The sequence below is a fragment of the Oncorhynchus gorbuscha genome, linkage group LG11 (genome assembly GCF_021184085.1).
Source record: "Oncorhynchus gorbuscha isolate QuinsamMale2020 ecotype Even-year linkage group LG11, OgorEven_v1.0, whole genome shotgun sequence".
Classification (NCBI taxonomy): domain Eukaryota; kingdom Metazoa; phylum Chordata; class Actinopteri; order Salmoniformes; family Salmonidae; genus Oncorhynchus; species Oncorhynchus gorbuscha.
The window spans coordinates 26314787-26540457 of record NC_060183.1 but is presented as its reverse complement, the minus strand read 5'-3'; the positions used below and the strand labels follow the sequence as shown (position 1 = coordinate 26540457).

Here is a 225671-nt window from a genome sequence, read left to right as displayed (position 1 = left end):
GAGTCCAAGGTATTGTTGCGGCCAGAGAGTGTGGCTTTCCACTCGCAACCTTCCTCTTACGACAGCTTCTCGTAAGTTGACTCCGCGGTTCATTGGTCCGTTCCGTGTCTCCCAGGTCGTCAATCCTGTGCTGTGCGACTAATTCTTCTTCCGCGACATCTTCGTCGCGTCCATCCTGTCTTCCATGTCTCCTGTGTTAAGCCCTTTCTTCGCACCCCCGTTCGTCTTCCCTCCCCCCCCCGTCCTTGTCGAGAGCGCACCTATTTACAAGGTACATAAGATCATGGACATGCGTTCTCGGGGACGGGGTCACCAATACTTAGTGGATTGGGAGGGTTACGGTCCTGAGGAGAGGAGTTGGGTTCCGTCTCGGGACGTGCTGGACCGTTCACTCATTGATGATTTCCTCCGTTGCCGCCAGGATTCCTCCTCGAGTGCGCCAGGAGGCGCTCGGTGAGTGGGGGGGTACTGTCATGTTTTGTCATTTATTATCATGTCTTGTCCCTGTGCTTCCCATTCTATTCGTTTCCCTCTGCTGGTCTTATTAGGTTCTTTCCCTCTTTCTATCCTCTCTCTCCCCCTCCCTCTCTCACTCTCTCGCTCTCTCTTCTCTCTATCGTTCCGTTCCTGCTCCCAGCTGTTCCTATTCCCCTAATCATCATTTAGTCTTCCCACACCTGTTCCCGATCCTTTTCCCTGATTAGAGTCCCTATTTCTCTCCTTGTTTCCCGTACCTGCCCTGTCGGATCCTCATTTATAATTCACCGTGCTGTGTCTATGTTTTGCCCTGTCGTGTCGTGTTTCCCTCAGATGCTGCGTGGTGAGCAGGTGTCTGAGTCTGCTAGGTTCAAGTGCCTTCCCGAGGCAACCTGCAGTTCTCGATCAAGTCTCCAGTCTGTTCTCGTCTTTACGTGTAGTATTATGCTTTTTGTTTTGTAAAGTTTATTCTGGATTAAATACTCTGTTTTCGCCAAGTCGCTTTTGGGTCCTCATTCACCTGCGTGACACAATATACTGTACTGTGGCCTACCATTGAACAACCTTGACCAGCACTCAGTGGAGTTGTTGGCAGAGCTTGTACAATGGCACTATGTTCCACCACTTCGATGGCAGAGAACAGAAGATACAGGAGATCTATAAAACAGATTACTGTGGCCCACATGGGGACTGTTACCATGATAATGTGTGTAGGTCACGAGTGTTGCACATACATGAACGAACATAGGCACGCTGTGTTCCAACTCTACACAAATGCAATGAACTACCATTGAATCGTTTTAAAATACTTCTACCATACGTCAGTAGGCTACAGCGGTCTACTATGCTTTATTGACACATTTTCTCATATGGTGTTTTTCTTCAGCAATAACTAGCGCGGCAGAAAGCCTAAAGGTTAGAGCGTTGGGCCAGTAACTAAAAGGTCGCCAAAATGTGAAAAATCTGCCAATGTGCCCTTGAGCAAGGCATTTAAACCTAATTTCACCGGGGTTGCCTTTGATAATGGCAGACCCTGGTCATGGCCCCACTCTCCAAGGGTGTCTCATGGGGAGTTGGGATATGCAACAAACAAACAAAAATCCAGTTCCCACATACATAGGACAAATATAAGCACCCACCAATGAGATAATTTAGGTCTATTCTATTCTATTCTATTCTATTCTATTCTATTCTATTCTACAAAGAGTGTTATACCCTGTGTCAGTACATGGCTGATAGCGCGTAGCCTAATCTACGCACGTAAACAGTGTAGCCGCCTCCTATGTTGTCGCGTCACTGGGACGCAGTTGGACGTCATCGCGGCTGTCGCTCTCTTTGGTTTTGACGCCGATGGTGGGGGAGTTGGAATGCATTTAATTCATCTGCCCCCGCTACCCGGCGAGGCGAAGCAAATGTCCCGTCGCCGACACAAGAATGCGGTAGCCGGGCACCACCAACCACTCAGGACGAGGGGCACAGAGCTGACCATTTGAAAACACATGTTCACCGGTATAATTATTTGATGTCATAATATCGTCTATTTATTCTCTCTGTTCTGCTTAATATTGATTTTGTCTTTTGATCCCCTGGCACGCAAACCCCAAAAATGTACGGTCAATGTACCCAAATCGGACAGTGGAGTGGGCTGCGCTACGGACCTTCAAGGGTAACCTTTAGTCGCATTAATAATAGCTGTTCGAGTGTATATTTAGACAGCTTAGTCAGTGGATATGTACTATAAATAAGGGGACAGTGTGGGAATGGAAATCAGCGTTTATCAGTCATCTGATGAGGTGCGTTGGAACAGTTCTATTGGCATGTGTCAAATTCGATCTGTATTTGATTTTACGCAGGCTGTATCAGCAAAGTGTCTTTGATCGGCCTGGGAATAGCCCATAATCTAACACTGTTCTTCCAAAATGGGCAGGACGTTTTGTTTTTCTTTTGGGATTGCAATGCGCAAATGTTGCAGCACTGCGCCGCACTTTACACTTTAATTATTTAATCTGCAGTTGCACTTCTGCTTTGCTGATCGGGCGATTTGTTCACGTAAGAGTTCTATGTTGTAACGGTCTGGGTTTAAAATGCATATAGGCCCCATTGCATAGGCCTATACAATCCAACCATGCAAACTAACAAAGCTGTTACTTTAAATCAACAAACCGCAGCAGCCAATATGCCATTTCAATGGGTTGCAACATTTACTAAGACCGTATCATTTATCACGACTATTTATTAGGTTACTTAGACCTAATTATTATTTAGTTGTTACTATGATTGATTTTAGGAACACTTGGGACACTGGGGAATATTGAACCAATTGAGTGCTCAGCGTTGGTCCACTTATGGTCAAGATATGCAGTGTGATGTAATATCCTTGTGGCCCCGCCCTCTTTCCCCACTCTAGTCACAGCAAGACTGCAACAGTAGTGCCTTGTGCCTGCTTGAAGCCTAGCTCTTATGTCAAAATGGCATCATTCCAAGGTTTAGGCTGTGGGCTGTATCCTAGGGGGCTCCGTGTTAATCTATTGAATGAATGTGGAGATGTTCAGCATTGGAATATTGCCAAGTGTAGGTCTAGTGTGCTGTTTAATGATAAAGTTGTGCAGATATATTTTTTATTGCACTATAGCTTAGTAATTCAAGTGATATCTTTCAAAACAACTGGGAGGCTACATTTTTCCACACTTGCCATAAACTGCATGTGAATGTGCTCCTTGTTGTTTTTCTCTTCGATACATTCCATTCGGTATCTCAGACCCATTTTCTTATCTCAACTCCACATCTCTTCCTTTCCTCCTGTAGTAACTCTTGAATCGCAAAGTCCAGTCCTAAGGACTTAGTCTGGGCTGGTTGTGATTTCTCCCCATTTCCGCCGCCTTACGTTGTTGCAATTTAAAGCTCATTAAGCTTGCTCAATGGAAAGACTCCATGGAAAGGTCTTTTCAGTCACAGGTTTAATAACAGGTTTAATCAAGGTCTGTGCAACGCATTGACCCATAATGTGGTACTTGTACTTTTTACTTGTGGAGTCTGGACCAGAGGCATACCAGCAATGACATGACATGATGGCAGAGGGTGATAAGACAATTTTTCAGGATTCAGGATTCAAGATGTCAGCCAAAAAGCACACCACAGTGGTTCACAAAATGTACAGTACTATTGGCCTGTAGTACACCGGGGCAATATTTTTTAGCTAGGTCACAGTCTTAAGTCACAACTCAAAAGGAAGCCACTAGTATGTTTTGACCACCATGGTAAACACTGGCATGACTCACTTTGTTCTCTTTCATCCCCCTGTCCTCTTGTCTTCCTCAGGTGTGGGCGAGCCACCGCTCCACCGCTCCCCAAACATGGCCGCCTCATCTGTCCCTTCCACGGCCCCAGTCCCGTCCCCACCCAAACGCTTCCTGGTTCTCTTCGACTTTGACGAGACTATCGTCAACGAGAGCAGCGACGATGCAGTGGTGCGCGCCGCCCCGGGCCAGCAGCTCCCCGATTGGCTGAGACACTCGTACCGCGAGGGCTACTACAATGAGCAAATGCAACGCATCCTGGCCTACATGGCTGAGCAGGGCGTCACTGAGGACTCCATTCGCTCCAAGGTCGAGCAAATCCCCCCCACGCCCGGCCTTCTCACTCTCTTCCAGTACCTCCAGTCCCGCAAGCAGGACTTTGAGTTGGTGGTGGTCTCCGACGCAAACATGTACTTCATTGAGGCATGGCTGGAGAGGGCTGGGGCTCGCCACCTCTTCCACAGGATCTTCACCAACCCGGCCAGCTTTGACGCTCAGGGGCGCCTGGTGCTCCTGCCCTTCCACGCCCACGACTGCCAGCGCTGCCCCGATAACATGTGCAAGCAGGTGATCGTACGCGGGTACCTGGCGCGGCGGCAGCAGGAGCGCGGCGGCTGCCCCTTCCAGAGGGTGTTCTACGTGGGGGACGGGGCCAATGACATTTGCCCCATGCTGGCCCTGGGGCCCCGCGACACGGCCTTCCCCAGGAGGCACTTTCCCATGCACCGGCTGCTGCAGGAGATGCAGGACGCTGGGACCGAGGGCCTTAAGGTCAGCGTGGTGCCCTGGGCCAGCGGGCAGGACGTGGTGGACTGCCTGAACAGGCTGGAGGAGGAGAGATGAGATGGAGAAAGGACACTGCAGCTAGACAGGTACCAGATTGTGTGCTGTCGGTACAAACAAATCTGGGACCAGGTATAGCACACAGAAGCAGGGTAGGAATGAACAGATTAGGGCACCCCCAAAAGTTATTGTTAAAAGTATTAAAGAGTAGGAGGAAAATGTCCAGTGTTTTTAAGCAGGTGCTAGAGATCCAAGAATATGTTTGTAAAAGACTAAAGAAGTCTTGACTTACTGCAAATGATGCTCCCATGTGCTTCATTGACAACGTTTTGACCGAAGGTAGACCTAAGGGTCAAAACATTATCGATAAACCACACGTAAGCATTGATGATAAGGAAGGATACAGTACTTCAGTGGGATTGCAGTGTGCATAGTCTTCACCTTTTGGTTAGCAGTACTTCCGTAAGCATTAAGAATATACATTTTGGTTAACAGTACCATCTCTGTAAGCTTTAAGAATATTCATTTTGGGTTAACAGTCCCATCTCTATAGGCATTAAGAATATTAATGTTGGTCCAGTCCACTACTTTGTATGACACCTCCAGAAGTCAATGTGTCATTTGCACCTTGGGATACAAGGGTTCTAATCTTCCCACTTGGTGCTTGACGGCTGCAGTATGTGTGGGTTTTTGTTCTACCCCAGTTCTAAAACATCCTGCAGGTATAGTGCTTTATAAGTTGTTCTAAGCATATATGAGCCTTTATAATGTCTTATAGTAAGGCTTAATCAATCACAATGCGTAGATCATTATTGAAATAAGATGTGTTGTTGGCTTGGGATAAAAAAAGCCTCTCTGCACACTCTAACTTTTCGAGATCAGGGTTGGTAACTATTGGGTTGAAGACAGTGACCGTGTCCAAATGCCCAAAAAAAGTGTTATAGTATGTGGAATTTCAAACATAGTACTCCGAATGCGTCATCTAATAAGCGATTGCGTTGACTCCGGCCATTCGTTCATTTTGGTACACCGCATCAATTTATCTGATTATCCGCTGTTTCCAAACATATGAGTCGGGAAAAAATATGGTGAATTCTAATAGATCAGACGGCGAAATGAGTATGCAGTTTAAGTATGTAGTACGCTAGTATGGATAATCCATGTTCTTTACATGGTCCAGGAGTGTGAGCATTGTTTTGTCCCGGCCCAGCCTTTAACACGCCTCATTCTGCTAATAAAGTAAGTGATGACTGGTTGACATAAGTTGACTAATGGAATCATATGCTCTAGTAGTGTCTGGTACCAACGTCAACACACACCGTGGCTCTCCAGGACAAGGCTTGGGATAGAATGACACAGAGATAGACGCCACTGACGCTCTGGCACACACTCGCTGACACCTAATATACAAGGGCAATGTACACCGACTTGAGATGCAAAGTGAAGCCCGTGCACCCGCGCTGCACCTCTTTGTACAGTGCACCCTCACATTGTGAGAAACCTATGAAACACTTGAGACATTGGAATCTATGTGTGGTCCCATTCTATCATTCTATTGACATTGGAGTGTCTCAATCCCTCCCCCCTGCTATAACTTTCATGGTCTCCTCAGACATTTGAACCCATTGGCCTTCCTTGAACACCCCCATCTCCAGTGTTAACTCTTTCATTGAGCTCTGAGACTTGACAGGGGAGACTATTAACTAATTGGGTCAACAACACTCTATATCTGGGTTGCTATCCACCCCCCAAAAAAAAGGCAGAGAATCAACTAATGTCCTCCAGAAATGGTTATTGGAGACTTGTTATCGAATTATAGGGGATGCCTGGAGATGGTGGTGGGTTCTACCATAAGACACCAGGGCATTCCCGTAAGCATTCAAATATGAACATCTCCTCCAGTGATAGAAATACTACCTTGGTCCAGCACACTATTTCAGTGCAACCTCACATACTGAGTCTATGTGCATGTCAATGTAATTTGAACCCTATATAAGACAAGTGTGTGCTCAAAGTCGTAAATCACTGTGAACAAATGGCCATGGGTTGGAGTGTTTGTAACTTTGACCCTGATGCCACAAACAAACACAAATCCAAAAGGCTTCCTTGAAAATGAACAAACCTGCATGTTGATGTGTTAATGTCATCAAAGAAAGTACCTTTGACAAATTATGAATCAGTGTTACAGCACTTAAATTGGTCTCCGTTGTAACAATATAATCTCTCATCCAACCATAAGCCTACTCATAGGTCAAATACGTTCAAAGACTTGTGCTGCGCTTGCTTTGGTTTGTCCGGGACAATGGAACTAACGGAATAGTCCCAAAAGTGTGAACTTCAAATCAAGGTGAATAAAGCGCACTCCAAATACTTTCAAGCATCGGTCGTCCTCAACTATTTGAAGGTCTTCAAGCTACTGTATGTAATTGAGCCAGCTCTGGTTGCCTTAAGCCTCCATGTTCGGGATGGTAGCGAAAGAAGTTGGCGAGTAGAAACAGATTTGACAACCAGGATAACGCACAGGCCTCAATAGATCCTGTCTGTAGCTTGGTCTCTCAGGGAGCGATGAACGATGTATAGAGCATTCTGTAATGGAGCAGGAATAGCTGCTGATACAAATAGTGTTTATTTGCATGTATCAGTTGCATATCAGCTACATTGCTGTGACCCATGATCAGCATATGATCGGTAGATCACATTGGAGATCATTGATTTGCTCTGTCAGACGATTTTGAAATGTTGGAGTGTGATACTGAAAAGAGATTAAAGTATTTTAGTGGTTTGGTGAGAGCCTTAGTGGGACTTCACTTTAGTTATCAGTTGAATATGTAATACTCTATGCTGAGGATGGTGGTGTTGTTGTACTAATTCTGTGATCACTAGATAATACATAATTGACCTGTAACTTGACCTGTAACTGTAATCCAGACATTAAGCTTGGCATAGAAGAATATCCTTGTTTGAGTTTTGTGCAATAACTGGCTTTATGTTCACAGTATAGGGTTAAGTGAAGAGAACGAGAGGAAGTGTAATACTGTGAAACTCATATCCCCAATGCGTCCCGCACCTATGGGCCGTTTTCACTATATAATCTCACCTCAAGTTTCACTGAAATGTGTTACAAATGTTAAAGCCCCACTTAAACCAGAATGGCCAGTGTTTTGGGTGCTCCTCTTGGCTAATATATGAATTTCTCTTGAAAATGACGCCTGTGTGTGTTTGCGTGTTCTGGTTTGACGGCTTAAGAAATGTCCTTCTTGTTTTGACCGGCATTAGTCCTCCTGCAATACTGAACTGACTGATCCTCACTGTTCAACTTTAAGAGACGTTATGCTGCGTACTTCATGTTTTAGCCTGTTTGTCTTTCATCTAGAAATAAATGAGACCATGTGTGTAATGTACCATTGTAACAGTAACAGGAATATAAAGCCATCAACAAACTGAGCAGGTTTTCCAGATTTATTTTCAGCTGTGTTCACTGCATCAAGTCTTGAATAGGAAACCTAATAGAGAATGAGTCAAATATATATTTGATGAATGTAGTTGAAATGTGACACCATATGACCAATTGTAACTCCCTTGCTTTGGAATGTGTCAACAATTGAAACCATATTTTTTTTATTTGAAACAGCATGCCAATTAAAACATGTCCCACCTCCACTTAACTATCCACTATTTATCCACTCAAATATCCTTGTAAAAGATTGTCTTCCTTATTGCAAGAAACAGAGGCGTCATGCGCACCATTTCTGGACTTCACCGATGGCCATGTACACCGTCTTGGAAATAATGACGTGTTTGCAAAGTTTGATACCATGGGCTCAATAAGCATACCCATACATATAGGTCGTATGTCCACAAGGTGGCGCCAGTTGAATATGTTTCTGCCAAACGACTGAACGTAGACTACAATACAGTACTAGAGGATGAACGCTAACGTAAGGGAAATGGAATCGAATCGACTGTCAGAAGTCAATGGTGGCGTTCCAGTTCGTCAAAAGATTGCTATATCATATGGATGTTGTTCCTGAGATGTCAAATTGTTCTGCAGGCATTGTAAAATCTGTTCATCTTCGCAACGTGACTGCATAAAACGCACACACACTACTACAGGTATATCATAAATAAATCAACATAGTTTTTTTGTACTCAAAAGGGTTGATGTGTTATCACACAGTTACTTTCAAGTTACCTGTAAAAGGCGTCCTGTTTATCTCGTAACCAAGAAACCAAATGTTTAACAGTCTGCCACGAGAGACTAGGGTTTGGGTCAACAGTATTGCTGATCACATGCTATAGCATTGGTTTGTCTGAATATGGCAGAAAAGGCCTGAAGCCCTTTGTTAGTGATGTAGATGACATCTGGTGTTTGTGGTTGTCCGTGTCACTTTACTCACACTGAAGTGAGTTGAGATGCTGCTGAAACTCAGCCAAGTAACCAGTTGACTCAGCACACACACACATGTGCTCACACAAGCACACACACACACACACACATGCATTTATGCACACACTAACGGGCGCAAACACACACACACACACCCTATAATAACGACTTTTCCTTCCACTGAATTTTAGACGGTCATATCTCTGTTTATGCTTTCTTCCTCTCTCGCCCCCTCTCTCTCTTTGCCTCACTCTCTCTCTCTCTCTCTCTCTCTCTCTCTCTCTCTCTCTCTCTCTCTCTCTCTCTCTCTCTCTCTCTCTCTCTCTCTCTCTCTCTCTCTCTCTCTCTCTCTCTCTCAATTTTTTTCTACATTCAGCATCACTACATCAATGGAGATTTAGTATTCTTTCTAACAAAGATATCGACATATATTTTGGGATGTCGTGTATCCCTGGAATTAATCAGAATTCATGTAAACATAACAGTTTTGAAAACATACATTGTCCAAACAAAATAGTTTCTTGGCTCAATTTACCCTGGGTATGGGGTAAATGGAGCATATGGACAGGGTAAGTTGAGCTGCCTTGGGGTAAGATGTTCCACATCTACACATTTATGAACCGAATAAAATATTATCACCACTGCCTTCGGAGAAAAAAAAGATTGAGTTCATATGGATGACAAATTGGCAAAATACTATGCATATTACTGACAAAATGTCATCGTCATTTGTATAGTGTATGTTGAACCCCAAAGCAATCATTTAGATACTATTAGCCCACATCTACAGGGATGCCATTTCATGCTGGGTTTAGGACCTCATGTTGTAGCTTATAGAGACCCAAACGGATGTATAAAACAGTATTAAAATGATCTACTTTGGTTTAGCTACAAGCATCACGAAACCTAAAAAGCAAGAAAATGAATTTGACTTTTTTTTTTTTACCTAACTTGCTTACCACTTTTTCCATGTGGTTTCTTCCTTCACAAACTCCATGAAAGAATGACCTTTTCCGAAATATTTGGTCACATGATTCAGTTTGTTTCTGGTTATCTAGAAACAAGGGGTGGCTCAACCAACCCTTTGGCACAACTTAACTCCCTCTCCCCTATGTGAGCTGTCTCTGACTGGCTCTCAGAAAGACTATGGATGGTTATTGACTATATAGACATGAGCATGTATTGTCAGTGAGCCTTAACTCATAGCACCGAGACCGTAACTAAAATGTTTTTTCATTTTAAGCGGGCATCGGGACCCTGAAATTGCTATTGAGCTAATCTTTTCTGTGTCTATTACTGTCAAATTGGCAGAATAATAAGACATGCCGCTAAATTCAATTGTCAATGACCTAGGCGCATAAGTGTATAAGCGAGGGAAATCCGGTTAGCGTTAAGCACATCAAAAACAATGACAAATTGACTCTGTTGGATCTCGACCTTCAACAAGATCACCCAGCTCCTCGCTTTCCTCCACTGTCAACATCTAGGTATCAGGAGCACAGTCAATTCTCAATCTAATACGCCCATATCCCTTCACTACACTAACGGAATCGCACTTGTCAAAGCACTTTACAAGCCAATGTTATCTGGTGATTGTGGGTAACCCCATTGATTTTGCTACATTCAATTACTCCTCCCGAGGTGAAAGATAACTCAGTTAAGGGACTATGGCATTCTAAGAGGTCACTTTGAATTAGAACCTTGTGCTTCCTTTGCCAAAACACTATCAGGCTGATTAGACCAAAAGTGTTCCCCTTTTGCATTCGATTAATTTGTCTACCTCTTTGATGCCTGTAGGCACTGGGTTGGCCAGAGGTGAAGCCAATTGGTTCTACAGAGTGTTCCTAATATGGACTCTGTTCTGTTGGCAGCAGTAGTCCATCTACAACCACGTCAAGGTGTGTGAGCCAGGGATACGATTGAGACAATATGCTCCTCTCTTGTCTGATCTGAAGTCGTTTCTCCAATTTCTGGTGGAATTGAGAGGAAATGTGGAAACAATAGTGCAATAAGGTTGGACATTTGAATCAGCTCACTAAATCCTTGTATTTGTTATAGTGCCACATGTTTTTTTTCCAGGAAATGATTGACGCTGATGTTAGGCAACCCTGACCAGACTTGGGTCAAATACACACACTACCATTCAAAAGTTTGGGGTCACTTAGAAATGTCCTTGTTTTTGAAAGAAAAGCAAATTTTTTGTTCATTAAAATAACATAAAATTGATCAGAAATACAGTGTAGACATATAATGTTAATGTAGGAAATTATTATTGTAGCTGTAAATGGCGGATCTTGAATGGAATATCTACATAGGCGTGCAAAGGCCCATTATCAGCAACCATCACTCCTGTGTTCCAATGGCACATTGTGTTAGCTAGTCCAAGTTTATAATTTTAAAAGGCTAATTGATCATTAAAAACCCTTTTGCAATTATGTTAGCACAGCTGAAAACTGTTGTACTGATTAAAGAAGCAATTAAACTTGCCTTCTTTAGACTAGTTGAGTATCTGGAGCATCAGCATTTGTGGGTTTGATTACAGGCTCAAAATTGCCAGAAACTTTCTTCTGAAACTCGTCAGTCTATTCTTGTTCTGAGAAATTAAGGCTATTCCATGCGAGAAATTGCTAAGAAACTGAAGATCTCGTACAATGCTGTGTACTACTCCCTTTACAGAACAGCTCAAACTATCTCTAACCAGAATAGAAAGAGGAGTGGGAGGCCCAGGTGCACAACTGAGCAAGAGGACAAGTACATTAGAGTGTCTGGTCTGAGAAACAGACGCCTCTAAAGTCCTCAACAGAAAAAGCCATATCTTAGACTGGCCAATACAAAGAAAAGATTAAGATGGACAAAAGAACACAGACGCTGGACAGAGGAACTATGCCTAGAAGGCCAGCATCCCGGAGTTGCCTCTTCGCTGTTGACGTTGCGACTGGTGTTTTGCGGGTACTATTTAATGAAGCTGGCAGTTGGGGATTTGTGAGGAGTCAAACTCGACACTTTAATTTACTTGTCCTCTTGTATTTTACAAATGTATTGAACTATGAGTATGGCCAGGTGAACTTTGCCACACCCTGCCCTCTTCGTCCTCCCCTCTCCCTCTCTTTTACAATAACCCGCATTGATGTAAAATTACTGTAAACTAGTCAAGCCATGGTCTAGCCAACCTTAATCTTTGTTCTGGTATATTTAAAATCAAATATATATATATATTATTTCACCTTTATTTAACCAGGTAGGCAAGTTGAGAACAAGTTCTCATTTACAATTGCGACCTGGCCAAGATAAAGCAAAGCAGTTCGACACATACAACAACACTGAGTTACACATGGAGTAAAACAAACATACAGTCAATAATACAGTATAAAAATAAGTCTATATACAATGTGAGCAAGTGAGGTGAGATAAGGGAGGTAAAGGCAAAGAAAAGTCCATGGTGGTGAAGTAAATACAATATAGCAAGTAAAACACTGGAATGGTAGATTTGCAGTGGAAGAATGTGCAAAGTAGAGATAGAAATAATGGGGTGCAAAGGAGCTAAATAAATAAATACAGTAGGGGGAGAGAGTTGTTTGGGCTGGTATATGAAAAAAAAATGTCTCTTCAGTCAGAGGTAAGACATTTGCTCTCACAAAGAACTTAAGTTTGGCACCATACAAGTGCAAGACAAGGGCTTTAAATAAGTATATAAATACATATATTTTTTAATAAACTATTTGTAAATTAAATGTAAAATGCACATACTACTCAACTCGAATCTTTCACAAGACTATGTACTCTTACTACTGTAGCCTACACGAAGTGAGATTTTAGGCTAGTACTGTTAGCTGCTCGGATAGAGTAATCGTAGACTGGGCCAGTGAGTGCAGTACAATGTAAATAGGTAAAGTTGGTGAGGGGTTTCTGCAACTGAAGTGTTTGCCCGCACTGCTCCGCTTTTCAGTTCATTCATCTCCGGTGCTTTCGGAGGCGCATTGGTCACGATTGCTCCTTTTGAAAACGTCGAAAATTTGTAATTGAAATATAAACTTTGTGAAATATAAACGGTGTGACTAAATGTCACTTGCTTGTTATACGTTGACGGCACAAATCTTGATTTGTTTGAAGAGAAACACTTAAGCCGTTCGAAGACGCACGGACAGTCGTGGGGAATCAGAATGTAGCCAGCTGTTTAGCCAGTAGCATGCTTTCCCAACTTGAGCCAGATGTGGAGCAAGGCTTTGAAGCTGGAAAATAAAAATAACCAACGTGCGAGTATTTTGGGACAGAGTTTCTATCCACCCAGCAGGCAATCCCGCGTTTAAAAAAAAACATTTAAATAGCTAGTTGTTCGAATATAGCAATTGATTGAATCAACTTGATGGTAAGAAGACATTTGGTTGTAAGTGGGACTTTGTTGAAAACCAAAATATGACAGTAAATCGGAGTTCCTCAATCATATTTGTTAAAGCCAAGTTGACTTTTGGACAAGGTAAGACTTTTTAAGACGGCTTTCAAGCCAGCTAGCTAACTAACGTTACTTTGACAACATTTTAAATGTTTGCTTGCTAGCTAGCTAGCTTTCTGATATTGTTTGGTGACATTTTGTGCAGCTCGGAATTAATGATGTTAGCTTGCGCTAGATCTGTCACAGTCTCGCCCTGATCCGGGTCTGATTCCCGCATAATTTTTGATTTATAACTTTTTTGCTTAACGTCAAGCTACAGTAGCTAGCTAGTTGGCGTGCTGTAGCTCTCTGACTTCTGTAGCATATATTTCATCTTATCAAGACTGACTTGTATCTGTTTAGCTAGCCTATACATACCTAACATTACTAGTGATGAATATGACTAACGTTTGCTAACAACTCATAGCTAGCTAAAACACAATGGCAAAGCATTTCAGACCCTACTAGGTCTTGGAACAAAAACTTAAAATGGATTAGACAATAAATCACTTTCCCAAAGGAAATGTCATTGTTGAAAGCAGTTTGTAACACACACACACACACACACACACACACACACACACACACACACACACACACACACACACACACACACACACACACACACACACACACACACACACACACACACACACACACACACACACACACACACAGAGTCAGCATATATTCATTCACAACACCTCCAGTTAAATTAACTTGTGTGGATATGCTGTTAATGAGAGATGATACAGTGAGAAATAGTAGAATGGCAGCAATAGACTCTCAACAGGAAAAGTTCTCAAATGTGGCTGTCGCAAGACTCTGTCCTCTCTTTTTTTTCTTTTTCTATTCTTTCTCCTCCTCACACTTTATTTCCACTTTCCAAAACTGTAGGCATGTGCATTTAAACAAGAGAGTGGGAACGGGAGAGAGTAGCTGCAAGAAAGTGATATATTTGGGAGAATGGGAGAGAATTGGATTCTCAAGCATTCTACTAATGAAGCTTTACATGCAACCAAAAATATCACTATGGCTTGCAAAATCCACACTATCATCTAGGGCTACATTTGCAGTGAAGTAACACACCTGTTCAGTTATAAGCCTACCTTCTATCAGGACTATCATGATTCCTGTTTGTTCTCTGTTTCCAGGTATCTGGGCTTTGAAGTTCCCCAATTGACTGACATCCAGAACTGAAATAGACAGGTAATAATGCCCTCACAATGTTGATATTTTTCTCCACTTTTAGTTTTAGAATTATTTTAGACCAATATTCAATCGATTGCAGTAAGTACCTTTCCAAGTAGTGCTTCCAGAAGTGCGTTTGTTTTGCACTGCAGTGGGATCCAGGTTGAAGGGACTTGACACTTGATTAGAATACGTCAATCTGGTTACAGTGAATACATGTCTTCTCAGTCAGATTTGCCTTCAGAACTAAACAGTATAATGCCATGGGACACTTCTAAAGGCACTATCCTGATCTCCCATTGATTTAAATACCAGACGTATTTTATTCTATCTATACTCAGGGTGCCCTTAAAAGGTCTTAAAGGGAAGATGAAGGACACCAGACTCAGGTGAACTAGTGGGTACCATTTTATGTCTCTATGTCCAGTATGAAGGAAGTTAGAGGTAGTTTCGCGAGCCAATTCTAACTAGCGTTAGCACAATGACTGGAAGTCTAAGGTGACCTACTAGTTAACACTAGTTGGCATTGGCTGGAGAAACTACCTCTGATCTTCCTTACTCTAGGGAAGTAGATAAACAGCAACATTAGCAAAATCCCGAAGTATCCCTTTAAATTCAGTTTTTCGAAGGTCTTAAAAAATGTGACGGAGATGACTACAGTGTTTCCGTTACATTATGCTGCTACTAAGAGAGACAGTACAGGTGCATCAAAGCTGGGACGAGAGACTGAAAAAAAGATTCCATCTCCAGGCCATCCGACTGTTAAATAGTCACCAGTAGCCTGCCTCCACCCAGTACCTTGCCCTGCACCTTAGTTACTGTAACTAGCCGGCTACCACCCGGTTCTCTACCCTGCACCTTAGAGACTGCTACCCTATGTACATAGTCATTGAACACTGGTCACTTTAATAATGTTTCTATACTGTTTTACCTACTTCACATGTACAGTTGAATTTGGAAGTTTACATACACCTTAGCCATTTGCATTTAAACTTAGTTTTTCCACAATTCCTAACCTTTAATCCTAGTAAAAATTCCCTGTCTTAGGTCAGTTAGGAGCACCACTTTATTTTAAGAATGTGAAATGTCAGAATAATAGTAGAGAGAATGATTTATTTCAGCTTTTATTTCTTTCACCACATTCCCAGTGGGTCAGAAGTTTACATAGACTCAATTAGTATTTGGTAGCATTGCCTTTAAATTGTTTAACTTGTGTCAAACATTTCGGGTAACTTTCCAAAAGCTTCCCACAGTAAGTTCTGGGTATTTTGGCCCATTCCTCCTGACAGAGCTGGTGTATTTGTAGTCCTTGCTCTCACACGCTTTTTCAGTTCTGCCCACAAATGTCCTATAGGATTGAGGTCAGTGCTTTGTGATGGCCACTCCAATACCTTGACTTTGTTGTCCTTAAGCCATTTTGCCACAACTTTGGAAGTATGCTTGTGGTCATTGTCCATTTGGAAGACCCATTTGCGACCAAGCTTTAACTTCCTGACTGATGTCTTGAGATGTTGCTTCAATATATCCACATAATTTTCCTTCCTCATGATGCCATCTATTTTGTGAAGTGCACCAGTCCCTCCTGCAGCAAAGCACCCCCACAACATGATGCTGCCACCCCCGTGCTTCATGGTTGGGATGGTGTTCTTCCCCCTTTTTCCTCCCAAAATAACGATGGTCATTATGGCCAAACAGTTCTACTTTTGTTTCATCAGACCAGAGGTCATTTCTCCAAAAAGTACGATCTTTGACCCCATGTGCAATTGCAATTCGTAGTCGCTTTTTTATGGCGGTTTTGGAGCAGTGGCTTCTTCCTTGCTGAGCGGCCTTTCAGGTTATGTCGTAATAGGACTCGTTTTTACTGTGGATATAGATACTTTTGTCCCTGTTTCCTCCAGCATCTTCACAGGGTCCTTTGCTGTTGTTCTAGGATTGATTTTCACTTTTCGCACCAAAGTACGTTCATCTCTAGGAGACAGAACGCGTCTAATTCCTGAGCGGTATGACGGATGCGTGGTCCCATGGTGTTTATACTTGTGTACTATTGTCTGTTCAGATGAACGTGGTACCTTCAGGCATTTGGAAATTGCTCCCAAGGATGAACCAGACTTGTGGAGGTCTAAAAACAAATCTGAGGTCTTGGCTGATTTCCTTTGATTTTCCCATGATGTCAAGCAAAGAGGCACTGAGTTTGAAGGTAGGCCTTGAAATACATCCACAGGTACACCTCCAATTGACTCAAATTATGTCAATTAGCCTATCAGAAGCTTCTAAAGCCATGATATAATTTTCTGGAATTTTTCAAGCTGTTTAAAGGCACAGTCAACATAGTGTATGTAATCTTCTGACCCACTGTAATTGTGATACAGTGAATTATAAGTGAAATAATCTGTCTGTAAACAATTGTTGGAAAATGACTTGTGTCATGCACAAAGTAGATGTCCTAATTGACTTGCCAAAACTATAGTTTGTTAACAAGAAATTTGTCGAGTGGTTGAAAATGAGTTTTAATGACTCCAACCTAAGTGTATGTAAACTTCCGACTTCAACTGTATATACTGTAATCTATTCAAGGCTCATCCTATATACTGTTGTAACACCTTTCCTTTGCTGTACACAGCTTTTCTATTCATATACTGTCCATTTCACACCATTATATACATTCAGTGTATTCGGAAAGTATTCAGAACCCTTGACTTTTTCCACATTTGGTGACGTTACAGCCTTATTCTAAATTGGATTAAAATAGTTTCCCCCTCATCAATCTGTTCACAATACCCTATAATGACAAAGCAATACGTTTTTCGAAGTTTTTGCTAATTTATAATAATAATAAAAAATGTAATATTACATTTACACACAGTACTATTCAAAAGTTTGGATGCACCTACTCATTCCAGGGTTTTTCTTTATTTTTACTATTTTCTACATTGTAGAATAATAGTGAAGACATCAAAGCTATGAAATAACATATATGGAATAATTTAGTAACCAAAAAAGTGCTAAACAAATCAAAATATATACTTGAGATTCTTCAAAGTAGCCACCCTTTGCCTCTGACAGCTTTGCACACTCTTGGCATTCTCTCAACCAGCTTCACCTGGAATGGTTTTCCAACAGTCTTGAAGGAGGTCCCACATATACTGAGCACTTGTTGGCTGCTTTTCCTTCACTCTGCCGTCCAACTCATCCCAAACCATCTCAATTGGGTTAAGGTTGGGGGATTCTGGAGGCCAGGTCATCTGATGCAGCACTCCATCACTCTCCTTGGTCATATAGCCCTTACACAGCCTGGAGGTGTGTTGGGTCACTGTCCTGTTTAAAAACAAATGATTGTCCCACTAAGCACAAACCAGATGGGATGGCGTATTGCTGCAGAATGCTGTGGTAGCCATGCTGGTTAAGTGTGACTTGAGTTCTAAATAAATCACAGTGTCACCAGCAAAGCACCATCACACCTCCTCCTCCATGCTTGGTGGGAACCACACGTGCGGAGATCATCCGTTCACCTACTCTGCATCTCACAAAGACATGGCGGTTGGAACTAAAAAGGGGTAAAAGTACCAAAATAGAAAAAATATACACGTTTGTACGTTGTGCTGGGGACATTAAAATACCACTCTAAAAGGTGCAGTTCTGTCACACAACGCAATGCCACAGATTCCTCAAGTTTTGAGGGAGTGTGCAATTGGCATGCTGACTGCAGGAATGTCCACTGAGAATTTAATGTACATTTTTCTACCATAAGCCTCCTCCGATGTCATTTTAGAGAATTTGGCAGTAAGTCCAATCAACCTCACAACTGCAGACCACGTGTAACCACGCCAGCCCAGGACCTCCACATCCGGTTTCTTCACCCGCGGGATAATCTGATTCCAGCCACCTGGACAGCTAATGAAACTGAGGACTATTTCTGTAAAGCCCTTTTGTGAGGAAAAACTCATTCTGATTAGCTAAACCTGGCTCCCCAGTGGGTGGGCCTATGCCCTCCCAGGCCAACCCTTGGCTGCGCCCCTGCCCAACACGTGAAGTCCATAGATTAGGGCCTAATGAATTCATTTCAATTGACTGATTTCCTTTATATGAACGGTAACTCGTTGAAATGTTTGCATTTTGCATTTTATATTATTGTTCAGTATAGTATTGGTATTGAAGCCAAAATTTGGAACACTTAGCGTTTGTGATCTAGCTAATGATTAGCCTAAACAAATGCAGTTGGGCAACCCCATGCTTCAGCCATCTATAGCCTAGCCACTATGCTACTACATCCGTTAGGCTACAGGAGAATGCTCATTGCTAAAAGCACCCCTGCCTGACAATATGAACCATGTAGGCTGTAGCTCTTGGTGAAAGAGCCAGCCCTAAAAAATATGACTTTTTGCCAACATGGGCTCATTTCTGGAGGGGGAAATTAGCAGTTGTGTGGCACACTATTGTGGAAATTCTGCCACCACAACACGCAGCCCTCAAAATTAGTATTAAATTACATTTCAAGTGGCATAAAAAGGTCTTAAATCCAACTTCATGGAACCTGCACATACCCTGATACTGTATTATTATTTAGCTAGCATCTCCTCTTGGATATGTTATGTGGTATACAAAGACAAAACAATAACCAGGGCTGGAAACACTTTACAATAAAAATACTTCAGTTAAGCAGGTCTCTGGCCACAGTTAGTAACTCATTTTGGCATGGATGGAATCTGTCCTGCTTGAATATTGGCAGAGGGACATTGCTTCAATTCATGCTCTCCTCTTCTGTCTATAGACAAAGAAACGCCTCACGTTTAAATTTGCCTGTGTTTTGTTCCCGTTTTGTCTCCAAGGCCTTAGTGAATCCCAATGACATGTAAGATAAAAATCCTGTCGTTCGCTATGTAAACAGTGGCGGCTCGCCACAGCCATTCGAGCTCGTCAGAAGGGCCCACCGCATCATCTAGCTCCCAACGGCCCCCTCGAAATAGAGTGACTGACTCCTTTTTCTTCAGAGACATATTTAGATTAAGTCACATTTATGGTCTGCACCATAATACATGGTTAAACTGTTTTGATCACAAGACGACAACAAAACATCACCATATGTACTGTGACCTACATGACATGGTGGAAGGAAAATACTTACCCGAAACTTTCGGCCCTAGTTTATATTTCCTTTCTGTTTTAGCTACTGTTTTCGACCATTTATTTTGGGTGGGGGGTTTAAATCGGGTGGGAAATCTTAACCTCGTAACCTGTGTGGTGGATGCAGGCTTTTGTTCCAGCCAAGCAGTGATTCTGCTTATCAACTTAATTAACACAGTCTTCCATCTTGGTAAGATTGCCCCAAACCTGGTTTAAATGAAGCAAGCCCAATCTTTAATTGAGGGAAAATGTAATGTATGAAACTCAGTGTCTGTGTCTGACCATATGTGTGCGACTCTGTCAATGATGTTTCTGAGAACATGATAAATTCTCCATCCCTCTTTCGTCATCCCTCTGTCTTTATGCTTTCTTTATCCTCCACCAGCGGGGACTTGGCCCCCAGACAACAGCTCCTTTCATCCCTCTCTCACTCCGCACAGCCTGCCCTCCAGTTGGGCACCAGCCCGTCAGTCCTGCCCTTGTTCCATAGGGGAATGCTGTAGCCCAGCTGGGCCACACCCCGCTTAATTATGGTGAGTTGTACAATATGTCCCAGAGAGAAATCTCTCTCTCGAGAAACGGCACAGAAAATAAACACACAAAGTGCAATTCAAATAATTGAACCGACACCGGTCTGTTAGTTATTTACCGACATTTAGCAACATTTAGGTTAATCGCTCATGACTAGGCACTTCAGATCTTCAGTGGTGGACTGAGTCATCCTTGCCCCCGACCCTAGCCTTGGCCCGTTTGCTTTTTTTAGCCGGAGCACTTGCCCTTGCGCTAGATCTGTCACAGTCTCTCGCCCTGACCCTGATATGATTCTTGCCCTTGTTCTGGTCTAGTTTGCACCCTGGCTCTAGCCTTGTCCCTGCTCTTTACCCTGGCTTCTGGCCCTAGCCTGACCATCATCATGGTCTTGTTCTGACTCTGACCCTACCTGTAGTTTAGGTTCAGGGATAAGTTACTGCAAACCACACGGCCCGACTTAAAAGCACCTTACAGGCATCCCAGCGTGTCCCACATTCTTTCCTTCAAGAACAGCAGGGCATTGGGATCAATGCATAAGGAACATCAGAAGTAGGCTTGGGCGGTATCCAAATTTTACATCCTTCTCTTATCCCTGGATTTGCGGTATTACCGGCATAGCACACAAGTGGGTTCTAAAAACGCAAGAAAAGCCCAATGGGCGTCTATTACCAGAATGCTAACAAAATCATAACCAACTAATAGCGAAATCGTATAGACTCTGTTAGCTAAATGCTAATGAGCGAAAACGAACATAAACTAGGTGCAATGATAGGCAAATCCAGTTTATAAAGTTATACAAGCATAGCTAGTTGCTACCGAATTTCATTTTCGTTGAGTGGACATTTACAAACGAAAGTGAGCCGAGGGGAGGAGAACAGAAAAAAAAACGCTAGTAGGAAGCACAAGGAAAAAATGGCAACTACAGAGCTCATCCAGAGCTCTTTGACTTCTGGCAGAAATCCATTGTAAGATATCAGATAGCAAACATTTAGTAGTGAGTGTAGCTTCATTGTCTCATGTCCGCCGCTTAACAGAGACTTGCCAATAGATACAGTGCTTTCGGAAAGTTTTCAGACCCCTTGACTTTTTCCACATCATCAGTCTACACACAATATCCCATAATGTCAAAGCAAAAACGTTTTTTTTGAAATTTTTGCAAAACAAAATTGAAATATGACATTTACATAAGTATTCAGATCCTTTACTTAGTAACTGAAGCACCTTTGACAGCGATTACAGCCTCGAGTCTTCTTGTGTATGACGCTACAAGCTTGGCACACCTATATTTGGGGAGTTTCCCATTATTTTCATCAAGGATCTCATCATGGATCAAGGTTTTCATCAAGGATCTCTCTGTACTTTGCTCCGTTCATCTTTCCCTCGATCCTGACTAGACTCCCAGTCCCTGCCACTGACCAACATCCCCACAGGATGATGCTGGCACCACCACGCTTCACCATAGGGATGGTGCCAGGTTTCCTCCAGACATGGCGCTTGGCATTCAGGCCAAAGAGTTCAATCTTGGTTTCATCAGACCAGAGAATCTTGTATCTCATCGTCAGAGAGTCATGTATGTGTCGTTTGGCAAACTCCAAGCGGGCTGTCATGTCCCTTTTACTGAGGAGTGGCTTACATCTGGCCTCTCTACCATAAAGGCCTGATTGGTGGAGTGCTGCAGAGATGGTTGTCCTTCTGGAAGGTTCTCACATCTCCACAGAGGAACTATGGAGCTCGATCAGAGTGACCATTGGGTGCTTGGTCACCTCCCTGAAGATTCATGGTAGTTCCAAACTTGTTCCATTTAGGCCACTGTGTTCTTGGGGACCTTCAAGGGTGCAGACATTTTTTGATACCCTTACCCAAATCTGTGCCTCGACACAATCCTGTGTCGGATGTCTATGGACAATTTCTTCATCCTCATGGCTTGGTTCTTGCCCTGCCATGCACTGTCAACTGTGGGACCTTATATAGACAGGTGTGTTCCTTTTCAAATCATGTCCAATCAATTGAATTTTCCTCAGGTGGACTCCAAGTTGTAGAAACATCTCAAGGATGATCAATGGAAACAGGATGCACCTGAGCTCAATTTTGAGTCTCACAGCAAAGGGTCTGAATACTTATGTAAATAAGGTATTTCTGTTTTTTAATTTAAAAACAAATAAATGAGCAAAAATGTAAAAAAACAACTGTTTTCTCTTTTTCATTATGGGGTATTGTGTGTAGATTGATTAGGAAAACATTTAATTTAATACATTTTAGAATAAGGCTGTAATGCAACAAAATGTGCAAAAAGTCAAGGGGTCTGAATACTTTCCGAATGCATTGTATAGACCGCTATAGACTCACCAGCTCCAGCTTTCTCCCATTGTGTTATTTACAAACAAATGTGACTGGATCAACTGTTCTGGGGAACTACGGTAGGCTTCATAATGTAAAATAATGTGACAGGTGAAATGAGGAACGCGAAAATCGAGGTTGAGATACCCATACTTAAGTCTTGCTTTCTGAACTGAAGAGAGCAACTGATTTGAGATATGTTTATTTGATGGATTGTCGTGCTCCTGAGTTACGGCTACGGCCTTGTCATGATTATAACTTCTAGAGGAAACCTGAGAAACATTCCAGATGAAACACTGTTTAAATGTGTCACTGCAACCTTAAAGATCCTCAATGATGTCACCATTGCCCTTGATTCTAAGCAATGTTGTTCTGCTATTTTTATTGATTTGGCCAAAGCTTTTGATACAGTAGACCATTCCGTTCTTGTGGGCCGGCTAAGGAGTATTGGTGTCTCTGAGGGTCTATGGTCTGGTTTGCTAACTACCTCTCTCAAAGAGTGCAGTGTATGAAGTCAGAACATCTGCTGTCTCAGCCACTGCCTGTCACCAAGGGTGTACCCCAAGGCTCAATCCTAGGCCCCATGCTCTTCTCAATTTACATCAACAACATAATTCAGGCAGTAGGAAGCGCTCTCATCCTTGTGTATGCAGATGACAGTCTTATACTCAGCTGACCCCTCTCCGGATGTTGTGTTAAACACTCTACAGCAATGCTTTCTTGGTGTCCACAAGCTTTCTCTGTCCTTAACCTTGTTCTGAACACCTCCAAAACAAAGGTCATGTGGTTTGGTAAGAAGAATGCTCCTCTCCCCACAGGTGTGATTACTACCTCTGAGAGTTTAGAGCTTGAGGTAGTCACCTCATACAAGTACTTGGGAGTATGGCTAGACGGTACACTGTCCTTCTGTCAGCACATATCAAAACTGCAGGCTAAAGTTAAATCTAGACTTGGTTTCCTCTATCGTAATCGCTCCTCCTTCACCAGAGCTGCCAAACTAACCCTGATTCAGATGACCATCCTACCAATGCTAGATTAGAGATGTAATTTATAGATCGGCAGGTAAGGGTGCTCTCGAGCGGCTAGATGTTCTTTACCATTCCGCCATCAGATTTGCCACCAATGTTCCTTATAGGACACATCACTGCACTCTATACTCTTCTGTAAACTGGTCATCTCTGTATACCTATCCGAAGACCCACTGGTTGATGCTTATTTATAAAACTTTCTTTGGCTTCACTCCCCCCTATCTGAGATATCTACTGCAGCCCACATCCTCCACATACAACACCCGTTCTGCCAGTCACATTCTGTTAAAGGTCCCCAAAGCACACACATCCCTGGGTCACTCGTCTTTTCAGTTCGCTGCAGCTAGCGACTGGAACAAGCTGCAACTAACACTCAAACTGGACAGAAAAGGGGCTGGACGGAACCAAAGCAAAGAAAGTAAATCTCAAAGTCCCCCCTCTCCCATCTTACCTGCCTTCCCACTACTTACCTAATTTAGTACCACCTGGTGCCCTAACCAAAATACAGGGGGTGGTCCGCCCAGGTCTTACCTAGTGTGCCTAGACAGCGAATATGCTACGGGTATATGTATGCCCGCGGGCCTCTTGCCTAAGCACTCCCTAGGTGCCTTCCCCTTCCCCCCCTGGGAACAAATGAACCAGAATATTAAACAATTTCACAAACAAACTAAGAAATAAAGGACATCAAATAAGCTCTATCTGAGCAACAAACTCACAAAACATACCAACTCTCTGCAATGACCTCCCAGCAAATCTCTCAAATCTACCTCCAGCAAAAATCTACCTCTAGCAAATCTACCTCTAGCAAATCTACCTCTAGCAAATCTACCTCTAGCAAATCTACCTCTAGCAAATCTACCTCTAGCAAATCTACCTCTAGCAAATCTACCTCTAGCAAATCTACCTCTAGCAAATCTACCTCTAGCAAATCTACCTCTAGCAAATCTACCTCTAGCAAATCTACCTCTAGCAAATCTACCTCTAGCAAATCTACCTCTAGCAAATCTACCTCTAGCAAATCTACCTCTAGCAAATCTACCTCCAGCAAAATTCTCTCTCCTGAACAGAACACTGGCATTTATATATCTTCAGATGGAATGGGTAATTGGAGACAGCTGTCTTGACGAGGGGGCGGGGTCAGCTGTCCAATTAGCCATGGAGTCGACCAATCAGCTGCTTGAGGGATTTCAGGAAGCCATTTTCCTGAAATAAACACATGCAAATACACAAACTACAACACATAAACTGGGGAACGTAACAGCTACCATGTTGTGCTGCTGCCATGTTGTTTCTACCATGTTGTTGTCATGTTGTGTTGCTACCATGCTGTGTTGTCATGTGTTCCTGCCACGCTATGTTGTTGTCTTAGGTCTCTCTTTATGTAGTGTTGTGTTGTCTCATGTCGTGATGTGTGTTTTGTCCTATATTTTTATATAATTTATTTATATTTTTAATCCCAGCCCTCGTACCTACAGGAGGCCTTTTGGTAGGCCGTCACTGTAAATAAGAATTTGTTCTTAACTGACTTGCCTATTTAAGTAAATGTTAAATAAAATAAAAACTCAAATAAATATAAGTAAGGCTGCCCCCCCCATGTCTTTGTTGAAGTCTTACACAAGTTGAAATGAGGGTCTTACTAAAGTCATAGCCTTCAGTGAAAGGCTATCTCTCCTTTTTCCTCTCTCTTGCAATACTCCGAAGCTGTGTTACAAAATATAGACCTTTCCTAACACTTCTCATGATTTTGCTGGTGCATGCAAGTATCCCAAAAATGCGCAATGGCTTTCAGCCGGTCAAAATCACGGTATCTGGGATAAATAAAAAACACTGTCTTCTTGCTTTGCAAGAACGTAAAGCTGATTTTGTGCGTTCAATCAAATGTTTATAAGCGAGAGTGAAAAAAACCTTAGGCTAGCTGCGAGAGGAATGCTGTTGACTTACCCTGGAAATCCCATTACGGGCTTTAATTCCTTACTGTACCTATTTAAAGTACAGTACAATTTAACCAGCACCATCATGAAGTAACACTGAATCAACATTTCACTGTAAAGTCCAGATTTCCTCTGCCACTCACAAATCATTGCCCTCCTTTGGCTTATGCACTCTGCTGGATCTCCGTGGCTTCAAATGAGTCAGCTGAAGCCCTGCTGTGTTGCACTGTCATGAAAGTAGACAAAAGGGACCAAAAAGAGGAGTTGTCGTCAGATCTGGAGTAGTACCCACTCCATCCAGGGGTCTTGTCCTATCGCCCCTTAACCCCTTCTTTAGGAGCAAACGGCTGAAGTGCCTCACTCTGCAAACCAAACCGTTCGCCTTTCCTCTCAAAGTTTGGGGTCGTCTTAGAGAGGCACACACCGCACTGGGTTTCTTTTTCAAGTACCGAACCACATATAGCTCTTTTACTCGAGCTGCAGGAAGCTGGAGGCTGCTGTTGTGGGGCTTTGAGACATGGCACCGGGGTGGGAAGGTGCGCTGTACTCTCCCGGTAACAATTTGAGTATATACAGGCATCCACCAGTGCTCCAACCTCGCAACCAAGCCACAAAGACTTTGACTGGCAGATTAGGATCAGACAGAATGTCGTGGAAGAATTTCTTCGAGACCCCAGAAATGATTTGAAATAGAGAATAGCTGTCAAATGCATTACTGCCACAAACAGATAATAATAGATATTATACCATTTGTCCCTACAGCATACTCCTTGAGGACAGCAGAGTCTCCGGTGTTCAGTTAGTGGATGTATTACCGTTTAGAAACCTGGAAAGGAATCGATGTCAAACATTCGATCAAGTATTAAGGCACAGTATCAACACTGTAGCCCTTGAACACTGTACTCTATCTTTTGATTGATCACTCAAATGATGCTGTTATTTAACTTTAGCATGGTGGCGGATTTAGGAACAGTGTTCAATCTCCACACAGAGCCACCTCGTATTTATTTTTCTGACTTCAAACTGTGGTACCATTGACTGTATCCAATCCCGCAAACCAACTTTTGTCGCCCTCTCTGAATTCTCTCGCAAAGTGTGTTTGTTGAGTACACCAAGTACAAAATGAGAGAGAGGAGTAAGAGGTTTCAGTGAGGACATGCTTAGTGAGTGGACCGGGGAGATAAAAGGGAATAACTTTCCATAGATCTGTCCTCTGGAATGTAGTTCTGTTCAAAGGGCTCAATGGTGACCCTGTTTCAGACCATGCATAGAATGCCATGACTATTGTTCCTGCTCATGTCACCCATGCTGTTTGTTTGTGTGTGTGTGTGCGGTGTGTGTGTGTGTGTGTGTGTGTGTGTGTGTGTGTGTGTGTGTGTGTGTGTGTGTGTGTGTGTGTGTGTGTGTGTGTGTGTGTGTGTGTGTGTGTGTGTGTGTGTGTGTGTGTGTGTGTGTGTGTGTGTGTGTGTGTGTGTGTGTGTGTGTGTGTGTGCGGTGTGTGTGTGCCGTGTGTGTGTGCGTGTGTGTGTGCGTGTGTGCGTGTGTGCGTGTTAGTGTCATGAAATCCACATGGTCCCAGTTTTTCCAGATCTTCATTTCCACCCCCTTTGGCGATATACAGTAGAGCTTTATTTAGTTGCCAGATTTTGGCCTGTACGGCATTGGTTTGGTTCAACCTGAAGTATCTGGGTGAGAGGCTTAATCTATAATATACATTACTTACTGCTAACCATTCAATTAAGCCTCTTTAACCTCTGTTCGTGACATTTGCTGTAAATGTACATCTGTTCAACACTGATACTACATAGTCATGTATCAACCAAACTACATCATTAGAATCTACCATTAGTGAAGTTCAGAACGAGAAAATAACCTTCAGACGGGCTAAAAAGGAAGTAGATTTAGCCTCTAGTACCCTACAAAATGGGGCATGTTCAGTGAAGGCTTTGCTTGGATTTTCTCCACAAAAGCTCCAGTTCTGTTGCACCTTTACCAGATGTTCTTCTGACGTTCAATCTCAAAGAGAAAGCAGAGGGGAAAAAATGGGAGATTGGAGGCATGGCAAAATACCAGAGCACCTTACTATCACAGACATCTGTGTTTTAAGAGTCTTTGGTTATTGATGGTGGTGACCCAAGCCAGATGTGAAGGGTTGCACTGGACAATATCTCTTTCCTGACGTTGTAGAAAAGGTGTGTGTGTGGCCTAGACTTTTGGAGTCCACACTCATTCAGAAAAAATCACACACATACACACACTCCTTGTGGGAACCCGAATGCACTCAGTCTGTGCCCCGAACACATGGGACGTTACACAACCCAGCCAGATGGTGCGTTTTTGGCAGGCGGCATGACTGTTAATGAGACAGGTCATTATAGCGTCCAGGCCCCCATTCATTTCTTTCAGGGTTTAGGTACCATAGACCGCATGAAATAGCAGCTCGCCAAGTGTGGTCAGACGAGATCACTCCGTGATCAAAAATGCAAGTGGATCAAAAGCCAATGTTTGTTTATCCAATGCAAAACAATGCGTAGGATAGATCTTTTTCACCATGTGCTCGTTGTAAAAATTCCAGATGATTGTTTGTGCAGGGCCACACATAGCAGTTGTTCAAGGGACGGCTCAAGTGTATCCTCAAGCGTGGCCCTCTTCCCCTTTTCCTCTTTGTCTGTCTCTCTATTCCTATCCATCTCACTCATTCTCTTTCTCCCCCAGCACAGGCAAGTCAAGGGTACTCACATGTGACACCATATGAGACTAGACTCTGGAAGGGGGGGACACATGAAAACACACACACAATCTCATAACTCAGGACCCTCTCAGTATTCCCGCCTTGCATCAATGACTCGGGGAGACTTCGTTGGCACTTAAGCAGCCGGCCAGGGAGAGATGGATGGAGACAGTGAAGTTGGAGGTCGCTTAGGGTTAGCCCAGTAGGTCCGTGGAGTAGGACACGAAAACCTGTGCAAGCCGTTAGTGAGCTAGCATAAGGCTAACCGTAACCCACTTCTCCCTCTTGCAGCTGAGTGTGCAAGCTAACTACTCAAGCCTCCATAGTGTCGACTGTTGTTGTGTTTCCTCCTGCTGCTACTCCACACAGCGAGTGTGTTTTTGCCTCAAGCAACACTTCACCTCAGCCTACACTAACTCGAGTCGCTAATTGCAGCACACAGAAGTGTGTTAGGATGCGGCCAAGCTATATTTAAAAGCTAAAACGATGCGCACTCGTGTTTTAATTCAATTATCACGAAGGGGAAGAAACGCTCATTCTGTCGGTTTTTTTCTTCTCTCGTATTTGCTCGTGGGCACGACTAACTGTTCCCTTGATGAGGCTTTCTGGGTTTCGTGGATGTTGTTTGGACAAAGCGACTGATGTCATTTTAGCACTAACGACTGGAGATGAATTAGTGACTTCACAATGAAAAGATTAACCATTCAAGATGCAATTTGACTTAACACAAAATAGAAAGCCTATCATTTTCCAAATTATTCCTGAATGATAAACAAAAACAGTGAGGATAGATATAGTTTCCGTGTGAGGTGAGAGAAGATAATAATATCAGGCCAAACAAAAAAAAGACTAAATTAGCCCTTTGGTGATTGTTAACGTGTTTGTGGACAGTTTCCTCAGGCCCCAAAGTACTCACAGGTTGTTGCTTATTTGTGTCGTGTTAAATCTGCACTCAATTGAAAAATGTACAGCGTAAACAGTATCAAGATAGAAACCCATTCAGTATGTCAAAGTGTGTTACTGTACCCTGTAAATTCCTCAATTGAAAGGCACTCCATGAGATGTCTGAAAGTAAATCATTAAAGTGCTATAATCTATGTGCTAATGCACTTACCATTATGAACAAGTACATGTAGGTAATGGGGTTACCACAGTCAATCATAGTTTCCATTAAATGCATGACTCTGGTGTGAATCCTATAGGGATTGTAGGCATTTAGACAGATGCCCCTTATAGGGGTTTGAAGGCAGATTCCAAATGCCACGGTGCTTATGGGTTTAAAAAAGGTCTCGCCATTTCCAATTTAGTTTAGAAATAGTTGAATAGCCAGGCCTTTCGTGTTTTGAGAAGGGAAGGATTTCAGATAATTATCCATATTCATCCAATGTTCTACCTAACCACCACCACTGCTCCCCTTGCTTGGCCAGTTATCTTTACCCCACTTCTACCCCTACCTAACCACAACCACAAACTAACAGTATTTCTTAAGATTGACAATGAAAGCTAGCTTAAATTTGTCCAACATTACATTAGCTTGCTGGCTGAGCTAGTCACATATACAACGAATGGGATGCTGCTAACCAACCAACTAGCAAGCTTGTGCTGCACACACAATGCTGAATACATCCACAAAAAGCAAATAGTCTGGGTAGCCAATTGACTAGATGTTCAGGAATCTTATGGCTTGGGGGTAGAAGCTGATTAGAAGCCTCTTGGACCTTGAATTGGAGCTCCGGTACCGTTTGCCGTGCGGTAGCAGAGAGAAGATGACTACCCTCTGGAATGCCTTGCGGTTGGAAGCCGGGCAGTTACCATACCGGGCAGTGTTGCAACCAGTTAGGATGCTCTCGATGGTGCAGCTGTAGAACCTTTTGAGGATCTGAGGACCTATGCCAAATCTTTTCAGTCTCCTGAGGGGGAATACGTTTTGTCGTGCCCTCTTCACTACTGTCTTGTTGTGCATGGACCATGTTAGTTTGTTAATGATGTGGACACCAAGGACCTTGGAGCTCTCAACCTGCTCCACTGCAGCCCCGTCGATGAGAATGGGGGTGTGCTCGGTCCTCTTTTTCCTGTAGTCCACAATCATCTCCTTTGTCTTGACCACGTTGAGAGAGAGGTTGTTGTCCTGGCACCACACGGTCAGGTCTCTGACCTCCTCCCTATAGGCTGCCTCATCGTTGTCGGTGATCAGGCCTACCACTATTGTGTCATCAGCAAACGTAATGATGTTGTTGGAGTCGTGCCTGGCTGTGCAGTCATGAGTGAACAGGGAGTACAGGAGGGGACTGAGCATGTACCCCTGATGGGCCCCCGTGTTGAGGATCAGCATGGTGGATGTGTTGTTACCTACCCTTACCACCTGGAAGGCGGCCCGTCAGAAAGTCCAGGATCCAGTTGCAGAGGGAGGTGTTTAGTCCCATGGTCCTTAGCTTATTGATGAGCCTTGAGGAAACTATGGTGTTGAACGCTGAGCTGTCGTCGATGAACAGCATTCTCACACAGGTGTTCCTTTTGTCCAGGTGGGAAAGGGCAGTGTGGAGTGCAATAGAGATTGCATCATCTGTGGATCTTTAAATGTTGTCTTTTTTTAACCTTTATTTAACTAGTAGGCAAGTCAGTTAAGAACAAATTCTTATTTTCAATGGGCAGAACGACAGATTTGTACCTTGTCAGCTCGGGGATTCAAACTTGCGACCTTTCGGTTACTAGTCCAATGCTCTAACCACTAGGCTACCCTGCCGCCCCTGTTGGTGCGGTATGCAAATTGGAGTGGGTCTAGGGTTTCTGGGATGATGGTGTTGATGTGAGCCATGACCAGTGCTACGGGTCGGTAGTCATTTAGGCAGGTTACCTTAGTGTTCTTGGGCACAGGGACTATGGTGGTCTGCTTAAAACATGCTGGTATTACAGACTCAGACAGGGAGAGGGTGAAAATGTCAGTGAAGACACTTGCCAGTTGGTCAGCACATGCTCAAAGTACATATCCTGGTAATCCGTCTGGCTCTGCAGCCTTGTGAATGTTGACCTGTTTAAAGGTCTTACTCACATCAGCTGCGGAGAGCGTGATCACTCTGCCTTCCAAAACAACTGGTGCTCTCATACATGTTTCAGTGTTATTTGCCTCGAAGCGAGCATAGAAGTAGTTTAGCTCGTCTGGTAGGCTCGTCTGGTAGGCTCATGTCACTTGCAGCTCTCGGCTGTGCTTCCCTTTGTAGCCTGTAATGGTTTGCAAGCCCTGCCACATCCGACGAGCGTCGGAGCCGGTGTAGTATGACTCGATCTTAGTCCTGTATTGATGCTTTGCCTGTTTTATGGTTCGTCGGAGGGCATAGCGGGGTTTCTTATAAGCTTCCGGGTTAGAATCCCGCTCCTTGAAAGCGGCAGCTCTCGCCTTTAGCTCAGTGCGGATGCTGCCTGTAATCCATGGCTTCTGGTTGGGGTATGTATGTACGGTCACTGTGGGGACGACATCATCGATACCCTTATTGATGAAGCAAATGACTGATGTGGTGTATTCCTCAATGTCATCGGAAGAATCCCGGAACATGTTCCAGTCTGTGATAGCAAAACAGTCCTGTAGTTTAGCATTTGCTTCCTCTGACCATTTTTTTATTGATCTAGCCAATGGTGCGTCTTGCTTTAATTTTTGCTTGTAAGCTGGAATCAGAAGGATAGAATTGTGGTCAGATTTGCCAAATGGAGGTTTAGGGAGAGCTTTGAATGTGTCTCTGTGTGTGGAGTAAAGGTGGTCCAGAGTTTTTTTCCCTCTGGTTGCACATTTAACATGCTGATAGAAATTTGGTAAGATGGATTTAAGTTTCTCTGCATTAAAGTCCCCGGCTACTAGATTCTCCGCCTCTGGGTGAGCGTTTTCTTGTTTTCTTATGGCGGAATACAGCTCATTCAATGCTGTCTTAGTGCCAAGCTCTAACTGTGGTGGTGTGTAAACAGCTACAAAGAATATAGATGAAAACTCTCTCGGTAGGTATTGTGGTCTACAGCTTATCATGAGATACTCTACCTCAGGCGAGCAATAGCTCGAGACTTCTGACAGCCGATGTGCTTGCACATAATTTGTTATTTTTTCTGACAATCGCAAATAATTAAATAACTGTCACAACGTGTAATAATTTAGCTCACAAAATGTCTATTTCATAGAGAATCAATGGGATAGTAGTCATGTCATAAATTGGGGAACTATGTTTTCATTTTTGAATGGCAGATGCTCGGGAATCCTACAGGACAGATGAGGGATGAGCATTTCGTAGGAGTGACGTGATCTCACGTTAGACAATGGGGTTACCCTCTATATTACCCTAGTATTTCCCATCAGGCATCAGTCAGTCACCCTCAGTTAGCTGCTGGTGTCTTTGGATGTGGGAGGGCGTTATGAAGATCCAACACATGACCCAGTTGTGAACAGCTAAAGTGTCTGTGCGTGAGTCAAAGGAAGACAAAACATACTAGTAGTACAAGACAAAATATCGACAGGACAATTCATTTATTTTTGTTGATTGATAATTGTTTTACGGTTTTTAATTCTCTCTTTGTAACATAAGTCTATTTCCTGGCTATGGTTCCGCTCTGTTTGTTTGGGTATGTTTTCACTTCTAGTATGTTTGCCCACTTTGGTTCACCCGTTATGTGGACTTATGTATTTGCTTTTGGCACCTCTATTGTGTTCCATAACTTTGCTATGGTGTTTGCGATTTTTAAACATATCTGACCATTTTCCATTGCTGTGGATAGCCAACCAAGACAAATGGTTTACTTTGAACATCATGTTGTTATAGTAGGCAATTTATTCTGGCCACCTAAAAATGGAAGGGGAAAACCCACTGGTTTCCGGTGAATATTGAGGGAGCGTCTTCACACACACAAGTTTTGTTCTTCTCTCCTCATGGGGACCTGACATATATTTCCATTAAAAATCTAAATTTCCTTAACCTAACCCTAAACTTAACCCGTAAACCAAACTATAAACAAAACTCCTAACCCTAAACCTAACCATTAAGCCCTTACCCCAACCCTAATTGTAACCCTAACCCCTAAACTTAAAATAATCCTTTGTCCTCCCCCACACACACACACACACACACACACATACACTCTTCACTTTGACTGTTGTTTTCCGTGTGGGCAGGGTAAGGTCATTTAGGCCATCCAGCCACGCCTGAAGACTTCCCTTCACTAGCAGTCACGTCACCACTCCCCAGTTTACCCTCGTCAAGATACTCTACATTAAAATATAAAGAATCAAGAAAATAGAAAATGGAAACCCCAAAACACACTTATCTGAAACCAATTTGGTACATCAATTGTGTAAAAGTATAATACGGGAATATATAGAAACAAATCATGTCTACACACTACACTGTATGTAGTTTTTTACAGAAGTGTAAAAAGCCACTCCTGTAAACCAACACAGTAACTTCTCTTTCTTCCTCACTTATCTTGCTCCTGACTATGTATACAATAGCACTGGTGAGGTCCTTTTCAATACATGCCTCCACTCTATAGAGGGGGGAGGGGTGACACTGAAAAATGTACTGTGGCTTGTGGAAGGATCATGCGTGTGTGTGATTCTGATTCCTTTATACTACTCTACCCTGTGGACATGAAATAATATAAATTATGGTTAAGCATTCCTTGGTTATCATTACTCTTCCGTTTGTTTACTGTAGTGTGTCTTTAGACATTAGCAGGAAGGTCATACTATTAAAAGGCAACAAGGATAAACTTGTGTTGTTATTGGGATGAACATACCGTGTGAGACAATGACAGGGCATATGTATGCCTGTGTTGTGTTATTGAAGTGTGTGTACATGAAGTGAGTTTGTGTCTGACTGCGTGTCTGAGTGTGTGCTGTGTGTCCCAGATACATTCCTCAGTAAAGTACATTTGAAGATCAATCCAAGCCGTGTGTTTTCACTTTAGGTCTGGCTAAAGAAGTATATACATGCTCCTTTCCCTTAGCTGCCAGAGAGGAGAGAAAAGCACTGTCAGAACGTACCAGAGGAGAAGGATGTCTTAACCTTTAGTTATAGGTGTGTGTATGTGTGTGTGTTATTCTGATTCCTTATACTGCGCTCCCCTGTGGACAATAGCAATTATGGTTAAGCATTCCTTGGTTATCATTGCTTTTCCGTTTGTTTACTTGTAGTGTGTTTAAACATCAGCAGGAGGGTCATACTATTAAAGACCTGCTGTTTTCAACTCTCTAGAGACAGCAGGAGAAGGTAGAGATACTCTGAATGATCGGCTATGAAAAGCCAACTGACATTTACTCCTAGCTTATTGATTACCGTGATAATTTTTGTCACTATAAACGTGATATGAAATTTTCATACCACTTAATCTCTAATTGTCTCTGTAAAATATATATATAGTATGTATAAACTGGAAGTATTGTGACATTGAGGAGTATACCACCTCAGTCATCGGCTTCATCAAAAGGTGCATCAACAACGTCGTCCCCACAGTGACTGTACGTACATATCTCAACCAGTAGCCATGGATTACAGGCAACATCCACATCGAGCTAAAGGCCGGAGCTGCCACTTTCAAGGAGCGGGACACTAATCCGGAAGCTTTTAACCTGTTGCGACGAGCAATCCCGTATCCGGGATTCTATTTATAGCCTCAAGCTCATTACCATAACGCAACATTAACTATTAATGAAAATCGCAAATGAAATGAAATAAATATATTTGCTCTCAAGCTTAGCCTTTTGTTAACAACACTGTCATCTCAGATTTTCAAAATATGCTTTTGAACCATAGCTAAACAAGCATTTGTGTAAGAGTATTGATAGCTAGCATAGCAGTAAGCCTAGCATTCAGCATGCAACATTTTCACAAAAACAAGAAAAGCATTCAAATAAAATAATTTACCTTTGAAGAACTTCAGATGTTTTCAATGAGGAGACTCTCAGTTAGATAGCAAATGTTCAGTTTTTCCAAAAATATTATTTGTGTAGGACAAATCACTCCGTTTTGTTCATCACGTTTGGGTAAGAAAAACCCCCGAAAATTAAGTCATTACAACGCAAACTTTTTTACAAATTAACTCCATAATATCGACAGAAACATGGCAAACGTTGTTTAGAATCAATCCTCAAGGTGTTTTTCACATATCTATCGATGATAAATCATTCAGTTGACTTTCTCCTCTGAAGAACATTTACATTACATTTAAGTCATTTAGCAGACGCTCTTATCCAGAGCGACTTACAAATTGGTGCCTTCACCTTATGACATCCAGTAGAACAGTCACTTTACAATAGTGCATCTAAATCTTAAGGGGGGGGGGTGAGAAGGATTACTTATCCTATCCTAGGTATTCCTAGGAAAAATGGAAACGCGCATGGAGCTGTAGATTACGCATAATTTCGACGGAGGACACCGGGCGGACACCTGGTAAATGTAGTCTCTTATGGCCAATCTTCCAATGATATGCCTACTGTCAGGATTTGGCCAGGGTTGTTCCGGTTTTTGGTCACTAGATGCCCCCATTGTGCTTTTTGACCTTTTGTTTTCCCTTGATCCCCATTATTATTTGCACCTGTGCCTCGTTTCCCCTGATTGTATTTAAACCCTTAGTTTTCCTCAGTTCTTTGCTCTGTGTTTGTATGTTAGCACCCAGCCCTAGTATTCTGTGAACTCTTGTTGATCCCGGTGGACTCTCTTGTGGAATTCTGTTTTTTGTTCTTGTTTATTTATTTTTGAGTATCTTTTGAGGCTTTTTTATGCTATACCTACCACCTTGTGGATTTACCTTTTGTCTTGGAGGATTACCTTTGTTCTTGTGGAATTCCTTTTGAGGTTGTGGAGTTACATGTTTTCCTGAAGGACTTCACTTTTTACTTCATTAAATACACCGTCTCAAGTACTGCTGTGTCTGCCTCATCTTCTGGGTTCTGCCGACTATTCGTGGCTCAGTTGGTTAAGTCACTGTTTCTCACTCCGGAGACCCGGGTCCTGACACCTACAAATACGTCACAATGCTGCAGACAACTTGGAGAAACGATAGAAAGGGCAGGCTCATTCGTGGCGCTTTCACACCCATATAAGGAGACAATGAAAAACAGAGCGTCAAAAATCCTGCTCATTTCCTGTTTGAAGTTTCATCTTGGCTTCGCCTGTAGCATCAGTTCTGGGGCACTCACAGATAATATCTTTGCAGTTTTGGAAACGTCAGAGTGTTTTCTTTCCAAAGCTGTCAATTATATGCATAGTCGAGCATCTTTTTGTGGAAAAATATTGCGCTTAAAACGGGCACTTTTTTTTATCCAAAAATGAAATAGCGCCCCCATAGCTTCAACAGGTTAACAGCTTCTACCTCCATGCCATAAGACTGCTGAACAATTAATAAAATGGCCACCGAATTATTTACATTGACCCCCCACATTTGTTTTTTAGACTGCTGCTACTCACTGTTTATTATCTATGCATAGTCACTGCACCCCTACTTACATGTACAAATTACCTCGACTAACCTGTACCTCCGCACATCGACTCTGTATCTCTACGTACATGTACAAATTACCTCGACTAACCTGTACCTCCGCACATTGACTCTGTATCTCTACGTACATGTACAAATTACCTCGAATAACCTGTACCTCCACACATTGACTCGGTATCTCTACGTACATGTACAAATTACGTCGACTAACCTGTATCTCCGCACATTGACTCGGTATCTCTACGTACATGTACAAATTACCTCGACTAACCTGTACCTATGCACATTGACTCGGTATCTCTACGTACATGTACAAATTACCTCGACTAACCTGTACCTCCGCACATTGACTCGGTATCTCTACTTACATGTACAAATGACCTCGAATAACCTGTACCTCCACACATTGACTCGGTATCTCTACGTACATGTACAAATTACCTCGACTAACCTGTACCTCCGCACATTGACTCGGTATCTCTACTTACATGTACAAATTACCTGGACTAACCTGTACCTCCGCACATTGACTCGGTATCTCTACTTACATGTACAAATTACCTCGACCAACATGTACCTCCACACATTGACTCGGTATCTCTATGTACATGTACAAATTACCTCGACTAACCTTTACTTCCACACATTGACTTGTTATCGGTACCCCTGTATATAGCTTTGTTATTGTTACATTATTGTGTTACTTTTTATAATTTCTTACTTTAGTTTATTTGGTCAATATTTTCTTAACTTTCTTGTACTGCACTGTTGGTTGAGCGCTTGTAAGTAAACATTTTACGGTAAGGTCTACCCAAGGAGGCCGAGATACAAAAATAATATAATTAATTTAATCCATGCTCGAAAGAATACAAAAAGTGAAAGTGCAAGATGCTACATAAAATGTAAAAAGAAAGCGGAGCATATCTTTCGGGCCTTATGTTTTCATCAGTACTGCACAAACAAATGAAGAGTCATCAAATCAAATCCAATTTTATTTGTCACATACACATGGTTAGCAGATGTTAATGCGAGTGTAGCGAAATGCTTGTGCGTCTAGTTCCGACAATGCAGTAATAACCAATGAGTAATCTAACCTAACAATTCCACAACCACTACCTTATACACACAAGTGTAAAGGGATAAAGAATATGTACATAAAGATATATGAATGAGTGATGGTACATAATGGCATAGACAAGATGCAGTAGATGGTATCGAGTACAGTATATACATATGAGATGAGTAATGTAGGGTATGTAAACATTATTTAAGTGGCATTGTTTAAAGTGGCTAGTGATACACTTTTTCCATCAATATCCATTATTAAAGTGGCTGGAGTTGAGTCAGTATGTTGGCAGCAGCCACTCAATGTTAGTGGTGGCTGTTTAACAGTCTGATGGCCTTGAGATAGAAGCTGTTTTTCAGTTTCTCGGTCCCTGCTTTGATGCACCTGTACTGACCTCGACTTCTGGATGATAGCGGGGTGAACAGGCAGTGGCTTGGGTGGTTGTTGTCCTTGATGATTTTTATGGCCTTCCTGTGACATCCGGTGGTGTAGGTGTCCTGGAGGGCAGGTAGTTTGTCCCCGGTGATGCGATGTGCAGACCTCACTACCCTCTGGAGAGACTTACGGTTGTGGGAGGAGCAGTTGCCGTACCAGCCGGTGATACAGCCCGACAGGATGCTCTCGATTGTGCATCTGTAGAAGTTTGTGAGTGCTTTTGGTGACAAGACAAATTTCTTCAGCCTCTTGAGGTTGAAGAGGCACTGCTGCGCCTTCTTCACAACGCTATCTGTGTGGATGGACCAATTCAGTTTGTCCGTGATGTGTATGCCGAGGAACTTAAAACTCACTACCCTCTCCACTGCTGTCCCGTCGAAGTGGATAGGGGGGTGCTCCCTCTGCTGTTTCCTAAAGTCCACAATCAACAGCCATTGTTTAATAAATTCAAGTCAGAATTCAACAAAAACATAGACAATACAATACACCTAGGGTTTCAAGCTCCGGTTGATTTAAAATGTAATGATATTTAGTGATATTGAATTGTGTTTGGTTGTAAACACAACCAAATATGAGCATTTAAAGCCGATTTGAAGGAGATCCTCTGCTTGGATAGTTTCCTCTGTTGCACTGACTTGTGCATTGAAAGTTTGATTTGATTTAGTCCTATTCTTTTACTTGGATTTTTGGTTGAGATGGAGACGTGAATCCAACATATATACATAATTAATTTGTATACAAACTGGAATTAAAGCCAGACTCAGTGGCACAGATGGAACTATCCAAGCAGAAGATACATCTCCTTCAAATGTTGATATTTGGTTGCGATGACAACCAAACACAATTCAGTATCACGTTTGATATCAAATAAGTTGTCTATTAACTTGTCAACAAATGATATATTGGATTCACATCTCCAACTCAACCAAAAATAAAAAAGTTAAAGAATGGGTTTATAAGCACACTAAAGTTCAAAAGGGAATACAGATATTTTGTGTTATCGCTGTGCTTCATCTAGTTAGCGGAACTAAATGACCTGAATTGCAGTTAAGATTACATTAAACGAACATGGTGCAAGTGATCAATGCCGTTTGAGATTCTGCGCAGATTATTACAGTAATTGTGAAGATCTCCACAGTTGTGCGATGACCTATGCGTGCTATCTTGAACATGCACGCCTTAAATGATTACATAAGAAGACATTTATAGTTAAAGTAACCTCACAATGTGGCTATGGATGTGTTAAGATTGAATGTTACATTAGTTTGTAAGATAGCCTTAATTTTAGTTTTTTTTTTTACTGTATTACAAAATTCAACCAAATATCAGCTTTTAAAGGAGATGTTTCTGGTTGGAATGTTCCATCTGAGTCACTGGCTTAAATGATTGAAAGTGCAGTGATTGTCATTTAGGTGACAACTAAACCAAAAATCAGACATTTTTTTTCCCGTTGGAATTTGGTTGTGCTTTTAGATGGTTCAAAGAAAGCATAGTGATAACACATTGTAAATTCAACTATCTTTTGGCTATCTTTTTGAGTGGGTTAATATAGGTTGTAATCTCATTGATTCATGTCTCAACAAAATATTACCCAATTATGACGTGGTGTGCCCGGTGGGGTCTCTCATTTAAAAAGTGTACATATACAAGTGATTAAACCAGTGATTAAACCACCATTTAATGGTAATGTGGCAGCCATATTGGATTTGGAGTCAAATCTGGGCGGGCCCTCTAACATAATTGCAAGACTAGAGGCTAAACATATCAAATCCACAGTGGAAAAAATGACAGATATTCAGTGTATGAGTCACAACATTAAAAAAACATGTGTAACTGTATTTATTTTTGTCAGGCAGACCATACAGCACTGAGCAAATGTGACTTGTAAAGTTGCCTATTGAACAGCAACCAAAAAGTGAAGTTTACATTCATCAGAAAAATTCATCGTTGATATTTCCGACTATTGCCTCTGTGTGTTTACAGTTCTATATTTCCAAGATGCATTAAGAGAATGTTGTATTTTTGTGTGTGTACAGTAGGGCAGAAGATGAACTACTTGTATTCCACATTTATTCCACATTTAGCTTGCAATTTTGGGTTACATGAGCTTAGGTGGACCACTCCCTTCCAGCCAGGAATTATTCTGCACTTTTTGAGTTACAAGGGTGTGTCACAATATCTATCAATTTAACCACTTTTGCAGTAAAATATTTTGAGACAACCACCCATTTCATATGGGAGACCTTAGAGATATGGAAAAACATGGTTGTGCTTTGTTATACATCTGGTAGGTTATCTAAAAAAGTAAATACCTTGTTGAGTATTGGCCACTAGTCTATTCACCAGTGTGGTAGACACCAGGTTATGAGTAAAACAAACATTTCTCAAATCCCTCACAGACATGTGTTGGTTTTTCTGGAGCCAAACGGACTTCCCTCCTTTGAATCCTCAGTGCATTGTGACAATCTCTCCTCCATGAATGTGTGTGTGTGTGTGTGTGTGTGTGTGTGTGTGTGTGTGTGTGTGTGTGTGTGTGTGTGTGTGTGTGTGTGTGTGTGTGTGTGTGTGTGTGTGTGTGTGTGTGTGTGTGTGTGTGTGTGTGTGTGTGTGTCTGTGTCTGTGTCTGTGTCTGTGTCTGTGTGTCTGTGTGTGTGGTTATCCATTGCCCGCTAGCTGCTCAGAGCATCGTGGCGAGGTCAAGGACACAGCCCTGGATTCTCTTCCTCCTTTACCATGCTAACACATTCCGTTTCTCTCCTCTGCCCTCCCTCTCATTATCCTCCGTCCTTTCTCTGTTTCTCTCACACTCTCTTTCTCTCCCTTGTGATGTCGTCACTCGTTCTTGTTTTGCCTGTATGGGAAGGAACAAAGTCCTTGACTCTTGATTCAGGCGACTTTGGTCTCTGATGATTATCATGATCGTGATGATGTGTGTTGTCATCTGTCTTGCCTGTTGTGTTGTCACGCTTGCCACTGGCACAGCATTTTGCTTATGCACCAAAACGTGGTCTTGTGTCCTTGTAGATGCCCATTCTGTCCTCACCCATCTATCCACACCCTATGGTATGGTTTGGTTCGTTATGATGTTGTGTCACCAATTGGGTACAGTCCCCGGAGGCAATCCAAGCCTCACTGCCCATATCTCTGTGCACACACCTAAGGCTGAGACTGGCATGTCTACCTTCCCCTCTCCCACTGCAACATACAAACACACATCATAGGGGTGTACTCAGGACATTAAGTCAGATATCATTCTCCCCACACTTTGTATCACACCTGTGTACCTAAGGGCCCCATCTGTATATTTTGTCTGAGGTGCCTCTTTCATAACTCATCCCACAGGATTAACACAACACTAGAGACTTTATCCAGATAAAGGTTTTTCCCATATATTTTTTTATCATACCTACCATGGTACAAGTTAACTGGGGTCTCTGGGCGATATGTACTGAAAAGTTATTACCAACTCTTTTGACAGACACCTTCATATTCCAGTCCTGAGAAAACGTCCTTTGCGGTTTCTCCTGCACCTGAACACAGAGGGTTACACAACATTAAGGTGTTGACTCAGGCATCAGTGTCCTCATCTTTTTAACACACCTGCACTCCCTAGCCCTGAGGTCCCCCTGTTTGCCCTTCCTTTCCACAGTAGCTAATCTCTCCACACACTCGGGTTTCACACACGCAGGGCATGCAAGGGCATCCAGCTTCTATTTGCTCGTATTTGCTCTCATTACTTAAAGGGTAGGTGAGTAACTGTACCTAGATAGAAAGGGAGAGGATGAAAAATACAGAGAGAAAAGTGATAGGCTTTTGTGGTCCCACTACCATTGGTCACCATTTATCTGCAACCAGTCTCTCAATTCATCCACTCCCCCTGATCCTAGTGCCTTTTACTACCAGCTGTAGCACTAATACTATACTATAGTGACACTAACACTAAACAGTAGCACTGGAACACTCAGTAACAGTTAAAACAACTTTGTGTACCTCAGGGTTCTGTGCTTGCCCCCCCCCTCTTTTTGTTATTGCAAATGGATCCCTAGGCTGTGTGATTTGTTATTGCAGCTTCTCTCGTCAATATTATGCTGATGTTGTCCAACTCTCTCTCCTTGCCGCAATCTGTCAAATGTATTGCCTTTGCATCGGGGCATGCCTCAGTGATGCCAATTTGGCATGTCAAACTCAAAACTAATATGCTCCTACCTCCCAGCCAAGTCCTCACTTCCCCAAGATCTTTCCATGACCCCTAACAACACTATTGCATGCAATGCAAAAATATACTTAAAAATATATAAACACAACATCTAGTGTTGGTACCATGTTTCATGAGCTGAAATAAAACGTCCCAGAAATGTTGCATACGCACAAAAAGCTTATTTCTCTCAAATGTTGTGCACAAATGTGTTTACATCCCTGTTATTGAGTATTTCTCCTTTGCCAAGACAAGCCATCCACTTGACATGAAGCTTATTAAACAGCACAACCATTACACAGGTGCGCCTTGTGCTGGGGACAATAAAAGGCCACTCTAAAATGTGCAGTTATGTCACACAACACAATGCCACAGATGTCTCAAGTTTTGAGGGAGCGTGCAATTGCCATGATGACTGTAGGAATGTCCACCAGAGCTATTGCCAGATAATTTAATGTTAATTTCTCTACCATAATTTGTCAGTACGTCCAACCAGCCTTACAACCGCAGACCACAAGTAACCACGCTAGCCCAGGACCTCCACATCCGGCTTGTTTACCTCCGGGATCGTCTGAGACCAGCCACCCGGGCAGCTAATGAAACTGAGGAGTATTTATGTCTGTAATAAAGCCCTTTTGTGGGGGAAAAAAACTAATTCGGATTGGCTGGGCCTGGTTTCCCAGTGGGCAGGCCTGGCTCCCAAGTGGGTGGGCCTATGCCCTCCTAGGCCCACCCATGGCTGTGCCCCTGCCCCAGTCATGTGAAATCCATAGATTAGGGCCTAATGAATTGATTTAAATTGACTGGTTTCCTTATATGAACTGTAACTCAGTAGAAATGGTTGCATATTGCATTTATATTTTTGTTCAGTATATATTTACTGTACTTGCTGGTCTTGAACGAAATGGGCTTTGTCAGCTTCAGACAACTATTCCTCTGCCGACCACAATCCACAAATGACCTGTTTGTTTCCAAGTAGTTACCATTTTAATTCCTTGAACCCATTTATTTACTGTTTAAATTGCTGCACTGACATCTACACTGTTGCTTAAATACCCCTTTTATTTGGAGTTATTTTGCAAATCACCTTGAAGGACAAAGTCTGATCGAATTAAAGGATCATCTGAGTGCTTTACATTAGAATAGTAACATAAGAAACTGAAATGTTTTTACTACACAGAGGTTGAGTGGTAAACAAGCAGATCAGCTGGCCCAGACATTTTGCTGAAACCTTCTAGGCAAGCGGCGTGCTCAATATCTCACCAGTCCAGCTCAGGTTTGAATCGCTCTAATTGGTTGTTAGCGGGATGAAGTGTCTGCAGATTTGAAGCTGCAGTAAACCACTACATAGACAGTTAGACACTCAGGGAAATGAATGTAGTTGAAGAAATGGAGAAGCATGTTGGGTGTGTGAAGCTCTGGGGAGCCTTTTGGCAGAACCGGTAGCCATGGTGAAGGTGACAAGTATGGTCGTCAAGTTCATTTCTCTCTCCTTCGTAATTCCTCCGGATTTTAGGCCTATTCCTCCTGTCCTTCATTCTGCCTCGCAGGATCATTGTCATAAAGGTGCTCTATGTAACAATTCATAGTGATAATTTTGATTTCCTTGTGGTTTTTTAAGAATAGCCTCCGGCTTGGAAATACCTGAAATATCATAAAAGCCTATTACCAGAGTGCAAATTATACTGTGACATTCGGGAGGTCTCGTATTTTTTTTTACACGTGACCTATGCAGGTGCAAAAAAAAATGTCGTAAATATATCCTTTAACAGTAAAAAATGTGGCATGACTAAGGCATGTTTTCATGTTATTGTCAAACAATCACTGCAAAACATAGGGTACCTGCATTTGTTCGTCCACTCCAAAATAATTCCAGCATCCAAACAGGGAACCTGCTTCATTTGATGAATGGAAAGAAGACATCTGTTACAAAACAACCCCAAAAAGAGTAATGACATTCAGCGATTGTCATTGGGTCTGCACTTTTGTAGCCTGAATTAATTGAGGTGTCTTGCTGACAAAAGGACCTTTTTTTTTGTAGAAAGAAAAGTTTGGACACCTGAAAAGGCCCTGAAATACCGGACTGTCCCAGGATGTGCATCTACATGAAGAAGAAAAAATGTCAATCATGAAATGGATGTGAGGGTATTTTGATTTTGTTTAATTTGGAATAATCTTTTTATATTTACCACTGTAGCAGTACAAACTGCATTTTAAGCAAATAGGGGAATAGTTCAATTAGCATTATTTAAAGTCCCCCCCCCCCAAAAAGTGTGACTTTGTCTCATTCAGGGGGGTCTGTAATTCGCACTCTGCCTATTACTTTCTCACCATATAATTATTTTAAACAAAAAATATCTGTTGCAGCGACGTGGAGTACGGGTTCTTGTTTACGCTTTGTTTTCAACCTCCAACAACAAACACCAATCCTGAAGCAGAAAGACACTGCTGTTTGTATACACTGAAGTTGGCCAGGGCGGCCAGTCGCTGTACATAAGAAACTTTATAGCTTCCAACAGCATTCCAAAAAATGTACAGCCTATACAGTTTACTACTGTAGATATATCGTTGACATTTAGGGTTATTTACACGTGTAATTGATAAACAGAGCAACTTTAGCATCCCTTTCATGAAGCCATTTTTGTTCTCTCTCTCAAAATCTCTTTTTTTCTTTTTGGATGCTATGATCCCTAATTGATGTCACTTGTTAAGTCCACTTCAATCAGTGTAGCTGAATGGGAGGAGACATGTTAAAGAAGGTCTTTTAAGCCTTGAGACAGTCGGATTGTGTATGTGTGCCATTTAGAGGGGAAATGGGTAAGACAGGTGCCAGAGGCACCGGTTTGTGTGAAGAACTGCAACATTGCTGGGTTTTTCATGCTCAATAGTTTCCCGTGTGTATCAAGAATGGTCCACCACCCAAAGGACATCCAGCCAACTTGACACAAGCGTGGGAAACATTGGCGTCAACATGGGCCAGCATCCTTGTGGAACGCTTTCGACGCCTTGTAGAGTCCACGCCCCGACAAATTGAGGATGTTCTGAGGGCAAAAGAAGAGGAGGGCTGCAACTCAATATCAGGATGGTGTTCCTAGTGTTTGGCATACCTAGTGTATATGGATCTCTCTATTTATGGATAACTTACATTCTCGGGAATAGGGATGAGAGTGACAAGAGAAATATATTCTCAATGGCGCTCGTTTTCCAAATGGATTTGCCTTTGTCCAAGTGAGCACACAGTGGGGAAGATGTTGTGTTCAGCTTCAGAAATCGGAATGTCACATTCCTGCTAGAACACCTGAGGCAAGGAGGAGGCTAACCTGCTGGGGGCTCGCAAGATAACATACAGTACACCTTTCATTTCTGAGTTTACTGAATCTCCAGTAATAGCAGTGCCCCAACCCCCTCTTTCAGGTCTTGATATGATTCAGCCTGCCTAAGGGTCCATTTGTCTATATCCATTCTTATGGATCTGAGCCCAGCAGTCTTACAAACTAAAGGTTATTTAGATTAGATTTATGTGCCAATTTTTTTGGGGGGGGGATTTATTATGGAGAAAAAAATAGTTTCAACATGATTTCTAAGAAAGTTTTTGCTATTGATGTTAGTAACTTATCCTATCTTTCAACAATGTTCTTTGACATGGTCTTGGCTTTCTCCTGGTGAGCCAGAGTTGTTAAGTCATGTTTCAAACTGCTCTATTAATCCAAACCCTGTCAACAATAAGACTACAGAAGACTGGTGGCAGGCTTCGACTGTAACTGTTTGATTGACACCAGTCTGATATGAATTAAAGGCTGGTTTGTATGTGCATATGTGCATCCCTGCATTTCCCTGTTCGGGCACATGTGTGTGTTTTGATGATTGTGTGCTCTTGTGTGTTAACACAACAAATGTGTTCCAGATCACAACTTGGAAGGCATTTCTGGAGGCATCAAATGTTAAATATGAAATTCTGTTGGGTGCCTGTTTTCAAAACTTCTGATTTTAGGTCTTATTCTCGTCCATATATTTTAGACCATAAAAAGCCACGTTTGGCAGCTGACTACGGTTCTGTTTTTTTTTCTACAGACAACATCATCCATAAAAACACTCTGATGTGCAGAACAGAAGGCTCAATTTATAGTGTGCTTTGGTCCAGAAATTCCTCCCGACGAAGACACTTCGGCATTTTTTGAAATACTCATCTTATCATTGTCTAACGTCAGATGGCGTCACTCCTGGTACCTAAATTGATGACATATGTCGAGTGGAGACCATTAAGCTAGGTGAAAAAAAAAAAAAAAAAAGGTGAAGAAGAAGAATATTTGTTTCAGTCAGTCCTGATGAGCCCTTCCCAGCTAGCTAGATTGTGCTTGCAACAACAGCAGAATGGCGCTAGTTAAAACTTGTCAAATAAAGTTGTTTATTTTGATGGGTGAGGGAGAAATAACTTGTAGTATTGGTCAGCATCTGGATGTCACTGTGACATGCCAATTAGCTAACATTACGATAAGCTCATTACGATAAGCTGGTTCGAATGACCAGTGCAATGGTGTTTCATTGAGGTGCTGCTTGCCGATGTGAGTCGCTTCCCACGGTGCAGCTGTATCACATGTCAGCGGCAGTAGCTTCCGTAAGTAACGCGGCTAATTCGTTCCATCCCCACTTGCTTTTATTTTGAGTAAGATAGCTCTTGGCATCCTACATGAGAAATCATGTGTAATGCTGGTAGTAACCCTCTGGATGTCACCGTGATACAGTCTAAGGCTCAATGGGGAGAGTTTGCTCTGCAAGTCGGCCATACAACAACACAGGGGCAGTGTTCATCCTCCCGCCGACCGAGCAGCTTTCTGGTAAAGCGAGGGAAGTAGGTAGCTAGTGTAGCCAATATCAGGCCAGGGTGACAGCTAAACCATATTGTAGTGATTTTCACCGAAAATAACTACGGCAATTACATATACATTTTTGTATAAAAAATAAATAAATAATCCAGGCTGTATCACAACCAGCCCATGATTGGGAGTCCCATTGGGTGGCACACAATTGGCCCAGCGTCGTCCGGGTTTGGCCGGCGTAGGCTGGCATTGTAAATAAGAATGTGTTCTTAACTGACTTGCCTAGTTAAATAAACGGAATAACACTTTCCCTAGTCCAAACCTTGTAAGACAGGTTTCAAGTTCTCGTTGAAGTTTCTAGCCACACGCATAGCCTACTAACAAGCCTTGACGGGCTCATCAGGACGATTGACTGAACTGAATGTGTTCGTCTCCATTCGACTCTCGCTGCGTGACATACGCTACACGACCAAAAGTATGTGGACACTTGCTTGTTGAACATCTCATTCCAAAATCATGGGCATTAATATGGAGTTGGTCCCCTCATTTACTGCTATAACAGACTCCACTCTTCTGGGAAGGCTTTTCACTAGATGTTGGAACATTGCTACAGGGACTTCCTTCCATTCAGCCACAAGAACATCACTGAGGTCGGGCACGGATGATGGGCGATTAGGCCTGGCTCGTAGTCAGTGTTCCAGTTCATCCCAAAGGTGTTCGATGGGGTTGAGGTCAGGGCTCTGTTCAGATCAGTCAAGTTCTTCCACACTGATCTCGATAAACCATTTCTGTATGGGTCTCGCTTTGTGCACGGGGGCATTGTCATGCTGAAACAGGAAAGGACTTTCCCCAAACGTTTTCCCCAAGTTGAATGCACAGAATCGTCTAGAATGTAATTGTATGCTGCAGCATTAAAATGTCCCTTCACTGGAACTAAGGGGCCTAGCCCAAACCATGAAAAACAGCCCCAGACCATTATTCCTCATCCACCAAACTTTACAGTTTGCACTATGCATTCGGGCAGATAGCATTCTCCTGGCATCCGCCAAACTCAGATTTGTCCGTCAGACTGCCAGATGGTGAGGTGTGATTCATCACTCCAGATAACACGTTTCCACTGCTCCAGAGTCCAATAGCGTCGAGCTTTACACCACTCCAGTCGACACTTGGCATTGCGATCTTAGGCTGCTCGGCCATGGACACTCATTTCATGAAGCTCCCGACAAACAGTTATTGTGCTGATGTTGCATCCAGAGGCAGTTTCGAACTCGGTAGTGAGTGTTGCACCCAAGGAAAGACAATTTCTATGTGCTACGCATTTCAGCACTCTGCAGTCCTGTTCTGTGAGCTTGTGTGGCCTACCACTTCGTGGCTGAGCCGTTCTTGCTACTAGATGTTTCCACTTCACAATAACAGCACTTACAGTTGACTGAGGCAGCTCTAGCAGGGCAGAAATTTTACAAACTGACTTGTTGGAAAGGTAGCATCCTATGACGGTACCACGTTGAATGTCACTGAGCTCTTCAGTAAGGCCATTCTACTGTCAATATTTGTCTATTGAGATTTCATGGTTGTGTGCTTGATTTTATACACCTGTTGTGTGGCTGAAATAGCCAAATACTCTAATTTGAAGGGGTGTCCACATACTTTTGTATATATCGTGTGCGTCATCAATTTGGGCACACGGATGTGGAACTCATCCTAAAGTGTTAGGATTCACAAGCATCCGACATTCAAAAATGAAAATGGTTCCTATTTTATGATATCACTGCGCTCTCACATGACTCTCCATGAAATAGGCAGAATAACTACTTAAATTGTTACAAATGTTGCAACAGTGATTTCATCATTTGAGAAAAACTAACAAAGTGGTGTATTTCTCCTGCAAAAATTCTGTGCAAGGACGTCGGTCACCACTTCATCAGGTGCTTAGCTCACTATTGTAGCTAGCTTACTGACATAGCTAATGTTAGTTAGCTAGCTCTACCTGCTGCTTTAGCTTGCTGCTTATACTGTCATGTTTGTCATTTATTATCATGTCTCGTCCCTGTGCTCCCCATTCTATTCGTTTCCCTCTGCTGGTCTTATTAGGTTCTTTCCCTCTTTCTATCCCTCTCTCTCCCCCTCCCTCTCTCACTCTCTCGCTCTCTCTTCTCTCTATCGTTCCGTTCCTGCTCCCAGCTGTTCCTATTCCCCTAATCATCATTTAGTCTTCCCACACCTGTTCCCGATCCTTTCCCCTGATTAGAGTCCCTATTTATTCCTTTGTGTTCCGTTCCTGTCCCGTCGGTTCCTTGTTTAGTATTCACCGTGCTGTGATTGTGTTTCGCCCTGTCCTGTCGTGTTTTTTGCCTTCATCAGATGCTGCGTGTGAGCAGGTGTCTCTGTCAACTACGGCCTGCGCCTACCCGGCGACCTGCAGTCTGTGGCCGCTTCTCCTGTTATTCCCCTCTACAGACTAGAGGATGTCTGTTATTCCCTGTTTGGACTTGAATAAACTCTGTTTCTGTTAAGTCGCTTTTGGGTCCTCTTTCACCTGCATGACAGAAGGAACCGACCAAGGAATGGACCCAGCGACTTCAGACGCTCGTTACACTGCCGTCGAGATCCAAGGAGCCATGCTCGGCAGACACGAGCAGGAATTGTCTGCTGCTCGCCATGCCGTGGAGAACCTGGCCGCTCAGGTTTCCGACCTCTCTGGACAGTTCCAGAGTCTACGTCTCGTGCCACCTGTTACTTCCTGGCCTGCCGAGCCTCCAGAACCTAGGGTTAATAACCCACCTTGCTACTCCGGGCAGCCCACTGAGTGCCGCTCCTTTCTCACGCAGTGTGAGATTGTGTTCTCTCTCCAACCCAACACATACTCTAGAGAGAGAGCTCGGGTTGCTTACGTCATTTCACTCCTTACTGGCCGGGCTCGAGAATGGGGCACAGCTATCTGGGAGGCAAGGGCTGATTGCTCTAACAAGTTCCAGAACTTTAAAGAGGAGATGATTCGGGTTTTTGACCGTTCAGTTTTTGGTAGGGAGGCTTCTAGGGCCCTGGCTTCCTTATGCCAAGGTGAACGGTCCATAACGGATTATTCTATTGAGTTTCGCACTCTTGCTGCCTCTAGTGAGTGGAACGAGCCGGCGCTGCTCGCTCGTTTTCTGGAGGGACTCCACGCAGTGGTTAAGGATGAGATTCTCTCCCGGGAGGTTCCCTCAGATGTGGACTCTTTGATTGCTCTCGCCATCCGCATAGAACGACGGGTAGATCTTCGTCACCGGGCTCGTGGAAGAGAGCTCGCATCAACGGTGTTTCCCTGCTCCGCATCGCAACCATCTCCCTCCTCTGGCTTTGAGACTGAGCCCATGCAGCTGGGAGGGATTCGCATCTCGACTAAGGAGAGGGAACGGAGGATCACCAACCGCCTGTGCCTCTATTGCGGAGTTGCTGGACATTTTGTTAATTCATGTCCAGTAAGAGGCCAGAGCCCATCAGTAAGCGGAGGGCTACTGGTGAGCGCTACTACTCTGGTCTCTTCATCTAGATCTTGTACTACTATGTCGGTCCATCTACGCTGGACCGGTTCGGGTGCTACATGCAGTGCCTTGATTGACTCTGGGGCTGAGGGTTGTTTCATGGACGAAGCATGGGTTCGGAAACATAACATTCCTTTCAGACCGTTAGACAAGCCTACGCCCATGTTTGCCTTAGATGGTAGTCATCTTCCCAGTATCAAATTTGAGACACTACCTTTAACTCTCACAGTATCTGGTAACCACAGTGAGACTATTTCTTTTTTGATTTTCCGTTCACCGTTTACTCCTGTTGTTTTGGGTCATCCCTGGCTAGTATGTCATAATCCTTCTATTAATTGGTCTAGTAATTCTATCCTATCCTGGAACGTTTCTTGTCATGTGAAGTGTTTAATGTCTGCCATCCCTCCCGTTTCTTCTGTCCCTACTTCTCAGGAGGAACCTGGCGATTTGACAGGAGTGCCGGAGGAATATCATGATCTGCGCACGGTCTTCAGTCGGTCCCGAGCCAACTCCCTTCCTCCTCACCGGTCGTATGATTGTAGTATTGATCTCCTTCCGGGGACCACTCCTCCTCGAGGTAGACTATACTCTCTGTCGGCTCCCGAACGTAAGGCTCTCGAGGATTATTTGTCTGTGTCTCTTGACGCCGGTACCATAGTGCCTTCTTCTTCTCCGGCCGGGGCGGGGTTCTTTTTGTTAAGAAGAAGGACGGTACTCTGCGCCCCTGCGTGGATTATCGAGGGCTGAATGACATAACGGTTAAGAATCGTTATCCGCTTCCCTTATGTCATCAGCCTTCGAGATTCTGCAGGGAGCCAGGTGCTTTACTAAGTTGGACCTTCGTAACGCTTACCATCTCGTGCGCATCAGAGAGGGGGACGAGTGGAAAACGGCGTTTAACACTCCGTTAGGGCATTTTGAGTACCGGGTTCTGCCGTTCGGTCTCGCCAATGCGCCAGCTGTTTTTCAGGCATTAGTTAATGATGTTCTGAGAGACATGCTGAACATCTTTGTTTTTGTCTATCTTGACGATATCCTGATTTTTTCTCCGTCACTCGAGATTCATGTTCAGCACGTTCGACGTGTTCTACAGCGCCTTTTAGAGAATTGTCTCTACGTAAAGGCTGAGAAGTGCTCTTTTCATGTCTCCTCCGTTACTTTTCTCGGTTCCGTTATTTCCGCTGAAGGCATTCAGATGGATTCCGCTAAGGTCCAAGCTGTCAGTGATTGGCCCGTTCCAAGGTCACGTGTCGAGTTGCAGCGCTTTTTAGGTTTCGCTAATTTCTATCGGCGTTTCATTCGTAATTTCGGTCAAGTTGCTGCCCCTCTCACAGCTCTTACTTCTGTCAAGACGTGTTTTAAGTGGTCTGGTTCCGCCCAGGGAGCTTTTGATCTTCTAAAAGAACGTTTTACGTCCGCTCCTATCCTCGTTACTCCTGACGTCACTAGACAATTCATTGTCGAGGTTGACGCTTCAGAGGTAGGCGTGGGAGCCATTCTATCCCAGCGCTTCCAGTCTGACGATAAGGTTCATCCTTGCGCTTATTTTTCTCATCGCCTGTCGCCATCTGAGCGCAACTATGATGTGGGTAACCGTGAACTGCTCGCCATCCGCTTAGCCCTAGGCGAATGGCGACAGTGGTTGGAGGGGGCGACCGTTCCTTTGTCGTTTGGACAGACCATAAGAACCTTGAGTACATCCGTTCTGCCAAACGACTTAATGCCCGTCAAGCTCGTTGGGCGTTGTTTTTCGCTCGTTTCGAGTTTGTGATTTCTTACCGTCCGGGTAGCAAGAACACCAAGCCTGATGCCTTATCCCGTCTGTTTAGTTCTTCTGTGGCTTCTACTGATCCCGAGGGGATTCTTCCTTATGGGCGTGTTGTCGGGTTAACAGTCTGGGGAATTGAAAGACAGGTTAAGCAAGCACTCACGCACACTGCGTCGCCGCGCGCTTGTCCTAGTAACCTCCTTTTTCGTTCCTGTTTCCACTCGTCTGGCTGTTCTTCAGTGGGCTCACTCTGCCAAGTTAGCTGGTCATCCCGGTGTTCGAGGCACTCTTGCGTCTATTCGCCAGCGCTTTTGGTGGCCGACTCAGGAGCGTGACACGCGCCGTTTCGTGGCTGCTTGTTCGGACTGCGCGCAGACTAAGTCGGGTAACTCTCCTCCTGCCGGTCGTCTCAGACCGCTCCCCATTCCTTCTCGACCATGGTCTCACATCGCCTTAGACTTCATTACCGGTCTGCCTTTGTCTGCGGGGAAGACTGTGATTCTTACGGTTGTCGATAGGTTCTCTAAGGCGGCACATTTCATTCCCCTCGCTAAACTTCCTTCCGCTAAGGAGACGGCACAAATCATTATTGAGAATGTATTCAGAATTCATGGCCTCCCGTTAGACGCCGTTTCAGACAGAGGCCCGCAATTCACGTCACAGTTTTGGAGGGAGTTCTGTCGTTTGATTGGTGCGTCCGTCAGTCTCTCTTCCGGGTTTCATCCCCAGTCTAACGGTCAAGCAGAGAGGGCCAATCAGACGATTGGTCGCATACTACGCAGCCTTTCTTTCAGGAACCCTGCGTCTTGGGCAGAACAGCTCCCCTGGGCAGAATACGCTCACAATTCGCTTCCTTCGTCTGCTACCGGGTTATCTCCGTTTCAGAGTAGTCTGGGTTACCAGCCTCCTCTGTTCTCATCCCAGCTTGCCGAGTCCAGCGTTCCCTCCGCTCAAGCGTTTGTCCAACGTTGTGAGCGCACCTGGAGGAGGGTGAGGTCTGCACTTTGCCGTTACAGGGCACAGACGGTGAGAGCCGCCAATAAACGCAGGATTAAGAGTCCAAGGTATTGTTGCGGCCAGAGAGTGTGGCTTTCCACTCGCAACCTTCCTCTTACGACAGCTTCTCGTAAGTTGACTCCGCGGTTCATTGGTCCGTTCCGTGTCTCCCAGGTCGTCAATCCTGTCGCTGTGCGACTGCTTCTTCCGCGACATCTTCGTCGCGTCCATCCTGTCTTCCATGTCTCCTGTGTTAAGCCCTTTCTTCGCACCCCGTTCGTCTTCCCTCCCCCTCCCGTCCTTGTCGAGAGCGCACCTATTTACAAGGTACATAAGATCATGGACATGCGTTCTCGGGGACGGGGTCACCAATACTTAGTGGATTGGGAGGGTTACGGTCCTGAGGAGAGGAGTTGGGTTCCGTCTCGGGACGTGCTGGACCGTTCACTCATCGATGATTTCCTCCGTTGCCGCCAGGATTCCTCCTCGAGTGCGCCAGGAGGCGCTCGGTGAGTGGGGGGTACTGTCATGTTTGTCATTTATTATCATGTCTCGTCCCTGTGCTCCCCATTCTATTCGTTTCCCTCTGCTGGTCTTATTAGGTTCTTTCCCTCTTTCTATCCCTCTCTCTCCCCTCCCTCTCTCACTCTCTCGCTCTCTCTTCTCTCTATCGTTCCGTTCCTGCTCCCAGCTGTTCCTATTCCCCTAATCATCATTTAGTCTTCCCACACCTGTTCCCGATCCTTTCCCCTGATTAGAGTCCCTATTTATTCCTTTGTGTTCCGTTCCTGTCCCGTCGGTTCCTTGTTTAGTATTCACCGTGCTGTGATTGTGTTTCGCCCTGTCCTGTCGTGTTTTTTGCCTTCATCAGATGCTGCGTGTGAGCAGGTGTCTCTGTCAACTACGGCCTGCGCCTACCCGAAGCGACCTGCAGTCTGTGGCCGCTTCTCCTGTTATTCCCCTCTACAGACTAGAGGATGTCTGTTATTCCCTGTTTGGACTTGAATAAACTCTGTTTCTGTTAAGTCGCTTTTGGGTCCTCTTTCACCTGCATGACATATACTGTTTAAGTGACCATTATTGGGTCAGCTGAGCAATGCAGCTGACTCTGGAGGCTACTGCAATGGCTTGCAGCAGAACAGCTGCTTCATGAAAACTCATAATAATGTTAGCAGCACTACTACAGTAGCTTGCTTTTAAGTAGGTAGCTGGTTCCCGGTTAACAGCATCGTTTCAGTGACTGGCTCAGTAGCAAGCTAATGTTAAACAAATGTATGCTAGCTTTTGTGCACATTGTCAAACTTCAGAAATACTGCTCATTGAAGCACACAACTTCTTAGCTAGATGTGAAATGGTGTGACTAAGACTTCCCTAACCAAAACACGGCAAAATTATTTATAGATGTATTGTAAAGTGGTCAGATGCAGCAGATGCTTAACTACAGGACTGTTTTGCTAGCACAGACTGGAATATGTTCCGGGATTCCTCCGATGGCATTGAGGAGTACATCACATCAGTCGCTGGCTTTATCAATAACTGCATCGAGGACGTCATCTCCACAGTCACTTTATGTACAAACCCCAACCAGAAGCCATGGATTACAGGCAACATTCGCACTGAGCTAAAGGGTAGAGCTGCCGCTTTCAAGGAGCGGGCCTCTAACCCGGAAGCTTATAAGAAATCCCGCTATGTCCTCAGACGAACCATCAAACAGGCAAAGCGTCAATACAGGACTAAGATCGAATCGTACAACACCAACTCTTGACTCTCGTCGGATGTGGCAGGGCTTCTAAACTATTACAGACTACAAACTGTGACCACGCTCTCCGCAGCCGATGTGAGTAAGACCTTTAAACAGGTCAACATTCACAAGACTACTGGGCCAGACGGATTACCAGGACGTGTACTCCGAGCATGCGCTGACCAACTGGCAAGTGTCTTCACTGACATTTTAACCTCTCCCTGTCCGAGTCTGTAATACCAACATGTTTCAAGCAGACCACCATAGTAACCTGCCTAAATGAGTACCGACCCGTAGCACTCATGTCTGTAGCCATGAAATGCTTTGAAAGGCTGGTCATGGCTCACATCAACACTATTATCCCAGAAACCATAGACCCACTCCAATTTGCATACTGCACCAACAGATTCACAGATGATGCAATCTCTATTGCACTCCACACTGCCCTTTCCTACCTGGACAAAAGGAACAGCTATGTGAGTTTGCTATTCATTAACTAAAGCTCAGCGTTCAACACCATAGTGCCTTCAAAGCTCATCAATAAGCTAATCACTCTGGGACTAAACACCTCCCTCTGCAAGGGTAGGCACAACACATCCGCATGCTGATCCTCAACACGGGGGCCCCTCAGGGGTGAGTGCTCAGTCCCCTCCTGTACTCCCTGTTCACTCATGACTGCACGGCCAGACACGACTCCAACACCATCATTAAGTTTGCTGATGACACAACAGTGGTAGGCCTGATCACCAACAACAATGAGACAGCCTATAGGGAGGAGGTCAGAGACCTGACCGTGTGGTGCCAGGACAACAACCTCTCCCTCAATATGATCAAGACAAAGGAGATGATTGTGGACTACAGGAAAAGGAAGACTGAGCACGCCCCCATTCTCATCGACGGGGCTGTAGTGGAGCAGGTTGAGAGCTTCAAGTTCCTGGGTGTCCACATCACCAACAAACTAACATGGTCCATGCACACCAAGACAGTCGTGAAGAGGGCACGACAAAACCTATTCCCCCTCAGGAGACTGAAAAGATTTGGAATGGGTTCTCAGATCCTCAAAATGTTTAACAGCTGCACATCGAGAGCATCCTGATGGGTTGCATCACCGCCTGGTATGGCAACTGCTCAGCCTCCGGCTGCAAGGCACTACAGAGTTAGTGCGTACGGCCCAGTATTTCTCCGGGGCCAAGCTTCCTGCTATCCAGGACCTCTATACCAGGCGGTGTCAGAAGAAGGCCCAAAAATTGTCAAAGACTCCAGATACCCTAGTCATAGACTGTTCTATGCGGTCCCGGAGCTCCAATTCAAGGTCCAAGAGGCTTCTAAACAGCTTCTACCCCCAAGCCATAAGACTAATGAAAAGCTCATCAAATGGCTACCCAGACTATTGTATTCGGCGCATGTGACAAATAAAATTTGAATTTGCTTTGATTGAGCCTGTTTGCTATTTATTTTGTCAATGAATAGCAAACTCACGTGTTCCTTTTGCTTCATTAAATAGTACCCGCAAAACACCAGTCTCAACGTCAATAGTGAAGAGGCGACTCTGGGATGCTGGCCTTCTAGGCAGTAGACTTCCGTCATTGCACTAACGCTAATTAGCAATGGCTCAAAACTACCTTCAACTTCCTTTAAACTGCACGCAGAGACATACAAATAATATCCATGAGTTCGTCTGACTCTGGATAAGTAGAAAAAGGGCACTATACCTTTATGATAAGTGACCAGTTACAATGTACAGTACCAGTCAAAAGTTTGGACACACCTACTCTTTCAATGGTTTTTCATTATTTATTACTATTTTATACATTATAGAATAATAGTGAAGACCTCAAAATTATGAAATAGCACATATGGAATCATGTAGTAACCAAAAAAGTATTAAACAAATCAAAATATATTTTATATTTGCGATTCTTCAAAGTTGCCACCCTTTGCCTCGATGACAGCTTTGCACACTCTTGGCATTCTCTCAACCAGGTTCATGAGGTAGTCACCTGGAATGCATTTCAATTAACCAAGTCCATATTATGGCAAGAAAAGCTCAAATAAGCAAAGCAAAACGACAGTCCATCATTACTTTAAGACATGAAGGTCAGTCAATCTGGAAAATGTCAAGAACTTTGAACGTTTCTTCATGTGCAGTCGCAAAAACCATCAACCTCTATGATGAAACTGGTTCTCACGAGGACCTCCACAGGAAAGGAAGACCCAGGGTTATCTCTGCTGCTGCAGAGGATAAGTTCATTAGAGTTACCAGGCTCAGAAATTGCAATCCAAATAAATGCTTCACAGAGTTCAAGTAACAGACACATCTCAACATGAACTGTTCAGAGGAGACTGCGTGAATCAGGCCTTCATGGTCGAATTGCTGCCCCAGCAATGGTCAAATTTTCCCCCCAAAAGGACAATGACGCAAAACACACCTCCAGGCTGTGTAACGGCTATTTGACCAAGAAGGAGAGTGCTGCATCAGATGACCTGGCCTCCACAATCACCCGACCTCGGTTTGGGATGAGTTGGACCGCAGAGTGAAGGAAAAGCAGCCAACAAGTGCTCAGCATATGTGGGAACTCCTTCAAGGCTGTTGGAAAAGCATTCCTCATGAAGCTGGTTGAGAGAATACCAAGAGTGTGCAAAGCTGTATTCAAGGCAAAGGGTGACTACTATGAAGAATCTGAAATATAAAATATAGTTAGATTTATTTAACACTTTTTTGGTTACTACATGATTCCAAATGTGTTATTTCATAGTTTTGATGTCTTCACTATTTTTCTACAATGTAGAAAATAGTAAAAAAAAAAAAAACTCTTGAATGAGTAGATGTGTCCAAACCTTTGACTGGTACTGTATATTTTTAGCAAACGAGCGAGCAGTGGCACGAATGAGTGCCAAGAGCTCACAGCCACCGCTTGCTCCTCATCATCTCCCTACAGTGCAGTGGCACATATTACTCATATTTAAGATGGTGTCAACATAATTACATTTTCATTAGTCCTTTCAAAAGTCAGCAGAAGTGATCTTCTCATAGTTTGTTTGGAGTCTAAAATAATCCTAGGGGAAACACTGGTGTATGCTTGTGGAAAGTTGTAGGTGTGTGTACATACATTTTAGCGGAAAGGAATTTATCTTTATGATTCAGAGGGGAGGACTGTGCATTTTTCCACATGGCCATGACATATGGCATGCACTCCGCCCTGGGTAATTGTAAGCATGTGTCTATAATGGAAAGGTGCACAATATGCTGCCCCTGTCTTTCGGTTGGTGGGGGGGGGCAGTTGAAAAATGTGGGGCTCCAACGTAGCCTGAAGCACATGCACGCACACACGCACGCGCGCACACACATATACAGAAGAGAACAAAGTGCCAAATCCATCACCACCCTGTCTGGACGGCATACGGGGGGATATGTTCCAGGATCGTTTGTCTTTGTTCTCCGTTTTTATCTCATATCCTTATTTGTAGTGGAAAATCCTGATCCAACCCAACTCACTGAAAAGGTACTGCATTTCACATCACCTGGATGACCACTGTTTCATATGTTTACCTCTGAAGGCTTCACTTGTGGCAACTAGGACTGAGTTTACACGAAGTTGGGATCCTTAACGTTAAGAACACTCCCCCCACTTCATTTAAATCGCAGTTCAGTTATCACAAAATATATTATTTTCCGTCTTATAGCTTATAAAAGCTATAAAAGCCTGGGGAAGTTGTGTAATTCTAATAAAAACCACAGAAGAAGAGGTGAACTTTAGGCTACTTGGTGAATTTGCAAAACAAGACATTGTGAAATGCAAATGACCAAAACATATTGGCGCACTTGTGCATGCTTCTGCCTTTCTCTCGTGCTGGACTGCCTTCTCAGTCTCTACGTTAATGATGCAAGTATGTGTTTAGTCTTCTGTCTGTTGCAGTCTTGCAAGCACGGGGCAGGCAGTCTCATATAAAATTACAGTAGGCTACTGGTATCGATTACGCTTATAATGGAATGTGGCCTCTTGAATGCACCTCGGCTACGGCATGTTTGTCTGTCTGTGAAGGTAGGCTACACTTAAGCAATAAGGCCCGAGGGGGTGTGGTATATGGCCAACATACCACTGCTAAGGGCTGTTCTTAGGCACGACGCATTGCGGAGTGCCTGGACACAGCTCTTAGCCGTGGTATATTGGCCATATACCACATCCCCCGTGCCTTACTGCTATTATAAACTGGTTACCAATGTAATTAGAGCAGTAAAAATAAATGTTTTGTCATACCTGTGGTATACGTGGTCTGATATACCACGGCTGTCAGCCAATCAGTATTCAGGGCTCGAACCACCCAATTTAATAATACGTTTTTATAAACGCTGCTGACACAACCATTTCTGGCAGCCTGGTTTCAGAGACGTAACATAGTAACACTCAAATTAGTATGATACTCTATGTTACATTTGGTATGGTTACTAAAGGCAAAAACAAAAGTAGGGTGGTTGGTCGGAGTGGGGCATATAACGCAAACGTCTAGCAACCCAAAGGTTGTGCTTCCATCACGTGGACTGGGACATGTTTCGTATTGCGTCAGATGGAAATATTGACGAATACGCTGATTCGGTGTGCGAGTTCATTAGAACGTGCGTCGAAGATGTCGTTCCCATAGCAACGATAAAAACATTCCCAAACCAGAAACCGTGGATTGATGGCAGCATTCACGTGAAACTGAAAGCGCGAACCACTGCTTTTAATCAGGGCAAGGTGTCTGGTAACATGTCCGAATATAAACAATGCAGCTATTCCCTCCGCAAGGCTATTAAACAAGCTAAGCGTCAGTACAGAGACAAAGTGGAATCTCAATTCAATGGCTCAGACACAAGAGGCATGTGGCAGGGTCTACAGTCAATCACGGACTACAAGAAGAAACCCAGCCCAGTCATGGACCAGGATGTCTTGCTCCCAGGCAGACTAAATAACTTTTTTGCCCGCTTTGAGGACAATACAGTGCCACTGACACGGCCTGCAACGAAAACATGCGGTCTCTCCTTCACTGCAGCCGAGGTGAGTAAGACATTTAAACGTGTTAACCCTCGCAAGGCTGCAGGCCCAGACGGCATCCCCAGCCGCGCCCTCAGAGCATGCGCAGACCAGCTGGCCGGTGTGTTTACGGACATATTCAATCAATCCCTATACCAGTCTGCTGTTCCCACATGCTTCAAGAGGGCCACCATTGTTCCTGTTCCCAAGAAAGCTAAGGTAACTGAGCTAAACGACTACCGCCCCGTAGCACTCACTTCCGTCATCATGAAGTGCTTTGAGAGACTAGTCAAGGACCATATCACCTCCACCCTACCTGACACCCTAGACCCGCTCCAATTTGCTTACCGCCCAAATAGGTCCACAGACGATGCAATCTCAACCACACTGCACACTGCCCTAACCCACCTGGACAAGAGGAATACCTATGTGAGAATGCTGTTCATTGACTACAGCTCGGCATTCAACACCATAGTACCCTCCAAGCTCGTCATCAAGCTCGAGACCCTGGGTCTCGACCCCGCCCTGTGCAACTGGGTACTGGACTTCCTGACGGGCCGCCCCCAGGTGGTGAGGGTAGGCAACAACATCTCCTCCCCGCTGATCCTCAACACGGTGGCCCCACAAGGGTGCGTTCTGAGCCCTCTCCTGTACTCCCTGTTCACCCACGACTGCGTGGCCACGCACGCCTCCAACTCAATCATCAAGTTTGCGGACGACACAACAGTGGTAGGCCTACAGGGAGGAGGTGAGGGCCCTCGGAGTGTGGTGTCAGGAAAATAACCTCACACTCAACGTCAACAAAACTAAGGAGATGATTGTGGACTTCAGGAAACAGCAGAGGGAACACCCCCCTATCCACATCGATGGAACAGTAGTGGAGAGGGTAGCTAGTTTTAAGTTCCTCGGCATACACATCACAGACAAACTGAATTGGTCCACTCACACTGACAGCGTCGTGAAGAAGGCGCAGCAGCGCCTCTTCAACCTCAGGAGGCTGAAGAAATTCGGCTTGTCACCAAAAGCACTCACAAACTTCTACAGATGCACAATCGAGAGCATCCTGGCGGGCTGTATCACCGCCTGGTACGGCAACTGCTCCGCCCTCAACCGTAAGGCTCTCCAGAGGGTAGTGAGGACTGCACAACACCGGGGGCAAACTACCTGCCCTCCAGGACACCTACACCACCCGATGTTACAGGAAGGCCATAAAGATCATCAAGGACATCAACCACCCGAACCACTGCCTGTTCACCCCGCTATCATCCAGAAGGCGAGGTCAGTACAGGTGCATCAAAGCTGGGACCGAGAGACTGAAGAAAAACAGCTTCTATCTCAAGGCCATCAGACTGTTAAACAGCCACCACTAACATTGAGTGGCTGCTGCCAACACACTGTCATTGACACTGACCCAACTCCAGCCACTTTAATAATGGGAATTGATGGGAAATTATGTAAATATATCACTAGCCACTTTAAACAATGCTACCTTATACAATGTTACTTACCCTACATTATTCATCTCATATGCATATGTATATACTGTACTCTACATCATCGACTGCATCCTTATGTAATACATGTATCACTAGCCACTTTAACTATGCCACTTTGTTTACTTTGTCTACACACTCATCTCATATGTATATACTGTACTCGATACCATCTACTGTATGCTGCTCTGTACCATCACTCATTCATATATCCTTATGTACATATTCCTTATCCCCTTACACTGTGTATAAGACAGTAGTTTTGGAATTGTTAGTTAGATTACTTGTTGGTTATCACTGCATTGTCCGAACTAGAAGCACAAGCATTTCGCTACACTCGCATTAACATCTGCTAACCATGTGTATGTGACAAATAAAATTTGATTTGATTTGAGGTTGCAAGTTTGAGTCTCATCACCGATAACTTTAGCATTTTAGCTAATTAGCAACTTTTCAACTACTTCCCACATGTAAGCTAACCCTTCCCATAAACCTAACCTTAACCCTTTTAGCTAACCCACATTTACATTTACATTTAAGTCATTTAGCAGACGCTCTTATCCAGAGCGACTTACAAATTGGTGCATTCACCTTATGACATCCAGTGGAACAGTCACTTTACAATAGTGCATCTAAATCTTAAAGGGGGGGGGGAGAGGGAATACTTATCCTATCCTAGGTATTCCTTAAAGAGGTGGGGTTTCAGGTGTCTCCGGAAGGTGGTGATTGACTCCGCTGTCCTGGCGTCGTGAGGGAGTTTGTTCCACCATTGGGGGGCCAGAGCAGCGAACAGTTTTGACTGGGCTGAGCGGGAGCTGAGCCTAATCCTAACATGAACCCTTCCCCTAACAACCCTTTAAGCTAACTCCTAACCTTAACCCCTAGCCTAGCTAACCTTACCCAGCTACCTAAAGTTAGCCACCTAGCTAGAATTGGTAATATATCATAGATTTAGGAAATTCCTATCATACAGTATGTTTTGCAAATTCATAACATATTGTACATTTAGCGAATTCATAAAATATAATTTGAATTGTAATTTGTAAGATATACGAAATGGGTGATGGACAAATTAATATACCATACGATACGAAACGTAACATCTCATACTAAATGGAGCATCTCGGATAGACGTACATAATAATACGAAATGCTCTTGAGACCAGGTTGTCTTTAGTGATATGAAAGGACTGGAACTAAAAGTCCGTCACTAGTCAACCAGAACTTTCAGTCAAATAGTCTCGAGTTTCTAGCAGCATGCTTGGCTGTTGCCTTCATTCAGACCACTCTCCTAAAAAAAGTACTTTAAAGTTTTTTTAAATACCGTGACCTACCAAGACATTTAGTAGAAATAAAACACATCTAGCTACCATACCATAAAAACTGCATTAAAAAAACAACACAGCAGCATATCAATCAGTGATGTTTATTGTTGTCAGGCAAAAAATACAGAACATTTTAGGCAGAATTCTACTGTCTGAAAAGGTGCCTGATCCAGCACTTTTTGTAATTGTCTGAAAAGTTATAAATTCTTGCTAATGACATATTACTGTAGCTGCGTTCTATGTCTGTAAAGGGTTACGGTAGATATAACTTCACTGCCCGGCACTAGCAGTCATCAGTAGCTTTCAGGCTAGGGGTACAATGTATGAATTTATGGTTGGGTCAGAATCAACATTTTAATTATTGGTCAGTACGAAGAATTAACTAAAACCAAAAGTCCAAATCCCTATCTTCATACATGGCTAATATAGGAAAGGGACAATTTTAGCTACCTAGCTAGTCACCGGAGGACAACGAGATGCAACAATTCAAGTTGTTTCTGTCAATGATGTATTGCTCTTGACGTGATGTGATGTGATTGGAGTGAAGCCAAATCCTAACGGGCTTCCCTTGAACCTTTTTTGGTGCACCAGGACCATTCACAGTTGAGCTCACTCACCTTAGCTCAATGCTGATTGGCTATTATTATTTTAAATATCAAGGGAGGCCAAAAATGCTCGCTGGATTCCCTTGCATGCAACGCCACGGGCGGCAACTATGTCATACTCTTTTTGACCAAACAGCATCAGTTATATGGCCTACACATACAGAGACCGGGGAGGTTCTGTTTCACTCGATTTTTCCGGTGAGATACATTCAGCCTCTTGCGAATTGAAGGAAAATTATGAAACACGGGGATACGATAGATTGTATGTTTTAGTATTTTTTGGTTATTGGTCCATTTTTTGAAGCCTGGCTTCCATATATACATACATATATAATAGGGCCATTTTTCTGGATTGTAAATTGACGTGGAATTTTATGATTATTTTCCTTTAGCGTTTGAACAGAAAACTGATGCAAAATTGTCCATGACCACATCCCTAGTGGCAACACCTGTTGCCTGTCAATGTATTTTGCATAAATGCTATCCCATCACACCTTATTCCACAAGGCTGATACCTCTCTGAATACTTCACTTGTGCAACACCTGTGGCCTGTCAATGTTCTGTATTTGACATAATGCTATCCCATCGCACCTTATGCCACATGAGGCTGATATGAAAGGAGTAATAGCTTTTGTTGTCCTGATCTTGAATTGCTTTCATGTGTCAATCAATTGTATTTATGGACTGTGTGTGTGTGTGTGTGTGTGTGTGTGTGTGTGTGTGTGTGTGTGTGTGTGTGTGTGTGTGTGTGTGTGTGTGTGTGTGTGTGTGTGTGTGTGTGTGTGTGTGTGTGTGTGTGTGTGTGTGTGTGTGTGTGTGTGTGTGTGTGTGTGCGCGTGTGTGTGCCCACTATTAACCTGAGCACTATACAAGCACCTGACCCTCCCACCCCCCCCCTTCCTTTTCTACCACAGACGGCAGTGTGTGAGAAGTGAGGAGGAGGGAGGTTCCTCTCTCTCTCTCTGTCGCCCAGACTCCCATCACAATGAGCTGGAGCTTCCTGACACGCCTGCTGGAGGAAATCCACAACCACTCTACCTTCGTGGGCAAGATCTGGCTTACCGTGCTCATCGTCTTCCGCATCGTCCTTACCGCCGTGGGCGGCGAGTCCATCTACTACGATGAACAGAGCAAGTTCGTGTGCAACTCAGGCCAGCCGGGCTGCGAGAACGTCTGCTATGATGCATTCGCACCGCTCTCACACGTCCGCTTCTGGGTCTTTCAGATCATACTGGTGGCCACGCCGTCGCTCATGTACCTGGGCTACGCCGTCAACAAGATTGCCAGGCGTGAGGAGAGAGCTGAGGGTGGAGGAGGGGGAGGAGGACTGTCCCAGCGCAAGCCTAGGAAGCTCTACCTCGGGGCCAGAAGGCAACACCGGGGCATGGAGGAGGCCGAGGATGATCAGGAGGAGGACCCCATGATCTATGAGGTTCCCGAGGTGGAGAGCGAGACGGGGGGAGGCGACGGGGGAGGAGGCAAGGGTGGCGGAGGAGCTGGAGGCGGCGGCTGCCAGGGTAAAGGCAAGGTGCGCCATGACGGACGCCAGCGCATCAAGGAGGACGGGCTGATGCGTATCTACGTGCTGCAGCTGCTGGCGCGTTCCATGCTAGAGGTGGCCTTTCTGGGGGGGCAGTACGCCCTCTACGGCCTGGCGGTGCCCTCCATCTACGTGTGCTCGGGCCGGCCGTGCCCGCACAGTGTGGACTGCTTTGTGTCACGCCCCACCGAGAAGACCATCTTCCTGCTCATCATGTATGCCGTGTCGCTGCTCTGCTTGGCGCTCAACGTGTGGGAGATGCTCCACCTGGGCGTTGGCACCATCTGTGACATCCTGCGCTCCCGTCGGAGACCACTCTCCGAGGAGGACCTGTATGGCCTTGGGGGTGGCGGCGGTCCCGGGGGGCCGCCCACTTTCCGCGACGGAGGAGTAGTGGGGGGCGATGGTTACAGCAGCTACCCCTACTCCTGGAATGCCCCGTCAGCGCCGCCAGGCTACAACATCGCCGTCAAGCCCCCAACACTGATGGTGCCGACTGTGGCGCCCGATGGGCAGCTGCCCTTCACCGACCTCAGCAACGCCAAGATGGCGTGCCGACAGAACCGCGCCAACATCGCCCAGGAGGAGAGGCGGCAGTACGCCAGCAATGAGGATAACTTCCCATCGTCGGGTGGCGTGAGGGACGCTCGTGGCGCCCTCCAAAGGGAGATTCGGCAGGCGCAGGACCGGTTGGAGTCGGCCATCCAGGCCTACAGCCATGAACAGGGCCACAACAACCCCAGCAAGCCCCACCGTGATCGCAAGCACCGGCAAGCCTCCAAGCACACCTCCAGCAAAGCCGAAAGGGGAAACAGCAGCAATAGCAGCAGCAAGTCGGGTGACGGCAAGGGCTCCGAGTGGATTTGACATGTAGAATAGATCATTCTTAAAGCGGACTTAGTATATGCAGCGTTATCTTCTATAACACATTATGATATAGGAGTTATTGCTCCATTACTGAGTATATAGCTCCTACAGACACAACTGACGCTAGTGCCCCCTGGAGACAGGCTGAAATGAGTTTGTAACTTGAAGTTTGTAACATCACTAAATGCAAATGAGGTAATCAATGTCAGCTGTATCTGATGTTACAACTGTCAGCTGTACGTTGTTATGTTTTATAAGTAATTCTACGTTCAAAAGAAGGAGCAATATGCGAAAAGACACAGTAATTGAGAGTCCATTTATTTTCTTTTTAAATGTGTATCGGTATAAATATGCCATATGTCGGTGCTATGACTTTATCTTTGCTTCCACAAAGAAATGGGAGACTTCTAAGCTGCATTCTTAGAAGAACTATCTGAAGTGCCTTCTTATTACTCCAATAATAATATTGTGCGAGTAAAAAGTGTGCTTTCTTTGCCAAACTGCTCACAAGACGGACGCTTGTATGTGAAATGTTTCCATAGTAAAGAGATGTTTGTGGGTCACGACTGGTACCAAGAACTGGAGTCAGAGGTTTTCTCTGTCTTTCTATCCACCTGTCTCTTTAATGGCTCTTGAGCTTCATCTGGTGGTCACAACCGTGAACAGTGCAGACATGTTCTTAGCCTACAGTGTAGGCCTGCCCACACCATATATTTTACTATGCGTTACTGCTTAAGATATGCTGTTTGAAATTGTTTTTAAAAATTGTTTTTCAGTGTTGAGTGTTCCAGGACAAGACATTGAGAGAACCCTTTAACCGTTGAAAGACCAGTCAGTATTTTACGAGGAACTATTGAATTGTTGCTCCATTGTATGTCTGAGGAATACTATTGCCATACTATAGAGAGCATACAGAGAAGGGAGAACATTTGACAACAATTGTTTATATTTTCATAATGTGTACAAAATTGTTGTTCTGTTTTTATTGTGTTTGGGAGAGACAATTAAGCAGCACTTTGATTGGTTCAGTTACTGTATGTTTTTATATTAATGTTCTTTCATTTCCTCCGTTGATGACAATGTTCCACAGAAGAAGAAATACAATCTATGTTCAGTGTTGCTGAAGTTGTATGGAAAGGCTGCTTCAATGTATTGATTCAAGGGACATTACACACTCCAAAATCAAAAGTTTGTCAGATGATAAAATTACTAATTTGATGTCCTCGTCCCAGGCCCATCTGTTTTTGTAGATGTACAGTAGCTATTTGCACAATCCCCAAAAAACTTCATTTCTAGATTTGCGGTGCTTATCTTTTCCATTTATCTTGGGCATGGAATGTTTACTCATCTTGACATTAGGCTGCTTTTGTAGTTTGAAAACATCTCTATTTTTTTAAATTATTTTGTAGTGGAATGTCCCTTTAATATGTTTTTACATTGACGTCTGGTCATGGTGTGTCATCTAGTCAGCCTAGTTTCCCTACTATCGATGGTTTGTGTTCGCCTGATGTTCTGGTACATCTCCAACCAGAGACAGTTGGTATTTTGGGGGTGAATGGGGTGGAGAAACAACTATCATTTGTAGTGACATCCATTTTGAGTGTGTGTGTCAAAACATACCACTTACATGTGGGTGGGTAATAAGAGAAGGACACCTGTCTTGGCTACTTAAAAAAAAAAAATGCTATATGTATATTTTATTTGCCTTTTTTCCTAATACAAATGTTAAAGTGGAAAGCTGAGAGCCCTTGCACTGTGCCAATATTTCCATTTTGGGAAATATTTTGTGCAAAAAAAGAAAAGTGCATGTTCTGAATCATTTTTATAAAGGGAGTATGAATAAACACAAAGTTTCAAATGTTTAAGTATTTGTCTTTTGTGTTGTTGTTTTTTGGAGTGGAATGAATTATCCTATTTACTTACTATTTCCCGCCCTATGATAAATGTAAGCACAATTATTGTGAAGAGCTTGCATATGAAGTGAAAACAAGTGTTTTACCAATACAATTTATGAGGTCTCTGTGTTACACCAAAGATACTGGATATAATAACGAGATGCTTGTGTCTCTGCCCTAGCAATGGGATTTGTTGTCCATAGAGCAGAACGTTGGGCTATCAAGCTTCCGCCTATTCCTCTGGACGCGTGGATACATCTCGTTATTTGAATATTTTTTTTAAATATTCCATGAGGGGTGTTGATGTCAACTGCCTGTATTCAATGGAGAGTGAGATGCTTGCTAGTCTTATGAATATGCATAGGCCATCTCAGGGACAACTCTGATATAGAATGTTTTTTCTGAAAGTTGCTGGGATGTCATGTGCATCACACTATCAGTACACTCATAACAACCTAAGCATTACGGAACTTGTATAAGATCAAATATGTATCACATATCAAAATGGTAATACATTTTTATCTTGACTAAATTCACTTATTTCCCCCCACACAAAAAAACTTCTCACTTGCTTTAATAAGTAATTAATGTAATTAGTAATTAATGATCTGCTTAAAGTGAACAGATTTTGGGCGGATTAAACTCTCTTGCTTCGCCTCTTCCTCTCTGGTTACACTAACTACCACTATAAAGATTATTATTATTATTATTAATTCTCCCATAAAAAATAACGAATGATGTAGGAAGATGAATTGATAAATGGTTCAAATGTATGATATGACAAATTTATTATTTATTTATTGAATATCTATTCTAGGGTCAGTGGTGCTATAATTTGAAATCGCATAGGCCTATCTAAAACTCCTCGCCTACATGCCCACACTGTTTGCCCTACTTGACTTGCCGTAGTATGCCCAATTGCCCGGATGACAGGGGAGTTTGAAAAACAATGGACTGTAAAAACCGGCGGTTGTAGCTAAAAGAGCTAACTAGTGTTGTGATATAAATTGGAAACTTAAATTCGGTAAATTACAATACTAGCTAGATAATTCTGCAATGCAAGGTAAGTCAAATAATAAGCCTGTTGCTTACGTCATGTGTTTCCGCCTTTGTAACTAACGTAAAGTTAGCAGCTAGCCACAGATAAAATAGAAAGTAACTGACGTTAGCTAACCTCGAATGCATAGGTCCTACTAGTTTGCAAGCTACCGTTAAATGCTGAATTGAGCCCCTCTAGTTAACGTTAGTTGCCTGATAGACCCGACTGAAAATCACAGATTTCTGGGATCCAATATTAATTTAAGCAGTACAAAAACGTGGGAAGTGCACTTACAAGCGAGAATGTTGAATACTTAACGTTACATTTGAACTTACTCCTCCGGTTTTTGTGCGGTTGCTCCGACCTTATTTAGGTCGAAATGTGAAACAAATATCCACAGGAAAGTATTGTTAACCCGACTTTTTAGAGCGCCAGTCAGTACCGCTGTTGAAATTTCTACTGGCACATGTGCAAAACCATGTAAACACCTGCAAGACTTCGGTAAGTATAGACAGGTGGGTTGTTTAGCAAAACCGACAGGGTTGGCGTAGAATCAAAGGATCGTTGACAATATGTAAACTTTATGAAATGAAAACAAATACATTTGCACAATGAGCACTTGTCTATCATATACATCGTTAGTTGTTGTTTAGCTCAGAGAATTTTAGCCATGTTAGCATAGACGTGACAGACACAACACAATACTTGAGTTAAAGTAAAGATACCCTCTTAGAAAATGACTCAAGTAAAAGTGAGTCATACAGTAGAATACCACTTGAGTAAAAAATATAAAAGTATTTGGTTTTAAATATGTTTATGTACTAAATATGTTTAAGTGTATATATACTTAAGCAGTGGTGGAAAAAGTACCCAATTGTCATACATGAGTAAAAGTAAAGATACCCTAATAGAAAATGACTCAAGAAAGTGAAAGTCACCAAGTAAAATACTACTTGAATAAACGTCTAAAGTATTTGGTTTTAAATATACTAAAGTATCAAAAGTAAATGTAATTGCTAAAATATACGTAAGTATAAATCCTTCCTTATTTAAACAAACCAGACGCCACAATTGTTTTGTATTTTTATTTAAGGATAGCCAGGGGCACACTCAGACATAATTTACAAATGAAGCATTGGTGTTAGTGAGTCTGCCAGATCAGAGGCAGTAGAGATGACCAGGGGTGTTCTCTTGATAAGTGTGAAATAGAAAATGGTCCTGTCCTGCTAAGCATTCAAAATGTAACTACTACTTTTGGATTTTAGGGAAAATGGAGTAAAAAGTACATTATTTTCTTTAGAAATGTAGTGAAGTAAAAGTAGTCAAATATAAATAGTAAAATAAAGTACCGATAATCCAAAAAACTACTTAAGTAGTACTTGTTAAGTAAAAATACTTTAAACACTGTACTTAAGTATATTCCAGGCTGCATTACATCTTGCCGTGATTGGGAGTCCCATAGGGCGGTGCACAATTGGCAAAGCGTCGTTAGGGTTTGGCCGGAGTAGGCTGCCATTGTACAGTCATGGCCCAAAATTGAGAATGACACAAATATAAATTTTCACAAGGTTTGCTGCTTCAGTGTCTTTAGATATTTTTGTCAGATGTTATTATGGACTACTGAAGTATAAGTACAAGCATTTCATGTGTCAGACTTTTATTGAGAATTACATCAGGCCCCTTCCCCTTTTCCACATTTTGTTACGTTACAGCCTTATTCTGAAATTGATCAATTATTTTTGTCCCTTATCAATCTACACACAATACCCCATAATCACAAAGCGAGGAAAGGTTTTTGCAAACTTATTACAAATAATCAAAAATATTATTTTCATACATATTCAGACCCTTTGTTATGAGACTCAAAATTGAGCTAAAGTGAGCCCTGTTTCCATTGATCATCCTTGAGATGCTTCTTGATTGGAGTCTACCTGTGGTAAATTCAATTGATTGGACATCATTTGGAAAGGCAAACACCTGTCTATATAAGGTCCCACCGTTGACCGTGCATGTCAGAGAAGTCGACGGAATTGTCTGTAGAGCTCCGAGACAAGATTGTGTCGAGGCACAGATCTGGGGAAGGGTACCAAAAAATGTCTTCTTCATTGAAGGTCCCTAACAACACTGGCCTCCATCATTCTTAAATGGATGAATTTTGGAACCACCAAGACTACCTACAGCTGGCCACCCGGTCAAACTGAGCAATCGGTGGAGAAGGGCCTTGGTCAAGGAGGTGACCAAGAACTAGATTGTCACTCTGACAGAGCTATATAGTTCCTCTGTGGAGATGGGAGAACCTTCCAGAAGGACAACTATCTCTGCGGCACTACACCAATCAGGCCTTAATGGTAGAGTGGCCAGATGAAAGCCACTCCTCAGTAAAAGGCACATGACTGTCCACTTGGAGTTTGCCAAAAGGCACCTAAAAGACTCAGACCATGAGAAACAAGTCTGATGAAACCAAGATTGAACTCTTTGTGCCAAATGTCACATCTGGAGGAAACCTGGCACCATCCCTATGGTGAAGCATGGTGGTGGCAGCATCATGTTGTGGGGATGTTTTTCAGAAGCAGGGACTGGGAGATTAGTCAGGATTGAGGGAAAGCTGACCGGAACCTACTCTAGAGCCCTCGGGACCTTAGGCTGGGGAGAAGGTTCACATTCCAACGGGACGATGACCCTAAGCACATAGCCAAGACAACGCAGAAGGGGCTTCGAGCAAGTCTCTGAAAGTCCTTGTGTGGCCCAGCCAGAGCCCGGACTTGAACATCTCTGCAGAGACCTGAAAATAGCTTTGCAGTGACGCTCCCCATCCAACCTGACAGAGTTTGAGAGGATTTGCAGAGACAAATGGGAGGAACTCTCCACATACAGGTGTGCCAAGCTTATCAAATCAAATTTTATTTGTCACATACACATGGTTAGCAGATGTTAGTGCGAGTGTAGCGAAATGCTTGTGTTTCTAGTTCCGACAATGCAGTAATAACCAACAAGTAATCTATCTAACAATTCCAAAACTACTACCTTATAGACACAAGTGTAAGGGGATAAAGAATATGTACATAAAGATATATGAATGAGTGATGGTACAGAGCGGCATAGACAAGATACAGTAGATGGTATTGAGTGCAGTATATACATATGAGATGAGTATGTAAACAAAGTGGCATAGTTAAAGTGGCTAGTGATACATGTCTTACATAAGGATGCAGTAGATGATATAGAGTACAGTATATACGTATATATATGAGATGAATAATGTAGGGTATGTAAACATTATATTAGGTAGCATTGTTTAAAGTGGCTAGTGATATATTTTACATCATTTCCCATTATTAAAGTGGCTGGAGTTGAGTCAATGTGTTGGCAGCAGCCACTCAATGTTAGTGGTGGCTGTTTAACAGTCTGGCCTTGAGATGGAAGCTGTTTTTCAGTCTTCTCGGTCCCAGCTTTGATGCGCTTGTACTGACCTCGCCTTCTGGATGATAGCAGGGTGAACAGGCAGTGGCTCAGGTGGTTGTTGTCCTTGATGATCTTTATGGCCTTCCTGTGACATCGGGTGGTGTTGGTGTCCTGGAGGGCAGGTAGTTTGCCCCCGGTGATGCGTTGTGCAGACCTCACCCTCTGGAGAGCCTTACGGTTGTGGGCGGAGCAGTTGCCGTACCAGGCGGTGATAGAGCCCGACAGGATGCTCTCGATTGTGCATCTGTAGACGTTTGTGAGTGCTTTTGGTGACAAGCCGAATTTCTTCAGCCTCCTGAGGTTGAAGAGGCGCTGCTGCGCCTTCTTCACATTACATTTACATTTAAGTCATTTAGCAGACGCTCTTATCCAGAGCGACACACAGATGCTGTCTGTGTGGGTGGACCAATTCAGTTTGTCTGTGATGTGTACGCCGAGGAACTTAAAACTTACTACCCTCTCCACTACTGTTCCATCGATGTGGATAGGCGGGTGTTCCCTCTGCTGTTTCCTGAAGTCCACAATCATCTCCTTAGTTTTGTTGACTTTGAGTGTGAGGTTATTTTCCTGACACCACACTCCGAGGGCCCTCACCTCCTCCCTGTAGGCCGTCTCGTCGTTGTTGGTAATCAAGCCTACCACTGTTGTGTCGTCCGCAAACTTGATTATTGAGTTGGAGGCGTGCGTGGCCACGCAGTTGTGGATGAACAGGGAGTACAGGAGAGGGCTCAGAACGCACCCTTGTGGGGCCCCAGTGTTGAGGATCAGCGGGGTGGAGATGTTGCCTACCCTCACCACCTGGGGGTGGCCCGTCAGGAAGTCCAGTACCCAGTTGCACAGGGCGGGGTCGAGACCCAGGGTCTCGAGCTTGATGACGAGCTTGGAGGGCACTATGGTGTTAAATGCCGAGCTGTAGTCGATGATCAGCATTCTCGCATAGGTATTCCTCTTGTCCAGATGGGTTAGGGCAGTGTGCAGTGTGGTTGAGATTGCATCGTCTGTGGACCTATTTGGGCGGTAAGCAAATTGGAGTGGGTCTAGGGTGTCAGGTAGGGTGGAGGTGATATGGTCCTTGACTAGTCTCTCAGTAGTAGTTGTTGTTTAGCTGCGATATCATAGCTTTCTTGGGAACAGGAACAATGGTGGCCCTCTTGAAGCATGTGGGAACAACAGACTGGGATAGGGATTGATTGAATATGTCCGTAAACACACCAGCCAGCTTGTCTGCGCATGCTCTGAGGGCGCGGCTGGGGAAGCCGTCTGGGCCTGCAGCCTTGTGAGGGTTGACACGTTTAAATGTTTTCCTCACGTCGGCTGCAGTGAAGGAGAGTCCGCATGTTTTAGTTGCGGCCAGTGTCAGTGGCACTGTATTGTCCTCAAAGCGGGCAAAAGAGTTATTTAGTCTGCCTGGGAGCAAGACATCCTGGTCCGTGACTGTGCTGGTTTTCTTTTTGTAATCCGTGATTGACTGTAGACCCTGCCACATACCTCTTGTGTCTGAGCCGTTGAATTGAGATTCTACTTTGTCTCTATACTGACGCTTAGCTTGTTTGATTGCCTTGCGGAGGGAATAGTTATACTGTTTGTATTCTGTCATGTTTCCAGTCACCTTGCCCTGATTAAAAGCAGTGGTTCGCGCTTTCAGTTTCACGTGAATGCTGCCATCAATCCACGGTTTCTGGTTTGGGAATGTGTTAATCGTTGCTATGGGAACGACATCTTCAACGCACGTTCTAATGAACTCGCACACCAAATCAGCGTATTCGTCAATGTTGTCGTCTGACGCAATACGGAACATATCCAAGTCCACGTGATGGAAGCAGTCTTGGAGTGTGGAATCAGATTGGTCGGACCAGCGTTGAACAGACCTCAGCGTGGGAGCCTCTAGTTTTAGTTTCTGTCTGTAGGCAGGGATCAACAAAATGGAGTATTGGTCAGCTTTTCCGAAAGGAGGGCGGGGCAGGGCCTTATATGCGCGGAAGTTGGAATAGCAATGATCCAAGGTTTTTCCAGCACTGGTTGCGCAATCGATATGCTGATAAAATTTAGGGAGTCTTGTTTTCAGATTAGACTTGTTAAAATCCCCAGCTACAATGAATGCAGCCTCCGGATATATGGATTCCAGTTTGCAAAGAGTCAAATAAAGTTTGTTCAGAGCCATCGATGTGTCTGCTTGGGGGGGAATATATACGGCTGTGATTATAATCGTAGAGAATTCCTTGGTAGATAATGCGGTCTACATTTGATTGTGAGGAATTCTAAATCAGGTGAACAGAAGGACTTGAGTTCCTGTATGTTGTTGTGGCCACACCATGTCACGTTAACCATAAAGCATACGCCCCCGCCCCTCTTCTTACCAGAAAGATGTTTGTTTCTGTCGGCGTGATGCGTGGAGAAACCAGCTGGCTGCACCGTCTCCGATAGCGTCTCTCCAAATCAAATCAAATGTATTTATATAGCCCTTCGTACATCAGCTGATATCTCAAAGTGCTGTACAGAAACCCAGCCTAAAACCCCAAACAGCAAACAATGCAGGTGTAAAAGCACGACCAATTGCTCGGATTTCATCAACCTCCAGTGAGCCATGTTTCCGTGAAGCAAAGAACGTTACAGTCTCTGATGTCCCTCTGGAATGCTACCCTTGCTCGGATTTCATCAACCTTGTTGTCAAGAGACTGGACATTGGTGAGGAGAATGCTAGGGAGTGGTGCACGATGTGCCCGTCTCCGGAGTCTGACCAGAAGACCGCTTCATTTTCCCCTCTTTCGAAGTCGTTTTTTGGGGTCGCTGGCTGGGATCCATTCCATTGTCCTGGGTGAAAGGCAGAACACAGGATCCGCTTTGCGAAAGTCATATTCTTGGTCGTACTGATGGTGAGTTTACGCTGCTCTTATGTTCAGTAGTTCTTCTCGACTGTATGTAATGAAACCTAAGATGACCTGGGGTACCAATGTAAGAAAAAACACGTAAAAAAAACAAAAAACTGCATAGTTTCCTAGGAACGCGAAGCGAGGCGGCCATCTGTCGGCTCCGGAAGTCTCAAGGCTGTAATCGCTGCAAAAGGTGCTTCAACAAAGTACTGAGTAGTAAAGGGTCTGAATACTTATGCAAATGCGATATTTCAACCAAAAAACATGTCATACATTTACAAACCTTTCTAAAATCCTGTAACAAAGGTTTGGAAGTGAAGTGAAGGTCTGAATACTGGGGCAAACACAACACATTACTGAGTACTTAATGTTGTCAAGCATGGTGGTGGCTGCATCATGTTATGGTATGCTTGTCATCGGCAAGGACCACGGAATTATTTAGGATAGAAATAAACATAATAGAAATAAGCACAACCACTGGGAGACAAATTCACCTTTTCAGCAGGAAAATAACCTAAAACACAAGGTCAAATCTATACTGGAGTTGCTTACCAAGGCAACGGTGAATGTGACTGAATGTCCTAGTTACAATTTTGACTTAAATCGGCTTGAAAATCTATGTCAAGACTTGAAAATGGCTGTCTTGCAATGCTCAACAACCAACTTGATAAATATTGAAGAATTTAAAAAATAATATGGGCAAGTAATTGTACAATTCAGGTATGCGAAGCTCTTCGAGACTTATCCCCCCAAAAATCATCACATTTTTCTTCCACTTTAACATTAGAGTATTGTGTGTGGATCATAGACCAAAAAATGACAATTGATCCATTCAGAGGGTGAATGTGCAAGACCAAATATTTAAGTTTCCTTGAACGGTGGTCGGTGCCAGGCACACCAGTTTGAATATGTCAACAACTGCAATGCTGTTGGGCTTTTTACACTCAACAGTTTCCTGTGTGTATCAAGAGTAGTCCACCACCCAAAAGACATCCAGCCAAATTGACGCAACTGTGGTGACTCAACTGTGGGGAAGTATTGTCATCAACATGGGCCAGCATCCCTGTGGAACGCTTCTCCTTGTGGAGCACACTCGTCTTTACCCACTAAATCAAATCAAAGTTTATTTGTCACGTGCGCCTAATACAACAGGTGTAGTAGACCTTACAGTGAAATGCTTGCTTTTAGACTCTAACCAATAGTGCAAAAAAAGTGTGTGTGTGTGTGTGTAGGTAGGGAAAGAAATAAAACAACAGTAAAAAGACGTTTGAAAATTTAATTGAGTATCCTTTTTATGTCTTGCGCAACTCTCAATAGTGTAATGTTGTTCCTGGATGTGCTTCTTCTTCGTTGCACAAATGAATAACCTCAACCAAATTCCATAGACTGGTGACATCCAGTGGATGCGGTAGGAACTGAAAACAGGTTCCTAAGAAATATCCCTTGGCAATGACAACTCGGAACAAACAAAAAAAACAAAAAAATTCTGAACAGTTAGTCCTCAGGGTTTTGCCTGCTACATAAGTTCTGTTATACTCACAGAGATGATTCAAACAGTTTTATAAACTTAAGTGTTTTCTATCCACATCTACTAATAATACGCATATCTTATATTCCTGGCATGAGTTGCAGGAAGTTGGGCACGCTATTTATCCAAAAGTGAAAATGCTGCCCCCTATACCTTAAGAGGTTATTAAGTCCCAGGTTCCTTAGCTTACTGATGAGCTTTGAGGGTACTATGGTGTTGAACGCTGAGCTGTAGTCAATGAATAACATTCTCACGTAGGTGTTCCTTTTGTCCAGGTGGGAAAGGGCAGTATGGAGTACAATAGTGATTGCATCATCTGTGGATCTGTTTTGGCTGTATGCAAATTGGAGTGGGTCTAGGGTTTCTGGGATAATGGTGTTGATGTGAGCCATTACCAGCCTTTCATGGCTACGGATGTGAGTGCTACGGGTCTGTAGTCATTTAGTCAGGTTGCCTTTGTGTTCTTGGGCACAGGGACTATGGTGGTTTGCTTGAAATATGTTGGTATTACAGACTCAATCAGGGACATGTTGAAAATGTCAGTGAAGACACCTGCCAGTTGGTTGACACCTGCCAGTTGGTCAGCACAAGCCCTGGTAATCAGTCTGGCCCCACAGCCTTGTGTATGTTGACCTGTTTAAAGGTCTTACTCACGTCGACTACGGAGAGTGTGCTCACACAGTCATCCGGAACAGCTGATGCTCTCATGCATGCCTCAGTGTTGCTTGCCTCGAAGCGAGCATAGAAGTGATTTAGTTTGTCTGGTAGGCTCGTGTCACTGGGCAGCTCATGGCTGTGCTTCCCTTTGTAGTCTAACGGTTTGCAAGACCTGCCAAAAAAGATGAGCGTTCAGTCATATCAGTTTTGATATCATTAGATATTTTCTTTACCTGTTTAGACAGTTTATTCTTGCCCGTGCGAATTTCTGTTAGTAGTGTCTCTAAACTTTAGACAAGTCGTCAGCTTCTTGGTCCATGGCTGTGTTTCGATGTGTTTGTTTGTCTCTTTCTAGGTTTAGTATTTGCCATAACATGCAGTTGCCAACATAACGTTTCAGTTATTTCTTGATGTTGGTCAAGTTATTTTCTACTTAAGAGGTATACTTTTCATGAAGGAAGGGAATGCCATACGGATCACCTTCACTTGACTACCTTATGGCCGGCATACCGGAAATCGTCTCAAATCTATTAATTTTGGCATTACAGATGGAAGTCAGATTGACTCATGGATACCAATTTTATATCTCTGCGCTAACGCTAGTTAGCAACTTCCTTCAAACTGTATGCAGACACACAAATGTTATCCATGAGTTCATCTGTTCACAGTGCATAATGCGTCATTCACATTACATCTGAGCTGTCAATGGGAACTGTCCGCAAAGGAGTGATATAGCAGCGCCCCCTTGCTGTTGAAGGGTTCGTTGCAAAACTGCAGCAAGAGTCTGTCAATGGAACAGGATGTTATCATACCACAGAAAAAGATGTGGTTTTGTGCGATTGCTTTATGAGATAGCTAGCAACTTGGAAACAATTAACCATAATAGTTATGTTAAATAATACACATTGGCTGTTAAAATAATATATGGCTGTTTCCTCCCATTTTAGTATATTGTGATTGTTATGATGTTTTGTTTTTTCTTATAATTATTAGGCGGAGGTCGCTAGCTACAGTATCTTCTACCTGGCCTAGTTTTTAGTTAGTAGTGATGCGAACTTGGCTCTTTTTAGTGACTCAGATCTTTTTTGACTCGTTAAGACTAATTTCGTTAGAGCACATATCTGGAGCCACCGAGCCGAAGGAGCGCTTATTAATTCGTCTGCAGCCATTGCTGCCAGCAGGTCAAACGAACGACAAAAATGAACTAGTGAGTCGCTCAGAAAAACGAATCATGACTCTCGAGTCAGTGAAGAACCTTTAAAAAAAAAAAATTAATAACAAGCTCCGTAAGCTAGCTTGACTTGATAGAAAGTTAGAGAAACAAGTTGAGGAAAAAGTAACTAAGCAAAACATGTTTTATCACCCGAAACAGTGTGTTTCTCCTGTTTTGAATGAAAAGGTCATATTTTGAAATCTCCCAAAATAATTTAAATCTCCTTACATTGTGAACTCTATATTCACCATCCAGAAACGGAACGAGAGAGCATGAAGATGACATATGGCGTAATGAAATACCCGATGTGTACGGGGCATGAGGGATGAGCAAACAAATCGTTATAGCCACACACAGAGACCTGCGTTTTGAAGTCAGTTAATATTACTTTCCTGTGGATATTTTGTCACACATTTCCAACTGAATAAGGACGTAATCAGCAGATAGGTAGAGTAAGTTCAAATGAATTTTTTTTCAACATTGTGACTTGTAAAGGGACGGTTTGGATGTTTTACTGAAAAGTTAAGACTAGTGAGAAAATCCGTTTCACTCAGATTAACGTTAGATGGTGCTTTATTTACATAACCAAAACATTTAACTCGGACTACAAGTTGGTTCCACTTTCCGCCAACGGAATGGGAGCGAAAAATATTTTTGCTATATCAGATTGTTCTGGCAATTCTCATATAGGAACTTCATTGCGAGGAAAGATGTTTAACATGCTTTTTACATTTGTATCACAAACCATTTTTGTGAAAATCATAATGCAATTGGCCCTTTATAGACCCATACATACTGTAAGACCTTATGAGCTGTGAACCGTACATGATACAGACAACATTTTGGTGCCGTCATATTCCTTATAGTGTGCTGTAACAAATGGAGTATGTCTAGATTCTGAAATGTGCATTTCATATAAATGTATTCGACATTTAAAAATATACTAGTCTTACATAAACATTTCCAGAGTGGTCTTTGAAATTTTTCATATGACCCATTTTTATAAATGTATAGGTAGGTCATTAACCAATCACATTCCTCCTTTAGGATTGCACATTCATCAAATCACCAGCAGAGGGAGTTCCGTTTGAGTTTCCGTTGGTGGTGCTCATAAAATGTATTATAACTTCATAATTAGTAGAGAGCCCACTCTGGAAAATGTGACGTACTTGTGAAGTATATTGTTCTAAACAATATGTCTTAAAATGAACAAAATCAAAGAGTGTAGTATTGAGATATTCATATTAAGATATTTGTTGTTGAATATATTTAGTCTATACATACATGTTACAGCACACTGTAAGGAGTATAATGACGACAAAGATGTTGTCTGTATCATGCACTGTTCAAGGATCATAAGGTCTTACAGGAGGCATGCATAGGTCTAAAATTGCCAATTTCATCATGATTTTCTAACAAATGGTTTGTTATACAAATATAAAAAGCATGCTAAACATCCCTTCCTCTGAATGCATTTCCTATGCGAGAATTGCCAGAACAATTTGAGAGAGAATCACCATTCAAATCAACTAAGACCAAGGTTTGTTTGTGTTATCCATATGCCTTGGTTTGTTAGGTTTGTCCCTGTGACCAGCAGTCTAGTCATTTTTGGTGTTCGTGGACCAGGACGGGACCACCATGCAGCAGCACCCACCAGGGGCAGGAGGGTGCTTCATGGGTATGCTGTCCCCTGGCCATGGGGCAAGAAAGCTGGAAGGGAAATCTTTCTACCTGGACGCTGTGAAGAGTCGCCCTGCAGCCTTTCTTGCGGAGGCCATATCCCATCTCGGAGGGGTAGGAAAGCTGGGAGGAATTGGGGAAAATTAAGCACCGGGGGGGTGACTTCCTATATATTTTAATTTCAGATTTTATAGTGCTAAGCCTCAAGGTGGACTCTAACAATATGACATGATTATATGATGATACATGCAATGATACTTGGCATTATTTTGTAAAAATGTTTGCAGAGAATTGAGAGTTTCCTGAATAAGGATGTCAGCTTTGTTGTGACTGGGAGCCAAGAGGGACTCCGAAGCGAGAGGTTCGAAGTGACCCGAGGTGGGTCAGACGGGATGACCGGGGAGTGTCACAGCTCTCCCCGCTCCACTAAACCGAAAGAGAGCATCATGACCAGCACCAGGCAGCAGCGTCCAGCCACTGGCACTCCCAGACCAATGGTATGGCCTTCCATCCCAGTGCCATATGACTATCCACAAATGGCTGTCCACATATGGCTGTCCTATCCTACTTTGCGGTGCATTAACATCAAACCATCTGTAATATCTATTTTTATTCACAGAATATCATAGCATTTTTTTTTCTGTCATCCATTCATGGCTTCTTGGATGTAGAACTTACTGTGTTAGAGCTTCTGCTTGTATTAAAAGGAACTGGTATGGGGATTCTCAACGCTTTGTTTCTGCAGGTGTGTGGCAGCCGCGGGAAGGCCCTGCTAGAGAAAGCCATTAGGAATAATGTGAGTGCTTTTATTAGGTTGTTTATGTGGCCTGATTCCAAACTGTCTCCTACCCTTAGACAGGGTTAGGGCTAGAGGTTGATTTGAAAACGGGTTGTGATAGCCTTGCGGTTGGTTTCCATGTGTGGTAATGGATCTTCATTTTCCCATGCTGTTCGACCTTGTAACACGAAAACACTGTGTCCAATGGTTTTATCTTTCAGGAACGGCTTCAGGGGAACAGTGTTTTGGCCAATGCCCGCTCCTGGGGAGTCAAGATAGTGCACGTGGACGGTATCCTTTTCACTATCAAACACCTACCTCTGTAGAACTCATTCTCGTCACTCATACCTTTTTAGGTTGACTAACTACTTTAACTACTCTCAGTTTGCCACAAGATCACCTTGTGTTAAGTTGTCATACTGTTTGCGTGTCAAATGTAGCCCATTAATTTACATATCCAAGGAACCTCGTTCTTTTGTGCTGTATTGATCCTAAGCTGACAGCAGATGGCGTCAGATCATTTTCTTAGTCTAGCTTGAGCTATTTGGCTCTTACCAAGACTATGGGCCGTGTTATTAAATGTGATCCTTAATTTAGATAAAGATCTCCTGACGCATGTCCAACTATTGACAGCGGAGAGCTCCAAGGCCAGACGCAGGAAAACTGAGGTAATGTGGTACACCAACCTGTTAGACCTAATCTATCCTAATTATTATGTTTTACAAAGGAGATTGGACCTCTGTCTGCACCAGAAGCATGGTTAGGCCTAAATGTTACTTTTGTAATTTGCTTGTTTGAAATACTTGCATTAATAAAGGGTTGACATTAACCTTTTCCCATTTTGGGGGTTTAGCTGAAAAATTCCAACAAGTATCCTGCTGTGTCTCGTGTCATCAAAGGTCAGTGAATGTTTAACTATTTTATTATTTTCGACTATGGAAATGTGCTGTCTTGTAACTCCATTGACTTTCATGCTATTGATGCTAAATATATTTTTCTGCATTTTCTTTCTCCCTTGGTCCACAGCTGGTGCCTTGAGGTCCCCCTATCTGAAGGTAGAGGATTCAAGCAGGTGGGTCCCTCTCTCCTCCTCTCCATGCACCCCCTTCCCCCTCTTCAGCTGCTTCTAAGCAATATGCTATATCCCATCTCCTCAGTCTTGGGGGCAAATCAAGGCCAAGTGCAACAAGACACTGCAAGATCTTTGTGGCTCCTCAGTGTGAGTTTCCCCTTCAAAAAGCCAACTCCACCTGACCCCCCCCCCCACCTCCCCATGTAAAGATGTCTTTCCCAACCCTTTCCCTCTCATCTCCTCTACTGAAGCTGCCTGGCCTGCACAGTGTGAGGGCTAAGGCAAGTGGGGAGCTTGGCTAGCATGGGCATTTAACATTTAATCACGACCTCCAAGAGGGTGGAGGGGTGACTTGCTGCTGTTCTTGTTTAGCCAAAAGTCTGAATAACAATGGTGGGTTGCATTCCCATTGCCCTCTTCCCCGAAGTGTGCAAAATAATTGGTACAAGCTGAACAAATATACGAACATCCAGCATGTTCCTTACACCAGTCTATTCCTTTGAAATCAATGAGTAAACACTATGGGGAAAAGGATAGTCGAACTGCAACCTTGGTGTTTATCAGGAGGTCAAGGAAGAGGTGGTGGTCGAGGCAGTATGGCTAACTCCTAGTAAGACATTCTGCGTTAGTGTCATAGTAGTTGAGCCTTGGAACAGAAGCAGTCCACAGTATGCCAGCTAATCACTCTGAAACCACAATGTGGGTGGTGATCAGTGATGTGCGGTGAGTTGGATGGCTGGGTCAGCACTGGCTAGTATCAAAGCCAGGTTTACTCACAAATACACCTTGTTGAAGGCCAAGTTAACCATACAACAGATGGCTCCAACAACCAGTGTAACATAGGCTATTAACTGAAATTTACAAATAATTTTCGCAAAATGTAATTACCAATCTAGCCAAAATACAGTGCCTTTGGAAAGTATTCAGACCCCTTGACCTTTTCCACATTTTGTTACAGCCTCATTTTAAAATTGATTGTTTTCCCCCCTCATCAATCTATACACAATACACCATAATGACAAAGAAATAATAGTATTGTAGTTTTTTGTTTGCTAATTTATAATAAAAATATATCACATTTGAATACTTACGTAAATAAGGTATTTCAGTTTTTTTAGCAAAAATGTCTAAACCTGTTTTCACATTTTTCCATTAGGGGGTATTGTGTGTAGATTTGCTGAGGATTTATACTTTTTTAAATGTATTTTTTACGTCCATTTTAGAATAAGGCTGTAACAGCAAAATGTGAAAAAAGTCAAGGGGTCTGAGTACTTAACGAAGGCACTGTACATGGCAGCATATTTCAATTTCATCCGACAAAATGACACACCGCTAGCTCGACCATAGACCGATGTATAGTCGTGGCCAAAAGTTTTGAGAATGACACAAATATGAATTTTCACAGTCTGCTGCCTCAGTTTGTATGATGGCAATTTGCATATACTCCAGAATGTTATGATGAGTGATCAGATGGATTGCAATTAATTGCAAAATCCCTCTTTGCCATGCAAATGAACTGAATCCCCCCAAAACATTTCCACTCCATTTCAGCCCTGCCACAAAAGGACCATCTTGCATTATGTCAGTGATTCTCTCGTTAACACAGGTGTGAATGTTGACGAGGACAAGGCTGGAGATCACTCTGTCATGCTGATTGAGTTCGAATAACAGACTGGAAGCTTCAAAAGGAGGGTGGTGCTTGGAATCATTGTTCTTCCTCTCAACCATGGTTACTTGCAAGGAGACACGTGCCGTCATAAGTGCTTTGCACAAAAAGGGCTTCACAGGCAAGGATATTGCTGACGGTAAGATTGCACCTAAATCAACCATTTATCGGATCATCAAGAACAGCGGTTCAACTGTTGTGAAGAAGGCTTCAGGGCGCCGAAGAAAGTCCAGCAAGCGCCAGGACCGTCTCCTAAAGTTGATTCAGCTTCGGGGCACCACCAGAACAGAGCTTGCTCAGGAATGGCAGCAGGCAGGTGTGAGTGCATCTGCACGCACAGTGAGGTGAAGACTTTTGGAGGATGGCCTGGAGTCAAGAAGGGCAGCAAAGAAGCCACTTCTCTCCAGGAAAAACATTTGGGGTGGCAGCGTAGCCTAGTGGTTTGAGCGTTGGACTAGTAACCGGAAGGTTGCAAGTTCAAACCCCCGAGCTGACAAGGTACAAATTTGTCGTTCTACCCCTGAACAGGCAGTTAACCCACTGTTCCTAGGCCGTCATTGAAAATAAGAATTTGTTCTTAACTGACTTGCCTGGTTAAATAAAGGTCAAATAAAAAATAAATCAGGGACAGAATGATATTCTGCAGAAGGCTGCTGAGGTCTGGGGTAAAGTCATTTTCTCTGAATCCCCTTTCCGATTGTTTGGGGCATGCGGAGAAGACAAGGTGAGCGCTACCATCAGTCCTGTGTCATAACAACAGTAAAGCTTCCTGAGACCATTCATATGTGGGGTTGCTTCTCAGCCAAGGGAGTGGGCTCACTCACAATTATGCCTAAGAACACAGCCATGAATAAAGAATGGTACCAACACATCCTCCGAGAGCAACTTCTCCCAACCATCCAGGAACAGTTTGGTGACGAACAATGCCTTTTCCAGCATGATGGAGCACCTTGTCATAAGTGATAACTAAGTGGCTCGGGGAACAAAACATTGATATTTTGTGTCAATGGCCAGGAAACTCGCCAGACCTTAATCCCATTGAGAACTTGTGGTGCTTAAGGTGGGTGGACAAACAAAACCCCACAAACTCCAAGCATTGATTATGCAAGAATGGGCTGCTATCAGTCAGGATGTGGCCCAGAAGTTAACAGCACGCCAGGGCAGATTGCAGAGGTCTTGAAAAAGGGTCAATACTGCAAATATTGACTCTGCATCAACTTCATGTAATTGTCCATTAAAGCCTTTGACACTCGTGAAATGCTTGTAATTATACTTCAGTATTCCATAGTAACATCTGACAAAAATATCTAAAGACATTGAAGCAGCAAACTTTGACACAAATATTAATTTCCACATTCTCATAATGGCACTAAAAGACCAATATATGGACAAATTTCATCAAAATAATTTGCAACGCAAACTCAAAAGCATTTCACAATGGATTTACAATTCTTCTAATGCGCAAACACACACGATTATGTGAAATATTACACACACACACACATATGATAAAATATGGTTGTAATGCCATTTTCATATCAACAATCAATCACCGAACAATGCAGTTAAATGTCAAAAGTGGCTCATCAAAACAAAATTCTAGCTTCAAAGCGATGTCTGGTTCAACAGTAGTCTAACCTTCAAATTGCCAGGGAAAATGCATTTGGGACTAACATTACTTGTTATGTCTGTTCTTCTGGTGAACCTCTGTGACAGAGTTGGACAAGTCACAGCAGAACCCCATGTCCATTATTTTATTCTGTATGCGCACAGCAGGCCCACGGTTGCAGGGAGACGCATCCCCAAGGCCCATTATGTCCACAAAGCAGAAGTAAAAGTCTGGATAAAAAGTATGAATTGGTGATGACGTTTCAGACAAGTAGGCAGTCCAGTACATGGTGATGGCATGTCAGGTCTTGTGTGTTGAGCTCCCGTGTGCTGCCTCTGGTCTTAACTTTCATTATAGTTGACGTTCTGCTCTTCCATTCTGATGTTCCAAACGGTACGTTACATTATTCCAACTTGGAAGATTGTTCCGAGGTGCAATAGTGTCCAGTTGACATGTTGTATTTACAAGCTAGCTAGCTTTGTTTAGTTCAAGGGATGCGAGTGCCAAATTATGTAGACACACAAATGTTGCTCAGCTTACATCAGGCAATACCCACACAACATGTTTAGGCAATACGCATGTGCAAAATATGAAATTGGCTCGAATGAAGCTACTTCCAAGCAAGGCAAAGCAGCAACACCTTTGCTGACCCTGTCCATTAACAATGACTGTAGTCAGGAAAGGCTGCACATGTAAAGGATATTAATGGATTTGAATGGCTGGAAAGAATTAATACCCTGGCATCTTTCCTGAGGTTTTGATGCAGTTTTAGCACATTTTTGAGGGTTTGAGAATAAATAACACCAGAATCATTGATAAAAAGAAACAGAACAAAACATGTCAATTTTATTTTGATTTCATGACAGCTTTTTAAAAGTAGATTATCACAGGGCACTTGCATACCATGACTGCATGTCACAGGTGGTGATGCTCTGCCCCTGGCCTTTGTATATCCTCTCCACCACCCCACCCGATGCTAGCTTAGGAGGCTAGTGTTTCAGCCAGGCTGATTTCCTTAATTGAACTTTTAGAACTCCCCTGACTGTTAGGTAATGTGACGAGTGCCATCAGCGAGGCAGGCATTCGGGCTGCTCCCTGGGAGCCCAGGGCTCAAGCAGAGGATACAGTTTCTTCTGTTCCACCTTGCCTTTGCAAGCAGCCCTGTATTGGATTCAGTGGACATGAATGGGGACTCAATGTGCTAAAAGCAATTTTCAGCAGCCCTATCATTTAAGCTAATTACAGGACCATGCCTGCTCGGCTACGGTACTGGGCCATTCCATGAGAAATTGAGCCCGTGGGCTGTGACAGCTAAACCAATGTGGTTGTTAGCTGGGTCATGTTCATTAGGACACACCGTAGCAAAACATTCAATGGGAATCAATAATTTCTTATTGGACAGTTGGTACTCTCTTTCTGAGTAATTTCTAATATTTTGTACCTACTAAACACAACCCAGGTCTTAGTTGGGGTCTGTTAGATACAAGTCAAGTCTAAGACCTTACTCCAGTGTACAGAATTTACAGTGCATTTGGAACCTTCCAGAAGGACAACCATCCCTGCAGCACTCCACCAATCAGGCCTTTATGGTCGAGTGGCCAGACGGAAGCCACTCCTCAGCCCACTTGAAGTTTGCCAAAAGGCACCCAAAGATCTCAGACCATGAGAAACAATATTCTTTGGTCTGATGAATCCAACATTGAACGCTTGGCCTGAATGTCAAGTGTGACGTCTGGAGGAAACCTGGCACCATCCCTACAGTGACGCATGGTGGTGGCAGCATCATGCTGTGGAGGTGTTTTTCGGCAGCAGGGACTGGGCGACTTGTCAGGATCGAGGGAAAGATCCTTCATGAAAACATGCTCCAGAGCGCTCAGGACCTCATACTGGGGCGAGGGTTTACCTTCCAACAGGACAATGACCCGAAGCACTCAGCCAAGACAATGCAGGAGTGGCTTCTGGACAAGTCCTTGAGTGGCACAGCCAGAGCCTGGACTTAAACCCGATCACATATTTCTGGAGACTTGAAAATAGCTGTGCAGCGACATTCCCCTCCAACCTGACAGAGCTTGAGAAAAATGGGAGAAACTCCCCAAATAAATTGGCAAACATTTGGAAAAAAAACTGTTTACTTTGTCATTATGGGGTGTTGTGTGTAGATTGAGGGGGGGGGGCGTTTTTAATACATTTTTAGAATAAGGCTGTAATAAAATGTGGGAAAATTCGAGGGATCTGAGTACTTTCCGACTGCACTGAATGACTTGTTATAACAGCATGTGGTCATGTACAGTGTAATCAAACCTAGCGTTATCCAAGTGTATATTTTCTGCTGTGCAATGACTTTCACCTTAGATCTAATTGTAGTATCCAATTCTCTCTCCTATTTGTTATGGAACCAGGAAATACAAGGCCCTGCACATGCAGTCCATGACCTTTCCCAATCTGTGCTACTCTGGCCGGTTCAGTCCTTTTGAGCCCCCTGCACCCCCCCAGCCTGAGAGAGTCAAGGTGCAGGGACAAAACAAAGCCAGGTATAACACACTGAACAGGCCACAAGCATAACCTTACTGGCCTTGGAACTCGGCCATTGCTTGTTTTTATCTCCACGACAGCTCAGCAATGGTGCTCTTTTGATGTTGGTGTACACATTATATGGTTCAGACAATACATTTATGCCTTTTTATACAGAGGGAAGACACTTCTAACTTTTTGTCCCCCCATTAAATAGACTGATAATTAAGAGTTTGAGTACAAGCCAGGACAAACCTCGAAGCCCTCTCCCACGCAACCCCTCACTTTGTCGAGCACGCAAAAAGAACCTGGGCTACTGCGAGTGCTGTCATGAACCCTTTAAGGACCAGGATGAGGTAAGACGTGTATCCAAGTCTTTTTTTATTTTATTTTTTTTGTCTCTGTTTTTGTCTGTTAATGTCAAAATGTTGTATCTGTTAATGGTTTGTTTGTAAGCTTGTGTTTTGTATGTGTCTGTTTTTGTCAATGTCAATATTTTTGTCTGTATTCTATTTATTTCACTCCTCACTACGTTAACTCTTGTCTGGCAGCACTTGCAGTCGGCTCAGCATCGTGACTTTGTGCAGGACCGCTCCCACTACAGCCTGGTGGACCAGCTGGTGGCTGACATGGAGCCGGGCTTCGCTCCCTGTCCTGCCCCAGTGTCAGCAGCCACAACACTGCTCAGGTAAGAGCCAGGCCTGTCCACTAACGTGGCATTGTCTTACGTCTGTTGGCGCCACTCCTTACGCAACGCTCGTCCCTCAACAGACCTGTCTTGTAAGTCATTGAACTAATATGTTGTGGAACTCCTATTCAAAATCTCATATCAGAAAGCATCTGCCATAGGAAATTAAAACGTCCTAATTTCTGAAATGATTGCACTCTCCTATGGCTATTTATGAATCAGGCTAAATTACACGTGATAGGGATTCAATCATTTGTAAATCAAAACAAAGCGGTGGCTACCTGCAAAAATGATGGCCGCCAGGTGTCTTGATCAGCTGCTTAGCTAACTTGTTGTAGCTAGCTTACTGACATAGAGCTTTAGTGACAGGCTTAGCTTGTTTTAAAATACCCTGAAGTTGTAGCTAGACACGCTGTCCCAAAATGAAGAGGGACTGTTATCAGAAATTAGTTTGCTTGTTTCTCCTCGTCCTTGAAGCAGCAGTTGACTCCGGAAGCTACTGCACTCACTCACGGCAGAACAGGCAGCTGCTTCATCGTGAAATTGTCAAACTTTAGAAATTCTTCTCCATCCTTGAAGCACTAAACTCCTGAGCTAAAAAAATGTTTTTTAACTAAGACTTCCAAAGAAAACGCCAACATTACACAGATGTATTGTTTTAGCTTAGATTAATTCAGACTGTTTTGAGGCAGACATGGGGTTCAGCAGACAATGTTACCAAGGTAATATTTTAGAATATTATGACAGCACATTGTAGACTAACTAATTTTCATCTATTCCATTACTCTTTGCAAGATACGAGACATATCGGTGCAGGCGGAATCGTCACGCTATCTGGCGTAAGACAATGCTAACACGGTTTAGAAGTACCCTGATACTATAATGCAATCCAAATTATAATTGGAGGTTGGATTAAAATCACTTAACATTGTGCCATACCATTCACATGTACCATGGTTATTTCTCAGAAATGTTCTCTTTAAAAAAAAAGATCTACTAAAAGTGGTTTTGTGCTTTCTGCTGCCCTATCAGGTTGGAGACTCCCCCACTTCAACTACAACTGCCCCACAGCCCCTCTGAGATGCAGACGCACAGTGAGACGGAGCACGCCATCCAGGCCCTGCTTACCCAAGGCTCACCGTCCAACACCCTGGACCCGGATCCAAGCTCTTTCACTCCGAGCGTAGTCCCCCTGTCATCCCATGCCCAGCCGCTCCCCCCCTGCCCTGACACCCTCAGCCTACTCCTCCTGCCATCCCTCCCCCAGCCTCTCTCCTCCTGCCCTGACAACCACCCTCCCTTCCCCGACACTCTTTGTCAGTCCCCCACCCTAGCACCCCTACCAAACCACTCCCAGCCCCTCTCCCCCTGCCCCAACACCCAATGCCAGCCTCTCAGCCCCTACTCCCAGCCTCCTGTACTCAGCCCTAAAACCATGTTTCCCTTTGAGCCCATGTCCCAACCCGACAGCCCCTACTCTCAGCCCCCAGTCCTCAGCCCCCAGGTCCTGCTTCAGCCCCCCACTCCTCACCATCCCACAGAGGGGGAAGATATGGAGATTGACAGCCATATGTCAGCATCCGCAGAGGTGGAACCAGTCCCTCAGACTGTCCCAGGTCGGTCTCGCTCCCTTCCTCGCCTCTGGTTCACTGCAGCGAATGCAAAGAAACGCAGCCGATCAGTCAGTCCTGACACCAAGGCCTGCAAGAGAATAAGGACCTCCCTGGCCAACCGTCACAAATCAAAACCCATCTGGGGCTTCAACAGTGCTGGTTGGACAAGGAAGGAAAACCAGCCCTTAGTCCCACCCACATATACTGGCAATGGACATGGGCTTGTGGTTAAGGCCTGCTCCCCTGCCCAAAGAACTAGGAACTGCAGAACAAAGACCAACCCCAGATCAGCTGGAAGTGAAGGGAATATCACTGGTGCCAACGACACAAGACAGAATAAACAAAGTTGGGAACGGTGTAGGCATCCGAGCAGCCAACCACTGTCACTCTGTGCCCATTTGTGGCCCGGGCCATGCAATATGTCCTTTGTTGAAGGTGGACAAGATAACCAGTTGGCCTCCAGTGGAAGTGTTTGGTACAAACCGCCATTCTTTGGCCACATTCCCAAGGCTTCCTGTGAATTCCACAGGCAATCCGTCAGGTCATATGGATCATTCAATCTTCATGGACCGGTGTGTTCTACAGCAGCATGCCACAGCGACTCCAAACATCAGTGCTTCTTTCCCTCCCCAGCTTCTTCACCACCCTTCAGATAGACCAACCCACTGCCCCTCCTCCAGCCAGGACTCAAACCCCTGCCACTCCCAGTCCATCACCTCCATCTGTATCGAGTCTGCCCTGCTTCCCGACCTGGCCGTCCCCTCTGACTCGGACTCGGACTGGGAATGCGATCTTATGTCCCGCCTCGGCCCCCCTGCCGCCACCTCCGCCCCTTCCACCCTTTCCCTCCCGCAACCAGCAGGGAGCCACCACCAGCAGCTGGACTTGGAGCTACTACAAAGACCCTGCAGCACCTGGACGCTGCACGACACCAGCTATGAGTCGCATCTGTGCTCTGTGTTGCAGCAGCCCCTCACCCCGCTGCCGGACCCCTCTCTAGTGTTTTCCAGGACAGAAAGGCAAAGTCTAGAAGTGACTCAGCATTGACTCGGGAATTACGGGATATGGGCTGGTTACTTGACCCATCGAAGTCCCAATACACAAACTTTTTGACCTACCTGGTTTTACATATGAAGTCGTCAAACAAAGTGAACAGACATAACAACAAACATCGCAACGAATAACATTGACGTTGAAGCTTGTATTTGTCAGGTACCTACCCAAAAATCGATGGATTATTCATGATGTATTACTGCAGAATGCCGCAATTACATCCTTATAACACTGACTTACGAGGACCTGATGAGGATCCTATGGCCTTGTGTTTCTGGGCCCATCCCTGATCCATTAATAATTAAAGCACCCAGGCCATATTTTGTCTCATGCAGACCTTTGTCTTTCAGCAGCAATCTCTGAGAACAAGCAACGGTATTGAGAATTTAATGAGTCTCTGCTGGAAGGGGCATTACTCAATTAGTTTAAGTGCTGCGTCTGGATCGGCTCCCAATAGCGCCGGTGTTGATGTTCAGACCGGGCTAAAGAGTTAAGTGAGTGAAGGACTCGACAGGACTCTGCAGTCCCGGCCAGAAACTCTTGATTAATCCTGAAAGGGCTTCTTTGAAGGAGATCCAACAAAAGGGACTGGATGGGTGAAAGGGATATGGGGGCTTGCCACAGTGCACTCACCACTGATGGGATCTCCACCATATATATTCCTTTGACAACTGTTTCATAATATTGTTTGCCGATATAGAGTTCCAGACATGAGCTGTGCTTGCAAGAACTTTTTATTTATTTTTTTTCCCCCCAAGAGTTAAAAACTACTGATAAGTGAAGTGGGTGTTTGCAACATTTTCTGCCTCGTTGTGGTACTTTAAGCATGTGTCTTTGTCCAAGTGCAACAAAAGACTGACTCCAGCTGAGTATTTTGGGGGGTTTTCTTCACTAATTATGTTGAATATGACGTTATATCTCAAACTGAAGAATGGTTTTATAAAATGTGCTTTATTTCTGAAAGGTTTGTCAGCATTCAGCCTTTCACAATGTGAATGCATAATGTCTCATGTTGGTTTTAACAAAATGTTTAAAAATTAAAATGTATACAGTACCAGTCAAAGGTTTAGACACACTTACTCAATCGAGGGGTTTTCTTTGTTTTTACTATTTTCTACACTGTAGAATAATTGTGAAGACATCAAAACTATGAAATAACATATGGAATCATATAGTAACCAAAAAAGTGTTAAACAAACCAAATATGTTGTATATTTGAAGTTCTTCAAAGTAGCCACCCTTTGCCTTGAAGATAGCTTTGCACACTCTTTGCATTCTCTCAACCAGATTCACATGGAATGCTTTTCCAACAGTCTTGAAGGAATTCCCACATATGCTGAGCACTTGTTGATGAGCTGCTTGTCCTTCACTCTGCGGTCCAACTCATCCCAAACCATCTCATTTGGGTTGAGGTTGGGTGATTGTGGAGGCCAGGTCATCTGATGCAGCACTATGTCACTCTCCTTCTTGGTCAAATAGCCGTTGCACAGCCTGGAGGTGTGTTTTGGGTCATTGTCCTGTTGACAAACAAAATGATTGTCCCACTAAGCACAAACCAGATGGGATGGTTTATTGCTGCAGAATGCTGTGGTAGCCATGCTGGTTTAGTGTGCCTTGAATTCTAAATAAATCACAGTGTCACCATCACACCACCTCTTCCATACTTCACAGTGGGAATCACAAGTGCGGAGATCATCCGTTCACCTACTCTGCGCCTCACAAAGACATTGCGGTTGGAACCAAAAATGTCACGTTTTGTACTCATCAGACCAAGGACAGATTTCAACTGGTCTAATGTACATTGTTTGTGTTTCTTGGCCCAAGCAAGTCTCTTCTTCTTATTATGGTGGCCTTTAGTGGTGTTTTTTTTGCAGCAATTCAACCATGAAGGCCTGGTTTCAGACTGTGTCCTCTAAACAGTTGATGTTGAGATGTGTCTTACTTGAACGCTGAAGCATATATTTGGGCTGCAATTTCTGGGGCTGGTAATGAGCTTATCCTCTGCACCAGAGGTAACTCGGGGTCTTCCTTTCCTGTTGCGGTCCTCATGAGAGCCAGTTTCAGCATAGCGCTTGATGTTTTTTTGCGACTGCACTTGAAGAAACTTTCAACGTTCTTTAACTTTTCAGTATTGACTGACCTTCATGTCTTGAAGAAATGATGGACTGTCGTTTCTCTTTGCTTATTTGAGCTGTTCTTGCCAGAATATGGATTTGGTCTTTTACCAAATAGGGCTAGCTTATGTATACCATCCCTACCTTGTCACAACACAATTGATTTGGCTCAAATGCATTAAGAAGGAAAGAAATTCCACAAATGTACTTTTAACAAGGCACATCTGTTAATTGAAATGCATTCCAGTTGACTACTTCAGGAAGCTGGTTGAGAGAATTCCAAGAGTGCAAAGATTGAAGAATCAAAATATATTTTATGTATTGTAGAAATGTGTAATATGTCTAATTTCATAGTTTTGATTTCTTCAGTATTATTCTACAATGTAGAAATAAAGAAAAACCCTGACATGAGTACGTGTGTCCACATTTTTGACTGGTTCTATATATTTGCTATAGTATACTTTTAGACTGGCTTTGCTTATGTGAGTGACTAGATTCAAACCATATGTCAATGGGTCAAACCTGGGTCTCCTGTGTGCCACAACAATTTGTCTGCTGAGGAAGCTTGGGGAGCTAACAAAGTATTTTGATACGCAGAAGACCCAGGTTTGAACCAGTTAGTCACATTGGTGCTGTGGGTCTCTGCGAGGAACAGGTTGTTCAGTGAATCACATTCTGAATAACCTTGCCTGAGACTTGAAGAAGACTTGCGTTAGCTTCCCGAGGTAATACCTTGGAGTCTTAATCCTGGATATGGCCAACAATTCTCATTTTTGACTGTATGGTGGAATTAATTTGACTTATATTTTTAGGAATAATAAAAGTTTAAATATGTTCTATGATTGGAGTGACACTAGGATGGCAACAAATGAATTCTGTCATTTTAATGGGCTTTCTCCATTCTGATTGTTTTGTACTCAACCAAACTATGACCGAACTGAAAGCAATGTAGTCCAATTTGTAGAACTAGTTTATGTAGTACTGTATCAACGTATCAATCCATACATGAAAATACAATCACGCAGCCCCACTTTCACTCAACGGGCTTAAACAGTCTTGTGTGCAGGAGACAAGGATTCTAACTCGGTCATACACAATAAGTACACTTCTTGATCAAGAGGTTTACAGCCGGTTACAGCATATGTTGTGGACTGTACTTCCTAAAGCCAATATGAATTGATAAAGTAGACCATATACAGTTGAAGTCGGAAGTTTACATACACCTTAGCCAAATACATTTAAACTCAGTTTTTCACAATTCCTGACATTTAATCCTAGTAAAAAATTCCCTGTCTTAGGTCAGTATCACCACTTTATTTTAAGATTGTGAAATGTCAGAATAATAGTAGAGTGATTTATTTCAGCTTTTATTTCTTCACATTACAAGTGGGTCAGAAGTTTACATACACTCAATTAGTATTTGGTAGCATTGCCTTTAAATTGTTTAACTTGAGTCGACCGTTTCGGGTAGCCTTCCACAAGCTTCCCACAATAAGTTTGGTGAATTTTGTCCCATTCCTCCTGACAGAGCTGGTGTAACTGAGTCATTTTTGCAGGCCTCCTTGCTCGCACACGCTTTTTCAGTTCTGCCCACAAATTTTCTGTAGGATTGAGATCAGGGCTTTGTGATGGCCACTCCAATACCTTGACTTTGTTGTCCTTAAGCCATTTTGCCACAACTTTGGAAGTATGCTTGGGGTCATTGTCCATTTGGAAGACCCATTTGCGACCAAGCTTTAACTTCCTGACTGGTGTCTTGAGATGTTGCTTCAAAATGCCCACGTCATTTTCCTGCCTCGTTATGCCATCTATTTTGTGAAGTGCACCAGTCCCTTCTGAGCAAAGCACCCCCACAACAGAATGCTGTCACCCCCGTGTTTCAAGATTGGGATGGTGTTCTTCGGCTTGCAAGCCTCCCCCTTTTCCTCCAAACATAACAATGGTCATTATGGCCAAACAGTTATCTTCTTGTTTCATCTCCAAAAAGTACGATCTATGTCCCCATGTGCAGATGTAAACCATAGTCTCGCTTTTTTATGGCAGTTTTGGAGCAGAGGTTTCTTCCTTGCTGAACGGCCTTTCAGGTTATGTTGATATAGGACTTGTTTTACCTTGGATATAGATACTTTTGTACCTGTTTCCTCCAGCATATTCATAAGGTCCTTTGGTGCTGTTCTGGGATGGATTTTCACTTTTCGTACCAGAGTACATTCATCTCTTGGAGACCTTCCTGAGTGGTATGACGGCAGCGTGGTTTCATGGTGTTTGTACTTGTGTACTATTGTTTGTACAGATGAATGTGGTACCTTCAGGCGTTTTGAAATTGCTCCTAAGGATGAACCAGACTTGTGGAGGTCAAAAAAAAAAATCTGAGGTCTTGGCTGATTTCCTTTGATTTTCCCATGATGTCAAGCAAAAAGGCACTGAGTTTGAAGGTAGGCCTTGAAATACATCCACAGGTACAACTCCAATTGACTCAAATTATGGCAATTGCCCTATCAGAAGCTTCTAAAGCCATGACATCATTTTCTGGCATTTTCCAAGCTTTTTGAAGGCACAGTCAACTTAGTGTATGTAAACTTCTGACCCACTGGAATTTAGATACAGTGAAATAATCTGTCTGTAAACAATTGTTGAAAAAATTACTTGTCATGCACAAAGTAGATGTCGTAACCGACTTGCCAACACTATAGTTTGTTAACAAATGTTTGGAGTGGTTGAAAAACGAGTATGAATGACTCCAACCTAAGTGTGTAAACTTCCGACTTCAACTGTTAATGAGTTTCTAGTATTGTGCTCTACCTCTTGCAGGACTTTTATGCTGACTGCGGGCTTGTAGGGCAAGGGAGAAGGACTCTGAGGAGATGGATCTAAGTGCTGAGTGTAGACTCGGCTTGGTGAAGGGCAGCGATGGGTCGGTCGATGCATCCTTTTTAGCTCACCGCTACGTCAACCCCTCCTCATACAGTTGACGCAGACAAACCTGATACCTAACCTTGTCTATTCCATTATTAGGATGTAGAATATTTAACTGAGTGAACAGTTTACTGCATTAATGTGAATTTTCATTTAGAAAATTTGTTTAAATCTGTTTTGAGAAAGGTGAAGTTGGGGTAAGTACGCTTACTGCAAAAAAAAATATATATATTTTTTTACTACACTACGATGATATGTTGTAGGGAAATGTCATCTGCCTATGCTGCCGCTGTTATCATGTCTTGTCTGCCCATACAGCCCTATATGCAATCTAGGGGTTTGTCCATTTCAGTACTAGACCGCTGTTCGATGCAACCTAGTCCTTAAATGCAGAACAGTCTATGGGGCTCGTCGGACCATTTCAGTACATGGCGCTTTCCGCCAATGCATAGATCGGTGTCAAACTGCACTCACACCTATATTACTTTCCTTAGTACAATGATACTTACAGTGTGCTTGATACAGCTGCCTGACATTAATGTTGCCACTGAATCTGCATTTTGCGTTTTCTGAAAAAGAGACCGTGCTACCTGACAGGAATATGCAACAATAGATGAGGGAGGGAGCACTGAGTCCCACGTGTTCTAGTCAACGCGGATTCGACGCCCCTCGCTCGCAATCGCTCCAGTTCACTTTTTTCCCAGCAACTCCGAGCCAAGGAAGAATGATCACATTTAACCGCTCAGCGTCACTCCCAATAGGTACTAGTATTCGCCTGTAGTCTTCCCCGGCTTTGCCAGTAGTGATACACATTTGATCCATATTTTATTACGGGTTTTCTTAGCCTTTTGTTGGAGGATGAATAACCTTGTCATAATATATTTTTTCTAGGTAGAGAACCCGTTCTTGGTCGTGATGTGGGTACATCGTTAATTAAAGGGGTCCCCCGCGGCTCTCTGTAACTGTCACCTGCAGTTGAACCCCAATTTGTATATTTATTTATTTTATTCAACGGTGTTGCTCCATGCAAATCCCGGGGACTATGTGAGCATCATGCTGGCGGTGCGATGCCTGGTGTTCGCTGCAGTGAGTGCGCGGTTTGCCGTGACAGGTAAGAGACTGGGGGGGTTAAAGCCGCGCTTTCTTCCCGCAAATTTAACCCTTAACGCTATACATAGGCCTATAACTTTCCCTTCATTATTAACGGGTTATTTTGAGATTTTCCGAGCTATTTAAGTCCCATTTTGCAGACTCTCTGTCATGAGAACTACGTGGTAAAATGAGCTGCATTAACAATTTCCCTCGTAACGCGTGCCTCCCGCCTTCGAGATGGGGATGGAGTCGGAGCTGTGCTCCAAGGTTCTGTAGTGGCAGCCTACGCAGTAAATCGCGTCCAAGGGAGACTGCAGCAGACATCCACAACACCACCATCACAATAGTCAATCCCGGCGATAACAGCGTGCCAATCGCTGGTTGTCGCCCGCTGTCAGTGCAGACATTTCATCATTCACGATAACAAAAGCCCTGCTTCTCTTCCCCTCTCTCTGGCTGCCTGCCTTATAACCGCTCGGATGAAGGCTGGAGCAGCTCGGTAAGCAATCGAGGAGACGGAGAGACGTGGGAATGGCAGCCTTCGGAGGAGCAGGGGGACCGGGGACCTGCTGTGGAGGAAGTCACTCAGCCTAAGCGGCTCCTGCAACAGATCGACTCGGAGGGAGAGTTGGTTCACCTCCATCTGGACACTCGAGTCAAGAACCACACCGAGGGAGCACAGGTGAGTCCTATATTTTGTCTCTAGGTGACACACAAGAGAACACAATTTTCCTAGTCATTATCAATATTTGCACAGACCGGTAGGCTACAGAACTAGCAATGTCAAGCTACTTCCAATCAGGCCTAATGGACATTGCTGAAAGGTGGTCACTGTCAGATCCAACTTTTTGGGTGCTTAAATATCCCATTCATCTTCTGTATCCCTGTTTTGACTGCACATGAACAAAAACTATATTGGACATAGATGTGAGTGTTCCTGCCTTCTCTCCACCAAATCTCACTAATGTAGCTGAAGCTAAACTCTTCCTCAAATTCATAGAAAATGCTATCTCTATCTCTATTGCCTCACCACCTACACAATCCTAAATGAACCCCTTAGGTACAGCTTTATGACCTAGCTTTAGGACTTATTTCTATAGACACTTGGGGCATGTCCAAAATTGTCATTTGGATGCATAGGGATGGGCGATTCTCATGAAACCAGTTTTAACCATGGCAATAGCAAATTGAGTTAGTTGATTGTTGCAGATGCATCATTGTTTTCTATCCTTCTGAAGTCTAAGATACCTATTTTATGGCACCAGGTCCTATTTAATTTGTTTTTTTTATACATTTCCTCCAGAATTGTTTAATTTTTCACCCCAAATTCTCATTAACGAAATGCGTGCAGATTGAATTCTCGGGTAATTTCATACAATCTTACTTTAGATAGATCTAACTTATATCAATAAAACACAAAATATGTTGCTGTTGTTTGTTCAGAAATCATACAAATTGTATACTCGTTGACGTTTATATTTACATTAAACTATAATATTTGTTACGTAAAAACAGTATTTCTCATTATCGTAACACTTTTTCAAGCTGAAGTAAAAACTACCCCCCAAAATGAAATAAAGTTGTAATCCCCATGATGCATGATCTAGAGTAGTCCTTAGATGAGCACAAGTTCATTTAATTTATTTACTTATTTGCCTTCAGAATGAGGATCTTATTCTCAAACACCCCATTTACGACACTTGACCTTCTCAAGTGGGTTAAATGCAAGGCAGTTAACCCACTGTTCCTAGGCCGTCATTGAAAATAAGAATTTGTTCTTAACTGACTTGCCTAGTAAAATAAAGGTTTATTTTATTTTACCGAAATGACTAAAAAGATGAAATTGGGAAAATCTACCGGAGCCATTACCTTTCCAACATGGAGGCATGAATGGGCTTTAGTGATGTGGTCAATTGTTTCCTGACTCATAATGACTGTCTCCTATTACTTGCAGATTCAACTAAGGGCCTCTCATTACCGAAACACATTTCTCATTACCACAGATTTTTTTGGTCAATTTTAGTAAGGAGAAACTTAATTTTGGTGATGATAATAAGCTAATTCTAATGTATAATCAATGGGTGTGCTGTGTTGGTAACTTAAATTATCTACTAGGATCATGCCTACATTGTATCCATTTTATTGTTTTATATTGTTTTGGGCGTAACATCAATAGGGGTTGTCAAGAAATATGGGTGTATAAACCCCATTTAATTGACTTAAAGCCACAATCTGGAGTTTGTGTTTGAGCAAATAGCAACCCTGCCACCTAAAGAAGGATATCCCCCATTTTGACATGTGTACCTGTTTTAGCGCTTACCTATACTGTTGTTTGACCATTTTTGGTCCATATCCCACATATTTAGAATTTTATTTATTTATTTAGTATACGTTTTTAGCCCTTTTTCTCCCCAATATCGTGATATCCAATTGGTAGTTACAGTTTTGTCCTATCGCTGCAACTCCCGTACGGGGCGAAAGTCGAGAGCCATGCGTCCTCCAAAACACGGTCCCGCCAAGCCGCACTGCTTCTTGACACACTACTCGCTTAATCCGGAAGTCAGCCGCACCAATGTGTTGGAGGAAACGCCGTTAAGCTGCCGACCGAAGTCAACGTGTATGAGCCCGGCACCGCCAAAAGGAGTCGCTAGAGCACGGTGGGACAAGGATATCTCGGCCGGCCAAACCCTCCCCTAACCCGGACGACGCTGGGCCAATTGTGTGTCGCCTCAAGGGTGTCCAGGTCTGCGAAACAGCCTGGGATCGAACCTGGGTCTGTAGTGACTCTTCTAGCACTGCAAAGAGTTATTAGGAAATATAAAATGTATGCTATAGTAATTTTGGCTTAATTTTTTGTTCTCTATCGAAATATGTGTACATAAAAATAACATGCACAGTGCATTCGGAAACTGTTCAGACCCCTTCACTTTTTCCACATTTTGTTACATTGCAGCCTTATTCTAAAATTGATTAAATACATTTAAATCCTCATCAATCCAATACCCCATCATGACAAAGTGAAAACAGGTTTTTAGACATTTTTGCAAATGTATTACAAATAAACAAACAAAATACCTTATTTACATAAGTATTTAGACCCTTTGCTATGATACTCGGAATTGAGCTCAAGTGCATCATGTTTCCATTGATCATCCTTGAGATGTTTCTAAAATTTGATTGGAGTCCACATCTCATTCATATATCTTTATGTACATATTCTTTATCCCCTTACACTGTGTATAAGACAGTAGTTTTGGAATTGTTAGTTAGATTACTTGTTGGTTATTACTGCATTGTCGGAACTAGAAGCACAAGCATTTCGCTACACTCGCATTAACATCTGCTAACCATGTGTATGTGACAAATAAAATTTGATTTGATTTGAATTTACCACAATAGATTGGACATGATTTGTAAAGGCACACACCTGTCTATATAAGGTCCCACAGTTGACAGTGCATGTCAGAACAAAAACCAAGCCATGATGTCAAAGGAATTGTCCGTAGAGCTCCGAGACGTCGGGGGGGGGGGGGGGGGGGACAGCCATCTCTGCAGTCCTCCACCAATTAGGCCTTTTACGGTAGAGTGGCCAGACGGAAGCCACTCCTCAGTAAAATGCAGTGGTGTAAAGTACTTAAGTAAAAATGCTTGACAGTAGTACTTACGTCATTTTTTAAAAATTTATATTTTTGATAACTTGTACTTTTACTTAACTACATTCCTAATGAAAATAATGTACTTTTTACTCCATACATTTTCTCTGACACCCAAAAGTACTTGTTACATTTTGAATGTTTAGCAGGACATGAAAATTGCCTAATTCATACACTTATCAAGAGGACATCCCTGGTCATCTCTACAGCCCATGATCTGGCAGACTCACTAAACACATGCTTCATGGTGAATGATGTCTGAGTGTTGGAGCATGCCCCTAGCTATTAGTAAATAAATAAACAAGAAAATGAAGTCATCTTGTTTGCTTTTGTAAGGAATTTTAAATGATTTATAATTTGACTTGTATTTTTGATACTTAAGTATATTTTAGCAATTACATTTACTTTTGATACTTAAATATATTTAAACCAAATACTTTTAGACTTTTACTCAAGTAGTATTTTACTGGGTGACTAACTTTTATTTGAGTCATTTTCTATTAAGGTATCTTTAGTTTTACTTAAGGATGACAATTGGGTACTTTTTCCACCACTGGTAAAATGTACATGACAGCCCGCATGGAGTTTTCCAAAAGGCACCTTAAGGACTCTCAGACCCTGAGAAATAAGATTATCTGGTCTGATGAATCCAAGATTGAACTCTTTGGCTTGAATGCCAAGCGTCACATCTCGAGGAAACCTTGCACCATCCCTACAGTGAACCATGGTGGTGGCAGAATCTGGCTGTGTTTCAGCAGCATGGACAGGGAGAAAAGTCAGGATCGAGGGGAAAGATGAATGGAGCAAAGTACAGAGAGATCATTGATGAAAACCTGTTCCAGAGCCCTCAGGACCTCAGACTGGGGTGAAGGTTTACCTTCCAACAGGACAACGACCCTAAGCACACAGCCTAGACAAAGCAGGTGTGGCTTCGGGACAAGTCTCAATGTCTTTGAATGGCCCAGCCAGAGTCCGGACCTGATCCCGATCGAACATCTCTGTAGAGACCTAAAAATAGCTGTGCAGTGGCGCGCTCCCCATCCAACCTGACAGAGCTTGAGAGGATCTGCAGAGAAGAATGAGAGAAACTATCCAAATACAGGTGTGCCAAGCTTGTAGCGTCATACCCAAGAAGACTCGAGGCTGTAATTGCTGCCAAAGGTGCTTCAACAAAGTACTGAGTGAGGGGTCTGAATACTTATGTAAATGTGATATTTCAGTTTGATTTTTTTTTAATACATTTCCAAAAATGTTATAATAAGGCCATAAAGTAACAAACTGTGGAAAAGTCAAGGGGTCTGAATAATATAAAGACAAAATACAAGATTCTGAAAATATTGTGTTAATGAGAAATGACAAAATAAACCAATTTAAACATAACTGAAAACAATTATATTTTAACTCAGGCCTTTTCATTCAGTGAGCAATGTAAAAATAAAAAATAAATAGTTTTGTTACTTTTCGGGACTTTGAAAACTGTTAGGGTATTGAGAATTTTTGCATTGGTACTGTAGTTGTAGAAAAATGCATAATATCTGATCAATATACAGTGGGGCAAAAAAGTATTTAGTCAGCCACCAATTGTGCACAAAATGAGAAAAAGAAATCCAGAAAATCACATTGTAGGATTTTTAATGAATGTATTTGCAAATTATGGTGGAAAATAAGTATTTGTTCAATAACAAAAGTTTATCTCAATACTTTGTTATATACCCTTTGTTGGCAATGACAGAGGTCAAACGTTTTCTGTAAGTTTTCACAAGGTTTTCACACACTTGCTGGTATTTTGGCCCATTCCTCTATGCAGATCTCCTCTAGAGCAGTGATGTTTTGGGGCTGTTGCTGGGCAACACAGACTTTCAACTCCCTCCAAAGATTTTCTATGAGGTTGAGATCTGGAGACTGGCTAGGCCACTCCAGGACCTTGAAATGCTTCTTACGAAGCTCCTCCTTCGTTGCCCGGGCGGTGTGTTTGGGATCATTGTCATGCTGAAAGACCCAGCCACGTTTCATCTTCAATGCCCTTGCTGATGAAAGGAGATTTTCACTCAAAATCTCACGATACATGGCCCCATTCATTCTTTCCTTTATACGGATCAGTCATCCTGGTCCCTTTGCAGAAGAACAGCCCCAAAGCATGATGTTTCCACCCCCATGCTTCACAGTAGGTATGGTGTTCTTTGGATGTAACTCAGCATTCTTTGTCCTCCAAACACGACGAGTTGAGTTTTTACCAAGAAGTTATATTTTGGTTTTATCTGACCATATGACATTCTCCCAATCTTCTTCTGGATCATCCAAATGCTCTCTAGCAAACTTGGACATGACTGGGCCTGGACATGTACATGGCTTAAGCCAGGGGGACACGTCTGGCACTGACTGTAGGATTTGAGTCCCTGGCACTGCGGATTTGAGTCCCTGGCGTGTTACTGATGGTAGGCTTTGTTACTTTGGTCCCAGCTCTCTGCAGGTCATTCACTAGATCCCCCCCGTGTGGTTCTGGAATTTTTGCTCACCGTTCTTGTGATCATTTTGACCCCACGGGGTGACATCTTGCGTGGAGCCCCAGATCGAGGGAGATTATCAGTGGTCTTGTATGTCTTCCATTTCCTAATAATTGCTCCCACAGTTGATTTCTTCAAACCAAGCTGCTTACCTATTGCAGATTCAGTCTTCCCAGCCTGGTGCAGGTCTACAATTTTGTTTCTGGTGTCCTTTGACAGCTCTTTGGTCTTGGCCATAGTGGAGTTTGGAGTGTGACTGTTTGAGGTTGTGGACAGGTGTCTTTTATACGGATAACAAGTTCAAACAGGTGCCATTAATACAGGTAACAAGTGGAGGACAGAGGAGCCTCTCAAAGAAGAAGTTACAGGTCTGTGAGAGCCAGAAATCTTGCTTGTTTGTAGGTGACCAAATACTTATTTTACACCATAATTTGCAAATAAATTCATTAAAAATCCTACAATGTGATTTTCTGGATTTTTCTCTCTCATTTTGTCTGTCATAGTTGAAGTGTACCTATGATGAAAATTACAGGCCTCTCATCTTTTTAAGTGGGAGAACTTGCACAATTGGTGGCTGACTAAATACTTTTTTGCCCCACTGTACATAACAATCATTTTGAAATACATAAGTGCAGATCCTAATTTTAGTGGTCCAATAGGAATTATGGTGGATAATGTGTTTCTGTTTTGTCAAGTGCCAGTTTTGTGAGAATCACCCCTGGGAACTGGGTGCCATTTGGGATGCAGAACATTATGCGGAGCTGCAGTGGAGATATAACTATTAAGAGGCTTTATCTTCTGAGCAGTAGAATGTAGGCATTGTACTGAAATGTGATATCGGTTAGGTTATTTACAGTTATGGGGAGAATATATGTTGCTTTAAAGAAGGGAGTTATGTGTGGCTTCCTCTTAAATGCAAAATGGAGCAAATAAGATCTAATCAATGAAAGATGCTTCAGAGAAGAATTGTTTTCTTCTCTAAATGAGATGAAATAATCACATTTTTTGCCGACTTGGTCTTAGACCTCCTTCATTAGTCAATGCCAGGCAGAATAATTCTCTCATCAATTATTAAAATCCCATTTGATGTAGAAGAGGAAGACGAAATGGAAAGATATTAGTCTAAGAGTGTGTCACAGTGCTGGACCACGACTGATGAGAGTCGTATTAATAGTGTAACCTAGCCCGAGATCTCCTTGTGCTGTATAGTTGGCAAGATGGCACAAACAGATCTGGGACCAGGCTATTTGGCTACTATAGTTAATAGCTACTAAAGAAGCCACTCTAAGAGGAGACTTGTCTTGTGTGACATAATGCTAGTCAGGTTTGCCTTTATTGCCACTTTTATTGCCTGGTGTATTTTCAAAGAAGCTAATGTAAGGTCAATGGCTTGATATGGTATTGTCAGGTGTTCCCATCTTGGATGGTTACATAGTACAAGATGCTTTTAACGTTACTCTACTTTGGTTGGTAGATCTGTATTAGTTGCCATTTGAAAGCTTACAAAAGTGGATTGATGTTTCTCACCCCTGGTTTAAACAGAGGCAGGTGGCATGATACTCCTTGCCCTATCGATGCCCCGAAAAGTGCTAATTACAGAAGTTCTGACCATGAGTCTTCACTGGCCAGGCCTTCACTGTAAATAATAATTTGTTCTTAATTGACTCGCCTGGTTAAATAAAGCTTAAAATGTATATACAGTACCAGTCAAAAGTTTGGTCATACCTACTCATTCAAGGGTTTTTCTTTTCTTTTTACTATTTTCTACATTGTAGAATAATAGTGAAGACATCAAAACTATAATAATAATAATAATAATATATGCCATTTAGCACATGGAATCATATCGTATCCAAAAGAGTGTAAAACAAATCAAAATATAGGTTATATTTGAGATTCTTCAATGCAGCCACCCTCAATCAGCTTCACCTAGAATGCTTTTCCAATAGTCTTGAAGATGTTCCCACATATGCTGAGCACTTGTTGGCTGCTTTTCCTTCACTCTGTGGTACAACTCATCCCAAACCATCTCAATTGGGTTGAAGTTGGGTGATTGTGGAGGCCAGGTCATCTGATGCAGCACTCCACCACTCTCCTTGGTCAAATAGCCCTTACACAGCCTGGAGGTGTGTTTTGGGTCATTATCCTTTTGAAAAACAAATGATAGTTCCACTAAGCGCCAACCAGATGGGATGGCGTATCGCTGCAGAATGCTGTGGTAGCCGTACTGGTTAAGTGTGCCTTAAATTCTAAATAAATCACTGACAGTGTCACCAGCAAAGCACCATCACACCACCTCCTCCGTGCTTCATGAAGGGAACCACACGTGTGGAGATCATATGTTCACCTACTCTGCGTCTCACAAAGACACGGTGGTTGTAACCAATAATCTCAAATGTGGACTCATCAGACCAAAGGACAGATTTCCACCGGTCTAATGTCCATTGCTCGTGTTTCATGGCCCAAGCATGTCTCTTCTTCTTATTAGTGTCCTTTAGTAGTGGCTTCTTTCCAGCAATTTGACCACGAAGGCCTGATTCACACTGTCTCCTCTGAACAGTTGATGTTGATGTGTCTGTTACTTGAAGTCTGGGAGGCATTTATTTGGGCTGCAATTTCTGAGGCTGGTAATTCTAATGAACTTATCCTCTGCAGCAGAGGTAACTCTGGGTCTTCCTTTCCTGTGGCGGTCCTCAAGAGAGCCAGTTTCATCATAGCGCTTTATGGTTTTTGCGACGGCATTTGAAGAAACTTCTTGACATTTTCCAGACTGACTGACCTTCATGTCTTGATGTAATGATGGACTGTTGTTTCTCTTTGCTTATTTGAGCTGTTCTTGCCAGAATAGGGACTTGGTCTTTTACCAAATAGGGCTAGCTTCTGTATACCACCCCTACCTTGTCACAACACAACTGATTGGCTCAAAAGCATTAAGAAGGAAAGAAATTCCACAAATGAACAAAGCACACCTGTTAATTAAAATCCATTCCAGGTGACTACCTCATGAAGCTGGTTGAGAGAATGCCAAGAGTGTGCAAAGCTGTCATTGAGGCAAAGGGTGGCTACTTTGAAGAATCGCAAATATAAAATATACTTTTGGTTTGTTTAACACTTTTTTACTACATGATTCCATGTGTTATTTCATAGTTTTGATGTCTTCACTATTATTCTACAATGTAGAAAATAGTTTTTAAAAATAAAGAAAAACCCTTGATGAGTCGGTGTGTCCAAACGTTTGACTGATACTGTATATAATTGCCCATAATTGTGCCCTGACTGTCCAAAACTGACTAGAGCTGAACTGACATTGACCCCAACCGTCCCAGCCTGCTTGGTCAAAAGATCATAGCTGTTGTCACCACCAATCATTAAAGGAAATGAAATGACCTTTTTCCCAGGAGGGAGTTCACTGTCAGTCATTTCAATTCTAGTCAGTTTTAGACATCGATAGCTAGTACCCCTGTCCTCCACACACACTCTTTCCATGGTGCTGATTCATCTGACCCCACCTGATACCCCATGGCAGCCACCCGTGGGGCTCCCTCCCTCTCCCGCCTGTCTGCGCCCCTATCACCTTTCTACACCTTTACCTGGTCTCTCCCATTACCCGCTCTATCAATGCTATCTGCCAATCATTCAGCGAGGCAGGAAGATTCACCGTTTTGAGGCAACCTTGAGTGCCCTCCACCACCGGGCTGCCCAGCGCTCGTGTGTAACCCAGACGACCTTCCTGAAACTGCCTTTGCAGTGTTTCTGTATGAGGCCCTCTTTTACCTCGGTAATTGAGTAACATACTCAATGTAAAAAAAATATTTAAAAAATCATCTCCTCCTACCATTTCATTCCTTAGCTAGATAAATAGCAACTGTCTTTTTAACTTTTTACAGAGAAGACCGTTAAGGTCAGATACAGTACAGCAAAACGACTCGCTGGAGTTATTAGACATTACGTCTTTGTGTCAGCACCTCTGCAGCCATTAATATTCAGGTTGTAAGGCTCTCGAGTAAGTGGACTGTCACAAACTGGGTTGAGATACAAGCCCGTCTTGATTAGGCTGTCTTGGTTTGGCAGTGCCCCACTGCCGCTGTAAATTGAACGTATTTCTGACGCCTCCTATTTCTAACGCTTTCCACCAGGTAGGCACACACACTCAAACCACACTCTCACCAGCAGCAGCCTTCCGCACAGTAGGTCCTTAGCCCCAGCCACCGAGGTGGAGTAAGGGGCTCACTGCTAGACCAGGGGTTGCCAACCGGTTGATCGCAAGCTACCAGTAGCTCGCAGCCCACCTATGAGTAGCTTGCCAAACAATTCTTAATTAAAGAACATGCAATTTAAGTGTTGCATCGCAAACTGTTATAAATACATCTCACAAGTATCCGACACCGCAAGCTCCCAGCTACTATCTGATCAACGCAACATTGACATTATCCCACCCATAGTAAGCCACTATTTGCTTGAAAAAAAAATATCTGCCAGTTCATTTCCAGCAATATTTCCCCGGTCTTTCTGTGTGGTGCGCGTGTTTGTTTATCACTCCGTGTGTAGCCAGCCAGTTGATGTGATGACGGTCTCGTGGGTTGACAGAAATACTTTCCCCAAAACCTTCTAAATTAAATGTTAACTGCAAAAAAGGCTTGTCTGGCAGAAGCATATCATGAATATCATTTGTATCTATTATTAGTTATTTTCAAAGTTTGCCATGAAATGAGCAGCAGCAGTAAAGAACCATCGCTAGATCGGAACATAAGATGTGAGCACATTCCTCGCTCGGTAGATGTGCAATTGAAGGGGAATTACTCTCTCAAAATCAACATTTTGTTCGTTTTTCCCCAAAACAAAAACCATAAGGTCTTCTGATGTAATTTAAGCATTGACATAGACTCAGAACATCCAATTTCATTGTTTCTCAATGAACAATTGTAAATAAACCTAAAACCCGAGAAAATATAATTGGGGAATATATAAAACAGAATTTGGGAGAAGAAAATCACAGATTTTATATGGCCCCACTTAGTTGTTTATTAACTATTTTTTTTAACTAGGTATATTGACAGAAAGCATAGTGCACTACTTTCTCTTGTAGTCTAAGGACCAGGGGAAGAATTGCAGGGGAGATGAGAAGAATGTGTATCTGAAAGCAAGAAAAAAAAAAGAGTATCTCCCGACATGTTTTTTTTTTTTTAAGTAGCTCTCATGCTAGAAAAGGATTGGAGACACATGGGCTAGACAGTGGTATTGGGGATTGATAGGTAAAGATGTTTTTCTCTCACTCTGGAACAGGGTTGAGAGTTGGGACATCAATCTTTATCTGACAGTGTTATTGTGGCTTTGATGGTACTCTGTCCTTCTATTCCTTTTTATTTTTTGCTCTCTGTCCATCTTTCTCACTGTGTTGCACTCTTTCTTTCTCTTCCTTTCTTTCGCGCTCTCTTGCTTTCTCTCAACCCTCCACAGAGGTAAATGTTTGCCAAAACTATAAGGTATTGAATAATTTGTTGAAGACAATGAATGACTTGTGGCATGACAGATTCTGCATCTTGTCATCTAATGGAATGTGAATGAGTGATGATTATTCAGAAACTATTCACACTGCTTGACATTTTCTACATTTTTTGTTTGTTACAGCCTGGATAAAACATTAATTAAATTGTTATTTTTTTGGTCACTGGCCGACACATAATGTCAGTGGAATGATGTTTTTCGAAATTTGTACAAATTAATAAAAAATGAAAAGCTGAAATGCCTTCAGTCCAATAAGTATTCAACCACTTTGTTATGGTAAGCCTAAATATGTTTGGGAGTAAAACATTTGCTTAACAAGTCGCTTAATAAGTTGCATGGACTCACTGTGTGCAATAATAGTGTTTTAATGTGATTTTTGAATGATTAGCACATCTCTGTACACCACACATACAATTATCTGTAAGGGCCCTCAGTCGACAGTGAATTTCAAACACAGATTCAACCACAAAGACCAGGAAGGTGTTCCAGTTCCTCGCAAAGACTGATACCTAGTGGTAAGAAATGGCAGACATTGAATATCCCTTTGAGCATGTTGAAGTTATTAACTACACTTTGGATGGTTTATCAATACACCCAGTCACTACAAAGATACAGGCGTCTTTCCTAACTCAGTTGCCAGAGAGGATGGAAATCGCTCAGGGATTTCACCGTGAGGCCAATGGTGACTTTAAAACAGTTACAGAGTTTAATGGCTGTGATATGAGAACTGAGGATGGATCAACAACATTGTAGCTACTCCACAATACTATTCCAATTGACAGAGTGAAAAGAAGGAAGCCAGTACAGAATACAAATATCCCAAAACATGCATTATGTTTGCAACAAGGCGCTAAAGTAATACTGCCAAAAATGTGGCAAAGCAATTCACTTTTTTTGTCCTGAATACAACGGGGTATGTTTGAAGCAAATCCAATTTAGCACATTGCTGAGTACCACTCGCAATATTTTCAAGCATAGTGGTGGCTGCATCATGTTGTGTTTATGCTTTTAATCGTTAAAGACTCTGGAGTTTTTTCAGGGGGGTAAAAAGCTAAAAGAATGGAGGCAGGCAAAATCCTAGAGGAATACTTGGTTCAATCTGCTTTCCACCAGACACTGGGAGATTCATTCACTGTTCAGCAGGACAGTAACCTGAAACACAAGGACAAATCTACACTGGAGTTGCTTACCAAGAGGACAGTGAATGTTCCTGAGTGGCTGAGTTACAGTTTTGACTTAAATCTGCTTGAAAATCTATGGCAAGACCTGAAAATGGTTGTCGAGCAATGATCAACCAATTTGACAGAGCTTGAAGAATTTTGAAAAGAGTCATGGGAAAATGTTGCACAATCCAGGTGTGGAAAGCACTTAGAGGCTTACCCAGACTCCGCTGTAATTGCTGCCAAAGGTGATTCTAACATGCATTGCCTCATGGGGTTGAATGTAACCCCATGATATGTTAGTATTTTATTTATTTTTACACATTAGCATTTTTCTTCCACTTTGACATTAGAGTTTTTTTGTGTAGATTCTTGTAAAAAAAGTACATTTAAATCAATTTTAACCCCACTTTGTAACATAGCTAAATTTGGAAAAAGTCTATGGGTGTGAATACTTTCTGAAGGCACTGTACCTTGTAATAACCTTGGCCAGCCTTGCCTCAGTCCTGTCCTTACACCCTAAGTGTACCTGCATTTTCTCCAGTGGTGTAAAGTACTTAAGTAAAAATACTTTAAAGTACTACTTAAGTTTTTGGAGGCATCTGTACTTTATTATTTATGTTTGCCAACTTTTTCACTACATTCCTAAATAATGTACTTTTTACTCCATTCATTTTCCCTGACACCCAAAAATACTCATTACATTTTGACAAGAAAATGGTCCAATTGACGCACTTATCAAGAGGTCATCCCTACTGTCTCTGATTTGGCGGACTCACTAAACACAAATGCTTTGCCTGTAAATTATGTTGGAGTGTGCCCCTGGCTATCGGTAATTTAAAAAATCATTTAAAAAATGGTGGTGTCTGGTTTGTATATTTGAGCAATTCCATTTACTTTTCATACTTAAGTATATTTAAAACCAAATACTTTTACTCAAGTGTGGTATTTTACTGGATGACTTTTACTTGAGTCATTTTCTATTTAGGTGTCTTTACTTTTACTCAAGGATGACAATTGAGTACTTTTTCCACCACTGATTTTCTCTCTCTATTGTGCTTTTTTTCTCTCTCTCTCTCACTCTCACTCTCACTCTCTCTCTCAGCCTGTCCATCTAGCCCAGAGCAGTTTCCTGGTGGAAGCCTTTGGCAAGTCTTTCATCCTGGACTTGGTGCTGAACCAGTGAGTTGACACACTGCTCTGACCATCACTAGCATTCTATACAATACAGGATTGTGTTCAATTCAGCTTTCTATTCAGGACATTTTTCATTCAAATAATGAATAAAAACATTGCCCAATGTCGCCTCTGGATTTGGCTGAATAAAAAAAAAAATGAATTTACCCCAACCCCGTTACAATCCATCTAGGGTTTCTTCACTAGAATGGAATGTCTAAAACATTGTAGATGGTAACATTTTGAGGCTCATAGACTAAAGCTAAATCACGGCATATACCCTCCTCCTCCTCCTCACCAACGCATTGGACACATGGTTCTAATGGATTGTGGTCATGTAGCGCTCCTCACTAGCTCTCAAAGCGTCTTCACATGGCGTAAAGGTAACTGGGCCCATCCTTCCACCACCCCTTTCTACTCAATGCCTCCATCAATCCAATTGGATTTGTATAGTGCTTTTAACAAATGTGTTTTGTATGCGCTTGTCTCTTGTAATGATTATGCCTTGGTGGGAAATGTCATTTCTCTCTCTCTCTCTCTCTCTCTCTCTCTCTCTCTCTCTCTCTCTTTCTCTTTCTCTTTCTTTCTTTTTTCCCCCCAGCAATCTCCTGTCTTCGGATTATGTGGAGCGGCACTTTGACGACGAAGGGAGGCCGTCTCAAAACATGGTACAACTTGTTTTCGTCCATCCGTACATCCACTAGGGTGTAGACATGAAGGTTGGCTGATGAGTGTCTAGTATGATCATCAAACGCACACCTAAAGCATTCAGAGATGACTGAATAGTGGCTTATAAGTGTGCTATAACACACCATAGCAAAGATTATGACGCAGGACTAATGATGTGCTGCTCATTGGCATAGACTTTATAAATGCATCACACTGATTGTCATTATAATGCTGTATGACCCTTGAGTAGAAAGTGCAATTATTAAGCATTATGTCACTGTACATTATAAGTGATTATGATTATACTTATAATGCATTACGACTATTGGTATATGGAATTATGAGCCTATACCAGTCTTTATGTGTGTCTATAACTATGCTTATACTGTATTATTACGCGTGTGTGTGTGTGTGTGTGTCAGAGGACGTCTTTGGAGGACTGAGAGGTGTCTTGTTCCTGCAGACATGAATAGCTAGTACTGCGGTGCGGAAGTTTAATGAAATTGGAGAGATGCAATTACGCCGGTCGTTTTGCAAGGTCACTGTCTAACCCCTTGTAAGGTGCCCTAGATGGACTTAACCGAGAAGTTATTCGTGGCTAGATAGTGCAACGTCATGTACTTGTTTAGTTCTTATTTGGTCTAATCTTAATTTCTCCGCTTGTCCTGTCGTTTTGTCCTCGAGTGTGATGGTAAATAAAAACAGTTTGAGAAACACTTGAGTAGCTTTCTGCCATCTTGGAATTGGCACTTTCCCCTCCTATTTTGGCCACCTCTCTCCCTTAGTTGAGACTCGGTAGCCGTATTTGATAGGGCTGTAACAAAACAGGGCTGTTTTATTCTAGTTTGTCAGTACCAATTAGCATCCTTCATTCTCATTGGCTGTGTCCTTGGATAGGTGTGGCATCTCATTCAACTCCTCCCTTAATGGGGTGTCCCCTCTCTTAATATATAATAATAATAATAATATATGCCATTTAGCAGACGCTTTTATCCAAAGCGACTTACAGTCATGTGTGCATACATTCTACGTATGGGTGGTCCCGGGGATCGAACCCACTACCCTGGCGTTACAAGCGCCATGCTCTACCAACTGAGCTACAGAAGGACCACATCCTCCCTCTTCTGTTCACAAACAAACAAGCTGTTCTGCAAAGTCAGCAGTGCTGCTGAGTTGCCCTTCATTCAGATATTAGCTACATTTCCACCTCGTTGATCATGCCCTGGCAAGTGCATCGCAGGCTCTAGAACAAGAAGTTCCAGGCTGCATCACAACCGGCCGTGATTGGGAGTCTCACAGGGCAGCGCACATTTTGCCCAGTGTCGTTAGGGTTTGGCCGAGGTAGTCGGTCATTGTAAATAAGAATTTGTTCTTAACTGACTTGCCTAGTTAAATTAGAAAGAAATAAAAACTATTAAATGAGTGTGTGCATTTCTACTGAGCGTGTCCTCCGCAGAGTCACCCTCTCCTCAGGGTTCCAGACTGTGACCTTTTTAGTTCCATTTTGCGACTATTTGACTTGGCTGTGCGGGTAAACATTTTAGCTGGTTGTATCGGTGCGAGCTGCACCTTCTACATGGTCACCTCACTCAAACCTTCCATTTTTGGGGCTGCTAAAACCATGATTTGGTCCAACAGTAAAAATGCGTTATCCTCATGATTCCTGTATTTTACGTGTCTGCCCTGCTGCTGTGCCTGTTTCGGTGGGCCTGCTGATGTGCCTGTTTCGGTGGGCCTGCTGATGTGCCTGTTTCGGTGGGCCTGCTGATGTGCCTGTTTCGGTGGGCCTGCTGATGTGCCTGTTTCGGTGGGCCTGCTGATGTGCCTGTTTCGGTGGGCCTGCTGATGTGATTAGCGAGCCACTCGCCTCTCTGGGAGAAAGAAATTCGTTTTGATTGTAAAAAATTTCAAAATGCAATTGCATTTTACCTACAAACAATTCCATGTTTGTAGGTCAAATATTTATTTCTCAATATTGAGCTCAGTAGCAACTATTTTACAAACAAGATATATGATATGGCTTTGAGATACATTTCCATTTTTTATTAGGACATTTACTGTTAGATTTGTACATGGCTACTAGCAGTGGGTATTATATTTAGAGTTAGCGATCTAGACGATGTGTGTTGAGTTTTCCTCTTCCTCAAGTGGTGAATTAACCCCAAATGAATTAGCCTATGATATAAGTGTACAAGAAAATTTGAAATAACATTCTGAAGCATTATTTTCGACAGTAAAATATAACAACAATGGCCTACTTGTCAAACCAACATTCGTGACAATCACTGGATTAGGTTGCACATCAAAGTATTGAGTCATGTTGAAATATGCATTCCTGCATGTTAGACGAAACAGATTATTTCTTGAATAGCATCTCAGTAGTCCATTATACCTGAATGACTTGAATGATCCCCCCCTTCATCCTCCCTCTCCTCTGAAAGTGTGTGTGTGCGTATGCGTGGATGTGTCCAGCCTCTCCTCCTCTGGAAGGACACTCAATCCACCTCGTTCACTAATGGCCGCGGTAGAGTGTCAGCCAATCTGATTTCCTCCACTTACCCTTGTAATCCTGCCCTTTTTTTTGTTGAGTTTTTTTGTTTATTTATCTCAGTCCCGTGCTAAGTGCTCTGACTAAGGCTTCCTTTCTAATTGGTATTGAATGGCTCCAGGGTCTCACCCACTAAAGACACAGGAGAACTTAAGCTAACACTAAGCTAGAGTTTATTATGGCTAGCTCATGCTAAACCGCTACCAATGATACTTTTAACTAAGCCAAGATGGGATCCTTTTTACAGTGGAAACCATAGAAGCACAGTTGGCAGGACAAGGAACAACATGGGCAGAGCCAAGCAAGAGCTAACGTGATCCTATTTGTGCATTTTATCATGTATTTGCTCATTCCTGTCAGTGAACGCCTACTCTCTGAAGTGCGCATGTGCAAGCCAAGAACTCTAACTTCCATTGCGATACCTCTAAACAAAGCCCGTTTTTAAAAACTTTTAAAGCGTCAAATCTGCAAAACTTGTTGCTATCTGCTCATAACCGATTTTAGTTTTGGGAACAGAAAACTGTACTAAGATCAAAAGTTTCATCTGTGAGAAAATGTGCGGAATGTTGGCCCAGTTCCATCTTGCGCCATCTTCTGGCTGCGCACGCACACGCAGAACCTCATATAATCACAATATTTGGTGGTGAGTGGAAGCCCCCACTGAATGCTTCAGGTTTTTACTGCTCGCACGCTAAACCGCTACAGGAGAGGAATTAAGCTAAGCTACACTAAGGGTCATTATAGCTAGCTCGCACGCTAAGCCACGGCAAGAGATAAATTAAGCTAAGCTACACTAAGGGTCATTATGGCTAGCTCGCACGCTAAGCCACGACAAGAGATAAATTAAGCTAAGCTAAGGTTCATTATGGCTAGCTCGCATGCTAAGCCACGACAAGAGATAAATTAAGCTAAGCTACACTAAGGGTCATTATGGCTAGCTCGTATAAAATCCTGCCTTCATTCTGGAAAAAGAACTGGACGGGTGCATGTTGCTGGAAAGGGATCGACCATGTTGCTTGTGTGTTTCAGACCAGTGCAGGTTAAGGAAAGAGCAGAGGAGAGGAGGCCGCTGTAGTCTATTGAGACGCAGCGTTGGTCTGTCTGGTTGGTTGGATACAGTTGGAGTAAAGTTTGACCAAGCGGGGAAAAAACACTAGCCCCGGGTTGTTGTTTGAACGGTCTAAATAGTTATAGTTCGCTTCACTTGAATGCAGCTTTTCTTCTGTTGTTTAGCGTGTGAGACGACAGTGGGCTCAGATGACAGTGGTGCATAACTTATTGGTGTTCATTACACTGACTGAGTCACACACACACACACACACACACACACACACACACACACACACACACACACACACACACACACACACACACACACACACACACACACACACAGACAGACACGGATGTTTTTCTATTCTAATACCACACACACACACAGACAGACACGGATGTTTTTCTATTCTAATACCACACACACACACAGACAGACACGGATGTTTTCCTATTCTAATACCACACACACCACACACACGCAAAGACAGACACGGATGTTTTCCTATTCTAATACACACACACACCACACACACACATAGACAGACACGGATGTTTTCCTATTCTAATACACACACACACCACACACACGCACAGACAGACCGACCGACACTGATGTTTTCCTAGTCTAATACACACACACACATCTGATTCTCAACCACACCTGTCTGGTGATGAAATATAGTCTCTGCTGTCCTTCACGCATCATTAGCCACTGTAGGTGTAGGTTCTCTCCTCTGATTTATAGTAGTTACTGATACAGCTTTGTTGACCAAGCAGCTCACCCAGACCCACTCTTGGGGGGGTGTTGCTTCACACTTAATCAGTGGTGTTGATTGCATTTTCGTCGTTGGTTAGCTCACTCTATTTCATCGACTTGTGCCTTTGTTTCTTTAACTTGGGAGAGCAAAGTAGAATTAATACTGAGTGAATGGTTGTGTGTGTTTACAGGGAGGGGAACACTGTTACTACCACGGGCGACTACGGGGGGTACCAGGCTCGTGGGTTGCTCTCTCTACCTGCCATGGATTACGGTGAGTCGAGGCTATACCCACCCTCTGCCCATTCCATGCCTCGCTGTTTTGTCTCTATCTGCAAACCCTACCAGAGTTCCCATTTGTTACTACAAACTCTACTAGCCTCACTCTTGCTTTCTCTCGCTCTCTCGCCCTCTCTCTCGCTCTCTCGCCCTCTCTCTCGCTCTCTCTCCCCCCCCAGTGGGATGTTTTCCGATGGGAACTTCTCCTATGGGATCGAGCCTGTTCTCAATACCGGTGGGGAGGTGAGTATGAATAAGGGAAGAGGATGGAGGGGTGGGATACCCTTAGATGAAAGATGGGGAGCTGCCAGTGGATTCGTCTTGGAAGTGGCTCCAGCCCACTGCTCAGTAGAGAGACCGCGTGTTCTCTCTCTCTCTCTCTGCATCGGACTCGTTCAACTCTCTTTCCCTCTCCGTTGTTTACCTCTTTCTCTCTCTCTCCCTCTCTCACTGGCAGCACAGATAGCGATACTCCATCTGTGCTGTGCAGTGCCAAAAGTATTGCATTGATACACAGTCCCAGAGAGAGAGAGAGAGAGAGAGAGAGAGAGAGAGAGAGAGAGAGAGAGAGAGAGAGAGAGAGAGAGAGAGAGAGAGAGAGAGAGAGAGAGAGAGAGAGAGAGAGAGAGAGAGAGAGAGAGAGAGAGAGAGAGAGAGAGAGAGAGAGAGAGAGAGAGAGAGAGAGAGAGAGAGAGAGAGAGAGAGAGAGAGAGAGAGAGAGAGAGAGAGAGAGAGAGAGAGAGAGAGAGAGAACTAATTAACTATACTAAGACTGGAATTCAATCAAATGCACCATAGCAATGTTTGTGCAGGTGTCGTCCTTTACAAGCTACTGCCTGCACGCGCACGTTTTATTCTGAAATCTGGAAGCATATAGTACGTTTGGAAGGGCTCGTGGACTTTTCAACTACCCCCCCCCCCCCCAAAGAACGTTCTGATTATGTTTGTCCATGGGGGGAAAAATCAAGTTGCTGTGGAAAAGCGAAGGGCACAATGTGGAATTGACAGCTTGAATCTATTTTTGTTTTTTGTTTAATTTATTCCCGTGCATCTCCAAGACCATTCGGTGCGGACTCGTTGGCGGTCTTTGAATCGATCGCTTTAACCTCTGTCCCATCTGTCTCCTTCTATTCAGGATGAACTATAACCGCCTGTTTGCCATCCAAGCCAAAAGCCGTTGTATATATACCCATACAGTATACGGTTCTGGTCCCAGCCATACATTACGAAACCCCACAGAGGACACCATCCTTGATGTCTGTAGCCAAATAAGCCATACACTTGCCTCTAACATGATTATGCACTGTGTGTGTACAGTTCATCCCAGAGCCATTTAGTTCAAACGTGAGTAGTGGGGGAAAATACGCTCACTCCCAGCCTTGGACGTTAGGGGCAAGCAGCACCAGTATAGCATGATATAATACGTCAACCAACGTGATATTAGGGCTTTGTCCCAGACGCCACAACATTGTGGACCTCTCCTTTTGAGAGATGCGTTTCGGCCGCGAAACAGAGTGGGAGGAGAGAGGAAAAGTGAGTGTGGAAGAAAAGGAGAGAAAAGCGAGTGGTAGGATAGAAGAGGCTGAAGGCTATTCCATTAGGACGACAGGCAATCGAGGTACGGTACACAGCTCCATTACATGGACTGGAACGATAGATCGATGTGGCCTCTCCCTCCTGAATATCAGATCGCCCCCCCCCCCCCCCCCCCCCTTTTCCCCAGATGGGTCATTTTCATGAAGTATTCAGCTCCTCTGCTCAAGTTAGACTCTCCATGCAGCCATGAAATGCTCGATGATGCCATCCTGAAAGCCCAGCAATGGATCAATTATGCATTATGGCGCTTTGCTCTCTTTATTACGTATGCGCTATGTGACCGAAAGTATGTGGACACCTGCTTGTCGACCGTCTCATTCTGAAATCATGGGCATTAATATGGATTTGCTCCCCCATTTGCTGCTATATCAGCCTCCACTCTTCTGGGAAGGCTTTCCACTAGACATTGCTGCGGGGACTTTCATTCAGCCACAAGAGCATTAGTGAGGTCTGATGTTGGGCGATGAGGCCTCGCTCGCAGTCGGCGTTCCAATTCATCCCAAATGTGTTCGATGGGGTTGAGGTCGGGGCCAGACAAGTTCTTCCACACTGATCTCGACAAACCATTTCTGTATGGACCTCGCTTGGTGCACGGGGGCTTTGTCATGCTGAAGCAAGAAAGGGACTTCCCTAAACTGTTACCACAAAGTTGGAAGCACAGAATCGTCTAGCATGGCATTGTATGCTGTTGCTTGAACATTTTTCCCTTCACTGGAACTAAGAGGCCTAGACCGAACCATGAAAATCAGCCACAGACCATTATTCCTCCTCCACCAAACTTTACAGTTGGCACTATGCATTGGGTCAGGTAGCGATTCGTCTCTCGGACTGCCAGATGGTGAAGCGTGAGAGAAGGCTTTTCCGCTGCTCCAGAGTCCAACGGCGACGAGCTTTACACCAATCCAACCGACACTTAACATTGCGCATTGTGATCTTAGGCTCGTGTCCGCTTGCTCGGACATGGAAACCCATTTCATGAAGCGCCCGACGAACAATGCTTGTGCTGACGTTGCTTCCAGAGGCAGTTTGGATCTCGGTAGCGAGTGTCGTAACTGAAGACAGACCATTTGTACGGGCCTCGGCACTCGGCGGTCTCGAGTGCTGGACAGGGTGGCAAAAAGAGAGGGGGGGGGTGGAGATGATCAGTCAATAACAGTTATAGCACTTAACCATTGGCAACCAATATGTCATCAGAATGGTGGGTACTAACATTTTCTGTATTCACAACTGTAATTGGTTCTAACTCTGTTGTGGCTCTGTGTGTACTACTGTAGAAGCAGAATGATCACGTGGTGTATCGAATGGCTGACCTGGACCTGCTACTGTCACTACAATGTCCAGGTAAAACCTTTAGCTGACCTTTAATAACCCATCTCTCCTCTTTGTCCGTCATCCCGTACCTTTTGCCTGTGTCTTGGGGTGCATCTCAATAGTCTAAATTGGAGTTTTCTCCTCGCCGCCTCCTTTCCTCTTGTCTCCAGTTCTAAAGCCTTAAAATACTCTGTTTGTGTTAGTTTTTGCTCTGCCATAAGCTCCCCTGCTTCACTCACCTTTCCACCCGGCCTCCCTCCACCACCACACTGTCTGCAGGATATTGATTTCCTCTGTGGATCATTTGACAAAAATGGACATGGCTTCACTGAGAGAAGGGACTGGTGGGTGTGCACTGCTCATATCACCTCTTCTCCCTCCCACCCTGTTCTCTCTCCTCTCATCCTCTTCTCACTCCCCTTCCGCACTCCTACCCATTTCCCCCCTCCCTTTATCTTTTTCCCCTCCTTCACAGGTTGCTCATTGATCAGCAGTGACACTGAAGGGAACTCTGTAAATGACAGTGACCCTGCTGGTGATGATGGTATCTTGTCGGAGCCGGAGGAGCCCATCTTCACAGAGGAAGGGTTGAGCCGTTCAAAGAGACAGGTGAGGAACTGATGTCCTGATAAGCTGGCACACACTCATGCATGTGCGAACACACACACACACACACACACACACACACACACACACACACACACACACACACACACACACACACACACACACACACACACACACACACACACACACACACACACACACACACACACACACACACACACACACACACACACACACACACCTGTAAACACCCACGGTTGCCACACACACAAAGCTACAGTGTTGCCAAATACACACTGCTTGCAGAGACACTAACTAAAACTGAGAGCAAGCCAATAGTGTAACACGACACAATGAAACAACACAGTCAATGTTTTACAATGCAACACATTTAATCTCACACGGAACACAATCAATTTATTATCTTTATGTGCTCACAAATATCCCTTGCGTATTGGCTGATGTGTAGCAAGAGTAGAATGCCTGAGTAACCAGAGCCAGCCACCGTTATATCACTTTCAGACACAGCGATTTAATAGCAGATGAATCGAGGCTGAAATCAAAGTGTGGCTGCCCTTCTCAAGGACAAGAACTTGGGCTATAGAGTTTCATCTGCAGTAGCTGCAGTACATTCCAGTATGGTTAGTAAAGGTATGTGTTCTCAACTGAGGTGAATAAGGTTGCATCTGAAATGGTACTTTATTCCATATACAGTGACCAGGGCCCGGTTTCCGAAAATAATGTTAAGGCTAGGTCCATCTTTACAAACTTCGTAGGAGCATGGTTAAATCCCGAGACCATCTTGTTAACGTTGAACTTGAAAACACTCATCATCTAAAGCCTGCCTCAGACCACTCGCAAGAACAGCTAAGTGCGTCGTCAGACGCTGTTTTTTCCCCCCTCCCGTGTCACTTCACACCGGGGAGATCACTTGGATTGTCGGTCTCTCTGTGACCGCCGACGGCTTCAGGAACGACGCTGACTCCAAAATACAACGTTGCCATTGTCTTTGCAGTTGACGACAAAAACAAGCGACGTATAAAAAGATGCTCCCAATGAAAACCACGATTGAAATACATGTCATGTTATTTGTATCTTATTTTGAACATAATGTTTCTGCAACCGTATCTCACGGCAGGAAAGAGCTCCTGGAGATCAGGACAGCGATCACTCACCTCGGATTAGACAAAATATTTTTTTTCCAACAACAAACAACAGCATGATGTTCTCCAAACACATCCCAGTTATTCGCAAGAGGAAGCGACGCAGGTACAGAGGACGACGAGCCGGATGCCTCGCCAGGACCCGCAGAAGGCGAGTAGGAAAGCTGTCGTTACCGTCAATATTACTCGCCAACGTGCAATCATCGGACAATAAATTAGACGAGGTACGATCACGAATGTCCTACCAACGGGACATCAAGTACTGTAATATCCTATGTTTCACGGAATCGCGGCTGAATGACGACATGCGTATTCAGCTAGCGGTATATACGCTGCACCGGCAGGATAGAACAGCACACTCCGGTAAGACGAGGGGGGGGGGGGTCTGTGCATATTTGTAAACAGCTGGTGCATGAAATCTGAGGAAGTCTCTAGATTTTGCTCGCTTGAAGTAGAGTATATTGTGATAAGTTGCAATCCACACTTCTTGCCTAGAGAGTTCTCAGCTATACTTTCCGTGGCTGTTCATTTACCACCACAAACAGATGCTGGCACTAAGACCGCACTCAGTCAGCTGTATAAGGAAATAAGCAAACAGGAAACCACTCACCCAGAGGCGGCGCTCCTAGTGGCCGGAGACTTTAATGCAGGGAAACTTAAATCAGTTCATCCAAATCTCTATCAACATGTTAAATGTGCAACCAAAGGGAAAAAAATTCTAGACCACCTTTACTCCACACACAGAGACGTGTACAAATCTCTCCCTCGCCCTCCATTTGGTAAATCCGACCCCAACTCTATCCTCCTGATTCCTGCTTACAAGCAAAAATTAAAGCAGGAAGCACCAGTGACTCTGTCTATAAAAAAGTGGTCAGATGAAGCAGATGCTAAACTACAGGACTGTTTTGCTATCACAGACTGGAACATGTTCCAGGATTCTTCCGATGACATTGAGGAATACACCACATCAGTCACTGGCTTCACTTATAATCAATAAGTGCATCGAGGACGTCGTCCCCACAGTGACTGTATGTACATACCCCAACCAGAAGCCATGGATTACAGGCAACATTCGCACTGAATTAAAGGGTAGAGCTGCCGCTTTAAGGGTGCGGGACAGTAACCCGGGAGCTTACAAGAAATCGCGATTATGCCCTGTGACGAACCATCAAACAGGCAAAGCGTCAATACAGGACTAAGATTGAATCATACTACACCGGCTCCGACGCTCGTCTTATGTGGCAGGGCTTGCAAACTATTACAGACTACAAAGGGAAGCACAGCCGTGAGCTGCCCAGTGACACAAGCCTACCAGACAAGCTAAATCACTTCTATGCTCGTTTCGAGGCAAGCAACACTGAGGCATGTATGAGAGTATCAGCTGTTCCAGACGACTGTGTGATCACGCTCTCCGTAGCCGACGTGAGTAAGACCTTTTAAACAGGTCAACATACACAAGGCTGCGGGGCCAGATGGATTACCAGGACGTGTGCTCCGGGCATGTGCTGACCAACTGGCAGGTGTCTTCACTGACATTTTCAACATGTCCCTGATTGAGTCTGTAATACCAACATGTTTCAAGCAGACCACCATAGTCCCTGTGCCCAAGAACACAAAGGCAACCTGACTAAATGACTACAGACCTGTAGCACTCACGTCCGTAGCCATGAAGTGATTTGAAAGGCTGGTAATGGCTCAAACCAACACCATTATCCCAGAAACCCTAGACCCACTCCAATTTGCATACCGCTCTATTGCACTCCACACTGCCCTTTCCCACCTGGACAAAAGGAATACCTACGTGAGAATGCTGTTCATTGACTACAGATCAGCATTCAACACCATAGTACCCTCAAAGCTCATCACTAAGCTAAGGAACCTGGGACTGAACACCTCCCTCTGCAACTGGATCCTGGACTTCCTGACGGGCCGCCCCCAGGTGGTAAGGGTAGGTAACAACACATCTGCCACGCTGATCCTCAACACTGTAGCTCCCCAGGGGTGCGTGCTCAGTTCCCTCCTGTACTCCCTGTTCACCCACGACTGCATGGCCAGGCACGACTTCAACACCATCATTAAGTTTGCAGACGACACAACAGTGGTAGGCCTGTTCAACGACGAGACGGCCTATAGGGAGGAGGTCAGAGACCTGGCCGGGTGGTGCCAGAATAACAACCTATCCCTCAACGTAACCAAGACTAAGGAGATGATTGTGGACTACAGGAATAGGAGCACCAAGCACGCTCCCATTCTCATCGACCAGGCTGTAGTGGAGCAGGTTGAGAGCTTCAAGTTCCTGGGTGTCCACATCACCAACAAACTGGAATGGTCCAAACACACCAAGACAGTCATGACGAGGGCACGACAAAGCCTATTCCCCCTCAGGAATCTAAAAAGATTTGTCATGGGTCCTGTGATCCTCAAAAGGTTCTACAGCTGCAACATCGAGAGCATCCTGACCGGTTGCATCACTGCCTGGTAAGGCAATTGCTCGGCCTCCGACCGCAAGGCACTTCAGAGGGTAGTGTGTACGGCCCAGTACATAACTGGGGCAAAGCTGCCTGCCATCCAGGACCTCTACACCAGGCGGTGTCAGAGGAAGGCCCTAAAAATTGTCAAAGACCCCAGCCACCCCAGTCATCGACTGTTCTCTCTACTACCACATGGCAAGTGGTACCGGAGTGCCAAGTCTAGGACAAAAAGGCTTCTCAACAGTTTATACCCCCAAGCCATAAGACCCCTGGGTAACCAAATGGTTACCCAGACTATTTGCATTGTGTGCCCCCCCTAATTTATGCTGCTGCTACTCTCTGTTTATCACATATGCATAGTCACTTTTAACTATACATTCATGTACATACTACCTCAATTGGCCCGACCAACCAGTGCTCCCGCACATTGTCTAAGCGGGCTATCTCCATTGTGTCCCGCCACCCGCCAACCCCTCTTTTTACGCTACTGCTATTCTATGTTCATCATATATGCATAGTCACTTTAACCATACCTACATGTACATACTACCTTAATAAGCCTGACTAACCGGTGTCTGTATATAGCCTTGCTACTGTTATTTTCAAATGTCTTTTTACTGTTGTTTTATTTCTTTACTTACCTACACACACACAAACACACACACACACACACACACCTTTTTATTCACACTTGGTTAGAGCCTGTAAGTAAGCATTTCACTGTAAGGTCTACTACACCTGTTGTATTCGGCGCACGTGACAAACTTTGATTTGTTCTATTTAGCTACTTTGGAGGCTGCTGTCTGTATTGTGTCTCTATATTTCATGATGTGTAGTCTAACATGTGCACAATGATGTCCCAAATTGTTGGTAATATCATAGGTGGTAATATCTCTCTAGAGGCTGAACTTTCGTCAGTGTTGTGAAATAATTATAGCGTTAAGGTACGTTTTGAATGGAGAAAGCTGATCCAAGAGCAGCGCTTCCCTTTCTTTTGATCCTATCAGTATTGACAATACCCCCCCCACCCCCCACCACCACAGGTCAGACGAGGTCAACGCACAGTCCAGACTGAGACCAAGTACATCGAGCTGATGGTGGTGAACGATCATGACCTGGTACGTTCACGTCGACATACAGTGCCTTTGGAAAGTATTCAGACCCCTTGACTTTTTCCACATTTTGTTACATTACAACCTTATGGATAAAAAAACTACCAGAAATCTTCATCAATCTACACACAATACACCATAATGACAAAGCAATAACAGGTTTTTAGAAATGTTAGCAAATGTATTAAAAGTAAAAAACAGAAATACCTAATTTATATGGTATTGTGTGTAGATTGATGAAGGTGGGGAAAAAACTATTTAATACATTTTAGAATAAGGCTGTAATGTAACAAAATGTGAAAAAAGGGTCTGAATACTTTCAGAATGAACGGTGGGCTAGGCATAAAGAGTACCTTCAGAATGTTTTCACACCAGACTGAATTTAAAATTGATCAAATTGAGATTGTTTCACTGATCTACAAACAATACCCCATAATGTTAAAGTGAAAACATGTTTTTTTTTTTTACTGAAATGTTTTGAGTCATTAAGTACTCAACCCCTTTCTTATGGCAATTCTAAATAAGATCAGGAGTAGAAATGTGCTGAAAAGTCACAGAATAACTTGCACAGACTCACTTGTGTTCAATAATTTGATATATATAAATTATTTTTTGATAGGTGGGGAAAAAAACTAAAAACAGACATTGAATATCACTTTGAGCATGGTGAAGTTATTAATTACACTTTGGAAGGTGTCTCAATACACCCAGTCACTACAAAGGTACAGGCGTCCTTTCTAACTCAGTTGCCGGAGAGGAAGGAAACCGCTCAGGGTTTTCACCGTGAGTCCAATGGTGACTTTAAAACTGTTACAGACTTTAATGGCTGTGATGGGAGGAAACTGAAGATGGATCACCTTTGTAGTTACTTCACAGTACTATCCTAAGTGACATAGTAAAAAGAAGGAAGCCTGTACAGAATAAAAAATATTCCAAAACATGCATTCTGTTTGCAACAAGTCACTAAAGTAATACTGCAAAAAAATAGTTTTGTCAAATCCAATACAACACATTACTGAGTACCACTCTCCATATTTTCAAGCATAGTGGTGGCTGCATCATGTTATGGGATGCTAATTGTTAAGGACTGGGGTGTTTTTTCAGGATTTAAAAAAATGAATGGATTGGAGTTAAGCATAGGACAAATCTGAGAGGAAAACCTAGTTGTCTGCTTTTCACCAAACACTGGGAGAAGAATTCACCTTTTCAGCAGGACAGAAAACCTAAAACACAAGACCAAATCTACACTGGAGTTGCTTACCAAGAAGACAGTGAATGTTTCTGAGTGTCCTGGTTACAGTTTTGACTAAAATTTTATTTAAAATCTATGGCAAAACCTGAAAATGGTTGTCTAGTAATGATCACCAACCAATTTGACAGAGCTTGAAAAATGTTGAAAAGAGCAATGGGCAAATGTTGCACAATCCATGTGTGGAAATCTCTTAGAGTCTTACCCAGAAAGACTCACAGCTGTAATTGCTGCCAACTGGCTCGGGGTGTTTTATTTTCCATACATTTTTACAAATGTTAGTATGTTTCTTCCACTTTGACACAGTATTGTGTGTGTTTATCATTGACCAGAAAAATGACAATGAAATCAATTTTAATCCCACTTTGTAACACAGCAAAATGTGGAAAAAGTCGAGGGGGATGTGAATACTTTCTGAAGGCAATGTACATCATTCTATTTTTATTGGAAATCGAAAAGTTAATCGAATGGCCACAACTTACTCGGTTCATGTTGTCATAGAGTGCACTGACATGCCCTACATCAGTGATCATCAGCACGACTGCAGTTTTTTTTTATCACACCTGATTCAACTAATGATGATCTGAATCAGGTGTTTCACTGTTGAGCAAAAAACCTGTAGCGGCTATTGTTAGAGAATTTCCAGCCATCTGGTGATTTTCACTACCTATACTGTTCTCTATTTGAAGTAGAAAGAAGAATCGATATAAATTAAAAATGAGACCTGTTAGCACAATGACGGCTGAGTCCATGTAAGTGTACAAAGCTGGATCGACATCGAGTTAGCCATTAGACATATAAAAAACATAATGTAAGCAGAATCCATGTGGATGAGGCAAGGTAGACCAACAAGACGTGACTGGTCTGGGCCATATCTGATCTTCTGAAGGCTACTGGACATGCTCATGGGATCATCGTACATAGACAACAGGAACATTAGCTAATCAGTTATAGGCACTATTAGACCTGCAGTAGGAGTGTGCATGTCTGTGTGTCACACCACCAATATAATCTACAGTTGAAGTCGGCAGTTTACATACACTTAGGTTGGAGTCATTAAAACTTGTTTTTTCAACCACTCCACACATTTCTTGTTAACAAACTATAGTTTTGGCAAGTCAGTTAGGATATCTACTTCGTGCATGACACAAGTCATTTTTCCAACAATTGTTTACAGACAGATTATTTGCCTTATAATTCACTGTATCACAATTCCAGTGGGTCAGAAGTTTACATACACTAAGTTGACTGTGCCTGTAAACAGCTTGGAAAATTATGTCATGGCATTAGACGCTTCTGATAGGCTAATTGACATAATTTGAGTCAATTGGAGGTGTACCTGTGTATGCATATCAAGGCCTACCTTAAAACTCAGTGCCTCTTTGCTTGACATCATGGGAAAATCAAAAGAAATCAGCCAAGACCTCAGAAAAATTATTGTAGCCTTCCCAAGTCTGGTTCATCCTTGGGCGCAATTTCCAAACGCCTGAAGGTACCACGTTCATCTGTACAAACAATAGTACGTAAGTATAAACACCATGGGACTATGTAGCCCTCATAACGCTCAGGAAGGAGACACGTTCTGTCTCCTAGAGATGAATGTACTTTGGTGCGAAAAGTGCAAATCAATCCCAGAACAACAGCAAAGGACCTTGTGAAGATACTAGCGGAAACAGGTACAAAAGTATCTATATCCACAGTAAAACGAGTCCTATATCGACATAACCTGAAAGGCCGCTCAGCAAGGAAGAAGCCAAGGCTCCAAAACCGCCATAAAAAGAGCGACTACGAATTGCAATTGCACATGGGAACAAAGATCGTACTTTTTGGAGAAATGTCCTTTGGTCTGATGAAACAAAAATAGAACTGTTTGGCCATAATGACCATCGTTATTTTGGGAGGAAAAAGGGGGAAGAACACCATCCCAACCATGAAGCACGGGGGTGGCAGCACCATGTTGTGGGGGTGCTTTGCTGCAGGAGGGACTGGTGCACTTCACAAAATAGATGGCATCATGAGGCAAGAAAATGATGTGGATATATTGAAGCAACATCTCAAGATATCCGTCAGGAAGTTAATGCTTGGTCGCAAATGGGTCTTCAAAATGGACAATGACCCCAAGCAGACTTCCAAAGTTGTGGCAAAATGGCTTAAGGACAACAAAGTCAAGGTATTGGAGTGGCCATCACAAAGCCCTGACCTCAATCCTATAGAAAATGTGTGGGCAGAACTGAAAAGGTGTGTGCAAGGAGGCCTACAAACCTGACTCAGTTACACCAGCTCTGTCAGGAGGAATGGGCCAAAATTCACCCAACTTATTGTGGGAAACTTGTGGAAGGCTACCTGAAACATTTGACCCAAGTTAAACAATTTAAAGATAATGCTACCAAATACTAATTGAGTGTATGTAAATTTCTGACCCACTGGGAATGTGATGAAAAAAATAAAAGCTGAAATAAATAATTCTCTCCACTATTATTCTGACATTTTCACATTCTTAAAATAAAGAGGTGATCCTAACTGACCTAAAACAGGGAATGTTTCCTAGGGTTATATGTCAGGAATTATGAAAAACTTAATTAAATACATTTGGCTAAGGTGAATATAAACTTCCGACTTCAACTGTATGCCCTAATGTCTGTGCCAATAAGAAAGGACGCAAGATTATGGTGGCCAAGACTAGAAGGTATCAATCACTTACATAGAAGTGGGGTGACTATGTTATGTAAGGGTAAGACTGTATTAAAGCAAAGTACTAAGAATGGAGAGTCAGTTCTTCCATGGAGTTGCTCGGCTTTGCTACTTTTTGTAATAAACTCTATTTGAATTCACAAGCTCTGGTATCTGAGAAATATTTAATTCAATATTTCCACGAAATCAACGTAATCTACGTAATCAAATATTTGAGGTTTTGGTTGTTTATTTATTGTAATTGGTCAATATGGATATCTCTGTTTCTCCCCTCTCCACCCACCCTCTGCTCTTGGTCCTTCCCTCTGCCCTGTGCTGTAGTTTGTGCAGCTGCGTCGGTCGTCGTCGCAGACGAGGAACTTTGCCAAAGCGGTCGTCAATATGGCAGACGCGGTGAGAGCCGTCTGCCTCTGCACACATGCAGACACACACACTAGAGGTTGACATTACCTCGGGTTCATGCAGGTTCTGCAGGACTTCCTCAGGAATGGGAATGAAATCCTAATGTCAAGTTTGGGACAGGATCGACAGTCCTCACAGGAACGGGCAGTACAGAAATCATTTTAAACAGACTTTTTTTTAGGAGGACATGTCAGGGTTATAGAACTGTTGTTGGATCAGGACAGTACAGGAAGAAAATGGCACTCCCGTGTCAACCGCTAACACACACACACACACTCCATATCCACTTTTCCACTTTTATGTTTCCTTGTTTACTCTAAGATGTTACTGTCTGTATTGATCGTCAGGTTTATATCAGCTGTGTTGATCATCTATCTAATATACATCATAATCAGTTAAAATTGCGTAGTTGTGAAATTTCTTTCAAATGAACTACTGTTCATTACATCATAGTGTTAGTGAAGTAAATAATGTGTAGTAATCTCTTGTGGCAACCTTAACATTCAAATGTTGACCAAAACCGAGTAGCTGATTTTAGTTCTGGGTGCCAAGATTACATGAACAGTTGTTCTGGCAATGGTTGACTTAGTTGTCATCGTGACTCTTTGACCTCAGATCTACAAGGACCAGCTCAACACGCGGATCGTGCTGGTCGCCATGGAGACGTGGTCATCCCAGAACATGGTGTCTGTGGGCAATGACCCCTTGCTGACCCTGAGGGACTTCATGAAGTACAGGAAGGAGAGCATCAAAGAGCGCAGCGATGCCACACACCTCTTCTCGTGGGTTCTCCCCTCATAACACTTGAAACCATACAGACACAATATAATACACACAATAGTCATATTGATGGAATACCAATGTCCATTCTAGACTTCTATTTAATTCGGTGCTTGATACTGCCTGACGTAAGTGGACTGGGGGAATGTCCAAAGCAACTGTTATAAGCATGTTATTCAGTGGTGTAAAGTACTTAAGTAAAAATACTTTTAAGTACTACTCGAGTAGTGTTTTGGGGTATCTGTACTTTACTTTACTTTACTATTTATATTTTTTGCCATCTAGTTTGCTTAATATAAGGAATTTGATGTATAGCATACTTTTACTTTGTACTCTTTCTCAAGTATGACAATTTAGTACTTTTTCTACCACTGTACTTTAAGGACATTTTAAACCAGATACTTTTACTCAAGTAGTATTTTACTGGGTAACATTTACTTGAGTCATTTTCTGTTAAGGCATCTTTACTTCTAATCAAGTATGACAATTGAGTACTTTTTCCACCACTGATGTTATTACACCCGTCTTAGTACACGTGACATGTACACCTATACAGGTGTACACCTATACAGCTCCGTTGGTAGAGCATGGCGCTTGTAACGCCAGGGTAGTGGGTTCGATCCCCGGGACCACCCATACGTAGAATGTATGCACACATGACTGTAAGTCGCTTTGGATAAAAGCGTCTGCTAAATGGCATATATTATTATTATTATTATATTTATCCCCTGCACATTGTAAATATGGTATTGGGACTGATCCTGTATATAGATTGTTACTTATGTTCTTCTTATTTGTTATTTTTATTTCTTGTGTGTTTCTGTTCTACCTTATGTTATTTTTAGTACTACATTGCTAATCATTACTGCGTTGTTGGGTTTAGAGCTGGCAAAGGCATTTCACTGTTCTTGTGCACAGTACATTAAAACTTGATGATAGCTCCTGTTAATCCCTGTGTGTCCTGTAGGGGGAGGACCTTCCAGAGTAGCCGCAGTGGCACAGCCTACATTGGGGGTATCTGTTCCCTCACGCGGGGAGGAGGAGTCAACGAGGTCAGCCCTTTTTTGTTTTTACAGTCATTGACTCACCCAACTCCACAAAAGAAGCCTATTAGGGCAGAGCTATTCCAATTCGGAGTACAAGACTCCTGAGGCGTAGCCGAGTGAAACCGCCTGTTTGGAAGAAGCTAAATATACTGCTTGTGTGTGCGTTTTCTCACTTGTCTTGCATGTGTGTGTTTTAGTACGGCAACGTGGGTCCCATGGCCATCACGTTGTGTCAGAGCCTGGGGCAGAACATTGGCATGATGTGGAACAAGGAGCGCCCTACGGCTGGTAAGACCTGCATTCATCCACTTCAATAACTTCTGTACACACTGTCACAGAAAATAGGACGCAACTCAACCTGGCACAATGTAAACAGCATAGCAGCTTCTTTTCAAATTCAATCAAATGTTAGTTATTAAGCCCTTTCTTTTACATCAACAGTTGTCGCAAAGTGTGTAACAGCAAGTAAGAAGACCCTGGTCTTGTCCCCAGTCATGTGACATGTCCTTGTTTCTCTGGCCCTATAGGGGACTGCAGGTGTCCCGACCCATGGCTGGGCTGCATCATGGAGGACACCGGCTACTATCTTCCTAGGAAGTTCTCACGCTGCAGTGTGGATGAGTACCTTCGCTTTCTCCAGCAGGGTGGGGGCAGCTGCCTCTTCAATAAGCCCAGCAAGGTAAGCTCTGGCTGTGGTTGGTTGGAAATGGTGCAGGGAAGGTGGTGGTGGAGGAAGTTCCATTCTGGGGAATGCCAGAAAACATTCAAACAAAAGCATTGTTTTTGTTTCTCGTGTTGACTCCTGTCCCCCCTGTTGTGTTCCTTGTAGCTGCTGGACTCTCCAGAGTGTGGCAATGGCTTTGTGGAAGTGGGGGAGGAGTGTGATTGTGGATCCCATGTGGTGAGTCCTACAATAAAAACCCTTCTGAATGCTTCGGGTCGGGTGGCGCCTAGCCGAAATCGGTTAGGCGAACCGAACGAGCGTGCTTGCGTACTCCCTTAAAAGACCTTCGCTTGGGCCTCCCGCCTGCAGGCTGACTGACTGAGGTCGTCGGGTGAACAGTGTTTCCTCCGACACATTGGTGCGGTTGGCTTCCGGGTTAAGCGGGCGAGTGTTGACATGACGTGACCTTCGACTCCCGAGCCTGTCAGGGAGTTGCGGCGATGAGACAAGTTCGAAATTGGGGGGGAATAAAAAAATAACACTTTCGCTTGAAAAATAAGAAAAAATCAGCAATAGTACTGTTTGTTTTTTGAGATGCCGAAGCCAGTATACACTTCCTCAAAATAGTCAGAAATAATCTAAGATAACTCAAGAAATCTGTCATTCGTTTTGTAGTTTTTCTGAGGAGATCTTAGTTGTGCAATTTTACATCCAACTAAGGTGTTTGGTGCAGTATATCTCAAGTGAAAAAATGTGCATGAAACCAAGTCGTCTATCGTAGAATTACATCACACTTCATTAAAGAATCTCTACTGTTGACCAATGACCAACAAAGGGGCATAGACTTCTGTGACCGAAATTCAATTATTTTTTGTGTACATGAACAGCCTGAAAAACCATTGCTGAAGACAATTTATTTTTATTTTTAAATCATCATAATATATGCACAAACTGTTCCGAACTGTTTTGAATGGGAAGAATGGCGACGCCTTCAGCCTCTGCGTTTAGTATTGTGTGTTGCTACAAGAGTGTGTGGTATGGTTGCAGGAGTGTGCGCGGAGCGGAGGAGCCTGCTGTAAGAAGTGCACCTTGACCCACGACGCCATGTGCAGCACTGGCCTCTGCTGTAGAGGTTGCAGGGTGAGTACTTACTCTTAAATACACCAGCATTACACTTGTACATGTGTCCACCACTAAGATGACTGTCTTGTTAACTTGTTGCAACTAGACATAGACCAATTTAAAAAATGTTTTTTAAACTTTTAACTGATATCAGCCACAGGTTGGTTGATTGGCATTTCTGACTGAAGTTTTATGTAGTTTTCATGCATAATTACCGTCGCCTATACAATCAAATCGGTGCTGTGAAAATAGTGATGACTTTGTGTGACAGTACGAGCTCAGGGGGGTGACGTGTCGCGAAGTGACCAACGACTGTGACGTCCCGGAGACGTGTCCCGGAGACTCCAGCCAGGTGAGACGGCTGGACGTCAGTGTTCAGGATACCCTCATTTTGTACACTACTATTTTACTCGCGGCGCAAAGCCAACGTGAATATACTGTACAATCCCACACACTGCTTGGTTGCAAAGTTTTAAGTTTTGCAATAACCCCTAAAAAAGTAAGCTCTTAGTGTGGGAACTTTTGTTCTTACTAGATGTGCAAGTATATCCTTTTCAAATCAAATGGTATTGGTCACATACACATGGTTAGCAGATGTTAATGCTAGTGTAGCGAAATGCTTCTTGTTGCCGACAGTGCGGTAATGTCTAACAAGTAATCTAACAATTCCCCAACAACTACCAAATGCACACAAATCTAAAGGGGTGAATGAGAATGTGTACATATAAATACAGTGGGGCAAAAAAGTATTTAGTCGAATCAAATGAAATCAAATCCAATTTTATTTGTCACATATACATGGTTAGCAGATGTTAATGCGAGTGTAGCGAAATGCTTGTGCTTCTAGTTCCGACAATGCAGTAATAACCAACAAGTAATCTAACTAACAATTCCAAAACTACTGTCTAATACACAGTGTAAGGGGATAAAGAATATGTACATAAGGATATATGAATGAGTGATGGTACAGAGCAGCATAGGCAAGATACAGTAGATGGTATCGAGTACAGTATATACATATGAGATGAGTATGTAAACAAAGTGGCATAGTTAAAGTGGCTAGTGATACATGTATTACATAAGGATGCAGTCGATGATATAGAGTACAGTATATACGTATGCATATGAGATGAATAATGTAGGGTAAGTAACATTATATAAGGTAGCATTGTTTTAAAGTGGCTAGTGATATATTTACATCATTTGCCATCAATTCCCATTATTAAAGTGGCTGGAGTTGAGTCAGTGTCAGTGTGTTGGCAGCAGCCACTCAATGTTAGTGGTGGCTGTTTAACAGTCTGATGGCCTTGAGATAGAAGCTGTTTTTCAGTCTCTCGGTCCCAGCTTTGATGCACCTGTACTGACCTCGCCTTCTGGATGATAGCGGGGTGAACAGGCAGTGGCTCGGGTGGTTGTTGTCCTTGATGATCTTTATGGCCTTCCTGTGACATCGGGTGGTGTTGGTGCCTGGAGGGCAGGTAGTTTGCCCCCGGTGATGCATTGTGCAGACCTCACTACCCTCTGGAGAGCCTTACGGTTGAGGGCGGAGCAGTTGCCGTACCAGGCGGTGATATATCCCGCCAAGATGCTTTCGATTGTGCATCTGTAGAAGTTTGTGAGTGCTTTAGGTGACAAGCCGAATTTGTTCAGCCTCCTGAGGTTGAAAAGGCGCTGCTGCGCCTTCTTCACGATGCTGTCTGTGTGAGTGGACCAATTCAGTTTGTCTGTGATGTGTATGCCGAGGAACTTAAAACTTGCGACCCTCTCCACTACTGTTCCATCGATGTGGATAGGGGGGTGTTCCCTCTGCTGTTTCCTGAAGTCCACAATCATCTCCTTAGTTTTGTTGACGTTGAGTGTGAGGTTATTTTCCTGACACCACACTCCGAGGGCCCTCACCTCCTCCCTGTAGGCCGTCTCGTCGTTGTTGGTAATCAAGCCTACCACTGTTGTGTCGTCCGCAAACTTGATGATTGAGTTGGAGGCGTGCGTGGCTACGCAGTCGTGGGTGAACAGGGAGTACAGGAGAGGGCTCATAACGCACCCTTGTGGGGCCCCAGTGTTGAGGATCAGCGGGGAGGAGATGTTGTTGCCTACCCTCAGATCGTGCAAGTTCTCCCACTTAAAAAGATGAGAGGCCTGTAATTTGCATCATTTGCATCATAGGTACACTTAAACTATGACAGACAAAATGAGAAAAAAAAATCCAGAAAATCACATTGTAGGATTTTTAATGAATTTATTTGTAAATTGTGGTGGAAAATAAGTATTTGGTCACCTACAAACAAGCAAGATTTCTAGCTCTCACAGACCTGTAACTTCTTCTTTAAGAGGCTCCTCTGTCCTCCACTCGTTAGCTGTATTAATGGCACCTGTTTGAACTTGTTATCAGTATAAAAGACACCTGTCCACAACCTCAAACAATCACACCCCAAACTCCACTATAGCCAAGCTGTCAAAGGACACCAGAAACAAAATTGTAGACCTGCACCAGGCTGGGAAGTCTGAATCTGCAATAGGTAAGCAGCTTGGTTTGAAGAAGTCAACTGTGGGAGCAATTATTAGGAAATGGAAGACATACAAGACCACTGATAATCTCCCTCGATCTGGGGCTCCACGCAAGATGTCACCCCGTGGGGTCAAAATGATCACAATAACAGTGAGCAAAAATCCCAGAACCACACGGGGGGACCTAGTGAATGACCTGCAGAGAGCTGGGATCAAAGTAACAAAGCCTACCATCAGTAACACACTACGCCGCCAGGGACTCAAATCCTGCAGTGCCAGACATGTCCCTCTGCTTAAGCCAGTACATGTCCAGGCCCGTCTGAAGTTTGCTAGAGAGAATTTGGATGATCCAGAAGAAGATTGGGAGAATGTCATATGGTCAGATGAAACCAAAATAGAACTTTTTGGTAAAAACTCAACTCGTTGTGTTTGGAGGACAAAGAATGCTGAGTTGCATCCAAAGAACACCATACCTACTGTGAAGCATGGGGGTGGAAACATCATGCTTTGGGGCTGTTTTTCTGCAAAGGGACCAGGACGACTGATCCGTGTAAAGGAAAGAATGAATGGGGCCATGTGTCGTGAGATTTTGAATGAAAACCTCCTTCCATCAGCAAGGGCATTGAAGATGAAACGTGGCTGGGTCTTTCAGCATGACAATGATCCCAAACACACCGCCCGGGCAACGAAGGAGTAGCTTCGTAAGAAGCATTTCAAGGTCCTGGAGTGGCCTAGCCAGTCTCCAGATCTCAACCCCATAGAAAATCTTTGGAGGGAGTTGAAAGTCCGTGTTGCCCAGCAACAGCCCCAAAACATCACTGCTCTAGAGGAGATGTGCATGGAGGAATGGACCAAAATACCAGCAACAGTGTTAAAGAAGTTAAAGTAGCAGTGATCGAGTGTATTACCCCCGCGAGTACTGCAATCAATATGCTGATATAATTTAGGCAGCCTTGTTCTTAAATTTGCTTTGTTAAAATCCCCAGCTACAATAAATGCAGCCTCCGGATATATGGTTTCCAGTTTACATAGAGTCCAATGAGGTTACGATGGCCATCTTGGTGACTGCTTGAGGGGGAATGTATTACCTCTTGGGAGGTAATATGGCCGGCATTTGATTGTAGGGAATTCTAGGTCGGGTGAGCAGAAGGACTTGAGTTCCTGTATGTTGTTATGATAACACAATGAGTCGTTAATCATATAACATACACGCGCGCCCTTCCTCTTCCCAGAGAGGTGTTTATCTCTGTCGGCTCGATGCATGGAGAAGGCCACTGGCTGAACTGATTCCGACAACATCTCCCGAGAGAGCCACGTTTCCTTGAAACAGAGAATGTTAGTCTCTGATGTTTCTCTGGAAGGTAACCCGTGCTCAAATTTTGTCTACCTTGTTGTCAAGCGACTGGACATTGGCGAGTAGTATACACCGCTCCGTTTGCCCCTTCTGCAGAGCTGTTGTTTTGGGTCAGCTTCTGTGATTTAGATCCATTGTCCTGGGTGGTGGTCCAAATAGAGGATCTGCTTCGGGAAAGTCGTATTCCTGGTCGTAATGTTGGCAAGTTGCCGTCGCTCTTATATTCAATAGTTATTCCCGGCTGTATGTAGTAAAGATTAAGATTTCCTTGGGTAACAATGTAAGAAATAATACCTAAAAAACAAAAAGAATACAGCATAGTTTCCTAAGGACTCGAAGCAGGGCGACCATCTCTGTCGGGGGCCATCTTGGTGGTAGGCTGCTCCTTGCTGGGATGTAGCCTACCATACAATTGAACATGTCAACGAGGCTAATTTATACACTCTGTTGTTCCTCTTCTGCAGTGTCCTCATAATGTCCACAAACTGGATGGTTACATGTGTGAAGCTGGCCAGGTAACTGAATCCAACATAAAGGCTTTTATGACCACATTTTTGTCTGGATCTGTCTCTTTTTTTTGTAGATATACAAATAATACTGTACCTCTAACACATATAATACTCTCTTGTACTCTCTCTCGATCTCTCCTCTCTGTCTATCTCTCTCACTCTCTCCTCTCTCTCCCAGGGTCGTTGTTTCGGAGGTCGATGTAAGACCAGAGATGGACAGTGCAGAGGTCTCTGGGGCCACAGTGAGTAATAACAAAGATTATCTATATACTGACGATATACTGGTCTGACTGCTCTAACAATGGAAATGACCATCCAGACTGTATCACAAACGGCCGTGATTGGGAGTCCCATCGGGCGGCGCACAATTGGCGCAGTATTGTCCGGGTTTGGCCGGTGTCGGCCGTCATTGTAAAATAATAATTTGTTCTTAACTGACTTGCCTAGTTAAATAAAGGTTGAATATTATACATATATTTTTAAATACAATAAAGTAAAATATTCACCTCCATACAGAAATCTCAACTTGGGCTGCTTTTCTACTTTTAATGCCCTCTGCTGGATATGTCAGGAATTGCATGGCAGTGCAATTTATAGATCCACACTCATTTATATTATAGGTCCTGAAATACTCGCAGTTGTCATGTTATAATTCACACCACACATATATGATGATAATGCCATGACATTGCCATCAGTTAAGTACTGCAATAAAGTATAGCGAAGTGAAATAACATGGTGCTGCAAAATGTGTGTGTGTGCTTTTGCGTGTGTTTCAGACTCAGCCGACCGTTTCTGCTATGAGAAGCTGAACTCCGAGGGCACAGAGAAGGGCAACTGTGGCCGTGACGCCAGTGGCCAGGGCTGGGTGCAGTGCAACAAGCAGTGAGTGACCACAGACCTCTTTAAACTTCACACTTTCTTATGTACACCGTGTACCTCACTCTCAAAGCACACGCCATGTTTGACACATTGTCCTGGGCAGAAACTTCTCTCCCCCCCCCTCTCTTTTTCTTTCTCTCGCTCCCTCCCCTCTCTCTCACTCTCTACTCCCTCTATCTCGCTTTCTCTTCTTCTTCTGCTCTATTTCTCTCCCTCCCTCTGTATCTTTGTGTCCTCCCCCACTCAGGGATGTGCTCTGTGGGTTCCTGCTGTGTACGAACATGTCTGCTAAGCCGAGGTTTGGAGATCTGCAGGGGGACCTCACCAGCCTAACCATCTACCACCAGAACAGATACCTGGACTGCCGGTGAGAGTGAGAGAGAGAGAGTGAGAGAGAGTGAGAGAGAGAGTGAGAGAGAGTGAGAGAGAGAGAGTGAGAGAGAGAGAGAGAGTGAGAGAGAGAGAGTGAGAGAGAGAGAGAGAGAGTGAGAGAGAGAGAGAGAGAGAGAGTGAGAGAGTGAGAGAGTGAGAGTGAGAGAGAGAGAGAGAGAGAGAGAGAGAGTGAGAGAGAGAGAGAGTGAGAGTGAGAGAGTGAGAGAGAGAGAGAGAGAGAGAGAGAGAGAGAGAGAGAGAGAGAGAGAGAGAGAGAGAGAGAGAGAGAGAGAGAGAGAGAGAGAGAGAGAGAGAGAGAGAGAGAGAGAGAGAGAGAGAGAGAGAGAGAGAGAGAGAGAGAGAGAGAGAGAGAGAGAGAGAGAGAGAGAGACAAACAAGTGACAGAGGTTGAGGTGAAAGTGAGAAGGGGAGAAGAGGAAGAGTGATAAAGGAGCGAGGTCAACTGATCCTGTAAGGAAGGAAAGGATGTGAGTTAAACAGACACCTCGCTATCTGCCACAGTGATCAAATAGGTTTGATGGACTGTTGTTCGAGTAACCTTACCGTGTGTGCCTGTGTGCTTAAACATTTTTACACTCCTGCAACAGTAAGGATTTCTTGCAGTTGTGTTAATTCACATGATGTTCTCGTACACTGATTGCTTGCAAAGTTACTTTTATATATTTCAAAATGCCCTAGTTTTAATATTTTTGAAGTATAAATATGTGATCCATAAATATTCTTAAAGTATAATATGATGGCAGTGCTTTTATTTGGGCAGTAGCTGTCAAGAGCGCAGTATCAGCACCTCTAATTTCTGGTGAGTTTACGCACCAGTTTCTCTATAAAACAAAGTAGCCTATCGTCGGACTAGATTCACACACTGAGGCAAAAAAAATGTAGATCAAAGCGGGATCTGCATTGAATAGCGATAGTGAGCGAGAATTAATTTCCTGATAACTGGTTTGCGGCTAGTCTGTCAATCTATGCGTGACAGTAGACCGTTCGAGATTGTGCCAACCTAAATGTAACATGACGCACTCTTCCAAATTGTCAAATTAGGGTTTGTAAGGTCATAGGAATTAGTTTCCTATTTTTTGTTCATGTAATTCATGAATGCACACTTTTACGTATCAGTCATCATTGGAATGACTCTTCAGTGGCTGTCTGCGTGTGCTAGTGCGAGTGGGCCGTTGCCGGAAGAGCGAGAGCGCGACCTTTCAGCAGCAGGTATAAAATAATGACAGACTACAGACAACAGATTATCTCGCTAGTTAACTATCTCTAACTAAGCATTAATGTGGCTGTCGCCTTTCCACCGGCTCTATAGTAGAGGGCCTAAATAAATCTGCACCGTTTGGAAGATAGGGATTCCCCTCAGTTAAACAGTAGGCAGCGATGTAATTGCGGCAACATTACAAATATTCCAATAGCCCAATTGACAAATAACTTGCTGTGCACAGATCTGCCCTGAAACATGAATATTTGAGCCTTATATATAAACACATCTAGTTAGATAGCCTATCTTACTTTGAAGTAGCCTACCTTTTCCGTTTGATCCCGGATTCATTTCAATAAGGGAATCCTTTTTTATAAAGACCAAAGTATTGGTTGTAATGTATTTTATTTGAAGGGTAGCAACCATCCTCCAGGATAGCTTAAGGGCTTTTGTTCAAGATCTTGTCTAACCACATTGTAGCCTAAACATCAGCTGCTCAACAGGACCTTGGTGAGCAGACTTGGGTGGTTTCAGGGTTGGATCAAAAGCCTGCACACCCAGGAGCTGCACAGATAGAGGGTTGACCAACTGTTGACATGTGACTAACAGTGCAGTTCTACTTTGGGGGGGGTTAAGTGCCTTGATCAATGGCACAACAGCAGGAGATGGAAGGCCTATGTGGGATCAGACACGCAGCCTGCCAGTGTAAAAAAAAAGCTTACTTTTACATGTAGGCTATAATAACGGTAATACAAATTTGGTTGAAGGTCATGGAGAACTCATGGAAAAGGTTTATGAACCTGTAACAGTGAATAATCAGAGATCTGTATAGCAAAATGTAATTTGCGAATTTCGGTGGGCATAGTCTGATGGACCGACATGGAGAAAGACAGCTCCTCCACCTCTTTCATCCCAAGTCAACTTCTTTCATCCCAAGTCGAGCACTGGACATACCAATATGATGAGTGTTGTTCAGTTAGTGGCCCATTCTAACCACCTGGTCCTGTGTTGGTTCAGTGGCGGCCACGCGGTGCTGGAGGATGGCTCAGACCTGGGCTATGTGGAGGACGGGACGCCCTGCGGTCCCAACATGATGTGCCTGGACCGCCGCTGCCTCCCCGTGCCCACCTTCAACCTCAGCACCTGCCCCGGATCCAGCATCTGCTCTCACCATGGGGTGAGTTGGCTCGCCATGTTGTGGCGTCACTTGGGGAGGTTTGGATTAACAATTTGTTGATCTGGGTCGTATTCATCAGTCACCAAGCAAAATAAAATAGAGGGACTGTCTGTACTTTAAACATTTTGCTATGGTGTGCCCTACTAAACACACAAACCTGAATTCAGAGTTGTTTGGGTTGAGTGTAGGATTTGTTATCTCGATCGATGCTACTAATATTGGTTGTTGTTCATGATATGTATTCCTTAACTGTTCTGATAATGCTATTCATGTTAATTCACACAATGCATTCATTGATTGTTGATGAAGTCATGTTCTTGTTGTTTTGAACTGCTGTTAGATTGTGTTGTTAATATTTATCGACAACCCCCCCCCCCCTCTCTCTCTCTCTCTCCCCAGACCTGCAGTAATGAGGTGAGGTGTATTTGTGACACGGACTACACTGGGAAAGACTGCAGCGTCTATGACCCAATCCCTGACCCCACCCCTCCAGAGGGCCCTGAGAAATATAAGGGTTCGTACCTTGCCACTCCCTACATTAGTATACTATTTCCCTACATTAGTATACTATTTCCCTACATTAGTATACTATCTCCCTACATTAGTATACTATCTCCCTACATTAGTATACTATTTCCCTACATTAGTATACTATTTCCCTACATTAGTATACTATTTCCCTACATTAGTATACTATCTCCCTACATTAGTATACTATTTCCCTACATTAGTGTACTATGTCTCAAAACATCCCTGAGAATGTCTCAATGTCCATGAGGTGGGGATGATCATTTTTTTCTTTTTGATTACTGAAGAACACAGAGGAGGAGAAAAACTTTTTTTTAAAGAATGATGTTTAGCAATAACAGTTTACCAATGCAAATGAATAGTGACTGTTCTATTATTCTAGTGCAGGCCACAATGAAAGTTTTCAATTTGGATAACATGGAGAACTACCTTGAGAAGTGCTGGAAAATGAGCACGAGCACTGGCAACCTCAAGAAAAGGACTTTGGCATTGTGAAATCATGCAGGTCCCTTTATGAAACACACAAATGAAATTGGTGCAGTACAGTGGGAAGGACAGTAGATACACATTTGGAATGAACATGTTTTGTTTATTGGACAATTCTAGAAGCCCCAGTGAGGTTTTGGGATCAAGACATTTTTTCCTTCTCTGACTGAGGCAATTGAAAAATGTTAGCTCAACATTTGAAAAGAGAGGAGCAATTAAATAAAGAAATCAAATGACATTGAGAGTGGATTTTAATTAGCTCGACTGGAATTGCAAATGACCTTTTCAATTCCACTTTCAACAAATGAAACAATAAGTTTGATAGACAAGGCAGTAAAATCAGAGCTGAACATTTTACTATGGGCCCATCCCCTTTGACAAACCTTTCGACGTCTTCCATACATGCCCATTTGATCAAGCATTTGATCAAGCATGATGTATAATTTAGATAGAAAATAAGTCACTGACAACATGACGGTTATATGTGAGTGCAATTTAAATTGTTGTTGTTAAAATATATACACTGCTCAAAAAAAATAAAGGGAACACTAAAATAACACATTCTAGATCGGAATGAATGAAATATTCTTATTAAATCATTTTTTCTTTACATAGTTGAATGTGCTGACATCAAAATCACACAAAAATGATCAATGGAAATCAAATTGATCAACCCATGAAGGTCTGGATTTGGAGTCACACTCAGAATTAAAGTGGAAAACCACACTACAGGCTGATACAACTTTGATGTAATGTCCTTAAAACAAGTCAAAATGAGGCTCAGTAGTGTGTGTGGCCTCCACGTGCCTGTATGACCTCCCTACAACGCCTGGGCATGCTCCTGATGACAGTCTGTGGTGCCAACTCCTGGACAGTCTGTGGTGCAACGTGGTGTTGGTGGATGGAGCGAGACATGATGTCTCAGATGTGCTCAATTGGATTCAGGTTTGGGGAACGGGCGGGCCAGTCCGTAGCATCAATGCCTTCCTCTTGCAGGAACCGCTGACACACTCCAGTCACATGAGGTCTAGCATTGTCTTGCATTAGGAGGAACCCAGGGCCAACTGAATCAGCATATGGTCTGAGGGTCTGAGGATCTCATCTCGGTACCTAATGGCAGTCAGGCTACCTCTGGCGAGCACATGGAGGGCTGTGCGGCCCCCCAAAGAAATGCCACCCCACACCATGACTGACCCACCGCCAAACCGGTCATGCTGGAGGATGTTGCAGGCAGCAGCACGTTCTCCACGGCTTCTCCAGACTCTGTCACGACTGTCACATGTGCTCAGTGTGAACCTGCTTTCATCTGTGAAGAGCACAGGGCGCCAGTGGCGAATTTGCCAATCTTGGTGTTCTCTGGCAAATGCCAAACATCCTGTACGGTGTTGGGCTGTAAGCCCAACCCCCACCTGTGGACGTCGGGCCCTCATACCAGCCTCATGGAGTCTGTTTCTGACCGTTTGAGCAGACACATGCACATTTGAGGCCTGCTGGAGGTCATTTTGCAGGGCTCTGGCAGTGCTCCTCCTGCTCCTCCTTGCACAAAGCTGGAGGTAGCGGTCCTGCTGCTGGGTTGTTGCCCTCCTACGGCCTCCTCCACATCTCCTGATGTACTGGCCTGTCTCCTGGTAGCGCCTCCATGCTCTGGACACTACGCTGACAGACACAGCAAACCTTCTTGTCACAGCTCGCATTGATGTGCCATCCTGGATGAGCTGCACTACCTGAGCCACTTTTGTGGGTTGTAGACTCCGTCTCATGCTACCACTAGAGTGAAAGCACCGCCAGCATTCAAAAGTGACCAAAACATCAGCCAGGAAGCATAGGAACTGAGAAGTGGTCTATGGTCACCACCTGCAGAACCACTCCTTTATTGGGGGTGTCTTGCTAATTGCCTATATTTGAGAGAGAGTAGATGAATGTATAGTTGGACTCCAGTACCTATACATTGGACACAGAATAGATATTTGTGACAACATTTTTATTCAAAATTGCTAAAAGGAAAATTAAATTTAATGAACCACGAAGAATGGAATAAAATGCAAAAATCCCTTCCAATCTGAAACTAACATTTTAAAAGCCCTCTTTGCTGGGTGGAGATTATTTATACAGCAATGAAGTAATAGGTGTTTACATTCCACACTTACCACTGTCTCGATGAGATTTTATTTCTATTTGATTGCTTGAGCTGATGACGGGTGCATTCATGTAGTCTCAACCCGGTGCTCGTATGTAAGGTCCACCCGCCTGTCTGTATATGATTGTGACATAAATATTGATTTAAAAGTCCTGAAATGGACAGGATGCTTACCAAACCTGCTATCCAGCTGGCCACTTAGCTCATATCCTTCAGCACAAGGAAAATAAACCAAAAATCATCCGACTTGCAAACTGACTTTAACTGATAGTCAGAATCGATACACAAATATTGCCATACAGTGTCTTCAGAAAGTCATACCCCTTGACCTATTTCACATTTTATATTACAGCCTGAATTCAAAATGAATTACGTTATTTTGCCTTCTCATCTATCAACACACAGTACCTTATAACGACAAAATTAAAATATGTTAGAAATGTTAGCAAATTTATTGAAAATTAAATTCAGAAATATACAATTAACATTAAGTATTCACACCCCTGAGTCAATACTTTGTAGGAGCACCTTTTGGTAGCGATTACAACTGTGAGTCTTTCTGGGCAGGTCTCTTTTTGAGAGCTTCCCACACCTGGATTGTGCAACATTTGCCCATGTATTATTTTCAACATTCTTCATGCGCTGTCAAATTGGTTGTTGATCATTGTTAGACAACCATTTGTAGATCTTGTCATAGATTTTCAAGTAGATTTAAGTCAAAACTGTAACTCGGCCACTCAGGAACATTCACTGTCTTCTAGGTAAACAACTCCAGTGTAGATTTGGCCTCATGTTTAGGTTATGGTCCTGCTGAAAGATGAATGCATTTCCTAGTGTCTGGTGTAAAGCAGACTAAACCAGGTTTTCCTCTATGAATTTTGCCTCTGCTTAACTCTATTCAGTTTGTTTTTTATCCTGAAAAACTCCCCAGTCCTTAACAATTACAAGCATACCCATAACATGATGCAGCAACCACTTTACTTGATCATATGGAGAGTGGTACTCAGTAATGTGTTGTATTGGATTTGCCCCAAACATAGTACTTTGTATTCAGGACAAAAATGTAATTGCTTTGCCACATTTTTGGCAGTATTACTTTAGTGCCTTGTTGCAAACAAAAGGCATGTTGGAATATTTGTATTTTGTACAGGCTTCCTTCTTTTCACTATGTCATTTAGAATAGTAATGTGGAGTAACTACAGTCGTGGCCAAAAGTTCTGAGAATGACACAAATATACATTTTCACAAAGTCTGCTGCCTCAGTTTGTATGATGGCAATTTGCATATACTCCAGAATGTTATGAAGAGTGATCAGATGAATTGCAATTAATTGCAAAGTCCCTCTTTGTCATGCAAATTAACTGAATCCCCCAAAAATCCAATTTCAGCCCTGCCACAAAAGGACCAGCTGACAGCATGTCAGTGATTCTCTCGTTAACACAGGTGTGAGTGTTGACGAGGACAAGACTGGAGATCACTCTGTCATGCTGATTGAGTTCGAATAACAGACTGGAAGCTTCAAAAGGAGGGTGGTGCTTGGAATCATTGTTCTTCCTCTGTCAACCATGGTTACCTGCAAGGAGACACGTGCCGTCATCATTGCTTTGCACAAAAAGGGCTTCACAGGCGAGGATATTGCTGAAGGTAAGATTGCACCAAAAATCAACCATTTATCGAAACATCAAGAACTTCAAGGAGAGTGGTTCAACTGTTGTGAAGAAGGCTTCAGGGCGCCGAAGAAAGTCCAGCAAGCGCCAGGACCGTCTCCTAAAGTTGATTCAGCTGCGGGATCGGGGCACCGCCAGAACAGAGCTTGCTCAGGAATGGCATCAGGTAGGTGTGAGTGCATCTGCACGCACAGTGAGGTGAAGACTTTTGGAGGATGGCCTGTTGTCAAGAAGGGCAGCAAAGAAGCCACTTCTCTCCAGGAAAAACATCAGGGACAGAATGATATTCTGCAGAAGGTACAGGGATTGGACTGCTGAGGACTGGGGTAAAGTCATTTTCTCTGATGAATCACCTTTCCGGTTGTTTGGGGAATCCGGAAAAAGCTTGTCCGGAGAAGACAAGGTGAGCGCTACCATCAGTCCTGTGTCATGCCAACAGTAAAGCATCCTGAGACCATTCATGTGTGGGGTTGCTTCTCAGCCAAGGGAGTGGGCTCACTCACAATTTTGCCTAAGAACACAGCCATGAATAAAGAATGGTACCAACACATCCTCCCAGAGCAACTTCTCCCAACCATCCAGGAACAGTTTGGTGACGAACAATGCCTTTTCCAGCATGATGGAGCACCTTGCCATAAAGCAAAAGTGATAACTAAGTGGCTCGGGGAACAAAACATTGATATTGTGGCTCCATGGCCAGGAAACTCCCCAGACCTTAACCCATTGAGAACTTGTGGTCAATCCTCAAGAGGTGGGTGGACAAACAAAGCCCCACTAATTCTGACAAACTCCAAGCTTTGATTAGGCAAGAATGGGCTGCCATCAGTGTGGCGCAGAAGTTAATTGACAGCATGTCAGGGCGGATTACAGAGGTCTTGAAAAAGAAGGGTCAATACTGCAAATATTGACTCTGCATCAACTTCATGTAATTGTCAATAAAAGCCTTTGACACTTATGAAATGCTTGTAATTATACTTCAGTATTCCATAGTAACAACCGACAAAAAAAATATCTAAAGACATTGAAGCAGCAAACTTTGTGGAAATTAATATTTGTGTCATTCTCAAAACTTTTTGCCACGACTGTACAATGTTGTTGATCCATCCTCAGTTTTTTCCTATCAAAGCCATTAAACTCTTAACTGTTTTAAAGTCACCATTGGACACATTGTGAAATCCCTGAGCGGTTTCCTTCCTCTCCGGCAACTTAGTTAGGAAGCACGGCTGTACTTTGGAAATGACTGGATGTCACCATCCAAAGTGTAATTAATAACTTCAACATGCTCAAAGGGATATTCAATGTCTGCTTTTTTTTTTTTACCATTTTTACCAATAGGTGCCATTTGTGAGGCATGGGAAAACATCCCTGGTCTGTGTGGTTGAATCTGTGTTTGAAATTCACTGCTCAGCTGAGGGACCTTACAGATAATTGTATGTGTGGGATACAGAGAGGAAGTAGTCATTAAAAATCATGTTAAACACTATTATTGCGCACATAGAGTGAGTCCATGTAACCTATTATGTGACTTGTTTAGCACATTTTTCCTCCTGAACATATTTAGGCTTGCCATAACAAAGGGGTTGAATGATATTTCAGCTTTTCATTCTTTTTTATTAATTTGTAAATATTTTGAAAAACATAATTCCACTTCCAAATTACAGGGTATTATTGTTTGTTGGCCAGTGACAAAAAAAAACCAAATTGAATACATTTTTAATTCAGGCTGTAACAGAACAAAATGTTGAAAAAGTCCAGGTGTGTGAATACTTTGAAGCCACTGTGAAACTACTAAATACTCCTGTGTTTATAATGGATTTAAAAAACGCAGCACCGTTCAGTTTGTGTTTTGCCGAGAGAAATTCCCCACCTCGAAACAGCATCAGTTATTTCCTTGTAGTTTGGTCCTGAGACATGCACGTAAGACAGAAAAGGGTTGAACAGGCAGAAGTATCACGTTGTCCTCTTCTCCATCTCTTTCTCCCGGCTCTCTAACAACAACATCTTCTCTCCAACTGTTCAGAAGGTGTACAGCGTTTCTTCTGGTTCTCTCCCCCTCTTTTAACCCCCCCTCTCCCGCCCCTCCCTCTACGCAGGTCCCAGTGGCACCAATATCATCATAGGCTCCATCGCAGGGGCAATTCTGTTGGCAGCTATAGTCCTAGGGGGGACCGGATGGGGATTTAAGTAAGAGTTCTATCTGGAATGCCTCTGAGTGTTTACATTCCTGTGTGCTTCTAACAGCGGACACGCGTTCCCGCAAGCGCCCATCGAATGCTTATTTTAACCCAAAATGCTCATGCATGCTACCGTGTAGGTGCCTGCATTTATGCCTACGTTGTACATCGTACGAAATGAATGCATGTCAAAAGGTCTCAATGCATACTGTATGCTTCACTCATTACTCAATTCCTGCACATACTGTAGGTGGACACTGGATGCTTACTTTACCTTACAACACATGCAATGCCCAGTGAATGCTAATTTACCTTGACCTCTGACCTACATTTTCCTGTCTGTAGTGGCCAATCCTGCTCCATATGGCTGTCTTGGATGCTTTCATATTGCTTTCTCAATGAATGTGTTGTGCTATGCTTATGCAATTGTATGCTATAAGGTTGACATGCTTGTAAGCTATGCTAGCATACTATGCTATGCAAGTGATTCTCTCAAATGGTAGGTTATGGCAGTCCTGTACTGTTCTCATTAGAATCCTGATTCTTTGCCTGTCTGTTCTTGCGCTAAGTTTCTAGCAAAGCAGGGACTGCATGTGTTCATATCACTACAATATGACCCATAGCCAAAAGGTAAATGTTTTCTCTCTCTCTCTCTCTCTCTCTCTCTCTCTCTCTCTCTCTCTCTCTCTCTCTCTCTCTCTCTCTCTCTCTCTCTCTCTCTCTGTCTCTCTGTCTGTCTGTCTGTCTGTCTGTGTTGCCATGGATACAGGAACATCCGAAGAGGAAGGTATGACCCCGCCCAACAGGCTATGGTCTGATGGGAACTCCTCCCATGTTTCGTTCACGCTAGTCCCGAATCCTATAGTCCCTAATCCATATAGGCACCTATCCTGCTATCTATATCCTAACCCATTTCAATTAGGCTAGTCCCACTATCTCTAGTCTCTAGTTTATAAAGTTTGCTTCATTTTTGTATTACACTTCAATATAAAAATGTACTTTCCATGTCCTAGTACCCTATCCACGCCTGTTAAATCCCATTTCACACCCTAGTTTCTTACATATGTATACTATATAATACCACTATCTCACTGTGCTCCTCTCAATGGACTTCACTACCATTCATATGGACAGTTTTACCAGATACAGGTTAAGGCCTAGTCCTGGACTAAAATGCACTTTCAATGGAGATTTTTTAAATCGAGGACTAGGCTTAATCTGGGTCTGGCAAACCGGTCTATAGTGTTTAGCCGCTATCTGTATAGGCGGTTTGCGTTTTGCGTCCCACAGCCACATATCACACTGTCGTGTCAGCCCACACTGGCTCTGTATGGTTGACTTTGATTGGCTGTCCTGGATACCCAATCAGATGAGGCAAATAAAAGATGAACAAGTATTTTTGAAGTGAGAGTGTCGCTTGTCAATAGTACATCACACAAATAATTACAAGCATTAAGCCGATGGATCGCCTGGTAGTAGCCCTATGGGCAGTGGGCCCTCTCTTTGACACAGCGTATAGGCCTTCTTACACTGTGGTGTATTCTGTTGCTATTAACTTCTCAAACTCTTTTCCTTTCCTTCTCCCTTGCTTTCTCTTCCCCTCCTCTTTTTCTCTTTCTAGATCTGGAGGGGGATGAAAACATCTATCCATTTGCTGTCCTGTCTTCCTTGCCCTGTGTCCTATCCACTTTGAGGAGAGAAATCAAAAGGGGTCTTCCGTTCTCTTCAACTACAACTCTCACAATTATCCCTTTTCCATTTTCTGTATTTCCTGTCAATCTTCCAGCCACAGACGTCTCACCTTTTTTGCCTTCGGTAAAGGTTTAACCTGAAATACATTCCCCGAAACCTTGACCGACAAGGGCCCCACATTGTGTCACACAGAAATAGATACATTTGTGTTTCATCATCATGTTGTGTGTGTCATATCCGAAATGTATGTTTGTCCCCATTGACTCTCCGTAGCTTTCTTTTTCTATAAGGATGTTAGACCAAGCTGTCCAGGACATGTATACTCTTCATACAAGTGATTGTACTGAAGTTAAATCCATTTTGACTTAGTCTTTCCTGCCATTTAGACACTTCTACTGGACTATGGCGCTTTAAAAAAATATTTCCTGCGACGAGGGAGGAAGGATTATATTGATATCCTATGTAGGGCTGCTCGTAAGCTTCGATCTCTAGTTGCAATTTACTCGTGGGGTCGTTCAACAAGCTGACAAATACCATACAGCCTACGACGACCATGTAAGGATGTATGGTCAAATAATAATAAAAACAACATATGGGACCCAGCGGGCAAAACTGGTTGAAATTATATAATTACAACCTGAACAGAAATGAAAACAACCTGAACAGAAATGAAAACAACCTGAACAGAAATGAAAACAACCTGAACAGAAATGAAAACAACCTGAACAGAAATGAAAACAACCTGAACAGAAATGAAAACAACCTGAACAGAAATGAAAACAACCTGAACAGAAATGAAAACAACCTGAACAGAAATGAAAACAACCTGAACAGAAATGAAAACAACCTGAACAGAAATGAAAACAACCTGAACAGAAAACAAACAGTTTTGTTCGCTGTGTAGGTCATACAATACGTCTCGTCTCCAAAGACAGTTATCGTAGCTCTCTTTTTTCCATTAGACATGACGGCATGGTTGGGTTAATTGCGTACTCTGCTTAGCTAGGCATTTCTATTAACATACCAACATAACCACCATTTATATTCTTCTAGTATGTTGCTCTCCGGTATCAAACAGTAATCTAGCGTTAATCAGTTATCCAATCTAACATAATATGCATAAACGTATGAATGTATAGCTCAACCTTGCGAGTGGGCGGATGCTTGTCGCAATCTCTGTCTCGATATCAAGTGTACGTTTTGTACGGAGACGGCTAGCTAGATGAAATAGTCTATTGCACATACACATCCAGACGTCAAATGTGTATTGTACTTGTATAATATGTCATCCATATAGAGATTGAGTGTGAATACATACATGTATGCTGAATATGGGTGCTTTTAGTACATCATGTATATTCTAGGCGCTCAGATGTTTTCGACAGCTGGGACATAGTCGTAGCTTCTCAAATGAAAGCACATGTTTGTGAGTGGACTCAAATCGTTCCTCTTTTTCAGTATCTTGCATCAATGGGAGATTCCGTATAAGCAAGAAGTTTATATATTTGAGCTTCATTACAATGGTATTTGTATTTACATTGACAGACTGTCATTCAATTAAATACTTACAAAGTCAAATCAAGCGGCCCTTTGATTAAAAGGACAGTGCACCCAATTTTAGTGAAATTTGCCTTCACCTAGAATCCGTTGACTACTTTCAAAGACAGATGAGCTTGAGTAAGAAAAACAGTGGTAGCTTGCGTGTGCCGCTGTCTCGCTCCTTCCTCTCAGTAACTAATGACTATTGTTTTAGGTTCCGAGTGTATTCTGCGTGTCACCAAACACAGACCTACCTCTCCATTACAGGTTCTGGTCATGTTTAAAAAGTTACACTGCCAGCCTAAAGTAGCATCAAGTATACTTGAACTCTTATTTAATCTGTATCTCTGTGTATTCCAAAATGTTAGTCAGGAATGGACATTTCAGGAAGCTTACCATCACAGTCCATTTACTCTTGTTGTTCGACTCATAGGATATCGCAAACAATTGTTCGCTTTTAGACTTGAATGTAAATACCTCCGGTGTATAAAACAATGTGTATGACCTTTTAACGTGTTTTAATACCGTGGCCTGTTGGTGTTTTTGTGGAGGCGTCTCTGTCGTATGTTATTGTATAGTTGCCAGTGACTGAATTCGGGGAGTTCGCTGAATGCAAATTTAAGCCTGAGCCTGTTCTCGGGATCTTCCCCTTGCCTTTTTGTTATTTTATATGTTTAATGTAGGCTGGCTGTTCAAATTCACGGTTGTTTAATAGGCTACCGTGTCGTTTGTTTTAATGTAGGTATTTTACATTCCATGGGTAAGATGACAAAATAGCCTTTTTAAAAGTTGAACCGGGGACCATTTACAATGCCACTGTCGATGAAAACACCTAGCGGGTTAGGAACAGACGACGTCTTTTAATATCGATCCTCCTGCCTGAATGAGTAACTGTTGACATGTCTGGTTCTGGCCTCATTTGCTGCTGGCCTTTCGTGTGCCTTGTTCATCCCGACACGGCCTCTTTAAGATCTGCCTTGGAGGCCAGTGAACCTTTTCTCAGTTCAACAGGATACTCGATATGCTCTTTTTTTTGTAGAAATAAGAGAATGCCGGTTGATATTAAAGTTATCCCCTATGTAAGATTCCTACTAGTCACACCAAGCCTTCCAGGTTAAGTCTGGCTTTACAGTTAAAATGATAGAGTATGTGGTCGAGCCAATGGGTAATTGGGAAATTGTGATATAATGACGACGGACGTCAACGAATAGGCTTACCAGTTCACATATTTTGCCCTGTTCCTATTCAGGGAACTTGTTCACACTAGTGTTGCTTGGTAACCGTACATCCCTAAAAGCGTGTAATGTGTAAACAGGATAGGGATATTGAAAATAAATGAGGAATGATTTTTATTTCCGTTCTACCTTTACACTGACACACAATGACCCTTTTTCTCAGGCTACTGTCCGTTATGCTGTTTGATAGACTAGCTATGAAGATTTAGTGGAGCTTTGTCGAAACTATATTTTGTAAGTGATCAAATATGATGATTAGTTTGTTGTTTTGGGACCATTAATACACTGAATACTCTGTTATTGGAAATTCTTGAATTTAATAGACTGTTTAGGAGTTGACCAAAAGACTGCTTTGGGGGTTGACCAAAAGACTGCTTTGGGGGTTGACCAAAAGACTGCTTTGGGGGTTGACCAAAAGACTGCTTTGGGGGTTGACCAAAAGACTGCTTTGGGGGTTGACCAAAAGACTGCTTTGGGGGTTGACCAAAAGACTGCTTTGGGGGTTGACCAAAAGACTGCTTTGGGGGTTGACCAAAAGACTGCTTTGGGGGTTGACCAAAAGACTGCTTTGGGGGTTGACCAAAAGACTGCTTTGGGGTTGACAAAAAGACTGCTTTGGGGTTGACATAAAGACTGCTTTGGGGTTGACAAAAAGACTGCTTTGGGGTTGACAAAAAGACTGCTTTGGGGTTGACAAAAAGGTAGTTTCGGGTTGACCAGAAATGTGGAGACAGATTAATACAGGCGATGTGGTAGACCTTAATCAAGAGATAATAGCCAAATGGCCCTCTGTCATCCAAATGTTTGATCTCTTTAGTCTAATTTCTAGTTTTTCATTTGACCCCCAGACTTACCAACACTCCTGAGTGGAGCACTTAACAGCCTTTGTATGAGTGGAATAGCATTGGCTGTACATATAAACATAATCCATGTGTATTTGTACAATATATGCGGAGGTATTCATAAAACCATTTGTATTGGACTGACCTATCAAATACCAGTGTACTTAGATAACCTGCAATATCTTTAAATAGCAGACTTGAAACCCAACAGTGAAAATGTGTACATTTTGTGTATAATTAACTAATTGCTTCCCGGCCTAGTGATTCCAGGATACGTATTGCATTTATATAGAATAGCGTCGTTTTGAGGTTATTTACTTTTGGTTTAATGTTTAGGACTTGAGTTCGACTTATCCTTTTTTCAATGTGTGATGTGTGCAAATTCTGGAGCTTTTATGTATTTATTTTGACCTCCCTGCAACTGTATATTTGAATTACAATTCCGGAACAGATATCGATTATTGACTTCATATGTTTTTTAAGACCTAATAGGAACAGGTGATAACATTTTAATGATGAGAAATTAGGGAAGAGAGTGAAGAGAAATAAAATGGAAGTGTGAAAACGCATTGTCTTTCTGTTTTTATTCATCATTAGTCAAGAACAAACCCTTAGGAATCACCAACATCCCCTTTAGCTTTGGGTTGTGACCATCTAGCCAGGATTGATTCCTGATAGTCTCCAATCCCTTCAAACTCGACATCAGAGTCCTCCTCCATGGCAGCTTCTTCTGGACCCAAAAAGTCCTGTAAAAACAAGGTCCACACACAACCGATACTGTGAGTCAAGGTCCGTGTCATCAATCGTAAGGGTTATCGACAACCTTTTTAAAGGGAAATTCAAAACGCCATGTTGTGCCTACAACCCTAACGACTCGGTGCAAGACATTTAAAGAGGATCATCTTATGTTATAGCGCTACAGGCACCATATGAAATGACGATTTCTCATTGAAGTTCCCCTTTAATTACCTTAAACTGCATTATCCTACCTCATCAGACTGCAAGTAGTTCTCTGCAAATGCCAGCATCTGTTTCAGCAAGGTGGTATGGTTGTAGTACCTCAATGCTTCCTGTTGAAACGGAGCCAAATTATTCTTTCACGTTCACTTTGGACACGATCTGCAAGTCGAGTTTGACCTTTTCATAAACCTTGTCAGACTCAATTCCTTGCATTTTTCAATGAATCACTGCCCTAAAAAAAAGTTAAGTATAACAAAACACAAAATGGAAGTATCTGCAGAGGGAATTATTTCACATCCTTGTGATTTGTTCTTTTTCTCATAATGCCTGAGTCGAGGCAAACGGTGTTTCTGCGCTTATGTACAGAGTGGAGGCCTGCGCTGAGCATTTGCATTCCTAGATCACCATGGTGATTTTGAACAGAGCAGGGGATTGTCCAAGTCTAGGATTCCTATTACAGGGCCGTGCTAGGTCGGAGACTGAGCAGCGGAAGGCCTAATTCCAAATCAATCCCTAGCTGCCTATGTATTTCCTTCCTGTCTCTGAAGTTACTAGTCCAATTCCGTTTCTCCCCGAAGTGTGCACTCATTTACTCCCACGTTTGGTTTTGGGGAAGCCTAGGAGGAGCACTACAGGTTGTAAGAAAACAAGCGCAAAATCCCATAGTTGAGAAGGCTGGATTAGTGAAAGCAGTTTAATAGAAGAAAACTTTGCTTTTATTTATCCAAATATATACGGATCCGTAAATACCTCAATGAAGGCTAACAGGAAGGATGCATTGGCTGTCTATTTCAATTGGTCTTTACAGTGATCCCTCGCAATCTATCTCCTCGCCTCTTTTTCAGCCATAGTAGGTCCTTCGTCGCTCCCTTCCGACTTCCTTTTCCAATGGGTTTAAAGAAAGAGGTGAGAGGATGTGAGGAAAGTTGAAAAGATGAATAGAGCCATTCTCTCACCACTCTGGGTGTGAAGCTGTGGTCATCCAGGCCCCACTGCTCTCTGTAAGACTGGTAGTATAACATATTCTGCCTCATGACCTTGTCCTCGGGGTCAAAGAGCACGTAGCTGGACGCACAGGGGGCCGCACTGCGGGCATCGTTTACTGTATTGAGAGAAAGAATAACTTGTCCTTTTTATTTGAACTCTTTCGTTTAGTCCCGATACATAGGCTTGACGTTATTGTTAATCAAATTAAGATGGTGGATAATATCTACATTATATGACTATGGTTGGTACTTACACTTATAATAAGCAAATTGCAGGTAGTGATACATAGTGGCGATGAATTTCTCCACAAAGTAGCCGCCAACATTTGGCATCAGGTTTTCCTCACACTTCTCCTCGCATCTCAGTGCGTCAACATAGGCATCTGTGAAAGAAGGTGGCAAAAAAACGAGTTTAGTCCTAATAGTCATTCAAAGTCATGGTACATAACTAATTCAGCCAGAATTGAGGCTACTCATGGGTTTATATAATCTGGGTCTGTATAGCCAGCCCTGACTGCCAAATATAAGCAACCTTTGACCTTGACCTCCCTGAGAGACCACCATCTCTGGCACCTTAACTTAAAAACCACTCTCACATTTATAGACCGAGCTATGGGTGCAAGGACTGACCGTCCATGATATCAAAATGATACGTCTAACCATGTTTTGAAGCTATACGGTGTTTGGTTTTCAATTACATTGTATCCAAACAAAGGAGCGTTACAGGCTAATATGTTGGATTACGGTGGGGTACGACAATAACCTCATGAGGCATTTAGAAGTTGTACTCTTCAAGAATCAATAGGCATATATCATTAATTTAAAAGTCCAAAAATCGATGTACCAATCGCAAATTGCCCCCCTTTTTTAAAAAGAGCTTTTCTTCCATTTCCAGATTCTAAGATTGCAACTTTGTTTGGCCCAGACTTTGTTTTGAAAACACTCAGCTTCTTACTATTAAAAAAAAAAGAATCAAACATGTATATTGCACATTCTTCTAAGGAACCCTGGTTTTACCCGGGTCTGCCTTCTGTATTTTGGGGTCTTAGTGAGGCAGCAGTAGCCTACCTGCCAGTGTGGGGTACAGGTCTTTAATTTGGGGGAGGTCGGCGTCGCAGGCCCCGTGGCACATGGCCTGACACAGGCTGTACTGCTGGAGGTACTGGCTGAGGGCCTGCTCCATGTGACTTATACTGCTGCTGAAGTCCTCAGAGTTGAACAAGGTGACCGCTTTCAGGAAGCTAACCTTGGGGGTGACAAGGTCGTGTGGATGTTGGGGGTCAGTTTAATTTCATTTTAGTTAATTCTGGAAGAACACTGAAATTTGCAATTACATGGAATTGATCCCAACCCCCCACCCTGAGTGACAGAGTAATGTGAATATTAGTGAATCTGTAGTGACGGGGTATTGTGAATATTAGTGAACCTGTGGTGACGGGGTATTGTGAATATTAGTGAACCTGTAGTGACTGGGTATTGTGAATATTAGTGAACCTGTGGTGACTGGGTATTGTGAATATTAGTGAACCTGTGGTGACGGGGTATTGTGAATATTAGTGAACCTGTGGTGACGGGGTATTGTGAATATTAGTGAACCTGTCGTGATGGGGGTATTGTGAATATTAGTGAACCTGTAGTGACTGGGTATTGTGAATATTAGTGAACCTGTGGTGACGGGGTATTGTGAATATTAGTGAACCTGTGGTGACGGGGTATTGTGAATATTAGTGACGGGGACTGGGCATTGTGAATATTAGTGAACCTGTAGTGACGGGGTATTGTGAATATTAGTGAACCTGTGGTGACGGGGTATTGTGAATATTAGTGAACCTGTGGTGACGGGGTATTGTGAATATTAGTGAACCTGTGGTGACTGGGTATTGTGAATATTAGTGAACCTTTAGTGACGGGGTATTGTGAATATTAGTGAACCTGTGGTGACGGGGTATTGTGAATATTAGTGAACCTGTGGTGACGGGGTATTGTGAATATTAGTGAACCTGTGGTGATGGGGTATTGGGAATATTAGTGAACCTGTAGTGACTGGGTATTGGGAATATTAGTGAACCTGTAGTGACGGGGTATTGTGAATATTAGTGAACCTGTGGTGACGGGGTATTGTGAATATTAGTGAACCTGTAGTGACTGGGTATTGGGAATATTAGTGAACCTGTCGTGACGGGGTATTGTGAATATTAGTGAACCTGTGGTGACTGGGTATTGTGAATATTAGTGAACCTGTAGTGACTGGGTATTGTGAATATTAGTGAACCTGTGGTGACGGGGTATTGTGAATATTAGTGAACCTGTGGTGACTGGGTATTGGGAATATTAGTGAACCTGTAGTGACTGGGTATTGTGAATATTAGTGAACCTGTGGTGACTGGGTATTGGGAGTATTAGTGAACCTGTCGTGACGGGGTATTGTGAATATTAGTGAACCTGTAGTGACGGGGTATTGGGAATATTAGTGAACCTGTGGTGACGGGGTATTGTGAATATTAGTGAACCTGTGGTGACGGGGTATTGTGAATATTAGTGAACCTGTAGTGACTGGGTATTGGGAGTATTAATGAACCTGTAGTGACTGGGTATTGTGAATATTAGTGAACCTGTAGTGATGGGGTATGATGAATATTAGTGAACCTGTAGTGACGGGGTATTGTGGATTGATATTAGGTTGTCAGATTGATTTTGTAGTACCTTTTCCCACCTCTCCTTTATGCTCACCTCATAGGGGCGTTCTTCGTGGTCAATGAGAGCACCCTCCAAGTCAAACTCTCTTTTGTATTGGTTCATGTGCCGTGTCATGACCGGGTCCTCTGGGTTTCTCTGTAGATAGGTGTGGGCTGACGCCAACGCCTTCTGGAGGTCATCCGTCTGGGAGAAACATAACACAGGCCAAGTGGTGAAGGCCCTGTTGGAATACTCAGAAAATGCGTCCTTCCTTCATCCAAGTTATCACTGATCTAACATTAAGACAATTGGTGATAGCAATGCTGTAGATTAGAACGCTTGCTAGCATCAATCCAGTCATGTCAGATCAATGATGACTTCAAGAAAGGGAGGAAAATACAATTTGATAAGTATTCTAACTGCTGTGGGACAGATATTTTTTTTTACCTTTATTTAACTAGGCAAGTCAGTTAAGAACAAATTCTTATTTTCAATGATGGCCTAGGAACAGTAGGTTAACTGCCTGTTCAGGGGCAGAACGACAGATTTGTACCTTGTCAGCTCGGGGGTTTGAACTTGCAACCTTCCGGTTACTAGTCCAACGCTCTAACCACTAGGTTACCCTGCCGCCAGATACTGTATGTAGACAGGAGAATCTCAATTGTTCAAAGCGGTTTCCTCTCTTTGTGTCTTTTCCATCATTGGAACTGATGTGTTGTGTGGCAGGACTTTGGGCTACTTTGAGCTGTCCAGTACTTTTGCTTTAGACCAGTGACTGCTTTAGACCAGTCAAGATCACTTTCGCAAGTCAAAAAGCATGCTGGGATCTACCGCTCTTTTTTTTAAACACAACTTCAAAAATGTATATTAACCTAATAAAAACATTTATTTAAAAAAAAAAAAAAAAATGTAATAGTTTGTTTTTATTGAGGAACACAAAGAAAGTACAAATAAAGTTAAATACAAGAACAACAAAAGATCTGCCAGGTACAGTGCACATTATACCTTCATCATATTAGTTACATTGACATCTTTGAATTAGACCTTTTCCAAGTACGAAACCCATTTTTCCCAGTATTCCTGACCTGTCCCCTCTTGTGTCCTTAAAGCAAAGGTCATACGCTCCATGTGGTGTATTTCTTCTACAACGTCTATCCATTGTGTCACTGTGGGAGGGTCTTTTTGTAGCCATTTCCTATTGATAGCCTTTTTACTGGCTGCCAGTAGGACCTTTTAAGAGGTACTTTTCTCTATTGTGTAAGTTACCAGGTATTTGACCCATGTACAAAGAAATGAATGTTTGTTCTATGTCACATCCCAATATTTTTCCAATGTTAGATATGAGAGTGATCCACCCTCAATAGACAGCATTCTCTCCAACAAGGTGTAGGGAGCCAGACTGTTTTAATTTCAGTTTAGGTGTTATGAAGAAACGTATGACATTCTTCGTATGACATTCTTCGATCGTATGACATTCTCTCTCTTTTTATCTCCCTTAAGAAATACGGTCGAACTTGTAGGTATCTGTAAAAATCGTGTTTATCCAAGCCATGTTTTTTACTTAGGTCCTGGAAGTTATCTAGGTTCCCATTCATTATAATTGTACTGAATGATGTGATGCCTTTCTGCATCCATTGTTTAAATCTGCTGTCCTGTGTTGCTGGGGTCGTATCCGGGCCAACTCAGCAGTTTGATCTCTCGGTCTAAATGATTTTGCTTAACTACCCTAAACCATGTCTTCAGAGAGAAATGAATCCACTGATTTTTGTCTATTGTATATTTCTTTTATCATGTCCTTATTTCCCAAAACTGACTGTATGGGTATCTCTGTCAGAGTAGTCTCCATGTCCTTATTTCCCAAAACTGACTGTATGGGTATCTCTGTCAGAGTAGTCTCCATGTCCTTATTTCCCAAAACTGACTGTATGGGTATCTCTGTCAAAGTAGTCTCAATGTCTTTCCATTTGGATTCATATTCTGAATTGCACCAACACACCAGAGGTCTCAATTGGGCTGACACAAAAATAATATTTTAGGTTTAGTAAGGCCATACCCCCACAGTTTTTTGGTAATTGTAATGTTGCATATCTAATTCTTGGTCTCTTACTGTTCCAGATGAACCTTGATATCTGTTTATCCCCTTTCCCTAAACTGTTTAGGTGGGATTTCTATGGGCAGTGATTGGAACAAATACAGTAACCTCAGCAGGATGTTCATTTTGATTGTTTCAATTCTACTATTAAATCTAAGGGAACTGAATTCCACCTGTCTAGGTCATCATGTACACTGCTCAAAAAAATAAAGGGAACACTTAAACAACACAATGTAACTCCAAGTCAATCACACTTCTGTGAAATCAAACTGTCCACTTAGGAAGCAACACTGATTGACAATACATTTCACATGCTGTTGTGCAAATGGAATAGACAACAGGTGAAAATTATAGGCAATTAGCAAGACACCCCCAATAAAGGAGTGGTTCTGCAGGTGGTGACCACAGACCACTTCTCAGTTCCTATGCTTCCTGGCTGATGTTATGGTCACTTTTGAATGCTGGCTGTGCTTTCACTCTAGTGGTAGCATGAGACTGAGTCTACAACCCACACAAGTGGCTCAGGTAGTGCAGCTCATCCAGGATGGCAACAACCCAGCAGCAGGATCGCTACCTCCGCCTTTGTGCAAGGAGGAGCACTGCCAGAGCCCTGCAAAATGACCTCCAGCAAGGCCACAAATGTGCATGTGTCTGCTCAAACGGTCAGAATCAGACTCCATGAGGGTGGTATGAGGGCCCGACGTCCACAGGTGGGGGTTGTGCTTACAGCCCAACACTGTGCACGACGTTTGGCATTTGCCAGAGAACACCAAGAGTGGCAAATTCGCCACTGGCGCCCTGTGCTCTTCACGGATGAAAGCAGGTTCACACTGAGCACATGTGACAGTCTGGAGACGCCGTGGAGAACGTTCTGCTGCCTGCAACATCCTTCAACATGACCGGTTTGGTGGCGAGTCAGTCATGGTGTGGGGTGGCATTTCTTTGGGGGGCCGCACAGCCTTCCGTGTGCTCGCCAGAGGTAGCCTGACTGCCATTAGGTACCGAGATGAGATCCTCAGACCCCTTGTGAGACCATATGCTGGTGCGGTTGGCCCTAGGTTCCTCCTAATGCAAGACCATGCTAGACCTCATGTGGCTGGAGTGTGTCAGCAGTTCCTGCAAGAGGAAGGCATTGATGCTACGGACTGACCGTTCCCCAGACCTGAATCCAATTGAGCACATCTGGGACATCATGTCTCGCTCCATCCACCAACGCCACGTTGCACCACAGACTGTCCAGGAGTTGGCGGATGCTTTAGTCCAGGTCTGGGAGGAGATCCCTCAGGAGACCATCCGCCACCTCATCAGGAGCATGCCCAGGCGTTGTAGGGAGGTCATACAGGCACGTGGAGGCCACACACACTACTGAGCCTCATTTTGATTTGTTTTAAGGACATTACATCAAAGTTGGATCAGCCTGTAGTGTGGTTTTCCACTTTAATTTTGAGTGTGACTCCAAATCCAGACCTCCATGGGTTGATAAATTTGATTTCCATTGATAATTTGAGTGATTTTGTTGTCAGCACATTCAACTATGTAAAGAAAAAAGTATTTAATAAGAATATTTCATTCATTCAGATCTAGAATGTGTTATTTTAGTGTTCCCTTTATTTTTTTGAGCAGTGTATTTTCTTGTTAATGTGATCGTAATTCATGCAATAAAGTTTGGGTGTATCTTTTGGTATATATACTCCAAGAGATTTAATGGATGAAGAGGTCCAGTAGAGGTTATACCTACTCTTCAGCTCTTCCTGTGGGGTAGATTTATATACTAGGGCTTGGATCTTGTGAACTTTAAGCACATACCCTGAATATGTTCCAAATATTTGTAAAACATCCATCAATCTAGGTACACTTGAGCCTGGGTCTTTAAGAACAAAAACAGTTCTGTAGGAATGAGGTTTGTGCAGTAAAGTTTCCGAGTTGGATGACTGTTCAAAACGATTTTTCCTAGTCGGATCTTGTTTTTTTTCCCTCTGAGTTCCCAGTTGTCTTGAACGCACTGAAGTCGGAGATTTCCAAGTTCCCAGTTGTTTTGAACACGTCATTAGTCTCAGAGGCGGCAGGGAGAGGGCATCAGAGGGTCCGCCTCTCACGGTCCCTGCACTCTCTTTCCTCTCAGGTGAGACTGACCAGAGAGGGGGAAACTCGAGTCGCACTGCATCCGACTCAGGCACAAAGTCATGTTGTTCCTATGTCCAGAGAAAGTGAAATACCTCGATATAAAATAGACATGACAAGCTGCTAATAATAATTCAAAAAACACAGGGCTATTGATACACTTGGCTACTCATTCAGTGGGGTAGGTGGAGTTTGAACCATTTAATTCGTCTGAAAATACAAAATGGAAACGCATTGCCTGCGCAGGGCTTCTGAATCAAGTGCACCTCCCAGCAACTACACAACACAAAAAAAGGAGCAGCAAGCCTTTATGCCTTTGTCGTTGGCCTTTCTACAGAAATGTTTGGTGATTGACTAGGAATGCCTCGAAGGACTTGTTGGCGACCACTGCTTGAGACTATTGATATGGCAGCAAGGATGGTTTATTTCTGAAATATCACAACTTTGAGGGCAAACGGATTAGATAATATTACAACCTTGGCACATCTGTGTTTGGGAGGTTTCTTCCATTCTGCAGATCTTCTAAAACTCTTATCAGGTTGGAGTGTCGCTGCACAACTATTTTCAGATATCTCCAGAGAAGTTTGATCGGGTTCAAGTCTGGGTTCTGGCTGGGCCTCTCAAGGATATTCAAAGACTTGTCCCGAAGCCACTCCTGTGTTGACTTGTCTGTGTGCTTAGGGTCATTGTGTTGGAAGGAACCTTCGCCCCAGTCTGAGGCCTTGGGGGCTCTGGAGTAGGTTTTCATCAATGATTTCGCTGTACTTTGCTCCATTCATCTTTCCCTCGATCCTGACTAGTCTTTCAGTCCCTGCCGCTGAAAAACATCCCCACAGCATGATGCTGTCACCACCATGCTTCACCGTAGTGATGGTATTGGCCAGGTGATGAGCGGTGCCTGGTTTCCTCTAGATGTGACACTTGGCATCCAGGCCAAAGAGTTCAATCTTGGTTTCATCAGACCAGAGAATCTTGTTTCTCATAGTCTGAAAGTCCTTTGGGTGCCTTTTGGCAAACTCCAAGCGGGCTTTCATGTGCCTTTTATTGATCAGTAGCTTCCGTCTGGCCACTCTACCGTAAAGGCCTGATTGGTGGAGTGCTGCACAGATGGTTGTTCTCCCATCTCCACAGAGGAACTCTGGAGCTCAGTCAGACTGACCATTGGGTTCTTGGTCACCTCCCTGACCAAGGCCTTTCTCTCCCGATTGCTCAGGTTGGTTGGGCAGCAAGCTCTAGGAAGAGTCTTGGTGGTTCCAAACTTCTTCCATTTAAAAATTACGGAGGCCACTGTGTTCTTGGGGACCTTCAATGCTGCAGAAATGTTTTGGTACGCTTCTCCAGATCTGTGCCTTGACACAATCCTGTCTCAGAGCTAAGGACAATTCCTTCGACCTCATTGCTTGGTTATTTGCTCTGACATGCACTATCAATTGTGGGACCGTATATAGACAGGTGTGCGCCTTTCCAAATCATGTCCAATCAATTGAATTTACCACAGGTGGAATGCAATCAAGTTGTCGAAACTTCTCAATGATGATCAATGTTAACAGGATGCACATGAGCTCAATTTCGAGGCTCATAGCAAAGGATCTGAATACTTATGTAAATAAGGTATTATTTAAATGTTTTTATACATTTGAAAAAACATTTCTAAAAACCTGTTTTCGCTTCATCATTATGGGGTATTGTGTGTAGATATTAATTTAATCAATGTTATAATAAGGCTGTAATGTACAAAATGTGAATAAAGTGAAGGGGTCTGAATACTTTCCGAATGCACTGCATCTTTCCTGCAGATTAATTGTGGTTAACACAACAGGTTCTATTTTATGCTTGCGGTAAGCAGGTGCAAGTGTGAAACGCACGTTAGTTTGACTTTCTTCATGTAAAAACTGGCGCATTGGCATTTTCCAGCCCTTGCGCCAGGTTTGTAATTTTACCTTCCTAGCATTAGCTTGCTTGCGCTGAGGTGGAAGGGGTGGAATTATTTTTGGTGTGTCCTTATAAACGTGTGCCAATATGCCAATTTCAGTCAGCCAAGAGAGGATAATTGAATTGCTTCTACACCTGCATTGCTTGCTGTTTGGGGTTTTAGGCTGGGTTTCTGTACAGCACTTTGAGATAACAGCTGATGTACGAAGGGCTATATAAATAAATTTGATTTGATTTGAATTAAGACCAACCAAAAACTGGTCTTAGCAGTAATGCAATTGGTTACGGCATTGATTTTGTCAAAAAAAAGATCTTCCACTTTCCTGTATTGGACCTAACTGTCAAATCGCGGGAATTCAGCTGGCTTTCTGGGGTGATGAATCCACTTGTAGCCTATATTTGCCTGTTTGTTTGTTTACCTTTTCATGTGGCAAAGTCACTACTGACATTATCAGCACCGATAGTAGGTTATTTTTTATTTCACCTTTATGTTACCAGGTAGGCCAGTTGAGAAGAAGTTCTCATTTACAACTGCGACCTGGCCAAGATAAAGCAAAGCAGTGTGACACAAACAACTCTTGAGTTACACATGGGATAAACAAATGTACAGTCAATAACACAATAGAAAAATCTGTATACATTGTGTGCAAACGTAGTAAGATTAGGGAGGTAAGGCAATAAATAGGCCTTAGTGGCGAAATAATTGCAATTAAACACTGGAATGATATATGTGCAGAAGATGAATGTGCAAGTAGAGATAAGACTCCAGCTTCAGTGATTTTTGCAATTCGTTCCAGTCATTGGCAGCAGAGAACTGGAAGGAAAGGCGGCCAAACGAGGAGTTGGCTTTGGGGATGACCAGTGAAATATACCTGCTGGAGCACGTGCTATGTTTGTGCTGCTATGGTGCTATGGTGACCAGTAGGCTGAGATAAGGCGGGGCTTTACCTAGCAAAGACTTATAGGTGACCTGGAGCCAGTGGCTTTGGCTACGAATATGTAGTGGGGTCCAGCCAACGGGAGCATACCGGTCGCAGTGGTGGGTAGTATATGGGGCTTTGGTGACAAAACGGATGGCACTGTGATAGACTACATCCAATTTGCTGAGTAGAGTGTTGGAGGCTATTTTGTAAATGACATCGCCGAAGTCAAGGATCGGTAGGATAGTCAGTTTTACGAGGGTATGTTTGGCAGCATGAGTGAAGGATGCTTTGTTGCGAAATAGGAAGAGGATTCTAGATTTAATTTTGAATTGGAGATGCTTAATGTGCGTTTGTTTATCCCATGTATAACTCTGTTGTTTTTGTCGCACTGCTTTGCTTTATTTTGGACTGGTCGCAGTTGTAAATGAGAACTTGTCCTCAACTGGCCTACCTGGTTAAATAAAGGTGAAATAAAAAATGTGAGTCTGGAAAGAGAGTTTACAGTCTAACCAGACACCTAGGTATTTGTAGTTGTCCACATACTCTAAGTCAAAACCGTCTAGAGTAGTGATGCTAGACGGGTGGGCAGGTGTGGGCAGCGATCGGTTGAAGAGCATGCATTTAGTTTTACTTGCATTTAAGAGCAGTTGGAGACCACGGAAGAAGTGTTGTATGGCATTGAAGCTCGACTGGAGGTTTGTTAACACACAGTGTCCAAAGAAGGGCCAGAAGTATACAGAATGGTGTCGTCTGCTAGAGGTGGATCAGAGAATCACCAGCAGCATGAGCGACATCATTGATGTATACAGCGATATACTGTTATAGCGATATACTCTGTATTTGGAAGTAGTAATGGTGAGTGAACATTTCCCATTTTTGTTGTTTCTGTAAACTATTTAACAAATTAGGTTATAATGGACTAGTAGGAGTTGATGACAGTGCAATGCATAAAATACCATATACACAACTTGAGGCAAACACATATTTACCCATGGGGCACATTATGATTGGCCAATGAGGGGTTAAGCCTCAACACGCCTTCAATTTGTTTATTCATCAAAACTCAGGCCACGGCCTGCTACTGCGCTCATAATTCTGGTTGTGAAAATAGCATAAATATGTATTCCTGAGTCCAAAATGTGACTTACCTGGACATAAGCAAAGTACATGTAACGGTAGGGCGACCTATTATCGAAATCATCCATGACCTCTTTTCTAGGGTAAGGGAGCGAGAGCGCAGGGAAGTGCATCCTGCACTTTTTCAGACATGATGCTCGCATCAAAATGCGCCAGAAGATCTGCATATCCCCGGTGCTGCTTGCCATGACAGGCTCCTGTAGCTGTACATGACTGGCATTACAGTTTCGTATGCAGTATGTCACGCTGTCTTTCAGAAGTCGATGCAGGCGTAAACTTAATTCAATGAATTTGATACAGTCCGTCCAATTTTCTGAGGCATAATTGTCCAAGCCTTGTGCATACGCAGACTCGATTGGCATGAGCTCCTCTTGTGGGAAATGTCTAAAGTTGTAGTTGTCATACTGCGCGACCACTACAGTGGCAATAAAACACAAAGAGATTGAGAAAATAACTCCTTTTACGCGTTGGAGATTGGCGACCATGATAAATGCATTCATCCAAGTTGCGCATTTGTCTCTGGCCAATAAAAAGGGACTGTGTTTTTCCATTTACTTTCAGGGAGAGGTGGGCCGGAAAACCGTTTAGGGGTCTTGGGGAATTCACGAGTTGGACAGTTGTAGCCCGTGGTCTCGGATTTCTAGCTGTCATAACCTCCAGCAGTCATATCAGAACACGTTTAGTTGTTAATTTAAAACGCGTTCCACATGCGTAAAAATACATGTAGCCTAGTTAACAAATCCATTAGCTGAATGTGAACGAGGGTCTCTTCAGTCTACTGGGCCACTGGAGATAATTTAGCGTGAGATCAGCTTGTTTCGTGACAGTAGATGGATTAAATAGGATGTATACCTATCTGTTTAGGATATTTATCAAAGTAATTAAACTCAATCTATCTTTAAGCATACCATTGCTTCGACCAAGAGGTCTGAATGGCTTTCGGAGGTAGTGCACTTACCTTGACTGTAGAATAGCTGGTTCAGGACCTGGCTATTCCCCCTCAATGAATCACTGCAATGATTAGTTGCCTAATTAAATAAAAGTAAAATAAAAAATGGTAGCATAACCCTATACCCCATAGGAAAAGTCTATATGAACACTCCTGACCTGAAAAACTATATATAATTTCAGAATTGGATAAACATTAGATTTTGGTCATTTGTTTTACTGGTCAGGAGTGTCGTTACAGCCTCTCCCTAGCCAATAACTTTCAAAATGTCTTTATGCTTCGAGCCACATGCTCTGACAATGCTCATTGCACATGCGTTTGGCATTGATTGTTTGCATAGGAGAGACCTATAGGACCACTGACAGTGAAGCCAGTCATAGAACGGCCGCTGCTCATCTACGCGCTGAGTCTGAGCAATCCCACTGCAAACTGGAGACTGTCCACGTTTACAACATTCCTTGCCAAGAGGGAGAGAAGCCCCCCCCCCTCTTCTTTAGGAAAAATCCTGTGCAACTCCGTATACAGGGTTTAGTGTAGTGTAGAAACGAGTGAATGAGTGTGTTTCAAGACTGACGCAGGCCTATAAATTACTTATACAAATAGTTTAATACTTTTCTATCGAGTTAAAATCAGGATTCGTTCTTATTTATAATGTTTGCAAGCAGTCTTTTACTTTTACTGCTGAAGGCGTGTACGTACGTTGGATGCAATCCCACGATTGGAGATGTAGTCGTGGACAGATATTCAATACCAATACTTTGTCCCAGAGAAGTAAAAAGTGGGGATTATGTTCGGTATCACTACAATGTGACATTCCAAGATGGAAAAACATTTGATTCGAGGTAAGATACAAATAGTACTCGTCTTTGTCAAGATTTTTAAGCTCTGAATAATAATGTGTTGATGTCCGTTAAATTTAGTTGATGTAGCCTTTCTTTTGCAGAAATTGTGCGGCACACAGTGGGTTATTATAATCATCTGTAGTCTAGTATATTCTACAGTCCTGGTTCCATAAATGCGTGCATGACCTTTTAGCCATCTATCCTAAAATAAAGACAATTATGTTATTATGTATCCGGCTATTGTGTATCGTACATATTATATATGCAATGAAGTAAAATGATGATATGCAAAACATGGAAATTATTTGACTGCAGCTTGCCTTTCGTATAGCGTAGGTAGGCTACAGGCTTTGCAGAATGGAACGCAATCACGGCCATCTTTTGAAATGGTTACAAACTAAACGCAGTTGAATGAACTAAGGTACTCATTCGCAAAAGGAATAGCAATTATTTTAATGCATCAACTTCATTACAAATGAATGCCAAGAAATAGCCTACTGCCCTATTCTTTCTGCATAGGCCTACTATTTGCTGTCTAACTCTTTGTCATCCTTTCATGTCCTGGCCTGCTCAGCTATGAGAGGGGAGCTGCGTCGGTAGGACAGACAGGCCAGGGCCGGCTCATCGCTGGCATCGACAAAGGGATCCTGGGCATGTGCGTCAACGAGAAGAGAAAAGTCACCGTGCCCCCACACCTTGCCTATGGCAGCCTTGGAGCAGGTACTCTACACCGAGTTATATCGTTTACTTTATTTACCCTGTAATGACCTTAATTCAACAGAAAGAGAGCTAAAATGGCCACCACAGTGGAATTTGGTGATTTCAGTTTTACAAAATTGGTATATACTTGTCATAAGTGTTTATGAACTGCTTCCAATGCCTTAGTGCCTAATGTCTTATAATGAACGTGAGTTATTAGCCATTGTATTGCCATATAGGAAAATAAATAACTTGATTTAACATTATATGGCCTTTTAAATCACTATAACAAGGACGAGTAATGTTATAATATTAAATTCACTGGTAGACAATTACAGCACCCTCGTATTGAGTCATTATTAAAAAATATATAAAGAATAAGTCAGACATTCAAAACATATTTATGCATCTAAAAGGCATATAAACATTTTGACTTTTTAAAAATCTTATTGTCTATTTGAATGTATTGTCGTACTTTTACTACTTATCCACTGTCAGGTGATGTGGTCCCTCCCGACAGCACACTGGTGTTTGACTTGATGCTGTTGGACATGTGGAACAAGGCTGACCTGGTTGTGACTGAAACCGTCAGCAGTCCCCGGGACTGCAAACGCTCTGTGAAGCGCACAGACTTTGTGCGATACCATTTCAATGGTACCCTTCTGGATGGGACACCCTTCGACTCCAGGTGAGTCCACTCCTGGACAGGGAGTGAAAGCATGAGGGTCTGGGTGGACAGATGCTAAGGGACCCAGTGGTAGTGTGGGCTGAATTTTGACCCATTGGATTTATTTTATGAATAAATGCATTGTGAAATCAGGGTGACATCTTGTTTAAAGGGTACCGACATAAGGACTTCATAACTCATCCATAAGCCATACATAACACATGACAACAACCACAAGTTGACATAGGATGTTTTACGTAGACCGACAGAAGTGCCTTCAGAAGGTTTTCACACCCCTTGACTTTTTCCACATTTTGTTACAGCCTGAATTTTGACAGAAACAATTGATATACAGTTGAAGTCGGAAGTTTACATACACATAGGTTGGAGTCATTGACTTGTTTTTCAACCACTCCACAAATTTCTTGTTAACAAACTATAGTTTGGGCAAGTCAGTTGGGACATATTACTTTGTGCATGACGCAAGTAATTTTTCCAACAATTGTTTTCAGACAGATTATTTAACTTATAATTCACTGTATCACAATTCCAGTGGGTCAGAAGTTTACATACACTAAATTGACTGACTTTAAACAGCTTGGAAAATTCCAGAAAATGCTGTCATGGCTTTAGAAGCTTCTGATAAGGCTAATTGACATCATTTGAGTCAATTGGTGGTGTACCTGTAGATGTATTTCAAGGCCTACCTTCAAACTTAGTGCCTCTTCGCTTGACATTATGGGAAAATCAAAAGAAATCAGCCAAGACCTCAGAAAAAAATTGTAGACCTCCACAAGTCTGGTTCATCCTTGGGGAGCAATTTCCAAACGCCTGAATGTACCACATTCATTTGTACAAACAATAGTACGCAAGTATAAACATCATGGGACCACGCAGCTGTCATACAGCTCAGGAAGGAGACGTGTTCTGTCTCCTAGAGATGAACGTACTTTGGTGTGAAAAGTGCAAATCAATCCCAGAACAACAGCAAAGGATCTTGTGAAGATGCTGGAGGAATCCGGTACAAAAGTATCTATATCCACAGTAAAACGAGTCCTATATCGACATAACCTGAAAGCCCGCTCAGCAAGGAAGAAGCCACTGCTCCAAAACCGCCATAAAAAAGCCAGAGAAGAGTTTGCAACTGTACATGGGGATAAAGATCATACTTTTTAGAGAAATGTCCTCTAGTCTGATGAAACAAAAATAGAACTGTTTGGGCATAATGACCATCGTTATATTTGGAGGAAAAAGGGGGAGGCTTGCAAGCCGAAGAACACCATTCCAACCATGAAGCACGGTGGTGGCAGCATCATGTTGTGGGGGTGCTTTGCTGCAGGAGAGACTGGTGCACTTCACAAAATAGATGGCATCACGAGGTAGGATATATTGAGGCAACATCTCAAGACATCAGTCAGGAAGTTAAATCATGGTCGCAAATGGGTCTTCCAAATGGACAATGACCCCAAGCATACTTCCAAAGTTGTGGCAAAATGGCTTAAAGACTACAAACTCAAGGTATTGGAGTGGCCATCACAAAGCCCTGACCTCCACCCTATAGAAAATTTGTGGCAGAACTGAAAAAGCATGTGCGAGCCAGGAGGCCTACAAACCTGACTCGGTTACACCAGCTCTGTCAGGAGGAATGGGCCAAATTCACCCAACTTATTGTCGGAAGCTTGTGGCAGGCTACCCAGATTGTTTGACCCAGGTTAAACAATTTAAAGGCAATGCTACCAAATACTAATTGAGTGTATGTTAACTTCTGACCCACTGGGAATGTGATGAAAGAAATAAAATCTGAAATAAATAATTCTCTCAACTATTTTTCCTGACATTTCACATTCTTAAAATAAAGTGGTGATCCTAACTGACCTAAGACAGGGAATTTATTTACTAGGATTAATTGTCAGGAATTGTGAAAAACTGAGTTTAAATGTATTTGGCTAAGGTGTATGTAAACTTCTGACTTTAACTGTATGTTGCCCCTAAGAGTTGTGCAAAGTTGGTACATCCCTATTCCAAATAATGGTTGCCAAATGTGCCTTCACCAAGTATTAACTCTGGGGGGTGGAGACTTATCCAATTATGATATTGAACTTTTATACATTTTTTCTTAATTTTATAAAATGTTCTATAACGGTCTTCCACTTTGAAAATGTGGAGTAGGTGGATCTGGTAAAAGATAATACAAACAAAAAAACATGCAATTTCAGGTATTTTTTTGTCATCATCTTTGAAATGCAAGAGAAACTCCATAATATAAAATTGCATTTAGGCACCATTTAGATGTTGCCCACTAGATGGCAGCAGTGTGTGTGTGCAATGTACAGTTCGATCCAGTGAAGCATTGCAATACTGGACAATATTTTGCATCAAATCTGCCCAAATGTGCAAAATTGGTCAATTGATACATTTAAGTACATAACTATAGAGAACATACACAAATTATATGGCAATACAAAATGTAAGTTTACACACTCCCAGGAATGTCATACATGATCTGTAGGATAAAAAAAAAATGTAATCCTCTTTTTTGTTTTTGTTGATGTTATTATAAGGCAGCAAAATGTGAAAAAAAGCTAGAGGGGGTGTAAACTTTCTATAAGCACTGTACAGTGCAATTATGTTGACGTTTGATACTGTGACATAATGAAAACTACAACTTGTGGTTGTCCTTTTGTCGATACCCTTCAAATGAAGTGTTGCTACATTCGACAGTGTCACATTTGGCCACTGCTGAAGCTGACAACAAGTGACTAAATGATTACCAATGATTTGCTGCTATCGAAGCTGGGATTTATTTCACATCATGACGTTGCCTGGAAACCCGACGCTGAAATGCATGGAATTCTACATCAGGAAAGTTTGAACATACTTTGTCCATGCGGTTGGTCCTTTCAGCGGTAGGAATGTGAGACAATATAGCCACAGGGAAGTATAACTACATTAACTTGTCAAAGCGCGTTTAGATTTCCATCACCTGAAGCATGCTCACGAGATAAAAATATATGCACGAGACACATGCACACCTTCCGAGCTCATGCACATGTTTACAAGGGTCTGCGCCTCCTTCAAGTGATATAAATCTGAGCGCACTACCAGCGCTTTGACAAGTTGATGTAATTATACTTCCCTGGGGATATATTGTCTCAGAGTCCCAGCTCCAAAATAACCAATCGCACGGACAACTGGTAAAGTACGATAAAATATAATTTTATTGAACATTCTTGCTCGTAGAGGTCATGAGTGGAAATGTTCCTGATTTCAAACAGTCATTTCAGCCTATTTAGAATGATATGCAATTCAACATCAGGTTTCCAGGCAAATCATGAAGATGAATGGTTCCGAATATCACACAACCCTGAAGTCAACTGAACTTCGTCCAAATAACAGTCCTGTCTGTGTGTGTGTGTGTCTGTACTGTGTTATCCAGGTGTGTGTTAAGAGGAGGAGGAGGAGGAGGATGTGTGTGTTTGACTTTGCGCTTGTGTGAGCCCTACGTAGCTACAACAAGGGGCAGACCCACGACAGCCTGGTGGGGGAGGGCTGGCTGATCAAAGGCATGGACGAGGGCATACTGGGCATGTGCGTGGGGGAGACCAGAAACATAATTATTCCACCCTTCCTGGCCTACGGAGAGAAAGGATCTGGTAAGTATAAGGATGGAAGGAGGGGATACAGTTATGCGAGAGGTGGGAGGGTTGTGAGATTATTCCTGTTTTCTTTTTACACGGGTCGTATTCATTAGGCAGCGAACGGAAGAAAGCGGGAGAGTCTTATTAAACGGGGAGGAACTACCTGGTCCAATAAGAAATGCTAGTTTTCGTTTGCTGTTGCAAACCGTTTTAATACGGTGTGTCCTGATGAACGTAAAGTAAGTAGCCTTGCACGAGCCAAGGGCGGATCACCTCATAGGAGCAGGGGCCTATCTCCTGTTTTTGTTGGGTGAGGAAGCTTGATGTCTAGTACACCCCTTGGACGAGACGCTAGTTAATCGCAAGTGCAATTTTTTGTCTTTCGTATGACTCGGACGACCGAATGCCAACCTTCCAATCTCAGTGCGGACACTAACCACAAGGCCACAAATGAATATGACCCTGGTTAAATTTACAACCTGTTTTTCCAAACTGGTAAGAAATCATTTAAATAAATGGATTGTGTTGAAGGGTTTAATTGATTCCTCTACCTGTTTTAATCAGCATTGACATCTCTACCTATAGGTCCACATAAATAGACTGAAAAACAGTCTGTAAACAGTAGTCAGATTCAGTGATCCTTCCCATCTGTGTGTATGTTGTATTTGCCACCTGTTTGATTGATCTGGTTGGTTTATTGAATAACACCCAGTCTATATGTATCCAAAGTCCAGACAGACCGCTTCTATGTAAGCTCTGTTGGAATTCATTTATGCTGCATTTCCAATGAGGATTTACCCCAGTGTTTTACCCCAGGATCTTGCCATTGCTTGGAGCCAAGGCAAGGCCCTGGTTACTTTTCAGCTGTCATTTACATAACAATGTGAACTTGTACACCTTCTCACAAAGCAACAGACTTGAATGATGTCGAGGTTGTTGATTCTGTTCGCCACAAATCTATAGTGTATTTAAAAAAAAATTTAAAAAGGTGTGATTTATGTAAATTAAAAAGGTGTAGCTTGTGTAAATTGTTTCATAAGTGGTCCTTTTTTCTCTCTCAATAATATATATTTTTTTCCTTTCCTTTACATTACAGAAACAAACTTATAACAATAATTTACAGACACATACAAAGACGACGTCTTATCTGCCCCGACCTGCATTATTGCTTGCCACTTGGTCTTAAATTGTACCAATTTGTTTTTCTCAGTTGCCCGTGCTATTTAAATAATTAATCATTCGATTTTTTTCCATTGTGTCAATGATGGCTGATTGATTATTTATTTTTATTCAACTAGGCAAGTCAGTTAAGAACAAATTCTTATTTTCAATGACAGCCTAGGAACAGTGGGCTAACTGCCTTGTTCAGGGGCAAAATGACAGATTTTTACCTTGTCAGCTCGGGATTTGATCTTGCAACCTTTCGGTTACTAGTCCAACGCTCTAACCTACCCTGCCGCCCCATTTCTGCATGTTCAGTGCTGTTTCATTGTTTGGTGCATTTGCAGCCGTCAATCAGCATGGATCCCTCTTTAGACGACCAGACAGACAAACTGCTTCTCTGTACAGCCTTTTTTGACTGACTGCTTCGATCTCCTTCAGGTAAAGAGATCCCGTCCCAGGCCACCCTGGTGTTTAATGTCCTCCTGGCTGACCTACACAACCCCAAGGATGACATCACCGTGGAGAACCAGGTGGTGCCCGAGGCGTGCGCGCGCAAGTCTGTGGCCGGGGACTACATGCGCTACCACTACAATGGAACCTTCCTCAACGGGGTCACCTTTGACACCAGGTGAGCAATGTCCAGGTGTCATAGGCTGCGTCTCAGTAGCCTAAAATGGCATAATGAAAGACTGAAAATACTTCCTGAATGATTACTGTTTGACAATGTCTGTCATTGCTTGTCATATCGAATCCTTCCTCTCTCTACAGCTACCAGCGGAACAACACGTACAACACCTACATTGGGATGGGCTACGTGATCTCTGGCATGGACAAGGGCTTGCAGGGGGTGTGCATCGGGGAGAGGAGGAGGGTCACCCTGCCCCCCCACATGGCCTATGGAGAGCAGGGAGCAGGTGTGGCTTAGTCCAGGGCAGATAGAGGGGCATTTTATTGGTAGTTACAGTAGGTTAGTTAAGTAGTTAGCTTTTATTGGTAGTTACAGTAGGTTAGTTAAGTAGTTAGCTTTTCTTGGTCGTTAGTGGTCAGGTTTGTAAGCTCTCTCATTTGAATGATTTACATGGTAAAGGCCCAATGCAGTCAAAACTGTTTTTCCGGTGTTTTGTATCATATTGTACAACAGCTGATGAAACTAAAGACTGTAAAAGTGTGATTAAATATGATCATTGTTATTTCCTGGTTGAAAATACAATCTAGACAGGACCTTCTAATCGCCAGGTTTGCATGGGCGGGAGTTTCGGCTTCCCTTGTGACATCACCAGGCAGTAAATTAGTTAATAGACCAATAACTGCTCATTTTCAGTTTTCTCTTCCCACTTAGACCACTCTTTCAGTCCTAGCATAATTGTTGTTTGAGAAGTAGTTTTTTGCTAAAAAAGCTATTTCTGTACATTTTATTGGAAACTGTTAAAGTAAGGTTCATTGTTACCCAGAAATTATTTGATATTGATATAAAAATGGTTGCATTGTGCCTTTTTAAATCCTATTTGTGTGGGAAGAATACACCTTAATTGTATGATTATGTATAATTATTAATGTCATACCTGTATAAATATGATTCATTTAGTCTAAAATGTAACAGATAGCCCAATAGCTAGCTGTAATTTAGACACAACATTATATATCGCATTTAACAATACATTATTCTACAGTTTAGTTTATATTACTGACTGAAACCCAGTTTGACCTCTCCGTCTTGCCGTACCAGGTAAGGATATACCAGGCTCGGCCGTGCTGGTCTTCGACATCCATGTAATTGACTTCCACAACCCCAAGGACTCTGTGGAGGTTCATGTGACTCACAAGCCTGAGGTGTGTAACCTGACCAGCGATGTGGACGATCTAATCCACTACCACTACAACTGTTCTCTGCTGGACGGCACACGGCTCTTCTCCTCGTGAGTACATTGACCAGGGTCGAGGGTATTTATTAGGCACAAAACGGAAGAAAACCGATTGAAACCCTCACGTGGATCCTTTTGTATTGACAGTCTAAGTCATTTGTTGTGTACTTCATTTTGATGATATCTTATCTCTAAAACGGCCGTTGTTGGAAAGAAAATACAGATGGAAGACTATGCAGTTGACCGACATGCTCCATATGTTGTTTGTACGTTTCCCTTACCAGTGTTTATGTCCCTTGTGCTCAGGAGTGACTATGACAACCTGCAGGACACGGTGCTGGGGGCGGACAAAGTGATTGACGGTCTGGACGAGGGTCTGAGGGGCATGTGTGTGGGTGAGAGGAGGACTGTCATCATCCCCCCCCACCTGGGCCACGGAGAGAAAGGAGGTGAGAAAGACGTTCACCGTGGGCCATCAGGGGAGGACAGGGCCACAATAAAACACAAACAATACGCTCCCTCAACTAAGAATGCACCAGCTGGAGTATAATAGCACAAACACATTACAGTTGAAGTCGGAAGTTCACATACACCTTAGCCAAATACATTTAAACTCAGTTTTTCACAATTCCTGACATTTAACCCTAGTAAAAATTCCCTAATTAGGTCAGTTAGGATCACCAATTTATTTTAAGAATGTGAAATGTCAGAATAATAGTTGAGGATTTATTTCAGCTTTTATTTATTTCATCACATTCCCAGTGGGACAGAAGTTTACATACACTCAATTAGTATTTGGTAGCATTGTTTAACTTGGGTCAAACGTTTCAGGTAGCCTTCCACAAGCTTCCCACAATAGGTTGGGTGAATTTTGGCCCATTCCTCCTGACAGAGCTGGTGTAACTTAGTCAGGTTTGCAGGCCTCCTTGCTCGCACACACTTTTTAAGTTCTGCCCACAAATTTTCTATAGGATTGAGGTCAGGGCTTTGTAATGGCCACTCCATTACCTTACATTTACATTTAAGTCATTTAGCAGACGCTCTTATCCAAACCTTGACTTTGTTGTCTTTAGGACCTTTTGTCACAACTTTGTTAGTATGCTTGGGGTCATTGTCCATTTGGAAGACCCATTTGCGACCAAGCTTTATCTTCCTGACTGATGTCTTGAGATGTTGCTTCAATATATCCACATCATTTTCCTAACTCATGATGCCATCTATTTTGTGAAGTGCACCAGTCCCTCCTGCAGCAAAGCACACCCACAAAATGATGCTGCCACCCCCTTGCTTCACAGTTAAGATGGTGCTCTTCGGATTGCAAGCCTCCCACTTTCTCCTCCAAACAACGATGGTCATTATGGCCAAAGTTATATTTTTGTTTTCATCAGAGCAGAGGATATTTCTTCAATAAGTACGATCTTTGACCCCATGTTCAGTTGCAAACTGTAGACTGGCTTTTTTTATGGCGGCTTTGGAGCAGTGGCTTCTTCCTTGCTGAGCGGCCTTTCAGGTTATGTCGATATAGAACTCGTTTTACTGTGGATATAGATGCTTTTGTAAATGTTTCCTCCAACATCTTCACAAGGTCCCTTGCTGTTGTTCTGGGATTGATTTGCACTTTTTACACCAAAGTACGTTCATCTCTAGGAGACAGAACGCGTCTCCTTCCTGAGCGGTATGACGGCTGCGTGGTCCCATGGTGTTTGTACAGATGACCGTGGTACCTTTAGGCGTTTGGAAATTGCTCCCAAAGATGAACCAGACTTATGGAGGTCTACATTTTTTTTTCTGAGATTTCTTTTAATTTTCCCATGATGTCAAGCAAAGATGCACTGAGTTTGAAGGTAGGCCTTGAGATATAACCACAGGTACACCTCCAAATGATTCAAATTATGTTAATTAGCCTATCAGAATCTTCTAAAGCCCTGATATCATTTTCTGGAATTTTCCAAGCTGTTTAAAGGCACAGTCAACATAGTGTATGTAATCTTCTGACCCACTGGAATTGTGATACAGTGAATTATAAGTGAAATAATCTGTCTGTGAACAATTGTTGGAAAAATTACTTGTGTCATGCACAAAGTAGATGTCCTAACCGACTTGCCAAAACTATAGTTTGTTAACAAGAAATTTGTGGAGTGGTTGAAAAACGAGTTTTAATGACTCCAACCTCAGTGTATGTAAAATAGTTTTTTTCTATAATTTTTGTGTCTGCATGGTTCGGGAAGGGCACGTAAGTAAGTAAGCATTTCATTATTAGTCTACACCTGGGTTCCATGTGTTTGATTCCGTTCCATTTCAAAGTGACACCATGTTCACTCATGTCTGCACTAGTGAGACACTCATGCATAAAGGCATTTCAGGTGCAGGTCATAATTTACTGTAGCCCCACTTATTTATGTATTCATAAAGCCTCTTTAACGGCTGCATTGACATTAGAGAACCGACAGATGTTATTTAAGAATGCATACATAAAGGAGGGCTACAATAAAGTATTACGCAGGCACACATACTGGTGTTGCTCTTTCACACTCACTCACTGCCTCTCCTCCTCTCCTCCCAGCCACTGGTGTGCCAGGCAGTGCAGTGCTTCACTTTGAGCTGGAGCTGATGGACCTGCAGAAGGGCGTGCCGGAGGGCTACCTGTTTGTGTGGGTGGAGGACGCCCCGCTGGAGCTCTTCCAGGCCATGGACATAAACCAGAACGGAGAGGTGCCCATAGAGGAGGTATGTCATCTACCGCACAGCTGGAATAGACTAGTAGAAAATAGTTGGATCAGACCATCAATAATATTGATGGGAGTTATAAAGTACCGTCTACTCCATTTAAGTGCAATATATTTTTTCAGTCCCAATTCAATGACATTCGTCTTATAGCTCTTGATAACTGCATACTCTGGATCGCTGGTTTAGTGCCCACCTGTACGGTGTCACACTAGTCCCAAGTGCATTAATTAGGAGTTGACTGTACACGAAAACCCACCCTTTTGAGGATTACCATATTTGATTGGGATCTCATATGCTATTTAGCTACCTAATTAGCCAAACCAAAGGGCTTCTGCAGACACCTTCATGTAAAACAACGGTCAAGCTGTCATTTGTCATGACTCACACTAAACATGGCTGCTACTCCTCTACACAACGCTCTCGTTTCTCTCTCTTCATCCAGTTTGGAGAGTTCATCATGCTGCAGGTGGCGGAGGGCAAAGGTCGTATGAAGCCGGGGGTGGACCCTGAAGAGATCATTGCTGACATGTTCAGGAACCAGGACCGCAACAAGGATGGGGTCATCGTCGCCGAGGAGCTCAAATTGAAGGTGGAGGAGGACAAAGAGAGGATGCACGAGGAGTTGTGATGAGGAGAGTGCACACGTTGGTCGTGTTCAAGGACATACATTTTGTGCAGCAATTGGTCACCGACTGAGCAAACTGACTGATCTACAAATAATGAGTAATTATTTAGGATACGAAGGGATTTGTAGATCAGTCAGTCTGCATCTAACGCACGCACACACACTAGTTCCAGTTCTCCGCCTTCGCCCGGAAGTGTGCACTCGTTCACTCCACCTCGTGGATTTATAATATAAAGCATTGGATTGGAGTGAACAAGTGCACAGTTCGGTGACAAGGGTAGATCTACTCGAATATTCGAGAATCGGACCACAGCCTCTCTCTCAGGGATGGACCACACACACACCTTAAAATATTCCAAGAGAGACCGTTTTTTTATACAGTGATCCCTTAACAGGTGTCATACATTTTAGATGGTGGGTAAAGAGTCTTACAAGTATAATGTTTGTGTTGCATGATTTGGTCATGTTTGATAAAGGGATGTGAAGAGAAAAAGAAAATGAATTACGCGTTGACAAATCAACCTACCAAACCAGCACCATATGTTCCTGATCTGATGTTTACACCAATAAAACCATTTTTAGAAAAATAAACATTTTTTTTGTTGTTGCAGGATGTCATTGTCAGAGACGAATCAAATGTTACAAACCACATGCAGGGATACCTTTGAAAATGCCCGCTAGGTGGCAGTATTGGAAAGTATTTAAAACGTAGATTAAAAAAACAGAAAACCACAAAATAACATCTTGTTTTGTTCACAACTGTCTTCACCCTTCGTTAGGTCAAAAGACAAGTGTTCAATGACATACATTTGAAATGTGAATAATAGTTAAAGCACTTATTTTAGGATGCCGGGAAATCTCAGCTTATATAGACATCCAGTTTGAAAGTATCTGCCCACAAGGAAACCAATACCTCTGTAAAAAAAATGGTAAAAGTGGTTAAAGGGACATTTCTCCCAAATGTCGTAATTTGCATGACCATATTACATTTAGGTGAACCATCCCTTTAATTGTCAAGGAAAGCTTTTCTAGCAGCATAAGCATTTGCCACTGACAATGTTCTACTGAACTCCCACAGAGTGACTCGTGAGGTAACAATTTCATCTGTTACAATACTTGTTCAACCAAATAAATACATTTATATACTACATTTGGTCAAATGTGCACAGGGCAGCATCCACACTTGACAGTCACTAAATAATTGCGCCTCACAAATGAAGAGGATGGGTATAGATATACATTTCTATTAAGACTAGTCTCATACACGCTATCACTTGATCAACTCTCTCATGTTAGAATACTTACTGGGCGATACAGTGGATGCTCGTTACACAGCCCTGCGCCTTGGAAAATAAAGTGAATAACATTCTCCCATAACAGCGTGGAGACGGCATTCACCTTTAAAAGGCGCATACGCGACAAAGCGCGATCAGAATGCTGGCCTTTAATTTAGCTACAAAATCAACCACTTCTCCAAATGGAAGGAGCTGCTCGTCCTTAGAGTAGACACCATAGAAACATACAGTAAATCGGTACAAACATTAGGTTAACAGAATCAAGGGGCTTCAGTGGATGAGATTTGCAGCACCAACCCCACACGTGAAACAAGGTGGTTTCATTTAAAATAATGTCACTGAGGTGTTGAATTGGTTTGAAGGTGCCTGAGGATTATTGTGGTGCATGCAGCTTTGTAAAGGTAAACAAAGGGTCAACTTCCTCTCTTTGTGATGTCGTCCATCGTGGCGGTTGAGTCCTGGCGCCTGTGCAAACGGGAAGTAACCGGACCCTAGGTTAACTTTTGGCCCGTGATTCGTTGCGTCCTCACGGCGGTTCGCTTGGCCGGCGCAGTGGTGATGTAGTTGAGGATGGCGTTGGGGACGTCCATGGTTTCATCCTTGACCAGGACGATGTCGTATGAGTTGACGTAAGACTCTTTCCTCTCCACCACCTGACCAAACAGAACAACAGTCAGTCCATTTTTACATTATAGTCTCATCCAGAGCGATTTACAGGAGCAATTAGGGTTAAGTGCCTTACTCAAGGGCACAGAGATTTCTTTTCACTTAGACGGCTCAGGAATTCGAACCGGCTACCTGACACCCTAGTATCCAGCTAACACAATGCTTCAACACCTTACATACACGGTTAGGAATACAGGTGAGCAGCACTAACAGATTGAAGGGTTATTTCATGAAGTTTAGTACAGTGTACTTCTGGGAAATGTACAACATTTATCAGAAGTCAACGGTATGTCCTTTCAAAGTTCCTATACAAAACAGACTTCCTTTAAATCCTCACCACTTCCAGGTTTGCAAAAGGCAACACAAAGACATACAATACCCACCTGGTCATTGAGGAAGCCTATGGTGAGGGCGTGCTGAGTGTGGGCCACCCCATCGGCCATGGTGAGGTCTCCCAAAGAGTCCCCTAGCAGTAGCACGTTGGGCCGCTCTTTGAGCTCCCTGAAGTGGGCCGCGTGGAGCAGAGCGCCCTCTCTCTTGTTGAACGTGTGGATCAACTGGCCTTTGAACGCCCGCAGTATACCCTGCAGGAAGACATGGGTCGCACTAGTGGTCAACGGTTTGCTGAGCTTGGGGGGAAAAAACATGAGACATTTTGTGAATTTGGGCATAACGTGTACTTGCATTGGTTAAAGGCCAAAAATGCTATAAATTGGTTAAAGTGATTAGGTAAACAAAACCAAAGTGTGGATTGCTGTATCTCCCTGTCCATAGACTGCTTTTAGGACATATGTCATTTTGGAATGTGTGTGAACTATCACTTTAGCAGTTCCATATAGGCATTAGGCCAGCGTTTCCCAAACTCGGTCCTGGGGACCCCAAGGTGTGCACATTTTGTTTTTTGCCCTTGCACTACACAGCTTCCTCAAATAATCAAAGCTTGATGAGTTTGTTATTTGAATCAGCTCTGTAGTGCGAGGGCAAAATCCAAAACTTGCCCACCCTTGGGAAGTTTGGGAAACGCTGCATTAGGCACACATCATACTACACATAATTAGACTCGATGCTAGACTGGTTTCAAAATTAACCAAACAGTAAAGAAAGAAACGTACGCTCTGGTCAAAGTCCATGTAGTTGGAGATGACGTGGACGTTGGGGTGGAAGACGTGGTTCTGCCTGATCACTTCCTCCAGGATGTCCCCCAAGCCAGCCGAGAAGATCAACAGAGGAACCTGCTGCTCCTGCAGCCGGTCGAAGAACACCTTGTAGCCCTCCCTACAGGGAAATATCATCATTGCTTATTCTCCTCTTCTTCAGTATCCCATTTTCCTGCCTTATTTACCCAACCACCACTGATGTAACCAATAAGGATAAAGACAATCCGTTTCCACTAAAAATGCTAACACGAAGATGTTGGATCCAGCTAAATAACCAGCCAATTGACTTAAAACAATCAACACCTCCCCTAGGTAAATGGAATATAGGGTTAACGAGCCACTGAACACGCCGATTTACATGTGCTTTTCTGTTGCTAATGAGAAAAACTATATTTCAGTCTTGTAGGTGTGTTTGGTTACTGATATTCGTCCCCCATGAGACACGGCAGCCTATTTCACTTCCTCAAAATCCCCAGAATGAATCTAAGAAATCTGTCATTCGTTTATACATTTTTAACGCGGATGTTTTAGTTGCACTATTTTACAACTAAATAAAGGTGTTTGTTTGGTGCAGTATATCTCAAGTAAAAAAATGTGTGATGTGTTTCTTATGTAAAAGTCGAAACTGCTGGGCAGGTCCGTCTCACTGTCTATGTATCCGATAGAGAGCAATCACCGCCGATGTTAGTGGGCAACGGGACGTTGTCAAATCAAAACACCAACCTTCGTTAACCCATTGTGACCGCCGACTGTTCCAAAATCCGTTTCAGACAAGTTTGACTTTATGACCAAAATGATCCTATTTACACTTTGTAGTCAATTCTGACACTAGAAAAACTGTTTGACTTATATAGGTTGTTTTCAAAGGGATTTGTTGCATTTTTTATTCAAGAGCACATAAAGAACATGTACCATAAATACACAACGTATCCTTGCAAGGGAGCGTAATTACATTCACATGATATTAAAGGTACATTTTTGGCTATATAGAGCAAATATTTCAAGTGTCTGAATAAGAATTCAATTTGGATTAAGCCACAGAAAGACACCAGAAACGACAGACCAGTACGATATGTCAGGTACTCTGACCAAACACCTTCATACTTATGCTGTCTCTGTTCCAAGATTGATGTAATTCTCTCCATGTCAGCAAGTTCCCCGCATAGACCTAACCACATATCTTTTGAGGGTGTAAGGTCATTTTTTCACACATTTCCTTGCTGCTGCTAAAACATAATCTATCAATTGAACTGGAGAGGACTGGAGTGTATCCACAGGAACAATGGCTAGGAGGAGATTATATGGGTCTGGTTGAATAATAATAGCTGTGATGTCCTGTATAACATGGAGAATTTCAGACCAAAAATACTTGATTTTCAGACATTGCCAAAATATATGTGATCAAGTACCTATTTGTCCACACTGTCTCCAAAACAATCCTTTTTTCATTGTATTAAGTTTATCACGGCTTTTAAAAAATGAACTAGTACTTGGAATTGAAACTCCCTTGTTCGGTTACATCATGTGGCTTTATATAGCATTTTCCATATTCCCCCAACTCTCCTCTGATATCTGGACCTGTATTTCCACCTGCCACGAGTTCCTAAAATAATCTAAAGATAATATAAGCATGTTAAGGATATTGTGATAATCATTTGCAACGGTTCCAATGTTTTCCCCTTGATAAAGTAATTCAAATCATCTCATCAATAGGAGTAATCAGCTCAGTAATTTTTTGTAACAATGAATTTCCTTACTTAAAGGTACCTATAAACATTTTGCGGGGGATATAATGAATTCCTCCTGGATTTCCTGAAATTATTTCTAAATTGAGCCTTTGAATAGTTGAGACTCTACAAAGCCCTCTTCACATTCCCTAAATCCTTGGGACATAGTAACAGGAAGAAAAGGCTGGCTTATGGAATATAGGCGAGTGTCTAGACATGTCATTACTCAGTTTATATTGGCGTTGAACCTCCCTCAATGTAAGAGTAATAATTGGGTTTAGTTTAATCCTGTCAATAGAAACAGGACGCTCATTTCAAGCCATCACAAATCCTTTTGGTTGTTGAATCCATGATGCTGTGTGATTAAGTTGCGCCGCCCAGTTATATGATTTAAGGTTAGGGAGGACAAGCCCACCCAATTCTTTGAACTGCTGTCGTTTTTTTTATAACTAATACGAGCCTTCTTATTTTACCATAAAAAATGTGCCTATTGCTGCATATAGCCGAGTAAAGGTTTTAACAGGAAGCATTGAAAACAGATAAAGTGTTCTTGGTAAGACGTTCATTTTCACTGAAACAACCCGACCTGCTAGAGATATAGGGAGGGGCATCCAACGGTCTTGATCTTCAGTGATTTTACTAAATCACACAGGGGTAGCTCAAAGCAGTTTCCCAAAGTCTGACGTAATATTAACACAAGTAACGCATGCTTGTCTTTGATACTTGCATCACCGAATGTCACCATAGCAATAGTTTTACCAAGGATCATTTTACAGCCTGATGTAGAACTATTATTCACCTATTAATTTGAATATATTTGGAATCGTCGTCTCAGCCTCTTATGTACGGGATGACATTGTCTGCATATAGAGATATCTTGTGTTCATTTGGCCCCACCTGCAAACCATGAATGTTTATGGCATTTCGAATAGCTTCTCCTTGACGATTTGCTCATTGTAGTTCTAGCAGATGATTTTGGACTTGAATATGTCAACTCTATCCATTTTTTTTAAAGCGCTCCCCATAACCAAACTTCTTTAACGTTGCTGAAAGAAAGACCCAGTCAACGTGGTGAAATGCCTTTTCTGCATCTCGAGATAGTATAACTGTTAGTTTGAGTTGGGTTTTAGAGTAATTGATCATATTCAGATATCGTCTTATATTCGACATTCTTTAATGAACCCGGTTTGATCTGGATTAATGAATTATGTTACTACCTCCAACTATTTTTGTTAAAATCTTAGAAATGATTTTAGAGTCACAATTTAGTAAATGTACTGGTCTATGGGAACCACAGTCTAGTGGGTCCTTACCTGGCTTCTTTAATAGGGTGACGGTTGCGTCGATTTGTTGCTTTTTAATGGCAGTCACTCTTTAAACTTCAAAATTGTGAACTATCGCTTTTGATACTGAGCATAGTGTGGGTGTGTTGGGAGTAGAGTGAAGTTGCCCCTTGACGCTGACATTGGGTCAGCATTTTCCCAATTTATGTTTAAGATTAGGATTGAGGGAGAGGAAGCTCATCCCTGTACCTAGGGGAGACTTCAGCCTGTTACCAACCCTTAGTCAATATTTTGGAAGAAAATGCGTTTGACCAGATACAATGCCATTTCACAGTAAACAAATGAACAACAGATTCTCAGCAAGCGTATAGGGAGGGCATTCAACATGTACAGCACTTACACAAATGACTGATGATTGGCTGAGAGAAATTGATAAAAGGATTGTGGAAGCTGTTTTGTTTGACTTCAGTGCAGCTCTTGACATTATCTATTATAATCTGCTGCTGGAAAAACATGTGTGGTGGATCAACAGTTACCCGTCTAACAGAATACAGAGGGTGTTCTTTAATGGAAGCCTCTCCAACATGAGTCAGGCATTCCCCAGGGCAGCTGTCTGGGCCCCTTACTTTTTTCAATCTTTACTAATGACCTGTCACTAGCTCTGAGTAAAGCCTGTGTGTCTATGTATGCTGGTGAGTCAACACTATACACATCAGATACCACAGAAAGTGAAATCACTGCAACACTTAAGAGCTACAGTCAGTTTCAGAATGGGTGGCAAGACATAAGTTAGTCCTGAATAAATAAATAAAAATAAGTATTGTATTTGGGACAAATCATTCACTAAACCTCAACTACATCTTGTAATAAATCATGTGGAAATTGAGCAAATTGAGGAGACTAAACTGCTTGGTGTAACCCTGGATTGTAAACCGTCATGGTCAAAACACATTGATGCAACAGTAGCTAAGACGGAGTGAGGTATGTCCATAATAAAGCAATACTCTGCCTTCTTAACAACGCTATCAACAAGGCAGGTCCTACAGACCCTAGTTTTGTCGCACCTGGAATACTGTCCAGTCGTGTGGTCTTGTGCCACAAAGAGGGATTCAGGAAAAGTATACTGACCAAAAATATAAACTCAACAATCAACAACGAGTTACAGTTCATGAAGGAAATCAGTCAATTGTAATAAATAAAGTCCTAATCTATAGATTTCACATGACTGGGCATAGGCCCATCCACTGGGGACCCAGGCAATCAGAATGAGTTTTTCCCCACTAAAGGGCTTTATTACAGACATAAATACTCCTCAGCAACCCTCCCTCCCCCGACGATCCCGCAGGGGAAGGCTGCCGTGGTTGCATGTGGTCTGCAGTTGAGGCCGGTTGGACGTACTGCCAAATTCTCTAAAACGACTTTGGAGGTGGCTTATGGTAGAGAAATTCACGTTAAATGATCTGCCAACAGCTCTGCTAACTGCATGCTAACTGCACGCTTCCTCAAAACTTGAGACATCTGTGGCATTGTGTTGTGTGACAAAACTGCATATTTTAGAGTGGCCTTTTATTGTCTCCAGTACAAGGTTCACCTGTGTAATGATCATGCCATTTAATCAGTTTCTTGATATGCCACACCTGTCAAGTGGATGGATTATTTAGGCAAAGGAGAAATGCTCAATAACAGGGATTTAAACAAATCTGTGCACAAAATTTGAGAGAAATAAGCTTTTTGTGTGTATGGAACATTTCTGGGATCTTTTATTTCAGGTCATGAAACACGGGACCGGCACTTTACGTTTATATTTTTGTTCAGTGTACAATTGTTCCAGAACAGGGCAGCACGGCTGGCCCTTAAATGTACACAGAGATCTAACATGAATAATATGCATGTCAATGTCTTCTGGCTCAAAGTAGTGGAGAGAATGACTTCATCACTACTTGTATGTGTGAGCGGTACTGACATGCTGAATGCACCAAGCTGTCTGTTTAAACTACTAGCACACAGCTCGGACAACCATGTATACCCCACAAGACATGGCACCAGTGGTCTTGTCAAAGTCCCCAAGTCCAGAACAGACTACAGGAGGAGCACAGTACTACATAGAACCCTATTCCACATCAAGTAACTTATGCAAGCAGTAAAATTAGATACCATTTTTATTTTGTAAAGTTAAAAATACACCTTATGGAACAGCAGGGACTGTGGAGACACACACACATATCATAACATACGCACTATACACACACGTGCACATGGATTTTGTGTTGTAAATATGTGGTAGTAGAGTAGTGGCCTGAGGCGACACATTTCATGTGTTGTGAAATCTGTTGTAATGTTCATAAAATTGTATAACTGCCTTGGCAGCAGCTAATGGGGACCCATAAATACTTCACCCTGGAGTGTTCAGAGTCCTACAGTGATCTGACCTGAGCATGGCACTGGACTGTTTCACTGCCTGAGCCAGCAGGTCCTCCTGATCTTCTGTTGGATCAGCAGCTCATGGACACTGGTCCACCTGCAATGAAAAACTCAGGATACTGAGTTAGTGTTCCACTTAAATGACCACTTAGAGACCTAACATACACATGAAAAATGGAAATTAGATTCAGCTGTACGGTAGACACTATTTGGCATGAAACCAGAAAGAGAGGCTGAATATGTTTAGGTGTAGTGTGAGGTGGATACTGCCAGTCACTAACCACTCCACCATGTGAGGAAGCTTCTCCTCAACGGTGCGAGTTGCGTCGATCTCAATAGGGTAGTAGGTATTCAACAACTCCCTAATCTACATGGAAGGGAAAAGCGTGCGAGAGACAACACAACAAAATATCTCAATAGAGAATGGACTTTTTCCTACTGTCTCATCAGAGGAACACAATACATTAACTTTCTCTGAGTCCTCTCCTGGTTTTGTGATTGTACTCACCATTTTCTTACAGGTGTCATTGATGAGCAAGTCGTTATCCAGTATATCTTAAACAGCGGGAAAGAAAATGGTAAGGGACCATATCTAATTGCACTTCAAAATAACTACTTTTGTAATCACTTGTTATAATGGGATCCAGGGTAGTGTTCATTATGGCACGCAACAGAAAACGTTTTGTATGGAAAAATGAAAATGAGTTTCTTATTGGACAAATCTAGGACCCTCGGTTTTCTTCCCTTGGTGCCTAATGAACACGACCCAAGTCTTGGTGATGGGGACCTGTGTACTCACTGTGAGTGGTGGGGCACCTCTTCCCGTTGTGGGCAAATCTGCTGAGGGTCATGTCAAAGTCCGAGATCACCTGTAGATACCAGGCATTGCTAAGAAGGGAGTCCTTTCCACTCATACACATTCACTGAAATATTATTATTATAGATCAGCTTTAATATTGCAGGGTGGATTGTGGGTTCTATCAATTGAATTATTTGCATTACTTATAATCCCCCATGTTTTTTAAATGTATTTATACCCCCACAACCCTTCCTCCCCTGATTGGAGTAAACTAACGGACAACAATACTTCTACTGCTACTTACAGCTATTTTCACATGTAAGGTACAGGTAATCATGCATATATTCTGAACTTTTTCTGCAAGTTCTGGATTGTCACCCACAGCAGCCAATCCACTATTCATTCTGATCTTAACTCCAACCTTCCGATGTCCAGATTAACCCAGCTTTCCCAGTATAACGCCATTTTGCTATTTCCTTTTGCAATACATCCCTCCATTTTACTGATGTCTTACGAGGGTCCTGAACCTCCCTATTTGTAACATTTCTACCGATGTTTCCCTAAAATATATACTTTAACCAAGTATAACTTCCCATTGACTGATCGTAGTTGTTCAGATTCCCTATCAATACAGTTTGCAGGTCCATCAGAACTCTATTATGACATAACAACCATTCCTGGACCTGACTCCTAAAGCGAGCCACCAAAGGACAGTACCAGAGAAAATGCTCTATTGATTATGTTTCCTTGTGGCAGAGTCTGCACTACGCTGATTGTTAAAATGCCCCATATATTGAGCATTGTGTTTGTAGCAAGTATTTCACATAACAGCTTAAATTGATTGACGTGTCAATTGTTGTTTAATATAGCAGTTCAGAAATCCGATGCCATGGTATTGGGACATCAAAGACCTGTTCCTAACTGACTTGAACGTTATACGGTATTGCTGTCAAACCTTTTGACTTTAAGTGGAACTGGTACATTTGATTTATACTCATTTTAAGCCATTTATGATTTTTAACAGGTGGCAGAGGCTAATTATTTAGTTTCTTCTTTAAGTTATGGTCTCTTCCAATTTTGTGTCAGAGCCGCTCTGAGTTGGTTCTAATTTTGTATTGAGCATACACCTCCATACACTGTTGTTAGTTGCTTGTGTGACATCATTTTTACCATCCTTGTTTAAAATATCCTTCATTAATGGGGCGCCTAGTGGTTAGAGAGCTGACAAGGTAAAAATCTGTTCTGCCCCTGAACAAGGCAGTTAACCCACTGTTCCTAGGCCATCATTGTAAATAACAATTTGTTCTTAACTGACTTGCCTAGTTAAATTTTAAAAAATATATCCTTCTGTACATTCTTTCCCCCCAAACATATTCTGTCAGTACATTGGAGTTTAGCCATATAATTTGCTGTAATATTAGATCTGCCATTGTCAATCCACCGTTTTAATGTGTAAAAAGGCAGACATCCCTCTTAAAACAAAGGATCGACCCCAGTTGGGATTTAGATAAAGCCTCCATTGTACCAACATTTTAAGAGAGAGGTTTAATGCCTTATTATTTAATAGTTTTAACCCTCCAAACTAATTTCCGTTATATAAATATGCTCATTTAACTTGATCTGGTTTGCCCTATTTTGCTAAGTTTTCTATCAAAATTAATGATTGCAAGATCGCTCAAAACATTTCCGGGATATGTACACCAAGCACGTCGACTTCACCATTTAAATCGGGAGACAACATGGCCATTTAAAGTCTATCTTTTAGAGACCCAATCCATTAACAGTACACTTATCATAATTGGGTTTTAGACTAGAGAAAGTATCCGGGTCCTCAAGAGAACTTGAATCATCGGCGTACATGGATACTTCTGTCTCTAATCCATACATTTTTACCCCTTAATGTTATCATTAGATCTGATTTTTAAAGCTAGCCGTTCAATTGCCATAATAAGTAGTTATGGTGACAGAGGGCAACCTTATTTAACGCCTCTTGACAATTCAAAGTTCTCAGAGAATGAATCGTTACTTATTATTTTACATAAAGGATTGTTGTACATCACTTTTACCAATGTTATGAGAGATTCTCCAAAATGTATCAAATCCAGGCACTTAAACAGATTCTAGACGTAGAGAGAATCAAATGTTCTCTCAAAATCTACTATAAATATTACGCTTGGTTTCCCTGCATTCTAATAGTTTTCATTATTTCTAGGAGGTATCTAATGTTGTCTCCCATATATCTTCCTTGTAAGAATTCTATGAGCAATACATTTAGCCAATATTTTTGTGTCGCTACATTTAATGGTGAGGGGCCTCCCTTACTTTTTATTTTATTTGTTATAGACACTTCTTTGTATTGGCCCTCTGGCTCCTGCTTCAGTAGCTTTTTGTGTATCCGACAATTTGCCATTTATACAGTGCCTTCGGAAAGTATTCAGACCCCTTTACTTTTTCAAATCAAATTTTATTAGTCACATGCGCCGAATACAACAGGTATTGATAGACCTTGCAGTGAAATGCTTACTTACGGGGCCCTAACCAACAGTGCAGTTTCAAAAAATGCAGATAAGAATAAGACATAAAAGTAACAAGAAATTAAAGAGTGGCAGTAAAAAACAACAATATATACAGGGGGGTGCCGGTACAGAGTCAATGTGCGGGGGCACCGGTTAGTTGAGGTAGTATGTACATGTAGGTAGAGTGAAATTAAAGTGACTGTGCATAGATGACAACAGAGAGTGGTAGTGGTGTGGAGACGGGAGGGTGCAAATAGTCATGGGTAGCCATTTGACTAGATGTTCAGGAGTCTTATGGCTTGGGGGTAGAAGCTGTTTAGAAGCCTCTTGGACCTTATCCACATTTTGTTATGTTAAAGCCTTGATTGATTAAATCATCCCCCCCCCCAATATACACACAATACCCCATAATGACAAAAAAAAAATTTGCTGCTAATTTATGAATGTGAAATATCACATTTACATAAGTTTTCAGACCCTTTACTTAGTCAGTACTTTGTTGAAGCACCTTTGGCAGCAATTACAGCATTGAGTCTTCTTGGGTATGATGCTACAAGCTTGGCACACCTGTATTTGGGGAATTTCTCCCATTCTTCTATGCAAATCCTCTCAAGCTCTGTGAAGTTGGTTGGGGAGTGTTGCTGCAGAGCTATTTTCAGGTCTCTCCAAAAATGTTTGATCAGGTTCAAGTCCGAGCTCTGGCTGGGCCACTCAAGGACATTCAGTGACTTGTCCCGAAGCCACTCCTGCGTTGTCTTGGCTGATGTGCTTATGGTTGTTGTCCTGTTAGAAGGTGAACCTTTGCCCAAATCTGAGGTCCTGAGCACTCTGAAGCAATTTTTAAATCAAGGATCTCTCTGTACTTTGCTCTGTTAATCTTTTCCTCAATCCTGACTAGTTTCCCAGTCCCTGCCACTGAAAAACATGCCCACAGCATGATGCTGCAACCACCATGCATCACCGTAGGGATGGTGCCAGGTTTCCTCCAAACGTGACACTTGGCACGCCAAAGAGTTCAATATTGGTTTCATCAGACCAGAGAATCTTGTTTCTCATCGTCTGAGTCTTTAGGTGCCTTTTGGCAAACTCCAAGCGGGCTGTCATGTGTCTTTTACTGAGGAGTGGCTTCCATCTGGTCACTCTACCATAAAGGCCTATTGGTGGAGTGCTGCAGAGATGGTTGTCCTTCTGGAAGGTTCTCCCATCTCCACAGAGGAACTCTGGAGCTCTGTCAGAGTGACAATCGGGCTCTTGGTTACCTCCCTGACCAAGGTCCTTCTCTCCCGATTGCTCAGTTTGGTTGGGCAGCGAGGTCTCGGAAGAGTCTTGGTGGTTCCAAACTTCTTCCATTTAAGAATGATGGAGGCCACTGTGTCCTTGGGGACCTTCAATGCTGCAGATTTTTGGTACCCTTCCTCAGATCTGTGCCTCAACACAATCCTGTCTCGGAGCTCTACGGACAATTCATTCAACCTCATGGTTTGGTTTTTGTTCTGACCTTATTGCAGTGTACAGTATTTAGCCCATCTCCGTGACTGCATCACCGCTTGGTATGGAAACTGCTTGGCATCCGACCGCAAGGCGCTACAGAGGGTAATGCGTATGACCCAGTACATCACTGGGGCCGAGCTCCCTGCTATCCAGGACCTTGATACCAGGCAGTGTCAGAGGAATGCCTTAAAAATTGTTAAAGACTCCAGCCACACAAGTCAGACTGCTCTCTCTGCTACGGCATGGCAAGCAGTACCGATGCACCAGATCTGGAACCAACAAGACCCTGAACAGCTTCTAAACCCCGAAGCTATAAGACTGCTAAATAGTTAACCGGAATATCTGCATTGACCCTTTTAACAACTCTTTTGACTAATCACATACGCTGCTGTTACTGTTTATCACACTGCTGCTACTCTCTGGTAATCATATATGCAGTCACTTGAACTATACATTCATGTACATACTACCTCAATTAGCCCAACTAACCGGTGCGCCCACATATTGGCTAACCCGGACTATCTGCATTGTGTCCCGCCACCCACCACCCCCTCTTTCACGCTACTGCTACTCTCTGTTTATCATATATGCAGTCAGTTTAACCATATCTACATGTACATACTACCTCAATTAGCCCGACTAACCGGTGCCTGTATATAGCCTCGCTACTGTAATTTTTCACTGTCTTTTTACTGTTGTTTTTATTTCTTTACTTATCGACTGTTCACGTAATACCTATTTTTTACTTATAAATTGCACTGTTGGTTAGGGCCTGTAAGTAAGCATTTCACTGTAAGGTCTACCTGTTTTATTCGGCGCACGTGACAAATTAACTTTGATTTGACTTATTATCTCTCCCGTTGCCTAGTCACTTTATCCCTACCTACATATCTACCTCAATTACCTCGTACCCGTGCACATCGACTTGGTACTGGTACCCCGTGTATATAGCCAAGTTATTGTTACTCATTGTGTACTTATTCCTTGCTATTATTTTTACTATTTCTTTTTTCTCTCTCTGCATTGTTGGGAAGGGCGCGTAAGTAACCATTCCGCTGTTAGTCTACACCTGTCGTATACAAATCATGTGACAACACTTTTTTTATTTGAACAGTTTTTCCATCCCCGAGCCCAGCTCAAAGACTAGACTTGCTATGTAAATGCGTATAACATTGTAGCTGTTTGCGAGGCGCACCAAAATTGAGCAGGGATGGAAAGACTTGATAAGCATTACATTACATTACATTTAAGTCATTTAGCAGACGCTCTTATCCAGAGCGACTAATGTTTAGTCCTGGCTGATGGAGCTCGGATACCCCCCTTTCCCCACAACACACACACGCTGGTCCACCGTGGAAACCATTCTTCCCCGGCACCTCGGTGCAGTCAGACCATTATGATTATACTGTGCCGTCAGGGCCACAGTATTCTGCCCCCTCTGTTATTGTGTGAGTGCGACCCCTCCCCTATCGTCACGGACGGTACTCAGAAGTGTTTGCTAAATTTCTACTCATACACACAAACACTCTTGTGGGGAGCTATTGCAGTGTGCTTTTTTTGGCTAGGTCTAAGTGACCTTTGACCCTGTATACAGTACTTCTGGCCAGTGGTTACCTGGAGGGCATCTGGCCCGGCTCGTTGCATGGCCTGTATGGTCTCCTCCACTCTGCTGCGGTCCCTCATTAGCACAGAGGCCTTGGCCAGCTCTGGGATCTAGGGAACAAGGAGAATACAGGCGTTGAATACCTGTAACAGTGGGGGACAGAGGGGTGGGGGGACTAGAGTCAGTAGATTATACTACAAGGCTCTACACTGCTAATTCATGAATAAAGTAATGCATTTACTACAGTACCAAAACATTCCTATGATGAAGCTTAAAACAAATCGTCCGGAAGTAAATCAAACACTGGCCAGAAGTAAATCAACAGGGCAAATCAACACTATTCAATTGGAATGAATGGATTAGTGAAATGTGTTCAGTATGGACAATAAGATGAATGCGGCTCTATAAAATCGCAAACAAATTGTACGAGGCTATTTCTGAATTAAAAAGTCTGTATTTCAACCTCCCGAAATCTCACACACATATCTTTAGTAGGGTCTGAATCCAAAATAATAATACAAATCCCACACGTGCTATTGGTGCTATTAAACAGTAGGGGGCGCAAAAGGACAAATGTAGAAAACAGGGGACAACGCTAACCCACATAGGCCTACTTGAATACATTGTGGTTAGTTTTGAGATACTACTCCCGCCACCACGTTAACACCTTATGTATCATGCATCACTCTGCATGCTGAGCTAATTGCTTTTAATTTACTAGTCAACGACGAAACCTGCATTTCTTAAAATGTAGCCGATTTCTTCCAAGTTAGTACTACTAGACTACACACAAATACCTCTTTTTGCTATTACAAAGCTACTACACAGCCTAGGTTGACTTAAAGAGCAAAATAGGAGGATAGCATACAATTCTTCCAAATCCACAGTTTGCAGTTATTAACTTATTATAAGGCTAAGTTCACCATTTGAACCTCATAGGAGCATTGTTAAATCTCCAAGCTGTTTCCCAAAACCATCGTTATTAACGTTGCACTTGTAATCTAAAAACCTGCCTCTGACCACTCGTAGAATAGCTAAGTGCGTCTTTCGACACTTTTTTTGCCCTCCCGTGTCACTTTATACACAAAAGATCTCCGTGACCGCAGACAACTTCAGAACAAAGTTGACTAGAAATAAAAATAATGTCTTTGCAATTGATACAAACAATTATATTATATTATGTATTAAAATTAAAACCGAGATGACTGCAATAAAATATAGGCCTATTTCAATCATATTTCATGTTCAATAAATGTATTTATATTTAGCTACTTACTTTAACTCACAACCTTCCGGTTAATAGTGTGGAATTCGAACAGTTTAGATGCATTTGTATTTACAAAGCAGAGACTGTCAGACAAAATGCATGCAGTTACTGAATAGCAGAGATGGATTTGGATGAATAAATTGTACTAGGCATGGGTAAAGAGGAGAGCAGTGGACAACAATAGAACAGAAAGCTGTCTGACCTCAGACTTTGTCAGCTGGTGCCAGATTGCTAGGACAGTCCTTACTGGCAAATATATCCAGGGGATGTGGTATATCTGAGCAAAGAACCAGGGAGAGAGGTATTAGCTAATTCATGGAATTCATGGAACAGGAGACATCGTCATCCAGTCACTGATGCCTCAAGGCAGAGCGGGAAAAAACAATGCTTAGCTTATCCAATTTATATTAAAAGAGCATTTCCGGCACTTTTCAACCTCATTCATCAGCTCCAGCACCAAACCAGTGTCTACATATGTGAAAACAATGTGTTTATATGATCTGTGTTTAAAAAGACAAGGTTAAAAAAACGATTCTCTGTGATAAAGGGTAGGATTAAAAGTTTTTTTTAAATGATTTTCAAACCTGCAAAGGGTTTCTATCCCAAGGGATGGTATTATCTTGCTCCGCACGTCTCCGCGAATCTCAGTTTGAAAATCACTGTTTTAAAACTTAATTTTAATTGTAGACTAACAGTGAAATGCTTACTTAAAAAAATATATTTTGTTGCATTTTAAACTTTATATATCTTTCTACACAACGTAGAAATGTACCGTTTTCACATATGTTGACCCTGACAATGTTCTGGAGATAATGAAGATGAGGTTGAAACGTGGTGGAGTTACCGTTTAACAGTCATTCTACTCAAGATACCCTGAGTAGAATGACTGTACTCTGTTCCCCAATACAAAACAAACATTTGCCAATATGAAATGAGATAATGTCAATTACTTCTGTCAGTAATAACATGACTATAGGCATGTACATAGCTAGCTAGATATAATAACAAGCTATGTGTGTTCTCTGTAGTTTGAGAACATTTTTTTAATCATTTCAATATGTTTGCAATAAATTATATTTCCCTTACTTTTTAACACCCTTCCTTGGTAAATATGGCATTATTACGTTGTGCTCATCATTCCAATTCAAAACAATATAGTCAACAACCGTAGCTAACCTAGCAAAGTGTGTGGTTACCTTGCACTGCTATCCAAAATAACGCAAACCAACGAGATGTTTCTCTCGGTAAGCCATTAGAACTCGTGTCCCTTGTTTTTTGTTGTGCAATCTTGCCAGCAGTGCATAGGAATAGCCAATGGCAATGCTATCTATCTAGCTACGTTAGATATTTAACAGGCCGAGACACTTACCATTTTCAGACGCTTGCTAGCTAACTAGACAAACTGGTGTGCAGTGAGCAACAAACATACGTATTTGCAATACATCAGTGAAAGGTTGGTTTGAGTAAATGCTACAACTAATCAGCAAAATAATACTGTTAGCTAGCTAGCTTGCCAGCTAGATTTCTTGACATGTCAAAATCTTGTTGCACCTGCAGTCCTCCCTCTGAAACAGACTAACGTAAACAGTGGTTCCCATACGTTGATTCAAAAAAAGTAGCCCGATATCGGCGGTTGTTGAGCAAATGGATGTCACCTGAAAACTGAAGCAAATTCCAGAATAATTCAGAATATACCCAAAAAATGTAATCTGTTTTGACATATTTTATTATTTAAATATATAATGTCAGTTTTAAGTTAACAATAATTACAATTTAAAACATTTTTATTGTACATTTTATATTTTGGGGCTCTTAACTTTTTTGTTTTAGATTATTTCATTATTGGATCACGTTACCATGGTAAATTGATTGCTTTGTATCAACAGAGAAGTGGAAGAAATGCCATTGTGATATATCAATGTATGGATGTTCTAGAACTCAACAAGAATGGAAAGCAAAGTTCTCTCTCTATCACATCAAACATTTCAAAAACTAAAAAGTCTGCTGAAGACAGGCAAGAGTCTAGAACCTTAACCAAATTTCAAAAGGAGAAGACTACCGGTGCCATGGCCTGCAACATTTTCAATGAGCTACGCCTGGAAGAGAAACTCTGCGATGTGGTCATCAAAGTTGAGGGAGTTGAGTTCAGTGCCCACAAGACTATCCTGTGTGGATGCAGCTCGTATTTCCGGTGAGAGGCTTGTCTGTGGTGATTATACCATAAACATGAAAACAAAAATAACTTCAACATTCTAAATATGTATTGACATAGATGAAGAATGGAGACTTTAGCCTCAATCCATGCCCAAGAGAGAGTACCAACACTAGCCCAGTTTCCCAACACGATTGAGCCGCCTTCTGTAAATACATTTAATTCAGATTAATCCTAATTTGTCTTCATAGATACATCTTCAATTATTTCTGGACTATGTTTAATGCTTAATCAAAAGAGTTTCATAGGCCAGATACATGTATCCAACTCTGGACAGTTACATTTTTTGAGAATTGATTTCCTTATTCTGGGTCTGTGATGTGTGAAACTGTCCCTCAGTGAGTTGTCAATGTTTTGCCTTTTTCCTTCTGCAGTGCTCTGTTCACCAGTGGCTGGAACCCCTGCGAGAAACGTATGTACACAATCCCAGGTGTATCTCCTGAGATTATGAGGATGCTCATCGAGTACGCTTACACCCGGACCGTCCCGGTCACGGCGGACAACGTGGAGTTGCTCCTAGAGGCAGCAGACCAGTTCTCCATCCTGGGCATCGTGCAGGCCTGCTGCCACTTCCTGGAGACCCAGCTGTGTCTGGAAAACTGTATCGGCATCTGCAAGTTTGCCGACTTCTACTCCTGCCCGGAGCTGCAGCGCCGAGCACTGTTCTTCATCCTGGCCCACTTTGAGGAAATCGTCTGCTGCTCCCAGGAGTTCCTGGAGCTGTCTCTGGCCCAACTCCTCGACCTCATCAAGAAGGACGACCTGAACGTGAGGCAGGAGAACACTGTGTTTGAGGCCATCCTGCGCTGGATCGACCACACTCCTGCCAGCCGCAGGCACTGGATCTCTGTGCTACTGCCAAAGGTGACGGTCCACTTATAAAATGGTCACTGATCAAAGGCCTACTTTTTTGCTCTCATACTGGGCACCTATGGAGCTAATAACAACCAAGTGAAAATTGGTTTCATAATATGTGCCACATTATGTTAGACAAGAAGCGTGTTTGCTTAGTCTTCCATACCTCTATGGTTTGCTTTGAGTGTTTTTCAACTGTATGAAATCCCTTACATTTAATTCTGTCCATCTAGGTGCGAATGGCTTTGATGAATGCTGACTACTTCATAAACCATGTGAGGAACAACTCCCTGGTGAAGGGCAGCGATGAATGCAAACCCATCATCCTCAACGCCTTAAAGGCCATATACGAACTCAACATGCACGGCCCCTCCATTTCCAGTAATCCGCTGAGGCGACCTCGCCTGCCTTACGCCATCCTACTAGCTATCGGCGGCTGGAGTGGAGGCAACCCGACCAATGTCATCGAAGCATACGACACGAGGGCCGACCGTTGGGCGACCATAGCGCAGGAAGAGAGCCCACGGGCTTACCACGGTGCTGTGTACCTCAACGGCTTCGTCTACTGCTTAGGCGGCTTTGACAGCGTGGAATACTTCAACAGCGTCCGCAAGTTCAACCCCATCACGTGCACCTGGCACCAAGTTGCGCCCATGCACTCGCGGCGCTGCTACGTCAGCGTGACAGTGTTGGACGGCTGCATTTATGCCATAGGCGGCTTCGATGGCTACGGGCGTCTTACAAGTGTGGAGCGGTACGAGCCTGAGACAAACCAGTGGACCCTGGTAGCACCGATGCACGAGAAGAGGAGCGATGCCAGTGCCACCACACTGCATGGCAAGGTAGGCAGAAGTTGAAGGGGAATAGATTAAGTGATGCCTGCCAATACTCGTGTGGCAGTACGAAAGAGTAATTGGTATTAAACCTGAAAACAGTAAATGGCAAACTAGACTACTAGATTGCACCTTACAAGTAAAAAAATAAAATAACAGTTGCGGTGTGTCAATCCTGTGGGGTTCTCTGGCGTTCAGGTGTACGTCTGTGGAGGCTTCAATGGGACCGAGTGCTTGTTCAATGCAGAGAGCTACTGTCCCAAGACTAACCAATGGACCCCGATTGCACCTATGAGTCGCCGCCGCAGTGGGGTCGGCGTCATTGCATACAAGGAGCACGTCTATGCAGTAAGTTACACACACAACATGAGTCCGAGCAGCACTGCTAGTCGGAACAAACTAAGTAGCCATGTCTGGAGGACTAACACTTTTGTAATGTGTTTTGGTCTGTACATTCAAAACACTTGTCTCAGGACAAGTCCAGGGGTGTGCAGGCGCTTTACTCATGGTACAATTCAGTGGGAGATATTCAGAATTGAGTATTAAAACAAATTGCAGTAACTACCTGGAGCACTGAGATGGCCTTAGGAGGCAATGGTGCTCGGTTCCTCAGTGAGATTGATTGCTGTGTAAAACTACCAGTCTGGAATAGATGGAGACGTCAATTAGCTCAATAGTCTCAGGCTGTCAAGCAAGTTACATTTTGACGGTACAACTTGAATATAAGCAGCTGTTCTTTCATGAATCTTTTCTTTCCATGAAATGTAAAGTTTATAATGAATGTATATGTGGCTAATTAAACATACAGATGAATTGCCTCTAGCTTCTGTTTCTTTCTCACAACATTTGAATTCCAATTAGCCTCAGAATCACAAGATTGTTCTACCCTAGGTCGGAGGCTTTGACGGCGCCAACCGTCTAAAGACCGCAGCGGTCTACAACCCACTGGACAACACCTGGCGCGCCTTGCCCACCATGTTCAACCCGCGCAGCAACTTTGGCATCGCCGTGGTGGATGACCTGCTCTTCGTGGTGGGCGGCTTCAATGGTTTCAACACCACCTACAACGTGGAGTGCTACGACGGGAAGACAGACGAGTGGTATGACGCCCACGACATGCCCACTTTCCGCAGTGCCCTCGGTTGTTGCGTCGTGCCCGGCCTGCCTAACGTGGCACAGTATGCTGCCCCCCGCGACTCCCCAATGTTGCTTGCTGACGAATGGAACACACCTTCCAAGACCAGGCTGGCCTCAAACCTATAGACAAGTACATCCTTCCCATTCCCCACGATAAGACTAGAAAAAAAGAGAGGATATTTTGCTTAGGAAATAAATATATTAAGATAACTGTTTGGAGTAAAACATTTTAGCTGATTGTTTGCATTATACATCTGACATACCAAAATAAAACACATTCAGCATCTTCACAGACAACAGATATAGACCGCCTAATTATATGAAATATCTTTTTTTTTTTTTTATTGCAAATGGCGGTATTCTCAGAGCTCGTTCTGCATTTTAAAGCGAATACACACAAAGCAAAATATGTCCTTTACAACTTCAAATTACTGTACGAGAATGAGACCAGAAGGAATATGGGTTCTGGACACCTACAATAACACAGAAGCTCAGATTCCCTCTGCATTTATGGATGAGGAATAACAACTGGTGGGAGATTCACTGCTTTCAGCATGATAAAGGACTTTCAGTATCAAATAAAAAAAACATCCCAACTGGAGACATTTACAAAATCAACACCGACATAGTATACTACTCTGAATCTAACTATCCATGGAGTGCATTTATGAATGTACATGGTAGAACATAATGAGGATCTGAATCAACAGAACTCTGGATTGTTTTAGCTGAAACACGATTGTGAGGTACTGTGAATAAAAATGGTGTTGAGGAATGTAAGTCACTACGTAACACAATGTGCCTCCAGCCACAATGACCTGAAAAGGTTAAGTCTTTGACAATATAAAACACACAACAGCAGGAAAATACACACAATTACCTGAAAACGTTCACAATGCACTGAGTGAGTAAATACATAATTACAGCTTTTCCCATTTCCAGACAAGTTTCCAGAAAGAAAAAAAAAAGTTATTAAACCGCCAGATAACATCACGGCTTGAAGAACATTTCACACACGTCGGTATTGTAAGCACAATGGAATGCTAATAAAGTCTTTGACCTTGGTTTCAGGTTACCGAACGAGACAAATAATGACTGACAGACATTTCATTGAAGACCACCTGAGTGTGTCGTTAAACTTTCCTGTGCAAGTGGGGTAGGTATGTTACCCCAGTAGCTATAATCTGCCTTCCTGTGAGGTAGTGGAGTTCATTATTTCTAAATAGAATTACTTCCAGGTTACGCTTTGGCATTGGGGGAATTATAAAGTGAAATTGTAGCGTAAGGTCTTCACTGCCCTACCAAGCAAAAAGGCAGTAACTGCTCATTTGGTCAAAAACGAGTTAGTCATTTTTGCTACATCAAATACATGCTTAATTATATGGACAAGTATCCTGCCTCTTTTGTATTGTGCTCTGGAGAAAGTGGGGGTCATGTTAGCAGTAACTGCATAAGGTTACTGTGAAACTAAGGTAAATAAAAGCCATTTTTTTCCTCAGTTCCACGCTATGAGCAGTTACTGCCGTTTTGCTTGGTAGGGCAGTTCAGTTGACCACTTTTATAAGCAGGCAAAGTCGATAGGCTTACTCAAGTGCAATTAACCATGCTTTAGGAATGTCACAATTGAATGGAATGGAGAAAGGAGTGCTCTCAACGACTCCCGAGAAAACGTTAACGTTAAGTTACTGTAGATATCATTTGGCCCAAGTTACAGAGGACACTTGTTCCCTTAAAATTATTATTCTGCTCCACCTATAATTTTATAGCTCTCTTTTGCCAAAGAAAAAAAAACAAAAAAAAACCACATCCAAACGGTCAAAAATAGATTGAGAATTTCAAAATGAAGTGCTTTTCGTTCCTCTCCTATTATTTACAGTGCATATTTAAACAACACAAACAAATCTGGTGTTACGAGTCTCTTTCCAACATTCAAATGGTACAGAACACATTGAGCTATCGTAACACATATATCTAGTGCAAAACAAAGCCATGGAGGAAACAGGCCGAAGACTGTAATGAAGCAAGCGAAAGGAGTAGCCTAAAACTGAAAGGAGTAGCCTGTCTATACAATGCACTCAATAGATGTACATTAAAGCAAGTCTTTAAAACCTTCCCCTTTGTGTGGGCCGTAGCATCCCACTAAAGCCAGCACATAAAAGGTGGTCATGGGAACCATCACAGTGTCAAATGGAATGTCAGTCTAAGGTCGAGTTCCTGGCCGACTACAAGCGTAAGTGTTGCATTGCATCAACCAATAGACTCCGTGCCACGTCATCGACTGTGCAGTCGGGCATCAGATTGCTATAGCATGTGATGTGGTTAGCAGATGTGTTAAATACCTAATCAGGAGTTGTAAGATCTGGCATGCGTCTAATGTAGTTGGACAGGAACTCCCATTTAAAAGCTAGAATGGAGCATTGCTAGCCTGGTCCCAGATCAACTCGTCAGGCATTGACAGCAACTGAGTTGGCATGATAGTACTAACAGGCTGACGCTAACTTGGTCCTCAGGTGCACATTTTGTACTACACCACAGGAGGTTGTTGGCACTTTAATTGGGGAGGACCAGCTTGTGGTAAAGGCTGGAGTGGAATTAGTGGAATGGTATCAAATAACTCAAACAAGTTTTCCAGGTGTTTGATGCTTATTCCATCGCGCCGCTCCGGCCATTATTATGAGCCGTCCTCCCCTCAGCAGCCTCCACTGCACTACACAACCGATTCAAATAATCAACTCATCATCAAGCTTCGATTATTTGAATCAGCTGTGTAGTGCTAAGGCAAAAAAACAAAATGTGCACACTTTGGGTTCATCGGGACCAAGTTTGGGAAACACTTCTCTAAAGCATATATTAAGAGAGGATTAAGAGAAGGCATATTTAAGTAAGGCCAAAAGCATACATAAATAATGTCCTTTTTACATGGCGTATCGTTCCATTGTCTAGTCATACGTTTATTCAATGCCAATTGTCACATACAACTGCCACAGACACTTTCTCTCATCGACAAACCTGAGCCCAAAAAATGAAAAGCAACCCCGAAAAAAAGCGTGGCAATATCAACGAACTGCATATTAGACAGGAGGGACAGTACTGAAAGGAAAATGGGAATCGGACACTGAGAACGATGCCGCTCGTGGGAGGACGGAATGGAGTTCAGCACTCGATCTGCGACTGCAGCTGCCTGCGCAGGGTGAGGGTGCGGCGGTGGAGCTGCTGCATCTGCTGCATGCGGTCCCGCTGCCGTGCCAGGTTCTGTGGCATAGGGTAGCGCTGGCAGCCGTACAGGAAGCGGTATGGGATGCGTACGTGGCAGGCGGTGGCACGGCAGCGCGGCTGGGGCATGGGCGGCAGCAGCATCCAGCGCTTCCGCTCGCCGCAGTAGCGGTAGGCCTCCTTGCGGTACTGCTTGTCCACGTCGTCGCTGTTCTTCCAGCCGCCGATCACAAACACGTCCTCGCCCAGGTAGCAGATGGCAGTGCCCTCGATGCTGGTGACCTCAGGCGGCAGGCTCTCCAGGATGTCGTCCGAGATGCGAGCACTGATCTTCTGCTTTGCGGTCTCGTCCTGCACGGCATAGCTCTTGGGGCAGCAGGAGGCAGTGTGGTAGAAGTTGGTGGGCGCCACCGCCATCTGGAACACACAGTAGTTGTCAATGAGCGGCAGGGAGTCCACCTCCTGCCACTGGTGGCTCTCGGTGTCGTAGCGCGTGGTCACAGTCTTCAGCCCGTCCTCGTTGTCCGTGTCCACGGGCGTGCGCGCCGTCACATATACATAGCGATCCTCCACGCTCACCGCCTTCACGTCGCGCAGGATCTTGGGCGCCGACTCAAGGTTGTGCCACTTGTCCTGCTCGGGCTCGTACACGCTCACGTCCTTGAAGCCCGGGCTGAAGTTGCCGTGGCCGCCGATGCTGTACAGGATGTTCTTGATGCAGGTGAGGCCGAAGGAGTGCTTGCGCGTGGTCAGGTTACTCACCTGTTCCCAGGTGTTGCGGTTGGGGTTGTAGCGCTCCACGGTCTTGGCGAAGCCCGGTTCCATGGAGCCTGCTACGTAAACGTGGGAGTCCGTGGTGGCGATGGCATGGCCATCCAGGTGGTTGTGGATGTGGGGCAAGTTGACCCAGCGGTCCTCATACACAAAGTAGCCCACGCACTCACTCAGGTAGTCGCCGCCCTCAGACACCCCGCCCACCACCATGATCACGTCCATGTTCTGTCCGAAGCGCGGCTGGAAGGCTGCCATGTGTGACGCCCAGAACTCTAGGTCGACTGACTTGAGGTTCTCAAAGCGAATGGCGTGGCCCTCCACGGCCTCAGACACCAGCTGCAGGCAGGCGGCGTTGTTGGCCACCAAGGGCTCCTTCTTGACCACCTGGGTCAGGTAGGTGGGCATGATCTGGGGAAGTCGGAGGAGGCGAAACAGCTCCTCAAAGTGCTTCTCTCGCTCCTCAGCGTTGCGCTGTACCCATTTGACGATAGCGTCGAAGAGCACCTCCTCCGAGTCCACAGTGATCTCGGCGTCGGACAGCCAGTCCCGCACCAGGTGGAAGGGGAGCGTGTAGAATTCTTCGTCCTGGATGACCTTGTGGAAGTTGCGTCTGATCATGTCAGCAGCACGCAGGGCAAGCTGGTCCAGCGTGTACATGTGGGCCAGGCTGTGCACCGCTACGCAGTTAGCCAGGCTCAACTTCTTCTTCAGGAACTCACCGCAAAAGTCTTTCAGCTGCACCAGCAGGAACCTGAAACAGTCAATGTACTAATGAAGCATCACATTTATTCAACCTTTATCAATATAGCACTCAGACTACCAGTAGTGGTTAAAGCCATATCAATGTATATATGGATCTGGTAGTGGTTATACATGTTTTTATTTCAATAAAATCATAATAGCCTAGATATAGATCTATAATAGAGCATTGGAATTGCCAAAGCTTAGAAACTAGAATTTTCCCCAAACCAACGCATCCCACCACTTGTTCTGTTTGGTGAGCCAATCCGGCACCTGCAACGCAGCCTTCATTGCACCCAATACATTTGAAAGGGGGTTGGGGCAAGTGTCTTTTCCGGCGTTGACAATTGGCTCAATGTGAAAATAAAATATCTAGCTATGTTTTGCTTGTTAGGGCACAAATTGAACAACGATGAAAGGACAGCTTTAGACATTCACTGTAATAGGAAAACTGTGTGTTTACAGTAAACCACCAATAACAAATGGCGGTTGCCTAGTTTGGAGACTACTTTTAACTATACAAACAGTAAGTTCGTGCTACCCGATAGATGGATAACTAGTGCAATATGTATTACCTGTCAGCTAGTTCCAATACTTCGTGAACGTTGGCGGTGCTCACTCGTATTTCACCAGTGTACATGAACTGTATGACGCTTTCCACTGTCTCTGGGTCGGGCCCCGTTTCAGAGCTCCATTCTTTCATATCCACCCGCCCGGACAGCGACTCAGAAAATTGCCCCCCCAGTAGAGGGGTGAAATAGTCCGTAGATGCAGCCAGAACCGAACGGTGGGCCGTGAACTCGCAACTTTGGACCCTTTCGCTGGCTGCCCCGCTACTGAAGGCCAACGTCACATCGCAGAACAACCCGGTCTTCCTCTGCTCATTCTGCCGACGAGACAGCTCTGAGCAGTGGGTTGAAGATGTAAAATCTTCGGCCTCCTCTGAATCCCCATCCCCCGCGAGTACAGTGGGTGGGCTGGTTCCACTGCCGCTGCTTCTGTTCGAATCGTCCGGGTTCGGTGCTGTGGCTGCCATATCGGCAGAATAAGGTTTAAACCTTAAAACAATGTTATGCAAAAGCCTGGGGAAGCAGTCGCACGCACATACAACGCAAGTAAACAAACACTCCAGAATGGACATGCGTAGTCGATGGCAAGCGGTATAGCGCTTTCGAGACAACTAGGAAGTCGGGGAAAAAACGATGTCAGATCGTGACGTCAGCCATCTTTAGGTCAGAGAAGTCCGAGCCCTAGTGGTGCATTCAAAACAACCGGAACTCGAAAAAAAACTAGGTTACATTTTTTCCGAGTTCGACGACCGTTCAAATAAAAAATCCATGTGACAAACTTTATTTGTCACATGCGCCGAATTACAACAGGCGAAACAGTGAAATGCTTACATACAAGCCCTTAACCAACAATGCATTCTTAAGAAAATACAAAACAAAACAAAGTAAGAGATAAGAAAAACACATAATTAAGGAGCAGCAGTAAATAATAATAGCGGCGCTATATACAGGGATACCGGTTCAGAGTCAATGTGTCAATGTGCAGGGCACTGGTATTGAGGTAATTATGTACATGCAGGTTGGGTTATTAAAGTGGCTATGCATAGATAATAACAGAGAGTAGCAGCAGTGTAGGGGGGGGGTGCAAATAGTCTAGGGAGCCATTTGTTTAGCTGTACATGAGTCTTATGGCGTGGGGGTAGAACCTGTTTAGAAGCAACCTGTCAGGATGCTCTCGATGGTGCAGCAGTAAAACCTTTTGAGAATCTGAGGACCAATGCCAAATCTTTTCCTCCTGTGGGGGAATAGGTTTTGTCGTGCCCTCTTCACGACTGTCTTGATGTGCTTGGACCATGTTAGTTTGTTGGTGATGTGGACACCAAGGAACTTGAAGCTCTCAAACTGCTCCACTACAGCCCCGTCGATGAGAATTGGGGCGTGCTCGGTCCTCCTTTTCCTGTAGTCCACAATCATCTCCTTTGTCTTGATCACGTTGAGAGAGAGGTTGTTGTCCTTGCACCACACGGTCAGGTCTCTGACCTCCTCCCTATAGGCTGTCTTCGGTTGTTGAGAAACCTTCACTGGTCATGGTGGCTGTACTACCATTGTTTCTTCATTGCCACTCGTTCCTTCCCATCTTCTCACCGCCTCCAGATAGGAGACACGCTGGACACTCCTTGCCACATCATTCTCCTTCACACGAACAGAGCACTCCAGGAATTCAGGTGCATGTTCACCTCCACAGTTACAGCATTTCACTTCATCTGGCGTATGATACTCTTCCCCTCTGCACACACTTGACACATGGCCAAATCTTTTGCATTTATGACACTGAAGGGGCTTGTGCACAAAAGCTCTCACATGAATCTCATGAATCCTAACTTTATATGAGAAGGTGAGAGACTCTCCGTCAACAGTAGCATGGATGAAGTTAATTCATTTTCTCCATCCAACATACAGGTCAGTCGACGTGCACCAACCACTCCATCGATGCCTTCAGTAATATCCTCTGACTTTATTTCTTGAGCCACCCCAGAAATAACCCCCTTGATAGGCACCTTGCTAGTCTAGTAGTTTCCTATGTTCCACCACAGCTTTACTTCTCCTGTTTCCCCTTTTTCTTCGCCACTGTAACCCACTCGTTCTCACTTTCTGTGCTATTAGCTTCACCCGACTCACCAGCAGTTTCAAACAAAACCTCAGCTTCCGTCATCTTCCAATTGCCTCATTGGACAGCCCTGTTTGTCTAGCACGCTTCTAGAGTGTGGCGCATGAGATTAAAGGCGCACGCATACTAGGTTCGGTTTGCTCCTAGCAGATGCTAAGCGAATGTCTGTGCCTGGCATACTCCTTTAAAAGACCTTTGCTGAAAAACAGAAAAAAGCATCAATATTACTGTCTGTCTTGAGACACCTTAACAACAACATACCCAGTATACTTTTCCCCAAAATAGTCCAAATTAATCTAAGTTAAATCAAGACGTCTGTAACAAATTGACAGTCTTAACCGCACAATCTTACATCTAACTAATAACCTTTTCAGACATATGGAATGTGCCGCCTTGAAAGTGCCTCGGCTACGGCATGTTTAATGTGTCTTTTTAAATCATGACTGGCTCCAACTGAAGTTATTATCTGAGACTGGACATACTTTTGATTTAGCATTGTTCCTTGCTCAAGCAATGGACACTGCCCACAAGGATGTCAAAGAAATCCCAGGGAAAATGTGTGGACAGGGCTAATGTGACTTGGAAACAAGTGACAGGCCAGGGAAGTGTGCACAAGCTAGGCATACGTCAGAGAGAGAAACCAGCACGAGGTGAGTACGTGAAAGTATGTTGCAGATGCCAAGGTGATCACAGGGCAAGTGAGTGCTGTTTTCAGGATGGAAAGTGCCATACGTGTGGCAAACAAGAACATATAAAACGAGCCTGTGGGGTTAAATCCCCTGCAGAAAGATCCAGACAAAAAGGGGGAGGGAGTCCTTCTGTAGCTCAGTTGGTAGAGCATGGTGCTTGTAACGCCAGGGTAGTGGGTTCGATCCCCGGGACCACCCATATGTAGAATGTATGCACACATGACTGTAAGTCGCTTTGGATAAAAGCGTCTGCTAAATGGCATATATTATATATAAGCAAAAGCAATGACAAAGGAGCAAAAAAAATGTATGAGACACATCACACCCGTGGGGAAGCTGAACAAAACAAAGAGGAAGAAGAGGAAGAGGAAGAAGAGGATACGTTTACAATGTACAGCATGTCAGATAACACACCAAAAGTGGCGAGTTTGAAGTGGATACAGGGTGCAGTGTAACCCTAATCAACAGAGTTGTGGGACAGTGCAAAAGTTCCAGACTTAATGACTTGTTCTGTGCATCTCAAAACGTACACAGGTGAGAGACTAGACCCAATAGGAGCAGCTAATGTAACTGTGCAGCACAGAGACACAGTGACTCAGCTACCTGTAGTAGTCGTATCAGGCACCGGACCAAAGCTGCTACGTCAAGGCTGGATAAAATACATGAAAGTAGACTGGGGAACAGTAAATCAGATTGATGAGGGTCAACAGTGGACTGGAAGAGGTGTTGACAAAGCATGAGAATGCGTTCAAAGAGGAACCTGGAACATTGAACGTCTCCCCAGCTAAAATCTATGTCGACACAAAGGACAAACCAAGGTCTTACAAACCAACACATGTACCTTATGCCATGAAGTCAAAGGTAGAGGCAGAGATTGACCGTTTCTTGAAAGAGGACATTATCGAACCAGTCAAATTCTTAGAATGGGCAGCTCCCATAGTGCCTGTTTTGAAACCTAACAATTTTGTGAGAATCTGTGGGCATTACAAACTGACTGTTAACAGACTATCCTCGTCAGAGCAGTATCCAGTTCCAGAAACAGAGGATCTATTTGCAAATCTGGCTGGTGGACAGAAGTTCACAAAGTTAGATATGAGCCATGCATATCAACAGGTCACTCTGGTTGAGGAATCTAAGATGTATTGTACAGTAAACACACGAGGGGTTGTTTCTGTATAAAGTTGACCTTTTGGTGTCTCCAGCAGTCCTGCTATTTTTCAGAGGACCATTGAGGGCGTACTTCAAGGGATTCCATATGTTGCCATTTCCTTTGATGACATCCTGGTGACGGGGAGGAATGACCAGGAGCATCTGAGCACGATGACTGAGGCACTACAGAGATTGGAGAGTGCGGACCTGTCGTCTCAAGCGTAGGAAGTGTACCTTCATGGGGAACGTGACAGTGTTCCTAGGACACAGAGTGAACGCCATGGGTGTCCATCCGCTCAATGACGAGGTACAAGCAATCCAGCACGCACCTGCTTCTAAAAATGGGACTGAGGTTAAAACCTGGGACACCCATGGCGTTCACTCTGTGTCCTAGGAACACTGTCACGTTCCCCATGGGACTGATAAACTATTATAACAGGTTCTTGCCAAACGTGTCAAGTGTTAGCACCTCATCACTGCTGAGTAAAGAGACAAAGTGGCAGTGGGGATAGAGCAGGGAGGACTTTGTTTGTAGAATCAAAGAAACTGATGCAGTCATCGGTTGTGTTGGTTCACTTCGATACTCTTGTGTGATGCGTCACCCTACGGGGTAGGGGCAGATCTGTCATACCGTATGCAGGACGGAACTGAGAGACCAATAGGGTTGATGTCGAGAACTCTTAACCCAACAGAAAATAACTATTCCCAATTAGATGAAGAGGGGTTAGCGGTAATGTTTGGGGTTCAGAAGTTCCACAAATATATATATGTCAGGAGGTTTACCGTACGTACAGATCATAAACCTTGACTGTCTCTTTTCAATGAAATGAAGGCAGTTCCACAGATGTTGTCAGCGAGAATCCAGAGGTGGACAGTGACGTGGAGGGCTTACGAGCATGGCCTCGTTTTCAAGGCAGGAAAGTACCATGGGAATGCAGATGCCTTGAGCCGTCTTCCACTGCCATACACGGCCATTGTAAACAGCTCGAGGACAGAGTGCTGATGTCCGTGGACACAGACACGGCACTCGTCACTGCAGAGTAAGTGATATCCGGGACAGATAAAGAGACGATACGGTCTAGAGTTAGAGAACATGTGGTAAGGGGATGGCCACAAGAAACAGAAGGGACTGAATTCACACCGGTGTCGGGAAAACAGAGTTGAGCGTGCAGGATAGTTGCTTTTTGTGGGGAGCACCAGTGATTGTCAGGCTATCCTACCGCAGCTACGTCAGGGTCACCCTAGGGTCTCATGTATGAAAGCGTTGGCTAGGAGTTACTTATGGTGGCCACAACTAGATCAGGAGATAGAGAATCTAGTCAAGACATGTAACACGTGTCAGGAACACAGAAAGGCACCAGCAGCAGCTCCACTCCACCCTAGGGAGTTTACAGAGAAAACGTGGAGAATATTGCACATAGATTACGCAGGGCCATTAGTGGGGAAAATGTTCCTGATAATCATTGATGCACATTCCAAATGGATGGATGTGTGTCCTGTTAGTTCTGCTTCATCTACTACTATAGATGGGCTACAACCAAGCTTTAACAATCAAGGGATACCTGAGATGGCGTGGAGCGACAATGCAACCTGTGTCGTGAGTACAGAGACACAATAATTCTTCAGAAACAACGGTATCGGGCATGTGACATCTGCTCCACGTCATCCACCTTCAAATGGACTGACTTGCCTAGTTAAATAAAGGTAAAATAAATAAATAGACTCAGTGACTGGTCCTGTTTCCTACGAGGTAATGTTGGGAGATATGTTAATCAGATTCTTGCCAGACGGGATGGAACAACGGTGTTTGTTGTTCACAGAGGCATGCAAAGCTTCCAAGCCGCTTAAAATACTTTGAACTCTGAACAAGAGGAAAAAAAGAACAGTTGACAAACTGTTTTTAAAAGACAAAAGACTCACAGTAAAAGAGACTCAAGAGTTAAATACTTAGTTACCCAAGCATGTGAAAAAATAAATGATTGTGAACATGTGAAATGTCATGTTTATTGTTTACACTGACTTGTTTAGCTCAGTAGAGTACATACGTTTAAAATGATGTTTCTGTTAAAGTAACTGTACTTCATAATTAGTTCCTTAACACAATAGAGGAGTATAGGGAATGTCTTGTGTTGTACATGTATATCCTAAAAAAGGGTTTATTCGGGACGATGTTATATTTAAGCAATAAGGCCTGAGGGGGTGTGGGATATGGCCAATATACCACTGTTAATAGCTGTTCTTACGCACGACGCAATGCGGAGTGCCTGGGTACAGCCCTTAGCCGTGGTATATTGGCCATATACCACAAACCTCTGAGGTGCCTTATTGACATTATAAACGTTTTACCAGCGTAACTAGAGCAGTAAAAATAAATGTTATATTGCCCATATACCACAAACCCCTGAGGTGCCTTGACATTATAAATGTTTTACCAGCGTAACTAGAGCAGTAAAAATAAATGTTTTGTCATACCCGTGTTATATCTGAGCGTATACCACGGGTATGACAAAACATTTATTTTTACTGCTCTTGTTACGCTGGTAAAACGTATACCCATGGTATACGCTCAGATATACCACGGCGGTCAGGCCTCAAACCACCCAGTGTATAATGAAATCTTAAGAGGGGTGGAATGTGGTAATGTGGTATTATCGTCATTACACATACACACCACCAGGTGATGTAGCACTGGAGTACTGTTCGGTACCATTGTTCGAGTATTGGAATGTACCCCGATGCACACGTCGAGTGCAGCTGCCTGCCTGTTACACCATGCTCCTAGTTAGTAATAAAGTAATCAGTTCATAAAGAGCTACTCCCTCACTGCTTCCAAGGCATTAAGAGCTCCAAGGGTTAATAACCACATTTGGTCATAATATATGGGCAAACCACTGACGGAGAAGCAAGCAACAAGCTTTAGCTCATTCGGTGCAAGCATCCAATTACTCTCACCGGTGTCAACATAGTGCCAAAAGTCCAAATGACAAATCGTACATTTCTCAATCTCACGGTCTCAAGTCCCCAACAGAACATGGACTAGTGTACTCTACCTGCTACTGCATAAAGTCATGCGCTAAGAAACAAAATAATTCTGCCACGACAATTAAATGACTCTTCTCGATATCTCACCTCTTGTTCCCTTTATTTTTCCGCCCCCTTCATTTCAATGTCTTTGTCCTTAGTTGCCATCTCTTCCTTCACCCAGTCACGGTGCCATTTGTCTCATCCTTCACTCTTTCTTTTAGTCAATGGCATCGAGCCCCTTGGTCAGCCGAGACCCCTCTAAGCTATTAGACTAAGAAAACAAGGGGGAGAATGTCATTATTCACTTAATGGTGAGGAATAATTGTTGACTCCTGTAACGTGTACGCTAGGAGTCGGGAAGCAAGTTCAGGGAGTGTATTTTAATTCATTAATTAACACGGAACAAAAACAATAAACACATGTAGCATACAGACATGAACACTGGAATAGAAACAACACCTAGGGGAAGAACTGAAGGGAGTCACATACATAGGGAAGGTAACCAGGCAGGTGATGGCGTCCAGGTGAGTCTGATGAGGTGCTAGTGCACGTAACGATGGTGACAGGTGTGCGTAATAATGAGCAGCCTGGTGACCTTGAGCGCCAGACAGGGAGTATACGTGACAGTACCCCCTCCCTGACGCGCGGCTCCAGCCGCAGGACGCCGACCAAAGGGAGGGTCCTGGGGACCAGGCCGGTCTCTTCTGCTGAGGCGGGGCAGCCTGACGAGCCGGCTGAGGCACCCCCAATAGCGAGCGACACCTGGACTCGAAATTGCCTACACTAACCCCCCAAAAATTCAACACTCCCTGATGCTTCCTTTTGGTGAGGCGTTATTCTGTAACGTGTAAGCTGGGAGTCGGGAAGAAAGTTCAAGGAGTGTATTTAATAAATAAACATAGCCGAAAACACAGGTAGCATACAGACATGAACACTGAAATATAAACAACGCCTAGAGAAAAAAACAAAGAGAGTGACTTATATAGGGCAAGTAATCAGGCAGGTGATGGAGTCCAGGTGAGTCTGATGAGGTACTGGTGCGCGTAACGATGGTGACAGGTGTGTGTAATAATGAGTAGCCTGGTGACTTTGAGCGCCGGGCGAGGGAGTATACGTGATAGACTCCATGATTGTGGTTTACCTGATACTTCACACAAAATGTATATCATTATAACGTAAGCCACAACTGTGGTGGGATCTCCTTCTACAATTGTGTAGAAGGAGGAAACACAAACATAACGTCTTAATTGGGCCACCAGAACACCTTCAATGCCAGGGTTGGGGTAAATTCCATTTAAATTCCAGTAAATATGTGTATAAGACAGTAGTTTAGGAATTGTTAGTTAGATTACTTGTTGGTTATTACTGCATTGTCGGAACTAGAAGCACAAGCATTTCGCTACACTCGCATTAACATCTGCTAACCATGTGTATGTGACAAATAAAATTTGATTTGATTTGATAAAGTCAACCAGATTTTACTCTTTAAAAAGCACTGAAGAGAATGGGAATTCAAATCAGAATTTCAGTGCACTTCTTGAATTGACTGGAATTGAAATGGAATTGTCCTCAACCCTCTTAAATTCACCTTGGTATAGATTCTACAAGTGTCTGGAACTCTTGGAGGGATGTGACACCATTCTTCCACGAGAAGTCCCACCATTTGGTGTTTTGTTGATGGTGGTGTAAAATGCTGTGTCAGGCACTGCTTTAGAATCTGTCATAAGTGTACAAGCCCCCTAAGGTCCTTTGAGACCAATCTTTCAAAGTCACTGAGATCTCCTCTTCCAGCCATGGTAGCCAAAATAATAGGCAGTTGGACATTTTTATACATGACCTTAAGCATGGGACATTAATTGCTTAATTAATTCAGGACCAACATCTTTGTGGAAGTACCTGATTTCAATATACTTTGTATCCCTCATTTACTCAAGTGTTTCCTTTATTTTGGCAGTTACTGTACCTGTATATTTTGCTGTGTTTTGCATTTCTGTTAATTTTCTATTTGTTGTGTGTTTGGGAGTGTCCGGTTTCCCTGGGCTATGTGCTGTCACAATGCATATGATGCACACATCTGTAGGCCAATTTAGAAACTGTCCGTTGGGGCTCACACGGGCTGAAAATATCTTTGTGATATATCTTTTTTGAATGACTTCAGTACCCATAATTGTATCTGCTTCCACGCCATTATGTGATGTCATGAAAATGCATCATAATGGCTGCATCATAATGCTTTTGGTTAAAAAAATCTCAAACTATATGGCTCTGCAAAACAGTTGTTGGAGGTGTCCACTCACATATCAACAACTGCATATCTCAAGGCCCGCTGCCCTTTTTTTCCCCACTAACAATTAAATCCTTCCAAACAATGCTGTCAAATAAGGCAAGACTCATAATGAATCAAGTAAGCACGAGGTTTAAAACATAGGCAACAAACGTGAGCTGGTAGATTAGTTGGCCTATTCTGGAAATGGGGAAATATAGGCTACAGTCCCACCTTGGATGTTCGTAACGGACATGCAGGACAATAAATACATAGCCTACTACTGTACCGTTTTAATATAAATAACAAAACAGTGTCCTTGATGACAAAGGAGGCCCAGAAGAGGTGAGCCTAACTTCTGTCTTTCTGTGAGGCTCCGCAGGGACTCTGTTGAGGTTCTACATGATTGGAGAGACACGTTGTTGTCCATTATAATACAAACACTTTGAACACTGAAGGATTAGGAATTCAACGGAAACGTACTGATAAAGGACATTACATTACAGCAATGGCAGAGACATGCTCACCACAGTCCACATACTCCACACCCCCCAATCATGAACTTAGCTGTTGGGAGCACTTCTCCACTCTCTACGGCTCCATGGTTGCCCACAGCTCCACCATATTCTCATTCATCTCCCTGCAGTGCTCAATCATCATCTGGACCATGTTGACCAACTCCATCTACCCTTTCCTCCATGGTTCTCCCCTTGACCTCCAGGCTCTCTCTAATCCTCCATCACCCTTGGCAACTCCTCCCTGGCCTTGGTCCACAAGTTCCTGGTGGTTGAGGGGGCTGAGGTTTCTCTGCTCCTGGATTGAAACATTCATAACAGGGTTCGAGGGCCACCCAAAACATTTAGTTTGGCCTGCCAGAGGCTCCCAGAATGATATTAGCCTACACTAATGTTCAAATGTTTGGGGTCACTGAGAAATGTCCTTGTTTTCCATGAAAACATACAAGAAATGAGTTGCAAAATGAATAGGAAATATATTCAAGACGTTGACAAGGTTATAAATAATTATTTTTTATTTAAATAATAATTGTATCCTTCAAACTTTGCTTTCGTCAAAAATCCTCCATTTGCAGCAATTACGGCCTTGCAGAGCTTTAGCATTCTAGTTGTCAATTTGTGGAGGTAATCTGAAGAGATTTCACCCCATGCTTCCTGAAGCACCTCCCACAAGTTGGATTGGCTTGATGGGCACTTCTTACATACTGTTAGCAGTTGACGTTATTCTTTAATAACACAGACCCCAAAGCAAATCAGGGGGAGGAAAATAGGTTTATTCAAATAGGACAAATCGTGCTTGGAAGTAGATGGTCATTATCCCCTGTCCTCAGTGATGCACTCCAGCGATTCTCTCCTGTGGTTCTCCCCTGTGATTATCTCCCAAGAACAAAGGGACAGGATCTAGTTTTATAACCCAGCCCTAGCCTGTGGTTGACCAATTAGAAGTCATTGCGGTACAACTGGGCCAATGGCCAAATAACAAGTATCCTGTTTCAGGCTCACTGTATAGACAAATTCCTCCCATGTCTCTGACCCGTTGATAAATAATTCCCTGTTACAGAAAAAACACTATTTACATAGATCATTAATTATATTGACTTTTCGTCCTCTTGACCTCTTGTACTCTGTCTCTGCGTTGTGTATTTATCTTCAAAATATTCTTATAGTACCATACGGTCAAGCTGCTCCCACAACAGATCAATAGGGTTGAGATCCGGTGACTGTGCTGGCCACTCCATTATAGACAGAATACCAGCGGACTGCTTCATCCCTAACTAGTTCTTGCATAGTTTGGAGCTGTGCATTGGGTCATTGTTCTGTTGTAGGAAGAAATTGGCTCCATTTGGGCTGTTCACAGGGTATGGTATGGCGTTGCAATATGGAGTGATAGCCTTCCTTCTTTAAGATCCCTTTAACTTGTACGAATCTCCCACTTTACAACCACCAAAGCACCCCCAGACCATCACATTGCCTCCACCATGCTTGACAGATGGCATCAAGCACTCCTCCATCATCTTTTCATTTTTTCTGCGTCTCACGAATGTTCTTCTTTGTGATCCGAACACCTCAAACTTAGATTGGAAAAAAGTGTTATGGACAGACCAATCTTCTTCTGTCCAGTGTCTGTGTTCTTTTGCCCATCTTAATATTTTATTTTTATTGTCCAGTCTGAGATGTGGCTTTTTCTTTGCAACTCTGCCTAGAAGGCCAGCATCCCAGAGTTGCCTGTTCACTGTTGACGTTGAGACTGGTGTTTTGTGGGTACTATTTCACGAAACTGCCAGTTGAGGACTTGTGGGGCATCTGTTTCTCAAACTAGACACTCTAATGTACTTGTCCTCTTGCTCAGTTGTGCACCGGGGCTTCCCACTCCTCTTTCTATTCTGGTTAGAGACAGTTTGTGCTTTTCTGTGAAGGGATTAGTACACAGCGTTGTACAAGGTCTTCAGTTTCTTAACAATTTCTTGTATGAAATAGCCTTCATTTCTCAGAACAAGAATAGACTGACGAGATTCAGAAGAAAGTTATTTGTTTCTGGCAATTTTGAGCCTGTAATCGAACCCACAAATGCTGATGCTCCAGATAATCAACTAGTCTAAAGAAGGACAGTTTTATTGCTTATTTAATCAGTACAACAGTTTTCAGCTGTGCTAACATAATTGCATTAGGGGTTTCTAATCATCAATTAGCTTTTTAAAATGATCAACTTGGATTAGCTAACACAACGTGCCATTGAAACAAAGGAGTGATGGTTGCTGATAATGGGCCTCTGTACACCTATGTAGACATTCCATAAAAAATCTGCCATTTCCAGCGACAATAGTCATTTACAACTTTAACAATGTCTACACTGTATTTCTGATCAATTTGATGTTATTTTAATGGACAACAAATGAGCTGTTCTTTAAAAAACAAGGACATTTCTAAGTGACCCCAAAACTTTGAATGGTAGTGTATTTATTGATCAACAGATTTTTTTGGGAGTCTTTTTGGCCCGTGGCTCAATACTGATATTACATTTTGGTCCAGGAGGTTTCACCACGTTAGGTTTACAAATCATAGGAACACTGCAAAGTTATGTTACAGTAACCCCCTGGCATATGTTGAATCCAATCATAAAACATAACATCCGAGGTCCTTCTGTAGCTCAGTTGGTAGAGCATGGCGCTTGTAACGCCAGGGTAGTGGGTTTGATTCCCAGGACCACCCATACGTAGAATGTATGCACACATGACTGTAAGTTGCTTTGGATAAAAGTGTCTGCTTAATGGCATATATTATTATATTATTATATTACCTGTTGCTGAAGGTCACCAGTAGATCTTGGCTCCTCAGTTGGCTCATGACATTCATCAATCGTCTGAAAGCAGCACAAAGCAACTCAAAATTGGAAAATGAAAATGCTACAGACGTTCAGCTGTTCATACAATATACTGTAGATACTTTCAAATAAATATTGTTTAGAAAATCTTTATTCCACTTCAGTAATGTTAATTAAAGGAGAAATCTGCAGTTCAAACAGTAACAAAGCTTCCACCCTGCCCCTGTTTTGGTAAAAAGCTGAGGGATGGGGCTAATGAAATGAACCACTCTCAAATTCATAGACAGAGCTATGGATGCAAGGAATGACCATCCATGATATCTAAAGTATATTTTTAACCATGTTATACAGAGCTTATATAAAATTACATTCATATCAAATCGAATTGTATTTGTCACATGCACCAAATACAACAGGTGTAGACTTTACCATGAAAAGCTTACTTACAAACAACACTGAGTTTTAAGAAATTAGAATTAAGAAAATATTTACTAAATTAACAAAAACTAACACGATAAAATAGCAATAATGAGACTATTCACAAGGGGTACAGAGTCAATGTGCGGGGGTACAGGTTAGTCAAGGAAATTTGTACATGTAGGTAGGAGAATAGAGACTATGCATAGATAATAAATAGCAAGTAACAGCTGTTTAGTAGCAGCATTTGATTAATTGTTCAGCAGTCTTATGGCTTCGGGGTAGAAGCTGTTAAAACTTCTTAGGGCTAGGCATCCTGCTAGCGGCACGCAATTTAAATAAATAATCATAACAATTATGGATATTAAACATTTAGGTACATACAAGTGTCTTATATCGTCTGAAAGCTTAAGTTCTAACTGCACTGTCTGATTTACAGTAACTATTACAGCGAAAGCATGCCATGCGATTGTTTGAGGACGGCGCCCCACATCAAAATATTTTCCACTGTCATAGGTTTCATAAATTCACAAATAGCGATTAAATATCCACTTACTTTTTGAAAACCTTCCTCTGATTTGTCATCCAAAGGGTCCCAGCTATAACATGTAGTGTCATTTTGTTATATAAAATCCTTCTTTATATCCCAAAAAGTCTTTAGTTGGCGCAATCGATTTGAGAAATCCACTCATTCAACATGCAGAGAAAGGAATCCAAAAATCTACCCCTAAACTTTGTTTCAACAAGTCAAAATAAGTTTCTATATACTCTTCAGATACCCTAAAATGTAATCAAACCATAATAATTCTCACGGAAAGAAGTATGTTCAATAGGAAACCAATTTTAGCAGGTGTGTCTTGTCTTCATGGCACGCCCAAACATGAATTTCCAAGAATGTGTCCCTGTACTAAAACAGATATTTCTGAAACCTTGAATATAGACTGCTGACGCCCTGTGGAAGCCATAGGAATTGCACCCTTGGAGCTAGAATTCAGTATGCCCCTATACTTTGCGTTGTAAGGCCATGGTCTCTCTCAAAAAAATCGGGTTTGTTTTTTCTTTGAATTTTCTCCTACCATAGCTATTGTGTTATAGTCTCCTACATTATTTTAACATTTATGCAAACTTACGTGTTTTCTTTCCAATGGTACCAATTATACACATATCCTCGCTTCAGGGTCTGAGGAACAGGCAGTTTACTTTGGGCACGTCAGTCAGAAATTGAGAAAAAAGGGGGCCTAGCCCTAAGAAGAGCCTTTTTAAACCTAGACTTGGCACTCCGGTACCGCTTTCTGTGCGGTAGCAGAGATAACAGTTTATGACTTGGGTGACTGGAGTCTGACAATTTTTTGGGCCTTCCTCTGACACCGCCTAGTATATAGGTCATGGATGGCAGGAAGCTTGGCCCCAGTGATGTACTGGGCCGTACGCACTACCCTCTTGTTGCGCCTTACGGTCAAATGCAGAGCAGTTGATGGTGCAGCTGTAGAACTTTTTGAGGATCTGGGGACCCATGCCAAGTCTTTTCAGTCTCCTGAGGGGGAAAAGGCATTGTCGTGCCCTTTTCACAACTTTCTTTGTGTGTTTGGAACATATCAAATCAAATCAAATCAAATGTATTTATATAGCCCTTCGTACATCAGCTGATATCTCAAAGTGCTGTACAGAAACCCAGCCTAAAACCCCAAACAGCAAACAATGCAGGTGTAAAAGCATGGTGGCTAGGAAAAACTCCCTAGAAAGGCCAAAACCTAGGAAGAAACCTAGAGAGGAACCGGGCTATGTGGGGTGGCCAGTCCTCTTCTGGCTGTGCCGGGTAGAGATTATAACAGAACATGACCAAGATGTTCAAATGTTCATAAATGACCAGCATGGTCAAATAATAATAAGGCAGAACAGTTGAAACTGGAGCAGCAGCACAGTCAGGTGGACTGGGGACAGCAAGGAGCCATCATGTCAGGTAGTCCTGGGGCACGGTCCTAGGGCTCAGGTCCTCCGAGAGAGAGAAAGAAAGAGAGAATTAGAGAGAGCATATGTGGGGTGGCCAGTCCTCTTCTGGCTGTGCCGGGTGGAGATTATAACAGAACGTGGCCAAGATGTTCAAATGTTCATAAATGACCAGCATGGTTGAATAATAGTAAGGCAGAACAGTTGAAACTGGAGCAGGAGCATGGCCAGGTGGACTGGGGACAGCAAGGAGTCCTCATGTCAGGTAGTCCTGGGACATGGTCCTAGGGCCCAGGCCAGTTGAAACTGGAGCAGCAGCATGGCCAGGTGGACTGGGGACAGCAAGGAGTCATCATGTCAGGTAGTCCTGGGGCATGGTCCTAGGGCTCAGGTCCTCCGAGAGAGAGAAAGAAAGAGAGAAGGAGAGAATTAGAGAACGCACACTTAGATTCACACAGGACACCTGAATAGGACAGGAGAAGTACTCCAGATAAACAAACTGACCCTAGCCCCCGACACATAAACTACTGCAGCATAAATACTGGAGGCTGAGACAAGAGGGGTCAGGAGACACTGTGGCCCCATCCGAGGACACCCCCGGACAGGGCCAAACAGGAAGGATATAACCCCACCCACTTTGCCAAAGCACAGCCCCCACACCACTAGAGGGAAATCTTCAACCACCAACTTACCATCCTGAGACAAGGCCGAGTATAGCCCACAAAGATCTCCGACACGGTACAACCCAAGGGGGGGGGGGGAACCCAGACAGGCCGACCACAACAGTGAATCAACCCACCCAGGTGACGCACCCCCCCAGGGACGGCACGAGAGAGCCCCAGCAAGCCAGTGACTCAGCCCCCGTAACAGGGTTAGAGGCAGAGAATCCCAGTGGAAAGAGGGGAACCGGCCAGGCAGAGACAGCAAGGGCGGTTCGTTGCTCCAGAGCCTTTCCGTTCACCTTCCCACTCCTGGGCCAGACTACACTCAATCATATGACCCACTGAAGAGATGAGTCTTCAATAAAGACTTAAAGGTTGAGACCGAGTTTGCGTCTCTGACATGGGTAGGCAGACCGTTCCATAAAAATGGAGCTCTATAGGAGAAAGCCCTGCCTCCAGCTGTTTGCTTAGAAATTCTAGGGACAATTAGGAGGCCTGCGTCTTGTGACCGTAGCGTACGTGTAGGTATGTACGGCAGGACTAAATCAGAGAGGTAGGTAGGAGCAAGCCCATGTAATGCTTTGTAGGTTAGCAGTAAAACCTTGAAATCAGCCCTTGCTTTGACAGGAAGCCAGTGTAGAGAGGCTAGCACTGGAGTAATATGATCAAATTTTTTGGTTCTAGTCAGGATTCTAGCAGCCGTATTTAGCACTAACTGAAGTTTATTTAGTGCTTTATCCGGGTAGCCGGAAAATAGAGCATTGCAGTAGTCTAACCTAGAAGTGACAAAAGCATGGATTAATTTTTCTGCATCATTTTTGGACAGAAAGTTTCTGATTTTTGCAATGTTACGTAGATGGAAAAAAGCTGTCCTCGAAATGGTCTTGATATGTTCTTCAAAAGAGAGATCAGGGTCCAGAGTAACGCCGAGGTCCTTCACAGTTTTATTTGAGACGACTGTACAACCATTAAGATTAATTGTCAGATTCAACAGAAGATCTCTTTGTTTCTTGGGACCTAGAACAAGCATCTCTGTTTTGTCCGAGTTTAATAGTAGAAAGTTTGCAGCCATCCACTTCCTTATGTCTGAAACACATGCTTCTAGCGAGGGCAATTTTGGGGCTTCACCATGTTTCATTGAAATGTACAGCTGTGTGTCATCCGCATAGCAGTGAAAGTTTACATTATGTTTTCGAATAACATCCCCAAGAGGTAAAATATATAGTGAAAACAATAGTGGTCCTAAAACAGAACCTTGAGGAACACCGAAATGTACAGTTGAACATAATAGTTTGTTGGTGATGTGGACACCAAGGAACTTGAAACTCTCGACCCACTCCACTACAGACCTGTCGATGTGAATGGGGGTGTGTTTGGCCCTCCTTTTCCTATAGTCCACGATCATCTCCTTTGCCTTTGTGGGCACTATGGTGTTGAACACTGAGCTGTAGTCAATGAACAGCACTCTCACATATAGTTGAAGTCTGAAGTTTACATACACTTCGGTTGGATTCATTAAAACTCGTTTTTCAACCACTCCACAAATTTCTTGTTAACAAATTATAGTTTTGGCAAGTCGGTCAGGACATATACTTTGTGCATGACACAGGAAATGTTTCCAACAATTGTTTACAGACAGATTATTTCACTTATAATTCACTGTATCACAATTCCAGTGGGTCAGACGTTTACATACACAAGTTGACTGTGCTTTTAAACAGCTTGGAAAATTCCAGAAAATTATGTCATGGCTTTGGAAGCTTCTGATGGGCAAATTAACATCATTAGAGTCAATTGAGGTGTACCTGTGGATGTATTTCAAGGCCTACCTTCAAACCCGGTGCCTCTTTGCTTGACATCATGGGAAAATCAAAAGAAATCAGCCAAGACCTCTGATTTTTTTTTGTAGACCTCCACAAGTCTGGTATATCCTTGGGAGCAATTTCCAAATGACTGAAGGTACCACGTTCATCTGTACAAACAATAGTACACAAGTATAAACACCATGGGACCACGCAGCCATCATACCGCTCAGTAAGGAGACGCGTTCTGTCTCCTAGAGATGAACGTACCTTGGTGCGAAAAGTGAAAATCAATCTCAGAACAACAACAAAGTACCTTGTGAAAATACTGGAGGAAGCAGGTACAAAAGTATCTATATCCACAGTAAAACGAGTCCTATATCGACATAACCTGAAAGGCCACTCAGCAAGGAAGAAGCCACGGCTCCAAAACCGCCATGAAAATGCCAGATCATACTTTTTGGTCCTCTGATCTGATTAAACAAAAATATAACTATTTGGCCATAATGACCATCATTATGTTTGGAGGAAAAGGGGGAGCTTGCAAGCTGAAGAACACCATCCCAACAGTGAAGCATGAAGTTGGCAGCATCATGTTGTGGGGGTGCTTTGCTGCAGGAGGGACTGGTGCACTCCACAAAATAGATGGCATCATGAGGTAGGAAAATGATGTGGATATATTGAAGCAACATCTCAAGACATCAGTCAGGAAGTTAAAGCTTGGTCACAAATGGGTCTTCCAAATTAACAATGACCCTTAGCATACTTCCAAAGTTGTTGCAAAATTGCTTAAGGACAACAAAGTCAAGGTATTGGAGTGGCCATCACAAAGCCCTGACCTCAATTCTATAGAAAATGTGTGGGCTGAACTGAAAAAGAGTGTGCGAGCAAGGAGGCCTACACACCTGACTGTCAGGAGGTATGGGCCAAAATTCACCCAACTTATTGTGGGAAGCTTGTGGAAGGCTTCCTGAAAAGTTTGACCCAAGTTAAACAATTTAAAGGCAATGCTACCAAATACGAATTGAGTGTATGTAAACTTCTGACCTACTGGGAATGTGATGAAAGAAATAAAGGCTGAAATAAATATTTTTCTCTACTATTATTCTTACAGTTCGCATTCTTAAAATAAAGTGGTGATACTAACTGACCTAAGACAGGGAATTGTTACTAGGAATAAATGTTACTTGTGAAAAACTGAGTTTAAATGTATTTGGCTGCGTTGTATGTAAACTTCCGACTTCAACTGTAGGTGTTCCTTTTGTCCAGGTGGGAAAGGGCAGTGTGGAGTTCGATTGAGATTGCATCATCTGTGGATCTGTTGGGGTGGTGTGCGAAGTCATCCAGAACAGCTGGTGCTCTCATGCATGCTTCGGTGTAGTTTGCCTCAAAGCAAGCATAAAAGGCATTTAGCCCATCTAGTAGGCTTGCGTCACTGGGCAGCTCGTGGCTGGGTTTCCCTTTGTGGTCCGTAATAGTTTGCAAGCCCTGCCACATCTGACGAGCGTCAGAGCCAATGTGGTAGAATTCAATCTTAGCCCTGTTTTGACGCTTTGCCTGTTTGATGGTGTATAAACAAAGGAATAAAACAAACATTTGGGGGGTTTTGATGAGGTACAACAGTTGGACTAAACTCATGAGGCATTTATAAATTACTAGCGGTGCCCCGCCCCCCCTTGGAAATCAAAAATGTATTTATCTGTTTAGCTTTCTGGTCTGGATATACCATTATTCTCTACTCCGGAGTATTTATACAAAAAATCTGTGGGGTCATGGCACTTGTTTTCTACATAAAATGTAATGTTGTGATAGGCCTATCCTAAACCCATATTATCCATATATAGGCCTATTGATAAACAGTATAGGCATAGCTGCAGGAAGTCCTAGTGGAGATTTGGGGTGGCAGGTAGGCTAGTGGTTAGAGTGTTTTGCCGGTAACCAAAAGGTTGCAAGATCAAATCCCTGAGCAGGCAAGGCAAAAATCTGTTGTTCTGCCCCTGAACAAGGCAGTTAACCCACTGTTCCTGGCTGTTATTGTAAATAAGAAGTTGTTCTTAACTGACTTTCCTAGTTAAATAAAAAATAAATATATATATGTTTAGTGTTAGGGGTGCTGGGTGGGAGTTGATCAAATATTTGTGTAACCTAAATACAGATAGATTAGAGCCTTCTCTTTTCAGCAGCAGTCATTTGCATTCCAAACTGTTTTCCCTGCTATTTTTTTTTTATATTGTGAAAGGTCAGGCAATTTTAGCTGCTGTTCAATGAGGTAACCAGTTGTTACATCCTCCATTCAGGCTACAAAGGCGTTGGTTTCCTCCTTAACTCGATTCAATGTCACCTCTGTGGAAAAAAATATGCA

At 43.0% G+C, this 225671-nt stretch overlaps 8 protein-coding genes and 1 pseudogene across 16 annotated transcripts; 6 read left to right on the top strand and 3 right to left on the bottom strand.

Moving 5' to 3' along the window:
* Positions 1–1822: 1822 nt before the first annotated feature.
* LOC124048412 (probable phosphatase phospho1) lies at positions 1823–8216 on the top strand. Of its 3 annotated transcripts, XM_046369183.1 has the most exons (3): positions 1823–1986; positions 2114–2143; positions 3796–8216. In XM_046369183.1, exons 1-3 carry the CDS (start codon positions 1977–1979, stop codon positions 4614–4616), a joined length of 861 nt encoding a protein of 286 aa, XP_046225139.1. In that variant the 5' UTR covers positions 1823–1976; the 3' UTR covers positions 4617–8216. The 3 variants fall into 3 exon arrangements, with proteins under 3 accessions (XP_046225139.1, XP_046225140.1, XP_046225142.1); XM_046369184.1 differs by lacking the exon at positions 2114–2143; XM_046369186.1 differs by lacking the exons at positions 1823–1986; positions 2114–2143 and adding an exon at positions 2148–2270.
* A 4274-nt stretch (positions 8217–12490) lies between these two features.
* Positions 12491–67961, top strand: LOC124048411 (gap junction gamma-1 protein-like). 4 transcript variants are annotated; one of them, XM_046369181.1, is made up of 4 exons: positions 12491–12559; positions 14527–14581; positions 20070–20217; positions 64604–67961. In XM_046369181.1, the coding sequence occupies exon 4, from the start codon at positions 64675–64677 to the stop codon at positions 66094–66096; it is 1422 nt and encodes a 473-aa protein (XP_046225137.1). In that variant the 5' UTR covers positions 12491–12559; positions 14527–14581; positions 20070–20217; positions 64604–64674; the 3' UTR covers positions 66097–67961. The 4 variants fall into 4 exon arrangements, with proteins under 4 accessions (XP_046225137.1, XP_046225138.1, XP_046225135.1 ...); XM_046369179.1 differs by lacking the exon at positions 12491–12559 and adding an exon at positions 12799–13417; XM_046369182.1 differs by lacking the exon at positions 20070–20217 and having other exon boundaries at positions 12536–12559.
* Positions 67962–68887: 926 nt separating this feature from the next.
* dbf4b (DBF4 zinc finger B) lies at positions 68888–92639 on the top strand. The gene is made up of 12 exons (XM_046367942.1): positions 68888–69054; positions 80337–80554; positions 80728–80937; positions 81186–81236; positions 81440–81509; positions 81822–81886; positions 82072–82117; positions 82245–82290; positions 87965–88096; positions 88294–88432; positions 88628–88764; positions 89797–92639. Exons 2-12 carry the CDS (start codon positions 80399–80401, stop codon positions 91031–91033), a joined length of 2289 nt encoding a protein of 762 aa, XP_046223898.1. The 5' UTR covers positions 68888–69054; positions 80337–80398; the 3' UTR covers positions 91034–92639.
* A 4424-nt stretch (positions 92640–97063) lies between these two features.
* Positions 97064–150478, top strand: adam11 (ADAM metallopeptidase domain 11). 3 transcript variants are annotated; one of them, XM_046369177.1, is made up of 27 exons: positions 97064–97221; positions 97352–97571; positions 98038–98234; positions 111480–111556; positions 112152–112218; positions 116772–116854; positions 117039–117102; positions 119730–119796; positions 120242–120375; positions 125011–125085; positions 129341–129412; positions 130037–130203; positions 131169–131253; positions 131445–131535; positions 131775–131926; positions 132077–132148; positions 132959–133051; positions 133305–133385; positions 137360–137410; positions 137583–137646; positions 138184–138289; positions 138534–138653; positions 140895–141054; positions 141454–141568; positions 147966–148056; positions 148816–148833; positions 149668–150478. In XM_046369177.1, the coding sequence occupies exons 2-27, from the start codon at positions 97514–97516 to the stop codon at positions 149681–149683; spliced, it is 2376 nt and encodes a 791-aa protein (XP_046225133.1). In that variant the 5' UTR covers positions 97064–97221; positions 97352–97513; the 3' UTR covers positions 149684–150478. The 3 variants fall into 3 exon arrangements, with proteins under 3 accessions (XP_046225133.1, XP_046225132.1, XP_046225134.1); XM_046369176.1 differs by lacking the exon at positions 149668–150478 and having other exon boundaries at positions 148816–149487; XM_046369178.1 differs by lacking the exons at positions 133305–133385; positions 149668–150478 and having other exon boundaries at positions 148816–149550.
* A 3226-nt stretch (positions 150479–153704) lies between these two features.
* LOC124048408 (cartilage-associated protein-like) lies at positions 153705–166768 on the bottom strand. 2 transcript variants are annotated; one of them, XM_046369173.1, is made up of 7 exons: positions 166193–166765; positions 158031–158180; positions 156369–156546; positions 155555–155683; positions 155271–155416; positions 154344–154424; positions 153705–154100 (listed from the first exon to the last, which is right to left on the bottom strand). In XM_046369173.1, exons 1-7 carry the CDS (start codon positions 166730–166732, stop codon positions 153966–153968), a joined length of 1359 nt encoding a protein of 452 aa, XP_046225129.1. In that variant the 5' UTR covers positions 166733–166765; the 3' UTR covers positions 153705–153965. The 2 variants fall into 2 exon arrangements, with proteins under 2 accessions (XP_046225129.1, XP_046225130.1); XM_046369174.1 differs by lacking the exon at positions 154344–154424 and having other exon boundaries at positions 166193–166768.
* An 851-nt stretch (positions 166769–167619) lies between these two features.
* On the top strand, positions 167620–179945 carry fkbp10b (FKBP prolyl isomerase 10b). Its single transcript, XM_046369172.1, has 10 exons — positions 167620–167972; positions 168547–168692; positions 169170–169359; positions 172846–172991; positions 174579–174768; positions 174909–175054; positions 175867–176056; positions 176309–176451; positions 178566–178729; positions 179172–179945. The coding sequence occupies exons 1-10, from the start codon at positions 167782–167784 to the stop codon at positions 179355–179357; spliced, it is 1692 nt and encodes a 563-aa protein (XP_046225128.1). The 5' UTR covers positions 167620–167781; the 3' UTR covers positions 179358–179945.
* Positions 179700–197161, bottom strand: LOC124048409 (annotated as a pseudogene).
* A 372-nt stretch (positions 197162–197533) lies between these two features.
* On the top strand, positions 197534–201012 carry LOC124048406 (kelch-like protein 10). The gene is made up of 5 exons (XM_046369171.1): positions 197534–197770; positions 198166–198655; positions 198880–199488; positions 199678–199827; positions 200371–201012. Exons 1-5 carry the CDS (start codon positions 197646–197648, stop codon positions 200740–200742), a joined length of 1746 nt encoding a protein of 581 aa, XP_046225127.1. The 5' UTR covers positions 197534–197645; the 3' UTR covers positions 200743–201012.
* A 2311-nt stretch (positions 201013–203323) lies between these two features.
* Positions 203324–206499, bottom strand: klhl11 (kelch-like family member 11). Its single transcript, XM_046369170.1, has 2 exons — positions 205920–206499; positions 203324–205354 (listed from the first exon to the last, which is right to left on the bottom strand). The coding sequence occupies exons 1-2, from the start codon at positions 206483–206485 to the stop codon at positions 203770–203772; spliced, it is 2151 nt and encodes a 716-aa protein (XP_046225126.1). The 5' UTR covers positions 206486–206499; the 3' UTR covers positions 203324–203769.
* Positions 206500–225671: the final 19172 nt, after the last annotated feature.

What these genes read in the sequence shown, in the direction of transcription:
- LOC124048412 (XM_046369183.1), top strand. An exon ending in TGCGCTACGGACCTTCAAGG is followed by an intron (nt 2,144 to 3,795) that starts GTAACCTTTAGT and finishes TGTCTTCCTCAG; the next exon opens with GTGTGGGCGAGCCACCGCTC.
- LOC124048411 (XM_046369181.1), top strand. Translation starts at nt 64,675, where the DNA reads ATGAGCTGGAGCTTCCTGACACGCCTGCTGGAGGAAATCCACAACCAC.
- dbf4b (XM_046367942.1), top strand. Translation starts at nt 80,399, where the DNA reads ATGCAGCAGCACCCACCAGGGGCAGGAGGGTGCTTCATGGGTATGCTG. An exon ending in AGAAAGCCATTAGGAATAAT is followed by an intron (nt 81,237 to 81,439) that starts GTGAGTGCTTTT and finishes TTTATCTTTCAG; the next exon opens with GAACGGCTTCAGGGGAACAG. An exon ending in AAGGTAGAGGATTCAAGCAG is followed by an intron (nt 82,291 to 87,964) that starts GTGGGTCCCTCT and finishes TTATGGAACCAG; the next exon opens with GAAATACAAGGCCCTGCACA.
- adam11 (XM_046369176.1), top strand. Translation starts at nt 97,514, where the DNA reads ATGCTGGCGGTGCGATGCCTGGTGTTCGCTGCAGTGAGTGCGCGGTTT. An exon ending in TGGGTGCAGTGCAACAAGCA is followed by an intron (nt 138,290 to 138,533) that starts GTGAGTGACCAC and finishes TCCCCCACTCAG; the next exon opens with GGATGTGCTCTGTGGGTTCC. An exon ending in GCATCTGCTCTCACCATGGG is followed by an intron (nt 141,055 to 141,453) that starts GTGAGTTGGCTC and finishes CTCTCTCCCCAG; the next exon opens with ACCTGCAGTAATGAGGTGAG.
- LOC124048408 (XM_046369173.1), bottom strand. Translation starts at nt 166,732, where the DNA reads ATGGAAAAACACAGTCCCTTTTTATTGGCCAGAGACAAATGCGCAACT. An exon ending in ACGAAGAACGCCCCTATGAG is followed by an intron (nt 156,547 to 158,030) that starts GTGAGCATAAAG and finishes GTCACCCCCAAG; the next exon opens with GTTAGCTTCCTGAAAGCGGT. An exon ending in GCAATTTGCTTATTATAAGT is followed by an intron (nt 155,417 to 155,554) that starts GTAAGTACCAAC and finishes CTCTCAATACAG; the next exon opens with TAAACGATGCCCGCAGTGCG.
- fkbp10b (XM_046369172.1), top strand. Translation starts at nt 167,782, where the DNA reads ATGTTTGCAAGCAGTCTTTTACTTTTACTGCTGAAGGCGTGTACGTAC. An exon ending in CTATGGCAGCCTTGGAGCAG is followed by an intron (nt 168,693 to 169,169) that starts GTACTCTACACC and finishes ATCCACTGTCAG; the next exon opens with GTGATGTGGTCCCTCCCGAC. An exon ending in CTATGGAGAGCAGGGAGCAG is followed by an intron (nt 175,055 to 175,866) that starts GTGTGGCTTAGT and finishes TTGCCGTACCAG; the next exon opens with GTAAGGATATACCAGGCTCG.
- LOC124048406 (XM_046369171.1), top strand. Translation starts at nt 197,646, where the DNA reads ATGGCCTGCAACATTTTCAATGAGCTACGCCTGGAAGAGAAACTCTGC. An exon ending in CCACCACACTGCATGGCAAG is followed by an intron (nt 199,489 to 199,677) that starts GTAGGCAGAAGT and finishes TCTGGCGTTCAG; the next exon opens with GTGTACGTCTGTGGAGGCTT. An exon ending in ACAAGGAGCACGTCTATGCA is followed by an intron (nt 199,828 to 200,370) that starts GTAAGTTACACA and finishes GTTCTACCCTAG; the next exon opens with GTCGGAGGCTTTGACGGCGC.
- klhl11 (XM_046369170.1), bottom strand. Translation starts at nt 206,485, where the DNA reads ATGTCCATTCTGGAGTGTTTGTTTACTTGCGTTGTATGTGCGTGCGAC. An exon ending in GTATTGGAACTAGCTGACAG is followed by an intron (nt 205,355 to 205,919) that starts GTAATACATATT and finishes TGACTGTTTCAG; the next exon opens with GTTCCTGCTGGTGCAGCTGA.